Source organism: Pipistrellus hanaki, assembly GCF_964339955.1.
Source record: "Pipistrellus hanaki genome assembly, chromosome: 1".
Classification (NCBI taxonomy): Eukaryota; Metazoa; Chordata; class Mammalia; order Chiroptera; family Vespertilionidae; genus Pipistrellus; species Pipistrellus hanaki.
The window spans coordinates 209,401,529-209,660,422 of NC_140503.1; the positions used below are offsets into that span (position 1 = coordinate 209,401,529).

The following is a 258,894-nucleotide window of genomic DNA, read 5'->3' on the forward strand; positions in this document are numbered from 1 at the left end:
GGACACTCTCTTCTTCTGCTCCATCATGTTGAAGTCCTGGCGAAGGTCAGGTGCCATGTTCCTCTCCCGCAGGTACTCCGGGTTATTCTCATCCACCCTGTCGAAGTACCTCTCTTTGTGAGGGGCTGTGGTCGGGGGTGGTGAGGTCACCACTGCAGCCTGAGTGTCACCATTCATGGTAGAATCTTCTAGGTTCCTACGGAATAAAAATGAAAGAAGTATTGTTTCTGAATCAGCATTTCACAACGAGCACACCCGCCTGACAAGCACATCTGCAGCGTGAGGACCTCGCCGCCGGCCCGGAGCCATGACGTGGAGGCTTCTTTGTGGCCCTGGCCGACCAGCCCTCTGCCCTGCACCAGCCAGCGGCCTTTCTCGTCCTTGCCTCGTTCTTCAGCAGACAACAGACACTTAACAAAGCTGCTATGTCTTCTCCCAACCTGAAGGACCGGACAGTACAAACTTGACAGGACAGTTTAAAGCCAGGACATTGTCCCACAACCATTCTTTTCTGGAGAAATTGATTTATGTTATTTTTCTAAGAAAGTTTCAGTAATGGTTTTTCAAGATTCCCTAATAGCTCAATAAGGGAGAAGCTGCTCACACATCTATGCACACAGGTAAGAAATGACCCTCTTCAGCACCTCCTTTTTGGTTCAATAGTAGGTATCAAAATGCCCTACTTCGTGAATAACCTAAAAAGTGCCCAAAGGCACAAACTTAAGTCTGCTAATATGTGCCTAGCACCAAGAAGGTACTTACTTTACATTCTTTTTAATCCCAATCTTTTATTTGAAACTAGAGGCCAGTGCATAAAATTCATGCATGAGTAGGGTCCCTAGCAGCTGCTGCTGCCTGCTGGGGCCTCCCTTCTAAACTAAAGATATGATAGAAATAACAGCAAGCTTGCCGAAACCGATTTGGCTCAGTGGATAGAGCGTCGTCTTGGGGACTGAAAGGTCCTGGGTTCGATTCCGGGCAAGGGCATGTACCTTGGTTGCGGGCATATCCCCAGTAGGGGGTGTGCAAGAGGCAGCTGATCGATGACTCTCTCATTGATGTTTCTGACTCTATCTCTCTCCCTTCCTCACTGTACAAAATCAATAAAATATATTATTAAAAAAAAAAAAAAAGAAAGAACAGCAAGCTTAAAGTGACAGTATTTCAAGGACTGAAGAAGCATGAAAATAACAGGAGACTAAAAGTCAACACAAAGTAAAAGAACTGATGACCTAAAATAAAATGTAGTCTTTAAAAGTACTGTTCTCTAAATGCTTCCTTTAAAATTTACTGTTTACTGTAACCTCGTTTGCTCCAAAACAACAACCCAAGAACAGAACAATAATGGTTGTCTGACATTTCTCTTAATGAAGTGAAGCTGAACATTCTGAGCCAATGATAAAATGTTTTATTTCTTTTTTGGGGGGGAAGACTAAAGGATATACAGTATATTAACTTCTCTATGAAGTTAGATGAGTCCCAAAATTAAGACATTTCATCAGTAAATAGGAACACAGAACATTTAAGAAGCAACTATAACTGCTTCCTGGTTTCCAGAGCTGACTGGAAGAAAAGAAACTTTGTAAAACCAACATGTTAAAGATAAGGCAGAGGCTGCTCCGTTTTTATTACGAATTGCTGTGTGAATGGGACAAGGTAGACTGCAAACCAGATATATATGTATTTCATTCCTTTAATAAGGAAGTCTATAAACTTCAATCAAAATACACATATTCTGAGTCCAATAATTAAAAATAAGCATTCCCGCCGAAACCGGTGTGGCTCAGTGGATAGAGCGTCGGCCTGCAGACTAAAAGGTCCCAGGTTCGATTCCGGTCAAGGGCATGTACATTGGTTGCGGGCACATCCCTGATAGGGGGTGTGCAGGAGGCAGCTGGTTGATGTTTCTCTCTCATCAACGTTTCTAGCTTTCTATCCATCTCCCTTCCTCTCTGTGGAAAATCAATAAAATATATTTAAATAAATTAATAAATAAGCATTCCCTGGCCAGGTGCTCGGTTGATGGGAGCATCTTCCCGTACACCAAAAGGCTTTGGGTTGGATTCCCAGTCAGAGCACATACACAAGTTGCAGGTTCCATCCCCAGTCGGGAGGCAACTGATCCATGTTTCTCTTTCGCGCTCTTTCTCCCTCCCCCCCTCTCTCTCAAATCAATTTTTAAAATTTTCTTCTAAAAATTCTTGGGCCCTAGCCGGTTTGGCTCAATGGATAGAACATCGGTCTGTGGACTGACAGGTCCCAGGTTCAAATCCAGTCATGGTCACATGCCCTGTTTGCAGACTCTATCCCCAGTAGGGAGCATGTAGGAGGCAGCTGATCAATTATTCTCTCTCATCATTGATGTTTCTATCTCTTCCTCTCCCTTCCTCTCTGAAATCAATTAAAAAAATATATATTTTTTTAAAATCCTCAGGTGAGGATTTAAAAAAAGAGTTTATCTCTGATAATCTCCTTTAGAAAAATAAATGAATAAATAAGTAAACAAACAATTCCATTTTTAAAATACAAAACCTATACTTGGTTTTCTGTCAGTTATGGCTTCAGGTTTCACTAACTTAATTTTAAGAGTGGGTTAAGACAGCAAATTTTTCCTAGGAAGAACTCTACAAGAAATTATTATTTAATCCAGTCTTTTTTTAATGAAAAAATAGATATAAAAACAATTCTCTACATATGGGGCCAGGTGGGCACTTGAAATATGGGGGGACTATTCTGTAAAGTACATGATTGTCTAACCACTATGTTGTACACCTCAAACTAATACAAAATAATTGCAAACTGTAATTGAGAAAGAAAGAAGGAAGGAAGGAAGGAAGGGGGGGGGGGGAGGAAAACCAACCCAGATTCAGGCTTTCAAAACAGGGTGAGGCAAAAGTAGGCTTACAGTTGTTTGTATGGAAAAATAATTCAATTAATAAATAATAATACAAAAATGAACTATGTGTTTTGAGTAATCACAACTTTAAACCTACATTTGCCCCACCCTAAGTTTCCCCACTTTGGGGTTCTTTTAATATCTGAGTAGGTTTATTTTTTTTATCTGGAAAAACAACAGATTCCATATCTGGCTTAGAACATTCTAATTAATAACTCTAAAAGAGCAACAGTTTTACTTTGTGCCATGCCAAATAACAAGATGAAATCCATCTGGAAATAAATGTTAAAAGTAGCTTTTTGTTTTGCAGGAAAAAATTCTGGAAACTTAATTTTTAAAATAGAAACAATCAGCCCCAGCCGGTGTGGCTCAGTGGATAGAGCGTCGGCCTGCAGAATGAAGGTCCCCGGTTCAATTCCGGTCAAGGGCACATGCCCAGGTTGTGGGCTCAATTCCCAGTGTGGAGCATGCAGGAGACAGCTGATCAATGCTTCTCTCTCATCATTGGTATTTCTATCTCTGTCTCCCTCTCCCTTTCTCTCTGAAATCAATAAAAATATTTTAAAAATAAAAATAAAATAGAAACAATCAATGTCTAATACACATGATTTAACATAAATATTAAAATCTCAATACCATATTATAAAACTAAAGATTGTTCATTATAACATATATGAGATTATAACATGTTTAAGTGAAATGTGTAAAATTTCCTATTCTATAATCTTATCAATATTATAATTATCACAGACAAGATTATATCATGGAAAGTAAGCTATTAAAGTTAAATAAATTGACTCAAGAAGCATATAAATTGCTATGATTTTACCTGTGTAAAATTTAAAGATGTCACAAATCTTAATGTGTTAATACTTAAATCAATGAACTCTCTGGGAACAATACTCTCAGACATCCACACCCAACATAACCCAAAAGTCTGGATGAGCCACGCCGAACAAGCCTGGCCTGCACGGGTGACACCTCCCGTTCAGCCTCCTGTTTCCGGCCTGCCCCCACCATTCCGATCTAGCTCCTTACCACCCACCTCCTGGGGGCGCAACAGCCTCCTAACCAGTTTCTCTGCCTCCAGGTCCTAACAACACCCACACCAGTCCTCTCCACAGCTAGCCAGAGAGAGGTTCAAAGTCATGCCACTCACTCCCTGCATAACCTGACAGCTAGTTTCAAACAAACTGTAAAAGGAAAAATACAGAATGGCATTTGGGCTCTGGACAGCATGGCTCAGTTGGTTGGAGCGGTGTACCAACCGAGGATATGCAAACAAATACTCCAAAGACTCGGGGCCACAACAGAAATGGACACACCAGCAGGGAGAGCACTCCAGCGGAGGGCGCAGAAAGAGCAGACAGAGGGTGCTATGGCTGAATGGCGTCTCCAGAAATTGATGAAGCTCAAACCCCCAGCACCTCAGAATGTGGCCTTCCCTGGAAAGAGCGCCGATTGCTGAGTTAGATGAGGCGTTACCACGGGATACTGGACAGATACAAGTACAGGGAGAACGCCACAGGAAGACCAGCTGAGCTGCGCCACAAGCCAAGGAACCCAAAGATGCCAGCCAATCAGCAGCAGCTGGGGCACGGCCTGGACCACACTCGCCCTCGGCCTCAGAATGAACCAACCCGAGACACCTTGACCTTGCACTCCAGGCTCCAGAACTGCCAGGCTAGTTTCTACTGTTTATGCCCCCAATTTGTAGTACAGTAAACCCTCGATTTTTCAAACTCCATTTAATGGACTTAGGATTTAATGGATAAATTTTCTGGTCCATATGTCATATGTGAAAATTAACACTCTGTTCATTTTATTTATTTTTAAATATATATTTTTATTGATTTTTTACAGAGGAAGGAAGAGGGATAGAGAGCTAGAAACATCGATGAGAGGAACATCGACCAGCTGCCTCCTGCACACCCCCTACTGGGGATGTGCCCGCAACCAAGGTACATGCCCTTGACCGGAATCGAACCTGGTACCTCTCAGTCCACAGGCCGATGCTCTATCCACTGAGCCAAACCAGTTTTGGCTACCCTGTTCATTTTAAAATGCTTTTAACCAACAATTTCTTATAATTAAATTAACAAGTTATATTTTGTTATTAATTCACTGTTGTTGGTGTGGTTTTTTTTTGTTTGTTTTTTTTTTTTTGGGGGGGTGGTTGTTAATCCTCACCCAAGGATTTTTTCCCACTGGTTTTTTTTTTTTTTTTACGCCAATTTCGTTTATTGACACTATTTTAAATGTTTGCTTATTGTCTAGCAAACACTATCAGGTTATCAGGTACTGGGCTAAAACAGAGGAAATTAAGCCTTTGATGGAATAGGTAGCCACCAAAAAAAAGGGGGGGGGGCGGGGCTATTGGTGTTAACCAGAAAAGCACACGTTGAGACCTCACCAGAAGACTTAAAGAAGGCACCACCATCATGGAATAATCGGACCACGATTTCAGGAGATTTCCTGAGGGTTGGCATCACCAAAGATAGAAGAGTATGGCTGGAGAGGAACAACTAAATTGTGAAGAAAAGGCATTTTAGGTCTGGGAATACACAAAACCAATTTAATTCTGTCCCACTGATTTTTAGAGTGTGGGGCGGGGGGGGGCGGGAGGAGAGCATTGCTAAGATAGACACATCGCTCGGTTGCCTCCTGCACACACCCTGACAGGGGGCCAGGGACAGACCTGCAACCCAGGCACATGCCCTTGACCTAAATCAAACCTGTGATACTTTGGTGCATGGGGACCACACTCTAACCACTGAGCAACATCAGACAGAGCAATTTGTCAATTTTTTTAACTCGGACTTTCAGCTTTATATAACAGACTTTCAGCTTCAGCATTTAGAAACCCTCACCCGAATTAATCTCTTATTTCAAGGTTTTACTGTGCTCTGCCGCAGCAGAAAACTAAAAGAGGGCTGTCCAGAAAGCTTCACAGAAGAGATGCTTTTACTTATTTTTAAATTTGTTTTAATTGATTTTAGAGAAAGGGAGAGGGAGGGGAACATTGATGTGAGAAATTGACAGGCTGCCTCCCATACATGTCCTGACTGAGGATCAACCACTATCTAGGTATGTGCCCTAACCAGAAATCGAACCAGGGATCTCTCAGAACATGGGATAATGCTCCACCAACTTACTCACACCAGCCAGGGCAAGAAATACTTTTAGAGCCTGGCCAGTGTGGCTCAGTGGTTGAGTATCAACCTATGAACCAGGAGATCATGGTTCAATTCCCAGGTTGCGGGCTTGATCCCAGCAGGGGGTATGCAGGAGGTATGTTTCTCATTGATGTTTCTCTCTCTCCCCCCCCCCTTCCTCTCTGAAATCAATTAATATAGATATATACATACATAATTAAAGAGAGAGATGCTGCCAGAGCTAAGCAGGAGCTTCCAGGTGGCTTGGGACAGGTGGCAGTCACTGGGGAGTGAACACCTGCTGAGCTGTAGAGACAGCAGCACAGAGGCAGCACAGTGAGGGGGCGTCAATGGCCCTTCCTCCACACAGGGTGCCCGGCACCCACTCCGGAGCTCCCACGGCCTAACTGAACTAGCTGTCTCCAAACCTTCCACCCCTCCTCTCAGCCCAACTCAAACAGTTCCTGTCTGTGAAGCCTCCCAAGGCCTGAGCTGGCACTTGGCCTCTGTGTTCCAAGACACCTGTCCTCACCTCCTTTCAGCCATTTTCAAACAAGATCAAATCACTTGTGTAAATGCTTGTTCCCTCCCGTTTGGGGGCCCATGAAGACAGGGACACAAGTCTAACTCATTTTTTGTAAGCAAGCCCTGGGAGAGTTTCACAAATAGTAGTGACTCAACTTTGTTTGTTCTTGAAGTAGGTACCCGATGCAAGGGACACCCTAACTTCTCTGGAACAGCTCCGTGAGGCTCACATCCCTCCCCAAAACCCAGTAAGTAACCAAGTGAGGTGATGACTGTGTTCACCAGCCTGGCTGTGCGAATTGTTTCACAGTGTATACACATATCAAATTGTCATGCAATGCCCTTTAAATATATTACAGTCTTGTCAATTATACCTCAACGAGAGGCCTGGTGCACAAATTCATGCACAGGTGGGGTCCCTCGGCCTGGCAATTGGGACCGGCTGGCTGGGGGAGAGGGGAAGGGGCCGAGGGAGGTTCTGATGGGGCAATCGGGACCAGCCTGCCTGGGAGAGAGGCCACAAAAGATTGGCCATGGGAGCACACTGACCCCCAGGGGGCAGCTCCTGCATTGAGTCTGCCCCCTGGTGGTCAGTGTGCATCATAGCAACTGGTCAACCAGTTGTTCCCTCATACGGTCACTTAGGCTTTTATATAAAGAGATATAAGCTTAAAAAGGCTTAAAAATAAGTAAAAGTGAAGCCTTTGCTAAAAAAAAAAAATGATATTTTTTAAAATTTATTTTTCAAGTACAGTTGACATACATTATATTAATTTCAGGTGTAAAATAAAGTGATCAGACATTTATAGACCGTCAGAAGTGATCACCCGTAAGTCCAGTACCCACTTGGCACCATCGTTATTACAATATTGACTCTATTCCCTAGGCTGCACTTTATATCCCAGTGACTGTACCTCTTAATCCCTTCACCTTTTCACCATCACACCCCTGCCCCCGGCAATCATCAGTTCTCTGTATCCATGAGTGTTTGTTTTGTTCATTTCTTTTGTTTTTTAGATTTCACGTCTAAGTGAAATCATATGGCATTTGTCTTTCCCTGAAGGGTAGCAAGACTTTAAGCAGGCTTAGGGGAGACGACACTTCGGGCTAAGCTGGGAACGGTGCTGCGGACAGTCCACCCCTGACTGGCGCCTCGGGTGGGAAACGGGAGACTAGGATGGCCAGGCCAGAAATTCATCACAAACGCTCAGGAATCTCAAATTCTAGAGGGGTGCTGTGCCAGCCAATGAACAGGGAGCCAACCCTTTTCTACCGGCAGGAGGAAGCCCAGCATTGGGCCCCCCCTGGATAAAGGGAACCCACTGCCACCAGCCAGAACCCTCACTGCGCACGTTCCACGCCGGCTGCCTACTTCTGGACAGAGCCTCCGTGCTTAGGGTCCTCTGCACAGCTGCAGGCTGAGAAGACGTCCTGCTTGGCATCCTGAGCTCAGGTAAAGCCGTTAATTCCTCTGATCAGATTATTCTATTCCCGTCTCCCCAGATGTCCTGTAACAGATGAAATGGCTCAAAAACCCCCTTTAAAACAGTCCCTGTTTACTATGGGGTAAGTGCTGATTAGAAACTCATTTTTGCGTGTATGAACTCACTTTTTTCTGCTGATAAGGAAACAGGTGCAAAGCAGTAATAGTGTTGCTAGGTCTGACCTCAGGCTGCCTGGCTCTATGACACCTGCCCGTAAACTCCATTACATGCCATCTCTGGCCATCACATGTCCCAGCAAGCTCACCTTAGAAAGGGAGCAAGCTCTGGCAGGCAGCTCAGCTGGTTAGAGCGTCATCCCCACACACCAAGGTGGCAGGCTCAATCCCCAGGAGGGCACACACAAGAATTGCGTAAGTAAGTGGGACAACAAGTCTCTCTCTCTCTCTCTCTCTCTCTCTCTCTCTCCCCCTTCACGTCTCTAAAAGTCAATAAAATTTTCAGAAAGAAAGATGCCTGGGCAGTGTGACTCAGTTGGCTGTCATCCTGTGAAACAAAAGAGTGCTGTTCGGTTCCGGTCAGGGACAGGCCCAGCTGTGGGCTTGGCCCCCAGTGCAGGGCATGCCGGAGGCAGCGAACCAGCAATTCTCTCTCGTCGTTGATGTTTCTCTCTCCCTCCCTTTGGTAACAATATAATATTATAAAAGAGAACAAAAATTAAGTAGGCCTCACTGAGGTATCACACGAACAGAGTACACAGTATTCTGCATTTCCAGCAGCATGTTGACACACACTGTTTGAAGTTTTATAGTTGAATACTTATTTTTTAATTAAACCTTTATTGTTGAAGGTATTACATATGCACATATCTTAGGTGTTTCCGTAGGTGGCCCTCTCTGACTTCACAGGTGATACAATGTAGGTTCTAGGAGGCTGCCTTAGCCTGAGGTAGACAGCCAGTTAACAAAGACTCAGGTTGCGTTGGGAATGTACAAGGTTAAAAGAACACACGAACACACACACACACACACACACACACACACACCCCCGTCTCGCCTCCAAAATGACTGCTCCCACCCGAAGCAGTGATGGGGAGCAGTGACAGGGGGCTGTGTGGGGAGCAGTGATGGGGGCCAGGGACGGGGGGGCAGTGTGGGGAGCAGGGACAGGGGCAGGGACGGGGGGGCTGTGTGGGGAGCAGTGATGGGGGGCAGGAACGGGGGAACAGTGTGGGGAGCAGTGACGGGGGGGGCAGTGTGGGGAGCAGTGATGGGGGGCAGGGACGGGGGGGCAGTGTGGGGAGCAGTGATGGGGGGCAGGGACGGGGGGACAGTGTGGGGAGCAGTGACGGGGGGGGCAGTGTGGGGAGCAGTGACGGGGGCAGGGACGGGGGGACAGTGTGGGGAGCAGGGACGGGGGCAGGGACGGGGGGACAGTGTGGGGAGCAGTGACGGGGGCAGGGACGGGGGGGGCAGTGTGGGGAGCAGTGATGGGGGGCAGGGACGGGGAGGGCAGTGTGGGGAGCAGTGATGGGGGGCAGGGACGGGGGGGGGCAGTGTGGGGAGCAGTGATGGGGGGCAGGGATGGGGAGCATCTCTTTAAGCCTTTGCTGGATCCCCTGCAGCCACCACGCCCCCAAATCACCAGGCGCCTCCTCTGACATCAGGAACGAAGGGCAAAGTTTCCTGCTGACCAACAGGCACTGGCACACTGGCCCTCGCCCCCCAGGAGACAGCGGCCTCACCCTCTCTGCAGCCTCACAGCATCCACAGCGCGCTCCACTGCGGCCCAGTGGGCGGTGAGGACTAGGCGCCTTCTCATCAATGTGATGAAGTTCTCTGTCAAAGTTTAAAGGTTACCCCTTCATTCTATTTATTGATTTTATTTTTGTCAATCCTCACCTCAGGATGTTTTTCCCATTAATTTTCAGAGGAAGTTGTAGAGGAGAGAGGGAGAAGCGGGGAGGGAAGGAAGGAGGGAGGGAGGGAGGGAGGGAAGGACACACATATCAATTGGTTGCCTCCCTAACCCAGGATAGAAGCTGCAACCCAGATACATGCCCTTGACGGGGAATCGAACCTGTGATCCTTGGGAGTGTGGGCTGGTGCTCTAACCACTGAGCACACCTTCCAGTACTGAGCCCTTCGTTTTAAAAGTAGGAAAACTGAGGCTCGGAGAGGAGAGAAGATGGCAGAGAGCAGCAGACGGAAACAAGGTCAGCACAGGACCACCTCGCAGAGGGAAGGCACGCAATATGCCTGGCGCAGCGGCTGACCACAGGGAGCACGCAGTGTTATCACAGGATCACTGTAAAACCCACGGCTGTCCTCTTAGAACGGAACCACCGGAGGGCAGGCTTGTCGGCCTCCCTCCCTCCCGCACTCACGGGGCTCAGACGGGGTCCTCAGGAAGCAGGCATTGGGAACAAGCCAGGACAGGTCACATCCTGATGGCAATGCCATCTTGGACCAAGAAAAGCCGTCACTGCTTCATTCAATCTCAGTGACGTCTGACCGGAGAGGCCCTGCTCCGGAGAGAGCGGCTCACGAAACAGACCCACATCTCAAGCTGCAAACTGCGAATGGACGGTCTGTGTCAAACTGGGTTTTGTGTTCTGAGTTACCTGGGTTTTATGTTTCTAAGAATTACGTCAATTCCCAAAGTTGGTAGACAAAGCAAAAGTAGCTTTATCTGTCTCCAATGGCTAGACTTGGAGACCCAAGCAAGTTCAATCCCCAGAGGCAGGGAAATAAGAAGAGCAAGAAAGGAGACTTCCAGACCTCCCACGAAGTGCGCTGGTGCTTACAGCGAAGCTCAGAAAGGCTGCAAGGAGACCGAAGCACAGGCTGACCAGACACACGTGAGTGGAGAAAATTCTAAGTTGATTTATCCGGAAAAAACCTACCCTGCGCTCCGGTGGCACACTGGGGCTCTGTTTAACACCGTCAGCCTAAGGTGCGATATTCCCTGGAAACGCATGGATCATACCGAGGCACATTTTAGTAGCTATGAAACAGTGGGGTGCAGTATTTAATCTTATAAATGACCTCCGGCGTAAATGTAGCCCATACTTCCCGTTGTTCAAACAGCACAGACAGAGTGGATTGCAGCCATGTAACAAGGCGAAAACACACCAAAGACAGACGTCACCAGGGCTCGCCGGGCTTCTGTCGCCTTCTCCGTCACTCGGCAGCCCCAAGCATCTGAGGGTGAGTCAGAACAGGCTGCCTGGCCATTCTGAGCGGCTGCAGTAGCTCTATTCCCCGCCTTCCTCTGCCTGAAATCAAGGTGAGGCCAGTAGGTGGTAAGCACATGTGTGGGTGACTCTCAGGTACTACAACTGCCGGAAAGTGGTGATAACAAATGGGAAGAAGAAAGTCTGTGGTCATCAGAGTTCAAACTCAGCCCAAATACTTACTAGAAATGTGCCCTGGGCGAGTTCACGGTTCGCACGCCAGCCCTCTCACTGGCAGAAGGGGGACGATAGTAACACCCATCTTACAAGACTGCTGAGGAGTGGGCATGACATGCTCAACAGAAGTCCTGCTCACTGTTAGCATAAGCAGGACAGCTGGTACTGGCAACTCCTCCAGTTGGCTTTCAAAAACCTGGAACACAGCACTGGCTGGTGTTGCTAAGTGGTTAGAGTGTCAGCCCACACATTGAAGGGTTGAGAGTTCCAATTCCCAGCCAAGGGCATGTACCCGGATTGCAGGTTTCCCTGGGCTCCAGTCATGGTGCGTGCAGAAGGCAACCAACCAATATGTCTCTCTCACATCCATTCTCTCTCTCTCTCTCTCTCTCTCTCTCTCTCTCTCTCTCTCTCTCTACTCTCTTTAAAAAAATCAATGGAGCCTGGCTCAGTGGTCGAGTGTCCACCTATGAACCAACAGGTCACGGTTCAATTCCCGGTTGGGGCACATGCAGGCTCAATCCTCAGTGTGGGGCGAGCAGGAGGCAGCCAATCAATGATTCTCTCTCACCATCGATGCTTCTATCTCTCTCTCCACCTCTTCCTTCTCTGAAATAAATTAAAACACATTAAAAAAAGGAACATCTATAATATAATAAAACATACTTAACACTAATGAGTAAATTAATCTTTGGTAGTTAAAATTCCCTATAGTTATTTTACTTATCTAAATGAATGCCAATAATTCCCATATATAAACCCCATTTTTTAACAAGTACTAAACTTGGGGATTGAGAGAAACCCTATAATTTTTGCATATCCCTTTTGTTTAAAAATGAAAACAAAATGACTAAAAACTAGAAGTCTAACATCTGTATATGCATAGGTGCTTTAAAAACCTTAAAATTATGAGGCAATAGACTCGAGTTTTAGAAATAAAATATTTTCAATTTGGGGGGAAAAACTTGAAGGACAGTAGAAAAGATTCACATTCTGTGACAGCTAGTTTTACAGTTTTACCCGACACACGAAGGGCGATCGGCCATGAGAACAGGGGAGAGATCCCTCCGGAACAGGCTGCGGCACTAAGCAATTGCCCACAGAGGAGAAGCCTAAGGCCCAGAGGAGCTGAGCTCTCTTCACAGGGGCGCAGAGGAAGCCCATCCTCCATCTGTCACTGGACACTGAGCCAAGTCACACCAGCACTTTTAACCTGAACTCCACCCGGCTGTGAAATGAGTGAATAGGTCATTCTTTCCCAACTATGTTAGACTGTGTTGAGAAAAATCTTGGAGCCCTGACCTTGCAGCCTGACCTTCTCAGGGTTATCCAGGACCGAAAGGATCCATCTAGTCAAGTTTAACCCCAAGCCTCAAATGAATATTAACACTTCATTTACTTAGACGCAATTCTAACCAGGTCCCAAGAGTATGATATACTTCAAATGATTTCCACACAACAGTTCGGAACACTTCTCAAAAACTACAGCATATTTTTAAAAGCCAATAAAAATGTGACTCAAATAACTGCAACACCACGAATAAAAGAAACCTCCCAGAAAATGTGACCGTTTAAAAAGTCTTAGTTGGAAGGCCTTGCCTATGGTGGGAGCTCCAAGAGCAGCTGCTGAATGAAACAGCAGAATAGGACGTCTTTAAATAACTGTTTAAAGAGTGAGCCCGACAACAATGTACAATAAAAACAACTCCAAAATGGGCTGTAGGATTCATATAAAATCTCACTCCCTCTTTGACTCACATACTCCGAAAAGGAAGTAGAGCTATTACTAAACTTTCCCCACTTTGGTGGGTCAGGAGTGGCCACTTTATCTGGCATGTCTCTGATTAGTAGATGAAGATGAATGTTTTCACGTATATTTACATCTGAAATTTCCCATAGGTTCTATTAATTTCTTTGTCTGCCTACCTCTTTATTGAAATCTTGATGTGTTTATTTCAACAAATTTGAAAGAAATAGTATATGTATTGACCTTTTGTTATATTTGGCATTCTATAATTTTCTTTTGTTTTTAATATATTTTATTGATTTTTCACAGAGAGGAAGAGAGAGGGATAGAGAGTTAGAAACATCGATGAGAGAGAATCATCGATCAGCTGCCTCTTGCACACCCCCTAACTGGGGATGTGCCCGCAACCAAGGTACATGCCCTTGACCGGAATCGAACCCGGGACCTTTCAGTCCGCAGGCCGACGCTCTATCCACTGAGCCAAACCGGTCCCGGCTATAATTTTCTTTTAATGAGCAAATAGTTTAACATTTTGCATCCTTTGGTCCGCAAACCTTTTCCTTTGAGTTTGCTCCTAAAGAAAATGGTATCATTCCTTCACAAGTACATGGCTAATAAAATGCAGCAAGAAAGTTTTAAGACACTCTATCTGACAAACATTTCACTTTGCTGTTTCTCACAATCTCTAGGATTTTAACATTTCTCCGTAACCCATCTGGAACTTATTTCGGGGAATGATATTTTCCAGTTATCTCATCACCAATTCTCTCGGAGACACAGGCATGCTTCTTCACTCCCCACCAGGATGTTTCAGCTTTGCACCAGCAGCCCCCACTACCGCCTCATAATCTACTGCCTGGCGATGAGACGGTTGATCATTTTTTGTACCAAAATTTCCTCCCTCGTTTGTAATAAAATACATTCAAATCACGTGTTTCAAGATTGTAAAGGCAATATATATAAATATTTTTTTTAGTAGATGAAGATATATAATTTTTATATATTTGAAAGCCTAAGCGACTGTTACCACCGAATAACAAGTCAACTGTTTGCTATGATGTGCACTGACCACCAGGAGGCAGACACTCAACTCAGGAGCTGCCCCCTGTTGCTCCATACGCTCCCACAGCCAACCTCCCTTGGTCCCGACCCCCAGCCAGCCGCCAGGCCCCAGTCGGCCCCAATTGGGACTCAGTGACTTGGCCCCAATCGCTGGCCAGGCCAAGGGACCCCACCCATGCACAATTCGTGTACTCAGCCTCTGGTTAGAAATAATAAGTGTAAAATATCTACCACAGTATCTGGCACATAATGGAGCCGGATAAATAAATAATTTAATTATCTGAGGAGAACATAAAACATGCTACAAAATTCATTCCAAAAACTTAAAAAAATTGTTTAACCAATTAAAAGTTAACTTTTAGTTAAAAATAACATTCAATTATAAGTTCAATTATTAGTATTTTACCTTTTCATATTTTAAGTAAAACTCCAGTGTTCTAACTGTATCAATACATGCAACACTAATTATGAGATTTCTCATTTTAATTCAATTCCTAAACCAATATTCTAGTGAAACTGCTGGAACAGACTTGGGTGTGGTTTTGAAAACAACTGGGTGAGGCAAGTAAAGATAAGCCAACTAACCACGTGTTTAGTAGAAATGAACTTTAATGCACCCTATCCTGTTTCTAGTTCCAAAATCTGTCTGATAACAATGGTTCAGAAAGGATCTGGCTTGGGGCTTCATCAAAATGCCATCAGCCTCTCAATGCTAACTGGTTCATTAATGTGCTGGTTTAGCCCTAGCTGGTTTGGCTCAGTGGATACAGCATCGACCTGCAGACTGAATTCCAGTCAAGGGCACATGCCCCGGCTGCAGGCTTTATCCCCAGTGTGAGACATGCAGGAGGCAGCCAATCAATGATTCTCTCTCATCATTGATGTTTCTATTCTCTCTCTCCCCATTCCTCTCTGAAATAAATATTTTTTTAAAAAAAAGAAAGAAGAAATTGCTAAATAGGAAGTAAATCTAAAGAATGTTTTGGAGAATATAGTGATAACTAGAGGCCTGGCGCATGAAACTCATGCAAGGCTAGGCCCTCCCAGCCTCGGCTGCCTCACGGCCCCTGCCCACTGGTCATTCCAGAAGGTCGTTCCGCTGTCTGGTCTAATTAGCATATTAGCTCTTTATTATATAGGATGACATCCAATTTATGTGGTTAAACAACAGGCTAGACAAAAATACTAACAACATAGCATATAACTTGATCACTGAGTTTAATTAGAGTATTTTAAAATACATTAAAGTATTTTAATGCCCTTGTTTTGTCTGGTACAGGAATGTAACATGTGAATATTAATTTCAGGCTTTGCTATATATGCATAAAATATCAAGACTAACTATGAAAAGAACATAATAGAGTATACACTTCCCAAACCAAAAGAGAGGAATACATAAAGAAAAACAAAATAACTTGGTTGTTTAAAAAGGCAAGCATGGAGGGGGAATATGACAAATAGAAAACAAAATGTAAGGTATTAGAAAAAGTACACATTTACCAAAACCACAATAAATGTAACTGTACGAAACTGCCAGTTAGAAGACGGACATTCCCCACAGTAGGAGGCTGAATAATGATCACCAAGGTCTCAGTCCTACCCCTGGTGCCTGTGATGCTACTGTTGATGGCGAAGACTTGGAGGACAGTGTGATCAACCTGGATGAGCCAGGCAGACCCCAAATGCAGCCACCAGTGCCCTTACAGAGAGGCACAGGCCTGCCTCTCCCCTCACAGATGTAAGAGAACAGCGCCAGTGACAGGAATGGAAAGTGGAGTGTTGCAGCCACAGCCTCAGAGGCCGGCAGCCATCAGAAGCCAGAGAGGCAAGAAACAGGCTCCCCTCCGGAGCCCCCAGAGGAAGGACACCCTGCCAACACCTGGATTTGACTCACTGATACCGATTTTGAACTTCTGGCTCCAGACTGTGGGAGAGTAATTCCCGTTGTTTTAAAGCACCACGTTTGTAATAATTTGTTGCAGCAGCCTCTATACACATAGCATAAGAACAGAACTCATGAAGTCTGAAAATAAATAAGTGAAAATAGGTAATCAAGCAAACACCAACCAAATAAAGCTGGAGTTCTATATGAACATGAAATTAAAAGGCCATGGGAAATAAAAGCATTTCTTTAGGATGAAAAGGCGACTACATAATGACAAAAAGTTAACAAGAAGATGAAAACTATATATGCCTAATAAAATGGTATCTACACATATAAAGCGAAAACTGCTAGAACACAAAGAGAAACTGACAAATCTACCATCATACTGGGAGATTAAAATACTGCTTATTAACAGGCAAAGTAGTTCAACAAATTACTACTAAGGAAAAAATGGCAACAATATAATTAATAAGTTAGATCATTAAAAGACCATTAACAGAAAAGTGCACCTCCCTGTTTTTCAAAACAATTAACTTAAAGAATACATATTTTTCTCTAGACTACAAGGAACTTTCATAAACAAGCACCTCATATCTGGATGAAAATAAAGAAAATCTCAACCAATTCCAGAGGATCAGTAGCATACAAACTATCTCTCCGGTCACAACACAGTTAAATCAATAACAAATATAGACTTTTTTAAACCATACATTCGGAGCCCTGGTCGGGTGGCTTAGTTGGAGCATCCTTTTGTACACCAAAAGGTGGGGCAGGTTCAATTCCCAGTCAGGGTGGTGGGGTCTAGTGCGTGTATGGGTCTCTCACCTTTCTCTCTCTCTTTCTCTCTCTCTCTCTCTGTCTCTGTCTCTGTCTCTCTCTCATCAATAAAAACATACCTTCAGGGTTAAAAGGAAACATACATCTGGAAATTTAAAACACACTTTTAAATAACTTTTGAGTCAAAGAAACTATTGTAAACATTTAAACATAACTTTCATAATGATAAAGTTATACTTACTAGTAAAAACTGTTGAGTTCAGTAAGTAGCTACTTTCAGAGAAATGTACAGCCTTAAACACATATTTTTAAAAAAGAATAAGCAATCTTCTTCAGGAAGTTAGAAAAAGAACTCCAAACCACTTAGCAATCACACCCACTATATCTTAATATTTATAAACTTGAGGCCCAGTGCACAAATTTGTGCAGGGGGGGTGGTGTCCCACAGCCCAGCCTGCACCCTCTCCAACCTGGGACTCCTGTCCACTGGGATTGGGCCTAAATGGACAGTCGGACATCCCTCTCACAATCCAGGCCTGCTGATTCCCAACCGCTCACCTGCCTGCCTGACTGACTGCCCCTAACCACCTCTGCCTGCCAGCCTGATCATGCCCGAACCACTCCCCTGTCATCCTAATTGATACCTAACTGCTCCCCTGCTGGCCCGATTGCCCTCAACTGCCCTCCCCTGCCAGTCTGGTCACCCCTAACTGCCCTCCCCTGCAGGCCTTGTCCCCCCAATTGTCCTTCCCTGCAGGCCTTGTCCCTCCCACTGCCCTCCTCTACAGGCCTGGTCCCTCCCAACTGCCCTCCCCTGCCAGACATCTTATGGTGGCCATCTTGTGTCCACATGGGGTGGCCATCTTGTGTTTTAGAGTGACAGTCAATTTGCATATTTCCTCTTTATTATATAGGATTCTAATCATAAACAATGATGATGGTCATATTACTAGTATAGCTTAGACTATAGCTACAAATGTTCTAATCACTGAGTTTAAGAACACAAACCATATGCCCGCTCAGGGAGAAAAAATGTACATGACAAAAGATGTAACTCATGCATCCATTCTTGCAAATGCCATGAGGCCAAAATCTTACTGAGAATAAAAATGATGTTAGTTTTTTTCACAGCACAGTGAAATCTGGGGTCAGTGGCCTCAAGAGCTGAAATAACATACAAATACCTCAATCTATGAAAAAGTACTGGCAACTTTCCATAGTTGTAGTCAGCAAAGTCTGCACTATCTTTCTGAGAATTCTAACTCTCCCTAGTGCATTATGAAGCAATCAAAATGGAAAAAGATCCACCAAGAAAAATTAAATTATACTTTAAAGAATTGTTAGCTTGATTTTTATAAAGCATAAGAAAAGTAATTGTGGTGAATGGTATGAAATAGCTTAATGACCTGAGCAGCTCTATCTGTCCCTATAGAGAAGGCCCTGCCAGGAGCCCCGCACAGTCATCCTCAGGATGGTCCTCTCTGTCTGACCTGAAGAGCCAGGAGCCCTTGAGGGGACACTGTTCTTCGTCTTTGGTTTTCCAATGCTCAGTACACCTGACTCATTGAAAGCCTCTGAGTAAGTTCAATGAATTAGTCTCTTAAAACGCTATTATTGTCACACATAAACTAGAGATAGGAGAATCCAAGATGGCTGCTCGGGTAGGCACCTAGCCGCAGCCGCACGCAACAATTTCAATAAAATACAACTAAAATATAAAATGGACATTACCCAGAACTACAGGAAAGTCGACTGACTGGAAATTCTACAACGAGAAGCAAGGAGAAAACCGGAGGAGCTGTAAAAGCCCAAGGTACGGAGACACGCGGCGCGCGGAGAGGACGGAGGCTGAGTGCCTGGCTGGCATTCCCTAGCGGGAAGGAGATAAACACTCCGACTGTGCTGGGCCCCCAACTGCTCTGAACCCCCGTTCTAGGCCAGACCCCGGGGACCCGGGGAAGCGGTGTAAGGAGGTCCCAGAAGCGCGCACACTGCGCGCAGAGAAGGGACGCTCGGCTGTGCCCCGGGACTGCCCTGGCCAGAAGGAGACAGGGGCTCCAGACTGCTCTGAACACCACCTCCAATTCCACTTTCAACTGAACTGAACCCCAGTTTCGGGCCCACTGTGGGAGAGCCTACACTGTTTGGTAGCAGGCGAAAATCGAGGGCACCTTTCTCTCAGAGGCGCTTGCAACAAGTACTGAAGGACCCTGAGTCTCAGGAGTCGCATAGGGCGGGGCTGACGGAAGCCAAGGCTGTAGGCTCCACCCTGAAACCCCGCCCCATCAGGAAAGCTGCCTGCGAAAATGCCTAAACCAAATAGATCACAAACGAAAGAAATGGAGGACAAAAAGCGACTGGATATAGAATTCAAAAACCACACTTATAAGGTTTTTCAAGAGTCTCCTAGAAAAGGCCGATAAAATAAATGAGACCTATGAGGATATGAAAAGGGATCAACAAGAAATAAAGAATACATTGTCTGAAATAAAAAATATTATACAGAGTCCTAAAAACAGAATAGAAGATCGCAAGAATCAAGTCAAAGATTTGGAACATAAAGAGCCAGAAGACACTCCTCTGCAGAAGCTAGAAGGCAAGAGAATCCAGAAAATTGAAGATAATGTAAGAAACCTCTGGGACAACTTCAAACGATCCAACATCAGAATCATGGGGGTCCCAGAAGATGAGAGAGAGCAAGATATCGAAAACATACTGAAAGAAATAGTGACAGAAAACTTCCCCCACCTGGGGAAAGAATTGGACTTACAAGTCCAGGAAGCATACAGAACTCCAAACAAAAGGAATCCAAAGAGGACCACACCAAGACAAATCATAATTAAGATTCCAAGAGCAAAGGACAAAGAGAGAATATTAAAAGCAGCAAGAGCTAAGCAGGTGGTTACCTATAAAGGAGCACCTATACGATTGTCAGCTGATTTCTCAACAGAAACCATGCAGGCCAGACGGGAATGGCAAGAAATATTCGAGATGATGAAGAGTAAGAACCTACAGCCAAAGATAATCTACCCAGCAAAGCTATCACTCAGAATCAAAGGACAGATAAAGAGCTTCACTAATAAAAAAAAGCTAAAGGAGTTCATCACCACCAAACCAGAATTATATGAATTGCTGAAGGGCGTTCTTTCAGAAGAGAAAGTAAATAAAGATAAAAATTATGAACAACAAATACGTAACTATCAACAAGTGAATCTAAAAACCAAGGAAATTAAAAAAAAAAAATCTGATGAACAATATTAACTGTTGAATATAATAGAATCAGAGGTATGGAAGGGGAGTGAACTGACGATTCTTGGGGAAAAGGGGGGAGGGGGATGTGGGAAGAGACTGAACATAAACTGTGCACCTATGGATGAGGACAATGGGGGGTGGGGAAAGGGCAGAGGGTGGGGTGGGAAGGGGGGGGGGAAGGAACACTTGTAATAATATGAACAATAAAAATTTATTTAAAAAAATAATAATAATAAAATAAAATAAACTAGAGATAAAGAAAAGCCATCACTTGGCCAAAAACAGAAAGGAAACACTACCCTGAAGAAATCTCCAGCTTTCCTACACAATCCATCAAACACCCAAGGGAGAAAAAAGAGCCCATTATCCAATACAAGAGGCCGGTGCACAAATCCGTGCATGGTGGAGTCCCTCCAGGTAGCCTGCTGGGGTCTAACGCCACCTGCAGCTCCTTCCTGCCCCTCCCGCTCCACCTGGCCCACTGTGCCTGCCCGGGCTGGCACCCGACAGTCCCGATCGGGAGGCTCACTTGTGGACAGCAGCAGCAGCACTCACCAGCCACGAGCCCTGCCACTGGCCCCCTCCTGAGGGGAGTGGCATGTGGGAACAGGCCAAAACCGGCTCTCCAACGTTCCCCAGGAGATCCCAGATTGCAACAGGGTGCAGGCCAGGCCAAGGGACCTCACCAGTGCACGATTAGGGTGGAGAAGGACCACGGGAGGGTTCTAAGGTGTGTCCAGATCGACTGGACACCAGCAGCAAGCCAACCTGCTGGTGGGAGCATCTGCCCCCTGATGGTCAGTGCATATCATAGCAACTGGTTGACTGGTCAACTGTCTGCCCCCCCCCCCCGGTGGTCAGTGCAGGTCATAGCAAGCGGTTGAGCGGCCTTAGTATACCATTAGTATATTACGTTTTGATAGGTTGAACAGTTGACCAGTCACTTAGCATATTAGGCTTTTATTACATAGGATCCGGTTGAATGGGTCAGTGACATTCCGGATGGTTATGCTGTTAAGGTACCGTGGCTTCAGTCACTTGGACCATGCTCAGAACATGTGAGATAGTATCTGGATGGCGGGGTCACCCAGTTCCCCTAAAAAAGGGCAGATTAACATCACATCCCTTCCAACTGAAGGAAACACTCAGTCTTACAGGTACTTGTGCACCATGCCTAACCCACCCTCCTGCCTGAAGCTGGATCAGTGCTATCTCTGGGAGCAAGGATGGCCTGTTAACCATACTCTTGAATCTTGGAAAGCATGGCTTACCCACAAAGCTCTTGCTAAGTGGCAAACGTGTAGAGCTGTAACAGACAAAAGTACCTCTGCCCAGAGCTTTGATTTACTCAAAAAACTAGAAGAGACCATAAGAGTAGCTAGTAAACAGCTCTCTGTGGCTCTCTGTGCCTTTCCCTTACCGTCTGCTTCTCACTTGTCTATGCACTGGAAAGGGAGGAAAGGAACATGCATGCTGAGAACCTGTGGACCATACATGTTCAAAGTTCTCTCTCCGTGGCCCACCACATGAGCAGTTAGACAAGATCATCATCATCACTACTGCTGTTATGAGAGATGAGAAAAACGAGTTCACAGAATATCACCACCTTAATCCAAGACCACATATTTTGAGCAGCAAATTGGACTTGCATCCTGACACCACATCCTAATACCCAGCGCTACACCAACAGCTGACAACTGACTCAGTTCAGTGAGGCAAGCACTCCTAAAGTATTTGCATCTTTATAGCTTTACTGACACATATGCACATATCATAAAAATAACCCATTTTAAAGTGTACAATTCAGTGGTCTTTAGTATATTCAGAGATATGCAACCACCATCACAATCCAATTTTATAAACATTTTCAATGCCAGAAAGAAACCCCAAACATATTCCCATTTCCCCGCCCCCCCACTCTCCCCCACCTCCAGCCTCTTTTCTGGCTTCTGTCACTCAGCACCTTTTCCAAATTCATCCATGTGCAGCATGTATCAAAACTTCATTCTTTATTGTTTAGATATATTTTTATTGATTTCAGAGAGAAAGGGAGAGGGAGAGAGAGAAACATCAATGATGAAAGAGAGTCATGGATCGGCTGCCTTCTGCACGCCCCCCACTGGAGATTAGCGCCCCAGCCCGGGCCTGTGCCCTTGGCCAGAACAAACCGGGGCCCTGCAGTCCCCAGGCCAATGCTCTAGCCATTGAGCCACACCAGCTAGGGCAGTACTTCATTCTTCAAAGTAATAATATTTCATCGCATGGACACACTACATGTTGTTGATCCATTTGTCAGTTGATGGACAGTTATAGGCTGTTTCCACTTTTCAGCAATATAAAGCATTTGTGTACACGTTTTTGGTGGACATGTGTTTTCTTTCAGCATTTACACTTCCAAAGTATCTGCATACTATTCTCTCTGTTGCATCTTACAGCTGCTTCCCTCTGTGATGGAGAGAGCTGGAGCCGGGAGCAGCGAAATGACGCTCACCGACTGCTGGGCAGCCCGCTCATTCCCTACCACTACCCACTACACTGCCCTCTGGGAGGATTTCACCAATAGTGTGCAGATGAGAAAGACCATGTTTCAGGTCACAAGCTTCCTAAATCATTCTCAGCAAGTCACTCCATAGGCAAGTCTAAGGGAAGCCTTTCAGAGTAAGAGAGGGGAGAATGCAGTGTTCAGGTTGGCTTCCTCTAAAGGTCCCTCCCGTGCTGGCAGGCGCTGTGGAAACACACAGAGAGCCATCACCTACTGCCTCCTGTCCCTCAGAGCAGCCCGGTCCAGAAGTCTGCAGGGGCCTGGGCTCCATCCTCTAACATCAGCCCCCTCCCAGGCCTCATTGCAGAGCTAACGTTATGATGTACAGGGTGTCCCCCAAAAAATGTATACACTTTAATAGCTCATAGTTCAAATTTGAAAATGAAATGTATTTCAGTAAATACTACCTTTATACAAAGTGTGTATATGCATTTTTGGGACAGTATTTGGGGGACATCTATTGCTATGGTCAACTGTATAATTTCCCAAGCTCCTGAAACAGTTCCTAGGCTTAAAATATTTCTGGCAATAAAATTCAGGAATATGGTCACTGGTTATATTAGGGATATAAAACAGCCATTTACTGACAGCTTACTAGGTACCTTTTATATATTTAATTTGTCTAATTCTCACCATAACCATGAAAATAGGTACTATTATTACCCCTGTGTTTCCTGTAAACACTGTTAACATACAGGTGGTAGGAATATAAATTGGCATAGCATCTTAGGAGAGTAATGGACATAACTATGAGAACTGAAAGTACAACTACCCTTGGAGCAGGCAACTGCACTTGGGAATAATCTACAGGTGTATTTCACCGAGCCCAAACCTGGAGGTGCAAGGACATTAACCAAAACACTTAAAACTGTGAAGACCCGTAAACAAATTTTCCTCAATCAGCAGTGATCAGATTACAGGCATCTGTGAAATGCAATGCCTGGGCCTGTCAGAGAGAACAGACAGACTGATGTGTGCAGCAGCGAGCGTCTCCAAGATGCATTCATTCCGAGGGAGAGGATGAGCATCATTAAGCAAAACATTCGCTCTTTAGGGAGGTGTGAGTACACCACCACGGCCGTGTGCTCTTAACCTGACTCACAGCTCCCTCACCTGCAAAATGGGATGGCAATACTTCCCACATAGTGCCCAATAAAAACTACCTGCAGCTCTTACCGTAACTTAACGTTTATCTAATTACCATACTAGTACTAACAACAATAATTCTGTCATTAGATGGGCTGCACACGCACGCACGCACACACACACACACAAATGTTATGCCTTTACTACCCAGTGTCAGCATCAGGCAGGCCCAGGTTTGGAACCTGAGTCTGCTCTACTTCTCAACCAGCTCCCAGCCCACGAGGGTCTCTTTCCCAGGCACTCAGCCCCCAAGACCTGCCCAACAGCAAGCACCTCACCGGGGGCAGCAAGAAACCATGTGCAGTGAGATGTGTCTCCACTGACCAAAAGTTTTCCCACAGACGCACCCAGATTTGAGCTCTGGTCAAATGGCCCCTCAAAAGAGAAGCTGACCTCACTCCATCTAAAGCAGATCCTTGCTGCCATCCTTCTCTATTCCCCCATCCTGCCTCCATGGACTCACAGCAGTTACTACTACCTGACAACATAGTAGTCTGTTTTTCTTTCTTTTTCTTTCTTTCTTTCTTTCTTCCTTTCTTTCATTGATTTTCCAGACAAAGAGAAAGGGAGAGGGATAGAAAGACAGACATTTATGAGAGAGAAACATCATCCATTGCCTGCTTCCTGCACTCCTGCATGCTCCCCACAGGGGATGGAGCCCACACCCCGGTATGTGCCCTGAATGGGAATTGAACCCGTGGCCTCTTGGTCCCTGGCTCAATGCTCAATCACTGCGCTACACTTACTATCTACCTCCCATTCTAGAACATAAGTTCCCCAGTGGGGGGCAGGGAGATGGGTCCCATTCCTTGCTCTGTCCATTATGCCTACATCAGTACCCAGCAGACACGATGCTCAGTAAACACTTACGAAGAGATGGAATTGAGATGCGAGGTTTTTTTTGTTTTTGTTTTTTAAATACTAGTGACTTTTATTTTTTTTATAAAGTATATTTTATTGATTTTTTTACAGAGAGGAAGGGAGAGAGATAGAGAGCTAGAAACGTCGATGAGAAAGAAACATTGACCAGCTGCCTCTTGCACACCCCCTACCGGGGATGTGCCCGCAACCAATGTACATGCCCTTGACCGGAAATGAACCCGGGTCCTTTCAGACCGCAGACCGACGCTCTACCACTGAGCCAAACCAGTTTCGGCAAGAGATTCAAGTTTAAAAAAAAATCTAAGTCTGCAGAATAGAAACTATGCTTGAGAACTAACCTTGTTTGAAATTACTGTTGTCATTTTCTCCTAGCAGAGTTGAGTCTCAAGATTCTGTTCAGCCAAAAGTTAAGACAATTGTCCTATGGACTCTAGTCCCATGTTTAAATGCTACTCTCCAATGTAGAATAAACGCATATGCAGCCTTGTCAAAACATGCTCAGCACTTTTCAGTTAACAGATATAAAAAACCATTTTAAATACTGCTCACAACTGTTTAAAAGGTGGTTTTGGAATAAATAAAGCTCAAAGGCAAACAGACTTTAACTTGTTCCCCTCCATTCCTTCCAACTCAAGTTTCCTGCATGTAAAGGTCAGAATAAGCACTAACTATTAAACAGTTTTGTTAAAGTTTAATATTGTACTCTGTTAAGATTCTTAACTATGTTAAGGACCCATGTGATAGCTAGTAGGTACTGATAAACTAAAAAGGTATTAGTATATTTCATTTTCTATGAACCAAATCTTAGATTCAGTTTTTAAAATCTCAGAAGATAGGAAATTCAAAAAGGACATCCCTTCTATTTGCCAACATAATCTGCCAAAGCATGGGGAAATAAAAACAACATCCAGGATTCACAGGGAAGTGGGTGTTTGTGTGTAACTAGATTATCAAGGAGGCTAGGAGTTTATGTTAAAAATTTTTTTTTAATGTTGCCATTCACCATCTCCAACACAGTGAAAAAAAAAAATTTAAAATATATTTCTTTATTGATTTCAGAGAGGAAGGGAGATTGAGAGAGAGAGAGATAGAAACAACAATGATGAGAGAGAATCACTGATCAGCTGCAACCCGCAAGCCCCCTTTGGGGGTCAAGTCCAAAACCCAGTCATGTGTCCTTGGCCAGAATCAAACCTGAGATCCTTCAGTCTGCAGGCTGATGCTATATCCACTGAGCCAAGCCGGCCAGGTACACAGTGGGGGGGAAAAATTTTTTTTTAATATATTTTATTGATTTTTTTACAGAGAGGAAGAGAGAGGGATAGAGAGTTAGAAACATCATGAGAGAGAATCATCGATCAGCTGCCTCCTGCACACTCCCTACTGGGATGTGCCCGCAACCAAGGTACATGCCCTTGACAGAAATCGAACCTGGGACCTTTCAGTCTGCAAACCGAAGCTCTATCCATTGAGCCAAACCGGTTTTGGCCACAGTGAAAAATTTTAAAGTCCTATTGCTAATGTAACAGAACAAAGCTCAAAAATATTTATAGGAATAAATAATTCAGAATCCAACAATGTAAAATTTACAGTGTTGCTCTGGTTAGGTGACTTAATTGGTTGAAGGGTCGTCCAGTGTACCAAAGGGTTGTGGGTTCTATCCCCAGTCAGGGTACATAAGGGAGACAACCAATTGATGTGTTGTTATTTTTTCTCTCTCTCTCTCTCTCTCATTAAAAAAAAAAAAAAAATCTATAAACATATCGTTGGATGAGGATTAATAAAATTAAAAAAACATTAAAATTTACAGTGCCTTCCAACCAATAAAATACTACCCAAGAAGCAAAGAGCAGGAAAGTATGACCCATGTTGAGGGGATATATCAATCAAAACCAATTCAGAACTGAAAGAGAAGTTAAAATTAGTGGACAAGGTCATTAAAACAGGACTTCCTTATGTTCAAAATTGTGAGCAGAGACATGGAAAATACAAAAAAACAAAAAACAAAAAAAACACACAATTGAACATCTAAAGATGTGTGAAAGAAAAATCACACTAAACAAGATTAAAGGTCGATTAAACACTGCAGAGGCTTAGTAAATGAGCACAGCAATAGAAACCTCCCAAAGCAGAGCATGCAGAGAAAAGGTGAACAGCATCAGTGTGCTGGGGACAACTCTCCCCGGCCTAACACACGTGGAATAGGAGTCCTCAGAAGAGAGGGCATGGAGAAGGAACAGAAACAAATATGTAAAAAACAATGACCAAGCCGAAACCGGTTTAGCTCAATGGATAGAGCGTCAGCTTGGGGACTGAAAGGTCCCGGGTTCGATTCCGGTCAAGGGCATGTACCTTGGTTGCGGGCATATCCCCAGTGGGGGGTGTGGAAGAGGCGGCTAATTGATGACTCTCTCTCATCGATGTTTCTAACTCTCTATCTCTCTCCCTTCCTCTCCATACAAAATCAATAAAAAAAATATATTTAAAAAATAATGACCAGCCGAGACCGGTTTGGCTCAATGGATAGAGCGTCGGCTTGGGGACTAAAGGGACCCGGGTTCGATTCCGGTCAAGGGCATGTACCTTGGTTGCGGGCATATCCCCAGTGGAGGGGAGGGGGGGGCTGATCGATGACTCTCTCTCATCGATGTTTCTGACTATCTCCCTTCCTCTCTGTACAAAACCAATAAAATATTTTTTTTAAAAAAATCAGTGAAAGGAAATCTTAAAAGCAGCCTGAAAATATTGATATTTTATAGAGAAAAGCAAAGATAAGGAAGACATTATTTTGTAGGAAATTACGCAAGCAGGAAGACAGTAAAGCAACATCTTTAAGTAAAACCTACAGATCTGAGCACCAAGGTTTTGAGTCCCAGTCTTCTGGCACAAATGTGTAATTTTGTGTAGTCACCTCTGTGGCAATGGCACCTCTGAATTTCAGGCAATACATTTTCTGAAACACTATCATCTCATTTAATCTTCATACAGAGCTCTGAAGCAGAAGAGGAAGGTATTACCATACCCACCATATAACTGAGGAAGATGAAGCTCACAAAAAGAGAAGTGATTTGCCCAAGGACCTGAGGTGGCGGAAGGGGTGGGACTGAGCGCTGGAACAGGTATAATGCTAAGCAAGGTTAATTCGGAAAAGAAACTTGCACAGCTAGTGCACCTGACCTAACTCCAAGTGGCTCTTTCTATTAAACTACAACTGAAAAATATTAAAGGAAGAACATAAAATATAAAAATTCATTATATTCTAAGAAAAGTGGATTTCTTAATGAAAAGAAAGAACAGTCTTTGTTTCATTTTTATAACGAAGAAGGCCCCCCCCCCCAACAATCACCCTACAACCAATGCAATGGAGTGTTTCAAAAACACCATTTCTCCACACAGTTCCTTCATGCAGACTAAGACATGATGGAACTAAAGAAAGTCCACAGGCATTTATTAAACATATCGAGTTCTTTTTTTAAGAGAAAAGAAAGAAAGATAGAAAGTCCACAGGCAGACAAACAATTCAATCCAGGAGGCAGGTGTCTAATTTGAACTAATGATAAAATTTGGACTCTTTGGGCAGAAATCAGCAAATGAAGGCCTCCCCAAACCAAACCCACTACCTGTTTTTACAAGGGCCACAAGCTAAGATTGGTTTTTAAAAGTTTGTGGGGTTTTTTTGTGTTTTTTTTTAATGAACTATTAACAATAACATAAGATAGACATGACAAGCCGAAACCGGTTTGGCTCAGTGGTAGAGCGTCGGTCTGCGGACTGAAAGGTCGCGGGTTCGATTCCAGTCAAGGGCATGTACCTTGGTTGCGGGCACATCCCCAGTAGGGGGTATGCAAGAGGCAGCTGGTTGGTGTTTCTCTCTCATCGACGTTTCTACCTCTCTATCTCTCTCCCTTCCTCTCTGTAAAAAAATCAATAAAAATCTATTTAAAAAAAAAAAGTAGACATGACAATAAACTCAAACTTCAGCATGCATAAGTAACACTTTATTGCATCAGTCCCGCTCCCTCATTTACAGATCCTCTATGGCTGCTTCCAGGTAACCACAGCAGAACGAGCAGCTGCAGCACAGATCAGAGAGCCTTCAAAGCCTCAGATACATATCCCTGGACCATCTACGAAGGTTTGCCAACTCCTGCTTTAAGAAAGCAGATGGGCCAAACTATGCTTAATAATTTAAATGGAAAGGGAAAAAAAGAATTTCCCATGAACACTATTTCTCATATCTAAGCTTTTATTTTTTATTTTATTTTTTATTTATATTTTATTGATTTTGTACAGAGAGGAAGGGAGACAGATAGAGAGTTAGAAACATCGATGAGAGTCATCGATCAGCTGCCTCTTGCACACCCCCTACTGGGGATATGCCTGCAACCAAGGTACATGCCCTTGACCAGAATCGAACCCAGGACCTTTCAGTCCCCAAGACAACGCTCTATCCACTGAGCCAAACCGGTCCCGGCTCATATCTAAGCTTTTAAAAAATTAACTCAAGCCCTAACCGGTTTGGCTCAGTGAATAGCTTGAGTTAAAAAATTAACTCAAGCTCTAACCGGTTTGGCTCAGTGGATAGCTTGAGTTAATTTTTTAACTAAACCGGTTTGGTTCAGTGGATAGCTTGAGTTAAAAAATTAACTCAAGCTCTAACCGGTTTGGCTCAGTGGAGAGCTTGAGTTAATTTTTTAACTAAACCGGTTTGGCTCAGTGGATTTGCCATGAACACTATTTCTCATATCTAAGCTTTTAAAAATTTAACTCAAGCCCTAACCGGTTTGGCTCAGTGGATTTGCCATGAACACTATTTCTCATACCTAAGCTTTTAAAAATTTAACTCAAGCCCTAACCGGTTTGGCTCAGTGGATAGTGTGGGCCCTGCAGACTGAAGGGCCCACGGTTTGATTCCAGTCAAGGGCATGTACATTGGTTGCAGGCACATCCCAGGTAGGGGGTGTGCAGGAGGCAGCTGGTGGATGTTTCCCTCTCATCGAAGTTTCTAGCTCTCTATCCCTCTCTCTTCCTCTCTGTAAAAAATCAATAAAATATATATATTTTTAAAAAGCACAATGTCTAGCACACAGCAAATATTTAAAAAGATGAAAATTCAAATTGATACACTGACGTTTAGAAATTCCATATTGCCAATTAAAAGCATATCCCTATTTTTCAACAATCACTTAAAGAGAGAGGGGGACAAACTTAAGGGAAAGTCCTACGGCACTTAACCAAGACGCATGCCCTCACGGGGACAGCAGCCCCACCTTCACAGAACGGTGGGCCTGGGTCCCCTGCAAACCTGGTTAGATGGGGACGACTGTTCTGAGAGCAAAGCCATGAAACAGTGCTTCCTGACCACCTGGCCCAAGGCTGCAAGTCCCTAAATCGGAAAAGAGCTCGCAGCTTCCAGGAAGACAACTGTAAATGCTGCACAAACCAGCAAGTCGAAGGATGACAGAAAGTGAGCTTGGAAATCAAGGTAAGAAGTTGGGATTTTGCTGAAACCGGTTCGGCTCAGTGGAGAGAGCGTTAGCCTGCGGACTGAAAGGTCCCAGGTTTGATTCTGGTCAAGGGCATGTACCTGGGTGGCGGGCACATACCCGAAGGGGGTGTGCAGGAGGCAGCTGGTCGATGTTTCTCTCTCATCAACGTTTCTAACTCTATCCTTCTCCCTTCCTCTCTGTAAAACCTCAATAAAATAAAAATAAAAATAAAAGAAGTTGGGATTTTGTTCTAAGTACAATGGGAAGTCACTGGGGTTTTTTGGTTTGTTTGCAAAATTTATTATTTTATTCTGAGTACATAATCCAGTTACATGTATCAAAATTTGAAAAGTATAAAGGTTATAATACAGTGAAAAGTAAGTCTCCCTCCTACCCTTGTCCAACAGCCACACAGTTCCCTAGAGGCCACCACTTTATCAGTCTTAGAAGGGTTTTAGCAAGGCAGAACATGGCCTAATTCAAAGTTTATGTAAATCGCTCTGGCTGACAGGTAGAAAGCAGGTAGAAAGGAAGGACTGGGGAGGTGGGGAGAGCAGCAGGAGGCTGCTATGATAACCCGAGAGAGATGATGGCTGCTGGGAGCCTTCAGTGAAAGACAGACTATTGCAACTGAGTCAGGTTTTCTGAAGGCAGAATTCACAAAACGAATGTTAGCAAGACAGCATTAATGATAACAGCTATAGGCACTCTTTTTCACACACTTAGAACTACAGGTCTAATATTTAAGACTTTAAACCTTAAACCAGGGGTCTTCAAACTACGGCCCGCGGGCCACATGCGGCCTGCAGAGGAGTCTGATCCGGCCCGCCAGGTTTTTTGGGCAGTGAGCACAGCCAAGGTGTTACAGTAGGAATTAGTAGTTCATATAGTCCGGCCCTCCAGCTCCCTGAGGGACCGTGATCTGGCCCCCACTTTAAAAAGTTTGAGGACCCCTGCCTTAAACAGTCAGTTTAGATAATGAGTGAGAGAACAATGAGTAATAACAGAAAAAAAGATTACTAAAATGTGATGTTTAACAATTTGATTAATAATAACAAACTACTGCCTGGCCGGGTGGCTCAGTTGGTTAAAGCATCATCCCGAAATGCCAAGGTTTGGCAATCCCCGGTGAAGGCACATACAGGAAGCAACCAATGAATGCATAAATAAGTAGAACAAATTGATGTTTCTCTTCTTTCTCCCTTCCTCCCTCTCTTTCAAATCAACAAATAATTAAAATAATTATAATAATAAACTGTGTCCTTATAAATTAGGTGAATTTATCTCAGAAATGGCATTTCTGGAACCAACCCAAAACTGTATACTGCAGTTGAAGGGCTGAAATGCAGCTGTTTATAAAAAAGAAAAATGTAATACTGAAGTCTTTAACACCTGGAGCTGTTAACTGCCCCATAAAAGAGAAGGCTCAAGTCTTCTCCACAGAATAAAATTTTGAAGTATGACATCACACCTATGTGAAGTTTTCCTTCCATTCTGATAACTTAAAATGTACCAGGAAAACTTTCACCAAATCACAGATTAAGAAAAAAAAATGCCATTAATGGACAAGATTTTTATGTTGTGTTCATTAAAAAGAAGTCCTATGTTCTTGAATAAAAAACAATACAATGGAAAGAAGGAAGGAGACATTTGTCTATACAAGAGGCCTTCCTTCCCCCCCGCTGCCCAGGGCCCGGAGGTCAGCTGGGACCTGCCCTTCCACACCAGATGTTTGCACTTCGATCGCCGGCCACGCCTAGGGACCGTACCCATGCACAAATTTCATGCACCGGGCCTCTAGTGTTATATAACTCTACTCATATGAGGTACTTAGAATCACAGACACTGAAAGAATTGTGGTTGTTGGAGGCTGGGAGAAGGGAAGAATGAGGAATTACTGTTTAAAACTACAGAATTTCAGTTTTGCAAGAAAGGAGTTATGAGAACAAATGGGTTATGGGGATGACCGTGGTGATGGCTGCACAACAGTGTGAGTATATTTAATACCACTAAACTGTCTGTATACTTAAAAATGGCTAATATGTTAAATTTTATGTGTATTTTACCAAAGTAAAATTAAAAAACAAAACAAAAAAAACATGGTGGGAAAACATGTAGCGTGCACTACTATCTAACAAAGAGGAAGTATGAACATACCCATAAAATTAAAAGGGTTAGGCATCCTACCAAATGGGAGAAAACTTGTGGATCTGAATAAATGTTTTTCCAAAGAAGACATACAGATGGCCAACAGATGGGACATGAAAGGTGCTCAGGGGACTACAAATCAAAACCACAATGAGACACCACCTCACACCTATTACAACAGCTATTAATACAGAAATAAGTGTTGGCAAGGCGGTGGAGATAGGGAACACTTATGCATTGTTGGTGGGAATATAAATGGAAAACAATATGGAAATTCCTTTAAAAACAAACAACTCTATCATAGAACCTCTGGGAATATATGGAAAGAAAATGTAAACTCCAAAAGACACATGCACCCCCACATTCATCGTGTGTGTGTGTGTGTGTGTGTGTGTGCGTGTGTGTGTATGTATATGTATATGTATGTATACATATATACCCAGTGATCAGAACAGTGGAACGACCAGAATGACCGGTGGATACGAGGTGCACTACAGCAGCCAACCAGTCTGATCCGGGACCTGATCGCCCCCGGCCTGGGCCTCTAGTTTACAATAGCCAAAACATGAAAGAAACCTACATACCCACTGATGGATGGATGCATACATGGATAAAGAGAACATCACTCACACACACACACACACACTGGCACATTACTGAGCCATAAAAAAAAAAGTAAACCCTGACATTTACAACATGGATAAACCTCTAAGGCATTATGTTAAGTGAAATCAGGCAGAGAAAGACAAATACTCTATGATCTCACTGATACGTTGAATTTTCAAACAAAAAAACAAAAACTAAACTCATACATACAGAGAATAGATAAGTGATTGTGTTTTGTTACTTTAAATATACCTTGCTTTATGTTTGCTTAAGAGAGTCTTTTCATATTTTACATAACTATAAGACAAAATTCAACTTTAAAAAATCAATCCCTAAATATTGAAAGCAAAATAAAAATGAAAGAACCAAAGTACACGTCCAGTAGTAGCAAAATCATAGAGCAATTATTCTGAGTGCTTTAAACACAGTAATTAGCCTTCATACCCCTAATAAATATGCACACAAAAAACAACCTCTTAAGCAGTTTTTATTAATTGGTGACATAGTGTTCATATTATCCTCCTGAGACTGAGATGTATACAGTGTGGGATAAAACAAGTAGTAATTAGAATCAAGATGTTTCTTTAGAAGAAAAAGATACAGGTGTAAGATCAAGAAGGTTAAGTTGCACTGGCCCTGTGGTTCAGTTGGTAGGAGAATCATCCCATATACTAAAAGGCTGCTGATTCAATTCCTGGTCCCCCACATCGGGGCACGTACAGGGGGCAACCAATAGATGTGTCTCTCTCACATCAATGTTTCTCTCTCTCTTTCCCTCCTTCCTTCCCTCCCTTCCACTCTCCCTAAAAATTAATGGAGAAAATATCCTCACTCCTTGGGTGAGGATTAAAAAGAAGGTTAATGTCTTCTTGCTTTACAACTGGAAATATCAGAAACCCATGATCTGAAAAGACCAGGAAAAAATCAACCTAGCAGCAATGAACAACCGAGTCCAGGGCCCAGATTGTGTTTAATAAATATGATTCTTCATTTTGAGAAACGTACGATTCCAGAGCTGGGATAGAAAATGTACAGGATGAGCCCAGTGCCGTCTGTCATACCAAAAAGCAGAGCACTCAGAAACTATCAGAGCTGTGTCTACAGGGGTTAGGACCCAATTTGAACCGATTACTCTTGGACAAAGATGGGATAATCTGAGTATCAATAAAGATAATATCTACAATGTATTCAATCATATCAAATATGCTTTAATTCATGAGTTCACAATGATATAAGCACACACAACTCATTGGCTACTTCTGGAGGATGCCAACTCAGTATTATAAAAAGCAGTAAATAGCCAGGACCGGTTTGGCTCAGTGGTAGAGCGTCGGTCTGCGAACTGAAAGGTCCCAGGTTCAATTCCGGTCAAGGGCATGTACCTTGGTTGCAGGCACATCCCCAGTGTGGGGTGTGCAGGAGGCAACTGGTCGATGTTTCTCTCTCATCAGCATTTCTAACTCTCTGTCCCTCTCAATTCCTCTGTGTAAAATCAATAAAATATTTTTTTTAAATTAGTAAATAACTGACAGAAATTAAGTATTTATTATTTATCCTGTCTTTCCCGAAAGGGCTATAATTTAAGGTAATGAAATTATAGAAAGAAGACGTCTCTTTTAACAGCATTCCAGCTAATAAATGAGGTGAAGGAATTTATCCTCATTTTCCATGCCTAATGAAATAATGACCAAGTTTGAGCTTCAGGGCTGCTAAGAAGAAAAACTATTAATCCTCATCTGCCTACTCACCTATGAAGTCTGTAGGGAGCGGCCTCAGACTGACCTGTGGCAGGGCCACAAAAAGCCCCAGCGGGGAGGGAATTTAGCTTGACCTGATAGTCCTCCTTGCTCCTCCCTAGGTAGCTACTGGGCTGTGGGAGGTGCAGCAAGGTGGGACTCCCAAGACACTAAGCATGCTGACCACTTCCCTTGTGTTGCTCTGTGTGCTCTGTGTGACACAGCTTACAGGCTGTGTCACTGTGTCCTCGCCAAGGCACAGGTGCATTCTCTTTGTCTGTCTTCTTTAATCCCTCCCCTCCCCTCCTCAGGTTCACCCCTGGCCGTGCTGGATGTGGTTCAGAAACTACATCAATCTTGACTCTGATTACACCTTTACATCAACTGATTAAATTTACAGTAAATTCTGTGTAGTTAAACCGAAATGCATAATAAAATCCAACTGTATGTAACTCCACAGGACAAACCATCAAGTTTCAGCAACAAATAAATTACAAGAGATAACAAAAGATGGAGGGGGAACCTACAGATTAAAACAATGTATGGCCTTAGCAAGTTTGGCTCAGTGGATAGAGCGTCGGCCTGTGAACTGTAAGTCCCAGGTTCGATTCTGGTCAAGGGCATGTACATTGGTTGCAGGCACATCCCCAGTGGGGGGTGTGCAAGAGGCAACTGATCGATGATTCTCTTTCATGATGTTTCCAACTCTCTATCCCTCTCCCTTCCTCTCTCTAAAAAAAAAAAAAATCAATAAAATTTAAATAAATAAAGTCCACTTAAGCTCTAGGTTTCACATAATAAAATGTCTTTTTAAAATTAACTGCCAGCCGAAACTGGTTTGGCTCAGTGGTAGAGCGTCGGTCTGCGGACTTAAAGGTCCCAGGTTCGATTCCGGTTGTGGGCACATCCCCGGTAGGGGGTGTGCAAGAGGCAGCTGGTGGATGTTTCTCTCTCATCGACGTTTCTAGCTCTCTATCCCTCTCTGCTCCTCTCTGTAAAAAAAAATCAATAAAATATATTTAAAAAATAAAATAAAATTAACTGCCAAACCCTGGCTGTTGTGCGTCCACCAACCACAAAAGGGTCACGGGTTTGATTCCCAGTCAAGGGCACATGCCTGTGTTGCAGGTTCCACCTGGGGAGGCAAACAATCCATGCATCTCTCTCTCTCTCTCTCTCTCTCTCTCTCTCTCACTCACACACACACACACACACACACACACACACACACTCACACCTCTCTCCCTCCGTCCCCCTCTTTTTCGCCCTCCCTCCTTTCTTCCCTTTCACTCCCTCTGAAAATCAATGGAGGGGTGGGGCGGGGTGGGGCAGAGGAATCCTCAGGTAAGAATTAACAAAAAATCAAATTAACCTAGTTTGGTGTTTTCTGATTCAAAACAATGACTACTTGAAATAACTAAAAACGAATCATCTTCTAAGCAAACAGCCTTTGCGGTACAATCAAATAAAACAAAATACCGCCGAACAAAACCTAGTCGGAATGAGGCAACGCCAGCGAGCTGGAGGAGAGCAGGGCCGGCCCTGTCGCTCGCGGTCCAGGGGAAACTCGCCTGTTTTGGGGGCGAGTGCAGAGCGTGTCCCGCAGGAGCCCCTCCGCTCACGCCGCACCTGCCGCGGCCCCGCACCTGCCGCGCCGCCCACGCCGGCCTCCGTGCACCTCCTCCCCTCCCCGGCGGCAGGCCCAGCGGCGTGTGCGAAGACTGGAGATTTTTAAATCGGGCCGAGAAACCATGGCCGTGGGCACCTCGCTGGCACCTGCCGGACTCGCACCAAGTCCCGCCGGCCGCCCCCCCCCCCCGCCCCGGGTGCGGGCTGAGCCCTCCCCCGTCCCCGCCCCTCTCGGCGGCCCGCGGAGCCAGAGAACATCTAACCAGGTTCTAGTACGTCTTCTTTGGGGAAATGTTTGTTCAGGTCCACAGCCGCTTCCACCTCATCCACTCTCACCCGCAGACCGCTCTCCGGAGGCCGGCGGCGCCTGGGAGCCGCCCGCGGGCGGAGCGGCCTCGGGGGCCGGCGACCCCCGGACGAACCCACACGGCTCCTCCGAGGTGGGCGGTGGAAGGGCCGGAGCGCCGGCATGCTGGCCGTCACAAGCCAGAGCCCAGCGTGGACGGAGAGCCCCCGCTCCCGGACGGGAAAGGGAGGAAGGCGGGGGAGAGGCGGAGGGCCCGCGGCGCCGTGTTCCGGGGCGACCCGTTCCCGGCGGCGGGGGCACGGGCTTTCCCGGCCCGCAAAGCCGCCCTTTCCGGAGCCCGGCGGGCGGGCAGGATGCGGTGCGGTGGCCGCCAGCCTTCGGGCACCGAGGGGCGGCCCAGCGGGCGGGCCGGAGCCGCCGCCTCCTCACCGACCCCGGCGCCTCCGCGCGGCCCGGGAACGAAGACCCCGGCGCCCCACGGCCACCCCCGTGCAGAAGGCTTGCAGAGCGTCCACTCCGCACCGGCCCAGGCCGAAGGGCGGAGCCCTTCCGACGGCGGCCCCCGCGGCCCCTCCATCGCCCCCGCCCTCCGCGCTGCCCCCGCCCGCTCCTCAGGCTGCAGGCCCCGCCGCCCGGCCTCACCTCAGGGACGAAACACAGGCCGCGCGCAGGACCCCAAGTCCGAGTGCGGCCGCCGCCCGTCGCCTGTCGCCTCCGGCTCCAACTCGGGCTCCGGCTCGGGCTCCGCCCCCTGCCCGCCGCGCGCACCCGGCCGCCCGGCCTCTCCGCCCCCTCAGCCCTCGGGCAGCCCCGGCCGCTCCAGCTGGGTGCGGCTAGCGTAGCCGCAGCCCAACAACGCGACTCCCCATAGGCCCAGCCCGCGACGCACAGCTAAGCAACGCGCCCTGCGATTGGCTGTCCGCGTGCTGGAGGCCTCGGTGAGGCGGGGCCTTGTCGGAAAGGGGCGGGGCTTCCGCTAGAGTTCGCGGGGCCTGGCCTCGGCGCGGCCCCGCCCTTCCCGCCGACCGCGGAAGGCCCGGCGCCACAACCTGGGTTACGGCGCGGGGACGGGGTCGGCCCACACGCCTCGCCCCCTCGGCCCCGGGTGAGACTTGGGGGGGCCTCCTGCGGGCCAGGCTCACGGACGCGCCGCGAGGCCTTCTCCACGCCCCGTCAGCCCCGGCGCTGACCCTGCGGGGCCAGTGCGGGTCAGTGCGGGCCCGGTCGGCCTCTGCCTGCTCGGCTCGCCGGCTCCCGCAGCAAAGGAGCCCGCCCTGTGCTCGGCCCGTGCTGGGCCCCGTCCGCAGCGGGCGCGCGGAGTCCGCCGGCTGACGTGGGGCCAGCCAGGGTGCGGTCGGCACCGCGGGCCTGGGGACCCCGATAAGGCCCCACAGGCAGGGCGGCTGCCTGGTGCCCGCCGGCCCGCGGAGGCCGATGGGGAGCACCGTCATCTTCTCCTCCAGGTCACCTGCCCATGACCTGGAGGCCGGTCCAGACACAGACCAGCGCCTTCCCACCCAGTCCTCCCTGTTGTCTCATCTGAGCCCCAAAAAGACCCGGAGACAGACGGCAGAGCTTCCTGTTCCCTTCACCCCCCTGGAAAGCTGAGGCCCAGAGCTGGGCGGCGGAGGAACAGCCAGGAGCCCAGGCCTCCCTCCCAGCGGGACCACCTGTGGGTCATAGTGACAGCCCGCCACACCGTCTCACTCACACCCGCCCCCGTCACCCAGCACTAGGCACGACCCACTGGGTGTCGTGAGGCTGCTGCAGGGAAGGAGGGGCGAGTAGACCATTGAGCATGTTCAGTACAGACAGAAGGTGCAAAAGACCAAACCGTCACGGAGTTGTCAAGTACAGCCTAGGGCAGTGGTCGGGGAAACTCATTAGTCAACAGAGCCAAATGTCAACAGCACAACGATTGAAATTTATTTTGAGAGCCGAAAACCAACTTCTGCGCATGGGCCACAAAGTTCAATCGCACTGTAGTGCGTGCCGCATGTGGTATTTTGTGGAAGAGCCACACTCAAGGGGCCGAAGAGCCGCATGTGGCTCGAAAGCCACAGTTTGTCGACCACGGGCCTAGGGAATACAGTCTATGTATGGTGTCAGATGGGGGTGAGATTTATCAGGACCGTCACTTCAAAAGTTACATAAATGTCTAATCACTATGTTGTACACCAGAAACTAAAAACTTGTACGTCGACTGTAATCGGAAAAATATTTTTATTTTTTAAGACCAAGTCAAACTTCTAAAGGTGAAGAATACCATGTCAGAACTGAAAAATACACAGGCTGAACAGAGGATTAGACACAGCGGAAGAAAGAGTGAAGTAGGAGACATGAACAAAAACTAAACAAACCCTAACCAGTGTGGCTCAGTGGATAGAGCGTCGGCCTATGGACTGAAGGGTCCTGGGTTAGATTCAGGTCAGGGGCATGTACCTTGGCTGCAGGCCCATCCCCAGTAGGGAGTGTGCAGGAGGCAGCTGATCGAGGTTTCTGTCTATTCCCTCTCCCTTCCTCTCTGTAAAATATCAGTAAAATATATTTTTAAAAAACTAAATAAAACATGAAGAGTCTAGAAAAGAAGAAGCAGAGCTCCAGTGAGCAGTATCACACCTTCCAGAGGCCTAATATGTGTGTAATCAGAGGCCCTGATCAGGGAGATGGAGTTCGAAGGACAGATTCACTATTTGAAGATATAACGACTGGAGGTGTTTTGTTTTCAAATTTGATGAAAACCACAAATGCACAGATGCAAGTAACTGTGGTTTGCTACTGGGCTCTGGCACAAAAGGAATGTTTCTATGGGACGTCAAAAGTGACTGAGGTCGAACTGCCATCACTGGGTTCTGTCAGACCACCGAGACATAAAGTCGGCAGATACATTGTAATCTGGAAGTGGCAGATCCAGGATTGAGTTCAGGTAGGTGCAGAGGTAGGTGGCCCAGTGCCCATGTCACCTGCCACCATCACACCAGTATCTGTCCATCCCTAAGGTCTCGGGATTCCCTGTGACAGCGATCCATCAGGCAGTGTTTTCCGGGCGGAGGGAATGGCCGGGCCAGCACAGAGCCAGAGCCGGATATAGATGAGTTGCCCTCAAGGGGATCATACTGCTGGGTCATGGCCAGAGACAGAGGCTGTGGCCCTCCCCTCACTGGTCCTCTAGACAAACTTGATTCAACTGCCAGCTCTGCCCTGTACTCAGTGTGGCCTTGTGTCCTCTGGGCCTCCCCTTCAAGAAGCCCCAGGCCTTTTCTTCCCTGGGGCCCTGTCAAAGCCACCCATTCCGCCTAAGGTACAGAAAGTGCTTCCTTGGACCAGCAGGGGACGCCCACACAATGTGACCCAGAGGAGGAGGGGGGAGACCAGGAGCTAAGGACTTGTTTTATGAGGTCTCATCTGATTCTAAAAACATCTATCTATATAAAAGCCTAATATGCAAAGTGTCCCCTCAGGAGATAGGGAGTTCAATCACACACTATAACATGCACTGACCACCAGGGGGCGATGTGGAACGAAGGAAGGCCCCAGCCAGCAACCAACAGCCACTAGGGACCCTACCCATCCATGAATTTCGTTCACTGGGCCTCTAGTCTTTTTATAATAAAAATTCTCCAGCCGAAACCGGTTTGGCTCAGTGGATAGAGCGCCAGCCTGCAGACTGAAAGGTCTCAGGTTCGATTCCGGTCAAGGAGCATGTACCTTGGTTGTGGGCACATCCCCAGTTAGGGGTGTGCAGGAGACAGCTGATGGGTGATTCTCATTGATGTTTCTGACTCTCTATCCCTCTCTCTTCCTCTCTGTAAAAAAATCAATAAAAAATATATTTTTTAAAAAATCTCCAATAGCTGAAACCGGTTTAGCTCAGTGGATAGAGCGTCGGTCTGCAGACTGAAGGGTCCCAGGTTCGATTCCGGTCAAGGGCATGTACAATGGTTGCGGGCATATCCCGGGTAGGGGGTGTGCAGGAGGCAGCTGATCAATGTCTCTCTCATCGATGTTTCTAGCTCTCTATCCCTCTCCCTTCCTCTCTGTAAAAAATCAATAAAATATATATATTTAAAAAATAAAAATAAAAAAAAATAAAAATCTCCAATAACAGGAGGTATAGAGGGTCACTGCCCTTTCTGACCAACTGCAGGAAAAGCAAAACTATGTCAGCCCTGGGCTTGGAGAAGCTTCCCAGTGTCTGGGCCCTTTTCCCAGCCCGGGAATGCATCCCAGCTATGAGCACACCAGGATCTGAGCACCCCGCGGTAGCTATCAGAGGCCATGAGGGTGGTGGGGAGCTAGCCAGGGGCTGGAACAGCCAAGAGGTGGAAGGAGGAGATCACGTAGCAGAGTCGGAACTTGAACCCAGACCTTGGCCTCAGTTTCTCACCTGTAAAACGGAATAGCAGCTGCTTCTCCAAGCAAACCACGGCAAGGGCCCAGCTCGGCGCCTCAAGCACAGGAAGTGCTCGCTAGTGGCACAGAACATGCAGAGCAGGTCTCCGCAGGAACTGGGGCCCGTCTGCCTGGCTTCATGCGGGGTGGGGGGAGGACCATGCCTAGGGTCCCATCCACCACCCCCAACGCACACACGCTTGCACCTGAGGCACTGGGCCCAGGGATAGTTCACCAAGAGGGAGGGCCAGGGGCTGGCAGGAGGGAAGCCAGGCCACACTCTGGGCAACCACAGGCCGCATCTGTCCTGGCAGCTAGAAGTTCCTATCACATGGCTCTGGGCCCCAGAACCTCAAAATCTTCCAGCTCAGGCTCTTCAACTGTCTCACCCACTGAGCTGTCTCCATCATGGCTGCATGCTAGCTAAAAGCTCTAGCGTCCTGGGTCCGGCCTCACGTCACCAGCGTGGAGGCCCCCATGCACCGGCTGGAAGCTGTTCTCGTACCCAAGTCCCCATTTAACAGTTTTACAGGTGCCCAGACAGTGTGGCTCAGTGGTTGAACATCAGCCCGTGAACCAGGAAGTCATAGTTCAATTCCCGGTTAGGGCATATGCCCAGTTTGTGGGCTTGATCCCCCAGTGGGGGGTGTGCAGAAGGCAGCTGATCAATGTTTTGTCAGTGTTTCTTTCTCTCACTCTCCCTTCCTCTCTCTAAAATCAACAAAAACCTATTTTAAAAGCATTTTACTTTATTTTTTTTAATATATTTTATTGATTTTTTACAGAGAGGAAGAGAGAGGGATAGAGAGTTAGAAACATCGATGAGAGAGAAGCATCAATCAGCTGCCCCTTGCACACATCCTACTGGGGATGTGCCCACAACCAAGGTACATGCCCTTGACCGGAATCAAACCTGGGACCTTTAAGTCTGCAGGCCGAAGCTCTATCCACTGAGCAAAACCGGTTTCGGCTTAAAAGCATTTTACAGGAAGGGACATTACAGCCACAGTGGAGAATGATGTGCCTCACTGAGTTCCCCAAACAAGTGCAGGGCAGAGGGCAGAGGGCAGAGGGCAGAGGACTGGGACTGCAGGCACAAGGGCTGGTTTTCCAGAGCTCCCTGTCCCGGGCCCCAGGCTGGATGGTGACTGCCTGAGCCTCACCCCAGCAGCTGTAGAGGAAACATCTGCAGACAGCGGGACACGCGGTTCCTGGAAGCAGATGGCCACTGTCGCCCCTGCACCCGCCCCCCGGCACCCCGGGGCACGGCTCCCGCATCAGCTGACCAGCTTCGTCCCTTCCCCTTCTCCAGCCAACCACCTCACCCCAGAACGCGGCCAGGTGGGGTAGGGGTCCAATGGCCTCCTCCAGGGCACGGTGGGCACAGTGCTGCTCGGGGGTTGGGCTTTACACAGCAAATTCCCTTCCCCAGCTTAGAGGGCAGCGAGGATTAGCTGATCCTGCCGGCCCTGAGCCCCGCTGAGGCCGCTTCCCACACAAATGCATCATCCTGGCTGGCCTGCCGGAGCCGCCGGCTGCACTGTCACGGCAGGGAGGGATGGGTCGGGGCTGGCCCATCCCCATGTAGCCCGGAGGACTCAGCCATCCGGTGCCACCATCCCCACCTTCCCTCGGCCCACTCAGGGCCCACCCTCCATGCCCCTCTGTCTGCAGTGGTCACCTCCCCCTACGGGGCTTCTGGAGCCCCGCAGAGCCTGGCCCTCAGAGGCGGGCTGAGCGGACTGCTGTGCTCCATCCCGTTCCACCAGCGGCTGCGTCCTCGGGCAGGTCCTTTAGCACCTGTGCTGGGAGCTGGGGCGACCACTCGGATGTGGGTGCGTGTCGCCAAGAAGGCCAGCCACCCCTCCGTCCCAGTGAGGCCCGGCCTCCACGGCCAAGGTCCCTGTGCTTTATTGTGCAGCAAAGGCCCCTGCTGGAGCCCGAGTCTTAGCGTCCCGGGGCCTGGGGCCAGCCCCCGCCCCCACCCAAATGCCCAGCCCTGCCCCCCGTCTGGGTGCGGGGTGAGTGTGGACCAGAATTCCTGTCCGTGATGCTCAGGCAGGGCTTTGTCCAGGACCCTGGGCTCCTGGGAAGTGCAGCGGGGCGGGTGGGTGGGACACAAGAGCCTCCAGCCCTCCAGGGAGTCAGCCTGCGTGGTGGGCCTGGCCTGGCCTGGCAGATTCCACAGGACATCTGGTGGGGAGGCCTCCGTCCAGAGCTCCTCCCTCCGCGCAGGCCAGTCCCATCTGCGTGAGGAGGCAGCGGGTCCCCGCGGCCAGCGGCTCTGGCACGGGCGTCACCGGGGCCCCGCGTAGCCGTAGGGGTGCCGCAGCAGCAGGCTCTGGTGGCTGGGCAGCAGGTGGGTGTGGTAGTGCTCCACCAGGCTGCCCACGCTCACAAACAGCACCTCGCCCTCCAGGTAGAACTGAGAGTCCTGGCGGAGGAGGGCAAGGTCAGGGCGGCTGGGCCAGCTCTCCCCTCCCCTCTGTGCAAAGCGGGGCGTCCAGCAATAGGACAGGCCTGCTCCCGCTGCCCCTTTCCTCCCTCCGTGCCTGCCTCCCAGTCCCGCTCACTCCCCCGCTTCACCAGGAATCGGATGGGGCCAGGCTGTAGATAAGCCGGGTCAGGAGCTGGTCACCCCACCCCCTCTAGCTTGCAGAGGACACAGCCAGGCCAGGGGAGGGGGAGGCAGTGGGGGAGGGATGTGCCCGCAGGTGCCAGCCTCAGCCTGCCCCCTGCCCACACTCTAGGGCAGGGTGGGAACCTTGTTCCTGCCAGGGCCAGGTGGTAGTTATAACATCGTCGAGGGCGATACAAAAGGATCAACTGAAACATGAGCCTGCCCACTGGGTCCGCCATTTCACTAACCCGCCCCTCACCTCTGGTTGGCGGGCCTTATATGGCTGAGGTTTCCCATCCCTGCTGCCCGGCCCCCCAGCTGCACCCCTTCCCGCCCAGGGCGCTCCGCCAGCCCGCTCACCTTCTCGAAGATGCGGTAGTTCCTCACTTTGTTGGAGGTTTCGTCCCACACGACCAGAACCTTCGAGGAGAAAGCAGAGGACAGCGGCTGAGGGCGGGCTGAGCCGGGGGTGCAGCCTCGGGGACCCAGGCAGAGCAGCATCAAGGCCGGGCGCCCTGGCCCTCGGGGTGACGGCGCCCAGCACGTGGACAGCAGGTGGGGAAGGGCAGCCCTGCCCGGGCTCCTGCCCTCAGGTGGCCTCTGCTGGTCCACCCAGGACCTTCTCTGACACACGGGGGAAACTGAGGCTCGGTGAGGTCACACGAGTCGCCCCTGGAGGGGCAGAGGCAGAGCTGGCAGACGACCTGCCGTTGGCCCTGGCCCAGGCAGACTCCCCTTCAGAGCGCAGGGCCCCAGCCCTCCTTCCCCCAATCTGCAGATGGTGTCACTTCCTGAGAATAAATGGGGCGGGCTGCCAGGCAGAGACCCCAAGGAGGGAGGGCCAGAGGCTCCTGGGACGTGAGCTATGGCCCGGTGTGCCGCCTGCAGCCTGAGGCGGGGCCCTGGGCACCTACCTTCCCATTCTTGGTGGAGGAGTTGCGGATGCAGTACAGTCCGTCCCGCGGCTCTCCCCGCTGGCTCGTGGCTTTGAACAGCCTGGAAGGGAAGTCAGCAGGTGACCCCTCTCCAACGGCTCCCGGGGGCCCTCCACCCCAGGCCCAGGAGGCTTTGTCCTCTCGCTCTCCCGCAGCTCAGGCACCATGAGCAGTGGGCGCAGGGGGCAGTGTGTGTAGGGAGCAGGGGGGGCAGAGGGCAGGGGGCGCAGGGGGCAGGGGTGAGGGAGCAGGGGGTGCAGGGAGCGGTGGGTGCAGGGAGCAGGGGGGGCAGAGGGCAGGGGGTGCAGGGAGCAGGGGGTGAGGGAGCAGGGGGTGAGGGAGCAGGGAGCGCAGGGGGCAGTGGGTGCCATGAACCCCAACCCCATCAGAATCCAGGACTCCAACCCTCCTTCCTGCCCTAAGCCAGTGCTGGGGGGAGGGGGGAAGCAGTGGGTGCTGAGCGGGCCAGCCCAGGGTGAGGCAGAACTGAGCTAACGGCATCTGCTGTTTCGCCCGGTCTCTGGCTACACCCGGCCGAGCACTTGTGCCAGCAATGACCCAGCACCACGGTGACGAGGGGACCGACAGCGGGGAACCCCGTGTCTGAAAACAAGTGGTATCCCCCACTCACCTCTCCACCTCGTAGGACTCGGTGGTGTTGATGAAGACCGAGCTGGGCAGCGGCACCTGCGGGGGGTCAGCGTGGTCAGCTGCATGATCTGTGAGCTCGTGGCCAGCAAACCGCCCCCACCCTAAGCGGCAGGCAGCCTGTGCGGGCCTAGGCCCTGTGCCCGTCCTGGCCCCTCAGCTCCAGCCCTGGGGCTCCTGGCTGATGGCCCCTGCGGGGACCGGCCCGCAGCGCCTTGCCTTCTCATAGTCCTCGTCCGAGTCCTTCCCGCCGGTGGCGTCGTCCTGCGAGGTGTCAGCCTGGGAGGGTAGGCGGGGCTTTTCGAAGGAGAAGCTCCTGAAACTCTGCCCATCCGGGGGCGACCGCCTGGGAGGGGAGCAAGGTCACGTCCGTCACACAGCTCCCCGCCACCCCAGCCCGTGCACCGAGTGACCGCCCGCTCGGCCCGGCACCCGCAGGGCCTGGCTGCCGCCACAGCCTGCGGCGAAGGCCCACGGCCACGGGGCCTGCGGGAGGCCACGGGGCGGCTCTGAGGCAGCGCGAGTCACGGGGCAGGAAGCCCAGCGGGGGTCACGGCGCCGTTGCCAGGTGCTCTCAGCCCCAGCCCCGCCCTGACCCGCCCTGCGGCCTGGGCCGGTCACAGCCCTCCCGGAGCCGGGGTGGGTGCGGGCGGAGGGGCCGAGCCACGTGGGCCTGGCGGCTCAGGGAGGATAAAGGCGGCCACGCAGGACGGGCTGCTGGACTGTGGGTGAGGCCAGGCCCGGAGCCGACCCTGGTCCCCAGGCCCAGGTCCAGGCTCAGCAAAAGGTCAGCCGACACCACTGGGGCCCCTCGTGAGACAGGTGTGAGCCGGTGAGGCGTCCTCCTGGGCACCTCCCGCAGGAGCGGGCTGACAGAGTCCTGGGGCCTGGCCGGGTGGCTCATTGGTTGCAACTCCATCCCACACACCAAGAGGTCTCAGGTTCGATTCCCAGTCACACAGGAGGCAACTGATCGATGTTTCTCTCTCTCAATCTCTTTCTCCCTTCCTCTCTCTCCTAAATCACTTAAAAAAAAAAAAAAAGAATAAAAACAAATAAACACTGCCTCAGAAGATAAAAGAGAGAGTCTGGGGGGAAGGGTGGCATGGCCGAGGGTGCTGGGGCCCGGTTTAGCGCACCCTCCCGAGGCGCAGCCTGGGGCTCCCAGGACCTTCTCTGCTGCGGGTCCCGGGCATCTGACCACAGGCTATGGACACTGGAAGTGGGGGCACGGGGCGCCTGGCACTGCCCAGCAATAAAGCAGGCCTGGGTGAGTCACAGCCACGCTCCACATTCCAGCAGGATCCCAATGGGGGTGGGGATGATGCCGAGGCAGCCCAGTGGCTCCAGAGCCAGGGCACACCCAGGGCCCAGCGGGTCCCAAAGGCTCCCAGCTCTGTCCCCCAGGCCTCTCCCGGGCAGGCCGCCACCCTGCCAGCCCCTCCCGACCCCAAGGCCCTGGCCGGCACAGCAGGGGCTCAGAGCGCCTGTCCCCACAGCCCCCCTCGCCCACTGTGACGAGGCAGCCATGAGCCCCAGGCCCACCACGCCTGGGCTGACGTGCCTCCAGGGCAAGGTGGGACATCCTCGGACCCGGGCCAGGTGCAGAGGCCCCCGGGCCGAGGCAGAGCCCTCCTACGCGGCCAGGGCTGACCGCCCCAGCGCGGGGAGGAGGCTGGTGCGGGGCAGGGCTGACCGGCCCAGCGCGGGGAGGAGGCTGGTGCGGGCAGGGCTGACCGCCCCAGCGCGGGGAGGAGGCTGGTGCGGGCAGGGCTGACCGCCCCAGCGCGGGGAGGAGGCTGGTGCGGGGCAGGGCTGACCGGCCCAGCGCGGGGAGGAGCTGGTGCGGGGCAGGGCTGACCGGCCCAGCGCGGGGAGGAGGCTGGTGCGGGCAGGGCTGACCGCCCCAGCGCGGGGAGGAGGCTGGTGCGGGGCAGGGCTGACCGGCCCAGCGCGGGGAGGAGGCTGGTGCGGGCAGGGCTGACCGGCCCAGCGCGGGGAGGAGCTGGTGCGGGGCAGGGCTGACCGGCCCAGCGCGGGGAGGAGGCTGGTGCGGGGCAGGGCTGACCGGCCCAGCGCGGGGAGGAGGCTGGTGCGGGGCAGGGCTGACCGGCCCAGCGCGGGGAGGAGCTGGTGTGGGCAGGGCTGACCGGCCCAGCGCGGGGAGGAGCTGGTGCGGGGAGAGCGGGCAGCACTCACTGGAGGTGAGGCAGGGGCGGCTTCTCCGCCTGGGGCAGGACCGGGACCCGCGCCGGGGGCTCGGGCACGGGCACGGGCAGCTTCAGGGCAGGAGGCCGGGGCGCCACGGGGGGCGCGAAGAGTCCGGGCTTGGCCATCTCCCTCAGGGGGGCCTCCTCCACTGTCATCAGGAACTTGGGCTTGTTGGCTGGCACGGGCGGGGGCTCGGGCGTGGGCGGCCCGCGGGGGCACAGCTGCAAGTTCCTGAGTTTATCGCAGTTCCTGGCGGTGGCCGCTCCGGGGCTGGGGACCCGGGGCTCCGGGCCGGGGCTCTCCGGGAAGCACGGGGGTCTGCGGCTGGTGGGCAAGCTGGGCAGGCTGCCCATCGGAGGGTCACTCATCCTTCGGGAGGGGGGCAGCACCCTGGGGCCAGGCTCCGGCCACCTGGGACCCAGCAGGTCCCGCTTGAAGTCCTCAGGAGCCGGGCCCGCCTCGGGGAGGCCGCGCTTCGGGGGCGGGGGCGGCAGCAGGGGGCCGGGGCCCCGGGAGGTGAAGGAGTGGGCGCGGGCCACGTCGGACAAGGCGGGCTTCCTGGGCGTGGGCACGGGCGGCGGCGGGTAGGCTGGCGGGTGCATCAGGGCGTCTGCGGAGCGAAGAGACCGGTGGGTGAGCAAGTCTCACTGGTGAGGCGGGACCGCACCCCCTTCCTCTGGGGTCTGACCCAGCCCACGCCCCTGCCCGCCCAGCCCTCCTGCGGGCGGCAGCCTGAGAGACTCCCTGAGACCCTGACGCCACACCAGGAGCCAGGGGGGGCCAGCGGCGAAGGGGGAGGAGGCCAGGAGGACCCCGAGGAGCTGGCCTCGCTGAGGCCGGATTCCCACTGGGACGGGGGATGGGGTGGGGGGGCTCAGAGGGAGACGAGGGTCTTGTAAGGTGCCCTGAGGCAGAGGTGACACTGGCGAACTGGGGCACAGCAGGCTGGAGGTGTCAACAGTGTCAGCAGCCGTCGCTGCCATCGCTGTGGCCCAGGCGATGTGGGAGGGGCCTGGGAGGGCCTGTCTGGCCTTGAGCTCCATGGGGCGCTGCCAGCCATGAGCGTGGACCAGCCTGGCTCCTGCCCCAGCCGGCTCTCCCCTGAGCGGCGGGCAGCGGCAGCCAGAGCAGCGCCTCTCCTGCTCTGCCCTCTCGGACACACCGGCCAAGTGGACAGACCGAGGCCCAGGGTGGAGCTGGCAGCCCCTGCCCTCTGCCCAGCGCACCCAGCGCACCCAGCGCACCAGCTGGCCACCTACCCTCGGGCCTCCCGGGCTCGGGGGAGTCAGGCTCCAGGTACGAGTCGTCCTCGTCGTCATAGTCTGCGGGCAGAGGGGGGAGGGGGTGTCAGCGCAGGGCGGCCGGCCTGGCTGAGCCCGGGGCGGAGGGCGAGCCTCGGGGCACTGCCCTCAGGGAGGCTGGGCGGGCTGGGAGCCTCCGGGACAGAGCGAGCAGCAGCCCAGCGGAGGTCCTGGCTCGGCCAGTCCGGGTGCGAGCGGGACGGGGAGCACGCCGAGATCCTCACCCTCGTTGTCCGTGGGGTAGGGAGAGAGGCTGATGTCCACAGGCCGCTCGATGGCCCCGTAGAAGCTGTCCGAGTCCGAGCTGGAGTCGCTGAGGAGGCGGAGGAGGGGCAGCGTGAGCAGAGGCAGCGTCCCCCGCACTCACACGGACACGCTGCGAACACGGGGACACACACACACCAACACAGGCACGTGCACAGAAAAGCACAGGACACAGACCTGAACGCAGGTGAACACAGACGAGGGCGGACAGGCACACGGACACCCTCCATCGAGGGCACAAGGACAACATGGAGACGAAGCCATGGCCCTCCCCCACGGCTCTACCCTGGGAGCTGTCATTGCTAGGCCGAGCCTACCGCAGGGCACCTACCGCAGGGCACCGGGCCTGCCGCACACAGGGCACCGGGCCTGCCGCACACAGGGCACCGGGCCTGCCGCAGGGCACTGGCTGGGAGTGAGGGCCAGGAGCACAGGGCAGTAGGGACCTACAAGGTGGCTGGGGGGTGCCGGGTCTCCTCTGGCCTCAGTGGCCTCAGCTGAAAGGATGGAATGGGTCTGCTCCCCCAGAGCTCCTGCTGCTGGGACACCCCAGTGAGGTCCCCGAGACCCAGATGGACGGAGCCGGTGTCCCGGGGACTCACTCCTGAGCCAGCCAGGCGGACAAGGAGGGGCAGTGCCCACAGCTCTGAGCTGCTGCAAATGCTGGGCCCCCCAATGGGCAGCTGAGAGCACGTGACCCCCACGTAGGAACTACCACCATGGAGCACACGCACACACGCACACACACGCACGCACGCACACACGCACACTCACACGCGTGCTCGGGATCACGGGCGTGGGTGCGGGGAGGGGCGCGGGGGGAGCCCAGGCCCACCTGGCGTCCAGCGGCGCGTCCTTCTTCTCGTGGAGGTGGCCGATCTCCCTGCGCAGCAAGGCCATCCAGCTCTGTGGGCGGCAGAGCCCAGTGGGCATGTGCTGCCCAGGCCATGGCCCTCCTCCCGCCGTGCCTGCTGTGCCCGCCCAGGCCGGGGAGGCCCTCAGCCCATGCAGGGCTCCCCGAGGCAGTTCTGGGCACGGGGTGTGGGTCCCCGGGTGTGAGGACGGGCACTGCGGGGGGCCTCGGCCTGTGGCCAGCCCCGCCCCTCCTGTGGCCAGCCCCCCCGCCCGTGGCCAGCCACGCCCCTCCCGTGGCCAGCCCCCCCGCCCGTGGCCAGCCCCCCCGCCCGTGGCCAGCCCCCCCGCCCGTGGCCAGCCCCGCCCGTGGCCAGCCCCCCCCGCCCATGGCCAGCCCCCCCGCCCGTGGCCAGCCACGCCCCTCCCGTGGCCAGCCCCCCCTCCCGTGGCCAGCCCCCCCGCCCGTGGCCAGCCCCCCCGCCTGTGGCCAGCCCCGCCCGTGGCCAGCCCCCCGCCCGTGGCCAGCCCCCCCCCGCCCATGGCCAGCCCCCCCCCGCCCATGGCCAGCCCCCCCCCGCCCATGGCCAGCCCCCCCGCCCATGGCCAGCCCCCCCCCGCCCATGGCCAGCCCCCCCCCGCCCATGGCCAGCCCCCCCCCGCCCATGGCCAGCCCCCCCCGCCCATGGCCAGCCCCCCGCCCGTGGCCAGCCCCCGCAGGCCGGCACCTTGCGCTCATCCTCCGAGGACGCCGAGAAGAACCAGGTGCGGTGCTTCTTGCTGATGTGCACGATCTTGAAGGGGAAGACGTTGTTGGACGTGGTCTCCTCAGCCGCCCGCATCACCCTGAGGGCACAGCCGGTGTCACCACCTGCCCACGCCCACGGGACTCCCGCCCCGGGCCTGCACCCCCACAGGCTCCGGGGGACAGATCTGCATGGTGGGGCGAAGGCCAGCGGCTCCAGGCAGAGGAAAGGAGTTTGGAGAAGAGAGCGCGTGTGTGTGTGTGTGTGTGTGTGTGTGTGTGTCCCGTGACTCCAGAGCAGCCCCAGGGCCCGGAGCCCCCTCTGCGCTGTGCTCCGGCCACCTGCCACTGAGCTGGGCACTGAGCAAGGCTCCCACCGAGGCTGGGGCAGGTGGAGCGAGGGGAGTCCCTGCCCGAGGGCTCGTCCCACCACTGAAACCGTGGCCCCCGCTCCCGGGGGCGCAGGCCCCTCCTCCGCTGACCCTGCTCCCATCGCCATGGCGTCCAGGGAGGGTCCTCAGACTGGCACAGACTGATGCCACAGTGCAGGGCCCTGGTGCCCACTTCAGCCTGCCATGCAGGCCCTGAAGCCATGGGTGGATCCAGAGGACACTAATGGGCTGCACACTGTAGCATGCCTCGTCCCACCCAGAGGGCTCTGGCCCAGTGGCCTGTCCATGGGGAACCCCTTAGGGCGGGCTCCTGCCCCTCGCCAGACGGCCCCAGCTCACAGCACATGTGCAGCAGGGAGCTGGCCGCAGCCTGGAGGCCCCTGGAGCCAGGTGGCCTGGGTCAGGGCCTGCAGGGCCAGGCTGTCTCTGGAGGGAACGGAGGCTGTGGTGTGAGGGGCTGTGAGGAGGGAGGCAGGGGTTACTGGGCAGTAGCTGAAGGGGGCTCTGGAGAGCCCGCTGTCCCAACCCCGAGGCAGCAGGAAGCCCAGCCGCATCCCAGCCTTACAAGCCTGAGGCCAGACTGCCAGGAGGGCGGGGCCCTGGAGGCTGAGAGGAGGTGGGCAAGGCTGGGCTTGGTGCCAAGGGAAAGGGAGGCCTGAGCCATCTGGGGAGAGTCTGGCAGGAACAAGGGGCAGGTCCAGCCAGAATTCTGTTGTGGGGCTGGGGGAGCAGGGGCTGGGGGAGCAGGGGCAGGGGGAGCAGGGGCGGGGGGGAGCAGGGGCAGGAGGAGCTGGGGCGAGGGAAGCAGGGGCGGGGGGAGCAGAGGCAGGGGGAGCAGGGGCGGGGGGAGCAGGGGCAGGAGGAGCAGAGGCAGGGGGAGCAGAGGCAGGGGGAGCAGAGGCAGGGGGAGCAGAGGCAGGGGAGCAGGGGCAGGGCGGGAGAGGGGCAGCACGCGCACATACTCGGCTGGGGGGGCAGCCTGTGCAGAGCTGACGGGCACTCACCGGTTGTAGCCGCTCAGCGAGAAGGCGCCCTGCGGGGAGGCGGAGGTGCTGCTCTTGAAGTAGTAGATGCATCGCTTGTGGATGATGACAAAGCGCAGGGGCCCTGCGAGCAGCGGCGTGAGGGGCGGGTGAGCTGGGGCCACTGGGCAGACCCCACTCTGGGGAACCTCCCAGGGGTCACAGGCGATTGGACCAGGCTCTGACCCCACGGAATGAAAGGGCAAGGAGCTGGGCTGGCACCGCCCCCTCCCCAGGAGTCCAGCATGGGGTCAGAGGCGGACGCGGCCAGCCCCGGGCAGGGGGGTCCGGGCATGGCTGCGTGGACGAGGGCTGCGAGGCTGGCTCCAGGAAGGCCAGAGCAGGCCAGAGGCCTGGGGGGCCCAGCCGCCTCGTTGGGAGCTGCAGGCTGCGGGGAGGTTGCCTCCACCCCAGGCTGGCACACACAGCGAGGGAGGGGCAAAGAGAGGAGGCACAGGAGCCCAGAGTGTGGCTCCGACCCCAGGCTGAGCAGTCCCAGGCTGAGCAGTCCCGCTGAGACCCCTGCTCTCCACTGCCTCACCCCGGCCGGCCCCACCGGCCCAGGAAGGGCAGTGACTGCGCGTCCTTGGAGGCACCCTGTCCAGAGACGGCAGACCAGCTGGTGCCCAGCCTGGGGCACCACGACCAGGCAGCACCCGGAGGGACGGGCCGGCCGGATGCTCTGGGGCCCTCAGGGCCTTGGCCAGTGGCACCTCCTGGGCCCGGGCTCCCCTCTCCCAGCTGCGGTCCCAGGGCCCAGCCCCGCACTCACACAGCTCGAGGTCTGGGCTTGGCATGGGGCCCAGCCTGCCAGGCTGGGCGGCACCACCAAGTGCCCAGCTCCACACCACCTAAGCCCCTCCCGGACCCAAGAGCGGAGGCCACCTCCGGCCCCCAGGCTGGCGGCCACCGGGGAGGGGGGGGACCCGGGAGGGCCCCCACGGAAGGAGCCGGAGGCTCAGCTCTGCCCCCGCGCCCCCCATCGGCGCCCCCCACGGGCTCACATTTGAGCAGCTGCAGCTGCGTGCCGCCCTTCTTGTGCAGGTAGCCGGCCTTGGCCACGCCCCCGGGCATGGTCAGCAGGTTCTGGGCCCCGATGGCCTTCATGGGGACGGGCCAGTGCATCTCCTCGGCCGCCATGAAGCTGCAATGAGAACAGAGATGTCTCAGCCGGGGCGGGGGCTGCAGGGACAGCCCCGAGGTCCTGAGGCGGCAGGGGGGCTCCGGGCAGGGGGTGGGAAGGCTGCCTTCTGAAGGCCCGGCTTCCAGGGGGCACCCCGGAGCAGGGCACCCGCCGCTTGGCCACCTACCGGGTGCCCCAGGACCCTGAGAGCTGTGTGTCCTTTCTTTCATTTTAAATATATTTCATTGATTTTTTACAGAGAGGAAGGGAGAGGGACAGAGAGAAACATCCATCAGCTGCCTCCTGCACACCTCCTACTGGGGATGTGCCCACAACCAAGGGACATGCCCTTGACCGGAATCAAACCTGGGACCACCCCCCAGAGGCCGGCCGACGCTCTATCCGCTGAGCCACACCGGCCAGGGCTGCGGGTGTTCTTTCCTGTTACTAGTTCACTCAGCTCTCACCTACTGAGCTCAAGGCCCCTGGAGGCTGGGACTGCGGGGGAGGAATTCAGGAAATCACCAGCCCAGGAAAGTCAAGCCTCAGGCCATAACCACCAAGTACCAGTGCCAGGTGAGTCTATCATGGGGCCCTGCCCTGGACAGGAAATTCCGTCTGGAGGGCTCCCAGGAGGAGGTGGTGAGTCACAGCCTGAAGGAGGGAGTTACGGAGGTGCGGGGCTGGGGCAGGCCCTGGGCACCCGCTACACCAGCTCCGACCTTCAGCAGGGAGGGACGTGGCCCCAGAAACCCCACCCTTGACTCCTACCTGCCCTTAGCCGGCTTCTGTCCACCCCTTTCTTTTTTTTTCTTATTATTTTTTTATTATTGATTTTAAAGAGAAGGGGTTAGGGGGAGAGAGAGAAATGTCGATTTGCTGTTCTACTTGCTCAGGCATTCATTCACTGTGTGGTTCCTGTATGTGCCCTGCCCAGGGAGCTCACCCACTCTAACCACTGAGCCGCCCAGCCAGGGACTGTCCATCCTTTCCTTAAGGCCCTGACCAGGAAGCAGAAACGCAGGCAGCCACCAGCCCCAGCTCCTGGGTCAGACAACCCAGGCCCCTGTCCTGGCTCGGCCTTCCCGGGGACCCCTAAGCCTCCGTCACTGGGGCTGTAAAATGGCAGGACAGCGCAGAGGCAGCTTGGCACACAGCACACCCTCACCCCCACCAGGACCACCCCGTGCCTGGTCCCAGGGGCGATAAACAGACAGGAGCAGGCAGGGAGGATGGGCCAGGCACAGACCCGCACCAGGGCAAAAGCCCTGATGCCGAGCAGGGGGCAAGACTGGGAAAACAAGGCCCTCGCCCCAGGGCAGCCTTTCCGCCCGAGCTTACACTGCTGACCCCGGACCTCCCCGCCCTCAGGAGAACACCCAGGCCTCAGCTGTGGGTCAGCTACAAACCCAGGAAAGCAGCAAAACCAGCCAGTGACGCCAAGGCTGCCTCCGGGCCAGCCTCCCGCCCTGGAGCAGACCAATGGGAGACCAGGACCAGAAAGCACACCTGGAGGGCGGGTGAGTGGTTAGACCTCCCTGACCCCCCAGCAGGAGGAACAGCTCAGGGCAAGGCCCGTCCCCTTCTCCCAGGGTCCCCTCAGGACCTGCAACCGGGAGCACAACGGCAGTAGCAGCCCTCAGCTCACCCCACCCCTGCCTCCAAGGCCCCCTCTCTCTCACTTCCCAGGGAGCCAGGCAGCCGGCCTGCCGCTGCTGCTGCTGCTGCTTCTATGCCCTTCCTCGTCCCACTGTCCTGAGCACGTTTTTACCGCAGTCAGTAATTTTCTTATATATGGATGTATTTTCTTATTGGTTTCAGAGAGGAAGGAAGAGGGAGAGACAGAGACATCCATGATGAGAGAATCATTGATGGGCTGTCTCTTGCACGCCCCACACTTGGGAGGGAGCCTGTAACCTGGGCATGTGCCCGTGACCGGAATTGAACCTGGGACCCTTCAGTCCACAGGCCGATGCTCTATCCACTGTCCCGGCTAGGGCAGTGGACAGCAAACTGCTGCTCTCGAGCCACATGCGGCTCTTTGGCCTGAGTCTGGCTCTTCCACAAAAAACCACATGTGGGAGCACATATAGTGAGACTGAGACTTCGTGGCCCATGCGCAGAAGTCCGTTTTCGGCCTGGGGAGTCTATTTTGAAGGAGCGGTGTTAGAACACTCAAGGGGCCAAAGAGTCGCATGCGGCTCTTGAGCCGCAGTTTGCGAACCACTGGGCTGGGGCATCAGTCAAACTCTTGCTTGCTTTTCTACACCGTCTTTTTCCCTGTTGACCTTTCAGGGCAGTGGTCCCCACCTGGTGGTCCCTGAGGACCGGAAGGTTGGCGACCGCTGTTTTAGAGCGTGGAAGGGAGGTGCAGAAACACAGAGAAACATCATCTTCCGCATGCCCCCCCCCCACCCCCACCTGCGCCCCCTGACCAGGGCAGGGCATCAAGCCTGCAACCGAGGTGCGTGCCCTTAACCAGACTCGAAACTGGGACCCTTCCGTCTGAGGGCCCACACGCTATCCACTGAGCAACACCGGCTGGAGCCACGCTTTGTCTCAGGATTGAAGTATTTCCCTCGAGACAAGAACCGTCTCCGGCTCCAAGGAGCACAGGGATGGGGGCGTCCCGCCCTCAGGCGGGTAAGTCGGGGAGACCATGCGGCCTGGCCAGCCTGGCATCAGGCTGAGTTGATTCCAGTTTGGTGTCTAAGCTGACCCTTCTGCACGGCCCCCCGCGATGTGACAGCTCCCAGGGGCCCTGGCCGGGCAGGCCCAGGCCCCATGTTCCCGGTCCCCGTCCGCCTGCACCTCCTCCAGGGCCCAGCTGCCCCCAAACCTGCCAGGCTGCTGCTCCCTTCCGGCCGGGGCCCTCCTCACAGGGGCCTCCTGCTCACCCCCAGACCCAGACCCCCCCCCGCCCCCCGCCCCCCGGGGTGAGCTCAGCCCGCCGCCCTCCCCAGCCCGGCCGGACAAAGCCCTCCGCCCGCGGGCGCCCCGGCCCCGGCCCCGGCCCCGGCCCGGAGCCCGCCCCGCAGCCCGGCCCACGGCGGGCGGGCCCAGAGCGAGGCGCCCCGGGACCGGCCCGCGGGTGGAGAGCCCGCGCCGCCGCCTTTGTTCCGCGGAGCCCCGCCCGGTACTCACGGCGGCCACGCGGCGGGCACGGCCGGCTTCCGGGGGGCGCACCCCCGGCCCCGCGCGCACCGGCACGGCCCCCGGCCCGGCCTCCCCGCCGCCGCGCCCCAGGCGCTCGGCTCCCGCGGACCCCAGCCCCGCGGCCGGAGCCCCGCGCCCGCCATGCCGCTGCGCCCGCCGCCGCTCCTCCCGCGGGCAGGTGAGACCCGCACCGCCCCTTCCCTCCCGCACCGCCCCTTCCCCCCCTCTCCGCTCCCCGCACCGCCCCTCGCACCGCCCCTTCCCCCCGCACCGCCCCTTCCCCCCTCTCCGCCCCCCGCACCGCCCCTTCCCCCGCACCTTCCCTCCCGCACCGCCCCTTCCCCCCCTCTCCGCCCCCCGCACCGCCCCTTTCCCCCCCCCCGCCCCTTCCCTCCCGCTCCGCCCCTTCCCCGCGGGTAGGTGAGGGCTCCGCCCCCCACAACGCCCCTCTTCCCCCTCCCCCCAGGCACACCCACCATCCCTGTCTGCCCAGTCTGTTTTTTTTTTCTTTTTAAAAAATTTTAATATATTTTATTGATTTTTCACAGAGAGGAAGGGAGAGGGATAGAGAGCTAGAAACGTCGATGAGAGAGAAACATCGACCAGCTGCCTCCTGCACACCCCTGACTGGGGATGTGCCCGCAACCAACGTACACGCCCTTGATTGAAATCGACCCTGGGACCCCTCAGTCCGCAGGCCGATGCTCTATCCAGAGCCAAACCAGTTTCGGCATGTCTGCCCAGTCTGAACCCCCAGGGCCTCCTCAAGCCCACCTGCCCTCCGGGTCCCACCTCCTTCCTCCCCTCTCCCCCCTTCACCGCTCAGACTGGCACACACAGGAGAGGGACCGGCATTACCGACGCCAACACGAAATCACCGCGGGGACACCCCAGACGAGGCTCCTGCCTGTGGACGGACAGACAGACGTCTCACAGCCCAGCAGCGGCCCTGCCCGCCAGGGCCCGGCCCCGAGGCAGGACGGAGGGCGACACATCGGATCAATCGGATAGAGGACAGAAGCCACATGATGGTCTCAGGGAGAACGGCCTGTGACAAACACGGACAACCCTTTCTGGATAAGAAGGCCACTTCACACCCCGGACAGGAGGGCCCGTCCTCTTCCTGCAGCTGGGAGGCCCTGGCTCACCCCACACGGGAACAGGGCACAGCGGGAGCTCCCCCTGAGGCAGGACAAGGCCAGGATGGCCCCCTCGCTGCCCGCTAACCTGGTCCTGGGGGCTCTAGCCCAGTGGTTCTCAACCTCTGTAATGCCTCGACCCTTTAATACAGCTCCTCATGTGTGGTGACCCCCGACCATAAAGTTATTTCCGTTGCTACTTCATAACTGTTATGAATCGTAATGCAAATATCTGTGTTTTCCGATGGTCTCAGGCTCTACAGCAGCGGTTCTCAACCTGTGGGTTGCCTAAGACCATCGGAAAACAGGTATTTGCATTATGATTCATAACAGTAGCAAAATTACAGTTATGAAGTAGCAACGGAAATAATTTTACGGTCAGGGGTCACCACAACACGAGGAGCTGGATTAAAGGGCCAAGGCAGCCGAAACCGGTTTGGCTCAGTGGATAGAGCGTCAGTCTGCGGACTGAAAGGTCCCAGGTTCGATTCTGGTCACGGGCATGTACATTGGTTGCGGGCACATCCCCAGTAGGGGGTGTGCAGGAGGCAGCTGATCGATGATTCTCTTTCAGCGACGTTTCTAACTCTCTCTTCCTCTCTGTAAAAAATCAATAAGATATATTTAAAAAAAAAAAAAAAAAAGGTGGGGGGGCCGTGGCATTAGGAAGGTGGAGAACCACGGATCTAGCTGGCCACACCTCCAGCCGGAGAGGAAGACGCTAAACACAGACGAGATGTGCGCGTGGGAAACGCCAAGGAACCCACCAAACGCCATTGGCTCCGCTGGGGCTGGCTACAGGATCCACACACCAAAGTCGTCTTATTTCCAGACCGGGGCACTGACCCACCCGAAACGAGCTGAGGTCCCGCTCTCTCCTCGGCAGTCCGCCCTGACCTCCGCGGGGCCCTGCGTCCCTCCCAGCACCGACCGCCACGGTCCTCACTGCCCACCCCATCTCACCAGCTCAGGCCCAGCACACGGGCGCCCGGGACCCAGGAGGCGGCGTGCCCCCCGCAGGGCGGGGGAAAGGCAGGGGAGCCCGCACAGAGCCCCGCCGCTGGCCGCACCCTCCGGGCCTGTCAGGGGACGGGCAGGGCTGTGAGGACACACGGCGCCCACATCCTGCTCCCCGCCTGAGGGAGTTGGGGGAGTCCTCCATTCTCACCTGGCCCCCGCCCCTCCCTGGTGCTGACAGCTGACCGGGAGGCCGGAGCCCACCAGGTAGAGTGAGGGGGAGCGGTGGCTGAGAGTGAGGGTGATGGCAGGCCGTGGTGGCCACAGTGACCACTCAGCTTTGGGTGGACTCTCAGCCCGGCTCAGGTACCCCATTGGAGCCCAGGGTCACCCATCGTCCGGGCAGCCTCGCCTGCCTGGCTGTCTCCCTCATTGCCCATGCCGCCCCAGCCCAGTGACCTGACGGTTACACCCCATTCGCCCCGGGGACCCACAGGAAACCTGTCCCCTTCTCTGGGGGAGACACCCAGTGGTGCCCCTGGCCAGGCTGCTAGGTGCCTGCTGAGCCACGCTGGGAGCTGTGGGGGGCACTGCTGGAGACGTGGGTTCCAGTCCCTCCAGGCTGCGCTCCGCTGAGCCTTGGCTCCCTCCACAAGGAGGCCTGGGGAGGACACCCTGGGCCCGCACCAGGGCGCCGGCTGGCCCTCCGGCCCGGCCACCCTGTGAGCTGGCCGCGGCCCAGCTGTGGTGCAGGGCGCTCTGTCCCCGCAGCCGCCGGGACAAGGGCTGGAGACATGCAGGTGGGGTGCCCGGGGAGAGGCACCTGGGCGCCGGGCATGCTCGGGCTCTGCTCCTGGCCCCGGGGACCGGAGGCGGGGGATGTGGGGGAGGGGCGGAGACAGCAGGCCGTGAGCTCTCCAGCACAGCCGCAGCCCCAGCGTGTTCCAGGAAGTCAGGCTGTGGGGGCTGCGCCCAGGACGGGGTGCTCGCTGCAGCCCGGCCGCCTGGAGCTGGGCGCTGCGGTCCACAAGGCGCGTGCCACGGGCAGTGCGTCCATAGGAGGTCCTGTGTGTGCGTGCATGTGTGTGCGTGCGTGGGTGTGCACGGTGTGAGCCATGCATGAGAGCGAAGTGGGGTCCGGGGTGGGCTGGGCTCCCGTGGGACCTGAGACACGCCGTGGGCACCGTGAGGGACTGGCGCCTCGTGTGACCAGTCAGGGCGCTCCTGTCAGTGGTGACGGGCTGGCCAGCGTGTGGGCACCACACGTCCCAACACACATTCACACACTCACACCACGCACACTTCCTCACTGCTCGTGTGCACTTACACAGTCACACTCACACCCGGGCACACTCCCATGCTCAGTAACACCCACTCACACATGTACATGCTCACATAACACTCTCACACATATACATGCACATGTAACACCCACTCACACATACACACGCACACATAACACACACTCTCACACACGCACACACAACACACTCACACCTACACATGCATATATAACACCCACCCACACGTATACATGCACACTTAACACACACTCACACATGCATGTGCACACTTAACACACACTCACACGTATACCTGCACATGTAACACCCACGCACACATACACACGCACACATAACACTCTCACACACGCACACATAACACACTCACACATACACATGCATATATAACACGCACACATAACACACACTCACACATACATGCACACTTAACATACACTCACACATATACATGTACACTTAACACCCACTCACACATACATGCACATGTAACAGCCACTCACACATGCATGCACACTTAACATACACTCACGCGTATACATGTACACTTAACACCCACTCACACATACATGCACATGTAACAGCCACTCACACATACACATGCACATGTAACACTCACTCACAGGCTCAGTACTGGTCCACACACACTCACACTACACAGGTGCCCTCATTAACGTGCATGCACACACTCACATGCATTCTTACACACCCCTTGCTCGTGCCCGCTGGCTCACTGGCTCACATGGCCACACCCACAGCCTCCGGGCTGGCAGGAGCCTCCGTACGCGGCTCTGTGCCCTGGGCAGGAGGTGGGCCTTGCCAAAACCTCACCACCCAGCCCTGCAACGCGCAGCACCAAGGTCAGCCTGACGGCTCCCATTTCACAGACTGGGACACTGAGGCCGGGAGAGGCCCGGGGCCCTCGCCATGGACAGCTCAGGGCACCATCCCAGCATCCCCACAGGTATGAACCGGTGTCACCCACGTCACTGATGAAGACCAAGGGTCAGAGAAGACACAGCCAGTAAGGGGGGGTGGGGCGCTCACCCTACCGGGAGCAGCCACACCCCCAGCCTGGCACAGGGCACAGGCACAGGGCACCGGGCCGGAGCTGCCCTGACGCCTCACCCCGCTCGTCAGGGCTTGCCTTTCGGTTTCCCCTTCCCCTTCCTCTTCCCGGAATCCTTTTCCATAAAAGAAGCAAAACCAACATCTTCGATGACGGCTGTGAGCAGCCACACGTCCCAACACACGTTCACACACTCACAAGGAAAGCCCCCACCCGCGGGCCCCGGCCGGCTCCTCGGCTCTGTGCCAGGCCCCGAGCACAGCGCCCGGCTGGCAGCCAGGGGCCACACACAGCGTCCGAGCCCTCGGCCCATGGCTCATCACACACACCATCACATACACACACACTCACACTCACACACTCACACACACACACACTCACACACACCATCACACACTCACATACACCATCACACTCACACACACACACCATCATACTCACACACACACACACACACACACTCACACACACACCATCATACTCACACACACACACTCACACACTCACACACTCACACACACTCACACACACCATCACACACTCACATACACCATCACACTCACACACACACACCATCATACTCACACACACACACACACACACACACTCACACACACACCATCATACTCACACATACACACTCACACACTCACACACTCACACACACACATACACTCACATACACCATCACACTCACACACACACACCATCATACTCACACACTCACACACACACACACTCACACACACACCATCACACACACACTCACACCATCACACTCAATGTTCTCACACACTCACATGCTCATTCTCACACCATCACGCTCACAACACACACACACCATAACACACTCACACTCTCACATCTTCACACTCACAATGCTCTCACACACTCACTCACACCCAGTGTGTGCACACACAGGTCCCAAAGGCCAGGCCACCCGCAGGGTGTGCTGTGGGCAGGCTCAGCCCCACCAGGCATGCTGCCCGGCCTCCCTGCCAGCTGCCAGCTGCGTGCCCAGAGCCGGGCCCAGCGCCCCCTCCTCTGCTCACCTCCGGCCCGAGGGCCCTGGCCCCGCGGCCTCCCCAGGCAGCTCTGCCGGCTCTGGGGCACCCCCTCCCCAGGCAGCTCTGCCGGCTCTGGGGCACCCCCTCCCCAGGCAGCTCTGCCGGCTCTGGGGCACCCCATCCCCAGGCAGCTCTGCCGGCTCTGGGGCACCCCCTCCCCAGGCCCAGGCCCAGGCCCCACTGACCTGAGGGCACTGACCCAGCACATGGCTCTCCTCCTGCCGGGCGACGGGATGGGGGCAGGAGTCCTGGGGCCCCGGGCGGACATGGGCTCAGGGGCCCCGGGCCGAGGCCGGCATCTCCCCGGCGAGGCCTGCTGCCCGCGCTGCGGGGCCCTGTGACGGCGGCTGCCTCGGGCCTGTGGCTCCAGGCCGCTCCCTCCGGGGACTTCCTGTTGCCGGTCCCTGGGCAGCCGGTCCGCCCGCACTTCCTGCCTTCCACCCGCTGAGCCGGGGCGCGCTGGCCCTGCACTGCTCGCCCGCGGCCGGAGTGGGCCGCTTCCGGCCCCTGGCAGACCGCAGCCGCTAGGCCGGGCCGCCTGTCCCGGGGGAAGCTGCCAGCCCCCGCGGCCTCCTGCGCCGCCGTGGCTTCTCCCAGCACCACCAGAGCCCTGGCGTCCCAGGAGCCAGGCCCAGCTCCCTGCCCTGAGAAACCCTGCCAGACCCAGGGCCTCCCCCCCACCCCCAGCTGGCAACCCCCCAACACGCTCCTCTGCCAGCCTGAGCACCGTGCCCAGCTCTGCCCGCCGAGGCCCACAGTGGTCACCGCTCTCCCCTTCGACACCAAAGGACCCGGTTCCAGTCCCGGCCAGGCCCTACCCTCCCGGAGCTCCCACTCCCCAGCCACACGCAGCCCGGGGGAGCCGGCCCACACCGCGGAGGCTGGGACCGCGTGGCCACGGCCGGAGCAGAGGAACCGGGTCTCCGAGGGCCCAGCCCTGGTTCCCCCCGATAGGCTGAGTCAGGAGGCCTGGGCTGTGTGACCTCCCGGACCCCCACTCTCGGGCCTGGTTCTCCACGTGCCCTCCCAGCCCGAGGCAGCATCACCGCTGGGCACTCACGCCGCCTGCCCGCCCGCCCGCCACGGAGGGCGCTGCCTGGCTTTATCTCACCTGGAGCCGGGAGTCAGGCCCGGCTCTGGTCTCCCACTCACCCTCCCTTACCCCACGGCCGGAGCCTCAGTGTCAGGGACCCCCTGCCACTCCACACGCAGGACACTTACCAGGGGGGGTGGGTGCAGCCAGCAGGCCCGGCCGGGGCCAAGGGTCAGCCGGAACAGAAGGGGGAGCGTCACTCGGGGCTCAGGGTCCCGCCGCTCCGGAGCCAGGCCAGCGCCGGGCAGGTTTGCATGTGGCATTGACTCGGGACCTGGTCCTGGACCGGCCGATGGCCCGAAGCCGGGGACAGGGTCCCTGTGAGAAGCAGAAGGTGCGTGAGGAGACGTCGGTGCAGACAGACCGCGACGGAGCAACGAGCAACAGGCCCGGGAGCGGCCCTGCCTCCGCCTGACCCTGACCTCCGGCCTCCTGGACAGGGCCGTGGCTGTGGGAGCAGCGGCATGGGACACGCTGCCCGGGACCCCCATCCTTTTCCCGGCGAATCAGTGCCTCCTCCCGCCGGTCTCACCCGGCCGCCCGCCTGCCCAGCGTCTGCCCGGCCTGGCTCCCTGCACCATCCGGGCATGGCGAGGCCGTGCAGCCCCGCGCCCACCCCTCGCTCACGCATCTTCCGTGGCTCCGCCCAGTGTGGGTTCCGGGTCCCGTCCCCCACCCTGGGCCCTGTCTCAAAGACCGCAGTGTCTCCACCTGGAACCCTAATCCTCCCGACAGACGCTCCCACCTCCTTTCTGACAGACCATCTAGAATCTCACCTCACCCGAAGTCTCCCACTCGAAGGCACAGCCCTGCTCCCCAGCGTGGTCACGGGGGACCCCAGCCCCCGCGGCGGAGGCAGGCCCCGGTGGGCAGCGGGCGGTGTCACGTCCACACCCGTGGCCCCGCCGCCGCCTGGCCACGCCCGCAGGCCTGCCCTCGCCCAGCGCGGGGCGAGGAACCGTGGCGCCGGCCCTGTGGCTGGTGGTTGAGGTGGCGGCTGTGAACCAGGTCACAGTCCAATGCCCGTGTGGGCTCGGCCCAGGAGGGGCGTGCCGGGGGCGCGATCGCCGGCCTCTCTCCCTTCCTCTCTGAAGTCAGCAAAGCAGGAAGGCCTGGGCTCGCCGCCCCTGACCTCCCCGGGGCGGACTGGCAGGGCGGCTGCGCCCGGACGGCCCACGGGAGCCGGCGCCGAGAGGCAGCGGTGGCTCTGGGCGGGATGGAGGTGGCCCGGCCTCTCCTGGGCCCAGGCCCAGGGCCTCCAGGAGGCGCAGGAGGAGGCGGGCACGGGGGCCACCGCCTGAGCGGCCTGGGCCGCCGGGGACGGAGGCTGAGCGGGAGGGTGGGCTTCTCCTCTGGGCCCCGAGCCCAACCTGCGCCCACCCAGCCCGCTGCTCCGGCCCCACAGCCTGGGCCTCCCCTCGGCCCGGTGCCTCCGCCTGCAACGCCCCCAAGTGGAGCGAGAAGACCAGGTGGCGGGCTGTTGGGCAGGGTCCCCCCGGGGCCCCGGGCCCGGGTTCTGTCCTCAGAGGCCGGCTGGGGAGGAAGAGCCTTCTCAGAGCCGTCTGGACCGCAGCGCTCCTGCCACCCGGCCCGTTCTGAGCTGTTACCACGTGGGGAAGGCCGCCTGGGGGGTAGGAGCCGGGCCTCGGCCACAGCGGCTCCCTCAATCCCAGGAGCCGCCCTCCCTGCTCCATGGCCCCGCTCAGACCTCGCTGCTCCGGCTGGAGCCGGCCACCTGCATGGCCGCCCATGGGCAGGGCCCTCCTGCTCCCGCTCCCAGGGAGGCTGCCCTCAGGACCCCCACGCTTGTCCGTCTGTCTGTGGGCTACCTGCCCTCCCCCGCGCCAGCTGCACCCGTGTCCACCCTGCAGCGCCCGGTATGCCCGGGGCACCCCCCGCAGCATGGACGCCCCTCCTCTCCATGGGTCCAGTTCACCAAACCACTCAGCTGACCTGAACACCCCACGCCTGCATCTCAGCGGCGCTCTGGCTGCGCGGCAGGCGCCGGCTCTGCACCCTGAGGGGCCTCACCAGGCACCGGGCCCCGCCTCGGTGTCCTCGCTCAGACCTACACCGAGACCCCGCGCGGAGCCGGACCACGCTCCCTGCCTGAGCCTGCAGCCCCGCCCGCCCCGGGCAGGCAGGGCTGCCCCTGCTGCTGACCCCACCGGCCAAGGGCACGTGGCGGGGAAACCTGGCGAGCACCTGTCGGACGCCCGGAAGGACAGACCGTCTTCTCTGAGGTCCGCGTCAAGCTGACCCCGAGCCAGACCAGGCACGGGGGAGAGGGCCCTCCCCAGTCCCGCCCCCCACCCCGTTCCCCCACGCGGGGCTCCACACCCACCGCGCCCGGCCCACCTGGCTCCGCCTGCCTCCCGGTCGCCAGGGGCGGGATGCGCCCACTCAGGGGCAGAGGCTGCGGCCAACCAGCCCTCCCGGGGACAGTGCCCGTGCTGAGGCCACGGCAGGCCTGTGAGGCCGGCACTCCGCCTGCAGCCAGTTCGGGATGGCGGCTGGCCGATGGCAGGGCGGGAAGGGGAGCCGGCCGATGTGTCAGCTCCGGCCGCGCAGTCCCCGCTCCCACGCTGAACGCTGCTCTCCGAGGAGGAAGTTGAGGCTGAGCGGAGGCAGCCACGGCCACCCGGCCAGCACTGCCCATGTGACCCCGGGCCCGAGCCACCTCGCCCATTTCCTGCCAGGCCTGGCCCTGAGGGGCAGGAGGAGGGGCAGAAGGGCCCCAGGGCCTACTCTCAGGGGCTCCCACCCGGGGGGTCGCCCACCAGCCCAGGGACAGCCGGAGGGTTGCTGGGCAGAGGCCATGCTGCATGCCGGGCTGCCTCCTGGCTCAGAGCTGGCGTGTTTAGGCACAGCTCAGAGGGGGCAGGACCCGGTGGCACAGCCCCTCCTGCCCTTCCGGCCCCGCTCACTGGTCACGCTCACAGCGGCCATGCCCTGGGGGGCTCGGGGGCTCCCCCGGAGGCAGGCTGTCCCAGGGGCTGCTGGGAACAGCACTGGGCTGGGCGGACAGAGCGAAGGAGAACCACGGCGCCAGACATGGGGCTCCTACAGAGCCGTGGCCAAACCCCGCTGGGCAACAGAAAACCGAGGCCGGAGGGCAGCATGCGGTACCCGCCGCTGGGCCGGGGCTGGCTGGTACCCTGGGGCCTGCACCCCGCATCGCCCTGATCCCGAGTCCCCATGGGGCACCACCTCCCGCCTGTGAGCCCACACCCTCCCCCTCAGGATCCCCTGGCCGCCCTCCAGCCAGGGCTCCCGTCTGCTGGGGAGGCAGCACTCTGACTCACACCCTCGTGACGCCGCGACGCCCAGGCCCGGTGACACACGGCCAGCAGCCGGGGCAACCTCCCACGAGCGCGGCCGAGCAGGAAGAGCACACGGAAAGCGACGGGTCCGCAGCAGCTCATGCAAAGGGCCTGGGGTCAGGGTGCGAGGAGGCACCGGCCTTCAGACACGGGGACAGGGGCAGGCCCAATCCAGGCCGCTGTGTGTGGAGGCTCCCACACAGGCTGAGCACTGAGCACCGAGCACCGAGCACCGAGCACCGAGCACCGAGCACCGAGCACTGAGCACCGAGCACCGTTCGGGACCGGCCTCCAGTCCCGGCCTCTCCTCTTCCCACTGGGGACAGGGTGCGAGTCACTCCCCCCAGGGCTTCTCTCCCTCGCCTCCCACACAGGACGAGGGGGCGGCTCACAGGACTGCCCAGGGGCACGTGGCCTAGTGCTGGGGCCCAGGGTGTCTGGGGTGAAGGGCACCCTGCTTAGCCCCGATCCCAGCGGCAGGGCGAGGAGACAGGGAACACAGCTGAGGGGGGCGGGGAGCGGGTAGAGGAGGCAGCCAGAGCGATCCAGCCCCCTGCGTCTCGCTGGAGCCCAGGGTGGAGGCCGAGGTCAGCCTCGTCACACGCTGCGTGGGCACCTGCCGTCCGCGGTGCCAGCCCAGGGCATCCCAGGGCAGACCAGCGGGGTCACCGGCCTTGACCCCTGTCGCTGCCGTGGCCTCGGCTGCCCCGCCCTCTGCTCCATTACTCACCGCTCTCGTCCCGTCATGCCTCGGTGCCTCCCTCAAACCACAGGGCCTCCCTCAGCCCACACACTCTGGCACTGCATCCCGGGCCCGGCTCCGGGTCAGGACAGGGCACCAGGCCCGGTGTGGCGAGGCCTGGCCAGCCTGGCTCCTCCTGCCGGCGGTCTGACCCGGGCCCAGGCCCCTGTCCGGGCAGGGGTTTGGTGATGCCCGCTCTGCCCGGGCTGGACCGGTCAGGGTCAGGCTGGGCCGGCCACACGCAGGGGCACCTCCTTCTCCCACTGACTTCAGCCTTTTAGGATTCGGTCTTTCTTCCGTTTTAACTCCTTTTCCCCTTCCATCACTAATGTGAGTTTTTAAGCTGTTTTCAAACTTCTTTTCCTTTGCCGCTGTTGGCCGATGCTCCCCCTCTGAGCGTCTTTTGCTTTGGGCAGCTGCTCGCTCCCGAGTAAGCTTTAGGCTGGCCTTAGGAGGTCACACTGAGGGCCGGGCCTTGTCCTCATCGGCTACCTCCTCGCCACCCCCTCCTGAGCAGCTCCCGGGTGCCGGGCAGGGTCTCCGGGGTCTCCGTCTCCCAGAGGCAAGGGACAGAGACAGGCCGAGGGGGCAGGGAGCTGAGAGGCACAGGAAGAGGCAGAGGGGCCAAGAGGGAAGGAGGAGGCAGCTGGCCAGCGCGTAGCTGGGGAACTGAGAACAGCCTGCTCCTGGGCTTGGGCTTGGGCTGGACAGGATGACTAATGGCCACTGGCTCCTGTGCACGCCCCGCTGTGAGAACCCCCCCGTGAGAACCCCCCTGTGAGAACCCCCCTGTGCACACCCCCCTGTGCACGCCCCGCTGTGAGAACCCCCCTGTGAGGACCCCCCTGTGCACACCCCCCTGTGTACACCCCCCTGTGCACACCCCCCTGTGCACACCCCCCTGTGAGAACCCCCCTGTGCACACCCCCCTGTGAGGACCCCCCTATGCACACCCCCTGTGAGAACCCCCCTGTGCATGCCCCCCTGTGAGAACCCCCCTGTGCACACCCCCCTGTGAGAACCCCCCTGTGCACGCCCCCCTGTACACACCCCCCTGTGCACACTCCCTGTGCACGCCCTGCGGGCCTGGCTGACCACAGTCCGGGCTCACACTGCCCCGTTGTTCGCAGCCTGTGAGGAGAAGGCTTGGCCCTGGGCCCGGGCTGGTGGGAAGGGGCCAGCCCCCAGCCGCCCTGCCCCTCCCTGGGCTCTGAGCCCAGCACTCCACAGGCGCGAGAGGGGGTTTCCATCTGCCCTGCACACTGTCCCCTTCCAAGGCCAGGGTTCAGGGGACCCTGCACCCCCACCCCATCCCCCCTCCTCGCTCGGAGCCGCCGGCTCAGCCGCAGCCCAGGCCCCTCCTGGCGGGCGCCCTTCCCTGACCTCACCCGGTCCTACTGACAACCTCCTGCCAGCTTCGGCCCAGCTAGGGCACCCCAAGCCCAGGTCACCCAACACCCGCTGGTGCCCTGGGAGGGCAGGTCGGGCCCTTAGGGTCCAGGCGGTTTGGGGGATCGCAAAGCCAGTTCAGGCTGCGGGGGAGGGCTTCCGGCAGAGTGCATCCCCACGGCCCCCCAGGACTCAGCCGGGCCCTTCCTCACAGGTGGCCGGCTCCAGCCAGAGCCCCGGCCTCCACAGCCAGGCCCGAGAGCCCCAAGCCCGAGTGAGCCCCCAGGCCCCCAGGCCCGAGTGAACCCCCAGGCCCGAGTGAACCCCCAGGCCCGAGTGAGCCCCCGGGCCCGAGTGAACCCCCAAGCCCGAATGAACCCCCAGGCCCGAGTGAGCCCCCAGGCCTGAGAGCCCCAAGTCCGAGTGAACCCCCAGGCCTGAGTGAGCCCCCAGGCCCCTGTGAGCCCCAGGCCTGTGTGAGCCCCAGGCCCGAGTGAGCCCCCAGGCCCGAGTGAGCCCCCAGGCCCGAGTGAACCCCCAGGCCCGAGTGAACCCCCAGGCCCGAGTGAGCCCCCAGGCCCCCAGGCCCGTGTGAACCCCCAGGCCCGAGTGAGCCCCCAGGCCCAAGTGAACCCCCAGGCCCGAGTGAGCCCCCAGGCCCAAGTGAACCCCCAGGCCCGAGTGAACCCCCAGGCCCAAGTGAACCCCCAGGCCCGAGTGAACCCTCAGGCCCGAGTGAACCCCCAGGCCCGAGTGAACCCCCAGGCCCCTGTGAACCCCCAGGCCCGAGTGAACCCCGGGGCCCGAGTGAACCCCCAGGCCCGAGTGAGCCCCCAGGCCCCAGTTAGCCCCCAGGCCCGGGCTGTCCTGGGCACCCAGTAACCCCACTCCCCACCCCGGCACAGAGGCTTAGATCACCGGATCCCAGGCGAGGCGCCTGCCTGGCCCTGCCCTCAGCCGGGGCGGGTGGGGTGGGAGGAGACATCACGGGGCCGCCGTGGACGGGCAAACCCGCTCCTCCAGCGGGCGGCCTCGCAGGCGCCCAGGGGCAAGGTGGCGCTGTGGCCGGCAGAGACCACAGGTCACAGGTCTGCTGCCAGAGAAGCCAGCAAAGAGGCCCGGTGGGGAGGGGGGCTGGCAGGGTGGGCATTGCCAGGCGGGTCCCGTCTCACCAGCTCTCACCCTGGGCCCAGTGGCCCTCAGTCGGGGTCACTGACTGCCCTGGCCGGCGGCCCCCCCCCCGCCCTCTTGCAGGCCCTGACCAAGCCTCCTCGCCACCGCTGCAGGGGGTGGGGGTCTCCAGACACTCCAGCCCCTGTGCCGGACCCGCCGCCAGCCTGGCTGGCTTCTCCTGGCCCCTCAGAGCTCCGGCCGGTCACTGGCCTGCCTAACGCCCCATCCCTCCCTCTCCTGGGTCCCACACGGCACCTCCTGCGCCAGCCTTGGGTGCTGCCCACCGGGAGGGGTGCCCGTCCATGAGGGGTGGGTGCATCCCCGTGGAGGCCCGGAGGGGGGCCCCGCCCGGGCCCACTGCCCTCTGGGCCCGACTGGCGGGACCCCGGCTGGGCAGGCGCTCCAGGCCCTCCCCGGAGGACGGGTCCTTTCTCAATCCTCTTCCTTCCCCAGCAGCTTCCTGCCCAGAAAGTCCGCGCCACCAACCACAGCGCCTCACCCTCCCGGGCACACTCAGGAAATGGGGAGCCGTTTCCGGGAGCCCCTGCCCCAGGGCCCGGACTCCGGAGGGCTGGGCACTCAGGCGGAGGAGCAGGGTCTGCAGGCGTGGCCGGGCCTTGCCGGTTGGCTACCCAGCCCCTCCTGTGTGACACGGAGCCGGCACTGGGCCCGGGCGGCACTGGGCCCGGGCGGCACTGGGGGTGGGTCCCAGAGCAGCCTCTGCTCCCCGGGACGGGGCTGGAGAGAGACAGGAGGTCTTCAGGAGGAGGACCGTGGGGTTCACACAGACCCACCCTGGGACAGGGTGGTGCACAGGGTGGCGGCAGGCTGGGTCCACGCCCAGCACCACCGGCTGTGATAGGAGCCAGCGACCAGCAGGGAGGCCTGGGCGGCTGTGGCTCCTGTGCAGCCATCCAGCCTCCAGCCCCGCCAGGCCTCAGACAGGAGAGGCAGCAGCCGAGGTGGGACCCTCAGGTCCCAGGCGGTTGGGGGATCGCAGAGGGACCTTCAGGCCAGGGGAGCACTGTCCTGCATGGCTCCCTGCGGCCCCCCAGCCACGCTCCTCACCAGCCCAGGGCTCCCAGGCCTGCTTTTCCGGATCCTTCCCCACCACTCTCCTAAGGGGTGCAGATCTGACCAGGCCGCCCCACCGGAGGGCCTGGCTCTCGGGGACACCAATCCCAGGTCCACGCTGTGGCAGGAGGCTGGGGGTGCACGAGCTGACCTCACCCTCAGCGCCAATCCGTCTCCAAACGGACCAGAGAAGGGACCGGTCTCCACTTAGGAAGGACCTCGAGGACGCCTGCAGGGCCTTGGTCCCCATCTGTGCAGCTTTGGGGTCCACCGAGGCCGGGCAGCAGTGGTGGCAGCTGGAGCCCGCTGGGAAGAGAGGGGGACGGAGCGGAGCGAGGAGGGGGGCGAGGGGCCTGTAATGGAACCGGACAGTTGCCAGAGCAGCTACGCCACTAGGACCCGTTATCCGATGGAAGCCTTGCCCCAACCCATATCCTAACCCCTAACCCTAACCCCTGACCCCTAACCCTAACCCCTGACTCCTAACCATAACCCTAACCCCTAACCATAACTCTAACCCCTAACCCTAACCCTAACCCTAACCCCTAACCCTAATCCTAACCCTAACCCCTAACCCTAACCCTAACCCTAGCCCTAACCCTAACCCTAACCCATATCCTAACCCCTAACCCTAACCCCTGACCCCTAACCCTAACCCTAACCCATATCCTAACCCCTAACCCTAACCCCTGACCCCTAACCCTAACGCTAACCCCTAACCCTAATCCTAACCTCTAACCCTTAACCCTAATCCTAACCCTAACCCGACTCCTAACCATAACCCTAACCCCTAACCATAACTCTAACCCCTAACCCTAACCCTAACCCTAACCCCTAACCTTAACCCTAACCCCTAACCCTAATCCTAACCCTAACCCCTAACCATAACCCTAACCCTAGCCCTAACCCTAACCCTAACCTCTAACCCCTAACCCCTAACCCTAACCCTAACCCTAACCTCTAACCCTAACCTCTAACCCCTAACCCCGAACCCTAACCCTAGCCCTAACCCTAACCCCTAACCATAACCCTAACCCTAGCCCTAACCCTAACCCTAACCTCTAACCCCTAACCCCTAACCCTAACCTCTAACCCCTAACCCCGAACCCTAACACTAACCCTAACCCTAACCCTAGCCCTAGCCCTAACCCTAACCCTAACCCTAAACCCTAACCCTAACCCTAACCCTAACCCTTAACCCCTAACCCCTAACCCTAACCCTAACCCTAACCCCTAACCCTAACCCTAGCCCTAGCCCTAGCCCTAACCCTAACCCCGTAGGCCTTCCAGGGCGAAGGGTGCGCTTGTCCCAAAGCTAAAGCGAGAATTAGACACAGGTGAGGCCAACTGCAAAGGGCACCCTGCCAGCCCGGCCCTGCCCCAGCCTGCAGAGCCTGCGGCCTGTGAGCCTGCCCGCCTGCCCTGTGTGATTGTGCCCATGAGCCTGCCTGCCCACCCGCCCTGTGCGTGTGTGCCCGTGTGCCTGCCCACCCGCCCTGTGCGTGTGTGCCCGTGTGCCTGCCCACCCGCCCTGTGTGATTGTGCCCATGAGCCTGCCTGCCCACCCGCCCTGTGTGTGTGTGCGCCCGTGTGCCTGCCCACCCGCCCTGTGTGTGTGTGCCCGTGTGCCTGCCCACCCGCCCTGTGCGTGTGTGCCCGGCGTGCGGGCCCAGCAGGCCTGCCTGTGTGCCTGCCGGCACCTCGTCTGCAGAAGCTTCTGGGCGCTCCAGAGAAATGTCCCTGGGAGAGCCCAGCCCTCCCCTGGCGCAGCCACATGGGCAGCCGAGCACACAGCTGTGGCCTGTCCTCCCCGGGCCCCAGCGGGCAGGGACCAGCAGGTAAACACCGCGGCCAGGAGAGGCTGGAGACCCGCCCGCGGCCGGAGGGTGTGTGAGCACAGACACTGCGCCTTTTATCAAAGTGCTTCCGAGGGAGACGGTGGCAGGGCTGCCAGACAGGCTGAGCTGCTCCCTGTGGCACCGCCAGCGGGCCTTGCCCTCTGCCCCGGGGGCCTGTCCTATGCCAGGAACGGGCACTGACCCCGGCGTCCCTGCAGCTCCCAGGCAGCAGCCACCAGCTGGTGGCTCCCCCGTCTGCTGCTCCTGCTGGACTCAAGCCTCTGCCCAGAGACCCAGTGGGTGGGGACCTGGGAGCCTGCCCTTTGCCCAGGCTCCTGCAGTCCGGCCCCACACCCACCCACCCCACGCAGAGGTCTCCCCCACTCCAGCCGGGCACGGGTCCCCTGCTGCTCACCCGGGGCTGGGGCGCTGACCGGCCTCCCAGCCCCTCGGAAGTCATGACGGCTCGAAGAGAAGGGCACGCCCTGCCCACTGCTCAGAGGAGGAAGGCCAGTCCGCCGGCCCATGGCGGCGGGCAGACTCACCCAGGGCCTCCGTGGCTTCCCATCCGTGGCTTCCCGGGCGTGCGCAGGCGTGCGCACACGCAGGCCGGGGTGGCGGCTGACTCAGCACCCCCTTTCCTCTGTTCCTCTGGACAGGAAGGGCCAAGACATATCGGGTCCACCCCCTCCCCCCCAGACCAGCCTCTGGGCTCCTCCCCGCCTCCCAGACTGAGGGCTCTCCCCAAAGGCCGGGCCCTCGGTCAGCACCCTCTTTCCCATGGCTGGCAGGACTGGCCTAGCCCTCTGCAGGGTGTGCCCCAACACAGGGCACAGAGAAAGCAACGGGGGAGGGGATTGACAGAGTCCTCACTCCTCCGAGGACCCCCTGGGGCCCTGGCCCCTGGAGTGAGGCCTGGCTCCCGGGGGCTCCTGGAGGGAAGTCCTGGTAGTGGGCACAGTGGGCGAGATGCAGCCGGGGAGCCGGACCCCCTCTGGCCCCGCAGAGTCTGGGCCAGGGAAGCAGGGCCGACCGGGGGCAGGGGCAGTGCCAGGCGGAACTTGAACCTGGAACCCTGCTCCGCTGCAGGGCCTGCCACCCCTCGGCCCTCGGAACACCCTCTCCCACAGGCAGGTAACCTTTGTGGAGCCCTTGGCGCCGGGCCAGGTCACACACTTCATCAGCAAGGTCACAGAGCACAGGGCAGCGGGCGCCCGCACCCAGCGGTCAGGGCCACTGGGCAGGGCCAGCCCTGGGGTGGCACAGACGTGGGCAGCGCTGACCAGGCGAGGACAGGCCCTGGCACCCAGCGCAGGGGGCAGAGGGAGCAGCGCACGCAGCCCAGAGGGAACCAGCGGCCAGCACCCTCCTCGGGAGAGGAAGCCAAGGCCCACGGGGGTGTGGGGAGGGGCCGAACCCACATGTGCAGAGCTGTCCCAGCCCCCAACTCTCCCATCGCCCCGCGCCCTCTCCGAGGCCGCACTGTGCAGCAGGAGGGGCTCCCGCCGCGGCTGTCAGCCTCGCCCACCCAGTGAACCCGCCCCGGCAGGTGCTCGTCTCCCCTTGGAGCGGCGAGGGCCCGGCGTCCCGGCGCCCGGGAGGACCGGCTGGAGTGGGGGGACCGTGCTGGGCCCCGCGGCTGCCCGCCCCGCCCCGCTGGCCCCGGCGCCCTCCGGCGAGGACCCCCGCCCCGCTGGCCCCGGCGACCCTGGGAGCCCGCCCACCGCACCCGCCGCGCACCTCACCCGCCTGCGTGCCGCTCCCGCCGGGGCTCTGCTTCCCGGGGCCGGTCCCGGCTCGGCGTCCCGGGGCGCCGGCCCGCCCGCCTGCCACCCGGAGTCCATCCCCGCCCCCGACAGGCCTCGCCCCGCCCCGCCAGCCCCTCCCCTCCCGCAAGGCCCCGCCCCCTGCCGCTGGCCCCGCCCCGCTCCAGGCTCCTCAGGGACTCCTCACCGCGCTTTGGTCCTCCTGGCGCAGCTCGCAATCGTAGAGGTCCCAGGTTGGGTGCTGGGACCCCCACCTTTCCCACCCCCGCTCCCAGGGACCAGGGGTGTTGGCTGCAGGCGTGGGCACGCCGCCCGTGCACAGCACACAGAGGAGATGCGCAGTAAAACTCGAAACTTGTCCGGACCAGGCAGAGCAGGGGGCCTTCAGGGGCTGGGGCTGGTCAGGTGAGGCTGAGGGCCCCCGAGAAGACAGAGCCAGGCCACGGGGGCGCAGAGTTGTGCCTGGACAGGGTTGGGCCGTGTCACCGTTCCAGACCTGCTCTGCAAGGAGCCAGCCCCCCGGTGAGACAGGCCTGGGGTCAGAGGAGTTACCCAGGCCAGGGGCAGTGTGAGGCCAGAGAGCCCGGTGCCGGGGACTGGCTTGACTGCTGGGGGGGAAGGGGCAGCGCCAGGGGAGGGGCGGCTAGAGGTGGGTGAGGCCTGGGAGAGTCTTCCGCCAACAGGGCCTCAGTTTCCCCATCTGCAAGGCCAGGGGTCCCACCTGCTGGAGAGTCAGCAGGAGAGGTGTGGGGGAGGAGGAGGGCGAGCAGGGCACCCGGCACCCCAGCCCCGCAGCCCCCAGGGCTGACAGCTACTCACACCTCCTGGGACTCCGGAGCCAAAGGCCGGAGGAGTGGGGCACCCGGGCTGGCGGGACCGGTGGGCGGGGAGGGCCGCCCCCCCTGGGGAGGGTGTGCATATGGGTGAGCAGAGGCGAGGCCAGGTGAGGCCCAGTCTGGGATGACGGCTCCCGCCAGGCCATGGCGAGGGTGGGCACAGCTGCAATGGGCGACAGGAGCCCGCTAGCATCCATGTGCAGAGGGGGATCGCCTGCTGCTGGCTGGCTCCACCGCCCCGTAGCCGTGGGCTTTCTGCGGCCCCGGTGTGAGCCCTGGCCATGCCCACAGCCACATCGTCAGCACCAGCCTCTGTGTGCCCCGTCCCCGGCCCCTGATCCCCGGTCCACGGCCCCTGATCCATGGGCCACAGCCCACCAGGCCCCTGGCCCACGGCCTGCTCCCCCTCTCCCTGGGGGTCCACACGTCGCAGGTTTGCCAGCCGGAAAGCCAGCACCTCATTCCCCAGCCTTCTCCGCGGGCTGGGACCTCGGCGCCTCCTGGAGGCCTGCCCCTCTGACCCGGGGTCCTGTCCGTTTGGGAGCAAAGCAGCCCGGAATCCCGCCCCTCTCGCCCGCCACACCTCTTCCCTCTGCCCTCCAGCTCCGGCCCTGCCTGTCCCTGTCCTGTGAGACCACGGCGCCGCTCCACGCTGCGGCCTCCGGCGTGAACAAGTCCTCAGCGCACCCGCAGGCCGCTGTCCTCCCGGAGCTCCTCCCAGGCACGGCCCACCCCAGGGCCTCTGCACCCTCCCCACGTCCCTCAGGCTCTGCTTCACGGTCCCCTTGTCACACGACCTGTGCTCTCCCTCCCTGGCCCCTCTGACCCCCTCCATGTTTTCTGTCACGCTCAGGCCCCCCTGGAGCACCCCCACAGGCCGGCCATGCTCACTGAGTCACCGCTGCTGCCCCAGGCTCGGCCTGCCCACCCAGACTGGATGCTCAGTACGTGGCTGGGTGAGCAGACCAGGCCTCGGGGGCAGCACAAGGACAGGCGGGAGCAGGCGAGCTGCCCACCTCTGTCCCTGTGTCCAGCGGACCCTGCAAGCATCAACCTTCTCCCCCCCGCCCCCCGAGTGGCCGCAGGGTCACACTGAGAGCTTCTCCCCAGGCAGGCCCGGGGCACAGGGGGGCAGGGGAGGGGCAGGCCTGGGGCACAGGGGGCAGGGGAGGGGCAGGCCCGGGGCACAGGGGGGCAGGGGAAGGGGCAGGCCCGGGGCACAGGGGGGCAGGGGAGGGGCAGGCCTGGGGCACAGGGGGCAGGGGAGGGGCAGGCCCGGGGCACAGGGGGGCAGGGGAAGGGGCAGGCCTGGGGCACAGGGGGCAGGGGAGGGGCAGGCCCGGGGCACAGGGGGGCAGGGGAAGGGGCAGGCCCGGGGCACAGGGGGGCAGGGGGAGGGGCAGGCCGGGGGCACAGGGGGCAGGGGGAGGGGCAGGCCTGTCCCTGGGCAGGGCCAAGGCTGTGGCTACCCTGACCCGCTGGCAGCCTGCTGTCCGGGCATTGGGGAACAAGTGCCCACCCCATCGCCCAGCTCCAGTCCAGGGGAGGGACTGGACCACACAGCCCACAGGGGGGAGGGGGCCAGCCCGGGGGTGGCTCGGGACATGGAGATGAGACGTCTGTTGGAGCCAAGCCCAGCAGCTGTCCCCCCTCCCAGCCCCTTGCTTTGCTGCTGGGAGCCGCCAGCTCAGTGTCCTGTCCCAGGGCCACCTCGACCCAGCCCCACCCACCCCCGCAGGGACCCATTCCCTGGGCAGGTCGCTGCCCACTGTGAGCACCGGAGGGCAGGCCTGCCCCGCTGATGTCATGGCCGGTGCAGGGGGAACGCATACCCGAGAGGGTGCGGGTGACCGTCAGAGGGCGCTCCGGGGACCGAAGGGCCAAGACCTGCAGACTTGGAAGGGCCCTGGAGCTTGAGGGAGTCCTGGGCTGGGAGGCCAACTCCGGGGCCAGCCGCCCGCCCCCCCTCCCCGCTCCAGCTGCCCCCTCCCCAGCGCTGCCCCCTGACTGTGGCCGCGGCCACCAGCCCCCCCCCCTGCCCTCAGACCCCAGCCGGGCCAGCTGCCTCGCCTGAGCGGCTGTTTGGTGGCACTTGTATCCGTCAGGCAGCCCCGCAGGAAGATGTGTTCCCACCCCCGCGGGGAGGGCCAGCCCGCGCAGCGCGGCTCTATTTTTATTGACAGCCTGCCCTCAGCCCGGCCAATCTGGGCCCTGAGGCCCTTCTATTCTGGGGCTTCCGGCCGCTCACAGCCTTCGCCTTCCTCCTTCCAGACTCGGGGCTCCAGTGGCCCCTGTCCCCCACGCCCGAGCCCACGTGACCTCGGGGGAGGCCCTGGGACCTGGAAGGGGAAGCTGTGGCCCCCAAGCTGGGGCTCACTCACTGGGCAGCCGCCCCCCTCCCCCCGCCCCCGCCAGGGCTGGGCACTGGGACCAGGACATGAGACAGGGTGTGAGGGGGCCGGTGTGACTGACCGTGGGGCCGCTGGGCCAGAGCCGAAGGCACTGGGCCCTCCCAGGCTGCTCTCCAGGCCTCTCCGCCCTGTGGGTGCTGGTGGGTCTCCCCAACCTTCAGCACCTGCCCTACCCAGGGCCCAGGAGACCCTCCCTCCCCTTTCCACCTCCACCCTCCATCCTCCCCTTTCCACCCTCCATCCTCCAGGTGCCCTTTGCCTGATTCCCATTCCCGAGGGTCCCCAAACCATGATGTGCGGCTCTGGGCACCACTCCCTTCTCAGGGGCCACTCTATCCATCAGCCCAACTCCTGACACCACGATGTCCACCTCTCCCCTCCCCTCCGCCCTGGCTCAGACCAAGCCCCAATGCCCGCCCCTCTCCCCTGCCCCTCAGTCTCAGCTCCCCTCCACTCCCCAACCCTCCACCCCCCAGAACGCTGGGTCCAGGAGGCTGCTTCTAGGCTCTGCCCTCTGCCCCTAACTCCCACCCCTACCCCCATACCCCCCTTCCTCACCCCCTGGACAGGAGGTGGACCTCTGAGCAGAGCAGGGCCAGCCCTCCGCCGGGGAGGGCCGCCGCCTGAGGGACTCAGGGCCGGGCTGGGTCCGGGGGAGGGAGGCCCGGAGCGGGAGGGGCACAGGGACGGAGCCTGCCTGGGGCACCGGGCCGCACCCCTACCTCTCCTGGCAGCCGCAGGGGGACGGCTGCCCCTCCCTTTCTCCAAAGCCCTGGTCGGGCGCCTCCGAGGCTGCGGGCTCCCCAGGCGGCACAGCCAGCGGCCCGGCCCCCCGCGCGGGGCAGGCGGCGGCCCAGCACGAGGGCGCGGGTTCACTCCCGCCCCGGCCCGGGCCCAGGTGTTGTCATTGACTTTTTACAGAGGAAGGGACATGCCCTCACCGGAATCGAACCTGGGACCCTTCAGTCCGCAGGCCAACGCTCTGTCCACTGGGCCACACGGGTCAGGGCAAAATGGATAGATATGCATTTAAAGGAAGGCTCCGAGCCTGCCCGAGGGAGCGAGGAGCTGAGCCCCGAGCCGGTGAACGTCAGAGCCGGGGTGGGGGCCCTCACCGCGGGGTCCGGCTGGGCCCGCCGAGGGCGCCGCCTGGTGGCGGGTCTGTTCGCGGCGCCTTGGGGAGGCAAACCCATCGGCGTCTCTCGTCGATGTTTCTCTCCGCCTCCCTCCCCCCTCCGCTCCTCTGAACGCCTCCCCGCGGGGAGCGCCTGGAGGACCGACAAGCACACGACCACCCCCCCCCCCGCCGCCCCACCGGAGCCGCCGGGGAGGAGGGCGAGCCGCGCCCGCTCACTGCGCGGTCCGGTGGGCGGCGGCCGCTCCTCTCCGCGGTCCCGGGCCCTGGAACCCGGCCCCCTCGTGACCGGGCAGCGCGGCGCTGAGCCGCCTCCGCCCCCGCGGCCGGAGCTCCAGGCCCGGCGCCCCGCGGTGGGGGGCCGGCCGCTCCGCTCGCCGCCGGGCGGACCCCGGGGAAGGCGCCGGCCCCGCCCCGCAGAGGCCCCGCCCCGCAGAGGCCCCGCCCCGCAGAGGCCCCGCCCCGCAGAGGCCCCGCCCCGCAGAGGCCCCGCCCCGCAGCAGGCCCCGCCCCGCAGCAGGCCCCGCCCCGCAGCAGGCCCCGCCCCGCAGCAGGCCCCGCCCCGCAGCAGGCCCCGCCCCGCAGCAGGCCCCGCCCCGCAGCAGGCCCCGCCCCGCAGCAGGCCCCGCCCCGCAGCAGGCCCCGCCCCGCAGCAGGCCCCGCCCCGCAGGCCTGGCCCGCCGCAGGTCCCGCGCTCACCGCTCCCGGGGGTCAGCCCCGCACCCCCGGGTCCGCCGCCTTCTCTCGCCACACCCTCCAGGGGTCCCCTCACTGCGCCCCGCGCCCCGCACCCCACAGCGCCTCTTCCCTGGCCCCGCAGCGCAGCCTCGCGGCCGGCAGGGCCCGGGGTGGGCAGGGCGCAGGCGGGCGGCTGTCAAGGGCCTTATCGTTAGGAAAACATCTGGCTCTCTGTCACTTTTTGTCATTGATTTGAGAGAGATTTCCTAGGACTATGCATTTATTGGTTGCTTCTTTTTCTTCAAGTTTATTTTTGTTTTGCTTTGCTTTTCGTGGTTTTTAAAAAATATATTTTTATTGCTTTCAGAGAGGACGGGAGAGGGAGAGAGAGAAACATCAGTGATGAGAGAGAACCATAGATCTGCCGCTTCCTATACACCTCACACTGGGGATCAAGCCCACCACCTGGCAAATGCCCTTGACTGAGAATCAAACCCTGACATCCTGGTTCATGGGTCGATGCTCAACCATTAAGCCACGCTGGCCAGGTCATTGGTTACTTCTTGTAAGTGGCCTGACCACGGATCGAACCCACATCAGGAGAATGGCCTAACCAATCGAGCTACCCACCCAACCAGGGTCTTTTAAACATTTTTATCGGAGTTTGTTTGAGCCAAACTGATGACACATGCGCGGGAGCAAGCTCTCAAGCTCCGGGGAAGTGTGTCTGCGTGCAGATCCCACTGAGAGGGTGCGCTCCCTGCTGAGAGGCGGGGTCGGCTTTGGGGGTCTGCAGTACCCCCTGGCCCCTGTGTGTCCCCCTTTCCTTCTGGAGGCTGGGGAGCTGGCAGCCGCTGCTCAAGCTGAGAGTGGACCTGGGAGCAGGGCTGCTGGCCGCAGGATGAGGCCCTGCGTCCTGAAGAACCAGGTTTCCGGGAGAAATGCCCTCGATGGCCAGCCACGAGGGGCCGGTGAGGCCGGCTTCTGCCCTGAGGGCGGGCTGGTGGGCCAGGCTGGGGGCTCAGCTCTGAGCGTGCCCTGGGCTCTTGGTGGTGTATGTTTGTTGTTGGTAACCCTCCCCCGAGGACATTTCCCACTGATTTTAGAGAGAGTGGAAGGGAGGGAAAGACAGACATGGAGCTGAGAGAAACACATCAATTGGTTGCCTCTTGCACGTCCCAGACCAGGGCCCAGGCTGGCCAGGAGGCTGCAACTTCACCAGAATTAAACCCAGGATCCTTTGTTCCACAGGCCAACGCTCTACCCACTGAACCACACTGGCCAGGGCTGGACTCTTGTTTTCATCATGGACCTTCCCCCTCCATGCTGATGTCTCCCGGAGATTAAGGAAGACAAAGATCTCTACTTTCCAACCTGCTTCTTCTAGTTCAGGGTCACAAGCGGCAAGTCCTCCCCACAGCTCAGGGCTCAAGGCTCTGGATCCCACCCAGACAGGACATCCTCCACTGCAGGGGCACCCACAACCACGCCCACACTCACCCCGACTGGGACAACATGGACCTGCCAGTCACCTCACAATGTAATCGGTGCATTTTGTTGAGATGTGGGAACACACACACACACACACACACACACACACACGGAACACGTGTAAATTCCAGAAGTGGTCCTAGCTGGGAAAAGACTTTTTTCTCGTTATAATTAAGGAGGAGGTTATTGGAGGACCAGCTGTACATTTTAAAAATTGATTTCAGAGAGGAAGGGAGACAGAAACATCAATGATGAGAGAGAATCGTGGATCAGTTGCCTCCTGCACGCCCCCCATGGGGATCCAGCCGCCCCCGGGCCTGTGCCCTGTCCGGGAATGGAACCTGACTTCCGGGTTCACAGGTCGGCTCATCCCTGAGCCCGCGGCGGGCCCGCTGTGCGTCCTCCCCGCCGGGGCCGAGGCTGGAGGACCCGCAGGTGGGGTCTATGGACAATTCTTCCCGGAATGGCGTCATTGGTGCTGGGTGCGCGCGCCCCCTGGTGGCCAGCGCCTCCTCAGGCGAGGTTTCCTCATTCATCTCCAGTGACCCGCCTGCCCCGTTACAGCCAAGCGAGCCCGAAGACGCCGCTCTCAGCTCCTCCTGTCTCCCCACCGCCCCTGCCGGGGGCGGGCACCCGCTCGGGGCGGCGGCGGCGGCTCTGCCGGAGGGAACCTCGGAAAGGCCGCACGGTGCTTGGGCACCATCGTGGGCAAAGCTCAGACCCTGGCGAGGAAACAGGCGTGGAGTAGCGGAGACCCGTGGGAGCCGGTCCGGGACGGCGGGGAAAGGAGCGGGGGCGGCGGGGAGCGTGCGGAGGGCCTCCCCGGAGCGGGGCGAGGCACCTCGCGAGGCAGCTCTGGGAGCGCCTTTCCCGGCCGCTCCAGGAGCCGCCGGCGGCAGCTGGGGGTGTGGGTCCGGCTCAGGTCCGCACTTGGGTAGTTTCTGATCCTCCCTCTTCCTCCCATCAGCGGCTACCTCAGGGGCCGCTCAACCCCTGCCCACGTCCGGCCCGATTCTCCGAAACCCCCAATGGGGCCGCTGGGATGAGCCCGCCCGCGTGTGGACAGCCGCGGGCCGGGATTGGCTGGGGGACGGCCGGGCTCAGGGCGGGGGCGGGCCCTGGCCTGGGGTGGGCGTGGCCTACAGGCGGCGGCGAGCGGGGGCGGGCAATGGGCGGGTCCTGGCACTAGGAAGTGGGCGTGACCGAAGGCGGCGATGGGCCGGGTCATGAATGGGCAGGTCCTGGCACTAGGAAGTGGGCGTGGCGGGCGCTCGGCGGGGGCGGGGCTCGCAGAGTAAAGTTCCGGGAGGAGGGCGGCCTGCGGGACCGGCGCGGAAGTGTCCGGAGCCGTGCGCCTCCCCGTCGGGGCCCGCAGACATGTCGTCGGGGGACGCGGGGCCCGGCGGGCGGGAGGGGGCCCCGCGCGCGGCCGCCGCTCTGTGCGGCCTGTACCACGAGGCGGGGCAGCGGCTGAGGCGCCTGCAGGAGCAGCTGGCCGCCCGGGACGCCCTCATCGAGCGCCTCCGCGCCCGCCTGGCCGCGCTGGAGGGCGACGCGGCGCCGTCGCTCGTGGACGCGCTGCTGGAGCAGGTGGCGCGCTTCCGGGAGCAGCTGCGGCGGCGGGAGGGCGACGCCGGCGCCGTGGAGGCCGCGCTGCGCCAGGTGCGCCGCAGGCGGAGCGGGGCGCGGGCGGAGGTCGGTCGGGGCCGAAGGGCGTCTTCGGCCCTGGATGGGGTCACTGGGAGCGGTCGGCGGGCGGTGGCTCCAGGACGCTTTCCTGCCGCACGAGGCGGGCACCGCTGCCTCCCCGGTCGCCGGCTCCGGGCTTACCTCCCCCCTCATCACCTCCCACTGCCACCCCTGCCTCTGTGCCGAGTCTGATCCTTTTGGCTGGTCCTTTATTGTGCTCTTCACACCCACAGATGGAGACCGCGCCGTCTGGCTGGGTAAAGTGCTCACTCAGAGCCCGCTCAGAGCGCGTGCGCGGGAGGCGGTGTAGGTTAGACGGGCACGTGGCCACGGCCTTCACTGCCGCGGAAAGCTGGTAACTGCTGTTTCCCACGAGGCTAGGGAATGCAGAGACCATCAAGACCCACTTCCTGCCCTTCAGATTGCAGGCCACACGTGTATGGAAGTGATCACTCCGTGAAGCAGGTTGTGAAAGGGGTGGAGGAAGGTGCAGTGGGAAGCACCGAATGTAGGATGAGTTTGGAACTAGGCCAACGTAAGTTTCCAACCCAGGACACTGGTACCATAGTGTAAGCTGCTTTTTTCCCTTTAGACAGAATTGATGCACTAATTTCAGGTATGCAACATGATTTGATATTTGTATACAGTATACTGTGAGATGTTCACACTAAATCTAGTTCATTCATTGACCAATTAAAAAAAATTTTTTTTATTGATGTCAGAGAGGAAGGGAGAGGGAGAGAAACATCAATGATGAGAGAGATCAGTGATTGGTTGCCTCCTGCACACTCGCCATTGGGGATTGAGCCCGAAACCCAGGCATGTGCCCTTGACCGGATCAAACCCGGGACCCTTCAGTCCGCGACGCTCTATCCACTGAGCCAGACCAGCTAGGGCTCCTTGGCCAGTCTTCATGTTTAACCATCCTTGCGTTCTAGGAAAATAACCCCACCTCGTCATGGTGTGTAAGCCTTTCCATGTGTTGCTGAGCACTTTGGTGGTATTTGGTATTTTTGGTGGTTTGCTGGTATTTTGGTGAGAATTTTTTGCTCAGCGTTCCTAAGGGGCCTTGGGCTGTAGGTTTGTGTCTTTGTCTTGCTTTGGAATCAGGGTAATACTGGCATCATAAATACAGGAAGTATTCCCTCCTCTTCAGTTTTTTGGGAAAACTTGAGAATTGGTATTCTTAAACGTTTGGTAGAATTCACCTGTGAAGCTATCAGTTCCGGGTCTTTTTTAATTAAAAACTTACTGATTGGTGTTGGAGAACATTGGTTTTGTTGTTCCACGTGTGCATTTACTGGTTGCTTCTCACACGGGCCCTGACACGGGACGGAACCACAACCTTGGCATATTGGGACGGCACTCTAACCACTGAGCCGGCCAGGGCCTTCACTGACATTTGAAGGCTGATTTTTAAGATAAAAATATAAGGTCGGCAAGTCCTCCAGAGTCAACCAAACTCACCCTACATTTGGTGTGTGCTGGCGGTTGTGTGTGTGTGGAGCAGAGCCCAGGCCCTGGTCTATCGCCCAGTCGTAACCAGACAGTGCCAGGCCTGAGGCATGCAGACGGAGTGCCCCCTGGAAGCTCTGTGGACTGCCCCACCCCCACGCCCACCCCTGGCCCAGGATGTGCTGCTCTGTTAGCGGAGCAGTTTGTTTCATCTGGTCAGTGAGGGTGGATGCTTAGAAAGCAGGTCTTGCCGAAAGCGGTTTGGCTCAGTGGATAGTGCGTCAGTCTGAGGACTGAAGGGTCCCAGGTTGAATTCAGGTCAAGGGCATGTACCTTGGTTGCGGGCACATCCCCAGTGGGGGGGTGTACCGGAGGCAGCTGATCGATGTTTCTAGCTTTCTATCTCTCTTTCCTCTCTGTAAAAAATCAATTAAAAAATATATATATTTTAAAAAGAAAACAGGTCTTGCCTAGGTCCTCCAGCCCCTGAGAGGATGTGAGGGAGCTCAGCACATGGAGGCAGTGAGGCGGGGTGGCCAGTACCGCTGCCTCCTACCTGGTCACCCTCGGGCTGCCCTAACCCTGGGGTCACCGCTGGCCCGTCTGTGGAAAGGGAGACACTCGGAGCTGTCTCTGCTGTGTGTGTGTGTGGGTGTGTGTGTGGGTGTGTGTGTGTGGGTGTGTGGAGACGGTGTGGTTGGCGGGATGAGGACTGAGTGCCTAGCTGCTCCTGCTGGCGCTGTGGTACGGGAGGAACGGGAGGGACTTAGGAGTCTGCCACACCTGTGGTTCCGAACACTGCCTTCTGGTCTGTGTTCGCTATAGAAGTCCTTCTGTCGCATGTTGTATGGTCTGTGTAAGCACAGTGTTTTATGGACAAGCAGGCACTGGCACTGAGCAACCGGTGTCAGACGGGCGGAGCGGCAGCTTCTGCCCGGAGTAACGGACATTACCGGCGTGAGGAGGGCAGCTCTGCCTGCTCCGCGCGCTCCGGGTGCACTGCGGAGGGGGGCGGGTGCTGAACCCCAATCCTTAGGCGCCGCAGCTGTGCGGCTTGTGGGCGCTTACCCGGTGTTTGCATGTCAGCGAGGTGGGGCTGTGAACGGAAAAGAACGAGGCGGGCGGAGGAAGGCGAGGGGGGTCGCTGCCGGTCCCCGTGGGTAAAGCAGGTGCTTCAGGTGCTGCGAAGGTTCTGGAAGGAGGAACGCTGCCTCTGCGGAGGGCGGCCGGTGGGGAAGGGAAGGTTTGTTTCCCTCGGGGTGTCTGATGCTTTTAAAGGAGAAGGTTCTAGGTTCCTGGTGTCTGGTGCGCAGCAGGCCACGCCCCGCCCGCCGCTTCCTCCTGACTTCACCTTCCAGGCTGCTCCCCTCCTTCCCCCTCCGGACAGCCCGGCTCTGAACACGGGGAGAGCCCCCGCTAAGGCCGTGCGGAGAGCGAACGGCGGGCGCCAGGGCGCTTTAAACGCCCTTTCCCGGCCCCGTGCGGCCTGGCGCGCCCACAGCGGAGATTCCCTCTCCCCGCGTCCGGTGGGCGGGGCCCTGGGCCTGGGGGTGCGGGGCCTTCCCGCCTCTGCGGCGGTGCCAGCCTTGTTTGCCACTCCGTCTGCCTCCGCCCTCACGGGGTCTGTGCCCACGTCGCCCTCTCCTCACAGGGACACTGTCACTGAGGGCCCCTCCGGTCCAGCATGACGCCCCCAAGGCCACGGTCACCACCCGTGTCTGAGCCAGGCCACGTGCCGTGCGGGCGGGCCTCTCGCTGGCGCAGCCGCGGAGCTGGCGGGAGATGGGGTGTTGGACGCAGTGTCCGTGGCACGTGAGCCGCCGGCCTGGAGCGGACTCCGCGTGTGCCCGCTGCCTGGCGGCGGGGACAGGCGGCTGCTGCCGCCGCTGGGCCTTTCCGAGTGACGGCTTCTGTCTCCGGCAGGAAATCCAGAGGCTGTCGGAGCAGCTGGCGGCGAAGGAGGCGGCGGCGCGGCAGCGGGCGGGCCCGGGCCCGGAGCGCGAGGAGGAGCTGGCGGCGCTGCGGCGGCGGGTGGCGGAGAAGGAGCGGGCGCGGGCGGCCAGCGACACCCTGTGCCGCTCCCTGGCCGACGAGAGCCGCCAGCTGCGCAGGACTCTGGCCGCCACGGCCCACATGTGCCAGCACCTGGCCCGGCGCCTGGAGGCGGGGCAGGGCGCCGCGGGGGAGCAGAGGCCTGAGGTAGGCACCGGGCACCGAGGGGGCAGGCCGGGACCTCCCCGCACACCCCCTCCGCCGCCTCCCTCACCGAGGCAGGGCCGCCCTCAGGGCTTCCTCCCAAAGCGATGGGACAAAAGGAGGAAATAAAAGAAAAACAAAAAAAGGGAAGAAAATCAAATCAACATGGGACACGCAGGAAAGCCGGCAGGATGGGACGGGTGGGCAGTGAGGGAGGCCAGGTGAGGGCTTGTGTCTGAGCTGGCCTCTGGCCTCCGCACGTCCAGGCCAGCATCGTGGCTCCACACCCTCATCAGGGCAGTGAGGGCAGCTGGGAGGGCGGCCTTCCTGGACAGGGCGGCCTGGGCTGTGGCTGCAAGTGGGGCGGCGAGGGGGGCATGAGGGTTCAGCATCGGGAATCTCAGATGGAGCCCCAAGGGCTGGGGGGTATTGGGAGCAGAAGGAGCGATGGGCCGCAGCCTGCTGGGCGGAGGCTGGGCGGCTCCTCGGTGCGCTCAGCCCCACAGGAGACCCTCTGCCTGAGAAGGGCGCAGCGGGTGGGCTCCCCAAAAAGGGAGCCGCAGCGACACGTGTGTCAGAACCAAAGGAAAGGGCCCTGGGGAGGCGTGCTCTCGTCCGCGCTGGAGTCACTGCCTTCCCTGTGGAGACAGGGCGGCCAGGCGTGTGGGCGGCCGGGCGGCGTGGGCGGGGCCTGGGCGGGCCGGCTCCGCAGCCACAGGCAGCATCACTTCCCAGCCCGGGCTCGGGCTGGCTGAGTCACGGGGTTTCCCCAGCGCGGGCAGCACTTCCTGTGGCTCACGGGGGATTCTCCAGAACCTGTCGGCAGGCCCGCGCTGGGCTGTGCTGTCCCAGGCCGGCTCTTGAGGAGCCGGGGGACCCGCCCTAAGATCTCCAGCCAGGTCTGCCCCAGAGGGCTGCTCTGGAATGTGGCTCTGGGTGCGACCCCGAGCCTGCGTGGAACTGACCGAGTGTCTGGAGACCACGGGGTGGAGGGCTTGAAGGGCTTGAAGCGTGCTCCGTGGCCAGGGGCTCAGCCTCCTGCCGTCGGGGGGTGGGCCTGGGCAGGTGAGGGCCGCCCTGCGCACTGTGACCTCAGCCTCGGGGTCTGCTCCTAACCCTCTGCCGCACGTGACTGCACGCCCGGTGACCGGTCTCTCCGTGTCCCTGTGCAGCTGGAACACGCAGGCGGGGACGCCTCTGTCCAGGCTGCGGTGCAGAAGCTCCAGGAGGAGAACCGGCTGCTGAAGCAGAAGCTGACTCACGTGAGTGTCCACTGTGCGTCGGGAAGAGCTCCAGGGAGCGCAGGCCCTGCCCTCGGCTGCCAGCCTTTTCCCTGAAGGACTAGCGGACTCATGCTGTGGTCCCTGTGTCCATGGGGGGGCCGGAGTCACTGTCCGACGGCCCCCGAGGCAGGAAACAGTGTCAGGCGCCGCTTGTGCAGAGCGGAGGCCCCCCGCTGACAGGCGCCTCCGCCCGCCAGCAGCCTCCTGGCTGGTGGGCAGGAGCGCGGCCCTGCCAGCCGCTCACGGCGCCGCCCGCCGGCCCGCAGGTGGAAGACCTCAACGCCAAGTGGCAGCGCTACGACGCCAGCCGGGACGAGTACGTGCAGGAGCTGCGGGCCCAGCTGCGGGGGCTGCAGGCTCCCCAGGCCGAGGCGGAGGCGGAGCTGCTGAGGAAGGAGATCGCCAGGCTCAACGGGCAGCTGGAGGAGAGGCTGGGCGAGTGCACGGGGGCCGCGAGGGAGCTGGCGGCGGCGCGGGAGCGGGCGCAGATGCTGGAGCAGCAGGTAGGACGGGCGGGCGGGCGGGAGGCCTCCGGGGCTGGGGTGATGCTGAGGGCCGCTCTCTCCAGATCCTCGCCTACAAGGACGACTTCACGTCGGAGCGGGCGGACCGGGAGCGGGCGCAGGGCAGGATCCAGGAGCTGGAGGACCAGGTGGCGGCCCTGCGGCGCCAGGCGCGCAGACAGGTGGGTGTGGGGCCGGCCCATGAACTCAGGCCTCTGTCCTTCCCACGGACGCCGAGCCTTGCTGCTCAGAGCCATTGCCCGCTCTGGCAGAGCCGCCGGGCCGGGTGCGGGGTGGAGACAGCCTCCTGGGGAGGAGCTTGGGTGGGTGGGACCGCTGGTGGCCGTGCCCAGGCTGTCTGCCCCGGTGCTCACTGCCCACACCCCGGAGCACACCCGGATCCAGGAGAGGCCTGTGGCCCCTGGCTCTGCTCTCCCTCCTGCCTCTTTGGGAAGCAGGCGAGGCGTGCACGCCCCCGGAGGATGGAAGAGCCCAGCCCGGACGTCCTCTGCCTTTTCTCCAGGGCCCCCCCGAGGCAGGCTCCTGCCGGATCCACACGCCGAGCAGAGCACCCAGGCACGCGGAGACCAAGGCTTCGGAGTGTGTGGTGCCCGGCGGCCAGAGGCCCGTGTCCGCCTCCCGGGGCCCGGCCCCTGTGGAGGGCGGGGGCCCCGGAGCCGGCCGGAGAGGCCAGGGCGACCTGCAGTGCCCACACTGCCTGCAGTGCTTCAGCGACGAGCAGGGCGAGGAGCTCTTCAGGCACGTGGCCGAGTGCTGCCAGTGAGCCCGGGCCGGGCGGCGTGCTCGGCCCGACAGCAGGACCCCGAGGCCCGGGTAGAGGGTGCTCCGGCCCTCAGCTTGGGCCCCTCGGCTTGGAACAGAGGCTGCGCTTTGGGTCCCCACACTGTGAGGCTGGGCCGGAGCCGCAGGAAACACTGCATCTCGAGGGAGTAGGTGGCTGCCCGAGGGAGCCGCCCGTTGATCCCCAGGGTGGAAGGCACCCCGGTCTGTAGAGCGGAGCACTGCGGCTGTGTCCATCGAGGGGCCATCTCGGCCTCGGCGGAACCGGGGAGCACACTGCATAGCTTGGTACCTGTCCGTCCGTGTTGTAGCCACGTACTTTTATAATAAACGCATTTGCTGCAGTGGCTCGGGCCTGGGCGAGGGGCCCAGCAGCAGTCCGGGCAGAGCCAGGCCAGCCGGGGGAGGCGCTCCTGCTTGCCACCTTCTGTTGAGGCAGGGCTGCTCGCTGGGCGGCGCTGGGACAGCGGGCTCCATCCCTGCCCAGGTGGGAGCCCCCGCCGCCCTCGTCTCCCGACGTCGCTCCGGCAGTTCCTCCTGACGCCCTCGCGCTCCCCTGCGGCCTGTCCAGGGCGCTTCTCGTTTCTTTACACGCTGCGCTCGCACCTGCTTTGTCTTCCACTCCTGCCTCCGCCTCCTGCTTTCTGGCCGTTTCCCTGCACACACACAACTGATTCCACACGCGCAGGCGAGCAGGTCGGGGGCCGCTGCAGGCCTGCTCTCCAGCGCTGTGTGCAGTCCCTCCGTGTGGAATGCTGCCCCCAACGCCAGCCCCCGCGGCCTCCCCAGATGCCAATCTGCTTCTCCCATGGGCAGCGCGCTGGGCTCTGTGCTTCCTCCCCACGGGCTGGGCCTGGAACGGGCTCCATATGGAGCCTCAAAAGACCCAAACAGCCCAAGAACTCTTGAGAAACACCGAGCGGGAGGGGCCAGGCTCTGACATCAAACTGGACTGCAAGGCCACGGTCACCAAAGCAGATCAGCACCAGCACCAACATGCGCTGGCCCGGTAAGCCCTCGCTCAGGGCGGTTACTCTGAATAGGAGGCAAGAACATGCGTGGGGTGAGCCAACACCTGATGTCCCGGTTAATAACGCGGATGTTTTAAACAGACGGAGTCCCGCATCTGTTGATACACATGTGATTTGATTTGTATGCTGTTTTGTTCTGACAACAAGCTTCAAAACTTCATGTCAAATTTGCTGAAGGTGTTAACATCATATTTTTATGCTTAAAAATGTTGAATTTCGTGCCAAAAAAGGAGCATTTGCGGGAAGTTTTAATTCATTACTTTATTTTGAAGAAAAGTGCTGCTGAATACTTTGGGGAGCATATGGTGAACATGCTCCATCTCAAGTTCCTTGTGAACGCTGGCTTAAACGCTTTAAAAGTGATGATTTCAATGTGAAAGACAAAGAATATTCAGGTCAACTAAAGAAGTTTGAAGACCAACAATTACAAGCATTATCGGTTGTAGGTGCATGTCAAACTCAAAAACAACTTGCAGAAAGATTCAACATTGCTAGCAAAAGATTTACGATCGTTTACAAGCAATGGGAAAGATCTTAAAGAAGGAAAATGGGTGCCACATCCACTGAACAAAAGACACATGGAAAACCGAAAAGTCATCAGGAAAATGTTGCTTCAATGGCACAAAAGAAAGTCTTTTTTGCACCGAATTGTGACTGGCGATGAAAAGTGGATTTATGTTGAGAATCCCAAATGCACACAATCATTGGTTGATCCAGGTCAACCATCAACATGGACTGCAAGGCCAAATCGCTTCGGAAAGAAGACACTGCTCTGCGTTTGGCGGGATCAGGAAGGTGTGGTGTATTATGATCTTCTAAAACCAGGTGAAACCGTTAATACTGAACGCTACCAACAAAAAAGAATTAATTTGAACCATGCTTTGATTGTGAAACGACCAGAATGGGCCAGAAGATACGGCAAAGTAATTTTGCTTCATGATGACGCACCATCACACACTTCAAAACCAGTTAAAGACACGTTAAAAGATCTTGCCTGGGAAGTATGAACCCACCCGCCGTATTCACCAGACCTTGCTCCTTCAGATGACCTCTTGTTCCGAAGGATGGCACACACACTTTCTGAGCAGCACTTTAACACATATGAAGAAGTAGAACATTGGGTCTCTGAATGATTTGCCTCAAAACAAAAGTTCTATTGGGATGGTATCCACAAATTACCTGAAAAATCGGGGAAATGTGTAGTTAGCGATGGACATTACTTTGAATAAAGCACTTTTGATGTTTCTCTTGAAATTATCCTGTTTTCTTTGATTATAAAATCCAAGTTATTAACTGGTACAATTGGTACATAAAGTAAATGGAAAAACTGTACTGATACAGGCAAAATAATGAAAATTCCTTACACCATATACAGAAATAAGTAGCACCTGAAATCATAAACTTGGAGGGCAGTGATTTTTAACCGGTACACCACAAGAATTTTTAAAACACGCAATACCTGACCTCTTTCCCCTTGGATTGTCAAATAAACAAATGACACAGCCATCACAATAACAGTCGTCTGGTGTGAAGAAACCAAAAATTATACCTATTTTTTTGTCGGGCAAAAAAATACATGTTTTTTTATTTTAGTAATTAGTTTGTGTGCCAGGAGAGGAAAAAGGTTGAATCCCTGACCTATAACCATAGGCACTGAATTTCCTGACATTGCTCTTAGCAATATCTCTTGGCTATGTCTCCTCAGGCAAAGGCAACCAAAAGTACACAAATGGAACTTCAGCAAACCAGAAAGGTTTGCACAGTGAAGGAAACCATCGACAAAAGGAAAAATCCTAACCAATGAGAAGACATTTGCCAATGATACATCCAATGAGGGGTTAGGACCCAAAATTTATAAAGAACTCATACAACTTAATACAAAAACCCTCACACCAATCCAATTAAAAGTGGGCAAAGGAACTGAATAGACACTTCTCCAAAGCTGACACACAGTCGAGAGAGAGAGAGAGAGAGAGATTGAGATAGAGAGAGAGGGAGAGGGGGAGAGAGAGAGAGGGATAAAGGTTCAATGTCACTTTTGATGCAGTTAAAACAAGAACACTGCCAGGATGGCACCATCAATACATCGAAGTACCGGTGAGGATGTGGACAAAAGGGACCCCTCGTGCACTGCTGGTGGGAACGCAGACGGGTGCAGCCACTGTGGAGTTTCCTCAAAAAAAAAAAAAAAAAAAAATGAACGGCCTGGCCAGTGTGGCTCAGTGGTTGTCAACATGGGAACCAGGAGGTCATGGTTTGATTGCCGGTCAGGACACATGCCCAGGTTGCGGGCTTGATCTCCAGTGTGGGGCGTGCAGGAGGCAGCCGATCCATGATTCTCTCATCGTGGATATTTCTCTCTCTCCCTCGCTGAAATCGGTAAAATATATTTTAATTAATTAAAAATGGAATTGCCTTACGACCCAGCAATTCCACTTGTGGGCATTATCTGAAGAAAAAACCCTAATTAAAAGATACACATACCCCATGCTCGAGCCTGGGAGCCATTTCCCTGGAGCTTCATCCACAGAATCCAGACGTGGAAGGAGCCTGGTCCGTCCAGACACGGGGCAGACGTGGGACTGCGATGGGGCCACCTGTGCGCAAAGGATGCCTGAGGCTCTGAGGAACAAAGCCCACCAGCAGAGGGAAACAGACTCAGAACAGGCAGGCGGTGTGGGATGTAAACAAAGTGAATCACCAGCTGAGGAAACACCAACCTCTGCGCCACGGGCTCCTGGCGTGGCATTGCAGGGCGGCTGCACCTCGTGGTCACGTGGCCCCGAACCCAGCCTCGCAGGGCACAGGTGGGGCTGCACCACCAGAGCCGCCTCCAGGCAGGACACTGGCCCCTGCCCCCCCTAGTGGACCCTGCCCCATGCTGCCCCTGCCCCCCGCCCCCTCCCTGGGGACCCTGCCCTGTGCCGCCCCTGCCCCATGCCGCTCTGCTCAGACGCGGGGACCTTGTTTCAAACATGCTTCCAGCCCTGGCCAGCACTCGGCTGGCTGGAGCATCACCCCGTCCGCTCAGCACAGGTTTCCGGTGACGCCCTGTCAGGACACCTCCCTCCAGCCCCTATCGTGGGGGAAGGCAACCAACCCGTCCATGTTCCTGTCGCCCCTTCCCCCGCTCCCTTTAGGAAGCAATGGGAATACCGAGGTGAGGGTTAGCGGCGAAAGCTCCCGACGCACACACATGCCAGGGTGGAGTGTGGGCCCGTGTCTCTGCACACGCCAGCCGCACCCACTGCAGGCGGCCTGTCTCCTCCGCGGTCTTCCCGGACCTCAACAAGCCCCTCGGCCACCCCGGCCGCTGCCGCCTCAGCTGCGCCCACCCTCGTGTCCCAGCCTCCCGCTGCTCTCCCCTCCACCCTCTGCACTGGTTCTGGGGCTCTGACCCTCCGTCTGCACTCGCTCCACTCTGCTCCACGGTGGATCTGGCCTGTGTGAGGCCTACGTGACCGACCCAGCCCCGGGACAGCAGCACCATCCCTCACGGCTCTGGCCGGAGCGAGGCCCCGTCTCCTCACCTCCTCCATCAGCACAGCCCCTGGCAGGAAGCCCGTGGGCTCAGAACCCTCCGGGCCAGCCCACCGCCCCGCCCCAGCTCAGAGCCTGGCCAGGGGTCTGCACAGCAGCAGGGCCTCCCCAGGTTTTCAGGAGCCAAGGCGCCGGGGGAGCCACGGAGTGTTCTAGAAGAGTGGCAGCTCCAGAGAGCTTTCTGAAAACTGGAGACTTCAGAAGGGCCCCAGTTGGGGTTCCTTTTTTCACTTGAAATACTATTCATGTCCCAAACGCACACCCAACTTAGTATCTGTAGAGTTTTATTACAACCCCACAAAGCTCGACGGGCCCCTGCCTCCAATCCCCTCTCTGCCTCCTTCGCCCACAGGAGTGAATGCAATGGCCTCCCGGCCCCAGCGGGGTCCGGTGCCCACTGCTTCTCCACTTACCGTTTCTGGTCGGTCTGTCCTGAGGCCGGCCCAGAGGGTGAGGCACCGGACCTGAACTGCCACGGGGGGTGGTGGCCCAAGGCCCGCACACCCTGCCCTGCCAGTGCCCGTCACCCCCGCAGAAAGCAACCAGACGAGGTCTCCTACTGTACTAATGTATTCCATCTTTCAAAAAGAAAGACATGATTTTAATATTACTTAACAATATGTTAAAAAGTAGCCAGGCAGGCCTCCGTGTTAATACAGTCGTACACTCTAACAGACGGTGGTGAGTACTGGGTGGGATTGTTTTGAACTTTCTCACTCGGCAGGGGTCGTACACAAGCTGGCTACAAGTCAGGGGTCGGACACAAACAGCGCGACGTGTACACTCTGAACAGTAGATGTGGAGATCGAGCGCGCCCGCCCCGCGGCCCGCCCGCCTCGGGTGGGAGCTGAGTGAGGGCGTCACCCAGGGGGACAGACAGGACAGGGAGAGATGCGGGGCCACGGAGCCACGTGGATGATGCAAACTCGTCTCTGGCCAAGGCCCAGGCCTCGGGGGCCGCGGTGGCAGAACAAGTGGCGGGAGCTGCTGCCCAGCCCGCCGGCACAGAGCTACGATCAAAGGCTCACAGACTACACGCACACAAGCTAACGTGGCGGGCGGGCGGGCGGGCGGCACGTCCTCGGCGGGGCCCAGCCTGTGCCAGCCCCCGTGCGTCCCTCTGGTGGTCCTCGCTCAGTGGGCAGCAAACGTGGCCTTTTTCAAGCTAAAATTGGACCAGTTGATGGACAGTCTCTGTCGTGTCTGTCTGGCGGAATCCAAGCAGAATCTGGAAGACGAGAAAGCAGTCACTGGAGCCTGCTGGGCTCGGTGTGGGCCCCACGCCTCGCCCGGCCGCACCTGGTCCCCGTCAACGGGCGGTGCGGGCGGGACCGGTGTTACCTGCTGCGCTGCCAGGAGGTTCCGAGAGCCCCGTCCCACACCAGCCCTGGGAGGGGCGCTGTGTCCTCAGTGAGCGACACGGGAGGCCAGCCTGCCCTCGCTTAGCCCCAAGTGCACAGGCGTGAGGGATTGAAAGGGGAACTTTCACAGCCCCGTCCCTCCCTCCGGCCTCAGGGGACAGGGAGGGCCCTCCTGCTGGATCACACCCTGCGCTCCACAGCGTCTGGAAGACCAGGGGGCCGGCCAGTCTGTGCTCAGGGAGGGAGAGGACACTGTCCTTAGCCTGTTCCACTCTCTTGGGGAACAGAAATCTGAATGGACCTGAAAGATTCTGTTGCTGCCATGTGTCTGGCAGGTAAAATGAGTTTGCTGACACTCTGGTTAACTGTCCTGCGCCCGTCCGGGGGAGGCCCGTGCTGTCGCTCAGAACCCGGCTCTCCTCCCCGCACTGCTGCAGACCTGAGCTGGTGACGCATCAGCCAGGACGCTCACCCCCTTGCCCCCCCTCAGAGAACAGCTCCGCCCCTACGACCTGGCTGGTCCTGCTGCTGACACCCTGCTCCCCTCCGCCTGGTGCTCCCCTCTGCCTGTGCTCCCCTCCGACACCATGCTCCCCTCCGCCTGTGCTGCCCTCCGCCTGGTGCTTCCCTCTGCCACCGTGCTCCCCTCCGCTTTGTGCTCCCCTCTGCCACTGTGCTCCAGACCTGCCACTTTCCTCCTACGAGCCGCCCCTGAGGCTGTGGGAACAATGGGCTCCTCCCGTCGGGCTCCGGTCTGGAAGCCACCCGTCCCAGGCTACGCTGTGGGCCCAGGACCCTTTTGGGAAGCACTGCTGCAACCCGTCTGCACAGGGGGGTGGGGGTGGGGGGAAGAAGTGGACGTGAGGGCATGTGTGTGCTGGGCCCCCACACGTGGGAAAGCTGCTCAGAGCTGCCCGGCCATGGAGGGGCCTGCGGGAGCCGGGCAGCCGTGGCCCCACAGACAGTCCTGGCGCTCACCTTTTGAAATATTCCACTTCCCTCTCCGTCTCATCCATGTCCACGCTGTCCAGGTCGATATCTTTAGGCAGAAAGACATCATCTGTGAAATGAAAGAGGCAAGTCAAATGACAGGAGTGGCCATCGGAACAGAGCAGAGCTGTGATTTATTAAATGCAACAACTTCATGAACTACAACTTGCTGGCGGCCGATCCCCTGAGCGGTGCCATTAACTAGCGGTCTCCGTGATGGGAGGCCCGAGGGGTCCTGAGCCCCCCGCCAGGAGGCTGTCCACAGCAGCTGATGGCAGGAGGGCCCGTGGGGAGGACAGGAAGAGGCAGTGGCGCTGCTGGCACCTGGTTTTAAGTGCAGTCCCCCGACTTCACCAGGAAGCCCGGCTGCCCCGACAGCAGGGCTCCCTCACGAGGCCTGTCTGAGCCGCAGTGGGGACAGCGGGCTGCGTGAGCTCAGCACAGCCTCAGCACCAGGTCGGTGAGGCAAGCATCCCCGCCCCCCCACCCCCCCCCCCCCAGCAGACCTCCCCGGACCGTGAGCGGAGGATAATAAAAAGGGCCTCCCTTCCCGCCTATGACTTCACAGTAGCAGGACCAGGCGTGGCTTATGTGCGGAACAGCCGCTAACACTCCCCTGGTGCCAGCAGAGTGAGGGCCTTCACAGCTGAGCTCACAGACCCGGAAGAGCTTCCCCTAAGTACGCGCCTGGCCACGTGACCACACCCGCCCGCACACAGCCCTGCTGGCCCACACGCACCTCTGGCCTCCAGGGTCCCTGCGGTTTCAAACACACCTGGACCGCACAGCCCCAAACCAGACCCTGCCTGGGTCTCCTTCCTGAGCGTCTCCCCTGTGCACCTGCCCTTCGAGCATCTGACTGCCAGCGGGCGCCATGGCACCCCCTGGCTGCTGCAAGCCACCTCCTTCCTCACTCGCAAGTCAGACTTTGCGCCCTGCTACAAGATCTGGCAAGTTCCTCACGAACCCCCCGCCCCCACAGCTCCTGCTTGGGTGCTGCCCCCCCCCCGCCCCGCTCCCGTGCCTGAGTCTCCACCAGGGCCTGGCCTGCAGGCCTCATTTTCATGACACTTCACCACAAGTCCCATCGCAGACACCCTGCTTCCGTGGCCAATCAGAGTTACAAAATGAACAAATTATGTATGCAGACATCTCTGTAAACAAACTAGGAAATCTAGCTAAAAGGTTAACTTACTATGGACATGCAGTTTACCAAACTTAAACTCATCAGAGAGAGAAATACTAACTAGACCGATTTCCACAGAGGAAAGCAAGTATGATCAAGGCACTCCCCCCAGAAAGTGAGAGACCAGAGGGCTGTCCAGGAGGCCCCCCCATCCTCGAGGCCGGGCCAGGCAGTGCGGGCGAGGGCTCTGGAACACTGCCAATGAGAACCGCGACACGGGCGGGACACGGAGGGCCTGCTCTCACATCAGACAGAGCCACAGGCACGGCCGCCAGACGCCCCGACTCACCCAGCGAGCTGCCGGCCCTGTCCCCGCCCTTCTTCTTCCGGCTCTTCTTGCTCTTGCCGCGGGGCTGCGGGGAGTCGGCGGGCACCGGCTTGCTGCTGGGCGCTGGCTCGCCGGGGCAGGCGGGCTCCGAGGGGCCCGGGCTCGCCTGGCCCTCCTTGACGTGGTTCAGCTGCTTCTTGTTGTTGTTGTTGCTGTTGGCTTTCCTCTCCTCTCGCTTCTGCTCCGCCGGGGAAGGGAGGTCGGGCACTTTGGCCTTCGGCTCAGTCTGAGGCCGGGGCCTGGGCTGGCTCTCGGAGGCTCTGGGGGGCTCCGCGGGCCTCCTGCCAGCCTCGCTGCCGGCCCTCCCGGCCTGTTTTGGCTTCTGTTTGCCAGCGCCCTCCTTGTGCTGATGCATCATGTCCAGGAGGAAGGACAGCGGCTCCTGCTGCTTCCCACTGACGCCCTCGGGCAGGAGGAGCTTGGAGTCCCTGCTGTCCCCGGGCTCGGCCTCCGGCCCAGGCTCCGCCTCCAGCCCGGGCGCCATGTGGCTGGCGTGTGTGGACGGGGAGTGCGGTGAGGTTTCCGGTTCTTCGTTCTGCTCGAGGGAGCCGTTGTGCATGTGCACAGAGTCAGGCAGGGCCTCCGCTGCCACCTGCAAAGCCCCAGCAAGCATGCTCAGCTTGGGACAGTCCTTCCTCGGCCGTTCCTTCTTCTTCTTCTTCACAGCGCGCAGCTTCTGGAGCTCCTGCAGCCGCTGCAGCTCCGCCGCGAGCCGCTCCTCCTCCTGCTGCTGCTCCTGCTGCCTCTGCTCCTCGCGGAACTGCTCGTGCTCCCGGGCCCTGGCCTCCGCCTCCAGGCGCGCCTTCTCCTCCAGCTGCCAGCGAAAAGGAGGCTGTGTGAGACACAGATAAGCAGCCAGAAAGCACACATCTGGGAAGAGAAGAACTTAGGAGAAACCCTGCCCGGTCGGCCAGCGTGGCTCAGTGGTGGGTCGTGTCCCATGTACAGGAGGCACACGCCCCAGTCGCGGGTGTAGTCCCCAGTAGGAGGCGTGCAGGAGGCAGCCAATCAATGTTTCTCTCGTGGATGTTTCTATCTTTCCCGCCCTTCCTCTCCCTTTCTCTCTCTCTAAAATAAATAAAGATTAGTTTTTTAAAAGTAAAAAAAAGAATATAAGCCATGAAAGGGGCTATAATGAGCCAAAAGCTCTTATTAAAACGTATCTACCCCAGTTACTTGACACACAGACTTACTTTCCGTGGGGAAGGTGGATGTTGAGCCCTCACAGCCACTGACCTGGCATGTCCACCAGGTGGAAGCTGCGGCCTACCCGCCCCCACGCCTGCTGCACATGAGGTGACAGCCAACAGCACACGACCGTGAGCAGCACGCACCTGCCCAGGTGAAGGCCGAGGCTTTCTGTGCATCCACAGGACATGCAAACATGTGCACCAACCCCCTCCCAGCCTGGCCCGTGGCCGACACACCCGAGCGGCTGTCACCAGTGTGCCCGGAGCAAAGGTCTCTCGGCCGCAGGGCGCTGACAGCAGGCTCCTCTGCTCAGGCCCTGCCAGTGCGTGCCCGTGCACCGAGGGAACACTCCTTCGCTGGGACGCCTGTCCCAGGAGCACAAACGGAAAGGGCGCCTGCTGTTTAGTAACAAGTGAGAGCCCCGAGAGGGCGCCTCTCGGACACTCCAGCAAAAACAACTTGACAGAAAACGAAAAGGCCCTTCCCAGCTAAAGCTACTTCCTACATTCCAGTAGGTGTTAAATGAAGACCTAATTTAGTTATCTTTTAGTAAAAACTCAATATAAAATGATGTTAAAAGTCAAATGACAGGTTTTAGAAAGCTAACTTCACAACCGAAGCAACGTCCTGCAGCCCCGCCGCCGGCAGGAGGAGCCCGCTGCCTGCAGGTGCCCGGGGCAGCTGGCAGGGCACCGGCGCAGGGCCGGGAACCCCCAGGACGAGGCTACAGTGAGCCCCAGCCCGCCCTATGCTGCCTTCACTTCCACAGCCGACCAGGAGGAGACACAAAGCCGACGTGGACTGGGTCACGCGGTCCAAAGGGGTGCTCGGTAGAGCAGAGGGTGAGTGGGCTGAGGGGACCACGTGGGCCCGGAGGGGCTGTGGCATCAGTCTGGATCCAGACCGGCTGCAAGGACAGAGGCCAGGACAGAGGGTGGGAAGCCTTGAAGCACAGAGCCACCTGGAGGTCTCGAGGGTGCATGGACCCCTCGGAGAGGCAGGGCACTCCCGAGGGCGGCACCCTCAGCAGGACAAGCACAGGAGCGGGAGGACCTGCGGGCCTGCCTCAGCTCTGCCTGACCTCCCAGCGATCTCACCTGCTCCCAGGCAGCCTTCCTGCTGTCAGACGCTGCGAGCTCCCACCTCCTCGGCCCGACCTGCCTGCTGAGGGCTGGCCCCGGGCCTGACACCCCGAGGTGGCTGCATGAGGGCGACGGCTGCCTGCTGCCCGGGGCTCCGTGGGGAGCCCTCCAGGAGAACTGGGGCGGGTCCCCGAGAAGAGGTGACCAGGAAGGACAGGACACCTCGCAGGACTAGCACCGTCCCTGAGGGCTCCACTCACTTGCTGGACCTCAGGTCAGTCCAGTCACACCCACCACTGGGCGGGCCTGTCCTCGCCACACCCCAGCCTGAGGGGAGGTGGGAACTGCCCAGGGCCGCCCGCAACGGCCATCACCTCATCCACCACAACGGCCATCACCTCATCCGCCACCTTCGACATCAATGCCACAAGCTGGGCCTCTCCCACGCAGACGGCCTGGAGCCAAGGGCCCTGTCCCCACCCATCAGAGTCACTCCTTCAGCCCGTCTTCAAAAGCCCACGGCCACCCCACCCCCTGCTTCCCTGGCACAGAGGCGGAGGGTCTGCGCCCGCCTGCTGGCCAGCACGAGGGCCCGAGGCCGGTGTGGGTCCACCAACAAAGCCACACACAAAGGGGCCCCCAACAGCCTGCACTCAGGCCAGAGACGGGCAGGGGCCGTGGAAGCCGTGCTGTGGCCAGGGAGTAGCTCCACGCCCGAGGTCACGGGCCCGCCGCCCTGGCGCGGGCGCAGGCTACCTTTCTTTGCTTGTGCCTTGCCCGCTTGGCGGCGCGCGTGCTGCTCACGGGCTTGGGCTCGGAGCTGTTGATGAACTGCAGCAGGTCCTCCACCCGGCGGTGGTCCACCACGCTCTCCCGCTCCGACAGCGGGTCCGCCTTCTTCGGCTGCTCCTCCTTCCGCTTGGTCAGCCGCAGGCGCAGCTTCTCCCGCATCTCCGCGTAGTTCCTACTGGTGGGTGCGGCCGGAGGCTGAGACAACAGGGAAAACAGGACTCCGTCAAGCTGCAGGTTTCAATGACTTGGACGATAAACTGCAGGTTATTTCTAAAACTAAAGTTTTTCTCATTACCCATGTGATACATAAAAAAACGAGAAACAAATGGCCGGAAAAAGAAAACCTATATATTCCTAAAGGAGCTGGTAAATTAGGTGCAGCTATGTATAAAAGTAAACACTTCTAAGCCCGAAAGAACCAAGTACACGCCCTGGTCATTCCTTCTACGTGAACAGCGTGGGCACTTCCCTGTCGTGCCCACGCCCACCCGGTATCTTGTACCCCGCGGCAGGCTGCGTGCCCAGCGCCGAAGAAAAAGAGCTGCCCTCCAGCCACGCCCACGGTTCTGAGCAGCCTCGGCACGCCAGGGAGGGGATGAGCAGAGATAAAGCACTCCGTGCCCGGGCAGCGCCGGAGGGCTGGCGCGTCCCTGTCCGGTCCCCGGCGTCAATACCCTGTGTGTGCAAGCCGGTAAGCCAATGTGTGCATGCGTGTCCGGCACAGCGGCTGACAGACCGGACGCCTGGTGGCCCACAGCCGGGCTCTCAGGGGACCCCTATTCAATCAGCTATCGCACTCCCCCCAGGTCCCAGCGCCGTGAAGAAGCCAGCCTTGCAGCTCCACCTTTGGGCTTAGGGTAAAGACAACCTAGCAGTGGAGCTGCTGTTTGAGAGCAGACCTTGACCTGAACTACGCTGCAAGTAAGTCCCCTGAATTCCACCTGGCGTCGCCCTGCGTCTGCTACGACGGTCACACACTGACCCGCCCGCTCGCCCTGACCCGCTGTCCCTGCCCGGCAGCGTGCACTCACCCCGCCGTGCCCGAAGAATTCACAGTAGCAGCAGTCACAGTACTTGCCCTCCTTCTGGTTGGTGGAGGTGGAGGTGCTGGAGCTGTGCTCGGAGCAGCTGTCCTCGTCGGCGCTCTCGTCCCCATCGTCCTGCTGCGGGTCGTAGACGCCATTCTCGCAGCGGTGCCCTTCGCAGTCCGGGTCACTGCGAAGCCGCACACGGCCTGTCAGCACGCAGCCACCCCGAGGCTCTGCCCTCACAGCCAGACCCAGGGCCTCACGGACATGGGGCCACGTCAGGGGGCTGGCGGCGCCTGTGGCGGGTGGTCACACCATCCGTCTCTCCACTGTCCCACCACCACTTTACCCTGGGAGTGGCAGGTGGCTTTAAACGGAAAGTTCAAAGGCAACAAAAACTGTCTTCAAACACAACTGCCCGGCCTGGCCAGCGTGGCTCAGCTGGCGGGAGCGTGGGCCCGTCCACTGCAGGTGGAGGCCCTGGTTCCCGTGGGCACAGACACAGGTGCGGGCGTGGTCCCAGGTGGAGGCACGTGAGGGAGGAAACCCACGTATATTTCTCTCCCTCTGCCTCTCCCTTCCCTCTCTAAAATGAATGGAAACATGTCTTTGGGTGAGAATTAAAAAACAACACACGCGTGACTTCCATGCACACACTCACCTTAAGAAAAACAACAAAAACAAAACAAGCAAACTGCCCAGCCCTGGCCGTGCGGCTCCGGTGGATGGGCGTCGTCCGGTGCACCAGGAGGTGGGGACTTGGTTCCCAGTCAGGAAGTGACTATGGGAGGCAACCGACAGCTGTCCCTCTCCCTGCCCCAGCCCTTCCCTTCCTCTCTCCAAAATCAGTAACACACACTTAAAACAAAGCCGTCAAGAGTTTGCCGAGCTGTGCTTTCTCAAAGTGAACAAGTACAACCTGGAAGACATGGATGGGTCGGTGGGGTCTGCGCACCCTCCCGGCAGCAGCCTGCTCTGCCCCGGCCGCCCCCCGGCCCTCAGGGTCCGCCCTCCCGCCGCTGGCCGGAGCCAGAGCTCCCACAGCTCCCCCGTGTCTCGTGCGTGCCTGGCCGCTCCCTCCAGGACCCGGCTCACCTGCAGACGCTCGGAGGCGCGCTGATGGGGCCGTCCGTGCTGGGGGCCGGGGGGGCGACCGACGCGGGGCAGAAGCTCTTGCGCGTGTCCACAAACCCAGGCGAGGGGGCCGCAGCTTTGGGGAAGGCGGGGGCCGCGAGGTTTGCCAGGTGAGGCGTGGAGGCTGGTGCGAGGGGGGCGGGGGCGAGTGTGGGCAGCGGCGCCAGGCCGGTGGGGCTGTTCCTCGGGGCGGCGGGCACCGCGTGCCGATGCTCCTCCTTGCTGACGCCGTGGAAGACCTCCCCTGCGTCACATGGAGCCACAGCTCAGGTCAGACACTCTAATCCTTTAAGACTTTTTACCAATGTTTTCTGTCTAAATATGTCCAAATCTATAGAGAAGTTGAAGGAAACAGCCAAAAAAATACCCCAACCCTTCACCTGGATTCACTAGTTCCCATTTGTCTTCACTTCTGACACACACGCCCCCAGTGCTGTTTGGCACGGCCCCGCGAGGCCGCACACGTCACTGACCTGTGACCACACAGCACATCACACCGCACACCCACCAGGAAGGACGTTCTGGATCCTGGACACTCCCCCCTCCCTCCACCCCCCCCGTCCTTTCCCACAGGTCCCTCCACCCCGCCTGCTTTCACAGCACCGACCTCCTCTGAGCAGAGCAGTGTCAGCAGCGGCAGCGGCGGCCTCGGTCAGACTGAGCTGACATGCCCTGGGCATGCATCCCGCCAAGGTCATGCTGCACCCTCCTCTCTGACCGCCCAGGAAGCACCTGTCAGCTGCTCTGAGGTGGTGAGGCTACCCCCGGCAGGTGTGCAGGGTGGCTGCCAAGCACCCAGGGGAGCTGCTCCCAGTGGGGGGCACCGTGTTCCCCACACGGACCGCCAAGGCTCTCACCACCACGGAGGGCCGTCACCCGGCTGCCCGCTTCCCTCGCTCTTGCTCACATAGCGACCATGATCCTCCCGCCCCAGGCAGCAGCAGCCCCACCCAGTCCCTCCGGAGCGCCAGGACTCCTCCCTTCGCCGGGAGCCGCTCCCCCTCTGGCTGTGCACAGCCCCCCTCTGGCCAGCGAGGCCCTGAGCCAGCTCCTGTGCCCCGCCACCTGCCCCTGTCCGATGGCTTCCTGCTCTCCTGTGGGCTCGGGTCCGAGTGTGACAGCACACCACCCGCACAACAGTGAAGCCACAGGCACCCTGTCCACGAGGTTCGGCTTTCAGACGGCTGGCTCACAGCAGGAGGCAGAGGTGAGAGGCAGGACCCATGGGCGAGCCCAAGAGGACGTGACAGTGGGATTCTCTCGGGCCAGCCCCGCCGCAGCAGCCTTACCTAAGGAAGGGGGCCTCTTGGACGACACTTTGAACTGGCTGTTGCTGGACTGCACCGTGGTGGCCGTGCAGGACACGGAGGAGGTGGCCGAGGAGGTGGCCATCACCACCTTGTTGGCCTCCATGAAGGCGTCCTGGAAGCTGTACAGGCACTTCTTCCTGGCCGCGCTCCTCTTGTCCTTGCAGTCCAGGCCGGTGGGCGAGCTGCTGGTCGGAGGCGGGAGGGTGTCGGGCCTGGTTTCTGAGAACGTCGGCCCTAAGATATCACTCGGCCCTAAGAGACAAAAGGGAGGATTAGGCTTCCGGAGAAAAGCAGTCAGCTAAGGCTCACGAGAACTCGCAGACACACTCTCCACACGGGGCTGCTCGCAGGGAGCGCTCCCCTGGGGTGACCCTGGTCATCTAGCGTTTATGGAAAACGGAATTCCCTGCGCACCGCGATGTGTCCACCCCTGCGCTAGGTGCTTTCCACAGTTATTTCTTTTTTGTCTTAAAACTGCCTTCTGAGCTCAGCAGTACTATTCCCATCCTAAAGATGAAGAACTGAGGCTCAGAGAGGCTAAGCAACTTGCCCAAGGTCACACAGCTAGAAACCCTTTCCAGGCACAGACCAGACAGGTGGCCAGTCTAGCTTGCTGCCTGAGCACATGCAGGGGCTGGGTGTGGGGCTGCCAGGGGCTCTAACCACACGAAGACAGAGATGAGGTGTAAGTGGCAGCCCCTCAGGCATCCGGCTGGGAGGGCGGAGCTGGTTGGAGGGACACATCCCATGAAGGGTCAGACAGAGAAGGAGAAAAGGAAGGAAGTGACAACACTTGAGTGGGCTGTGGCACTGCCGCCCACCCCGTGCACTGGGCCGTGTCTGGTTGCCACTCCTGCTCGAGAACCGGGGGCCGAACCCGAGCCCTGGAGACAGACGCTCAGCAGCACTGGGCAGCGGAGCTGGGCGTCAGCCACGCTGGGGGCCGCGGCTGTGACCAACGTGGAGGGAGGGGACGCAGAGGGAGGGGCAGCATGGCGGGCCCACCCGCGGGGCTCCCATGGGAGAACACAGCCAGATGGCCATCCACTCAGCTCGATCACTTGAAAACTTGAATAAAGTTTTAACAGGTTCCTTACCAGAAATTGTATCTGGCAAGAAAGTGCCAGGACTCCAGCTCTTATCATTCATCACTTCTGATCCCCACAGACTTATAAACTTAGAACTATTCCACTCTGGAGTAGTCCCAAAACAGCTCGGGTAAATATGGTCTTGAAGAGATGCATTGAATACCTGATGCTTATTTGTGTGATTCTGAACAGGTGCTGGCGGTAAAGCCTACAAGAAAAAAGTTCTAATCACATATCGACATTCATACCTGCGTACCCAGGCAGTCAGGCTAAGGCAGACGAGTCACGGAGGGGAGCCTTGGGGACGCACTTGCCGGGACGGCTGCCCTGGCGGACACGCCTCAGAGCTGCTGGCGAGTCTGCAGCACAGGTTACACTGAAGCCAGGGGGGATCTGAGAGCAACCGGTGCCTCAGGAAACACGCGCAGCAGCCTGGGAGCGCGCAGCAGTTACACTGCCCTCGCCACACGGGAAGGTGGGCGCTGGCGTCAGCCCTGCTCCCGGCCGATCCCACCTGACACTGATTGTCCTGCTAAGAGTCAGCTCTGGAATCACTGACCCCCTCAACTGTGTTCTCCCGTGGGCACAGGCGGCACTCTGCAGAGCCACCGCTCTGTGCTGCTTGGACCCCAGGCCCTGCGGGCAGGCCTGTCCCCGGAGGAGCAGGCGCCCCAGCCGCCTCGCTCAGCAGCCTCGCCTCCTCCAGGGAGCTTTCTGGATGCAATGAGAGCGCTGACGCCCTGGCTTCAGCTGGCCAGTGGCGTCCACTGCTCTTACGATGAGGTCACCATTGTAGCCGTGGTCCAGCTGTCCTTCCAGCTCACTGGCCCCTGGACACGCTGGCCTTCTGGTCCTCAAACTCCCAGCTCCTCCTGGACCCGGACCGTCACTCATGCCGTGTCCATGCTCTAGAACGCCTTCAGCTCTCAGGCTCACTGCCTGACAAGTCACTCTTTGGGTCTCAGTGTTCCTCCTCAGAGAAGCCCTCTCTGGCCTCACCACCTATGCCAAGACTGAGGCAGGGCCCTCTGCTAAACACAATGAAGCCCGTGTTCCCTCTCAGCACTCAAGACTGACCTGTGCCCACGGGTTCAACGTCTGCCCTCCCTCCGATCTGCCAGCTTCATGGGGGAGCGGCCGCCGGTTCCTTGCCAAGGCCGGGCCCTCAGCTGTCCCCAGCAGCCCTAGTCCAGGCCGCCCCCAAAGCCACAGCCCGCCCTTGGGAAGCACGCTTGGGAGCCCCTCTGGGACACACATGAGCACAGTGCGGGGGGTTTGAAGGATTCCCAAGGGCAGCTGATGGTTTGGCAGAACCTGGGAGCCTGGCTGGGGAGAGAGGAAGGGGGAACGGAGGGATGGAGGGGAGAGGCACAGGGGAAATAACTATGACTTCTGGGCTGAGGGGCCTAGGAGCTGGAGAGGGTGTAAGCAGCAGGGGAGGACCTGGGCGGGTTATGAGGAAGACCCACTGGGCAGGTGGGCGAGTAAGCCCGAGGAAAGGGTGAGAGATGGCCAAGGGCCGCCACAAAGATGCGGATGACAGAGGAAGGTGCGGTGTCGGGACAGCCGGGACTGGACATCTGGCCCCTTCCTGGCGAGTGTCAGGGACGCAGCTGGGTGTGAACTCTAGTCCTGGTCTCAGCCTTCAGGCTGCGGTCCCCAGGGTTCAGAGGCCAGCTGGCCCTGTTACTAGCTGTGTGACCTTGGGCAAACCACTGCATCTCTCTGTGCTTTTGTTTTCTCCTAGGTAACCTGCATGCACCTCCCTCGGGGGACTGCGGAGGGACAGACTCAGACAGTGCACGGCCAGTGCTCAGCACGCTGCTGGCCCACAGTGACCTTTCGGAGCTGTGTATGTGGACCGTTTCCCCCTGACACTGTGGTCTCCACACAGACTACCCCGCTTGGGCTCTGCTGCCCTCCCAGCTGTCACTCCATGGGGGTGGTTTGTGCCCTCCTGGCCTGACCGGGTGCAGGGAGGCAAAGATGCAGGTGAACCAGAATGAGACTCGAGGCTTGGGAGCGAGGAGAAAAGTCTGCAGTGGCCACCCACGGCCACAGTGGGAGCTGAGCTGCTGCCCTGCAGAGGACCCCGAGCAGAGAGAACAAGACCGGATGTCCACAGCCGAGAGGCGCACCACGAGCTGCTGAGCTGAGCAGCACGGATGGGAAGTCACTGGCTGGCAGGTGCTGAACCTGGGACACGCTGCTCAGGGGCAGAACGCAGCGGCCTCTCCAGCCACGTGTGCTCTGAGAGGCGGCTGCCTCGCTAGTCCAGCCGGTAAATTGGCACAACGGAAGCACCTCCGGGGTCCCACAGTTTCTTCCCATGCACCCCAGACACGGGCGTGCCCTGGTTTCACCACAACCACACGGGTCCAGAGAACTCTCGCTCACCCTCCAAACCCTCCCCCAGCCTCAGCTCCTCTGCAAAACCACCCCGCGGGCTCCCAGCTAATCTCCCTCTCACGACGACTTCCTGCTGGGCACCTACAACTCCGACTGCGGCACAGCACAGCATGGACGGGAAGGCTGAGCGTGTTCCTGTCTTCTCCTGAGACTAGGACCAGAGCAAACTGGTTCTATTCTCTGCGCAGGAGACAGGGCCTGCCTCATCCGGGACGTAAGGAACGCAGAGCAGAGCTCAGCCCGGAGAAGCAGGGGCCCGGCCTGAGACGGTATGGTAGGTGGGAGCGCACCTGACGCTCCTCATGCGTTTCACGCCCTCCTCTGAGCAAACCCACTGAGAACAGGAGGCCAGGTCCCTCCACAGGGAGCCCACGAGGGGCAGCGGCAGGCTGGTCTGCATGCATGCTGTCGCACGAGACACCGACCGACCGACCGGACACTGTGGCTAGAAGCTCCAGGTACCAAGTAGGAACTGTGACAGCCAGCTTTGGTAGCACAGACACTAACGTTAGACAACTGTGTGAACATGGCTGCTCTTACTCCAAACACACTCAGCCCTGCCCAGTGTGACTCAGCTGGTTGGGCATTTTAATTGATTTCAGAATCAAAAAAAAAAAACTTTAAAAAAATATATATATTAAAAAATCACTTTAAATGGTTTAATTATACCAATGTAAGGACAGAGGTGATCAGATAACATAAGAAGCAAGACCCAAAGGTATATGTGTGCTCATAAGAAACCCTTTGTGAGTTCAAAGACCCTCTCAGTCTAAAGTAAAGGGATGGGCGAATCCTGTCCTCACACGAATCAGAAGCGGGAGAAGCTACGGTCACGTCAGCACAGCAGACGGCAGAGCAGGGGAATGTCAAGAAGCTACCTCCTGAAAGCATGTGCGACCACCCTGCACACCAGGCTCCTAGCCACGGAGCGTCCAAGCACAGGACAGACATGGAGAGGATCCTGCGGGATGGCCGGAGACGCCAGCCCGCCCGCCAGGGGGACAGCGCCAGCAGACGGGCCAGGGGGACAGAGCTGAACCAGGGGCACCCCCCTCAGGCGCTCACTGACAGCCACAGACCGCGTCACCCGACGGCAGCAGGCCGCACGTGCTTCTCACGCTCACGTGGAACATTCACCTCGTTCGACCACACCCTGGACCTTAAAGCACACCCTGCCACGTGGGAAACAATCGACAGAGACGACGTCTGTTCTCAGAGCACCACGGGACTCAAGCAGGAAGGTCGCTGGGAAACCCCCCAATATTTGGAACTATCCTGTCGCCGTTGTGACTGCTTTTCTAGCATTTCATTACCGTATTTTCTCCTGTAACTACCTTTAACTTTCAAATAACTTACACCTCAACATATAAATCAAATGTATCATTGATACGAAGACACCTGAAAATAGAAATAGTCTTCCAGTTTTTCTAATTTCAAGTAAGTTACATTTTCATAATACTCGTCCCAAACATATTCCTTACTAAAGATTCACCCACCATGGCCCAAGCATGAGTTGCTCCAACAATGATATCAAGCCTTAAAAGCGACACTTCCGTTGCAAAGCAGAAATCCCCGAGGCCTGAGAAGGCAGAAAGGGAAGCGGGTCCGCGTGCCTGAGCCCAGGCTGCCCACGCGCAGCGCCATGGCCTCTCCAGGACCGTGGGAGGCACCGCGCCCGCCTCAGCCCGCGCCGATGGAGCCGAGAGGGTGCCCTAATGCAGCCGCCTGGGCTCCCACGGCCTCACCAGCTCTCCGGGCCGTGCACACCTGCTGCGTTAGGACAGAGGTAGCCACAGCAGTCACCTGAGTCAACCCAACCCGAATAATACGAACTTCTCTGGAATACCTGCTAGAGACAGGCAAGTTTGTTGAACAAAACACACATTTTTATAGCAGGTAAAAATGAAGTATTTTTCCAAATGCACCTCATTTTTCCAAATAAAAAAGACATCCAGCTAATGCACTTTAAACATATCAGTAAACAGTGTTGATGCCAACAGCACGGTGGCTGAGATAAAGTTCAACTGCTTTCCTCCGATTCGCCTTTATCACCTTGAGTCTTTCGCATCCGTCGGCTGGAGTGAAGTCTACCAGGTGCCAAAGAACTAGATTTCAGACGCAGATAAGCTCTCCAAATGTTACTATTTTCTCCCTTATCCTCTGTACACTGCCTACAACATCTGAGAAAAGCCCACAGGCCCGGCTGGCGTGGCTCAGTGATTGAGCGTTGACCTATGAACCAGGAGGTCACAGTTCAATCCCCGGCTTGTGGGCTTGATCCCCAGTGTGTGGCATGCAGGAGGCAGCTGATCAATGATTCTCTCTCATCACTGATGTTTCTATCTCTCTCCCTCTCTCTTCCTCTCTGACATAAAAAAAGTAAATAAATAAAAAAGCCTCTACCTGGAGGCCAATACACTTTGGGAATAATCAATCCCACAACTGAACTTGAAGGTTTCAGGAACTAACTCTGGTACAGCTTCTGCCAACAAGAGAGTTTATAAGAGAACATTCTAAACCCTTCTCCCCGAACCCCGGAAACAGAACTCTCTTCCGGTAAGGCAGGGTGCACCCACGGGTAGAGGCTGCACACTGGGCTGGCCGAACACAGCCTGGCTTTGGTCACAGCAAGGCCTCAGGAAGCGATGCCGCCAAGTTCTGTGACTTTAAACAGAACGATGTACAAGAACCCAGTTTGCCCCACAGTAATGGATATAAACAGTTAGGCTCCTACAGCGTCTCACTGACGTTGTAATGAACGGTGCTTTCCCAAAACAATGTTACTCCAGGGCCTGCGGTCTCTACCCGAAAATGCTACCTGAACGTTCTATAACAAGGCATTGTTAAAAGTTCAAAACGAGCACTATTCACCCCAACACAATTGAAGCATAAACGTGGGGATAGCTCCCTGGTGCTCACTGTAACAGAACATGATAAAAGGGTTCCATTTGACCCTACAGAGGCGGTCTGAGGCCCCGATGTGTGCCCCTGCCCAGCACCCGACAGCACAGCCCACTCCCGGCCACCCCTGCCAGCGCCGCCCCTGGGGGAAGGAAACGAGGACAGGCGAAGAGCCCTCCACGCCATCACCTCCCTTTGACCCCAGGTGAGAATCGTTGTTTTAAATTAATAAATCAGGAGAGTTTAGGGAAAATTCTATTTTTGATTGATTCGAACCAACCTTGAACCACAATAACTGATAAAAATAACACAGAGCATGTACGTAAGGGTCAGCAAAGGTAGGCTAGAGACAAGGCTACTCCTGAGGCCCCCAAAATGAATCCAACCCGAAGTCTCCCTGCAGCGTCTCAGACATTCCAAATGAACGTGTGCTCAGGGCGGCAGCAGCAATAGCTGTTTCTGGACCCACTGCTGCCTGAGCAGTCCAGCCCAGCCTGCTCCTGGAGGCCCCCGTCTGCCCTCCAGCTGCCTCTCCATCCCGCCTGGCAAGGATGCCCCAGTGCCTGGCGCTCGGGTTTCTCTCAGCCCGTTGTTCCCACCGCCTGTGTGTGTGCGGAGAGCCAGCGGGGAAGGACGCACGCTGCCAGCACACTAAGAGCCAGGCCCAGAAGCCAGGACTGCCCCACGCATAACCGTCCCCGGAAAAGCTCCATCCTAGTGCGTGCTGAAGGGACGGGTAAACCACCACTCTCATAGCTGGTTCTATACCCGCCAGGTTAAGGCTCCGGGAGGCGGATTTCCTGTCTAGAGCGGACGCTGTCCTTTACGAACTGCCAATCTGGATTTCTGTCTGTCAGGCCTTTCTGCCCAACTTACCTTACTGTGTGTGAAGGGGGGCGCTGCGTACAAGGTGGGGTGGATCAGAGGGCGAGGCAGGTGTGGGACGGTGTGCAGGGGCACGTGCCCATGGATGTGGGGGTACAGATGCAGGGCGGGGTGTGCGGGCCTCTCCGGGGTCAGGAACTGCTGGCTGGACGGAAAGGCCCCGGCCGTCATCGCCGACAGCGGCAGCCCAGACGCCTCCTGCTTGCACACGTGGCACTCACAGTCGGCAGCTTGCTCAGCCTGTGGGGAGAAGAGCCCTGCTCACTCAGAGGCCAGGGGGCGGAAGCAGGCAGGGCCACCGCCTTGTGCTGAGCAGTGACACAGCCACCCGCAGGGAGCAGCTCTTCCGACACCCCGTGGGCCAGGGCCTATAATGAGGGGCCCAAGAGCCCAGGACTGCAGGAACCTAGAGAGAGGGGTGCTCGGCCCACGCCCCGCGGGGGCCTGCTTCCTGGCTGACAGAGACGAGAGGACTGCTGAAGATGGCCGAGTGGCGGAGGGAGCCACAGGGCCCACGCAGGGAGCGGCTCCGCTGGCTCCCACGCCGGAGGCATGATCTCTGTGTGCACAAGGGACAGACTCCGAGAAGGCAGAGCGAGCGGCCAAACTGAGTGAGCGGTTCCAGGTTCTGGAACCCGACCAGGGGGAAGACAAACCGAGAAGCGTGTGCTCCTGTGAAGCCGGGTCGTGAGGGGATCACCGCGGGAGCTGCCTCTGGCCGGGCTCGGCCACACCCCGAACAAAGGAAACACATAACCAGAACCAACAGCAGAAGTAAAAGGCACGTGACATTTGTTTAATGCAAAAAAAGGCAGTAAAGGGAAAACAGAAGAAGGGAAAACACGACACAGAAAAAACAGCAAAAGGCAGGTGTAAGTATCACCAATAATTAAATATAAATGAAGCATTCCAAAGAAAAGGATCCGAGAGATGGACAGGATAAAAATGCAAGTCCCAACTGAAAGAATGAGCAAAGCATAGCTGAAAAAACAGGATCAAGACATAAACATCAGCTGTATTCCTATAGATTGCAAACAATCAATAGAAAATTGAAATTAAGAGATATCATTTACCATAGAATCAAAAAACACGTGAACCTACGAATAAATTTTAAAAGTATGTTCAAGCCTCAAGACTATAAATTTTTGAGAGAGAGAAATTAAAGGTGACTTCAATAAGTAGAAATATACAGCATGTTCACAGACTGACAGGCTCCTTGTGGTTAAGGCTGTATTTCCCCCAAATTGACCTATATCATCCCACAAATAAAAGGTAGGCCCAGGCCTAGCTGGTTTGGTTCAGTGACAGAGTGTGGCCCGGTTCGATTCCCATCAAGGGCACATGTCCGATTGCAGGCTCGGGCTCCAGTAGGGGGTGTGCAGGAGGCAGCCGATAAATGATTCTCTCATCAATGATGATTCTATCTCTCTCTTCCTCTCCCTTCTCTGAAATCAGTAAAATTACATTAAAAAAAAAAAAAAAAAAAAAAAAGACTAGGCCCAGAAGATTGTGCTGGTGAATTCTATCAGGGAAACCAAGAATATTCAGGAACTCAAAGCACTCTATTAAAACCCAGATCAGTTTTTGTGGAAGTTAACAGGTGGACCCTAAAACGGAAACGGAAATGGAAAGGGGAAGGGCTGCGCAGCCTAAACAATGCTGAAGGCCTACGGCTGAGGGCAGACCCTCCCCACGGCAGCAGCAGTCAGACGCGCCGTGGTGCAAGGACACAGCTCGGGAACAGAGCACACACGGAACCCTGACCTACGGCCACTCACTTCCCACAAACAGTCCAGAAGAACAGTTTTATATCAGGCAGGCTCTGGGATGCGACATCAGAAGCATGTTCCTCTCACAAAGAAAACCCTGACACACTGGATGCATCAAAATGACCAACTTTTGCCAAGACCGGTTTGGCTTAATGGATAGAGCGTCGGCTTGGGGACTGAAGGGTCCCGGGTTCGATTCCGGTCAAGGGCATGTACCTTGGTTGCGGGCATATCCCCAGTACGGGGTGTGCAAAAGGCAGCTGATCGATGACTCTCTCTCATCGATGTTTCTAACTCTCTATATCTCTCCTTTCCTCTCTGTACAAAATCAATAAAATATATTTAAAAAAAAAAAAAAAAATGACCAACTTTTGCTTTGCAAACAAGACCCTAAAAACTAACAGCCTGGCCATGTGGCTAGTGGCTGAGCATTGACCTCTTGAATCCAGAAATTGCAGTTGGATTCCAGGTCAGGGCTCAGGCCAGGGCTGCAGGCTCCATCCCCAGTAGAGAGAGTGCAGGAGGCAGCTGATCAATGATTCTATCTCTCTCTTCCTCTACCTTCCCCTCTCTGAAATAAAGACATTTAAAAATAAAAGTAAAAACAGACACGCCACAGACCCGGAGAACGTATTTGCATATCACACAATAAGGTAGAAAATGAATATATGAAAGACTGCTCAAGTCTGCCCATAAAAAATGAAAGGACAACTGAAACCTCCAGGGCTCTCATTTATCTGACACACTGGCAAGACTCCAAAGTGTGACTCACCCTCTCCTAGGGGCTGGGGGTGCCACCGCCCTCTGAACCAGTCAAGCCCACTGCTGCTGACCGACCCCAGGGGGGTACCTGCTTATGTATAACATGTCAGATGTACCAGGCTGCTCATGAGTAGTTTATTTTTGTTTAAACATTGTACAAGTATACTTTCTACTACTTGGAAGTGGAATAATCATCTGTGGTTTTTTAAAATATATACTTTTATTGATTTCAGAGAGGAAGGAAGAGGGAGAGAGATAGAAACATCCATGATGAGAGAGAATCATTGATCAGCTGCCTCCTGCAAGTCTCCCACTGGGGATCTAGCCCACAACCGGGGCCTGTGCCCTGAATGGGATTGAATCTGGGACCTTTCATTTCGCAGGCTGACGCTCCATCCACTGAGCCACACCAGCTAGGCCATAAAGAGCTTGTAATGGGAAAAGGGGAGGCACATGCAGTGCCACGAGGAGGGAACTAAAGAAACAAAAGGCACGACTGTGCTGTGTCCACGGGCACACAGGCCAGCAGCGGGACGGAGCGTGAGGACGAACCTCCGTACGGCACAGCGTCAGTCAGGACGCACTGCTGAGCCCGAGCAGAACGAGTATGTGTCCAAGTTGGCCTTTTTACAGGAGCACGGGAGAACACACACTTATATTTGCATCTGTAAACACGAGGAAGACAATAAGAAGTAAAGCTGAGCCGAACCCGGTTTGTCTCAGGGGTAGAGCGTCGGTCTGCCGACTGAAAGGTCCTGGGTTCGATTCCGGTCAAGGGCATGTACCTGGGTTGCGGGCACATTCCCAGTAAGGGGTGTGCAAGAGGCAGCTGGTCGATGTTTCTCTCTCATCGACGTTTCTAGCTCTCTGTCTCTCTCCCTTCCTCTCTATGAAAAATCAATTTATATATATATATATATATATATATATATATATATATATATATATATAAAAAGTAAAGCTGAAACCTACTCGGACCAGGGTGGAGAAGGGTGAGGAGGTGCCCGACCGGGTGGACGGGAAGTAGATGGGAGCAAGCTCCTCACCGCCACCTGTCCCATCTGAGCCAGGTTCACACTAACACAACGAATTAACCAGCCATGCATCCTGACCTTCCTTTGTTCTCTCAGCTACAAATTGCTTGAGGGGACAGGGGTGGCCTAGAAGGAGTCAAAAAAGGGACATATGTAATATTTTAACAATAAATATGTTTTAGAAATTGTTTGGCTCAATAGAGTATCGGCCTTCAGACTGTAGGGTCACAGGTTTGATTCCAGTAAGGGCACACACCCAATTACAGGCTTGATCCCCCACGCCAGTTGAGGCCCATGTGGGAGGCAACCAACCAATGTGTTTCTCTCACATCGATGTTACTCTCTCCGTCTCTCCCCCTCCTTTCCACTCTCTCCAAAACTCAGTGGAAAAAATATCCTCGGTGAAGGTTAATAAACAACAACGAACAGCGAACTGCTGAGCCCTGGTCACAGCTCAGTGGCTGCGTGTCGTCCTGTGCAGCAAGGACCACTGGTTCCATCCCAGACAGGGCACGTGCCTGGGGCGCAGGCCTGATCCCCAAGAGGGGCTTGCAGGAGGCGGTCAATTTTCTCACACTCTCTCCCTCTCCCTTCCTCTCTCTCCAAAAAGAAATATATATATATACATACACACACACACACACACACACACACACACACACACACACTATAAGTTGCTTGAACATCTACCATAAAGCTCCGAGTCACTAAGAAAAAAATACTGGTTTGATAAAATACCCCACCTTGGAGTAACAGAAAAACAGGCATCTACTGACCAGGGAAAAAGCTCTCAGAAGACCAGCCTTCACTGCTCTACCATTCCACCAGTTCCCTTTCAGAACACTCTCTCCTTGCTTCTATCGGGTCTAGTAATAATTAATGTCGTTTTTAAACATTCGTTTAAAATCTTGCTTGGCGTTGACTTGTATTGACATAACCTTCAAACACGTGGTATCTACAGAACGTGTGAAGTGCAATTAACAAGTTTTGCTTAAAAAAGTTTGTGTTTGGTTTGGTTTTTGTTGCAAAACTAGGGCTAAGAAGATGGCGGATGAAGAGCATATTCGGCATTGCATGCTTTACGAGTTCCAATTAGGAAGAAAAGCAAGTGAGGCTGCAAAAAACATCTGTAGTGCTCTTGGTCAAGATGCAGTTAGCGCCAGAAAATGCCAGCGTTGGTTTGAGAAATTTCGCGAGGGAAATTTTTCGTTAGATGACAAGAGTGGTCGAGGCCGTGTGTCCAATTTTGATCAAGAAGCTCTTCAAGCTCTTTTGGTGCAAAATCCTCAAATTACCCAACAAGAGCTTGCGACAACTTTAAATTGTTCACAAAAAACAATTTCCAATCAATTGCGTGCACTTGGCAAAGTCTAAAAGTTTGGAAAATGGGTTCCTCATGAATTGACCGACAACAACCCTAATCAAAGAGTCACAATTTGCAGTTCGCTCCTCTCTCGTCAAAATCGTTTGCCGTTTTTAGAGCAAATTGTTACCGGAGATGAACAATGGGTGCTGTATGTTAATTTGAAAAGGTGGCCTCAACGGTTGGACAAAAATGAGGCTCCGCAGCCCACGCCAAAACCTGACTTGCATGCGAAAAAAGTGATGTTGTGTGTTTGGTGGAATTTTAAAGGAATTCTTCATTATGAACTTTTACCATCTAACCAAACCATTACAAGTGCAGTGTATAGTGCCCAATTGGAAAGGTTAGCCCAAGCTTTAAGAGAAAAAGAACCCGCACTGATTAATCGGAAGGGCGTAATTCTTCACCACGATAACGCACGACCGCATATTGCAAGAATCACTGCTGAAAAACTGCGCCAGTTGGAATGGGAAATTCTCCCTCAACCTGCATTTTCTCCTGATATTGCCCCTTCCGATTACCATTTGTTTCGTTCTTTGCAAAACTTTCTTCTTGGAAAAAAATTTAATAATGAAGAATGCCTCAAAAATGCATTGACCGAATTTTTTGCATCAAAATCACAAGAATTTTACAACAGAGGGATTAAAATGCTTCCTGAGCGTTGGGCACAAGTAGTAGAAAACAACGGCAACTATATTGTTGATTAAATTTTGTTGTATTGTTTAAATAAATTCGATTTAAAAAAGTATTAGAAAACGACATTAATTATTACTAGACCTAATATTCAAAAGCTCGTGACATCTAAACGTCTACAGCTAGCTGGGGTGGGGGTGGGGGGGGCGGGTGGGAGGTGAGGGGGGCTGTAAAACCAAGGCTCCTGGTTACACGTTCAAGGAAGAGATAAGGCCTGCATGGAGGTTATGAGGGATGGACATTTACTTTGTAAGGCAGCCTGGATTCTCTCCAGTGCTCATTTTCAGAAGTTATTCAAAATGACCTAATTTTGTATTTATTAATGCTCAGGTTCAGAGAAAACAGACACAGAGAAAGAGACCTTTGGCAAAACCGAAAATGTGAAGAAATGAAATCACACCTGCTGAGCGGGGTAAGATGGGGGGGGACTGTCCGCCTTCCTGTCCTCCTTCTCAGGACTCCCGTTCTCCAGGGCCACGGCGGCCTCCTGCGGGGCTGCGGGGGGCTCCCCGCCACTGCCGCCGTCCCCCTCTTCTTCATCAGCTTCTGAAGAGCTGGCACTGGTGCTGCTCCCCTGTGGGGTCTGGGAAAACAAACAGGACATAAAGCGCTGCCTGCTGGCCGCCACCAGTGACCTCTGCCCGCTGAGGTGCCAGGGCCTACCTCAGCTTTCAGGGCCACGGTGTCCTCGCCACCACTGACGCCACCATTGAGCTCGCTGTGGATCCCATTCATGCTGGCCACCACCTCGGCGTCGCTGTAGTTACTCAGCGGATAGATATCAGCAAACTTCGCTGACAACGGGGCCACGTCCTCGTCGTCACTGCAGCTGAGACAGGCAGAAACGGCCACCGTGAGCCGTTCACGGCAAAGACATACTCCCGACACTGCTCTCCTTGGAGGGGCCACCCCCAGGCCCCACCACACTTCCCCATGTCGTTCAGTGACCTGGGCACCAGAGCGGAGGACCCGGAAGGTTCCGTTTGGGCTGGGGGGACGAACGGAAAACAGGACTCCAAAAGGGGAGAGATGAAGGAGCAAACAACGGCTTAATCTGATTGATGGGGCATTTCCGTTCAACTGGGAGTGCCCTGGTGTTCGAGTGCCCTCGGCCATTGCTGAGCAGACACAGCTCATGTTCAGTCAAAAGGAAAGGTGTAGCCCAGCTGGTGCGGCTCAGCTGGGTGAGCGTTGTCCCAAGCACCAGAGCACGCCGCTTGGGTTCCTGGTAAGGATACATGTTCAGTTGTGGGCTCAATCCCCAGAGGGGTGTGCGCAGGAGGCAGCCAATTGGTGTTTCCCATCCTCCCACCCTCTCTCTCTCCTTCCCTCCCTCCCTCTCCTTTCTTTCTAAAAAAAATTAATAAAAACTTATTTTAAAAAAATTAAAGGTGTACTGGAACCATCTTGGGTCTTTAGTGTGTTTTTACAGCCACTGATGTTTTGTAAATCAGCTTCAGCTTCAGCAAGACTTCCGAGCAATGGGCAAACGCCTAGTAACTAAAACAATGCAAGCGGACGTCAAGGCCAGGGCATCACGTGGGCACTTTCAGCACGTGTGGCTTTCTGGTGCACACCCAGAGCCGGCACATGACCTTCAAAGCCAAGGGCTCAAGGCAGGACCCCCCCTCCCGCGCACGCAAGCACCACAGGGCGGTGCGTCTGCGGCCTCAGTCGGTGATGCCGTGGCTTTAGGAGTGCCCACAACTGCCAAAATCAGGCATCTCCCCACTTTTAAGAAAACAAGACTCCACACACATACAAGGCTTTACAACCTGCAGCTCACCCGGAGGCACAGATGGCTCCGGTGACAGGCTCAGGGTTGCTGAGGGCCACAGCCTGAGTGAGCAGGGTGCCCCTGGTCAGCACTCACCCTCCTGAGCTGCCAACATCCCAAGTGCAGGCGAGGAACCGAGGCTCAGGAAGTCCTTGTGGGTGTGGGCCAGACAAGTGGACCTTGTGGGGCTTGCCCCTGGGACCACCCAAGCCCTGGCATTCCCAGGGTAAGCGTGACCCCGCCCTGGCCGAGGGGACGCACGCCCGCACGCACAGCAGGGGTGGGAGGCTCCTGCTCACCAGCGCTTGGCTCTCGGCTGGTGCTTATTACTTTTCCGTTTCTTTAAGGCAATGGCACAGTGTCTGGTTTGGGCTTACTGACTTCCTGTTTTAAATGGACCTTGAGAGCTTGTGTGGAGGTTCTAGCAGGGGAGCGCAGCTACTCGTATACCCTTGACCGAAGCCCGGTCCTCTCCTCTTGGGGGAAAGTCGTCCTCTTCGACCGAGCGCGCAGCTTCGGGAGGGGCGCACGTGGATCGGTGAGGGAGGAGGGGTACACCCGCCTAGCCACCCAGATCAGCCGAATCAACCCTGGCGATCCATGGGGTGACAGATGTCGCAGCCAGATCGCCCTCACATCCCTGACTTCCTGTTTTAAAGTTTGCTTACAGAAAGCAGAGGCCTGCCCTGGAAAGCAGCGACAGGACTTCTGTAGACACAGCTGTCTACCTCTCACCGCTGCCCTGGTAAACCTCTGGAACCTTCCTTATCACAAGGTCGCACTCACAAAGGTCGCTCCTCCTTGTCGGCGAGGAGGAGCCGGGGCCGCTGCTGGATGGTGATCGGAGAGCTGGAGCCGGACCCCGAGCTTGCCGACGACACGCTGGGCGGGCGCATCTCAGAGACGCAGTCGGAAGCAGAGCCCACCTGCAGCGGCAGCTGGTGGGCGTGGGCGTGGGCGTCGCCGGGGGCGGGGGGGTCCACGATGCCGCACGTGAGGATGTGGGAGAGGCTGCAGTCGTCACATGCACACCTGGTTGGGACGAGGAACGGTGACTGCGAGCCGCACGGCCGGCCACGCGCCCGGCCCTGGGCGCTGACTCACCTCCTCCGGTAGTGGCAGTTGGGGCAGTCCGGCACGCTCAGCCTCGACGACAGCACGTGCCTCATAGCATCTGTGAAGTTGTTCTCGCCAGTGGCTGCCTTTTTGTTGGTGAGCTGGAGGAAATGAGAGAGTAATGCGTTACCTCTGTTATCATGTGCTTCCGATTTTAAAAAGTGTTCTTACTGACTTTTCAGAGGAAGGGAGAGGGACAGAGAGATAGAACTTCAATCGGCTGCCTCCTGCACACCCCCTGCTGGGGATCAAGCCTGCAGCCTGGGCATGTGCCCCACCCGGGAATTAAACCAGTGCCCTCAGTTCATGGGCCGAACAAAGCTCAACCGCTGAGCCAGACAAATGCTTCATATTTTCCAGTCACTATGGTAATGTGTGTCATGCTTTTTATTTTTATTTTTGTTAATTCTCACCCAAGGATGTTTTTCCCATTGATTTTTAGATAGAATGGAAAGGAGTGGGAGAGTCAGAAAGAGACACTGATGTGAAAGAGACACAATGGTTGCCTCTTGCATGTCACCCTTCCACGCCCCCACCCCACCCCACCTCACCCCCACTGGACCAAGGATCAAGCCTGCAACAGAGGTACATGCCCTTGACTGGAACTGAATCCGAGACCCTTCAGTCACCAGGCTGACGCTATCCATTGAGCAACCCGGCTAGTGCTGTGTCATGCCTATTTGGACACTGAGGGTCACAGCTTCCTGAAGTGGCCAGGAGGGGGCGGCAGATGGGAGTGTGCAGGTGGCGCCCACACAGGCCTGCAACCAGCAACCCTGATGGGCCCTGAAGCAGGTGCAGCAGAGATGAATCACAGCCCTAAGGACCTAAGGTTCTGGAAGAGAGACAGCAAGAAACATCACGGATCGGCTGCCTCCTGACTTTCCCTACTGGGATCACACTGGCCACCCCGGCCTGTGCCGACTGGGAATCGAACCATGACCTCCTGGTTCCTAGTCAACACTGAACTGCTGAGCCATGCCGGCCGGAACCTCAACACTTCCTGAAGACCCGCTGACCCGGGCTGAGAAGAGGGTGTCTCGGACCGGAAGGTGGCACGGGCCTGAGCGTGCCGCCGGCAGGACAGAGTGCTGCCCTGGCGCCCGGGGTGCAGGCACCACGAGGCACGATGGCCGCCAGGACGGCAGGGGGCGGGGGAAGACGACGGGGTCTGCGAGCTACCTGGGAAGTGGCACCCGCCTTCCGACGGACTGAGCGAGCGCAGACTCGAGGGAAGCCTCGCGCACCCACCCGGCAAGGGCACAGCGGCGGGAGCGGCCGTCTGGCCGGACGGGGCCACGGGGGAGGCTGGGGGTCAGGGGAGCGAGCCGGAGAGGGTGCTGTCCGTCTGTCTGAGGTGCCGGCGGAGACCACGGAAGTGAGGATGCGGAGGGAGGGGTGAGGGAGGAGACTAAGAAAGCGGGGCAGCAGCCGGAATTTGGATGAGAGTCAGGGGAAGCCGAGTTTCTACGAAGCCGTGTCCTGAGGGCCGCAGCGAAGCCCTCCACGCACTGGCAAGAGGGTGGTGGAGGGCCAACTGCGGGAGGAAGGAAGGGCCCGCCCTGCGCAGAGGTCAGTGCGCGGGGTGGCCTCACACTGCCACCAGCGTCTAGACTGGACAGGGCACCACCGGCCACCAGGGGCTGTGGCCCAGCATTGTGTTTTAGAGCCTCTCGCTACGCAGTGAGCAACGGCCCCTCGGTCCTCCGCCCAAGAGTGTGCGCAGCCTCTCAGGGGAGATGTCAGATGGCCAGGGCGGAGTGCCGTGGACAAGGGCAGGTGCTGTAGGAGGGAGATGGGCGTGGACAGGGCAGGTGCTGTGGGAGGGAGATGGGCGTGGACACGGCAGGTGCTGTGGGAGGGAGATGGGTGTGGACAGGGCAGGTGCTGTGGGAGGGAGATGGGCGTGGACAGGGCAGGTGCTGTGGGAGGGAGATGGGCGTGGACAAGGGCAGGTGCTGTGGGAGGGAGATGGGCGTGGACAGGGCAGGTGCTGTGGGAGGGAGATGGGTGTGGACAGGGCAGGTGCTGTGGGAGGGAGATGGGCGTGGACAAGGCAGGTGCTGTGGGAGGGAGATGGGTGTGGACAAGGGCAGGTGCTGTGGGAGGGAGATGGGCGTGGACAGGGCAGGTGCTGTGGGAGGGAGATGGGCGTGGACAAGGGCAGGTGCTGTGGGAGGGAGATGGGCGTGGACAGGGCAGGTGCTGTGGGAGGGAGATGGGTGTGGACAGGGCAGGTGCTGTGGGAGGGAGATGGGCGTGGACAAGGCAGGTGCTGTGGGAGGGAGATGGGCGTGGACAAGGGCAGGTGCTGTGGGAGGGAGATGGGCGTGGACAGGGCAGGTGCTGTGGGAGGGAGATGGGTGTGGACAGGGCAGGTGCTGTGGGAGGGAGATGGGCGTGGACAAGGCAGGTGCTGTGGGAGGGAGATAGGCGTGGACAGGGCAGGTGCTGTGGGAGGGAGATGGGCGTGGACAGGGCAGGTGCTGTGGGAGGGAGATGGGCGTGGACAAGGGCAGGTGCTGTGGGAGGGAGATGGGCGTGGACAGGGCAGGTGCTGTGGGAGGGAGATGGGCGTGGACAGGGCAGGTGCTGTGGGAGGGAGATGGGCGTGGACAGGGCAGGTGCTGTGGGAGGGAGATGGGCGTGGACAGGGCAGGTGCTGTGGGAGGGAGATGGGCGTGGACAGGGCAGGTGCTGTGGGAGGGAGATGGGCGTGGACAAGGGCAGGTGCTGTGGGAGGGAGATGGGCGTGGACAGGGCAGGTGCTGTGGGAGGGAGATGGGCGTGGACAGGGCAGGTGCTGTGGGAGGGAGATGGGCGTGGACAGGGCAGGTGCTGTGGGAGGGAGATGGGCGTGGACAAGGGCAGGTGCTGTAGGAGGGAGATGGGCGTGGACAGGGCAGGTGCTGTGGGAGGGAGATAGGCGTGGACAGGGCAGGTGCTGTGGGAGGGAGATGGGCGTGGACAAGGCAGGTGCTGTGGGAGGGAGATGGGCGTGGACAGGGCAGGTGCTGTGGGAGGGAGATGGGCGTGGACAAGGGCAGGTGCTGTAGGAGGGAGATGGGCGTGGACAAGGGCAGGTGCTGTGGGAGGGAGATGGGCGTGGACAGGGCAGGTGCTGTGGGAGGGAGATGGGCGTGGACAAGGGCAGGTGCTGTGGGAGGGAGATAGGCGTGGACAGGGCAGGTGCTGTGGGAGGGAGATAGGCGTGGACAGGGCAGGTGCCGCGGGAGGGAGATGGGCGTGGACAGGGCAGGTGCCGCGGGAGAGGGTGATGTGCTGCAGACAAGGGCAGGTGCAGCGGACAAGGGCGGACCGCCAGCACCTGACACTAACACAGAATCGCTGTAGACATGAGTGCAAATGATAGAGAAACCAGAACGAGAGTGGCCGTATCGGTACAGTAGGCGAACCTTGTCACGCATGCACTGTGTGTCTGTTGTGTGCCCTGCACGTGCTGGACATGAAGGAAGGCAGGCGGCGAACAGCGTCCATGAGGGGCTCAGAGCAGGACGGCAGCCCTGGAGCCAGCAAGCAGCCGGTGTGGCCTGAGGACCGGGGCCCGAGTGAGGCCGACAGAGGGTGAAACCTGCGTGACCCACCTGCGGGAGCCCGGGGAGCCGATCAGAGTCGGGAAGCAGGGGGGGCAGGGGCCGGGGCTGAGGTGGGGGCTGTGGTGGTTGAACGGGAACAGTCTCGGCTCCAGAAGATGGAAGTCCTGGCAATGACGGCGATGCTCGCCACCATGTGAGTGCGCTAGTGCCACGGGCAGGGCCCTTTCCTCCCAGCGCCCGGGGCTCGGGGAGGAATGTGATGCCAGTGTCAGGTCAGGTGTGTCACCACAATGAAGAGAACCGACAGAGAAGAGCAGGGCTCAAGGCACTGTCTTACTGAGGAGGGGGAGGCGGTTAAATGGTTAAATCCTGACGTTTGTATAAATGTAATCTATGTGGTTTCATAATTATTAAAGACTTAAGAGTAACCACTAAAATGATAGAAATGGGATATATTCTTCTTCCAAAATGTACCCAATCCTACAGTCAAGAAAATACTACCAATAAACCCTCCAAACAAGTAAAGAATAATTTCATAAAGTAAAACTCTTGCATTTGAAAAGGACTCTAAGTAGTTTAAATCATTAGAAAAAAAATCCATGTTGAAATAATTGACAACGGAAGCCCCGCAAATCAAGTTTCGTAAGATGTGCCTACAACACAGAAGACAACGCACAGGTCTACACGCAGCTGAGGGCAACGCAGATCGCCAAGGCCTGAGAAGCACACGTTCAATGTGAGAAGCCAAAATGACCCAATGAAACAGGAAACCAGCCAACAAGGTAGGCGGGACTTCAAGGTAAAGCAGAAAAGACTGGAAAACAAGGTGTGCCCGGCACCCGAAGCTGGCCTGCCAACGCCTCCCAGGCGGACCAGGGACCAGGGCAGCGCAGCGGGGAGCAGGGGCCAGCCGCACAGAGGCCTCCTCCACCCGGACGGCTCACACCTTCCATGGCAGGAAGTGGCCGGCAGGCCTGGCTGTTGCGGGGCCTCCACAATGATTTTAAAAGGGAGCTGCCCCGGAGAAGCCTTGGCGGCTTCGCTGGCAATGCAGGCTCAGGCTTCTGACCTCCCGCAGCTCCGCGGGGACCGCAGGGCAACAGACAAAGTGCTGTCTCTAAAGCGTGGCCGTGAGCGGAGCCCAAGGGGCCTGGCCGCCTTCCACAGCCTCCACGGCCCCAGCACGAGCGTGGGCTCCCCGTGCTGCGATGCGGTGGGAATTTCCTAGGCAAGCAGCCTGGGGAGCTCACTCCTGAAGCAGAGAAGCCACACAGGCCAGCGCGTGCAGCGGGCACGGAAGAGGCAGTGGAAGGTCTGCAGTCCTGCTCCCCCTCCCTGCGAACAGATCAGGCCCAAAGGGTCTGTTTTTGGAGGGGGGGTTCTAGCGAATCCTTGATGGAACAGAATTTATTCTTGAAAACCTAAAAACGTGGAAAACTTCTCAACCCGTTCTCTGAGACTAGCATAACCTTCATACAAAATAGATGAGAACCTGAAGACAAAACGCCACCTACAGCTCAGCTTCAGCGTGCGTGCTGCTGCAGTGAGCACGCAGCACCTCGGAATAAGACAGAGAACCCCACTGAGACACCGGCGAGCCACATCTGTGAGGGATGGGAACTGACATCGCACCCCTGGCCGGGCGGCTCAGCTGGTTGCGCATCGTTCTGCGCACCAGCGGCTTCGGGTTCAGGTGCTGGTCAAGGCACACACCCGGGTGAGGGTTTGATCCCAGGTCCAGGCGTATGGGAGGCGGCCAATAGATGTCTCTCTCTTACATTCATGTTTCTTGCTCTTCCCTTCTCCTTCCTCTCTCTAAAATAAATTTTTTAAAAAAAGGTAACATGTCATAAATTAGTAGGGTTTAATCCCAGGAATGCAAGGATGTCTCAAAATTAGAAAATCTTTAAAAAATAAATAAAAAATAAAAAATTAGGGCCGAAACTGGTTTGGCTCAGTGGATAGAGCGTCGGTTTGCAGACTGAAGGGTCCCAAGGTTTGATTCCAGTGAAGGGCATATGCCTGGGTTGCAGGTTCGATTCCCAGTAGGAGGTGTGCAGGAGGCAGCCGATCAGTGATTCTCTCTCATCATTGATGTTTCAATCTCACTCTCACTCTCCCTTCCTCTCTCTGAAATCAATAAAAATATATTTTTTAAAAACAATAAAAATATACAATCAAATGTAATATCTATTCCGATTTTTAAACAAAAATAACCTTAGTAAGTTGGATCAAAAAGGGAATTTCTTGCCGGGACTGGTTTGGTTCAGTGGATAGAGCGTCGGCCTGTGGACTGAAAGGTCCCGGGTTCAATTCCGGGCAAGGGCATGTACCTTGGTTGCGGGCACATCCCCGGTGGGGGGTGTGCAGGAGGCAGCTGATGGATGATTCTCTCTCATCGATGTTTCTAACTCTCTATCCCTCTCTCTTCCTCTCTGTGAAAAATCAATAATATATATATATATTTTTTTAAATTTCTTTAACTTGATAAAAAGTATCAACGATATGTGTGAAAAGCATGAGACCATGAGACAAGTCCAAACTCCTTGGAAGCCAGACCAAACTAGAGTTCAAATGCTGGAGAGAAGGCAAACTATTATTCCTTGTGGCAGACATCCTGATCCGGAAATTCACTGCAACCAACGAGAAACCAGGGAGAGCTGAGAGTTTGACCAGAGGGCTGGACAGTGACCGCCTTGCCTACATGCCAGTAGCACCCTGCTGTTTACCCGCCACTCGTCATCAAGTACCGAGGTGTACGCCCCTAAGAAGTGTCCAACCACACGGCCATGGCACAGGCTACAAACCACCGCCCCACAGAGGCTGTGCAGCATCTTCCTGGATGGGAAGCTTCAAACCGGTGCCAAGTCCCAGCTACATACACGGTACCACCCGCAGGTTTTAGGAAACACACGTTTCTTTACCAGCAGCTGTCGAGAGGCGGGCAGGACGAGGTGCCCCCCAGAAGCCCGTTCCTGCCCCCTAGGAAACCCTGGCTGCCCTGCTGCCAGCTTCAGGCCCCTCTGCCCCAGGAGCCCTGTCCCTCCCCCAGAGCCACCTGCCCACAACGGCTGGCTGTGTTCAAGTCTGCACTCCCTTTCCAGCCAGTTAGGGACGGAGAGAGACGGGCTCTGAGCCACACATGTCTGCGCCCCTGGCTATGAACAGCGGGGTTCAGTAAACAGTGAAATGACAACACTCAGCAGCTCCCCAAGGCAGCAGCGGTAAAGGGACAGGGGGCGTGGACAGGCGGATGGTGACCTGGACCCCTGCTGCCGAATCCTGTAGGCTGGGCAGGGCAAGGGCCACCCGCAGGCACCCCACAAACCACACACACGCACCTGTTCGTCAACATAGGCGTCGATCCGCTTCTGGCACTCCAGCCACTCGGCGGCGACCCTGCGCAGCTCCTCCTCGGAGCGCTGGTAGCGCTGCAGCAAGGTGCTGTACGCGTCCTCGCTGCAGGTGTCGTGCGTCGTGGTCCCCAGCCTGCAGAGAGAAGGCTTTCAACGAAGAAACGAGTCCGAAGGTCTGGGCCAGCACCAGCAGCTCCTGTGTGCCACCTGCCCCAGCGTGACCTGGGGGACGCCACCCCATGCCACGCAGACTGCGGGAGGGGTCACCGAGGCCTCGCGCAACCCTGGAACGGCTGGGCGGAGCAGCTCTGAGAAGGAGCAGCTGCTGAGGAGCAGTCAGCGGTGAGTGTCACTGTCCTAAGATGGCCCAGGCCCAGCCAGCAGTGCCGTTTACTAAACGTGAGACTGTAACCAACATATTTAATGGGAAACATACCATTTCTGACCTGGTTTTCAAATTAAGTAAAATAGAAAATCCAATTCAAACAAAGAAATAGAATTATCCGTTCATTCATTCTGTGATTGTCTTAAGAAACGCGGTGAGAAGGCAAATAAGGAAATGAACAGGGAGCGGACAGCCCGGTGAGCACTGAGGAAGTCCTGTCCGTGCGGGAGAAAGGAGACCTGTGGCGGGTGGGGTGGGGTGGGGACACGGGGCCTACAGCTTCTCACTGGAAACCATTCCCTGGGCTCGACGCTCTGGAGCTGGCCCGCGGCCCTGCATTTCCCCGAAGCCTGTGGCTTCCCGCGAGAACGCCCCGCAGGGGAAGGGCGCTCACGTCCAGGGGAGCGAGCAGGTGCAGACCAAATACCTGATTTGCGACACCAATGCTGGCAAGTTGCTCTGGAGAAGAGGTTCCGAAAAAACCAGATTTTCAAACAGATGTTTATTATGCAGCTCCCAGGTCACCTGGAACTTTTTCAAGTGCTCGTTTTCCTGTTAAGGACACACAGAAGACGACTGAGCTGCTGCAGCCTGAAAACTCCCAGGACCGCCCCTGCCATCCCCGCCCAGTCCCCACAGCCCAGACCCTCTGCTCTTGAGGAGATGCTGGCTCCTGTGCGTCACGCGCCACAGGGCCCAGGGCCTCCCGCCTGTCCTCGCACACAGGAACGGTGGCGAGGCGAGATCCACAGGAAGGAAGGGGCTGAGAAAGAGGAGGAACGACTGCACACACGTGACGGTCATTCCTTATAATTACAAAACCCCTACTTTTCATCAATTTGAATGCATGAACACTTTCTTGCCGATCTTGAGAAAGCTCCCCTTCTGACAGGGGTGGATGTTCCACGAGACACGTGCTGGCCAGACTGGCAGGACATCACGTAAGAGGCCAGCAAGCGGCGACAGGGCCTTCCCTACTCGCTGCCTTCTCTGCTGACAGGTCTTGCTGTGACTGCACGTGCGAATCCACACTTCCATGTGCAAGCTCCACACACGGCCGGTGCTCGAGTCACCTAAGGCCCCAGGGAGGCTCCTGACCAGAGACTGCCACCCGGGATCCTGCCTGCCTTCCACACATCTGCGCGCCTCCTGGGGCAACACGCAGTGGTCTGTGCCCGTTTCCAATTCAGCCAGAGGGAGCGGAGATGGACTGCTCGAGATGGCAGCACCGATCCACACCTGAAGGCCCCCTGCCTGTCCCGGACGAGTGCCTGGCTCAGGGCAGGGAACATGGAGGCAGAGCTGTCCCCATCGCACACCGGCCTGAGGTCGGGACCATGGAGGTCCACCGGGAACCTGACATCTCAGCGCCCACCCTCCGTGGTGGTGTCCCTGATCTGTGCTGGCTCCACCCACACCCTCCCGGCTCACACCAGCCTCTCTGGGAGCCGGTGCTCAGCACAGGGCAGTGGGGCGTGCCAACCGCCAGCACCTGGGAGCGGGGCACTCAGCCTCTAGAACAGTGTTTCCCAAACTTCTCTCATGATGAGAATCACCTGGTGGAATTGTTAAAACACAGATTCCTGAATCCCAACTAAGAAGTGCTAAACTAGAATTTTTGAGAACATACAGGTAAAATTGCATACCTAACTTAGTGCTCTGTATATAACATCTGTCTTAGAGCACTAGTTAAGTATATAATTTTACCTATATGTTCCCAAAAATTCTAGTTTAGCACTTCTTAGTTGGGATTCAGGAATGTGTTTTAACAATTCCACCAGGTGATTCTCATCATGAGAGAAGTTTGGGAAACACTGCTCTAGAACGAGACACTGTCACGCAATGTGCTTGTAACAAAGCCCCAGGCGGCAGCGTGGAAAGGACACGTGCCACGGACTGCAGCAGAGACCACTGCGCGCGGGCACTGGGCCAGGCACAGGGACACAAAGGCTAACGCAGAGCCCCCGGGCACAGAAGGCGGGATCTGATTGACAGCAGAACAGAGGAGCAAAGGCAGCTGCAGATCAGTCCCAGGCCAGCTGAGAGGCCAGGACTTCCCAGGAGAGTCTGGTCTCACCTGCCCGCCCCCTCCACCTTCAGGACAGCAGTGGGCCCCACCTGCAGCCTGCGAGCACGGGCACCTGGCACAACCCTGGGGCGCAGCTGAGGCTCCGGGGGCTGAGCTACAAGACTAGTTTCTGCAGATGCTGGGTATTTTCTATGCCCAGTGAGGCATGTGGGAGAATGAGGTCCCAGACTCCCGCACCGCCTGGACCAGCAGGGACGGCTGCGGGTGCTGACTGCACTGTCTCCGAGGCCAGCACTGCTCACACCAGCGACCCTGCGCGGGGCCAGAATCGCCCGCAGCCGCGTGTGCTGTCACAGCGCTCCAGCGGTGAGCCTGTGTGCAGACGGCAGAGTCAGGCCAGAGGCAGGAAGGGAAAGCCAGTGGTTCCGGGCTCTCTGGCCTCCCCAGTCTCACTTCCCACGTTCAAGGCCGACGTGTGGGTGTGGAGAGAAGGTGTGTGGTCAGTCCCACACAGACCTGGAGCCGGCAGGGATTCAGCATTCGCGTGTCCCATGAGCGGAAGCTTCGGCTTCAGGGCTGTGACAGCTGGCCAAGCACTGCCCAGAGGACGGGAGGCGCAGTCAGGGCTAGCTCCAACTGGGTTCCGAGGCGGGATAAAGCGGGAAATCTGACCCTCTCCCTGCTGGGCCCCAGGGTGTGTGCCACCTCCTGGACGGCCAGGCCTGGGGAACAACTCCCAGGCTGACGGCTAAGGGCCTGCTGACGCAGGACAGGACAGCGGACAGCCTGGCGTTGTTTCTGGAGAAGCTGATGGAGGGAGGGCAGAGTTCGCCGATGGGTCACACGGCAGTGACCTTGCTGCTTCCAGGAAAACACCTGACCCCACCTGTGGCGATCACCCAACCTGGGCTTCCAGGAACTCGGAGCGCAGGGAGATCTGCTGCCACCGAGCCGGAGGGTCCTCCAGCCGCAGCCTCTCTGAGGAGGAGCGGCCTTCCACGGAGAATCGGCTGCTGAGACTCACCCAGGAGCCAGCGCTCCCAGTGGCTGCCGTGGGCAGTCCCAGCAGTGTGAGCTCTGCGGGGGGTTCGTGGCCAGTGTGGCCTGCTGGGCGACTTCGGTCCAGGGTCCAGTTTCAGTGTGAGTGTAGTAGGGCCTGGCTACTTTAAAGAAGAGCAGCCCCACCAACTGAAAGGCCACAGCCCGCCCCTCCTTCCCAGTCCACATCTGTGAGGCCTCCTCAGGGGCTCCAGGAGACATCCTAGGACAGCGCTGAGAGCAGGGGCCAGACACTAGAAATGCCCACAAATGTAAACAAGTACGTTCTTCCCTGGCTGGTGTGGCTCGGTTGGGTCAATCCTTGCACCAACAGGTTCAATTCCCAGTATGGATACATGCCTGGGTTTCAAGCTTGATCCCTGGTAGGGGGTGTGCAGGAGGCAGCCGATTGATAGTTCTCTCTCATTGTTCTCTCTCTCTCTCTCTCTCTTTCCCTCTCCTTCCCCCTCCCTTCCTCTCTAAAATTAATAGAAACATATTTAAAACAAGTAATTGCTTTGTTTTGAAAAAATTAATTTTTTTATTTAAAATATGCCCTGGCCAGTTGCTAAGTGGTTAGAGCATCCGCCTAAGGGTCGTGGGTTCAATTTCTGGTCAAGAGAAATTGCAGGTCCTCCAGCCCTGGTAGGGGTGCATGAGGGAGACAACCAATAGATGTGTCTCTCACATCAATGTTTCTTCTTTCTCCCCTCCTCCTCCTCCCTTCCACTTTCTCTAGAAATCAAAGGAAAAAATACCCTCGGGTGAGGAGATAACAGTAAATATTGATTAAAGTCCACATAAACCAAAGCCCTTTGGGTCCTCCGTTTGTGGGCTTAAAGGACTTCAAGTCCTCAATGATGGAGACCTGCTCCGAGACCTGACTCAATTTCTCTAACAGAGTTCTGCAGACTCTTCAGACCGGAGGGGTGTGTGTGTGTGAGAGTGTGTGTGTGTGTGTGTGTGAGTGTGTGTGAGTGTGTGTGTGAGTGTGTGTGTGTGTGTGTGTGTGTGTGTGTGAGTGTGTGTGTGTGTGTGTGTGTGTGTCACAGGATGGGCTGGAAGGACTCTGATCAGTTTGTGAAGCTTCTTGGATCCTCAGTTGAACACCCCAACCATAAAGAGATTGTTGAGCCAATTGGGAAATTTTTATATGGACGGGGTGTTAGCCCATAAAAAGAAAACACTGTCAGCTTTGTGGGCATGGCAATGGCCTATGGGCACGCTAGGTCATGGCCGCCCTCCAGAGCGGCCCGGAACCACGCAGGGCAGTCACCCCCACCTTGAGATTCCCATGACGGCGGCAACACCTGTCAGACCGCGCACCCCTGTGGCAGCAGCTTGTGACAGTCTCCGGGAGGCGAGGACCACCCAGTCAGAGGGCGAATGTCCCCGCTGTCCCTCCAGACGCGGAGCCTCTGCGTCACCTCACCCTGAGGGGCCGTCACAGTGGTCCCAGCGTCACCCATGTGCAGGCCCCGCCCGGGTGGGACGCAGGCCGCCCTGAGCACATGAACTCTCAGCCCGAGGCTTCTTTCCTGTCTTGCCATCTTGTTCAGTCTGTCCCCAGCACCTCACTGTCTCCCGGGAGAGCAGTGCTCAGAGACCCTCGCTGCTGGACACTGAAACCAAAGGGAGTCTCTCGGTGTGAACAAGGTGGAATGAATCACTGGCCAAATAGCTGTATTTTGCGCTTAAAATTCATGCGTTTTTTTCAAACACTGGTCCTCACCGCATCCTGTCCCCTGCCTACCTCGCTCCTAGGCCTCACGCTCCAGTGTTTCAGTCATGTCACTGCCTGTCCATCCACTCTGACTGTTATCAGCAGCAGACCGCGAGGGGAGACAGGAAGAGAAGGAGGCTCCTCCTGCCCCGGACGTCACAGGGAGGGGACCCGGACCACACACACGACACCAGGACTGACACCCCATCACACAGCCCCTGTCCCACAAAGCCCTGACAGGCACGAACTCTCACCAGAGTGCCGAGGAAGGTGCTGATGGTGCGCGCCGCCTGGCAGAGGGCGCCGTACTCCTCGAGCAGCAGGGAGATGAACTGGTGGGCCTGCGGCGGGCCCTGCAGGCCGGACGGCGCCCGCACTCGCGCTGCAGCCGACAGCTGCCGCAGGAGGCGGACCTTCATCTCCAGCACGTACTCCCGGGCTTGCTGCTCCAGCCGCTGGTACAGCTGGTAGGGGTCCCTCTCGCAGAGCCTGCACAGAGAAGGACAGTCACCACTCACCGGGACCTGCACCTCCCCTCGAGGGACCGATCAGATCCTGGAGCCTCTTTCCTGAGGCTCTTCGCCAGGAGCCCCCCTGAAATGCCCCATCACACCGGAGATCCATCCGCCCAACGCAACAGGAGACAGGCAGGAAGTGTCTGGAACTTCCCCACGCTATCCATGACAGCCAGGAAAATACATTTACTGAGACCTTACTCTGTCAGCACTCAGTCAGTCACCACTGCTGGGCTGCCTCTCACCTGCACTCACTCAGTCACCACTGCTCGGCTGCCTCTCACCTGCACTAACCCCTTTACCCACCTGGTGGGCTGCCTCTCACCTGCACTAACCCCTTTACCCACCTGGTGGGCTGCCTCTCACCTGCACTAACTCCTTTACCCACCTGGTGAGCTGCCTCTCACCTGCACTAACCCCTTTACCCACCTGCTGGGCTGCCTCTCACCTGCACTAACTCAGTCACCACCTGGCGGGCTGACTCGCCCAGCACTAACTCAGTCACCCACCCACTTGGGCTCTCACATTACTGAACACTGGAGCCCACAGACAGGGGAAGGAGCTGAAGCTGCGGGGCCAGCAGGTGGCAGAGTGGACACAGCAGTGCCGAGGCGGCTGCTGGAGACGCCTTCTCCACCCCGGACCAGGAAGGGAATCATAGGCGGCCGAAGACAAGTAACTGCGCTGGCATGTGACCAGGTGAACAGAATGGCCCTGGTGGGGTAATCCCAGGGGACAGCCAAGGACTGCTTCTCCTTCCCCTGGGAATGCAGGACACAACCCACACAGCTGGCGTCACTTCTACAACCGGGGGAAACGCAGTGTATCTCGTTTTAAATTATCCCGCCAAAAAGCCAATAAAAGTGCATAAAACGAAGTCTGTAAGCTGAAGAGCAAGAAAAAACGAATGCGGCGCGGCGCGGCCTGGCCCGGCCCGGCCCGGAGCGGCATGGTCCCGCACTGCTCTCCGGACTCCCCTGCGGCACAGGCGGCACCTTTCACCTGCGCCGCCGCGGAGCCGCACACGGAAGGAACCGGACACGGCGGCGGCAGCCCGTCCGGCCACCCCGGGCAGTGTGCAGCTGCGTGCTGGGCACGAGCCTCAAGCCCTGGGTTTTAAACAGGGAGTCCTTTCTCCGCCCGGCACCACATTTGGGCAACAGAGAAAAATGTGCTATCGCCTGTTCCACTTTATTTTTTTAAGTATGTTTTTATTGATTTTTTTTAGAGAAAGGAGGGAGGAGAGAGAAACATCGATGTGAGAAACTCCGATCGGTTGCCTCCCATGCTCGCCCCAACAGGCAACCTAGGAATGTGCCCTGACCGGGAACCGAACCAGTGACCGTTTAGTGCACAGGACAATGTTCAACCAACTGAGCCACACTGGCCAAGGCACCTATTCCGCTTTATCCCACACCATCTAGGCTGTAAAAGACAAAGGCCACGTAAAATCCTGCAAGGGACCACATGACACCTTACACAAAATGTGGCTAGAACCCATTAAAAACCACTGTGGGTAGTACACTTCACAGAGATGCTGATTTTTTAGCAAAACAATCTAGCACAGCAGTCCTCTAGCACATCTGCTCTAGCACACCTGTCCTCTGAGCCAGGATGTTCTTCATCTGCTGAACGAATCCACACAAGATTCACTCAGACGTACAAGCAGACTGGACACCTTCTCAGTTACATGTAACGAGCACGGTGCAGTCAGTCACACGCTTCATCTCCTTTCCTTGTCCACTGCTGTACCTTAGGGATGTAACGAAACGACCGTCGTACTTTTGCAAACAGATCTTCTGGAAGTTGTACAACCGAGAGGAAGGAGGGTGCTGGAGATGTCAGCCACGTGTACTGGCAAGGCACTGCACCGTGTGCCAGCGGCCGTTCCAGGGGCACACGCACACACATGCACGCGTGCAATGTGGTTGGTGGGCAGAAGTAGTAAAATAAAGGTGAGGGATAAGGGGTGAGGTGTGGAGGCCCTTAGACTTTAGATGGGGAGCCTCTTTGAGAAGCTGCCTGAAGACTAATGTGAATGATGGAAGGGAGAAAAAAAAGGCAGAAACCCTGAAAAGGAACATTCCAGACAGACAGAAGAGCAAATGCGAGGCCCAGGGCTGGAGTGAAGGGTGTCAGACAGCAGAGGAGGCAGGAGGTGGTAGCAGAGCCCCGTCCGCAGGGTGCCAAGGCCCGTTTAGGAGCCAGGGTCACCTCCACCAGCGGGACCAGCCCTGGAAATGGCCTCGCAGACACGCCTCCTGGCTCCGCGGCATTTCAACAAGAAGCACTCGTGGGCACACAGACTAACAACAGACAGGGTCTGACTGCGCGGGGCGTGGGCCTCGCCCATTCCCGACCACGCGCTTCCGCCTCCGCCAACCACGGCCGCCGTGGCCTCTGCAACCGCCCTCCTCGCACCGCCTGCTGAACGTTTTCCTCCAATCGTCTTTTACTCCGCGTTAGCCTCTTCAGAAGCTGTGAAGTCGTGGCTCTCCTGGGCGGATCACCTAGATTTTCCTAACACTCACTGGAAATCTAACTGCAGCAAAGGTCCCTGCCTCACCTGGAACCAGCTCAGGAAGAGCAGAGTTCGCAGGTCAAACCCGGAACACGCTGGCAGAATCCACCACCCAGTCAGCACAGCCCAGGGCCAATCACCGCTCGCATGTCCAGGGTAAACTAAGGCACAGCAAACAGGAGTTTATAAAACCCCAAAGGTGCCGCCTTCAAAACATGAGAAAAAGAAACCAACATGAGAACCAATCCATGAAATGCATAGCTCAAATTTATCATTTTTATTTGGAACATTTAAAAAAAGAGAAAAAAGATGCTAAGACTGAAAATAAAAATTATGTCCGCCTCAAATTCTGCATTGTCATGAGCATGCAGGTCTGCTGAGGAGCAGACGCACGTTGTAAGCCATCACCATCGGAGAACCCACGGGCAGGCCTGGCCACAGCGCCATCCACTCTCGCGCAGTGCATGTCCCGGCTGCCGTGCTGCACGGAGCCTGCGTGTCCGCACCCTGCAGGCGGGACAGCTGCCAGGGTCCTCCTCGGGCTGAGCGAGTGCTCAGCAGCACCCAGCACAGGGAGCACCGGGGTCACTCTCAGCCCAAGAGGCGGCAGAGGTGACTCCCCTCCTGCTCTGTGGGCACTAAGGGGGTCAGAAAGCAGAGGTTGGGAACGGACACAGAAGGCGCCCTCCTGCCGCTGTCTGCCGAGCCCTGCCGTCACGGACCCTGTGAGCACAGCCACGGCAGCAGAGGGAGGACATGACACGGGGACACGTGTACCTATCCACGAGCTCCTTCACCCCCTCCTTATCAGGCACCAGGGACTGGTCTTGGTCGTCGGCCAGCGGGGTCCCCGCCTGGCGGTAAATGCAGCGGACCATGTAGCGCACTTCCGACCAGTAGTTCTGCAGCTGCTGTGGCTCCCGGTCCGTCTCTGCCGAGCTCTCTCTGTGAGGCAGCACAAGGCAGGGGTCAGGGTCAGTCAGCACCATCCTCGCCATCCCCCACGCCATCGCGGCCCTCCGGTCCACACCCACTTCCTTCCCCACTCCATCCAGCTCTGCTGTCACTGCGGCTGGCTGGCACAGCCCCCGGGGTGCCCTCAGCCCCTCCCAGAACAGGGATGGGAACGTGACCAGCCCCGCTCCCACGTCCACCGCCCGGGCCCATTAGGCAGCTCTCAGCCACGGAGGCCTGGCCCGTCCACCCACCAACCCCGGGTCCGATGGCTGAGCCCGGCTCCTGTCCCTCCTGAGGACTCGCTCCCTCCGGCAGGTCCTCAGGCGGGAAGGAGGGCGGAGCTTCGCTCACCAGCCACTGGCTCCCTCAGGAGGGATGGCCTTTAGCAAGAAGCCGTCCTGCCCAGCCCAGCACCCACGAGGCGCCCCCCTCCTGCGCCCACCGTACCTGCGCTCGCTGCAGGCCTCACAAGCACAGGACGTGTCGGAGGGCAGCGGCTGGGCGCCCAGAGCCAGCCTCCCGCCGCCTGCCTCTGCCGGGGACCCGCCCAGAGGGCCGTGGAGAAGGAAGTCCTGGCCCTGCTTGAGAGAGAACAGCACAGACTCATGTTTAAATGCTCATGCAAATCCCAGGAAAATGCCTTTTAGAAAACACACAACCAAGACACTGACACTTCCGAACGAACGTGACGGGGCCTTTTTCTCTCTGGCACCAAGGGCAGAGGCACCGGACAGACCCCCAAAGGAAGCGGCACATGGAGAAGACGCCTGGCCCTCCTCCTGTCTCCCCAAGTCTGCTCTCCCCGAGGGGCTGGGTCACGCCTGAGCCGGTGAAAGGCTCTCCTGTCCTGCCCGCCTGGCTCCAGTGCTCAGAGCCACGCGCGGGGCTCTCCCCGGCGGCCGGCGAGTTTAACCAGAGCCACTCCTGCCTGGCTCCTGCGGTGACGGCTCTGCGGCTCTTCCAGGCTGATCCCCTCTCCAAATGTGAGCCAGCACGGAGCTAGCTCCCCGGGGAACCTCCCCCCTTGGGAACAGACTCCCTTCCTGACCACGGTCTTCAAGGTTCCCGCAGACTCCGCTCCAACCTGCCGGCACTCAGCCTTGGCCTGGAGCGCTGAGCCCTCAGTCTCTGAAGACAACTCTCCCTGCCACGCCTCAGCGAGAAGGTCAACACCTGGTCAGGGAGCAGCTGAGCCAGCCATCAGCCATCTCTTCAGCAGCACACACACACACACACACACACACACACACCCCGCCAGGCCTGCTCTGTGAAGGTGGCCCTGGGACTGCTCCTTGGCCAGTGGCACCATGTCCAGCCTTGTCAGCAGAGGGCACTGGAGGGGCACTGCGGGGCAGGTCTCCCCTGGTTCCCTGCTTTGCATCAGCTTGCTCCGGCCACCCAGGGGTATGAGGGTCCCCAGCGAGCCCACCAGCCGGGCCTGCAGTTCCTCAGCAGCCATTCTGCTGCCCAGGATCCTAACCACACCTTCTCCCCTCCCCATGCTCAGTGGCTGCTCCCTGGACCCACCATGGCCCTTCCAAGTTCCTTTCACAGATCCGGGCAGCGGACTCTCTGTGTAAACGTGTCCCTGCTCTCAGGAGTGGTGCAGTGACCTCAGTCGCCTTTCCTGACCCTCTCTCGCTGTGTACCACACAGCAGGCTGCCCGGCCCGCAGGACCGCCCGGAGCAGCAACCAAGAACCAGGACAGTCACAGCTCCTGCTGACAGGGGGGAAGGTAAATACGGCCGAATAAACAGGGCACAAGACGACCACTAAGTCTTTAAGTGTGCACTCAGCTGAGACAGATTTTAACTATAGTTACTGTATTTGGTCCAAGTCCAATGCAGTTTAAAAGAATACTTTTAATACCCTAACTCCGTGGTTGGCAAACTGCGGCTCGCAAGCCACATGCGGCTCTTTGGCCCCTTGAGTGTGGCTCTTCCACAAAATACCATGGCCTGGGTGAGTCTATTTTGAAGAAGTGGTGTTAGAAGAAGTGTAAGTTTAAAAAATTTGGCTCTCAAAAGAAGTTTCAATCGTTGTGCTATTGGTGTTTGGCTCTGTTGACTAATGAGTTTGCCGACCAATGCCCTAGCTGGTTTGGCTCAGTGGGTAGAGCATCGGTCTGCGGACCAAAGGGTCCCAGGTTCAATTCCAGCCATGGGGCACGTGCCTGGGTTGCCAGCTCGATCCCCAGTAGAGGGCGTGCAGGAGTCTGGTCAATGATTCTCTCTCATCATTGATGTTTCTGTCTCTCTCTCCCTCTCCCTTTCTCTCTGACATCAATTAAGAAATATATACATATATATTTTTTAATTTTTTTTAAAGAATACAACAAAACCTGCCACTCAACATGTAAAATGCACAAGGTCCAGCATCCAATGACAAACCTAAGTAGCGGGAAAATATGACACCTAACCAGGAGGGAAAACTAATCAATAGAAATAGACCCCAAATAATTGATGTGATGCTACGAACAGACTAGGATCTGAAACTGGAGATGACAGATAAACTCCATGTGTTCAAGAAAGCAGAGGGGGAAGCATTAACACAAGGAAAGTGAAGGTGCAAAACACAAGCAAACAGAACTTCTGGAGATGAAAAATGTCCTAAAAGATCAAATGACCACTCTGGTCATCCATCTCAGTCCAGGGGATGGAGCTCCTGGTTGCTGAAGCAGCCACCAGTCAATCGACAAATTTCCCCTGAGCGCCTCCTGTGAGTGGGACCCTGCTCGAGGTGCTGGGGACGTGGCCGCAAACAAGACACATCCTGGCCTCTTGGAGCTGATGTGCTGGTGGGTGAAAGTGTATTAGTTTCCTGCTGCTGCTGTAACAAATTACCACAGTTAGTAGCTTAAATAGAATAACACAAGTGTATTGTCTTACCAAAAAAAACACACACACACCTTAAAAGAAAAAATAAACAGGATAGACTTTAAGAGATTAAACATAGTCGAGTATCAATAAACCTGAAGACAGCCAAAACTGGTTTGGCTCCGTGGATAAAGTGTCAGCCTGTGGACTGAAGGGTCCCAGGTTCGATTCCGGTCAAGGGCATGTACCTTGGTTGCAGGCACATCCCCAGTATGGGGTGTGCAAGAGGCAGCTGATGGATGATTCTCTCTCATCGATGTTCTAACTCTCTATCCCTCTCTCTTCCTCTCTGTAAAATAAAAATATATTTAAATAAATAAAAATAAACCTGAAGACAAGTAATAGAAATAATCTAAAATGAAGCACAGCAAGAATCAAGACTAAAAAAATGAGCAAAACATTTGGAAGAAAATTAAGAAGTCTACCTCACAGGCCAGGGTGTCCCACATAAAAAGGGGATAAATGAACTAGACAAAACACCAGAAAGGATGCAGCCGATGTGGACACCGCCACTAGCCAATTTGATTTAACTAAAATTCATAGCACAATCTTTCCAACAAGGGAACACAAATTCTTTAATGAAACATCAACCAAGGTTAGCCATAAAACAAATGTCAACAATTTTTAATAATTAAATCACATGGATATAACAGAATTGAGCTAATAATAACAAAAGGAGGGTCAAAGGTACAAACTTCTAGCTATTGAATGAGTCATGGGAGAAAAAAACAGCATGGAGACTAAAGTTGAAGTACTGTGTTTGTGTCTAAAAGTTGCTAAGAGAACAGATCGTTAGAATTCTCATCACAAGCCGGGACCGGTTTGGCTCAATGGATAGAGCGTCGGCTTGGGAACTGGGTTCGATTCCAGTCAAGGGCATGTACCTTGGTTGCGGGCATATCCCCAGTAAGGGGTGCGCAAGAGGCAGCTGATCGATGACTCTCATTGATGTTTCTAACTCTCTATCTCTCTCCCTTCTTCTCTGTACAAGATCAATAAAATATATTTTTTTTTAAAAAAAGAATTCTCATCACAAGAAAAAGTAATTGAGCTGAAACTGTTTTTGGCTCAGTGGATAGAGCGTCAGTCTGCGTACTGAAAGGTCCCAGGTTTGATTCCGGTCAGGGGCATGTACGTTGATTGTGGGGACATCCCCGGTAGGGGGTGTGCAGGAGGCAGCTGGTCAGTGTTTCTCTCTCATCAACATTTCCAGCTCTCTATCTCTCTCCCTTCCTCTCTGTAAAAAAAAAAAAAAAAAAAAAAATCAATAAAAATATATTTAAAATAAAATAAAATACAGAAAAACTTCCTGAGTAATCAATGGGAAACTCGGAGAGAACCCTGATACTCGAGGACCGAAGGTGGAGACCGCATTGAACTGGTAGGAGGGGCGGAGGCGTGAAAGGGCTGGCCAGGCACCCACAGGTGTCCACTGAAGTCCCGAGAGATGTCTCAGCCATGGGGGAGGGGGTGCCGCGGAGAACTCTGGGATCTAATCCCCAAGCGGGCCCCCCAGCAGAGAGCACCAATCTGAGGAGGGTACCCACATAACATCTAGCTGTGGAAAGCAGTGGGGTGCTGTCTGCCAGGGAGTGGCAGCTGAAAATTGGGGCACCCTCTTAAAGGGCCAACACACAAAAATTCCCTGTGGAGCCACCCACCTTGTGCCCTGGCAGAGGGAGGGTGAAGAGGATTGGAGCTGTGAGAGCAGAACCTAGGAATGGGAACTTGGGGGATAGAGCTCAGAAGACAGACACCCAAGTTTCCCAGGCTGAATCATTCCCTCATGCAGCGAGGACATCTTTCCCACATAAACACCTGCCTGGCCTGGAGGAAGACAGTGGACACACCCTATTGGAAAACACCTTGCCCTGAGGCCTCTTAGGAGATTAAAAGTAACAATTAGCCTCCAGGCAGAAGCAACTGCCCCACCCTGTTGAAAAACTCTCACCACACCTGAGGACAATTGTGGGGGGGGGGGGGGTGTAATTCAAGTTGGAATCCTATCCGTCTGAGGCAGAGGCGGTCTCTGGAGGCTTTGAGTCTATGCCTGATCTAATTAATCAGAAACAGCCTTTACCAATGTCCTGCACTAGAGACTGAGAGGATCCACCTAATATATAGTCACAAACTCAAACAGAAAGCCAAAATGAGGAGACAAAGAAAAAAAAAACCCGCATGAAAGAACTAGAGAATTGTCCAGAAGGAGAGATAAATAAAGCAGGGATAAGAAATTTATCTGAATCAGAGTTCAGAGTAATGATGGTAAAAATGCTGAATAGCATGAAAAAAGATATAGTAACTATGAAAAAAGAATTCTGAGATAAAGAATGACATAACACAAAAAACACATCAGAAGGAATACACAGATTAGAGGAAGCTGAGGATCAAATTGGTGAATTAGAAGACAGTTGAAAATATCACTCAGTCAGAGAACCAAAAAGAAAAAACAATTAAGAAATAGGAGGACAGCTTAAGGGAGCCGTGGGACAATGTGAAACATAACAATATTAGAACAGTAGATATGCCAGAAGAGGCAGAGGGGAGAAAGGCATAGAGAAGGTATTTGAAGAAATAATGGCATAAAATGCCCCTAACCTGGTAAAGGAAAAAGTCACACAAGCTCGGGAGGCACAGAGAACCCCCAGCAGGAAGAACACAAACAGGCCCATGCCCAGACACATCATAATTAAAATGTCAAAAATTAAAGACAAAGAGAGAATCTTAAAGACAGCATGAGAAGAGCAAACTGTTACCTACAAAGGAGTTCCCATAAGGCTAACACCTAATTCCTCATCAGAAACTTGACAGGCCAGAGGGAATGGCATGAAGTACTCACGATAATGGAAAGCAAGGATCTGAGACCAAGATTACTATATCCAGTAAGGCTATCATTCAAATAAAGAGCTTCCCAGACAAATATATCACTACCAAGCCAGCATTATAAAAAATGCTAAAAGGAATGCTGTAATGAGAAGAAAACAGATAGAGAAACCTAGCCATACAGAATTAAAATGGCAATAAGTAAGTACCTATCAATAATAATCCTAAATGTAAACAGACTAACTGCTCCCATCAAAAGTCATAGGGTAGCTGAATGGATACAAAAACATAACCCAACTATAAACTGTCTTCAAGAGACCCACCTCAAAACAAAAGATACACACAGGATGAGAGAGGATGGGGGGGGGGGGGGGATCTCCATGCAAATGGAAAAGAAAAAAAAGCTGGATTAGCAATACTTATATCGGGTATAGTAATAATTAATGTCGTTTTTAAACATTCGTTTAAAATCTTGCTTGGCGTTGACTTGTATTGACATAACCTTCAAACACGTGGTATCTACAGAACGTGTGAAGTGCAATTAACAAGTTTTGCTTGAAAAAGTTTGTGTTTGGTTTGGTTTTTGTTGCAAAACTAGGGCTAAGAAGATGGCGGATGAAGAGCATATTCGGCACTGCATGCTTTACGAGTTCCAATTAGGAAGAAAAGCAAGTGAGGCTGCAAAAAACATCTGTAGTGCTCTTGGTCAAGATGCAGTTAGCGCCAGAAAATGCCACAGTTAGCGCCAGAAAATGCCAGCGTTGGTTTGAGAAATTTCGCGAGGGAAATTTTTCGTTAGATGACAAGAGTGGTCGAGGCCGTGTGTCCAATTTTGATCAAGAAGCTCTTCAAGCTCTTTTGGTGAAAAATCCTCAAATTACCCAACAAGAGCTTGCGACAACTTTAAATTGTTCACAAAAAACAATTTCCAATCAATTGCGTGCACTTGGCAAAGTCCAAAAGTTTGGAAAATGGGTTCCTCATGAGTTGACCGACAACAACCGTAATCAAAGAGTCACAATTTGCAGTTCGCTCCTCTCTCGTCAAAACCGTTTGCCGTTTTTAGAGCAAATTGTTACCGGAGATGAAGAATGGGTGCTGTATGTTAATTTGAAAAGGCGGCCTCAATGGTTGGACAAAAATGAGGCTCCGCAGCCCACGCCAAAACCTGACTTGCATGCGAAAAAAGTGATGTTGTGTGTTTGGTGGAATTTTAAAGGAATTCTTCATTATGAACTTTTACCATCTAACCAAACCATTACAAGTGCAGTGTATAGTGCCCAATTGGAAAGGTTAGCCCAAGCTTTAAGAGAAAAAGAACCCGCACTGATTAATCGGAAGGGCGTAATTCTTCACCACGATAACGCACGACCGCATACTGCAAGAATCACTGCTGAAAAACTGCGCCAGTTGGAATGGGAAGTTCTCCCTCAACCTGCATATTCTCCTGATATTGCCCCTTCCGATTACCATTTGTTTCGTTCTTTGCAAAACTTTCTTCTTGGAAAAAAATTTAATAATGAAGAATGCCTCGCCGGGACCGGTTTGGCTCATTGGTAGAGCGTCGGCCTGCGGACTGAAAGGTCCCGGGTTCGATTCCGGTCAAGGGCATGTACCTTGGTTGCGGGCACATCCCCAGTGGGGGGTGTGCAAGAGGCAGCTGGTCGGTGTTTCTCTCTCATCGACGTTTCTAACTCTCTGTCCCTCTCAATTCCTCTCTGTGTAAAATCAATAAAATATTTATAAAAAAAAAAAAAAAGAAGAATGCCTCAAAAATGCATTGACCGAATTTTTTGCATCAAAATCACAAGAATTTTACAACAGAGGGATTAAAATGCTTCCGGAGCGTTGGGCACAAGTAGTAGAAAACAACGGCAACTATATTGTTGATTAAATTTTGTTGTATTGTTTAAATAAATTCGATTTAAAAAAGTATTAGAAAACGACATTAATTATTACTAGACCTAATATCTGACAAAATAGACTTTAAAATGAAGGCCATCACAAGAGACAACAAAAGTCACTACGTAATATTAAAGGGATCAATCCAACAAGAAGATATAATCCTGGTAAATCTATATGCATCCAACATAGGAACACCTAAATATATTAAAAAAAAAAACAAAAAAAACTTTTTGAAGACTTTAACGGAGAGACTGACAATAGTCATAGTGACTATTAACACCCCTCTGACTTCACTGGGGAGATCTTCCAGACAAAAACTTAACAAAGGAAACAGAGGCTCTAAAGGATACTCTGCATCAGATGGATTTAATTAGCATTTTTAGAACATGTCACCCCAACACAGCAGAATATACATTCTTCTCAAGTGCACGTGGATCATTCACAAAGATACATCACATATTAGGACACAAAACAAGTCTCTACAAGTTCAAGAAGACTGAAATCATATCAAGCCTCTTCTTAGATTACAGTGGAATGAAATTAGAAATCAACTACAGTAAAAACACCCCAAATCATTCAAACACATGGAGGGTAAATAGCATGTTATTAAACAATGAATGGGTTATCAAGAAAGAAATAAAAAACTTCCTGGAAACAAATGAAAATGAACACATTTTATTGATTTTTTACAGAGAGGAGGAGAGAGGGATAGAGAGCTAGAAACGTCGATGAGAGAGAAACATCGACCAGCTGCCTCTTGCACACCCCCTACTGGGGATGTGCCCGCAACCAACGTACATGCCCCTGACCAGAATCGAACCCGGGACCTTTCAGTCCTCAGACCAACGCTCTACCACTGAGCCAAACCAGTTTCGGCAGTTCTTCAACATTTAAAAACTACCATAACTAGCCCTGACCGATTTGGCTCAGTGGATAGAGCATCGGCCTGCGCAGTGAGAGGTCCCAGGCTCAATTCTGGTCAAGGGCATGTACCTTGGTTGCTGTCACATCCCCATGTGTGGGGGAGGGGAGGCTGTAGAAGGCAACTGATCAATGTTTCTCTCTCATTGATGTTTCTAATTCTCTATCCTTCTCCGTTATTCTCTGTAAAAAAGCAATAAAATGTTTTAAAAAATAAAAATAAAATAAACCACCATAACTAATTTTAACAAAAACATCTCCATGATCATTTCAATAGATGTAGAAAAAGTTTTATAAAATGAAATATCCATTCATGATAAGACTCAGCAAACTAAAATCAGAAGTATACTTCCTTCAACCTGATCTATAAAAACCTACACCTAACATCATACTTAGCAATAAAAGACTAAGTGCTTTTCCCCTAAGACTGGGAACAGGCAAGAATGTCCGCTCACACCACTCCTATTCAACTTCATACTAGAGGTCCTAACGCATGTAACACGGCAAGAAAAAGCAGAAGACATAAAGATTGTAAAGGAAGAAACACATCACTAACAGATGACATGATCATCTACGTAGACAATCCTAAAGAATCTACCAATAGACCACTAAAATAAATGGGATTTCATAGGATATAAACGCAATATACAAAAAAAGCAGTTGCATTTCTATATACTAGCAATAAGCAATTGGATATTTAAAAATTCTAGAAGCATAATTTAAAATAGCAAGAAAAATATGAAATACTTTGAAAAGTTTTCAATACACTATATGCAAAGCCTATAGTTTTAAGACTAGAAAACTATTCTAAGAATAAACATGAAAGACCTAACTTAATGAAGGTTCACACCACATTCATGGATTGGAAGACTCAATGTTAAGGTGTCAATGTTTCCCAAACTGGTCTGTAACTCAACACAGTGCCAGGAATTTCTGCAGAAACTCACAAGACGATTCTAAACTTTTTATGGAAACGTAAAGGACCTAGAACAGCCAAACACTTTTAAAAATAACAAAGCTGGGGACCACTACTACCAGATTTTATACCTTAGCTTCTCGAATGAAGACGGCATGACACTGGCAAAGGACCACATCTATGCAAAGTGGAACTCAGAGTCCAGAAGCAGGCCCACTCATGTGGCATCAACTGTTTTTTTATAAAAATGCCGAGGTAATTCAACAAGGAAAAACAGAATTTTCAACAAACAGTTCTGGAACAACTAGACATTCATATACAAAAAGGATGAACTGTAACTCTTTACACAAAAGTTCACTCAAAATGGGTCACAGATCAAATGTATAAGCTCAAACCATAAAACATCTAGAAAAAAACAGAGACCAAAAGTTCTTTAAACATTAGGCAGCCAAGACTTCTCCCGCAGAACACAGAAGCCCAAACCACTTCAAAGTTGATACCTTGGACTTGGCCCAAATGTAAAGCTTTTGCTCTTCATAAAAGAGTGTTATATAAAGCAAAGGCAAGCCACACACTGGGAGAAAATATTTGAGAAACATGTCTAATAAAAGTCTTGTATTAAGAGATGCAAATCAAAACAACAATGCGGCACCATCTCACACCTGTCAGAATGGCCAACGTCAACAAATCAACAAACGACAAGTGTTGGCGAGGTTGCAGAGAAAAAGGAACCTTCAGGCACTGCTGGTGGGAATGCAGACTGGTGCAACCACTGTGGAGAACAGTATGGAGCTTCCTCAAAAAACTGAAAATGGAACTCCCATTTGACCCAGTAATCCCACTCCTAGGAATATATCCCAAGAAACTAGAAACACCAATCAGAAAGGATATATGCACCCCTGTGTTCATAGCAGCACAATTTACAATAGCTAGGATTTAGAAACAGTCTAGGTGCCCAGATGACTGGATCAGAAAACTATGGTACATCTACACAGTGGAATATTACGCTGCCATAAAAAAGAAGAAAGTCTCATCATTTGCAGCAACCTGGATGGAACTGGAGAACATCATGCTGAGTGAAACAAGCCAGTCAATGAAAGAGAAACACCACATGACCTCACTTATTTATGGATGATAAAGAACATTATAAACTGAAGAACCAAAAGATAGATATAGAGACAATAAAGCAACAAGCAGACTGTCAAATTACAGCGGGGACGTTAGGGAGATCTGGGGGAGATAAGATATCAACCGAAGGACTTGTATACATGCATATAAGTACAACCAATGGACACAAAACTCTGGGGAGGGAGGGCATGTATGGGAGGTGGGGGCAATGGTATATGTACAAAGATAATAATTTAATTAAAAAATTTTTTTAAAAAAAGTCTTGTATTCAGAATATGTAAAGATCTCTCACTCCGTAATATAAACAAACCAATTAAAAACAGGTAGGAGATGTGAACAGCCACTTCACCACCGGATACAGGTGGGAAAAAGCATGTGAAAAGATGCTCAACGGTCACTAAGAAAAGGCAAACTGCAGCTGTCTGGGAATACTAGGAGCCCCAGGCATGGCTGTCATTAAGGACTGCCAACACCCAGCCTGGGGGAGAACAGAGGCCAGGGAGACTGGCACACCTGGCTGGGAAACAGCACCAGCACCCTGACACAAAGCATGATGGTTCTTATGACATCAGCCTATGACCTTGAATCCACTCCTAGGTCTTCATAACAGAGAAATGAACTATGCCCACACGAAGACTTGTACTGAAATGTTACTAGGAGCTTTATTCAACAGCCCAAACCAGCAAACACAAATGTCCCTCTACTGCTGGTGGAGAAACAAACTGGTTCACCTGCACAATGGAACACTACCCTCACCAATAAAAGGCTAAGTAGTAGTCACACACTCACACATGATGCCCTCACGTCGTCACAAGATGGCTCCACACACCTGAGCACCCGCCATGGAGGTGGGACCCCTGGCTCCGGCCTACCTCTTGGGGGCAATCAATCACAGGGCTCCCGTACTGTGGGAGGGCACAGGCCAGTCTGGGGGACAACCCTCCCCCCCAGTGCACAAATTTCGTGCACCGGGCCTCTAGTCTATATGTATAAAGGCCCATTATGACGAAGCATTACGGTGGAACAACCAGAATGACCAGTCACTATGATGTGCACTGACCACCCGAGGGCAGATGCTCAACGCAGGAGCTGCCCCCTGGTGGTCAGTGCCTCCCACAGCAGGAGCGCCACTCAGCCAGAAGCCGAGCTCACGGCTGGCGAGCACAGTAGCGGTTGAGGGAACCTCTAAGGAGCAGTGAGCCAAGTGGTAAGGAGTGAGCAGGAGGGCGGTTAGGAGCGAGGGGTCCCCGATTGCGAGAGGGATGTCCTGGATTGTGAGAAGCCACAGGCCGGGCTGAGGCACACCGCCGCCCCTGCCCATGCATGAATTTTGTGCACCGGGCCTCTAGTTCAGAAATAAAAAGAAATTAACACTGGCACACGTAGTGACATAGATGAACCTCAAAAGCATATGTTAAGCGACAAAAGCCAAAGACCACCATTCCGATGATCTTTCTGTCCTATCGTTCTAACGATTCTGGGCAGCAGTGACAATTACGTTGGCATCCACCTTCATGAAGTTCATCATAAAGGGACTGCATGTTTGTATTACGAACCAAGACCCAACAGGAGAACATTCAAGATAAGGGCGAATGTCAGCAAAGCCTTAAATGGATGGTTTAAATGGGGGCTGTATGCCTTGTATATATTAACTAACAAAGAATCTGGCTCCTTAGTGTAAAATGCAGGACTTACATTTCAACCACATGCACGGGAACCCAGACAACTGCTAATGTCCAGAACCAAGCAGAGCCTTTAACAGCCAACCTTGAAAGCACAAACACAGAACATGAATTTGCTGCATAGTCGTCCTTGTGGCCAGATGCTGCAGTACTGCAAGACATCTTTTTTAAAATATTCTCCAAAAGCGCCATTTCCCACCCCAACCAAACTTCTTGCTATTTAAACATCTACAAAAGTAAAATGCAATGTAACTTGTGTTGTTAAGTCCTTGCATAAGAAGAAAAACTCAAGTTGGTCTACAACTTACACAAACAAAACAAAACACCTTGATAAATCACTAAAATTCAAATACACATTATTTTAAAGAAAAAGATGAATGATTAGCTGAAACTAAATTGCTGAATTCAGCACAGGCCTGGCGCTGGCTAAGCAGCAGGCTCTTTGAGTCAGGCCTGCCCTGGAAGGCCTCCGTAAGCGTCCCACAGCCCTCCTCTGCCTCTGCTTTCTCCCGCCCGGAGCAGCCAGGCCTCGGCCGGAATGTGAGTGCGGGACGCCCTCTGGTCCTTGCTCGGCAGCCTGGACTTGACAGGCACCACCCCGGCCCCAGCTCGCAGAAGTCAGAGCCAAAGCTCCGCAATCCCAACAAGCCTTCCCCATCATCAGAACACCAAGTGTTTCCATTGTCTTCGAAGACCATGAAAATACACCACTGCCCCCCGGCCCCTCGACGTGTGAGCCGTGCTTCGAGAAGCGCACTGTGAACGTTCCGGAGTCCTGAAACCCTGCCTTTGCATGTTCATCAAAGGCAGCTTTGGCTCTCCACATGGCAATGCATTAAACTGGACCTCACCTCCACACCACAGACAATTTTAACTTCCATCCAGGCGGGTCGAAGGTCTATGCAAAGCAGCCCTGCCGGAGTGGCTCAGCGGTTGAGCATTGACCCATGAACCAAGAGGTCCCGGGTTCAATTCCTCATCAGAGCACATGCCCAAGCTGTGGCTGGATCCCCAATAAGAGGGTGTGCAGGAGGCAGCTAATTGATAATATTTCTCTCATCAATGTTTCTATCTATCCCTCCCTCTTCCTCTCTCTTAAAAAAAAATTTGGAATGCAAAACAATACAAGCATAAAACTGTGCTGTTCAGTAGCCCCAAAACATATGTGGCTATTGAGTATTTGAAAGGTGAGCAGGATTTCGAATATTCAGTATGAAAATATAGAAAAATCTCACTAATGTTTTTTATACTGAGTACATGCTGAAATGAGCTTGAATATATTCAAGTAAAACATATAATATCACCTGTTTCTTTTTAGTTTCTGATATGGGGCTACTAAAACATTTTCAGTTACCTATGTGGCTCCATTTGTCATCCACATATTCCTTTGGACTGTGCGGACAGAAAATACAGACTAAAATGCACTTGTGAGTTCATAGGAGGAAATAACAAACAGGGCTACAGAAGGCAGTAACTACTACAAAGTCCCCTGGGAAATGTGGCTTAAAAAGGTTAGAAACGAACTAGTCTTCCTCAAGAGGCTGTGAGCACAGCGAGAGGGAGCAGCCAGCGCGGGGCCGTGCGCTGATGTGCCCGCCAGGACCTCACTGGACAGAGATCAGGAAAAGACCCCCAACAGACTGGGGCGCTCACCGTGTGCCCACATTCACCCCAGATGGCACTGCCCTTTCCCCGTGCCCGCAGGGGCCGTGACGTGGGAAAGCGCGGGGGGTGAAGCTGCCCCCTCGCAGGACCACAGGCGGCCTTCCCCACGGCAGGCCCGCTTAGAAAGAGCAGGCCCAGCCCTGCAGCCACGGCTCCGGAACCTTCTTCGTGATGAAACAGGATGTGCACACAGAGCGTCCCCAAGACGCTGGGGAGAAGGCCTGACAGACGGAACAAGGCAATCCAGACGTGGCCATTTGCCAGACATTTTCTCAAAAATGAATGAACGGAGCCTGTCGCTTCCAGGGAAACAGCTGCCACTCTCGGTGGCTAATCAGTAACCCGGAGCTTTCCGGCAAGAATCACAGCCTGGCAAGCCTGCTCGGCGTTCCGGCCTTCCTGAGTGCGGTGGCGAGCAGACTTGAGTTCTCCCCACCGAACAGGAGAGGTGCCGGCATCGGCGCCGTCTGCCTCACCGGGTAAGCCACTGCTCTTACCGACGACCAACGCGTGATGTTACCGAGTCCCACGCGGGCAAGGAGTCACGCAGAGTGCGAGAGCAAGGACTTGTTTAACGCAGGAAATAACTGCTGCTGCCTGACTCTTCGCTGGAACTCACCATTAACAAGCTACTTCTGGTCAGCGTGCTTAGAAGAAAATGCAGTTATCTAAAAAAGCTACTGAAATATTTTCTCCAATCAAAACAGCCTATCACGACAGATTGAGAATCTGGCACCTCCTATTACACAAACATTAAAAAGATTTTCTAAACAATGCTACTCTAATCACTAAATTATTTTTTTTAATAATTTTTTATTGATTTCAGAGAGAGAGAGGAAGGGAGAGGGAGAGAGAAACATCGATTGGCTGCCTCCTGCATGCCCTCCACCGGGGATCAAACCCACAACCTGGGCATGCGCCCCAACTGGGAATTGAACCGGAAACCTTTTGGTGCATGGAATGACAACCAACTGAGCCACATGGACCACAGCCCTGACTAAATTATTTTTGTTTCAGAAAATAGTTTTCACTGAAAAATACGCTACTGATCAGCTCTCGCTATAGATCGCCCACGACTGCCTCCCCCCCCGCGCCCCCAGACAGCGGCGCCCAGCAGGAACCCGGAAACCAGCGCGGCGGTGCATCAGGAGGTGACAGCAAAGAAGCGACACTTGTGAGTCTCCAACAAAATGCATGAGCCACAAAGTAATGCTACTGTACTGGTATCTGTGCCAAGTTCAAAGCAGCAGGCACCCAAGGACGATGAGTGGGATGGAGGGCAGCGGCCTAGCCAACCAAGAGCAGGAGCGCGCTCTGGAGAAGACGGAGGCCTGCGGGGCACAGGGGGATGTGCTGGGCCGGGCCTGTGTGGCGAGAGCTAAACTGACACAGACCAGCAATCCATTAGGGACAAAGGTCAAGGTCACTACTGACAAGTACCCCGTTTCCCCGAAAATAAGACAGTGTCTTATATTATTTTTTTCTCCCAAAGTTGCGCTAGGTCTTATTTTCAGGGGATGTCTTATCTTTCCATGCGCTAGGTCTTATTTTCGGAGAAACACGGTAGGAAAAGAGAGACCAAGTTAAGCCGCCTCTGTGCGGACTGCTCACCCAATGCAGGCCACAGCCAGGGGCTGAACAGGAGAAGTGAGAGGGGAGGAGTTCACATAGGACACAGCAAGGAGCCCTTAGGATAAAGGGGCTCAGATGATTTCAATGCAAGAAAAAGAACAATGCGGGCCCAGCCGGCGTGGCTCAGTGAGTAAAGCTTTGGCCTGCGGACTGAAGAGTCCCAGGTTCGAATCTGTTCAGGGCACATGCTCAGGTTGCAGGCTCCATCCCCAGTGGGAGGCATGTAGGAAGCAGCCAATCCGTGATTCTCTCTCATCATTGATATTTCTATCTCTTTCTCCCTCTCCCTTCCTCTCTGAAACTAATAAAAATAAATAAAATTAAAATACATTTTAAAAAAGAAAAGGAACAATGTAGGATTTATAATCATTTTAACCTATATTCACCCAGCACAGCCTTGAAACATGTAAATCAAAATGGAAATATTTATAAGGAAAGAAAGACAAATATACATGATAGTAGGAGACTTTGCAGGGGTCTTCAAACTAAGGCCCGCGGGCCACATGCAGCCCCCAGGGGAGTCTGATCCTGCCCGCCAGGTTTTTTGGGCAGTGAGCGCAGCCAAGGTGTTACAGTAGGGATTAGTAGTTCATATAGTCCGGCCCTCCAGCTCTCTGAGGGACCGTGATCTGGCCCCCACTTTAAAAAGTTTGAAGACCCCTGCACGGATATTACTCTGAAATTGAGAGTGTTAAGCACACAAAGAACCAATAAAAATACAAAAGGGCTACGAGCATAATTAACAAGGGAAGACATGGAGCTCTCCTTCCCAACCTGAGGACATTCTGAAGCTCCCACGGACATCCATAAACACTGAGCCCTTATCAGTGAGACCGACCACAGACCACGACCGCTAGTTCTAACAGCAGTGAAGTAAAGGTCAGTATGACTCAAGGTAATCCTAAAGGTATGTTTGGATATTTATGAATAGTAGATAATTCATAGTTCAAAACAGAAATACTGAAAATTGGGTAATACTTATAATTGAGCCAATACAACTAACATTTTGAAATCTAGAGCATCAATTAGAGGCTTCCAGCACATATCAAAGAACAGGGACTGGTGGGTAAGAAAGAACACAACCTAGGAAAGCAGGAGAGCAGCCACCGAAAGAAAGGAGAAGCCACGGCCTCCGTGGCCACACTCAGCGGGACCGCCTGGAGGAGCCGGTGACTCACGGGGACGGCTCTCTCCTCCTGCTCCCAAGCAGCAGGCTGGCGAGGCTCCGGCTCCCACAGTCTCCGGTGAGAGCAGCACAGGAACGCAGCTCCCCAAAGCAGAGGGCACCATGCTCAGGCTCCAGGGCACTTGTCAGCAGCCCCTCCCTCTGGAGGCATGCGCATCCGCTCCCAGAGCAAGACACCGGGAGATGCTGGTGTCTCTGACTGACAGGTGTCCGCCGCCACACCTTCCTCCAGAGCAACCCGAACGCCTCCAGAGGACAGACCAGAACCGGGGACAGGGATGCCTCTGGAGATGAGAGGATGGCGGGGAGACGGGGGAGAGGGACAGCAACTGCTGTGTTCACGGGTACCTTCCCACCTCTCCTGTCCCTCAGCATTCACTAATCACACATGTCACACTCACATAAAGCTGCATGATGCATGAAACAGACCAGGTAAAAGGAGAGAGATTTTAAAAATTAAAAAGCTCTTCTTTGAAAAGATAAAATTGACAGACTTCTAGCAAGTCTGGTTAAAAAAAAAAGGGGGGGGAGGGCAGAAATATGAGGAATTCCAAGAGTTGCATCTACAAATACGGTCAGAATTAAAGAGACGGTCTGCACACAATTGCATACCAATAACTGATAATTTCTTTCTTTCTTTTTAAAAATATATTTTATTGATTTTTTACAGAGAGGAAGAGAGAGGGCTAGAGAGTTAGAAACATCGATGAGAGAGAATCATCGACCAGCTGCCTCCTGCACACCCCCTACTGGGGATGTGCCTGCAACCAAGGTACATGCCCTTGACCGGAATCGAACCTGGGACCTTTCAGTCCGCAGACCGACACTCTATCCACTGAGCCAAACCGGTTTCGGCAATAACTGATAATTTCTAAGAGTAGTTTACCAAAACTAACCAGAAAAGACATGGAAGTTTAAAACGTTAAACCGGAAGTTTCACATTCAGAGACATGCCTGGTTTGAAGGGGCGAGAGGAGATGGTGCAGCGGGAAGGAGGCTGGGCAAAGGCGGGCTGTTTAGCAGAGGCGGTTCCAGAGCTCCTGCTTCTCCTGGCCAGCACCCCGGACAGAGGGAAAGGACAGCCCCGCGGCGTGGCTGCCCGGGCACCAAGAGGTCATTGATTGATTCCCGGTCAGGGCACGGCCTGAGTTGCGGGCTTAATCCCCGGGAGGGGATATGCAGGAGGCAGCCGATCAATGTGTCTCTCTCATCATTTCTCTCACTCCCTTTCCCTTCCCTCTCTGCAATCAATAAACATATGCTTAATTTTTTTTTAAAGGAAGATAATAACCAAGCATGAAGCCTTGTGGGGATGGGAAGGGAGAGGTACCTGGAAACCCCCAGACAAGGGGGTAAGAAGGAGCTTGGCCCTGACGGGGAGGGAGTTGGGGAGAGAGAAGAAAGGCTCCCACCACGTGGGGTGTGGTGACGTAGCCAGAGCAAAGTCCAAGTGCAGAAGTAACTCCACATCCATCCACAGCAAATGAGAAACAAGCTGTTCATCACACACCACAGGCCGAGTGCCGGGAAAGGAGGACCGCGGGACGGAACCAGGGCGATGGCTGAGGGAGGGGTGCGAGGGGAGCTGCTGCCGGTGAAAGTGAGCCAGGGAGCCTGTGCAGTGGTGGTCACACAACTGCCTGCGTTTGTCAGACTCACTGACCTGTATCCCCTTTAAAAGGGTGAATCCTTCCACATGTAAATTATATCTTTTTTTAAAGGCCAGCAATGTTAACCAGCTTAAACAGAGAGGCCAACTTTATGAAAGAACAGAAGGTCCAAGCCTGCAAACACAGGTGACCTGGGTCACTCTTTTCGATGCGGAGGAAAGCCTCACTGGATAATCCATCATCAGGGCAAACGGGAGTTGGAAGCGAGACTCCCGAATGGCAAGAGAAATCGGAGATGCTTCCACTGGCGTCCAAACCAGGAAGAGAAGCAGCAACCCTTCCCCGAAGGACAGCAGGTGGACGGGACTGGACACAGGAAGGAAGGGCAGCAGAGCTGAAGGGACAGAGAGCCTGGGCGGTGGGGACTGGACACGCCGCTGACAGAGCTCGGGAACAAGCTACACGAGTGGCTAGAACCGGGGAGACGAACACCGGAAGTGCACACAGAAAGGAGACAAGTAACGTGACAAAGCAGGAATGTCTGCGGATTAAAAACTCAACGCTGCCTACCCACCTTCTTCATCTCCGATGAGGGAGCCCACGGCCTCCTCCTTTCTTTGTTCATTCACTTAGGCCAGTGTTTCCCAAAGTGTGGTGCGCGTTCCCCCAGGGGTACGGGAAGAGTCTGGTGGGGGTACGTGTTGCACCGGAGTTTGGTGGGGATGTGCACTGCACCGTGCTTAGCTGAGCCTAATTCTACGTTCTCATGAGTACGAGGGGTCCTCAGTGTTAGGAAAATTATAGAAGGGGTGCACATATGTCAAAAGTTTGGGAAACACTGACTTATGCCTTCATTAATTGGAATACTTTGGGCACTAAAATATGCCAGGCTCGGCACTGTTCTCGGTAAGGAACACGACACAAAAAAACAACCGCCCTCATGGAGCATGTTCCAGTGAAGAAGGAATACGAAGGGAATACAACCCTAGCCGGTGTGGCTCAATGGATAGAGCATTTGGCTTGTGGACCAAAGGGTCCCGGGTTCGATTCTGGTCAAGAGCACATACCTCAGTTGCAGGCTCCTCCTCAGCCTGGCCCTGGTCAGGACACATGCAGGAGGTAACCAACTGATGTGTTATTCTCACATTGATGCTTCTCTCTGTCTTTCCCTCTCTCCCATTCTCCCTAAAATTCATGGAAAAATATCCTCGGGTGAAGATTAACAAGAAAACACAAAGTGAATGCGCAGTGGTCAGAAAGCGGCGCCAGAGGGACAGAGCAGGAGAAGGGGCATGTGGGAGGCCAAAATCCATTTCTTTCCAGGCTTAGTTATCAAGGCACTACTCCAGAACATGCCACAAGACTGGGGTGCTGCCTTCAAGGAAACCCCAAAACAGAAGTCCCCGGCTCAGTGGCAGGCAGCATGGAGCCAGGGGAGACCAGGAGACCAGACAGCGCACCCTATGCAGCAGCAAACACTCACGGGGTCACAGGACACCAGCTTCCAAGCAGAGACCAAAGGAGCAGAGAAGCCTAGACGGTGGGGCCTCAAATGGCTGCAAAAGCCAAGCCCTTCCAGAACCCAGAGAGCAGACTGGAAAGCCCTTTCGGAGCCACGGCCCCTAAGCCGCAGTCTGGGCCAGCAGTCAGATAAGGTGTGGCCTTCCCCGGCAAGCCTGGGCCTCGAGAAAGCCCCCCTTAGTGAGACACGGAATCAGGTAAAGGAGGAGAGCAGGACGGGAGAACTGCCGCTGGGAACGAATCTCGGGTGAGCTACCAGCACACGGAGTGTCTAACGCCTTCTAGCTTTGCAGCAAACTGCTTTGTTTGCCAAAGAAACCCTGAGACCACACTGAAAGCATGCTACCCAAGCTGTCTGACCACGGGGGCAGGTCCCTACCACCTCCTGCCGGTGTGACAGGGAGGACAGGAGGAAGCCCGCGGCGGGGGGAGTAGGGACAGAGGATGGCCAGTAGGGGTTGTTCCAGAGAGCAGACCCGTGCCAACAGCCTCACTGCCCAGGAAGCCCAGACCACTGGCTGGGAGTCAGGGAGCGCGGGGGCGCGCAGGGCACTCACCGCGGGCTGGTCCAGGCCGCCGTGCCGCTCCTCCTTCTCCACGGTGCGCCTGCAGTCGGGGCACACCCACAGCGGCAGGTGCAGCACGCTGTTGCCCTTGGGAGCCACGGAAAGGGCCAATTTGCTCGCAGTCTTAATCCCGCTCTCTAGGAAGGAGGAGTCTTTCCGCTCGCTTCTGCACAGAAGACAGTAGTCCCCGGCGGGGTAGGGTGGAGTTCTGTGATTCATGCCAAAGTTAAAAGGAGTCTGGAATAGAAAAATGTTTTCTATTTTCAATACATAATCCACAAAACCGAGATCATTAAAAAATACACGTCGCTCTGAAATTACAATGCATGTGTGTTTAGGGAAAGAAACATCAAATAGAGAATTTGTTGAAGAAAACTGGACCTCGTGTACTAGGATCTCATCGTACTTCAAATAAAACAGTGCTGCCAGAGCATCTTGGGGCAGTTAGAAACTCTCCACAGGCCCTGCCCTGACTTCTGTGTTAGCTCCCACCATGTAGCGCGAACCAGTGTTCCGACTGAGGAAGCACTCATGAAAGTGATGCTTTGCATCAACCAAGTTCACAGTCACCACTCTAGGTCTGTCGGTGCACTGCTCAGGCCCGGGGCACAAGTCAGCAGGCTCAACCCACCTCCAAGGCGGCTACTGGGGATCAAATCCCCCCAAAAAAACCCAGTCTCCCTTCCAGCTTGACAGCTATCCAACCTCGATGTCCACGTTTGTAAACAGGTCTGAAACTGCAGGGCAGGAGGAGGAAGCAAGGTTATGGCCCTGTCCTCTCCAAAGACTGCCGACCGCCCACCAGAAAAGTAAAATTGCCTTAAAAACACACAAACGGGCTCCCATGTACAAACAGCCTAACGCACAGGCGGCGGGGCAGTGGAGGTGGGCAGGGGGAGACGGGCCATCTGTCAGAGTGTCAGTACATGTGTAAATAAGAAACAGGCCTAAACAAGGTCAGCAAGCAGGCACCAAGACTTTAACCCAAATCAGCAGGAGCCCAAGAGAAGCATCGCTCCTCAGAGGAAACGTCTGTAACTCCTGAAGAGGCTCGACAGCACACCTGGGCAACAGGGGAGCAGGGAAGCCAGGTAGGCCCTCCAGGGGCAGGCAAGCTCTGCACAGCTCAGGCAGGATGGAGGCGATGGAAACCTGCCTCTTCCCCCGCCCCCGCCCCCGCCCCTGCCCAGGCCCCTGGCCCTCTGCAGGGCCCCTGCACAGGGGGAATCAGGAGGGAGGCAGCCCCGGGAATTTGGGGCTACTTCACATCTCATTTCCCTCCGGGCCCCCTCCAGGCCCCCCAGCCCACCAGGCTCCACGGCCCTCAGCTCCTCCCTGTCCTCCACCCTGAGGCGCACACACGCCCTGGTTAACTGGACCACAGGTGCACCAGCTCCACTCCACAGCCCGGAAAGGCCAGCTGGGACCAGGTGCTTAAACAGGGCCGAGAATCTAATGAACAAATGACAGCAGCACTGGACCAAAGAGGGGCTTGCCCGGGTTCTTACCTTTTATAAGCCAGGGGCAAAACTGCTTACCGTGTCACATCCACAGGGTTGCAAGGCCTGACCCAAACCCAGCTGAGCAGCCAGCCATGTGAACGTCTGGGGGGTGAGGGGAGAGAACTGAGCCCTCTCTCTCAGTGGTATTCTAGAAGGCTCCAGACTGCTCCTCAAACCATGGAAGACCATGGCAGTCACTGTTGTTCTCTGTCCCAACACATGTGAGAAGTCTAAATGATGACAATTTGCCACACCATGCTGACTTAACTACATAACCCAAAAGCCATTTCTGTCGCTAGTCCTGGAGAACAGCCCACCACCAACAAACGGCCCCGGCCTTCACACCTTTCTAGGCCATCTTTTACCAAAAGAGATGCTGGGTTCCCAGGTTCCTAAGGCCCCCAAGCCAGAATCAAAGAGCCAGCACTGGCTTGAGAGCATCCAGTTCAGCAACCATGCATCTGTCTGTCCGTCCAGTACTTCCTGGGAGCCCACCATGTGCCAAGGCACTGGGCCAGGCACTGGGAACACATGGGGAATGAAATGAAAATCCTGGTCCTGAGAGTTAATGCTCTCGTCAAAGACAATAAGACAGGTAAGTAAAAAGTCATCAGGAGAACCACGAAGACAGTGTAGGTAAATGCCAGTACTCCCACAACCACATCAAAATTACAACTAAAATACAGAATAGCCATCATTCAAAACCACCTGAAAGCTGGCTGAGAGAAGTCTGACACCTAGAGAAGTCTTTACTTCTCTGGAATGCACATCGAGACTGGTGGTAGGGACAGAGGTGAGGGACATTTAGAATTGAAGGTCAGACAAAGAGCTTCACAGACAAGCAAAAGCTAGAGTTCATCACCACCAAACCAATATTATATGAAATGCTGATGGCTACTCTTTAAGAAGAGGAAGAAGAAAAAAAGGTCAAAAATATGAACAATAAAATGGCAATAAATACATATCTATCAACAATTGTATAAAAAAATAAAAATAAATCTAATGAACAAAATAAACTGATGAATAAAACAAACCAGAGGCATGGAAACATGGACAGACGGGGGAATATGGAGGAACTTTTATAATCTTATATACATACATGATTACCTATGGACACAGACAATAGGGTGAAGGCTGGGGTGGGAGGAAACAGTGTACACAGGCTGCTCCAGGTAGTCCCAGGCGCAGGGGAGCCATGAAGGAGCAGAGCAGTCAGACTCGGGGTGTAGAAGGTCGAGTCACAGGACTCGCTGATGGGCCTGAGGAGGCGACGAGGACATGCGATAACAGAGTGGCGGACGGGGGACAGGCTGGGACAGTGAAAGAACCAAGGGTTTGCTCTGGGCGCTGCACATATGAAGTGGGCATTAGACTCCAAACAGCAGGGGGATTGGATTGTTTCTGAATGAACATTCTGGGAAAGGATGCAACTGGACATATAATTTGGGATCCCCAGCATGTGATCAGGAAAGCCATGGAGCTAGCTGCGGTCATCCATGGAGACGTCATAGACAATGTCGTGAACCAAAGTCAAAACTGCTCGACGCTTGACCAGCATGCTCAAATACGACGCCAGTCCTCCCAGGAGGTGAAACTCTCCCCCCACTCCTTTTCCAGCAAAGCAGGTCATTACAAAACACACATGCACCACAACAAACAGGTCACTAAACACACACATGCACCACAACACCTGACCACGATTCAAGTTATCCAAACAACAATGCCCCACCAGGTGGTTACTCTCCTAACTGATTAAATGTGAAACACAAATATAAATTCCAGTGATCTTTTTGAAAACATTTTACAGCTGTACTAAAGCAGAACTGAGGTACAATAAGCTGAAAATATCTGCAGCATGCATTTTGAATAATGTTGACATGTATACACCTGTGAAAGCATCACAATAATCCTATATAATAAAAACGCAGTATGCAAATTGTCCCCTCGACTGGAGTTCTTCCCGGAGCTCACCCAGGGGGCAGGCTGCCAGCAGGGGCAGGGGGGAGGCCCGGCCAGCAGCGGCAGCTGCTAGGGACCCTGCCAGTGCGTGACTTTCATGCACTGGGCCTCTAGTCAAGACAATGAACACTGCCATTACCCACTCCATGTACCTGTGCCTCTATTTACCCAACTTCTACTCCCTTCTCCTCCGATCCTACCCCAGTCACAGGCAACCACTGGACTGAATTCTGTCTCTAAAGACTAATTTGCAGTTTCCAGAACTCTATAAAACGGCACCACACACAGATCCTCTTCAGGCAGGCTTGTTTTGCAGAGTACTGTTATCGGGAGGTGATCCATGTATGCATGTATCAGAAGCGTCTCCTTTTCTTTACTGAGTAGCACAGCATTGGGTAGGTGAGCCACACTTTTTATGCATTCTCCATTTGGAGAATTCTGGTTGTTTCCAGGTTGGGCTATTACAAAGAACAGCTGCTGCCTTGACCAAGTGGCTCAGTTGACTGGAGTCGTCCCATAACCAAAAGGGCTGTGGGTTCCAATCCTGGTCAAGGCGCGTAGCTAGGCTGTGGGTTTGATCCCCAGTCGGGGCATGTACAAGAAGGCAACCAACTCATGTTTCTCTCTCTCCCATCCTTTCTAGCATCAGTAAAAACATATCCTCGGAAGATTAAAAAAAAAAAAAAAAATAGTGATGCCCTAACCAGTTTGGCTCAGTGGATAGAGCGTTGGCCTGTGGACTCAAGGGTCCCAGGTTTGATGCTGATCAAGGGCATGTACCTTGGTTGCAGGCACATCCCCAGTGGGGTGTGTGCAGGAGGCAGCTTTTTGAAGTTTCTCTGTCATCAATGTTTCTAACTCTCTCCCCCTCTCCCTTCCTCCTGTAAAAAATCAATATATATTTTTAAAAGAATAGCTGCTATAGACACTCATGTCCAACTCTTGGTGTGTGGAAGGTAAATGTCTGTTTTTTAATCCTCACCCAAGGACATGTTCATTGACTTTAGAGAGAGGAAGGGAGAAACATCAATTTGTTGTTCCACTTATCCATGCATTCATTGGTTGGTTCTGGCTAAATGCCCTGACCAGGGATTGAATCCAACAACCTTGGTGCAGGAGGGCAATGCTACAACCAACTGAGCAATCCGTCAGGGCATCATGTGTAATGTTTAAGAAATTTCCAAGGTTCTCTAAAGGCCACTTTGGAGAGTTCTGGTGAACTACATCCTCATCCATGTGGCAACTTGTTTTAACTGTAGCCACTGTAATGACGGTGTGCAACTGTCTCACTGTGGCTTTCCCTAGTGATTACATATCCTTTCCCAGGCTTATGTAGTATTTATTCAAATCTTTGGCCTGGCTCAGGCTTATCAATTTTATTCATCTTAAAAGAATTAATTAGCTTTTGGCTTCATGGATTGTCCATATTTAAAATTGTTTCTCATTAATGTTCGCTTTTATCTTATTACTAGAGGCCAGGTGCATGAAATTCGTGCACGGGGGCAGGGGGTGTCCCTCTCCAACTTGGGACCATCAAGTGATGTCTGACTGCCCGTTTAGGCCTGATCCCCAGTAGGAGGGTGTGCAGGAGGCAGCTGATCGATGTTTCTCTCTCATCAATGTCCGACTGCCAATGACCTGCCTCTCTGCCAGCAAACCTGCCTGGGAGGGCCAGGGACGCTTCTCCTCTGTTCGCCGCCTGGAAAACGCCCCTCCGCTTTCAACAGGGTTCACACATCACCGACCAGCTCAGACTCCTCTCGTCCGTCCTCCTCCTGCTCCCCAGCATGTCAGAGCTTCTCCCAGGAGACCTGTCTCTCCTGATGAACTTGACTGTAAACTCCTTGAGAACACAAACATGGTCCCAATCACATTCCTTCTACTAACACCTTCCATAGCATCACTCAGAGGCAGGCAATGTCCACAGAATGGACAAGCAGAAGACTCTCCTTGGGCTTATCATCCATCACTCCCAGTGGTTCTCAAAGCGATGGCCTCAGACAGGAAAAGGCTGCCTGCCTGACACAGGAGCCACTGAGCTGCCCACCAGGGCGCCGTGAGCAAGAAGGCCCCGAAATCCCACGTGGACTGCACAGTTCCGTGGCTGCACTGCCACTCCTTCAAAAGTGACCTTGGCCTCTTGGGGAACTCCTACGACCAATAGCTAAGGGAGAAAACGCTGAGTCTGCTTACAGATGGTGCTCACGGATGCGCTGGCCCAGTCAGCAGCAGGTGGCTGCAGCCCGACCCTGCACTCAGGTGGCCCGCGGCCGCGTGGGGAAGGGAAAGCCAACCTGGAGTGGAAGTCTGGAAAGTCCCCTTGGCTGTCCCCGTCAGGAGGAGAGATGGCCGCAGATGCAGAGCTAACCAATTCTCTGAGAGAGCCAGTGTTTGCTGGGTGGTCGGGAATGTGGAAAGAATTGTCAGGGGCAGTTAGTGGCAGAGATCTAGAGCAGGAATCTGAGGTGGCACCAGATGCAAGGATACCTGTGTTTCACGTGAACGCTCAACAGTGACATCTGCTGCAGAAGCAGCTGCCAACGACTGGTGGACAAGATGGCCTGCATGCGGATGTCTCAGCCTCTTTCCCCACCGCTTACTCCAGGGCTGCCACCTGAGCTGCCCGTGGATGCCCTGAACTTCCACTAGAGCATTCAGGGCTGTGCACTGCTAGGCACCTGCAGGGCACAGCTTCTCCGGGGGTTTGGCATTGTGTGCTTTCTCCAGCTCTGAACTCAGGAAGCAGCAACATAACCAGGAGCCCCAAGGAGCCCAGAGCTGTGCCTCCACCTACGTCACAGCTTCCTGCACCCTCCCCAGCCCCACACTGCCCACACCAGGGTGGCACACTCACGTCAATGGGTATGACAGTTCCTGACACAGAGTAAGTGCTCTATAATTGCCAACTAATGCTCAGACATATTAACAATTGGTTTTGGCAGAGCCGTTCAGCAGCGATTGCTTACGCTGTAAATTAATCAGCTTAACAATAACCCACAACCTTCGGACCAACTTACGCTGTAAATTAATGCCAAAATAACTGGATAAACTAATGTCTGGGCCCTTCCCTGTTTAAGTCCTGGGCTGCTGCCCAGCTCTCCTAACACGCACAGTCCCTGGAGAGCAGAAACCACACCCAGGACCGCCGGACAACCTGGCCACGCCACGCAGCACATAGCGGGTTATGCGTGCTCTCAACGTCACGATCCATTTCCAGTACGTGCCCAGGCACCAAAACCCTCAGGAACGTGCACACTGGAGAAATGTGCATTCTTTAAGCTTTTTCTTCTGGAAGTGCAAGCTCCTCACACAAGACACCCTTTGGTGGTTCTGGTCACCACACCGTTGGTCCGACCCCCACGGGCAGACTGCTGGTTTCCTGGGCGCCACCCTGCATCCTCGCTCAGGGGCGGTCCGGGAGCACACTCTCCCGAAGCTCGCTCCCGTTCGCTGGTTCTGTTCCCAGGGAGACGTGCTGCCGTGCTCACTCCCGTCCCCTCGGTGGCTAGGTCAGAGCTCTCTAACCCAGGGCCTAGGCCCGCGATCGGCAAGCTGCGGCTCGCGAGCCACATGCGGCTCTTTGGCCCCTTGAGTGTGGCTCTTCCACAAAATACCACGGCCTGAGTCTATTTTGAAGAAGTAGCGTTACAAGAAGTCTAAGTTTAAAAAATCTGGCTCTCAAAAGAAGTTTCAATCGTTGTACTGTTGATATCTGGCTCTGTGGACGAATGAGTTTGCCGACCACTGGCCTAGGCCAAAGAGCAGTGCACACATTGAAGGGGTGGGGAGTAGGATTAGGCCTATTATCTACCCAAATAACTCTGGTAAACAAAATTCACTGATGAACTAATGTTGCTTCTGATTTAATGTTGTATAATTAATGCAAAATGATTATGTAATAAAAGATGCTGTGCATGTAATATTAACTTAAAATTCCTTTGCTCCAAATTTATTTAAGGCCATTTAGATGTAAACATTAATACTCAAGAGAGGTACCACCTGGCTGATGTTGCTCAGTGGGTGAGCACTGACCCTTGAACCAGGAGATCACAGTTCGATTCCCTTTAAGGGCACAGGCCTGGATTTCAGGCTCCATCCCCAGTAAGGGGGCGTGCTTCCCCAGTAAGGGGGCGTGCAGGAGGCAGCTGATCAAGGACACTCTCTCATCACTGATGTTTCTACCACTTTGTCTCTCTACCTTCCTCTCCCTAAAATCGGTAACAAGTGTAAGAGGTTGCAGCTCCTGAATGTTAGAGAACCGTAAGGCCTGTTCTTGGCCTGTTCTTACACTGCGCTCTCCTCCAACCTCATCTACCGCCATCATAGCACACAGCTCCCAGAAGTGGTTTGGGGCTCAGCTGCGATGCCTCAGGCGCTCACCATGTCCAAAACCAAGCTGACACGGTGGGCCTCCACCTCCCGGCAGGCCCATGCGGACTGTGCCCCGCTGCCGCAGGGGGGGAAGGTCTTGCTCCTGTTAAGACTCCCCGCCCCTTTCTCACATCCATGAGCAGGAACAAGGCCAATGGGTCTGCCCCACACCTGACACCAGGCCCCCACCTAGTCCTCCTGCTTCAGCTCCGCCCCTCCCACCCACAAAGTATCTGGAGTAGTTCTTTTTTTTTTTTTTTTTAAATATATTTTATTGATTTTTAACAGAGAGGAAGAGAGAGGGATAGAGAGTTAGAAACATTGATGAGAGAGAATAATCGATGAGAGAGAATGCGCCCGCAACCAAGGTACATGCCCTCGACCGGAATCGAATCTGGGACCTTGCAGTCCGCAGGTCGACGCTCTATCCACTGAGCCAAACCGGTTTCGGCTGGAGTAATTCTTTCTGAAACTAAGCCATAGCTTATCCTTCTCCTGCTCCAAACCCTCCCATGTTCTCATCTAACAGAATCTGAACCAGCACTGTCAGAACAACAGGCAGGGCCCTCCTCTGTCCAGGACAGAGCCTGGGGAGCAGGCCCTCGGGGGACGCCGGGAAAACGGGGCACATGCCGGGCAGTCAGCGCCACGTGGAGTGTGGAGTGCATGAGGAAGAAAGGAGGGCCACGCCCCACACCCTTTAGCAACAAGCAAATACCTGCAAGGGCTTCGGAAACCCAGGCTCACACACAGCCAACCACCAAGCCTGGGAGAGGGGCACATTCGGAAGGAGGGGAGAGGATGAGCAGAAACCAAGTAGAGAAGAGGAAAGGAACGGGCCTACCGGACGCTGAGCGCGCTGTGAACTGGGAGCACTTGGTCCTAAACAAGTGTGACCCCAAGATAGGACCTGTCCCCTAGAGCCAGCCCTCGGTCCTGTCCCCATCACAGAGGAAACCGTTTCTGAAGTCAGACTCCTAAGGATCAAATTCAACCCATGGAGCTTAGATGTGTGCCCTTCTCTCCGCCGCCACCATCACTGTCACCTCTCCTGGGCATGAGGAGCCTTCCCCCTCCCCCCTCCCCCTTTGCTCCAAATTTATTTAAGGCCATTTAGATGTAAACATTAATACTCAAGAGAGGTACCACCTGGCTGATGTTGCTCAGTGGGTGAGCACTGACCCTTGAACCAGGAGATCACAGTTCGATTCCCTTTAAGGGCACAGGCCTGGATTTCACTCCAGAGCACAGACGGAGGGCAGGAAGGAGAAGGGCACTGACAGGGCACTTCTTCCCTCCCCCTGTCCACTGTTACTCTGCAAGCCCTCCTCCTTCCCACGACCAGAGGGGGCTGCCTGCTATTCACAGCCCTCCTCTGTCAACAAGTGCTGAGGTCCCCGCCGGGACCACCCCTTCCTCCAGGCCCCGGTCCGCACACCAGGCTGGCCTGGCACATGCTCCCCTCCTCCCTGGCCTGCTGACAGCTCCAACCACAGGCGTGGCCAGGCCAGCCTGCAACCTTTGATCCATCTAATCCCTCATTTTACAAATCAGACCACAGAGGTTCGCCCAGGCCGCACGCCCCATCCTGGCCAGGCTGGGAAAGCGCCCAGCAGGTCCCCATCCATCCTCTGACAATCTGGTTTCCAGCAGGTGCCGTGTAGGATCTCATTTAGGGAGGAAGGGGATTAGAGAAAAAGCTTGAAATGTTATTTTGGGCTTAACCTTGAGCTGACTTTTTTTTTATTTTTAATATATTTTATTGATTTTTTTTTTTTTGCCCCCCTCCCTCCCTCCCGTACATACCCTCCCTCCCCAGAGTTTTATGTCCATTGGTTGTACCTTGAGCTGACTTTTGATGTCCTGGCTAAGACTTAGAGTGGCAAACAAAGTTCTGACCTGATCTAGACTCACTCCTCCAAGACATCTGTAAGAAGGAAGGGGGTTCTCCCCGAAGCCATGGCCACCTCCCAGTGCGCAGGGCGCTCTCTCACAGAGGGCCCTGACCGGAGGGTGTGCACCTCCAAACCTGCCTCCCTCCCGCCTCAGAGGGACCTCCGCCCCCGGGCACAGCACGGCCGAGCATGGCGAAGCCATAAAACCCCATTGGGCCCACCTGAGAAACGTGAACCAAAACCCAAAGCAAGTCATCACCGCTGTCGGGAGGAAGAGCTGGGCCTGGAGGGCGGGCAGCCAGAGAGGCCGGCAGCCGCCACGGCCAAAGGCAGGCCACGGGCTCGGCACCTGCTCGGGGCACGTCTCGGCACTTACCCTGAGGCCTCCCGCTCTCAAAGTCAAAAGACCCCGGCTCACTCCAGAGCACAGACGGAGGGCAGGAAGGAGAAGGGCACTGACAGGGCACTTAGTGAGAATAAGCAAGGCACCTATTTCTCCCCTTGGAGCTCCCCCTCCACCTGGAAGCACAGGTGCCCCCGGGGAGCGACACACTCGCCCTCCTGCAGGCAGCACAGAAGCTCCAGGCCACCCCCCACACCTGCTCCAGGAAGGAGCCGGGGATGCGCACACAGCCTCACCCCTGCATGTCAGCATGGGGCTGAGCCGCGAGGGAGAAAGTTCAACTACGACCCTCACACAGAGGCCGAGGAGCCACTACTGCTGGACACATACTGAAGGAGTCACACAGGTGCCCAAGAACATGTCTCTTCCCCAGTTCACGGCACCTCAGGAACAGGGTAAAGGGGATGAAGGGGAAATGGTGTTTGGCTTATTTTATTTTTTAAATATATTTTATTGATTTTTTACAGAGAGGAAGGGAGAGGGATAGAAAGATAGAAACATCGATGAGAGAGAATCATCGATCAGCTGCCTCCTGCACACCCCCTACTGGGGATGTGCCCACAACCAAGGCACATGCCCTTGACCGGAATCGAACCTGGGACCCTCGAGTCCACAGGCCAACGCTCTAACCACTGAACCAAACCAGTTTCAGCTATTTTTATTTTTTAAAAATATATTTTATTGGTATTTTACAGAGAGGGAGAAGGATAGAGTCAGAAACATCGATGAGAGAGAATAGTTGCGGGCACATCCCCATTGAGGGAAGGGGGTGTGCGGGATGTGCCCGCAACCAAGGCACATGCCCCTGACCAGAATCGAACCTGGGACCCTCCAGTCCGCAGGCCAATGCTTTATCCACTGAGCCAAACCGGCCAGGGCATAGTTTGGCTTATTTTGATGTCTCTGATCATGTCATCAAAGCTTTTGAAGGAGACTCACAGAGCTACGCCTTCAGCTCAGAACGACTCGGAACTCAGAGCTGGAAAACCCGCAGCGGCTCCCATGATGCCCTGCTCCCTCTCCAGTGGGAAAGCCAAGCACCTCAATCCTGCAGGGCCGGGAAGAACGAGGCGCCGTGTCCAGCCTCGCAGACAGCACCCAGGGTTCCACAGGCACTGCTGCCTGACCACCCAGACCCCCGGTCCCCAAGAACTGCTCGGCTACCGAGCGCGGCCACATTTCAGAGGACAGTCAACAGACAAGCGGAAGTCACGCTTTAAGTTTCTGTTACTTAAGCCATTGCTGGAATATCTCTGAATCACCCAGCATCTGAGCTGGGAGTGCAACCCCACTTTCGGGCGCAGTCAGATTATGCTCACCATCCCAACCTGACAATGCTAGCATTCTGAGAATGAACATCTGGATCCCAGGACCACCTACAAAGGTGTGACTCTGACCAGAGTCTACAGAATCTATATATAATAAGGCTAAGTGACGCCCTGGCTGGTTTGGCTCAGTGGATAGAGCACTGGCCTATGGACTGAAGGGTCCCAGGTTCGATTCCAGTCAAGGGCATGTACCTTGGTTGCGGGTACATCCCCAGTAGGGGGTGTGCAAGAGGCAGCTGATCAATGTTTCTCTCTCATCCTATGTTTCTAACTCTCCCTTTCCTTTTTTCTCTGTAAAAAATCAGTAAAACGTATTTTTTAAAAAAGGCTAAGTGACCATTGGACCGTCCAGTACATATGACAAGCACTAGCAATTTAAAAATAAACGTTGACTCGCACATGCGCTATACATATAAAGCTCTCACTGGCACCAATCACACATGATGCCAGAATGTACCTGAAGACCAATTATTGGCACAAGGTACCTCTGAAGCTGAAAGAAAGCAGCACTGTCAAGAGAATATGTCTGAAGACCAACTACTGGCACAAAAGATTGCAACCTAACACAATCAAAGCCGAAGTATATTAACAGGACCTGCAGAAGGAGAGATTGTTCTGATTCCAAGAATTGATTTGTCCCCGTCTGACACTAGCCTCCCATTTAAATTAATTCGTAGGCAGCTTTCGCTGCCTGACCACCCAGAATCCCCGGTCCCCAAGAACTGCTCGGCTACCGAGAGCGGCCACAATTTCAGAGGACAGTCAACAGACAATTGGAAGTCACGCTTTAAGCTTCTGTTACTAAGCCAACCTTGGAATAACACAGCGTACCTCTGAAGCTGAAAGAAAGCAGCACTGTCAACAGAATATGTATGAAGACCAACTACTGGCACAAAAGACTGCAACCTAACACAATCAAATGCCAGCATTTGCCACGACTATCAGTAAATGACAAGGACACACTCCAGACAGAGTAGGAACATTCCCACCTGAACCCGTTTTCGGACATGGTCAGTTATATGTTGCTTTCTCTCGAGTTCAAAGAGCGTGCGACGTTAAAGTTGTAAATACTTCGTTACCAGGGAAATTAGTCACGCACTATGAGAGTGATTTTACTCTTACTGTGGTGTACAGGGAGATATTAGAGTAAGTTTAATCAATTTATCAGTCATTGTTTTTATCAATGTTGTTTTTATATCATGTATTTGTTACTTTTATATCATGTCTTTTTGTTTTTATATCAAGTTGTTATTGTTTACTTATTTATCAACGAGAGGCCCAATGCATGAAATTCGTGCATGGGTAGGGTCACTAGGCCTGGCTGGCAATCAGTGCCAATCTGTGGGGTGACAGGTGGGGTGAACGTGGCCCTTCGCTGGCACCCGCTTGGCTGGCCTGGTGCTGCCCACTCACCAGCCTCACGCCCTGCTGCCCTGAGTCACCTCCCTCTGCAACCAGTGGGGCAATTGCACCCCCTTTCCCCCCCGCTGGCACCCACCTTGGCTGGCCTGGGCCTGTGGGAAGCTCCTGCATTGAGCTTCAGTGCATCGTTCCACCGTTTGGCCGATTTGAATATTAAGCTTTTATTATGTAGGATTTGTATATTATTTACATATACGTTTTACTAATTTTCTTTCATCTCTGACACTTCTATTATAAAGGGTGAATAGCAATATTAAAATAATTTGTATTTTAACATATATTATATATTGTGACATGTATACTATTCTGACATGTAATTTTTTGCAGCAATGTCAAATCTTTCTTCTAATTAATTTCCTTTTAATGTGCACAGGCCACTAGGCTTCTATGTATATAAAAGGCTAAGTGACTGTCTGACCATCCAGTAGGTATGATGCGCACTGACCACCAGGGGTCAGACGCTCAACACAGGAGCTGCCGAGCTGTGGTGCCTTGGCGGCAGCGGTTCTCGGGTGATGCACTCAGAACCAGAGGAAGGAGCCCGATTCCTGCAGGGCCGCATAACTCCCCCTTCGCCATGGGTTATGTTGTTGCTGGGACACTGCTGGCCCCAAAAATAAAGTAATTCTTCTAGTTAATTTCCTCTCTGTGCAAGAATCCATGCACCAGGACACTAGTATTTTACATAATATTCTACATAACAATTAGGTCCCTTATTTTACTTTATGGAAATTTGCTAAAATTAAAAACTGAGTGTTGCCGAAACCGGTTTGGCTTAGTGGTAGAGCGTCGGTCTGCGGACTGAGGGGTCCCAGGTTCGATTCTGGTCAGGAGCATGTGCTTTGGTTGCGGGCATGTTCCCAGTGGGGTGTGTGCAGGAGGCAGCTGGTCGATGTTTCTCTCTCGTCGACATTTCTAACTATCTCTCTCCCTTCCTCTCTGTAAAAAATCAATAAAATATATTTTTAAAAAAACAAAAAACTGAGTGTCATGGGCCTTGGCACCTGCTATCTCCTCAGTCTGGAACATTTTTTTTTCTTTTAATATATCGATATTTTATTGATTTTTTACAGAGAGGAAGGGAGAGAGACAGAGAGCTAGAAACGTCGATGAGAGACAAACATCGACCAGCTGCCTCTTGCACACCCCCCACCGGGGATGCACCCGCAACCAAGGTACATGCCCTTGACCGGAATCGAACCCGGGATCTTTCAGTCCGCAGACCAATGCTCTACCACTGAGCCAAACCGGTTTCGGCATCAATCTGGAACATTCTTACCCAGATGTCTACTATGCTACCTCACTGCCTGTCTCTGCCGCCCAGTAACACTGCGGAGCCATGCTCACACAGCTGGCCTCATCGCTCACCACCCCTAACTTCCAGTCTCTTCCTGCTTTATTCACTGTGCCAAGAACCACGCCAGACACATAAGTTGTTTGGAGCACAGAGTGTGCAAAAAAAAAAAAAAAAAAAAATTAATTTTAAAAAAATAAAATAATAAAATAAATTACCTTTGGACTGCTTCTGTATTACTGCTAAATAAAATCCAATTTTTAGAAAGTTTTATTCCACACAGGTGGACAGCTGATGGCTGTTAAATGAAAACGAAATGTATTTTAATAAGCTCTGCCTTTATTCGAAGTGTGTATACATTTTGGGGAACACCCTATGCATGGTGAATGAACTAGCAATTTGGTAAGGCCAGATCTCAGGTGTGCCCAGACTGAATCTTCCTCTTGGCTCTGAAGTAATTTAGGATGGCCCTAGCCAGTTTGGTGAAGTGGATAGAGCACCTGGCCGTGGACTGAAGAATCCCAGGTTCAATTCCAGTTAAGAGCATGTACCTCGGGTACAGACTCGATCTCTGGCTTTGTTTGGAGTGCATGTGGTTGTATGGGTGCATGCAGGAGGCAACCAATCAGTGTGTGTCTCTCACATCAATGTTTCTGTCCATCTCTCCCCCTTCCCTTTTACTCTCTCTAAAAATCAATGGAAAAATATCCTCGGATGAAGATTAACAAAGAGAATGCTTTAGGACATTCAACACCAGAATTCTCAGGATAAAAACTGACCAAGAGAAATAAGCTCACACCTGCATGATTATGTTTAAACTACAGGTCCAATGCATGCACCGATGGGGTCCCTCGGTCTGGCCTAAAGGGATCGGGCCAAAACCAGCTCTCCGACATCCCCATGGAGACCCAGATTGTGAGAGGGCAGTTCTCAGATGATACACCCCAATCAGACTCCCTCCTCTCTGGTGCATCACCCGAGAACCGCCACTGCCAAGTGACTGCAACTTGGCAGCTCCTGTGTTGAGCGTCTGCCCCTGGTGGTCAGTGCACCTCATAGCTACTGGCCGGTAGGTCGGCTGGTAGCTTAGGCATATATATATATATATATATATATATATATATATATATATGTATGTATGTATGTATGACTCAATAATTACCTTTGGTTGGACCTGCATTACCACCATTTGCCCACCATCCAGAACTGAAATATCATTGCTGACATGTACACATAAGGAACTGTTTGACATTGAAATTGGGTCTCAAAAGAACTGGTGGCCCAGAAAGAAGCTCACTACAGACTGATTCATATGCTTTTCAAGCATTACGATTATTGCTTGTCTCATTTTTTATTCTTTTAAGTATATTTCCAGTAGGACATGATCTCACTCATCTGGGGGAAATGGTGAACACCATAGACTGATGAACAAGAACAGACCCAGAGACAAGGAGCCATGGGTCAGACTGCTGGACCTCAGAGGGAGGGTGGGGATAAAAGGGAGAGATCAACCAAAGGACTTATGTGCACACATATGAGCCTAACAGTGGTCAAGGACAATAGGGGGGAGGCAGGAGTGGGGGGAAGTAGGGGATTGGAATGGGGGGTTGAGGACAAATATGTGATACCTTAATCAATAAAGAAATTAATTTTTTAAAAATAAAATAATAAAATAAATTACCTTTGGACTGCTTCTGTATTACTGCTAAATAAAATCCAATTTTTAGAAAGTTTTATTCCACCACTGTCAGCAACAGAATCCAATACAGTTTCTCAACCCCACACCCAGGTTTCTGATCAGCTAGCTAGCTCTTCACAAGAGTCTGAATGAGAAAGCTCAGTGTGTCAACAGATAACTAGGACAGTATGGAGACAACTTGTTTAGCTTCTGGAATGGCCTAAGACTTCGTCCTGCTCAATCCGGAGTTTGTGCCACAGGGACAGGAAGAGAGCAGTGTGAACAGACCCTCTGCCTGCACCAGAGCCAGGCCGGCTGGGCTATTACCGTATTTTTCGGACCATAAGACGCACTTTTTCTCCCCCATCTCCTCCTGCCCCCTCCCCCCCCAATCCCTTCCTTCCTCTAAGCATGTCCTCAGGTGAGGATTAAAAAAAGAAGAAGAATTTCTTTCTCAGAGGCAACCAAACAGTTCTGGCAAGGGACGAGTAACTTCTCCAAGCTGTCCCTCTGTCACCGAGAGGTGATCTGCACGGACAGGTCACCCCCTCAGGAGCCTCTAAAGAGGAGCTAAGCTCCCAGCAGGAACTTGTAGAGAATGTCTGTCTGCTCTGCTGGGCTACTTCCACCGCAGATGGGTAATTACCAAGCATTTCTAGAGGAAATAATTGGATTGCAGCAAACTATTAAATATTTGGTAATTTTACTGGATTTCAGCATAAATATAAAATTAGTAGTGGCCCAGTGCATAAATTCGTGCATACTGAAATTAGAAGAAATATTTTAATATCACTATTTGCCCTTTTTCTATAATAGAAGTGTCAACCAAATTCACAATCGACAATGACAGATGGAAACAACATGCGTGTGATTGGCACCAGTGAGAGTTTTATATGTATTGATGCTACTTAGCCTTTTATAGATATAGAATAAACTTGTTTAATTAGACCTACTTTCTGATGTAGCTAAACTTTTTCAAGCCCAGTGAAGCATCCCAACTTCTCTTTCAGTAATTATCATGAGTAAGTATCAACATGAAGCAGACTATTACTGTAGATCACACAGGGAGAAGAAAGGGTAAGACAGTTACCTGCAGCAGTGTCTGACTATATTCTGCACAGTGAGAAAACCTGAAGTACTTTTCAAGGTCCACTATTTCTTACTTCTTTTCAGTTGGGTCAAGTTTCTAAACTTTCTAAATCTCCGTTTTCTGGCTAATGAAAAGGAAACAGGATCCCACCAAGTCCCCTACCTACCCACTCCAGGACTTCTGTGAGGATCAAATGAGATGAGGCGCAAGAAAAGGCTTCACAGACATTTGGTTAAAGTGTGAAATGTTGCCGAAGCCGGTTTGGCTCAGTGGTAGAGCGTCAGTCTTCGGACTGAAGGGTCCCAGGTTCGATTCCGGGCAAGGGCATGTACATTGGTTGCAGGCACATCCCCAGTGGGGGTTGTGCAGGAGGCAGCTGATCGATGATTCTCTTTCATGATGTTTCTAACTCTCTATCTCTCTCCCTTCCTCTCTATAAAAAATCAATAAAATATATTTAAGGGGAAAAAATAATAATAATATATATATATATATTATTATTATTTTTTTAATCTCTTGAGGAGAGCTTTACAATGCCAAAAAGCAAGCCATTCTAGTTCCAAATAGAAATTCAATTAGTAATTCACCCAGGTTAGTAAGTATATTTCATAGATTCATCACATAAAAGTCCAATCTAATAAAGAGGGAATATGCTAATTGACCCTCTTGCCCACACAAAGATGGTGGCGCCCACAGCCAATAAGGGGGGAATATGCTAATTGACTGTCCCACCCTCAAAGATGGCGGCACCCACAGCCACAAGATGGAAGCACCCAGTCCCCTCAACTCCACCAGGGTAGCAGGCACGCAGCAAGCCTGGGCCCACCCCCAGAGCCTGCCTTCAGAGTCCCCAGTTCCCTTAGCCACCCAGCCGCCCAAGGCCAGCCCAAGGCTCAGACAAGCCTCGGATGGTGGCAGCTGTCCAGCTGCCCGAGGCTCAGGCAACCAGGATTGTCTGAGGCTTGTGCTGCCGGCAGTGGCAGCAGCAGAGGTGTGAGGGAGCATCGCCTTCCCCTGATCGCCAGGTTGCCTCCCACCCGAGGGCTCCTGGACTGTGAGAGGGGGCAGGCCAGGCTGAGGGACCCACCCTTCGCTACATGAATTTTCATGCACCTGGCGCCTCTAGTATAAATATAATAATTAATGAAAATTAATCAAGCAGCTCTCTATTAAGACACCCACTTCAAATAAAATTATGTAGATGGGTTAAAAGCAAAAGGATAGACAAAGATGTGCCATGCATATACTAATTAAAAGAAAGCTGGAGTGGTTGTTCATATCAGATGAAGTAAATTTCAGAGCTAAGAAAATTGCCAGAAATAAGAGGGACATAAAAATAACAAAAGAAGTCAACTTACCAAGATGGCATAACAATCTTAAATAGATATGTACCAAACAACAGAACTTCAAATTACATGAAGCAAAATCTAAACTAACTGTAAGGAGAAAACTAATTGAGCAAGTTTATTCTATATCTATAAAAGGCTAAGTAGCATCAATACATATAAAACTCTCGCTGGTACCTGTAGTCAGAGACTTCACACTCCTTTCTCAGCATTTGACCGAACTGGTACACAAAAATCAGCAAGACAGAGAACTAAAAAAATCATCACCAAGCTGAACCTGATATTCAGATAACACTCCACTCAATATACATATTGTAAGTGCACAAGTAATATTCACCAAGATAATTCATAATATTTGAAATGTTTTAAATAAATAAAATCACAGTAAGCATGTTCTCTGACCACATTGGAATTGGATTGGAACTCAGTAACAGGATGGTAACAGAAAATTAAATAACATATTTCTAAATAACCCATGAGTCAAAGAGGAGATTAAAGGGAAATTAGCTGAATGAAACGGAAAGTACAACAAACCAAGATTTGTGTGATGCCACTAAAGTATGGCTTAGAGCACATGTGTCAAACACAAGGCCCTCGGGCCAAATCCAGCCCGCCAGGCCTTGCAATGTGGCCCGCACCGCGCTGTCATCACTGCACTCCGCTGTCAGTTTATGACATTGTCAGTTTATGACTGTTAAGTAAACCATTCGGCCCGCGATTTAGGCTGGATTTTAGATTTTGGCCCCTTCTCTGATTGAGTTCGACACCCCTAGCTTAGAGGGAAGTTTGTAGCACTGAATATGTATATTAGGAAAGAAATATGGTATAAATAGTCCAAGCTTCTCACTTAAGAAATTAGGAAAAAAATCAAAATAAACATAAAGTAAGCAATAATGCAAAGGTTAAAAAAAAAAAAATCCATGAAATCATAACTAAAAATAACAGGAAGAAAAAATAATAAAACAAAATGCTGGTTCTTTAAAAAGATTAAAAACATGAAGAAACTCTGGCAAGACTGGCAGAAAAAATATAAAAATAAGACAAGCTACCAACATGAGGAATAAAAGAAGAAACCCCCTCCCCCACGTTAAAAAGATAATTAAGGACCAACACAGGCAACTGTACATACACAAATTCAACACCTTAGATGAAATGGACAATTATTTAAAAAACACAAACTACTGCCGAAACCAGTTTGGCTCAGTGGTAGAGCGTCGGTCTGCGGACTGAAAGGTCCCAGGTTTGATTCCGGTCAAGGGCATGTACGTTGGTTGCGGGCACATCCCCGGTAGGGGGTGTGCAGGAGGCGGCTGGTCGATGTTTCTCTGTCATCGACGTTTCTGGCTCTCTATCTCTCTCCCTTCCTCTCTGTAAAAAATCAATAAAATATATATTTTTTTAAAAACAAACACAAACTACTGAAGAAAGAAACAATTCCTAATTTACTTGATGAAGCCAGCACTATCCTAATATCAAAACTAAACAAGAGAAATATAGGAGAACTGCTGACACACATCTCATGAAAAAGGTGCAACAATGCTCAACAAAGTATCAGTCCAGTGAATCCAGCTATTTAGGAAGAGTAACATACGTAACCAAGGAGGGTTTGTATTCCAGGAATGCAAAGATGGTTCAATATCCACAAACCAATAATATAATCTACCACAGTAACAGTATAAAGATGACAGATAATATGATCATATCAGTGAATTACTAAAGATTTGACAAAATCCAACATCCATAAACAAAACTCTCAGCAAATTAAAAACAGAAAAGAACTTGGTTATCCTGACAATGGGTAGCTACAAAATGTCTACAGCAGGCACCATACTTCCTGGTGAAAGACAGAACGCTTCCCCTCAAACCAGGAACAAGGAAACTGTACTAAAGCCTAGTCAATATAATAATCAAACAAGAAAAAAAAAATCACTATTCACAGACAATATGATTATCTACAAAGAAATCCAAATGAATCCACATCCCACCCCCAGGATATATGATTTTAGCAAGATAAAGGGATAGGAGGTGAACACACAAAATTATATTCCTATATACTAGCCATAAATAATGTAAACTTCAAAAAAATCCTTTACAAAAGTTGGAAGAAAAAAAAAAAGGAAACCCTTATGTATAAACCTAACAAAATATGGACAGGATCTCTATGCTGAAAATTACAAAACACTGAAAGAAATCAAAGATGTCAAATATATCTCAATTTTAAAAAAGAAAGAAAGAAACCAAAGCCCTGGCCAGTATGCGCACTGGTTGGAGCATTAGCCCTAGCACTGAAGGGTCACAGGTTTGAGTCCTTGGATAGGGCATATACCTGGGTTGCAGGTTCAATCCCTGACCCTGGCCAGGGTCCCTGCAGGAGGCAATCAATTGATGTTTTTGTCACATCAATGTTTCTCTCTCTCTCCCTCCTCTACCTCCGCCCTCCCTCCCATTCTCTCTAAAAATCAATGGGAAAAATATCTTCAGGTGAGGATTAACAACAAAAAGACATTGAAGATGACTAACTATATACATACTATAATACATTCATGCGGTGGAAGAGTCAACAAAGTAAATACATGTCAATTTTCTACCAAATTGATCTACAGATTGATGGCTATACTAATTAAAACCCAGAATTATTATTAGTAGATATAGGCAAGGTGGTTCTAAAATGTATGGAAAAGCAAAACAATAAATAGCCAAAACAATGTTTTTAAGTGTGAGGAATCACTTGTCCAAACTTAAGACTTCTAGTAATTAAGACAGTACTGTGTCAAACACAAGGCCCGCGGGCCAAATCCAGCCCGCCAGGCCTTGCAATGTGGCCCGCACCGCGCTGTCATCACTGCACTCCGCTGTCAGTTTATGACATTGTCAGTTTATGACTGTTAAGTAAACCATTCGGCCCGCGATTTAGGCTGGATTTTAGATTTTGGCCCCTTCTCTGATTGAGTTCGACACCCCTAGTCTAGGCAATGGGATAGTTCCACAGAACAATGGAACAGAATTCAGAGTTCAGACATAACCCGCACAAATACAGCTACTTGATTTTTTACAAAGGTGAAAAGTCAACTTAATGGATAAAGGATATTCTTTCAACAAATGGGTTTGAAACAACATGACACCCATATATAGATATTTTAAAGATCCCTACCTGAATCTGATACTTTACACAAAATTAATTCAAAAAGAATCACAGATCTAAATGTAAAACTATTCAATTTTTAGAAGACATAACCTGAGGTTTTATAAAACGCAGAATTCTTAACGTGATACCAAAAAGTATGATCCATAAAAGAAAAAAACTGTTAAGTTGAAATTTAAAATTATTGTTTTTCTTTGCAAAAACAGTTAACAGGATAAAAAGATAAGTTACGAACTGGAAGAACTGTTTCAATTCACATATCTGACAAAGGACTCATGTCCAATTTATAAAGAACTCTCAAAACGAAAAAGAAAACCACCTGCTTTAAAATAAGGAAAGTCTGGCCAGCCGGGCTGGCTCAGTTGGTTGAACGCTGTCCTGAGCACTAAAAGGTTGTCCTTTGAGTACCAGTCAGGCACAAACTTGAGCTGCGGTTTCAATGTTCAGGGAATATGGAAGGCAACTGATGTTTCTCTCTCCCTCTCTAAGCATGTCTTCCAATGAGGATTTCCTTTTTAAATAAACCAAGTCTTAAATAAACACTTTGTCCTAGAACAGTAGTCGTCAAACTCATTAGTCAACAGAGAGGCAAACGGCGGCTCCTGAGCCGCATGTGGCTCACAAGCCTGTTTGCCGATCACTGTCCTAGAAGATACAAGAATGTCAAATAACCAAATAAACACATGAAAAGTGTTCACTAGCCTATCTAATAAAAGAGTAATATGCAAATTGACTGTACCTCTGCTACAGCCACATCCACCAGCCATGCCCACCAGCCAATCAGAAGTGAGTATGCAAATAAACCCAACCAAATTGGCTGCAACCCCAGAGATCAGGAGGGAGGCTTGGGTTTCCCCAGCAATGGAGAAAGCCAAGCTTCTGAAGCCCTGGCCTGCCTTGGCCTCCCTCAGGCTACAAAGTTTCAATTGTAGAAGATACATAAATCCCAACAGAAATGGCTATGGACACAGAGCGATCAGGAGGCTTGGCTCCATTCAAGCCTACAAAGTTTCAATTGTAGAAGATAAATAAACCCCAGATATCAGGGCCTCCACTTGGGTTGGGCGGTGTGGCTGGCCTGCAAACCACTACAGGCCCCTTGCCCAGGCCACCCCATGTCCCAAGGGAACCCCCACCCTGATCTGGGACACTCTTCAGGGCAAACCAGCTGGCCCCCACCCATGCACCAGGCCTCTATCCTATCTAATAAAAGAGTAAGCTGAAACCAGTTTGGGTCAGTGGATAGAGCGCCGGCCTGCAGACTGAAAGGTCCCAGTTCGATTCCGGTCAAGGGCATGTACCTTGGTTGCAGGCATATCCCCAGTAGGGGGTGTGCAAGAGGCAGATGATAGATGATTCACTCTCATCAATGTTTCTAACTCTCTATCCCTCTCTCTTTCTTTCTGTAAAAAATCAATAAAATATATATTTTTTAAAAAAAGAGTAATATGCAGATTGACCATCACTCCACCACACAAGATGGCTGCCCCCATGTGGTCAAAGATCCTGCCCCCATGTGGACACAAGATGACCACCACAAGATGGCCAGCAGGGGAGGGCAGTTGTGAGGGACCAGGCCTGCAAGGGAGGGCAGTTGGGGGCAATCAAGCCTACAGGGGAAGGCAGTTAGGGGTGACCAGGCCACCAGAGGAGTGAAGTTGGGGGTGACTGGGCCTGCAGGAAAGGGCAGTTGGGGGGGACCCAGGCCTGCAGTGGAGAGCAGTTGGGGGGGACCTGCAGAGGAGGGCAGTTAGGGGTGATCAGGCCTGCAGGGGACAGCAGGTTAGGGGTGAACAGGCTGGCAAGGGAGCAGTTAGGCATCAATCAGGCTGGCAGGAGAGTGGATAGGGGGTGATCAGGCTGGCAGGCAGAAGTGGTTAGGGGCAATCAGAAAGGCAGGCAGGGAAGCAGTTGGGAGCCAGCAGTCCTGTATTGTGAGGATGCCCCACCAGGATTGGGCCTAAAAGGGCAGTTAGACATCCCTTGAGGGGTCCCAGATTGGAGAGGGTGCAGGCTGGGCTGAGGGACACCCCCTCCCTCTGTGCATGAATTTCGTGCACCGGGCCTCTAGTCAATTATAAATAGGGAAATACAAATTAAAACCACAATGCCACTGCACACATATTAATTCAACTGGTTCCAATAACAACCACTGCCGACACCAAGTGTTACAAGGATGCAGAGAAGCCAGAACTCACACTTTGCGGGTGGAAGTCACAGCGGTAAGTCGCTCATAGGTTTCTTACGCTTCCACATAACCGAGCTTGCACTGCCTGGGAATATGCCACCCAGGAATGGAAATTCACGGTCACACAAAACCTGGGCACAGGTGTTTATCGGAGCGGTTCACTATCACCAAAAGGTGGGAAGAATCCCAATGACTACCACAGGAGAACGGATAAACTGCATGTTCACACAGCGGAATGCTTCTCGGCAGTGAAAAGGAGCATGCCACAGATGCATGCAACAAATGAACCACGAAGTGACTGTGCTGTGTGAAATAACCAGCCTCAAAAACGACATACACATGATCCCATTTGTGTCTTCTCTGAAAGGCAAACGCATAGTAACAAAGTACTGGCTGGCAAGAATTTAGGGATGGGAAGAGTTTAAAGGTACAGGAGGCATGAGGGAGCCTCTGAGGGTAGTGGATACTTAAACCCATGAGTTTAAATCCACAGCACTGTACAATTTCAAATATCAGTTATTACATGTTAATTTAATTAGCATACAATAAAACCAGTAAAAAGTTGTCCTACAGCATAAAGTCAAACTAAACGTATACTTAGCTACTCCCTCCGGACTAAGAGGAGGCTCACGTCCATCACAGGCCACGTACAGGGCTTCACAGCAGCTTGATTCGATTCCGCCTTAAAATAACTCGACCTCGTCAAAACCAGTGTGGCTCAGTGGATAGAGCATGGGCCTGCGGACTGAAGGGTCCCAGGTTCGATTCCGGTCAGAGGCTTGTACCTTGGTTGCGGGCACATCCCCAATGAGGGGTGTGCAGGAGGCGGCTGATCAATGATTCTCTCTCAATGATGTTTCTAACTCTCTATCCCTCTCTCTTCCTCTCTGTAAAAAAATCAATAAAATATATTAAAATATATATATATATATCAAATATAAAATATAAGGAGTCCTCACCACTAGCAGTGTGAGAGGGATAAACTGAAAACCCACATGACGGAAAACGGCGCCGTGAACCACAGCACCATGACGCATGGCTCCATCAAGAACACGGACACGCCGAAACCGGTGTGGCTCAGTGGATAGAGCGTCGGCCTGCGGACTGAAGGGTCCTGGGTTCGATTCCGGTCAAGGGCATGTACCTTGATTGCGGGCACATCCCCAGTGGGGGGTGTGCAAGAGGCAGCTGATCGATGATTCTGTCTCATCGATGTTTCTAACTCTCTATCCCTCTCTCTTCCTCTCTGTAAAAAATCAATAAAACATATTAAAAAAAAAAAAAAGACACGGACACGTTTCAGCGGTGGTGCTCAGCAGGCCTGAGGCCTTCTATGTGAAATTTAAATACAGGCTAACCATGTGGGAATAACGGCGGGTGCCTATGAGAGGGAGCTGGGGGTGCTGGGGCTCTAGGAACAGCCTGTGCTGGTACAGTGGTCAGTGGGTGAACAGACACACAGAACACCATCACAGGCGCCCTCTGCAGCTGTACAATTCCTCATCGCAGTGAAAGCACAGAAGCTTTCTTTCTAGCTCTTTCTCTGACCTCTCCTCAGATCACTAAGGCCAATATGAACTAGAGGTGTGACTGAACCTCGTTTTCTCATGGGAGCAATTTCTGCAGCACAGAAAGGGCCTCTAAGTGAACCCCAAGATCCATGACTGCACCATAGATACACTGTTCGATGGCTTTTAAGCATTATTAACATTATCTCCATCTTGCCATCTTTTCCGCAATGAAAAAGAACCTGTGTTATTACAAATGCCCCTACACTAACAGGTTTCTCTGGCTTCAAAACTTTATATTGCTATTTTAAAATGTACTCCATCCCTACCCCAAATGGCTTCCTTTTATAAATCTCTAACAGCATTACAAAAATAGCCCTTAATTCCTAGTTGAACCCTCCATGAGTGTAAATTATATGTAATTTGATATTCCAACAGATAGTGACATGAGTCAATTTCTATAATAGAGAAATTCAGATTTTTGTAAATATGCATATGACTTAATTTTGCACACCCATTCAGAAAACAATCCTAATGGTCTAAATGTTTTCATAAAATACCTATATGTTTAACTGTTAAAACATAGAAATAGCCAAATTAGTTTTATTTGAAGAAGAAAAACTTTTGGTAATACAGGTTTGTGAAAGCATCATTCACTTTTTTGCTCTGTAAGTAATGTTCACTGTAGAAAAGTCTTAAAGCTTGAGTCTTTTTTGAAAAAAAATTTTTTTATTGATTTCAGAGAGGAAAGGAAAGGAGAGGAGAGAAACATCAATGATGAGAATCATTGGTCAGCTGCCTCCCGGACGCCCCCCACTGGGCAATCCCAGCATGTGCTCTTAAGCAGGATCAAACCCAGGACCCTTGTCCACACGTCTACACTCTGTCCACTGAGCCAAAAAAGTTAGGGCTAAAGCTTGAGTCTTAAATGATGTGCAAAATGGAAAAAAGGCCATCAAAATTTCCACTGCAAACATTTTGATGTATATCCTATCAGACTTTCCTATGCAAACACGCAAACACGCAAACACACACACACACACACACACACACACACACATATTTTTAAAAAATGGGTCCAGCGGTTCAGTGGTTGAGCGTCAACCCATGCGCCAGGAGGTGGCAGGTTCATGCCTGGGTTTCGGGTTTGATTCCCAGGAGGGGGAGTGCAGGAGGCAGCTGTTCCATGTCTCTCTCTCTCTCTCCCCCCGCCCCTTTCTCCCCTCCCTCCTCTTTCCAAAATCAATAAAAACATTTTTTTTTTTTTTTTTAATAAAATGGGTCCAGCTCTGGCCGGTTTTGATCAGTGGTTAGAGCTTCGGCCTGCTGACAGAAGGGTCACGGGTTAGATTCCCAGTCAAGGGCATGTACTTGGGTTTAGGCTCTCCCTGGCACCAGGCTGTATGTGGTGCATGCAGGAGGCAACCAATTGATGTGTCTCTCTGACACAGATATTCCTCTCTCCCCAGCACTCTCTCTAAAAATCAATGGAAAAATATCCTTGGGTGAGAATAATAAAAAAATAGGTCCAGCCGGCACCGGTTTGGCTCAGTGGATAGAGCGTCGGCCTGTGGACTGAAAGGTCCCGGGTTCGATTCCAGTCAAGGGCATGTACCTTGGTTGCGGGCACATCCCCAATAGGGGGTGTGCAAGAGGCAGCTGGTCGATGATTCTCTCTCATCGATGTTTCTCTCTATCCCTCTCTCTTCCTCTCTATAAAAAAATCAATAAAATATATATTTTTTTAAAAATAGGTCCATAAACTTTTCTATTTTGTAAGCTGCATAGCTGCATTCTTCACTTAATACAACATGAATACTATAAAAATTACATTTTAAAATAGAAATACAAAATAGTAAGATATATTCATGACATCCTTCATCCACCAACTTCCCATTTGGGGACACCCCTTTGTTGTCACATTTGTATAAATTACCCACAAGGCAGTTAGCATAGACCTTGTCATGACCCATGTTCATGGTCTGTTTGTTTTTTTAATTGATTTGAGAGAAAGAGGGAGAGGGAAAGAGAGAAACATCAATGTGAGAGAGAAACATTGATGGGCTGCCGCCTGCAAGTCCCTTAGTGGGGATCCAGCCAGCAACCCGGGCATGTGCCATGACTGGTCAAACCTGTGACCTTTTGGTGCATGAGACAACACTCAACCAACTGAACCACACCGGCCAAGACCCACCATGTTCACAGCTTCTAACCCACATTGTTTTCCCATTCCGCAGGTATCACCCTGCAGCAAAGTCCCTAATCAAGTCTCACACAGCCTCCTGAACACCCAGGCTCATGTACGCACCCAGGGCTGGGGGCCACTGGGCCCTGTGCACGCACCTTCCCTGAGGTCACTTGTTTACTCACTCGTGTCATTACCCGGAGCTGGAGCCACATCACCTACTGAGGCAGCGCAGCTGACACCTGCCTGGGGACCCAGGGTGTGTGCCCCACGCTGTGTGCCCAGGCTTCTGTGGGAGCCAACCACAGTACACGCTACCTCACGTCTCCCTGAAGTCATCGCCCATGTGCACACACACCCTCCTCGCCTCGGCAGCAGCCTTGATGGGGTGGCCCTGGGTCTCACCCTCAGCGCTGTGTCCTGCACACAGGGGAGAGGGGCTGAGACCTCTGAGAATCAAGCCAGCCCTTCCCCTCTCACTCCTCCTGGAGACCTGCCCCGTGTCCCTGCGGGATGCGTGCAGGACCCCAGGAATGGGGGCCTGTCTGGGAAACGCAGGTTACCTGAGCTGCGCTCCCTTCTGCAAAGCAAAAGGGAGTCAGGGAAACCTAGAGGAACGGCATGGAAGGCGAGCATCAGGACCTCCGCTGCACCCCAGCCTGTCTTTTATTTAATCAGGGAAGTGGGTTCTCCCTCACCTCCAGCACCAGCCAGCGTTACCGTTTTCCTGAGGATGTGCCCGGGCGGACTCCTCCCCGCCCCCAGGGGCAGCCAGCCCGGGAACTAACCCGCGCTGCTCCTGGGCCCCAAGAACTGCTCCCGCTTTGCTCTCGGGGTTCAGGGCAAGGGCAGCCTCCGGCCAACGTGACGTCGGGGTTTGGCCCCGGGGCCTGAGCAAACGTGACGACGGCACCTACGGACGGCGCCGCGGGGCCAGGGCACGGCGGCCGGGCCGCGCACGCATCCCTCCCGCATCCGTCCCGGCGTCACCGCGCCGGCCGTCCCGGCACAATATTGTGAATCTTCCGTGAAACGATTTCTGTCTCACCCTCTGGCACAAATACTCCAGAAGGAGCCTTTTAATCGCCAATAAAACAACAGTCCTGCCAACTTTAGAGAAAACCCATTGTCTCTGGAAAGGACTGCGCCAGCGGCGTGCCCTCCGCGGAGCCCGGGCCCGCGGGCCGGGCCGGAGCATCCCCGGCGGGAGGTGCGGCGCAGGGAGTCACCTGTCACCGCCGCACGTCCCGCCCGAACACCAGCCCTCGCGCCGCCTGACCCCGAGGCCGCCGCCCGGGGCTGAGGGGCCCCGGCGCCCCCGGGAGGAGGGCGGCTTCCCCAGGCGCCGCCCGGACCCTCGCCGCGGCCGGCAGAGGCAGGGCCTGGCCACGCGCCCCGCAGCCCGGCCTGCGGAGGGGCCGTCCCCGCCACCGGACCGGCCGCGAGCGGCTTCCAGGCGAGCCCCGCGCCGGGCGGCGCCACCCGGGGCCGTGACAGCCGCGCAGGTGGGCAGCGCGGCGCCGCCCGGAAGATGCCGGCCGCGGGAAGGTGTCACGAGCCGCCGCCCGTTACCCGCGGGAGCGGCCCCGCGCCTCCCCGCCCCCGCCCCCGCCCCGCCGCTTACCTCGAAGTAGCCTCCGGGGGCGGCGCCGCCCGCGCTGAGGGGCCCGTTGGCCACCGCCGCGCCGCCCGGGGCCGCCAGGCCCGCGGCCTGGGAGCCGCGCAGCGCCGCCGCCGGGCTGGCCTTGCCGCCGCTCGCGCCGCCGTGGCCCCCGCCCGAGCCGCCGCCGCCGCCCCGCTTGTTCTTCCGGCGCTTGGCCCCTCGCTTGGTGTCGGCCGGGCTCATGGCGGGCGGCGGGCGGGGAGGGAGGGGAGGCTGTGGCGGCGGCGGAGCGCGGCGGCCGGCCGAGGGCGGGGGACGCTGCGCGGGGTCGAGGCCGGGCGGGCGGGCGGAGCCGGGCGGGCGGGAGCTGCCGGGGGGCCGCAGGGCGGGAGAAACGGCGAGTCCACCGGGCCCGGCGCCGCCGCTGACCAGAGTTAGAGTCCAATATGGCGGACACAAGGGGAAAGGGATCCCAGTTTACGTCGGGGGAGGGGGAAGGAGCGGCGGGGAGGGGGTGGGGTGTGGGCGCCCTCCCCCTCCCGCCTCACTCCGCCCTCTTGAGCGCCGCTGCTCTGGGCCTCGCACGCCCCCTCCCGCCGTTAACGTCATCCGGAGCGCAGGGCACGTCGGGAGTTGGAGTCCCCGCTTCCGCGCCGCCCCTGAGAGTGCCCTTGGAGAGGACTACTACTCCCGGCAGGCCGTGCGCTGTCCACAGCGCCGACGCCGCGAGGGGCTGAAGCGAGGGAGCGGGATGCGACGGCAACGTTGCCGCCGCGCTCCCTGCCGTCCGACCCCGCCCGCGCGCGCGGCCTTCTGGGAGTTGTAGTTGGGCGGAGGGACTGGGCCGGCGCGAGGCCGTGTCCCCAACGGCGAGAGAACTACCGGGCTGGAAGAGACGAGTTCCGCCTCTTGACAGACACCGCGACTTCCCCGCGCTGTCTGGCCCGCCGACCTGGGGCCTCAGGCCGGAGGCCCCCCGGGATGCTCGAGGCCAGCAGCCCCTGCTCTGTCCAGCCGGGAATGGCCCGGTGACCTTGGGCCAGCCCCTAGCCTGAGCGCAGGTGACGCCATGGGGACGACCGCAGCCCTCCTCGCCGGCTTGCGGGGGTTCCGGAGGGCGGCACAGAGGCCGCGGCGCGCAAAGCCGCCTCCGGTTCAGAGCCCCTGGCCCTCCCCGCACCCCGCTCCACCGTGGTCAGCGCACTGGGGGCCCGGGAGGGCCCGGCCGCCCCTCAGGCCTCGCATTCACCCACCGCCCAGGCCACGAGCCCGGCCAGACCCCCTGCCTGGACCCTCCTTACAGGGGCGCCTGACCCACCCACCCTCACAGGCCCCAGGTACTTCTCTGCCCTTAGGCCCAGACAAGAGGGTCTCACTGATCCAACCACCGAGACACAAAAGCCGTGCTTCCCCTCCTTGGTTCCGTGAGTAGCCGCAGGCCCCAGGGGCAGCAGAGCTTGGCACTGGGTGTTGGTGGGAGGGCCTCCATTTGCACCCTTTCCTGCGCCCTCCAGCCTCTGGCTCTGAGCCTGCCGAGGTCTCACCGTCCCCCCTGCCCCAGCTGCACCCTCAGCCCTCCAGCCCTCCGGCCATCCTTCCTGCCACACCGGAATGAGCCAATGTGTTTGATCAAATCAGCCCCCTGCTTCAAGCCCTGCGGACTCCACCTTGTCGGCTGAATAAAAGACCCGCCCCGCCCCGCCCCTCCCCACCCCGCCTGGCACTCCAGCTGTCCGTCCTCTAGGTGGACAATGCCTTGGGCTGCGCCCCACCCCACCCCAGCTGGGTCAGACACTCCCCTCTCCCTCCGCTCCCTTGCTGTGCCTGGTCATAAAGCGGCTGGCGTTGGATTGGGATTCGGGGTGTTCCCCGGGATCCCCAGAGGAGAGAGGTCTCCAGGGACCAGGGGCTCCTGCCTCCTGCACCTCTGAACCCCAGCTCCTGCCAAGCAAGGGCTGTGTACACACCCATCCAGACATCGTAACGGCCATGTGTCAAGCCGCTGTGTCAGCCACACTCCCTGCTGCTGTGTCATCTCACCCACTCTAAAGACAGCACTGTTCGCCCATGAGAAATTGAAATTCATATATGTTAAGGGATTTGCCCAAAGTAAGCAGCAAATAGTCAAGAGGCCCAGTCCAGATTCCAGCTCAGGTGTGGCTCAAGTGGTCCAGTGAGTTCCTCTGGGGTCTGGGGGCAGAGGAACAAGTGAAAATGGCAGAAGCTGCAGGCCCCACGGTGGGGGTTTGAGGGGGTTATTGGAAACTAGAGGCCCGGTGCACGAAATTTGTGCACGGGTAGGTTCCTAGGCCTGGCCTGGGATCAGGGCCGAACAAGGTTCCCCACCTCCCGCCACCTCCATCCCTGGCTCCCTCAGCACCCTGCTACTGCCTCTGCCGCCATGTCCAGCCCTGCCCCCTGGTGGTCAGCACCTGTCACAGCGAGTGATCGAACTCCCGAGGGGACAGTTTGCATAGAGCCCTTTTATTATATAAGAGGCTACAGCTGGGAGCCATGGAAGGTTTTTGAGCAGGGAGTGTCATGATAGGATGTGTGTGTATACATATTTATAACATATATATTTTTCATCCTCACCTCAAGATATTTTTTCATTGATTTTTTAAAGAGAATGGGAGACAGAGGGAACACAGAGAGAAACATCCATGTGAAAGAAACACATCGATTGGTTACCTCCTGCATGTGCCCCGATCAAGGCCTGAGCCGGGGAGGAGCTTGCAACCAAGATACCTGTGCCCTTGACTAGAATCAAACCCGGGACCCTTTGGTCTGCAGGCTGATGCTCTATCCACTGAGCCAAACTGGCTAGGGCTGGTTTTTAGAGAACTCTGGCTATTGTGTCAAGAACGGATGTCAGAAAAGAAAAAAAAATTTTTTTTTAAAGAAAAAAATTAAAAAAAAAAAAAAAGAATGGTTGTCAGGAGCAAGATGGGAGGCCAGGACAGCGGTGTTGGCCCCAGGGCATGCAGAGGGGGCTCCTGGGAGAGGACTAGAAGCAAAGGCAGTGGTTCTCAACCTTTGCTTCTCATTATCTTCCCCAAGGAGACATTAACAAGGAATCAAGATAAAAATAATTAAGTCCTCAGTAAGATTGTCCAGTGCTACTGAACTTTGGAAGGCCACAAGCCATTATAACATCTAGATCTGTTTCTCCCCGAGAGAAAGTCTTAACCCCCAGAGGTCACTGTTCTCCAGAGAAGCACCGCCAATGTGGCTCCAGCCAGAGCCCCAGGTTCAAGGCCCAGGAGGCGCTGATGTGTCAGTGAGCCCAAAGGCGGGAAATAAAGACAAGGATCCAGGCCCAGTCAGACGGGCCACAGGCAGGCAGCAGGCGCTCCACCTCTCTCTCTCTTTAAATCTTTATTATTGAAAGTATTACAAGGAGGCCCTCCTTTCCTATTTAGGCCCTTTTGTTCTGTGCAGGCCTTCAACTGACTGGACGAAGCCCGCCCACATGGATGGGGGCCATCTCTTCGGTCTAGGATACAAGTGCCTGTCTCATCAGAGCCACCGCACAGGAACTCCAGGCCGTTTGACCAAATGCCCAGGCTCCCTGTGAGCCCGTCCGCTTGTCGCAGTTACTCCCACCGGGGAGAATGCCGGCTCCAGGATCGAGACGGATGCTGTGAGCAGAAGCCAGAGCCCAGTCTGCGGGAGTGCCCGGGGGGGCCCAGGGAAGGTGTGGAATGGAGCATCAGCCTGTGGACCAAAGAGTCCCAGGTTTGATTCAGGTCAAGGGCATGAACCTCAGTTGCCCAGGCCCTTGGTCAGCACACATGCAGGAGGCAACCAGTTGGTGTGTTTCTCTCACATCTGTTTCTCTTTCCCTCTCTCTCCCACTCTCCCTAAAACCCAATAGAAAAATATCCTGCCGAAACCAGTTTGGCTCAGTGGATAGAGCATCGGTCTGTGGACTGAGGGGGTCCCAGGTTCGATTCCGGTCAAGGGCATGTACATTGGTTGTGGGCACGTCCGCAGTGGGGGGTGTGCAGGAGGCAGCTGGTCGATGTTTCTCTCTCATCAACGTTTCTAGCTCTCTATCCCTGTTCCTTCCTCTCTGTGGAAAATCCATAAAATACATTTTTTTAAAATCCTCAGGTGAGGATTAACAGAGAACAAAGAAAGCCGCTCAGACCCGCTCTGGTCCCGGAAGGCTGTGGAGCGGGCTGCCAGAAAAGGCGGCGTAAGTTGGGAATTTCCGTAAAAGTGAAGTTTTATTACTTTCATGAACATGTTATTAGCCAAGATAAGAATGTGTACGAGTAACAAGACAATTGGACAAGGAAAACCAGGCCAGGGAGTGACCTCACAATGCGTAACCAGCGAGCATTACATAATAATGGCAGCCTCACCGACAGGCTTTCTGACCCCGGGGGCACTGAGTCTGAGTGGAGGAGCGGACACCTCTGCGCAGGCCACTTCCTCCCCGAAGCAGGGCCACCGCGGCACATGGTTAGATGCTCTGCAGACAAGGAAACAGCTGCGCCCAAACCAACTTATTCATCATCCTCGCCTCCCTGCTCTCCCTCCCCTTTCTTCTTGCCTTTTTAGCCGCATCAGCTCTCCTCAGCTCGCTGTGCGGCAGTGTCCTCTCCGCTCCTTCAGCAGCAGCCTTCCTCCCTAAGGCTGCTGTCACCCGTGGGGGCCGCCCGCCTGGGGTCCCACACCCCCAGCTGCTTGGCAATGTCCTGGTGGCAGGCGGGGCCCCTTTGACCGGGCGATGTTGGGAACGAAGCCAGCAGAGCCGCAGGCAGGCCGCCTCCTGGTGCCCGGCGCCCTGGGGTGTCCGTTGGTTTCCCTTTCGGAGGAATTTGGGTTTGCATTTCTCTCCCTTCAAGGCCTTGTCCTTTCTCCTGAGCAGACGGGCTCCCGCCTCTCCGAGCTTAGGAAACACCGAGAAACCGACTGGAGCCCCCGGGGCCGCTGCAGGTGCCCCTCCCGGCAGGTCTGCACCAAGAAAATGCACCGTGGCACTCTGCCTCCGGCTGCTCCTGTGCCCGCGTTCCCTGCCTTCTCAGCGGGCACAGTCACCCTGTGCCCGGCCACTCCCACCTGCCCAGGCACTGAACATTGTTTAAGTTAAAAAACAACTGAATCCTGGCCGGTGTGGTTCATTTGGTTGGAGCATCATCCCGTACACCAAAAGGTGTGGGTTCGATTCCCGGTCAGACCACATACCAACATGCACATGTGGTATACAAGTGGGATCAATGTTCTTCTCTCATACAATGTTTCTCTCATTCCCTTCCCCTTTCCCTAAGCAAAACAAAAGAAGAGCCAGCCCAAACTGGAATAGGACGATGGAAGGTGGTGAGGAAGAAGGCTGTGTGGCCGAGTTACCTGGTGTGTGAGGTGGAGCTAGAAGGCAGGTAAATGGCAGGTACAATAGCGCCTGTCAGTCACAGGCTGATCGAGGAACAACGTGCAGTTATGAGAATGGACACTTGTTTACTGATTTTAAAAAATATGTATATTATTGATCTCAGAGAGGAAGGGAAAGGGAGAGAAACATCAATGATGAGAGAGAATCACTGATCGGCTGATTCACGCACGCCCCCATGCTGGGGATCGAACCTGCAACCTGGGCATGTGCCCTGACAGGGAATTGAACCGTGACCTCCTGGTTCATAGGTCAGCGCTCAAACAAGCCAGGCTTGTTTACCGATCCGATATAATAAAAGGCTAATATGCAAATCAACCAAACAGCTGGTCGCTAGGAGCACACTGACCGTCACAGGGCAGGTGCTCCACGCCAGGAGCTGGGCTCAGAAGAGGGTGCCGGCTGGGCTAAGGGGGCCTAAGGGGGCTGAGGACCCCCCCAAGCTGAGTGCACCGGGCCTCCAGTTTACCCATAACAGCTCTATGATGATTTATGAAAAAACACGTTTAGGGATTTGGAGAGCTACTAAAGACTGACGGGGGGAGGGGGGCAGTTTTTAGAGTGCCGTCAGCGCTCAGGGTCCTAGGCGGAGAAGGAGGGCAGAGGGCACTCCTGGGGACTCTTTCGAGGCTGGGGACCAATAAGTGGAGCCTTGGGGCGAGGGTCCCAGAGAGATGGGATGAGTAAGCCCCTGAGCCTGAAGCTTTTCCGTCGAGTCATTGCCACATCCTCACACCGCAGGCAGGGGGGAACCAGGAGACACACTTTCTAGAAAGACCCTGGAGAGCAGAGCAGGGGCCCTGGCAGCTCATCTGGCTGCGAAGACGAGGTCACGGGCCAGGACTGGCCGGGGAAGCCCTTCGTGGCGATCCGATATAATGAAAGGCTAATAAATACGTGAAAGTGGGCGGGAGCACGTGAGAGGGTGCCTCCCGGGCACCACGCCGCCGCCCAGGCACCACGCCGCCGCCCACTTCCCCTGGCGGGGAGGAGAGCGGGCCTGTGCGCCCCGCAGAGGCCGCCGGGGCCCCTCCACCTGCTTATGCTGCAGTCCAGCTCTCAACCGACACTGACTGGGCTGGAGATAAAGAACAAAAGATGACAGAGACAAATGCATAGGCGAGACCTAAAGAGAATATTCTCAAAAGAAGACAGAAGGAAGGCCAAGAGGCACATGAAAACATGCTCAAAGTCACTAATTATCCGAGAGATGCAAATCAAAACAACAATGCGGCACCATCTCACACCTGTCAGAGTGGCCAACATCAACAAATCAACAAACGACAGGTGCTGGTGAGGTTGCGGAGAAAAAGGAACCCTCGTGCACTGCTGGTGGGAATGCAGACTGGTGCAGCCGCTGTGGAGAACAGTGTGGAGTTTCCTCAAAAAACTGAAAATGGAACTCCCATTTGACCCAGTAATCCCACTCCTAGGAATATATCCCAAGAAACTAGAAACACCAATCAGAAAGGATATATGCACCCCTATGTTCATAGCAGCACAAACTACAATAGCTAGGATTTGGAAACAGCCTAGGTGCCCATGAGCAGATGATTGGATCAAAAAACTATGGCACATCTACACAATGGAATACTATGCTGCCATAAAAAGAAGGAATTCTTATCATTTGCAGCAACCTGGATGGAATTGGAGAACATCATGCTGAGTGAAATAAGCCAGTCAATGAAAGAGAAACACCACATGAACTCACTCATTTATGGATAATAAAGAACATTATAAACTGATGAACCAAAAGACAGATATAAAGACAGTAAAGCAACAAGCAGATTGTCAAATTACAGCAGGGAGGGGAGGGAGATCTGGGGGAGATAAGAGATCAACTGAAGGACTTTTATACTTGCATATAAGTACAACCAATGGACACAAAACTTTGGGGAGAGAGGGTATGTATGGGAGCGGGGGAGGCAATGGTAAGATATGTACACATAATAATTTAATTTTTTTTAAAAAAAGCCTAAAAAAATGCATAGGCGAGTAACCTATTAGTCAGTAGACAAGGACTGTGAAACAGCTGCAACCTACATGTTCAAGAAAATAGAGGAAAAAAGAGATGAAAGGATGGGAAATTTCATTTGAGAATTGAGCTGTATAAGAAAATTAATTTGGTCCTGGCCAGGTCCCAGGTTCGATTCTGGCCAAGGGCACCTGCCTAGGTTGGGGGCTCAGTCCCCAGTGTGGGGCGTGCAGGAGGAAGCCAATTGATGATTCTCTCTCATCACTGATGTTTTTATCTCCCTATCTGAAATCAATTAAAAAATATAAAAAATAATAAAAGTGATGGTGTCTGAAACTACTCTTAAAAAAAGATTAGAATTCAGAAATAACAGAAATTAATAATCCAATAGATTTTAACAGATGATTGAACACAGCATGAGAGGATTGATAAATCAGAAAATAGTTCAATATAAAACTTTATAGCCTGGCCGGTGTGGCTCAGTGGTTGGGTATTGACCTATGAACCAGGAGGTCACGGTTCAATTCCCACAGTGCACATGCCTGGGCTGCAGGTTAAGTTCCCAGTCGGCAACCTCAGCAGTCTTATCTGCGCATGTGCGCCTCCAGACCCCTGTCCGCCACGCTTTCTCCGAGTCTCTGTGTGCCTTTCTCTCTGACAGTCCAGACTCCCCCCACGGGGTTTCGCCCAGAACTGGGGGTCAGTGCAGTCGAGGGCTTCCTTCCCTCTCCAGCCAGAGAATGCCAGCCAGGCACTCAGCCACCTTCCTCTCTGGCGCCTGTCTCCGTCTCAGTCCTTTGCAGCTCCTCAATTTCCGTGAACTTTTTTCCCCCCTGCTAGTTGTAAAATTTACACTCAACCAACTTTCCTGTGGTTATGGATAATGTCCGTTCTGTCTTTTAGCTGTAGGTTTTTTAAAATATATTTTATTGATTTTTTAGAGAGGGAGAGGGATAGTTAGAAACATCAATGAGAGAGAAACATCAATCAGCTGCCTCTTGCACACCCCCTACTGGGGATGTGCCCGCAACCAAGGTACATGGCCTTGACCAGAATCGAATCTGGGACCTTTCAGTCCGCAGGCCGACACTCTATCCACTGAGCCAAACCAGTTTTGGCATAGTTGTAGTTTTGAAATTGTTGTGCGAGGCAGCAGTTTATGTATTTACCTATGCCGCCATCTTGGTTTCTTCTTCTACCCACACTGACCTTGTTTTTGTCTGTCATATTTTTAAAAATCTTAATGTTTTATTTAATATATTCAAAATACCATTACTTAAACATGTAATCATTATAAATTATATTAAAATTATTAATCTTGTGGGTTTTTTCATCTCAAGTCTCCAGCATCCTGTGTATATTATACCTCCAAATTCTCTCCCTTTGGATTCACCATGTTTCTTTTTTTAAAACATATTTTTATTGATTTTTAGAGAGAGAAGGGAAAGGAAGAAATATTGATGTGAGAAATATCAATAGGTTGCCATCTGTATTACCCCCACTGGGCATTGAGTCTGCAACCCAGACACGTGCCCTGACAGGGAACTGAACCTGCCACCTCCTGGTGCATGGGTCCATGCTCAGCCATTAAGCCACACCCCTGGAATGTGGATTCACCATATTTCAAGTGCTGAACCACAAATGACCCATGGCAACCATATAATGCAACAATTGGCAAGTTTGTTTTTTTTTAACTTTAAAAACAATGTTAAAATATGTACATAGATGATAATGTAATTAAAATAAATAAATAAATAAAATAAATAAAAACTATTGAAACAAAATAAAAAATAAAAACATTATTTTATTTTATTTTTTAATATAACAAATCTTTATTGTTCAGATTATTACAGATGTTCTTTTTTCCCCTTCCATAGATCCCTTCCACCTGATTCCCCACCCCACCCCATGCTCTTACCCGCTGTCACATCCATAGGTGTAAGATTTTTGTCCAATCTCTTACCGCACCCCTCAGCCCCCCTTCCCCCTGAGAATTGTCAGTCCACTCCCTTTCTATGTCCCTGATTCTATTATATTCACCAGTCCATTCTGTTCTTCAGATTTTTTATTCACTTGATTTTCAGATTCACTTGTTGGTAGGTATGTATCTGATGTTTTCTTGTTCATAGTTTTTACCTTTACCTTTTTCTTCTTCCTTTTCTTAAAGAATACCCTTCAGCATGTCATGTAATACTGGTTTGGTGGTGATGAACTCCTTACGCTTTTTCTTGTCTGTGAAGCTCTTTATCTGACCTTCAATTCTGAACGATAGCTTTGCTGAGTAGAGTAATGTTGGTTGTAGGTTCTTGTTGCTCATAATTTTGAATATTTCTTGCCACTCGCTTCTGGCCTGCATACTTTCTGTTGAGATATCAGCTGGAAGTCATATGGGTACTCCCTTGTAGGTAACTGTTTTTCTCTTGCTGCTTTCAAGATTCTTTGTCTTTTGCCCTTGGCATTTTAATTATGATGTGTCTTGGTGTGGTCCTCTTTGGATTCCTCTTGTTTGGGGTTCTGTGTGCTTCCTGGACTTGTAAGTCTATTTCTGGGAAAGTTTTCTGTAATATATCAATAATATTTCTTTCAATAGGCCTTCAATATCCTGCTCTCTCTCTTCTTCTGACACCCCAAAAATCCAGATGTTGGTACGCTTGAAGCCGTCCCAGAGGCTCCTTACACTGTCCTCACACTTTTGGATTCTTTTTTTTTTTTTTTTTTTTCTGCCTCTATGGTTGGATGTTTTTTGTTTCCTCATATTCCAGATCTTTGGATTGACTCTTGGGGTATGCTGATCTACAGTTGAGTTTCTGTATATTCTTTATTTTAGATAGTGAATGCTTAATTTCTGACCGGTCCTTTTCCATTTATTTATTTAATTTTATTTATTTATTTATTTATTTATTTATTTATTTATTTTTGGTATTCTCATTTAGGTCCTTGAAGGTCTCCTCAAGTTTCTCGGTGGTTTTTAGAAGATTCTTGAGTAAGCTTATAAATGTGATTCTGAACTCTGTGTCGTCCAGTAGTTTACTTCCCTCCATCTCTCCCATTCGTGACATGCTTCTGTGTCCACATTTTGGTTGCCTCCCTGTGTTGATGGAGTGGCTTTGTGTGGTAGGTGACCTATGGGGCCAGTACCTCAGCTTCCCCAAACACCCGAGGTTGGCACACCCTTTGTGTGCCAAGTCTTGGTGTAGTTAAGCCTTGATTGCTGTTGGTACACTGGGAGGAATTGACCTCCAGGCCAATTGGCTGTGAGGACCCGCTGTGTCTATAATGGAAGAACTGCTGAGGTGGAGACACACTTATGGTGCAGGCCTTGTTTCAGTGGAGCTTTGGTGCTCACTGAGCCCGTCACCAGAATGTGTCACTTATGGGTGTGAGGAGTTGAAATCTGGTATCTCACACTGACCACTAGGTACACTGGCTTCTGGATCTCCAATGGGGTGTAGTTCAGCTACTGTCTGAGGCCACCCTGCAGGAGCGAAAGTGAGAACCACAGTCTTCTCTCCTTGCTTGGAGCTTGGAGGCTTTGGAGCTGTCTGCACCAGGTTGCAAGTTTGCTAGGTTAAACTACAATAGAGCAGGCCATTCATATGCAAAAGCCGCTGCTTGGAGTTTGTGTGTGTGTATAGATTGTGGGGGCAGTCTCAGGGCATCACTAGGCTAGGGCGTGGCAAACAGCAATGGCTACCAGTCAGCAGTCTCTGCCTCTCTGACTGCGTCTGGCACCTCACGCACCAGCACAGAAAACAATCACTTTTCTGTGCAGCTCTGCAAGCAAGCCACCGTCACTTTCCGACCCGATGGCAGACAGATAAGCTGCTCTCCAGAAACTGGATTTCAGAGATTGGGAGCTTGTCTCTCTTCAGGTTGAAGAAAGCAGCGCCCTCCGCCAGCCAGGATCCGCCACCAGCCTGTATCGTGCGTGCGTCCCCGTTCCTGTTTTTCAGCACTTGTGCCCTGAATGCTTCTTTCTCTTTCAGTCTAGTTGTAGCACTTCCTTTCAGCCAGCTTTCCTTTGGTTCTGGGTGATAGACATTTGTCTTTTAGTTGTAGTTTAGAAACTGTTGTGCCCGGCACCAGTTTAGGTGTGTTTATCTAAGCTGCCATCTTGGATCTCCCTGGCAAGTTTTGTTGCCCTGGGCAGCGTGACTCAGTTGGTTAGAATAATGGTCGGCAAACCTCGGCTTGCAAGCCACATGCAGCTCTTTGGTCCTTTGAGTGTGGCTCTTTCACAAAATACATGTGGGCGCGCATGTACTGTGCAATTGAAACTTTGTGGCCTATGAGCAGAAGCCAGTTTTTGGCTCTCAAAAAAAATGTTCAACTGCCGTACTGTTGATATTTGGCTCTGTTGACGCATGAGTTTGCTGACCACTGGATTAGGGCATCACCCCATGCACCAAAGGATAACAGCTTCTTCCCAGTCAGGGTACATACCCAAGTTGCATGTTCGATGCCTGGCTGGGGCATGTACGGGATTCAACCAATTCTCTCTCTCTCTCTCAAATCAATGAAAACATACTGGGTGAGGATTAAAAAAAAAAAAAAAAAAAAGGAATGAAGATAAAGTTGCATTTTTAGATTACCAAAAATAGTGAGAATCAATTGCCAATAAGAAATCACTAAAAGAAATTATTCTTTGGGCAGAAGAAACATTATTCCAGATGGGAGTAAAGGAATAAATACCAAACACATACTTGTCCTATCGTGTCTGTCTAGCTTTTTACTTAGCATCATGTTATCAAGGCTCATCCATGTTGTATTAGATTTTTTTTTTTATTATTACAATCCTGTTTTGTTTTGTTTTTTTAATTTTATTTGACTGCAGAGAGGGAAAGATAGAAACATCAATGATGAGAATCATTGATCAACTGCCTCCTGCATGCCCCTAACTGGGGACAGAACCCACAACCCAGGCATGTGTCCTTGACTGGAATTGAATCTGGGACCCTTCAGTCTTCAGGCCAATGCTCTACCCATTGAGCAAAACTGGCCAAATAAATAAATAAATATAAGAATACCAAAACAAAACAAACAAACAAAAAAACTGGCCAGGGCTTTTCTGTTTTTGAGACAGCCTTCCTACTGCGTGTGAAGTGGTATCTCTTTGTGGTTCTGATTTACATTTCACGCCTAATTGACGATGCTGAGTTCCTTTCATGTGCCTATTGGCCATTTGTACATTTTCTTTGGAGAAATACCTATTTCAGTCTTTTGCCACTTTTTAAACTAAGTTGTCTGATTGTTGTTGTTGAACTTCTGAAGCATTCTGTATGTTGTGGTTATTAGTCCCTCAGCAGAGAGATGGCTTACACACATTTTCTCTCTTCGATGGGCTGGTTCTCTCTTCAGAGTCCTAGCAGTGTCCTTTGATGCCCCAGTTTTTCATTTTAATGAAGAATTTATTTTTCCTTTTGTTGCCTTGTTTTATTATGTTAAGAAACCATTGGGAAACAGAGTGTGGAATCTCAGAGGGAAAGCAAGGGGAGGGTGGTTGTGTGGGAGGTGATCAACCAAGACCTTGTATGCATATATGCATAACCCATGGACAGATAATAGGATGGTGAAGGTCTGGGGTGGGGAGGCAAGGTGGTGGGGGTCAATGGGGGGAGGCAGAGGAGGGGGACATATGTAATACTTTCACCAATTAAAAATACAGCTGAAACTGATTTGGCTCAGTGGATAGAGCATCAGCCTGCGGACTCAAGGGTCCCGGGTTCAATTCTGGTCAAGGGCATGTACCTTGGTTGCGGGCACATCCTCAGTGGGGGGTGTGCAGGAGGCAGCTGGTCGATGTTTTTGACTCTCTATCCTTCTCCCTTCCTCTCTGTAAAAATAAATAAATAAATAAAATATATTAAAAAAAAAACCAACATTGGTATATCAGGAATATTTGCCTGTTTTCTCCTAAGAATTTTATAGTTTTAACTCTTAAATCTAGGTTTTTGATCTATTTTGCCTATGGCTTTAAGACCCAACTTCACTTGGGTCTTAAAGCCATAGGAAAAAATTGATTAAAATTTAGTATTTTAATATTATTGATTTGAGAGAAAGGGAGAAACATCAATGATGAGAACCATTGACTGGCTGCCTCCTGCACACCCCCACTGGGGATCAATCCCACAACCCTGGCATGTGCCCTGACTGGGAATTGAACTGTAACATCCTGGTTCATAGGTTGACACTCAACCATTGAGCTTTGTTGGCTGGGCCCAACTTCATTCTTAAACGTGTGCATATCCAATTTTCCAAGCACCATTTACTGGAGAGAACTTTCTTTCTCCATTGAGTGGTCTTAAAACCCTTGTGGAAATCATTTGACCATGGAGAAGAGGGTTTATTTCTGGGCTCTCACTCTCATTCCATTGATCTGGGATGAAGGCCTGTCTGTTCATCTTCAGGCTACCACCACAGTTTTTATTTTTTATTGATTTCAGAGGAAGGAAGAGGAATAGAGAGAAACATCAATGATGAGAAAGAATCACTGATCGGCTGCCTCTTGCACACTGGGGATTGAGCCTGCAACCCAGGCGTGTGCTATGACTGGGAATAGAATGGTGATCTCCTGGTTCATAGGTCAATGCTTAACCACTGAGCCAAGCCAGCTGGGGCCCTTTTCATATTATTGATGTGTATAAAAATACACTTGATTTGTGAGTTTGTACCCTCAACTTTGCTGAACTCCTTTGCAAGCTCTAACAGCTGTGTGTGTGTATTGTGGGTTCTTTAGGGTTTTTACATATAAGATCATGACTTCTACAAAGTTACTTTTCCTTTTCCACTTACAATTTGGATGACTCTCCTTTCTTCATTGCATCATTGCTCTGCTCAGAAACCGCAGCATTATTATGAATAGAGATGATAAAAGTGAGCCTCCTGGTCTGGCTCCTGACCTTCGGGGAGAAGCTTGCATTCTTTCGCCTTCAAGCACAGTAGCTACAGGCTTTACATAAAAGGCCTTTATTATGTTGAGGTACTTTCCTTCGATTCTTGGTCTGTTTCTATCATGAAAATTTGATTTTATCAAATGCTCTTTCTCCCGCAGCAGGGATCGATGGTCATGTTCTCCCCTCTACACTCTCCTCACCAGTGTGCTGGTGGATTTCCAGAGGCTGGGCCCGTCCTGCATCCCTGGGAGAAAGCCCTTGTGGTCACGGTGTGTAACTCCCTTACTGCTGCTGAATTCGGGGTGCTAGCAGTGTGCTGAGGCTCCTGGCTCAACATTCACAAGGTATGACTCTGCAGCTTCCCCTCTGCAGTTGTCTGTCTGTGCGGCTTCAGTATCCAGACAGCACTGGCTTCACAGAGTGCGTGAGGAAGTGTCCTGTCATCTCTAAATTCTTGGAAGAATGTGGAAGAGCAGTGTTCTCCTCTTCTGTGTGGTGACGTTTACCAGTGAGCCACCTGGTCCTGGGCTCTATTGCTTGGGGTTTCGAATAGTTTCAATGTCACATCTTGCAGGTCTACTCATTTCCTGTTTGTTCTGGAGTCAGCTGTGGTAGTTTGTTTCTAATAATTTATCCATTTCACCTAGATTACCCGATTTGTTGGCACACTTGTTTTTTTCATCTTCCTTATTTCTGTCAAGTTCAATCATGCCTTCTTTCACTGGTTTTAGTAATTTGAGTGTTCTCCTTTTTCCTTGGTCAATTTAGCTAAAGGTTTGTCAACTTTGTTGACCTTAAAGAAACTTGTCCTTGATTTTCTCTAGTTTCTTATCCTCAGTCTTTTATCCCTGCTTTAATCTCCCTCCCTCCCTCCCTTCCTCCCTCTGCCTCTGGGTTTGGTTATTCCTTTTCTAGTTCCTTAGGCACACCATTAGAACTGCTTTGATGTAGACATTTACGACTACAGCACTCTGGCACTGGTTTCATTGCTTCCCATACTTTGGTACGTTGCATTCTTATTGCATTCTTCTCAAGGTATTTTCTTTCCTTTGTGATTTGTTTGATCTCTTCATTGTTTAATTGTTAATTTCCACATACTTTTGAGTTTTCCAAGATGTTTATACCCAAAAACTCAGTTATTTCACACTGAAGTATATGCCCACATGTGAGCAAAACCTCACCAGAAGAGACAGACACAATGTTTGATTTTGGCTATTAGTAGCCAAAACACTTAATGACTGAGAGAATAAACAGAAGCATATTCATTAATGAAATACTACATAGCAAGGAAGATGAACAAACCAAAGCCACCCCCTCCAAAAAATAACACAAATTATCCCATCTACTTAACGTTCAAAGAGGCAAAGACTACATTATATAATTAGGCTGTGTGTTCTTCTAATTAAACGTTAAGGAGTAATTTCTGTAAAACTCACATCAGGTAGAGGGCACTGGCCAGGGAGTATGGCTCCAAGTGTTGGCATGTCTCTGGCTGCGGCTGGTTGTCTCCTGGGCATTTGCTTCCCAGTGATTCATTAAGATGTACTTTTGAGATAATCCAATGAGTTGTGTGTGTGTGTGTGTGTGTGTGTTATACTTCACAGTAGAAACAACAAGTATATATTGGCCTTGAGTTGGTAACATCAAATACTTCCTAAAAGCAAATGATAAACACTTTCCATTCTACCAGGTTGCAGGCGCATAGAGCGAGGAAAGCTCACAGAGCATAAGGAAGGAAGTCCTCAGCCATGAGGAAACTTCAGAACCACAGGCTTGGATGCTGGACTTGACGGAATATGAAATTGAGACGTTTCTAACAAACATCTATATATATAAAAGCCTAAACGATCGTTCAACTAGTGCCATGACGTACACTGACCACCAGGGGACAGATGCTCAATACACAGGCATGGAAGGATGGAACAAATTGATGAATCTCAGAGGGAAGTGGGGAGGGGAAGGGCAGGAAGAAGTTAACCAAAGATCTTATATGCACACTAGAGGCCTGGCACATAGATTTGTGCACTGGTGAGGCCCCTCAGCCTGGCCTGGCCTGTGGGGATCGAGCCAAATATACGCACTGGGCCTCCAACATCCCCCAAGGCAGGGGTCCTCAAACTTTTTAAAGTGGGGGCCAGATCACGGTCCCTCAGAGAGCTGGAGGGCCGGACTATATGAACTACTAATTCCTACTGTAACACCTCGGCTGCGCTCACTGCCCAAAAAACCTGGCGGGCCGGATCAGACTCCACTGCGGGCCGCATGTGGCCCGTGGGCCGTAGTTTGAAGACCCCTGCCCCAAGGGGTCCTAATTACAAGAGGGAGCAGGACAGGCCAAAGGACCCCACCAGTGTATGAATCTGTGAACTGGGCCTCTAGTTACAAATAAAAGGAGCCCTTGCTGGTTGCTCAGTGGTTATAGTGCCAGCCCCAGGACAGAAGTGTTACAGGTTTGATTGCTGGTCAAGGGCATGTACTTCGATTGTGGGTTCATATCCCAGCCACCAGTTGGGGTGTGTGAAGGCAATCTCTCTGTCTCTCCTCTGCCTCCTCCCTCCCTTTCATGCTCTCTCAAAAGTCAATGGAAAAAAATATCCTTGGGTGAGGATACTATCGAATAAAGAAGAAATATGCAAATTGACCACCATGCTGTAACAAGATGGCTGCCTCCACAGCAGAGATAGGGATCCCACAACATAAGATGGATGCACCCAGAGTGGAGGCCACATCCCAGTAATGAGTCTTAACAAGCAATCAGCAGAGACCCGAGTCTGAGTGGCACTGGTCCAGGACAGAGGACCTCAGGCCATGCGCCCCCCCCCCCCTCTAGATCTAGCCCAATGGGGGTGTGGCCAGGAAGGTCTGGGTCTCGCAGGATTTAAGTGCAGGGACTTTACTCTGGTTCCCATGGTGCGCCCCAGACTCTGACAGGAGGAAGGTTTTCACATACATTTTACTAATGTTCTTTCATCTCAGACACTTCTATTGTAGAGAAAGGGCAAATAGCAATATTAAAGTATTTCCTCTAATTAATTCCCTTTTAATGTGCACGATGTGCACTGGGTCACTAGTGAAAAATAAAAAGCATAAATTAACATTAGTAATAAAAAGATGATATCGAGATTAACTATATTTTGTGAAACCTTTTATGCCAAAAACTTATAAAGAGATGAGGTGTATGAATACTCAGAAACATGTAACTTAACAGAACTTACTTTAAAAACTGCGAACAGTTCACAAATATTTTTTAAAAAATCAAATCAGCACACCACACCCACATGGAGGGCAAGTTGTATGTCTGCACGCCCCTGGCCAGACTGCAGCGGGCCTGACCCCGCTCCTGGGCCAAAGCCAGGGTTGGCCTGTGGGAGTCCCGGGGGCTCAGGAGTGGCCTGGTGCCTGCTGGCACTGGGGTGTGCAGCCAGATAAGCAAGTTCCCCACACACACAGATGCGAAACAAACTACACTTGAGGCAGACGGGAATCACACACCGTGGGCAGAAACGATCCCAAAGAGCAAAGGAATGCACAAGCAGCGATCTGTTCAAATTCCTGGTTTTATTTCCACCTGTAACGCCGCAGAGTCCAAAACAGACGGCCATCATGGGTCGAGTTTAAACGTAACAAAGGAAGGTTCGGACTATGTACACTGAGGAGGAGGTTTTCACAGGGACCTTTTCCTATCTTGCAGTTTCTGAACAGGAGAAGTGAGCATTGCCCCCAATTTAATGCAGAAGCACAGCCTTCATGATCGACGTTTGTCCTCACACAGGAAACAGGGCCGGGCTGCGGGGTCGTCCGGCTCCCGGGGGCTGGTACGGCAGGTCCAGGAGACGCTCCCACGCAGCCCGGAAGAACCGCGACGGCAACCACGTCGGCGGCGGGGACAGGCATAGCCCCCGTGGGAGCCCTGTCCCAGCTCCTCCACTCAGGTCGAACATCATTCCTCTCATTCAGACTGACTACCCGGAGTGAGCCAAACAGCTAAAAAGGCAGAATGAAGAAAACTTCACAGAAGAGGGCCTCCTTCAGCCATTAAAGTGAACTGTGCCGAGTCCCTGCTCCTCCCAGGGAGCCGAAGGCCAGTTATTGCTGCAGCCAGGCCTCTCCCCTGCAGATGCTCCACAGGCAGAGGCTGCTGTCTGGCTCGAGGCCTGTGGGGAGGGGCGTGGAGGTGGGGCAGGCTGGCACTCCGTCACCCCTCAGCCCTGCGCCTTAGGAGCAGCACTGCCACCTGGAGACCAGAGGCTGCCATGCCTGCAGAGTGGGCAGGGGACATTGCCTGCCTCTTGGTGAGGAGGGGCCACCGAACTTTGCCAACCAGAACCTACCGGGCCGCCAGAACGCCACAGGGCCAGTCCAAATGGCCAGAGAACAGCTTCTGAAGTGCATGTTGGTTGTGGGATGGTGAGAAGGCCAAGGCAGGACCCAGCCGTCGGGCGGGCCACACTCTGAGACACAGGCGGCTGCGGCTTGGGCACAGCTGGACGTGGGCTGATAAGGCCACAGATACTGCCCCGCCTCCCGGTGTCCACACTGGAGACCGAGGGCGGACTGAGGACCAGCGGGCATACGGTGACGAGGGTGGGTCGTGTCAGGACGGAGTGGACCCGAGTGCAGGCTGCCCTGTGTACGTGCACGGCCCGCGCCCAGGGACTCTGGGCCTGGTCAGTTCCTGAGAACGGGGGGTGACAGGACAGGCGGGGCCTGAGGGACACTCACGGTGCAACCTGGGCTGCGAGGAGGCGGCGGCGGCGGCGGACGGGTTTTATTGCACGTTTCATCCTCAGGGGCTGGCCACGCCCTCAGAAACCCCTGCGTGTCACTGCTAAGGTGTCGGGAAGGAGCCCGGCGGCTGGTCCTTCGGTCACCGTGCGGGCAGAGGCCTGGGTGAGGTAGCGTGCCCGCAGGAGCTGGGTCGACTGGCCACGCCCTGCCCAGGGCCGGCTCCCGGCAGCACTGGAGGGCGCTGCGCACGCCTCCCAGCGGGAAGCTTCTCGGCGAACGTGCGGGTCTCGGAGAGGCCGGAACTCCTCGCACTCCGGGTGCGCAGCCCTCACTGCCCGGGACCAGGCCGCGCCCGGCCACAGGGCTTTGGCTCCCGCCGAGGCATCAAGCTGGAGGTAACGAGCGGACCTCAGAGGGTGGGAACAAGAAGCAGTTTACGGATCGGGCCTTGGTTAAAAGTCACTGAGCTCAGGAAATCGCAGGCAGAGAACCCACGGAGGCTGCGTGAGGAGCCCGCGGGAGTCGCCGTCCGTCCTCCCTGAGGCAGCTCGCAGCGCGTCAGATGTAAATGGGGTGATAGCGTTTGTGGCTCATCTTCTTCCTGCAGGTCGGGCAGGTGTTAGCGTTCTTGAGGGAGTCTCGGAGGCACTGGCTGCAGAAGACGTGGCCACACTCTGTAGAAACAATGACACGCCCATTCTGCACAATCTAGAAAACAAGAAGGAACACCTTCACGGGTCTGCCCCAAGCAGCAGGCCCCAGGGAGTCCCACGGCCACCGCCCGGGCAGTGCAGGCGGGAAGGGCAGGCACGGCAGGCGGGGCCACGGTCTGCAGGGCCACGGACGCCTGGCAGCCAGGCTCCGGGCAGAAGCAGCCCCCGGGGGACCCGGGCACCAGAACCCACAGCCTGGGAAGGTCAGGGCTGCTGTGTGGGCACAGGTGGGGCAGTGCCCAGGCTCAGGGGCCTTCTGCCTGGGCCGGGCCAGGGAACACAGGTCGGATGAGCCATGTGCCAGTCCAGGCAGGAGCGGAGAAAGGCGTCAGATCCCACCTAACGGGAGGGTCCTCGCTCGTCTCTCTCACCGAAGTGTGGAAGCCGAGCAGCTCCCGTGGCGTGCTTACCTCTGCGTATCCATCCATGCAGATCGGACAGCTGACCGTGCCGGAGGGCCTAGAACACAGGGCCTCGTGTCAGTGCCGAGCAAACACCGACCCGACGCCTCACGCCAGGGACGTCCCGTGTGCGCAGCCTCGCCTGCACGAGCCTCCTCCGGCCCTGCCTCCGCGCGCACCAGGGGCTCGCTCACAGGAGGCCGGCCAGCCCAGGGTGAGGGGCCACAGGAAAGGGGAGAGGGGAAGGTGCAGACAGCCTGCAACTGAGTCCGCCCCACTCCACCTCTGCCCCTGGACCCCCGCCTGGGGTGGAGCCTGCACCCAGCACCCCGGCCTGCTGGTTCTGGGAAAGCCCTGGCCATGGGGGGACAACTGGCCCTGGACTCAACAGTGCCACCTGCAGGCAGCCGGCAGGCAGATGCTTCAGCAGCTCTCCCAGGCCCCGGGGTCAGAGCACTGGCAGAAGGCCGTGTCTCCAACAACCCCAGCACCTGGGGACGGAGGGGGCGAGGACCCCCTCCAGGGGCACGGAGGTCCCGGGCTAGGGCGTCCTGGTGCGAGAGCCCGTCCCCGATGGCGGCAGCAGCGGCGGGTGGCAGCAGGTACCTGAGCCCCGGCGATGTCTCTTCTCTGGCGTTTCTGGGAGTGTGCGTGGTCACATACACGTCCCCGTCCCTGCTCAGCTCCTCGTCATCGCTGCTCACCACACAGCTGTCCGCGTGGTCCTGCCGCTGCCTCCTAGCGTTCCTCCTCGGCCGCCTCCTTTCTGAGAGGGGCCCACACTCAGGACAGGGGTCTCCCCGCCCAGCGCCCAGCGCCCACCGCCCAGCCAGGGAAAGGCCAGTCTCAGACTCAGACTCTGATCCACACCAGCAGTCCCGCCCCGCCCGCGGCGGCCCCGTGTCTTGCCAGAAGCCCATCCCTGCTATGAGGGCACAAGCCAAGCTAGGGGCCTGGCCCAGTCGAACGGCCAATCGGAACGCAGCATCACTGCGGGTGCCCTCCCGCTGGCCTTGTCAGCTGTCCATCCAGCCCAACGAAAAAGGAAACGCTCACCATCAACGATCTTTCAAAAAAGAGAAAAGAAAGACACAGTCAGTTTGACACAAAACTTCTGTATCGTCTGAATGCATAAATGATAACTTCAAAGCATTTATTTCAATGCAAAACCCCCAGGGGACTAGCGAGCCCACCCTGGGGTCTGCAGCCCTGTAACTGGTTAGTTCCGGGGCCCTCCGAGAGCTGTTGTGAGGACTAAGGGAGACTAGGCCTGGCCGCAGGCACCAGGGACACGGAGCCCAGGACTAGCTCCACACACGCACCAACGACAAGACTGACTCCAGGGGCCTGCGGCCAAGGTCGCGCACTGGGATTGGGTGCGCGGTGCCTAACCCTGTGAGAGCTGACCACCAGACGGAAGCAAGCAGGTGAGGGGCGAGTGCCGTGTACATACCAAGGACCTGCTGGACCCCGTGATGTGACCGAGACCTGGACGAGCCCCTGCCCGCATGCCCAGCCTGACACCCAGACCCGTTCTGCTCCGCCATTTCCAACCAGCTCCCGACCCCGAGTGACAGCCAGGGCCTGCGGACAGGCACAGCCCAGCGGCACGGACGGGGCTCTCCGGGGGCAGCCTGAGGCCCTCCGCACGACCCGGCTGGACGCAGGCTCAGGCTGAGAAGCTAGTGACTTCTGGAGACCGTTCCTCCAGCCTTCTCATGCGAGGCACCTGCTCCATCAGTAAATCCTTTCTGCTCTGGGACAACAGCAGTGGCCCGGGTTCCAGCCTGGCCGCTGATTGGCACAGCCACCACCCCAGGAAGCAGCAGCAGGAAGGCCAATGTGGCCCCTGACACCCGGCCCCTCCCCCGGGAGCTGCGGAGTGGGAGGGCAGACGGGGAGCTGTCCTCACGGTCGGGGCTCCGTTCACTGGGACACGGGGTGGCTGGCAGAGATACTGTCCACGTGAGTCTGAAGAGGCCACAGGTCTGCTGGGCCCAGAGGGTGAGTGCCGGGGAGGACAGGATGCCCCGGCTCCCGGCAGTGTGTGGGAACTGGCCCCCACACTGAGCTGGCAGAGCCCCCCTCTGGGTGTCTGGCTCCCCGTCTACAACAGGCAAACAGCCGAGAGGGGGCAGGTGCCTGGGTGCCACGCCCTTCCTGCGCCACTGCCACTCCTCGTCCTTCTCCACCCGCGGCTGACCACATCCTTTCGGGAGCCCTGAGGTGTGGCTGCCTGCTCTGTGCCCTCCCCCGGGCTTCAGACACGGCCGAGGAGCACAGAGACGGGACAGGGACAGCAAAGCCCCGAGCCTCTCTTCTGCCGAGAGGCCTCCACAGAACAAGCACCAATGCCCTGGCCGGGAGCTCAGCTGTGAGAGCGTCAAGGTTGTGGGTTCAGTCCCTGCTCAGGGTACATACAAGAGTCAGTCAATGAACTGATAAATAACTGGAATAAGTGGATGCTTCTCTCTATAAAATCAATCAATAAAAAACCAAACAGCCCTAGCTGGTTTGGGTCAGTGGTTAGAGTGTCGGCTTGCGGACTGAAGGGTCCCGGGTTGTATTCCAGTCAAGGGTACATGCCCAAGTTGTGAGTTCAATCCCCAGTAGGGGCTGTACAGGAGGCAGCAAATCAATGCTGCTCTCTCATCGATGTTTCTCTCTCTCCTTTCCTCTCTGAAATTAATAACAACCCCCCCATACACATAAAGTAGCTGTCTTAATTTTAAAAAAAACAAGATAGACAAATACCAAACTTAAACAACAGCCACTCCCAGTGCCCGGCCTGAGCGGCAGGCAGACCGAGGGAAGCTGGTCCAGACGGTGCAGGATGGAGAACCTGGTGCTGTTTGCTCTCCCCCGGGATCTGACCCCGGTCACTCTGAGCGTCTCCAGCAGATGAGCCTCAGGCTCCTGGTGAGCGGAGGACCAGCCCTTCTCCAGGAGACCAATGCCCGGCCTCCGGGGGCCTCCCAGGGCTGAAGCAATATCCTGCGGCAGGAACACTGGGGTCCTCTGCACCAGCTGGCCAGCTGACCCCGGAATTCCTAAGGACGCTGCTCCCAACCAGAGCTCAAAGCCACCTGCTTTAGACAGCCAGTTCCCCTGGAAACCACAGCTTCCCAACCATCACCAAAGGGCGCCCCCCCCGGGTGCCCTCCCCCCCCCCCCCCCCCCGCAGTGACAGACACATCGCTGTTCCCGGGGCAGTGCCCACGCAGGCAGCATGGAGTGTCAGCCAATAGCCAGGCCTGGCAGGCAGGTGCCTCTGCGGACTAGTCACGTAGAGAATGAGTAATGAAAACGGGAGAGAGGGCCCAAATGTTTGGAAGTTAAAAAATACAAATTTGAAAAATACACTTAACTGAATGTAAAATACCAACTACAACATCTGTAGGACAGCTAAAGAAAATATAACCTTAAATGCATTTACTGGAAAAGACACAATCAAAATTATTAGGTTAGAAAAACAGCAAAATAAACTCAAACAAAAATCAACGAATAAAAACAAACTTACAAGAGAAAGGCTCCATAAAGCTAAAAGTTGGTTCTCTGAAATCTAATTAAGCTCTGGTGATACTAATCTAAAAAGACAGAAAACACAAACAGCTAGTATCAGAAATGAAAAGACACCACTACAGATCCCACAGAACATAAGACATTATGAACAAAATGTATGCAAATAAAAGTGAAAATTTTAGATAAAACGGACAAATCCCTAAAAACGAAAATCACTCAAACTCATTGTAAGTCAGGGTTAGTGTGCTATCACTGTGGAGTTCTATCAAACCTTCAGGGAAGAAAGAATTCCAACGGGGCAAAGTCTTCCGGAGAACAGAAAAAAAAGGGGGGGGAACTCACTTTGTAAAGTTACCGACTCTGTGATACAAGAAAAACCACAAACCAGTCTTACTCTTAAAAATAGTTGCAAAAATAACAGTACAAAATATTAGCAAACTGAATCGAGCAATATTCAAAAAGATAATTTCTGACCACAACGTGAATCGGTTTAAGACTAGAAATTAATGTTAATTCTCCACTTTGATGCACGAAAGGGAGAGAAAACATCACCAGACGGCGCAGACAGAAGTAAAATGCAGTACTGCATCCCCAGGTGAACCCTGCAGCCACACAGGAAACGATGGGTGCCTGGGACCTGGGAGTGCGTGTAAACACACACACACACACACACACACACCACAGAGGTCTTATTAACAGCGAGACTTTGAAATGGTTCTTTCAGATTTGGAAGGAGCAAAGAATGTCACCATTTCATTTAGAAACAAATAAAACAGAGCTTTAAAACGCCATTTTTGCCCAGGCCAGTGTGGCTCAGTTGCTCGGAGCATCGTTCTGTGTACTGAAAGGTTGCAGGTTCGGTTCCCAGTCAGGAAATGTAGGGATGGCAACCAACTGATGCTCTCCCCCCAACCCTAAAATCAGTCAGCATATCACCGGGTGAGGATTAAAAACCAACAAAAAACCGCCACACCATTTTCTTTTCTTTTTTAAAAACATGTTTGGCCGAAACTGGTTTGGCTCAGTGGATAGAGCATCAGCCTGAGGACCGAAAGGTCCCGGGTTCGATTCTGATCAAAGGCATGTACCTTGGTTGCGGGCACATTCCCAGTAGTGGGTGTGCAAGAGGCAGCTGATCAATGCTTCTCTCTCATCAGTGTTTCTAACTCTCTATCCCCCTCTCTTCCTCTCTGTAAAAAATCAATAAAATATATTTAAGAAAAAATAAAACATGTTTGTACTGACTTCGGAGAGAAGGAGAGAAAAAATGAGAGGGAATCCCTGATCAGCCTCCTGCACGTCTCCCCTAGGGCTCCCGCCCACGACAGGGACTGTGAGCTGGTACATAGGCCAACACTCAACCACTGATGGGGTCACACCAGTCCGACTCCTCACCACTTCCTTTCTTCCTTTCTTTTTAAATGTATTTTTATTGTTTTCAGAGAGGGAGAGAGAGATAGAAACATCAATGATCAGAGAGAATCATTGATGCGCTGCCTCCTGCAAGCCCCCACTGAGGATTGAGCCCCAAACCCGGGCATGTGCCCTGGACTGGAATCAAACCTTGGACCTTCAGTCCAATGAAGATGCTCTCTCCACTCAGCCAAACCGGCTAGGGCCACACACCATTTTCAATAGCAACTTAACACGTTACATACATAGGAACAAGCGACTTCCCCGAAATAAACCTGACCAGCCTTGCAGAAACACATCAAACTAGAGGCTGGTGCACACAGCGTGTGCCTGCGCCCTCCCAGTCCGGGAGCCCTGGGGGGCGCTGCGGAGGCAGGAGAGGCCCCGCTCCCGCTGCTCCCGCTGCTGCGCTCCGGTCTGTGAGCCCGACTCCTGGCTGATGGGCGCTCCCCGTGGGAGTGCATTGTCCTCAGGGGGTAGCTCCTGCGTTGAGCATCTGCCCCCTGGTGGTCAGTGTGTATCACAGCGACCGGTCGTTCCACTGTTCTGTCAGTTTTGCATATTAGCCTTTTATTATATAGGATGGTAGGCCCCCTGTAACCAAAGGTGCCAAAGTGGTGTCCGGGGGAGAACTGCCCAGGACGATGCTGAGCAGACCCCCATGCGTTCTGACCATCCCAGTCTCCTCCCTCAAGGGCTGCAGAGTCCACAGGAAGGGGGCTCCAGCAGCCTCCCAGGCTCCCCTTCCCTAGAGTCACACACAACCAAGGCCCCAGGTGGCAATGCCAGGTACCCAGTCCTCCAAGGCAGCTGCTCTGGGAACCAGCGGAGGAATGCACTGGTATTCGTGGGCACCACCCCAGGTGCCAGGCTCTCAAGGCAGCGTCTCTTAGTCCTCACAACACCCTACTGCTCCAGGCGACATGCGAGGCTCAGTCACTCACCGGGGTCACACAGTGTGCAGTGTAGAGTCAGGGCCGAGGGAGAGGGCCCCTCGGAGTTCGCCCCAGGGGCTTTGTGCCGCTGAGGGGAGGTCAGGGGCACACAGGTTTTCCCTCCACAAGCAGCAAAGCCCCAGCAACGTCCCTGAAGCAGCGATGCTGGGACAGCACTGAGCTGCTTCCGCACAAAGCTAACCCGGGGCCGAGGCCTCTGACGCTGCTGCCGGGCTGACAGAGAGAGGCTTACCACCACAGAGTCGTTGTGCGTCAGGTCCACCACCACGGGCTCCAGAGACTCACAGGTGAGGTCCACTATCTCATCTCCAGCTTCAAACAGAGCACGAGAACCAACATTAATGACAGCAGAGCCCAGGCTTCCAGCCAGCCCCCAGTACAGAATGCAGAGCGTGAGGACCAGCCTCTGCAGGGCACAGCAGGAGCGCCCCGAGAACGTGGCCGAGTTTACAAGCACCCACTGGGGCCGGGATGTCTGCGCTCCCGAGCCTCGTCCCGTGTCCTCACTGCCACCTGCTCAGACCTGGTCATACTCGGCTCAGGACCTTCAGTGGTTATTGTTATTTTTAATCCTCACCTGAAGACAATTTTCCATCGCTTTTTAGAGAATGCAAGGGGGTGAAGGGGGGGGGGGAGAGAGAGAGAGAGAGAGAGAGAGAGAGAGAGAGAGAGAGAGGAACGTTGATGTGAGAGAGACACATCAATCAGTTGCAGGCCGCACTCGCCCTGACCAGGGCTAGAAATGGAACTTGCAACCCAGGTATGTGCCCGAGTCCCTGCTACCCTTGAGTGCTGGAGCTGACACTCTAACCACTGAGCAAACTGGCCAGGACCATTAGTTATGTTTTAAGGGTTCCTGGCACCCCAACACCCAAATGGGTCAGGTCTGGCCTGCAGCTTGCCTTTTTGAGCCCCAGGGCCCTCTGCAGTGTCCTGTGAGCACAGGACAACGCGGGGAAGAGCAGGAGCCCAGCGTCTGCTGGCACGTATGTCTACACGAAGGCAGAGCACACTCCGTCCTACCCGCTGGAAGACATACCCGTTTTCCTGTGACTAACTTTAGAAAGCATGAGGCTAGAATTTTTAAAAACAGCATTTGTTTAAATTTGGGGGAAGTGACTTGTAACATATTTAGCATGTTCAAACTGTTTTATTTTCTTGTATCAAAAGTTTCAGAGGGCCCTAACTGGTTTGGCTCAGTGGACAGCGTTGGCTTGCAGACACATCCCCAGTAGTGAGTGTGCAGGAGGCAGTTGATAGATGTTTCTCTCTCATCAATGTTTCTAACTCTCTATCCCTCTCCCTTTCTCTCTGTAAAAAAATCAATATACTTGAAAAAAACAAACAAAAAAACAAAAACCTGAAAAGAACCCAAATATTAAAAAAAAAAAAAAAAGTTTCAGAGGAATAAAAATCACACTATATCAGAGATGCCCAATGTAATTTATACAAAATGACCTTGTTCTTTTTGAAATAGTCCACATAGCAACACACCGTGATTCACAGAACCAGTCATTCTCTTGCCGGTGGACCCAATTTGGGGCTCTTTCACATAAAAGCGACCCTCCCAGGACAGCTAGTGCTCAGCCCTGCACAGGGTGCGGCGGCCGGAAACCCGAGGAGCAGCCCCTGAACCAGCCTCCCCTAGCGAAGGGCAGGGCAGACCCGGGTGCCAGCCTGTGGGCAGCGGCTGGGTGAGCCAGGCCTCAGGCTCCAGGCTCTTTGGGATTCATGGTCCTGAGTGACCCACTGCTCGGGAGGGCCCATGAAATGTATCTCAGACCAGCTGTTTCTCTTAGAGTCAGTTTTCAGGCATCTATAATAACCTATAATAATAAAGGTATAATATGCTAATCAGACCGGAGTCCTCTGGATGAAGCTGGGGCCGGGAGGGCTGAGGCAGAGGTGGCCACTGGCGGGCTGGGGCCGAGCTCCTTCCGCTAATTCCGTGCATCAAGCCTCAGGTCAGAGTTCTGACGACAGCCTAGAGCTGCCACCTGCACTCCCTGGGCAGGCACGGGGCAGGCAGCCTGGCCACACACCTGCCTTCTTGGACAGTTCTGTGTCTTAATGGAGGAGGAGAGGAAATCTGAGGGCTTCACAAGGCCACGCACACGGAGACACGCTTTCGAAGCGAAGGCGGCCCCTCCCCGAAGGTGACAGGACGGGCAGCCAGCCGAGCGCACAGCCATTGGAGCCCCGGGAGGTCCTCGGCTCCAAGGGCAGCTCCGCTCCCGCAGCAGCAGGCTGTGTGCGAGTCTGAGCTGTGGTCAGAGCGACACCGGCTAGCCCACCTGCAGCACGGTCACCTTGCCGACTGTCTCAGCCACATGACACCTGTGCAGCAGGCGCGCCATCCCCTTCGGAGGAGAGGGAGGCCCGTGGTGGCCGGCGGCAGTGCCGGGCGCCCACACCCCCGCGTGCCGCCCCGGCCCCCACGGTCAGCGTCCCGGAGCTTACCGCTTTCCACCAGCTCTATGGGCTCCGCTTCCAAGGCCATGCCCGGGGCCGGGGCTGCTTCCCGAGCTCGCTTCTGGGCTTGTCTCGAGCTGACGGCACCTCCTCGACGCTTCCTCTACAGGGTGGGGAGGGGGAGAGAGTGTCACAGGAGCTCCCGCCTGGCAGATCTCAGCAAGACAAATCATCACAACGTCAACAAAAAGGAAGACAGAGTAGAAGGCAGGGAGCCTTGGGTTGGGGACCTTTCAAAACATGTGATTCTAGGCACTGAATGTTTAAATAGAAAGTACGCCCTGGCTGGTTTGGCTCCGTGGATAGAAGGTTCCCAGGTTCGATTCTAGCCAAGAGCACATGCCTGGGTTGTGGACTCGATCCCCAGTAAGGGACGTGCAGGAGACAGCCAGCCCATGATCCTCTCTCATCACTGATGTTTCCATATCTCTTTCCCTCTCTTCCTGAAATTAATTTAAAACATATATATATATATATATATATGTATATATATATATATATATGTATATATATATATATATATATATATATATATATATATAAAATAAAATTAAAAACATAAATAAAAAGCACAGGACATACAACTCAACCAAACCCTCTGGTCCAGGAATCAAACCCATCACTGTTTGGTATACAGCAAGCATGTCGAACTCAAAGGCTAATGCGGGCCAAATAAACAAGGTGTAAGTGGATGTGGGCCACACACACAAAAAAGCTTCAATTTTCATAGAAATGCAGGTTTATTTCGATAGAGAAATGCTGAATTCAAAGGGCTGAAATAAATGAGTCATCATTAATATAAATAGAACATTTAAAAAAATATATATTTTATTGATTTTTTACAGAGGAAGAGAGAAGGATAGAGTTAGAAACATCGATGAGAGAGAATCATCAATCAGCTGCTTCCTGCACACCCTGTACTGGGGATGTGCCCACAACCAAGGTACATGCCCTTGACGGGAATCGAACCTGGGACCTTTCAGTCTGCAGGCCAACGCTCTATCCACTGAGCCAAACCGGTTTCGGCTAAATAGAACATTTTAATAAAAATTAATATTTTTCTTAAATATTAACTTACCAGACACTGAATAACGGCACAAATTAATAAGCATCATGCAAATAAACCTATTTTTCTTGTTCTCCAAAAGCTAAATATTTCCTGTTGCGGGCACCAAATAAGCCAGTACAAGACTAGTGACGTGGCCACCGGCTGCTAAAATATTCGCGGCTGGTGTTAGTGGAGAGAAATGGTGCGCCTGTGTGTAAGGCACGTAAGGGAAATGAATGCAGCACGATTATAGTAATCAGTCATTAGGGAACGGTGTGGTTCGTTATTAATAACTAGTGGTCTCTTGCATGAAATCTGTGCACATTAAAAGGTGATTAATTAGCCGAAACCGGTTTGGCTCAGTGGTAGAGCGTCGGTTTGCTGACTGAAAAGTCCCAGGTTCGATTCCGGTCAAGGGCATGTACATTGCTTGTGGGCACATCCCCGGTGCAAGAGGCAGCTGGTCTGTGTTTCTCTCTCATCGACGTTTCTAACTCTCTATCCCTCTCTCCTCCTCTCTGTTAAAAATCAATAAAACATATATATATATAAAAAAAAAGGTGATTAATTAGAGGAAATATTTTAAAACTGCTATTTGCCCTTTCTCTATAAAGAAGTGTCAGAGATGGAAGAAAATTATTAAAATGTATATGAAAATCTTCCTCCTGTCAGAGTCTGGGATGGGAGACCCAGACCCAGGCAGCCTCACCCTTGTCAAGCCCTGCCGAGCCGGGGTGCAGCCTCCAGCCCCTGGCCCCGCACAGGCCGCGGCCTCAGAGCCTCTATCAAGGTCAGCCAGGCAGAGCGGTGTGTGTGTGTGTGTGTGTACCCTCAGGTCCCTTGGACCGGTGCCAGGGCAGGCAAGGCCTGAGGACTCTCTCTCATCGATGTTTCTAACTCTCTATCTCTCTCCCTTCCTCTCTGTACAAAATCAATAAAATATATTTTTTTTAAAAATTAAGTTACAAACTTTTAGTGAAATGTCCCTTACATACAGTTACATTCGTAATGGGCCGCATGCAGCCTGCAGGCTGGCGTTTGCCGTGCGTGGTGCACAGGATGAGGCTCAGGCTTCACCCTCAGTCCCGGCCCAGAGCCAGGAAGCCCTTTAGCCGCCTCCTTTGCATTCCTGTCGGCCGCACTGAGCCCCTTTTTAGCCCAAAGACCTTCAGTTTGCCCAGGTTCCACCCACTGTGGAAAGCAGGGCTTCCTTTAGAAAATCTGGCCTCTAACCATTAGGTTTGGTTCAACCCCACAACACCCCCCCACCTCAAAAAAAAGAGAGTTTTCTTTTTCTTTTTTAAAATATATTTTATTGATTTTTTTACAGCGAGGAAGGGAGAGGGATAGAAAGCCAGAAACATTGATGAGAGAGAAACATCGGTCAGCTGCCTCCTGTACACCCCCCACTGGGGATGCGCCCGCAACCAAGGTACGTGCCCCCTGATTGGAATCGAACCTGGGATCCTTCAGTCCGCAGGCCGACGCTCTATCCGCTGAGCTAAACAGGTTTCGGCGAAAAGGGAGTTTTCTAAGCCTGTCCCCAGGGCTGCCTGAGAGCCATGACCCCAGACTCTGCCTGGCCCGCCTTCCTCGCCGAGTGTCCCGGCACTTCCCCCGGGCGGCCTGAGAGGCAGGTGCCCTGCAGCCTTCCTCAATGCGACAGCACCTCCACCGGAGCCTGTGGCACTGCCATTCCCGCCTGGTCCGCCCTGTGGTCCTTCCCAGGGACGAGTTGGCAACATGATGAAAGGCCACACCGCCCAGCTGCTCCATGCTGCCCCGGCACTGCCTTGGGCCTGGGAAGGACTGCAGTTCCCTGCTGGGGGCACCCACACAGGCCCCGGAGCACCCCAGCCAGCCTCAGTAGGCAACAGTAAGCCTGAGTCTGTCTAGACAGCTCCTCTGTCACATGGCCGCTTGAGGGGCTGGTTTAGCCACTTCCCATGGGTAGAGGCAGGGGGACCCTGGGCCGGAGGAAGCTCGGGTCTCTGTGAGGGGGGGCTGTCCGAGGGCCACCCAGCGTGGGCGGCTCTGCCCACTCATGGCTTCCCAGTAGCCTCCAGGTGCCCTAGGCTCCCGAATTGGCCTGCATGCTCCTGTCTCTGCAAAGGACCAGATCTTCCTGAGTAGTCACGGCTGCAGACCCTCATGCCCACTGCAGCCCGTGTGGTTTCTGATCCCCACTGAGTGCGTGGACCTGACACCCCATCATAGGCACTGTAGCAATGAGTCCCCAACACCCCCAGCCCCAGCAATCCCCGTTCCTGGCTGCCCCCTCAGCTCCGCCATGCTGGACCCCAGCCTGGACCACCCGTCCCTCCCCGCCTTCACCAGATTCCTACAGCTTTCGGAGGCCTACTCAGATGTCCCTCCATCACAGGGACATGCCCCCGTGCCCCGCTGGACTGTCTGGGGACCTCCTGCAAGTGCACTCCCCGGGGCAGGGAGGACCTGCTGTTGGGTCGGGGCCCAGGACAGAAACTGCAGAACGTAAGCTAGGACGCTGCACCCTCACCTTCTCTGCCCTCCTCACAGCGCCCAAACGGCCCACAGCTCTCAGTCAAACACGGCCACCTAGCTCTCCCTCCCCTCCAGAGGACATTAAACTGACTGCACACTGTCCTCCACGCTGCCCTGCGCTCCGATCCCATGAGCGGAGCGTGGGCTTCAGAGGACAGCTCAGGACTCGTGCTTCCCTGCGAGGTCAGGAGGTGGCCGGGCAGTGAACGGCAATGGAAACGTTCCTGTTACTGTTCACCCAGGAGCCGCTTGTGCAGCCTCACCTTGGCCCACTCCCCCCGGCTCCCAGCACCTGCCCTGCCAGGAGCCAGGCTGCCTCCCTCTGGCCGCCTGATGGAGCCCAACATCTCCTCAGCAGCCATCCCAACAGCCATCCCTGGGGAGGAGCGAGCGGGAGAGCCCCTTCAGGCAGCTTCCCTCGAGCCGGGGGCTCGGCGACACCAGAGCAGAGCTGGGCCGCACCGAGGACAGCTCACCGCAGAGCCGGCGACGCACCCCCTCTGGCCGCCGAGGAAGAGAGCTCCGCGGGTTCTCCCACGTCACAGGGAGGCCCCGAGGGAGGCTACGTAAGCCAGAGCCTAACAGTCTAGGCGGCAGCTGGCCTGCAGGCGCAGGATTCCCGCCTCAGCCTCCCTTCAGAAGGCCGCGCAGCCCTGCCCACGAGACAGCACCCTCCGAAGGGCCGAGCGGGCTCCTCAGAGGCCCTCGCCTGCCCCGTGACAGGCATGCCGGGCTGGGAAGAGGGCGGCGGCGCTGGACTCACCGTGCTCATGGTGCTTCCCGCTGCAGCGGAGACGGCCGTGACCGAGAGGCCGCAGGGACGTCACGCGTGCTCAGCCCCTCCTGCCTGCCGCCCCCGCATCCTCCGGCCAGCACGGCAGTCGGGGCCACGCAGATCTCCGAGTCCTGAAAGCAAAGGGACCACGCTGACAACCTGCCGTCTGCACTGCCCACCACTCAGCTCCGTGGCTCCTTCCACATGCTCCCAGCCCAAGGCCCCAGGTCGGGCTCCACCACCCCACCCACACCTGTCTTCCTTTGGGGCCAGCAAGGGAGTGCCAGAGGGCCTGGGAAGCTAGCCTTCGGAAAACGACCAGGGAAAGGGGCATTCCCAGCAGACCAGGAGGGAAGGGAGAGGGCAGTGTGTGGGAGGGCAGAGGCTAGGGTCGTGGGAAAGGTAGCCTTCACCAACAGCAAAGGCTCCCGGGTCATGCAGGTGAGAGCCGTCGGAAGAGAATGAAACAACCGTGTGCAGGGCACCGCACTCCGCAAGCACGGCCCCTGTAACCCCGTGTGCAGGGCGCCGCACTCCGCAAGCACGTCTCCTGTAACCCCCATGTGCAGGGCACCGCACTCCGCAGACACGTCTCCTGTAACCCCGTGTGCAGGGCGCCGCACTCCGCAGACACGTCTCCTGTAACCCCGTGTGCAGGGCGCCGCACTCCCCAAACACGTCTCCTGTAACCCCGTGTGCAGGGCACTGCGCTCCACAAACACGTCTCCTGTAACCCCCGTGTGCAGGGCGCCGCACTCCGCAAACATGTCTCCTGTAACCCCCTGCCACCGAGGAGGGGCGGGCTCTGTGCGGTCACCATTTCACACGCAGGGAAGCTGAGAAGGACCAGGGAAAGGAACATGCCAAAGCCCGCAGCCAGGACACATTAGAACTTTATTTAAAACAGGGCATCCTGCCCTAACCGGTTTGGCTCAGTGAACAGAGAGAGCATCAGCCTACAGACTGAAGGGTCCCAGGTTCGATTCCAGTCAAGGGCATGTGCCTTGGTTGTGGACACATCCCCAGTAGGAGGTGTGCAGGAGGCAGCCGATCGATGTTTCTCTCTCATCGATGTTTCTAACTCTCTCTCCCTCTCCCTTCCTCTCTGTAAAAACAAACAAATAAATTATACATATATATATATATATATATATATATATATATAAAATTTTTTTTAAACAAAACAGGGTGTCCCGACCCCAGAACCCACTCTAGAGACCATGACAAAACCAGTTGTATCCACGAACTGACCCAGGGAAGGGCGATCAGACAGCTGCTGAGGGCAGGCTGGTCCCAAGGCCGCTGCAAGGCCCAGGAGAGACCCGGGCACAGGTGGAGAGCACAGCATGTCAGAGAGAGAGAAAGGGGAACAGAGAGAAGCAGAAACAAAGCCGAAGACCCTGGCCGTCCAGCAGGAGGGAGCAGGGGCTGGAACAAGGCCAGAGCGGCCCAGGCCGCGGATCACTGTGCCTTCGCGGGCAGAGGCCCACGCCAGGCCGCCCGGAGGGAGTGCCTCACATCAGGCCCCAAATGAGGGGCTGCTCCAGAGGCAAAGCAGCACGGTGGGCACAGCGCAACGTCCAGACAAGCACTGCCCTGTGCAGTGGTCAGAGACCCAGGCCGGACGGTGCCACGGGCTTCAGACAGAGGCCACGGTCAGAGATCCTGTCACCGGTGCTCCGAGGGCCGATGGAAGACGACAGTCAGACCCAGGCCGTAAGGAGACTCAGAGCCACCCAGACAGGACACAGCCGTGGGCTGGGAGGTGTGGCAGTGAGCGGAAGGAGCAGAGGTGACTGACTGGATGGCGGGGGATGAGGCTGCTGTTTCCTGTGTTCTTACCGATTTAAAAAAAAAAAAAAAAAAGTATGTTTTTCTTTATTTCATAGAGGGAGGGAGAGGGAGAGGGAGAGAAACATCGATGATGAAAGAATCGACAGTTACCTCCAGCACACCCCACACTGGGGATCGGGCCTGGAACCCGGGCATGTGCCCTGACCGGGAATTGAACCGTGACTTCCTGATTCATAGGTCAACGCTCAACCACTGAGCCACGCCAGCTGGGCTGTTCTTACCAATTTAATGGTCCACTCAGCCACCCGTTTTTGAGAGGGGACACTGCACTCAGGGACCCGCACACGACGTACACAGGGACATGGTTACATCATGGTAGCGGCAGACTGGGGAGGCAGGAAGTGTTGCAACTGGAACCGAATTGTGATTGCATCTCTCACACCGTTTCCAGTGCCCCTGGCGGCACGGAGAGCCCTCACACCACGCCAGGGCAGCCCCCGGAAACCCGGGCTCACCCCGCACCGCCCCACGGGCCGAGCACGCTGACTGGCGGCTCCCCGCGCACTCGCTCTCCGGAGGGAGCCGGTGAGCACACGGGCCCTCGGCGTGCAGACTGGCAGGCAGCTGGCAGTCCCCGTGCATGGGATGAGGTGGCTGGGCAACCTCCGTACGCGGTGCGGTGACAGCACCGCCTACATTAGCGGTCCAACCGATGGCCCTCGAGGTCCAAAAGGTTGGCGACCGCTGGATTAGGTCACGCCTCCCCTTTTAAGCCAAAAACAGTCATCCCCACGTTACTGTAAGCACTTCCAAAAACGGAATTTCTAAAGCAGGATTACAGAGCGTGTGTGATCTTGGCCTGAGCGCTGTCCCTATACCTAAAGGTCGTGAGTTTGATCCCTGGTTGGGGCATGTAGGGGAGGCAACTGACCATGTCTTTCTCTCCCTTCCTCTCTATAAATCAATTAAAAATATATATTCTTGCGTGTGGATTAAAAGAAAAGAAAAAAAGGAAAAAAAATAAAAGCAAGAATCTTTTAAAGACTGCCCTGTGTACTACCCAAGTGTCCTTGCCATGGACCAGCACCTGGCATGACCTGCCCTCCCGGTACTCACTGGGCATGAGCACTGACAGTTGCAATAACTTTTTTTTAAAAAAAATCCATTTTATTGATTTTTTTTACAGAGAGGAAGGGAGAGGGATAGAGTTAGAAACATCGATGAGAAAGAACCATCGATCAGCTGCCTCCTGCACACCCCCCTATTGGGGATGTGCCCGCAACCAAGGTACATGCCCTTGAACGGAATCAAACCTGGGACCTTTCTGTCAGCAGGCTGACGCTCTATCCACTGAGCCACACCAGTTTCAGCTGCAGTAATTTTCATTTCAGAGCTTCTTAGATGGAACTTTGTGACATGCTCACATCAACAACCAGGCCTCGGTGCCTAAGGAAACAGGAGCCTCTGGAGCCCTACACAAAGAAGGCGCTCGGCACCCAGCCAGCACCGTGCAGCCTCAGTCGGAGCCTTGCACACACACTTGACCTCATGCCTCAGCTTCCCCCCTTTAACGTGGGGACGCCCCTCCCCCTGCAGCTCTCCTCTGGGACAGAGTGCCCAGTCTGGCTCTGAGCACCCCGGAGGCTCCATCAGCTGATTAATTCAACGACTCCGCGCAGGGTCAGCCCAGAAGGAGGTGAACGGAGCAGACCAGAAGCTTGGGTTCTAAGGGAAAGAGCGTCAGTATTAAGTAAAGACACGTGTTGTGCCAGAAGGGCCAGAAGTCGTGGCTCTCCTTACACGTGTAAGAGCAAAGCAGCCTTCAACCCCAGGAAGACCAGGACAAGTACTGCGGCTCCTCTCCGGGCGCTTGTCCCTGAAGGGACCCCGCAGCGCCCCTCTGCCCTCCCCAGGGGCCATGCGAGGGATGTGGCCGAACCAGGGAGCAGCAGCAGCGGGAGCACAGCCTGTGCTCGGACACAGCAGCAGGCCTGCACAGGTGCCGGATGACCCCGAGGAAGCCCCCAGCAAAGTGCCGGAGCAGAGACCCAGCCGCAGTGCCTGCACTCAGGGAGTCCTCCTCCCGGCACAGCGCCACCAAGGCCTGCCTCTGCTCCCACAGAGGACAGACAGCTCCCCGGGACAGGCCTCGAGCAAGAGAATGAGCTTTAGCTTCTGAAAAAGCCTGTGAAAAAGGTCAGTACCAACCAGATTACCCAGCCTTAAACAGAACTGACGCAGGCTGAAGACGTTACACGCAGTGAGGTAACACACAGAAGGACAAACGCTGCTCAGTTCCTCTTACGTGAGGTACCGAGAGCCATCAATCCAGACAGACAGCAGAAGGGCCCGGCCAGTGTGGCTCAGTGTTTGTATGACCTGTGAACCCGAGGTCATGGTTCCATTCCTGGTCAGGGCACATGCCGGGTGAGGGGAGGCGTGCAGGGGGCAGCTGAACAATGATTCTCTCTCATCACTACTGCTGCTACCTCTCTGAAACCAATAAAAAACACTTTGCATATTTCTTAAAGGAAGAACGGTGCAGCCAGGGGCCGGGGGCTGTCTGGTGAGTAGTTTGGTCTGGGGGGATGAATGCTGGTGAGGGCTGCACAACGGAATGCCCTTAATGCCACTGAACACCTAAAAGCACTCCAAACGGCCTGCTTCGTGTTGTGTACATCTTACCAAAACAAAACTAGAAATAACTCCACCTAATACCCCTTTTCTGGGCATTGCGAACAGGTGCATCAGGGCCGCAGGAGCGCTCTGCAGCGGCGCTGGAAGTGGGGCTGCGGCTCCTGTGTCCGGGCTCTTCTCACAGCAGCCTGGGCTCTTCTCACAGCAGCTGCCCTTCCAGGTTTCCCTACAGCCTCCAGCAGGATCCTGAAGGATACCCCCCTCCCCCATGCCAGGCTGACCCTTTGGTCACAAACCCTGTAGCCACCCGGCGGGACTGTGGCAGTGACCGACTTGGAGGCTGTTCACCAGGGAGTGACGGTAGACGCCGGCCAGGGAGGAGCAGCCACCGGGGCCACCACAGCAGCCAAGCGGGTGGCTTCTCCGCCTCTCTGACCCCCAGCTGTCAGTGTTCTTCCAGCCATGGGGGCCTGGTGACACCACTAAGGCAATCCCGGGGCCGGAGCAAGGGTGTGTATGAAAACCTAAGGGGCCAGTGGGGCACATCAGCTCAGGTGCTGAGCCACTAACCTCGCCCTCCTCCCACAATCGCTTCAGCCATAAAACTGGGAGAAAGGAGGCAGGCACTGGGCCTACATGGCAGGCATCTGGGTCTGGGCCGGTCCGAGGGGAGAAAGCCAGCTGGGAAGCTGCTGCTTCTACCGAGTCCTGAACCTGGGATGGGTGGTGTGTGTGAGATGAATCTAGAACCAATAAAGGTAGCCTTGGCGCAGGCCCAGGTGGTGGGGTGGGGGTGGGGGTGAGCGGCTGGGCAGAGCAGCGCCGCACTGGGGGAACCCCTCATTTGCATCCCGTGGCGGGGCTGGCTTTCCCTTCCGATTCCAGGCAGAGGCACAGCGGGGGGCTAAGCTATGAAAGGGCTGGCCACACCCAGCCCGGAGGCAGTCTGGGCGGTGGGATCCCACGTGGGGACGGCCAGTGAGCACACAGATGTGAATCACACCTCACCCGGTCGTGCCTCCAAAGACTCCTAAGCGGGGGACCGTGAGAGACGTAGACAATGAACAACACAGGACACTGAGCCATTTACCCGGCACACAAGCCAACCACCGGCACAGGCCGGACTGTGCTAACAGCCTTTGAGCCCAGACCAAGCAAAGACCTGCCCCGACCAGCTGCTCTTCTCCGACTGACCCTGAGGCCACTATCAGCACAGGGACTTTTCGGAAAGACAACCCCAACCCTGTTACTTCCTGCAGACAACGCGGTTTAGGGACTTGCCATTTGGCCTTAAGGTAAATGATAAATTCCTTAACAGGGAAGCACTCCAGACCCATGTGCCCCTCCCACCCCCAGCCCCAGCTCTGGAACAATCTCAGGCAATTCCTCTCCTCCCCTCCACCCTCATGGCTCGGCTCCACCAGGGCCTGTGCCAGGCTTAGCCTGTTCACTGATCTATCCCAAGCAGAAAGCCTGGCACCCGGAAGACCTCAGCCATGTGCTGACTCCATAGTAAGGAATGCAGTTCCTAAAGGGGGCGGGGAAGAAACCTTTCAATCAGGAGTTGGAAGCTCGAGTCCTGGCAATATAAGAAGGCAGCGATCAATACATGTTTTTACTGAAATGTTCCCGTTTCACATGAAACGCGTCCATAAAACGGAAGCCCACGTGTCTCCGCACCCATTTAATGAACCGTCCCCAAACTCCTGGGTCCTGAATGCGAAGGCCTGGCCCTGCAGTCAGGAAAGCGAGGTTCTGGATTCGCTCTGCCGGCGACCCGGGCCGCGTGACCTTGGGCAGCCCGAGCCGGTGCCGGCGGAGCCCCGAACGAAGGCTGGCTGCGGGGATGGGCGCGGAGCTAGAACAAAGGTGCGACTGGGGATGTGGACGGGCGCGGACCGGGATCAGACAAAAGCCACCCACCCCGGCAAACCGGCGGCTGCGGGCTCAGGCGCTCCGGGATCCGAGCGCTCCCTCCCCTCCCACCTCGCCGGGTGGCATTCCCCGGGCACCGCGTTTCGGGTTCGAGCCTCGGCGAGGGACCCTGACTAACCTCCAGGCACCTGCCCGCAGGCACCCAGGGGGCGGGCCTCCGCCGGAGCAGTCACGGGTTCCACCACCGGCCGGAAGCTGGGGGTTCACCAAGCTCAGGCCCCAGCTGGGCGCCCCCACCCCCTACAAGCCAGGAGGAGGCTCCGCCACGAGGTCCAGGCAGACCCGCAGGCCCACCGCCGTGGGGATCAGCGCGAGCACACAAAGGCGGCGGCGTCAGCGGGGAACAAAACCCTTGCCGGGTCCCCTCCGAGAGGCCCACAGCCCGGCGCCCTGGCCGCCCTGCCCGACTCCCTGGGTGACCTTGGGAGCCTCCCTCCCCCCCAGCCTCAGTTTCCCCGATTGTGCTACTAACCGAGCGCAGCAGGCCGCCGCCGCCCGCCCGAGCAGCCGACACCAGGGCGAGGCCTCCCCACTTCTGCTCAACCCGCCGAGCCGGGTTCGTGCAACCGCGCGGGCGGCGGCGCGGGCGGGAGGACGGGCGGGGAGGCTCCGGGTCCCCAGGAAGGCCCGGCGCCGGGGCCTGAGTGAGGTCGGACGCGCCGAGGCGGCTCCTGGGCCGCGGCTCCAAGGTTTCCGCAGGCCGCGAGGCCGCCCGAACCCCGTACCTGCCCAGCTCTGGCTTGCGGCTTCCTCCCCGCGAGGCCTGTCTGTACTCGGGCTGCTCTGGGCTGGAAGGCGCCCCCGCCGGCGCACTGGAGCTGGGAAGCACCTTCGGAAGAGGCACTCCAGCTAGACGCCACCACCTCAACTGCGACCCACTTCCGCTCCGGAGGCCTGGCTCCGCCCCCCGGCGTTTCTATTGGCTGCCGCCAGCTCAGCTCCCGCGTTTTACGGGTCGAGGCGGTATCCTTTCAATGCTATTGGAAGAGATAACCGTCTGTTACCGCTTTGAAACGCGGCTTTCCGGCCCCGCTCAGTCTCGCGAGCTCCACCTCCCATCCCTCGCGCGAGATACGCGGCCGGCGCCCCTCGCTCGCCCGCAAGGCCTCTCGGGAGTTGTGGTTTTCGGGATGTAACGGCCGGCGGGCGGCGGGGAGCTGGAAGGTCGTGCTTGCGGCTCTTACGCGCGCTGATGCCCGACCTAAGCCGCCCCTCTCCCGGCCTCGTTTCCTCCCCTATTGGTGAGGCCTCTGTGAACTACGTTCCCAGGGGGATCTGGGCCCGGGTCCGCAGTCCCTCCAGGGCGCCCTGGGCCGGAGTCTGTCCGGGTGGCGCCAGGCTCTCCCAGGCTGGAGGCTGAGGGCGGAGAGCAGCCCGGCCCAGCCCACCTGCGGAACCCGCAGGAGCTACCCGACCAGGACTTCGGGAGCGCCAGGAAGCGGCGGCCCTTCTTCCGCTGCAGGCTGGAGCTGCTACCCAGCTCCTGGATTAGGCGTGTCCTGAAGTCCACCCTACCTTTGGAGTGCCAGTTCTGGGAGCTAATAATTCGCCTTTTGAATCTCTCGGATCTCCTGAGGGATTCTCTGGACAGGTCATCAGCAATATATGCCCTTGATGTCAAATGAAATGAGTTCGAGACAACACATGAGAAATGTCATGCTTATTTCTCTAAATGAAATTTAGCCGAAGCTGGTTTGGCTCCGTGGTAGAGCATCGGTCTGTGGACTGAAAGGTCCCAGGTTCGATTCCAGTCAAGGGCATGTACATTGGTTGCGGGCACATCCCCGGTAGTGGGTGTGCAAAAGGCAGCTGGTCGATGTTTCTCTCTCATCGACGTTTCTAGCTCTCTATCTCTCTCCCTTCCTCCTCTCTGTGAAATATCAATAAAATATATTAAAAAAAAAAAGAAATTTAATCTGCTCCGAGCTCTAATTTAAAATATATATATATATATATTTTAAATTGATTTCAGAAGGGAAGGGCGGGGGGCGGGGGGAGGAGAGACATCAATGAGCCCTAGCCGGTTTGGTTCAGTGGATAGAACTTTAACCTGCGGACTGAAGGGTCCCGGGTTCGATTCCTGTCAAGGACACATACCTTGATTGCAGGTGCCCTTCCCTATCAGGGCCATGGTCAGGGCTCATGCAGGAGGCAACCAATTGATGTGTTTCCTGCATATCGATATTTCTGTCTTTTCTTCTTTCACTCTCTAAAAATTAATGGAAAAATATCCTCGGCTCAGGTGAGGATTTAAAAACAAAACAAAACACATCCCTTTTACCCTCCCACCACCCCCTTGCCTCCTGCACGCCTCCTACTGGGAATACAGCCCACAACCTGGGCATGTGCCCTGACCTGGAATCCAACCATGACCACCTTTAACCACTGAGCCACACTGGCATGGCTCCCAGCTCTAATTTGACAGGGAGGTGGGAAATTCCTCTCTTTGCCAGCCTCAGTTGTGGGCAAGTCCCGAGGTTCTAATGCAGTTCAGAATGCTGGGGGAGAACTGTTTTGCTCTTGTCACTTCGAGTGACCTGCCTTCCTGACCCCAATGTCCTGGGGCCCAGCCTCCCCCTCTGAGGGATCATCTCTGCAGACCCGGCAGGGTGGGGGGGTCTCTCTCCTGGACATCTGCCCACCTGGCAGTCTCCAGCCCCGCCCCGGGGGCTTGCCCACAGCCGCCTTCCTGGGAGCAGCAGCACAGCCAGCCCGTTCCCAAGGCCACGCCCTGGCCAGCCTGGTGCTGGGACCCAGGACCCAGGAGATCGAACCAGTCCTGTCTCCGGCAGGCGGGTGCCAGCGGCTCAGCCCTGCTCTCTGGGTGACGCTGAGGGATGGGCAGTGCGCCCACTGAGTAGGGATTGGGGACAAGCCCGCCTCCAGCCCACGCCCCGTCGCTGTGAGGTTTCCAGGAGAAGAGGCATGAGAGGGGCCGGTTCCCAATGGCTGGAGAGTCCTGGCCGCTTCTCCAACCAAACACACCCGCACACCCAGGCTTGGGGTCCCCAGGTTAAGCCTCTGGGCCCTGGACACAGTGCAGGTTGCAGGTTGCTACCTGCAGGGGGTTCTGGTGCTGGGAGCCAGGGAGCCAGGGAGCAGGGGCCTTGTTTAGCACATGAATACGGGCGGGTTGATCTGGCTCCAAATGAAGCGCGGGCACTGCTTTGGCATCAGGTGGTCTCCATCCAGCAACACCGCCCTGGGCAGGTGAGCCCGGTGCGGGCGGCGGGGCGGGCGGTGGGGGCGGCAGAGCGAGAGGAGGCGCACAGGCGGGTCGCACGCTTTATTACCGGGGATCTCGGGTCCGGGGACGTGCTGGCCCCGCTCGGGCGTCGCCGGGATCTCGTTCAGGCGGCCTCCAGGCGGCTCTCGGGCCCACAGGCCGAGCCCTCCTGCTGCAGCGCCCGCAGCCTGCGCTCCAGGCTCTGCTCCAGCTTCAGCCAGTGCTGCGCCTCCAGCTGCGCCTGACGCCGCGGGAGGGGAGGGTGGGCGCGGGCAGGAGGCATCCCTGACACTCAGCCCCGGCTCCCCGCGCCCCGGCCCCCCAGCTCCGATCCCGGGCTCACCCGCTGCTTGGGGTACGAGGCCCGCGAGGCCGGCACCGGCTGGGCCGCCTGCCTGCGGTGCTCGGCCACCTCCTGGATCCGGCGCTGCAGCTCCCGTACACGCTCGTCCTCCAGGGCCTCCTCCTGCACCCTGAGCCTGCAACGGGGCGGCTTAGAGGGCCTTGCCCGCCGGCCGTGGAGTGGTGGGCGGGGGAGGCCCTGCCAGGCCCTGCCCTCTGACAAGTTGGGAAAGCACCGTGTGCATGAGCCATGTGCATTTGGGGTGAAGCAGGGAAAGCTCCCTTTTACCCTCCCGCCACCCCCTTGCCTAGAGGCAGCCCCTAGGACGTGGTGCCTCTTTGCAAACCCTCCCCACCATCCAGGCCATTTCCTCCGGAAGGACACACCTACAGGGGCTGCCGCCCTCCCTTCCAGGGCACATCACAGCCCCGGCCTGGCAGGTGCGGTTCCCTCAGCCCCCTGCAGCCCTACTGCCCTCTAAAACGCCCCTAACGTCCCGCGTCGTCCTATGAACCAGGAGGTCAGGGTTTGATTCCCGGCACAGGCCAGGGTTGTGGGCTCGATCCCCAGTGTGGGGCGTGCAGGAGGCAGCCGATCCATGGTTCTCTCTCATCATTGATGTCTCTCGCTCCCTCTCCCTTCCTCTCTGATACCAATAAAAGTATCTTTAAGAGTAAGCAAGTAAATAAATAAATGGCCCCTGACGAACTAATGCCCTGGGGCTGGCGCCACACGGGCGGGGTCGGTCAGGGCGGCCGCAGGGCTGTCCCCGGCGTCCTCTGAATTGTAACCGGGGCAGCAGACACGCAGGCCACAGCACTGGGTCTGCGCTGTCCATCCTCTGTCCACCCCACCCTGTGGCGCTCAGACACCTCGGGGGGTGGGGTGTGTGTGTGTGCCAGCCCCTGAGCCAGCTGTGCTGATATAACCAGGTGCCGCCTCCCTCCGGCAGCCTCGCCTCCCCACGGGGTCAGGCCGGGCCCGAAGGCCAGCCCATCCCGGGGCTGACACCAGCGCTGCCTGACCGATGCCATGGACAGTCACGCCACGTGGAGTTGGAAAAGTCACCACAGGGTTCCCCAAACAAACAAAAGCGGGTCCTGCACCTGCTCCCGGGAGAGGGGCGAGGGGCGAGGGGAGCAGGACGCCAGGCCCATGCTGCGTGGTGTTTCAAAGGGAAAAGTTCCAGCAAACAGCTCAGGACCCCGATGGGTACCAACTGGACATGAGACTCCGGGGAGGGGGGCGGGCACCCTGTGAGCCGTCCTGTCCTGGCTGTGCCCGGGGCTGCGCTCTGCAGGACAGCGGCTCTTTTGCAGAAGATGCCACCGAAGTGCTCAGGGACAAAGTGTCTGACGCCTGCAGCCCTTCAGACGGCTCCGCAGAGGAGGGTGGAGAGCCGGCTGCCTGCTGGCTGTCTGCTGGCTGGGGCCCTCGGCACAGGTCGGACCGTGACCCAGATGCACAAGGACCGGATCTAGGTCATGGGCTGGCGCTGTCACCGGTAATTTCCTCACCTTCTCTGCACCCTGAGGCTCGGCTGATAAACAGCAGGGGCGGAGGCACTGGGGGAGGGCGGGGGCGGCGGGGGGCGCGCACCCACCTCAGGGCCGCAGCCCGCCCCATGGCCGCGCGGCACAGCGCGATCCGCTCCAGCGCCGCCTGCAGCTCCTGGCTCCGGGCGCGCTTGCCCTGGATGATCTGGTCTCGCTTCTCCTCTTCCTGGCGCTGCTGGGCCTCCTTGAGCAGGGCCAGCCGCTCCCGCAGCTCCACCACCGACATCTCCCCTTCCAGGCCGTGCCCCGGGATCTGGGGGGGGGGCCCCAAAGCGCCAGAGCCTGGGCCAGCAGCTCCTGAGCCTGGCCCTGCTCTGCTCCTCCCGGTGCCCCGCCCGCCTCCCAGGGCCCCCCCCCCCCCAGGCCCCCCGGCCCTCTGCCCCGTGGAGTCTGTGGCAATGTCCGCCCTCCGAGGCCTCTCCAGCCCGGCCCTCCGCAGCTCATCTCAGCCCGTCTGCCAGGTCGGCTCTGTGCCTGCCTCTCCCTGCACCGCCCTCCCGCCTGGGCAGTCCTGGGCTCCCGGAACGGGCACAAGGTGAAGCCCGCCCTGCGCACACCTGGAGCCCTGCCCTTCCTCAGGGGTCACCACAGTGTCCCGGCAGGACGTGCCCTTTCCCAGCCCAGGCCTCCAGCGCGGCGGAGGGGGTCCGCAGCTGGAGGATGGGCTCGGCGTGGGTGGAGGTGGCATCGTGGGCACGCCCTCCCACGGCAACGCCAGGCCTGGAGCCCGGAGTCCGGGCTGGCACCCACCTGGGTCAGGTCCACCAGCTTGCCCTTGCGCGTGGGCTGCGACTCCATGGCCCGCAGGTGGGCGATGAGCTCACAGCGCCGCCGCTGCTCCTCCCGGGCCGCCTCCGAGCGCTGCCGGAGCAGGGCCTGCGTCTCCGCGGTCAGCTCCTGGGCTTGGGGTGGCGGCTGCTCAGGGCCCGGCAGCGGCCGGCCTCCCTCCTCAGGGCCTCCCCCCTCAGGGCCCGGCAGCCTGGCCAGCCTCCCCCCCCCAGAACCTCCCTTCTCAGGACCTCTTCCCTCAGGACCTCTTCCCTCAGGGCCTCCCCCCTCAGGGCCTCCCCCTCAGGGCCTCCCCCCTCAGGGCCTCCCCCTCAGAGCCTTCCCCCTTAGGGCCTCTCCCCCAGGGCCTCTGTCCTCAGGGCCTCTGTCCTCAGAACCTCCCCCCTCAGGGCCTCCCCCCTCAGGGCCTCCCCCCTCAGGGCCTCTCCCCTCAGGGCCTCTCCCCTCAGGGCCTCTGTCCTCAGGGCCTCCCCCCTCAGGGCCTCTGTCCTCAGGGCCTCTCCCCTCAGAGCCTCTCCCCTCAGAACCTCCCCCTCAGAACCTCCCCCCTCAGGGCCTCCCCCCTCAGGGCCTCTCCCCTCAGAGCCTTCCCCCTCAGAACCTCCCCCCTCAGAACCTCCCCCCTCGGGGCCTCCCCCCTCCGGGCCCCCAGCAGCTGGGTCGGGCTCCCTCGGGGACCCTGGCCCTCGCTGACCAACACCCAGGCCCGCCTACCTGCCTGGCGCCGGTCCCGCAGCAGCTTGGTCTGCGCGGCCTTGATGTTCTTCTGGTCCTCCACCGCCTGCTCCACCCGCTCCTTCGCACTCCGCTCCTCCTGCAGGCGCCGCTGTGCCCGGCGCTGCATCAGCTCCGCCATCTGCGGGGACAGGCCCCTCAGAGCCCGACCACCGCGTCCCAGCCGTGCCCACCGCGTCCCAGCGCCCCTCACAGCCCCCGCCACCGCGTCCCAGCCCCGGCCACCGTGTCCCAGCGCCCAACCCAGCCCTGCCCACCGCGTCCCAGCCCTGAAGCAGCGCAAGGTCTGTTTGGGGGGACAGGCCAGGGGCTGAGGGGGGACAGGCCAGGGGCTGAGGGGGGACAGGCCGGGGCTGAGCAGGGACTCGGAGAAGTGACCCGGGCCAGCTGCGAGCCCATGGCCACAGGAGCAGCCACGGCCGGCAGAGCCCGCTTGTGGGCGGCGGCCAGGGGCGCCTCACCTCCTCCTTCTTCTGGGCCGCCCGGCGCTGGTTGTGCTGCAGCAGCTGCTGCCGGGCCAGCGCGGCCTCCTCGCGGCTGAGCTTCCCCTGCAGCCGCCGGCATGCGTCTGCCGCCCGCTGCTCCGCCCGGTCCCTCGCCTGCATCTTCTGCTGCCACTCCAGGAACTCGGAGAAGTCCCCGGCCCCGTCCATGAGCCTGTCCACCCTGCGCGGGGCGGCGGACGCGGGTCCCTGGACACCGGCCCTCACCAGCAGCCACGCCACCCGCCGCACTGGCCCATCCCCCTGGCACCGCCCTGCACCCACGTCTTCCCACCCCCTTCCTCTCCTCTCCCTCCCTGTCTGTCGGCACCATCCCTCTGCCCACCGGCTGTCTCTCTCCCGCTCCCACCCGCAGCCCTGCTTCTGGGGCACCAGCAGGGCTGGTGCTGGCGGTGGGGGGGGCACTCCCGGGAGGGGCGGGCAGGCAGTGACCCTGAGGCCGGTCCGGGCTGGGCCGCTGCCTCCTGAGCCCGCTGCACCCAGAGCATCTCCCTCATGGAGCCGAGTGGTCTTTCCAGGGAGCATCTGTGACCCGGACACCAGCCTGCTGCCCCCCCACCTGCCCTGCCCCTCCTGCCCCACCTCTGCAGCTCCTTCTCCACCTGCCGCTGGTACAGGGCCCCTTCCCGCAGGATGGCTGTCGTGTTCAGCTTCACCGGGACCTCGTTGGGCTGCGGGCGGAGCGGAGCGGAGGGGAACGGGGGACGGGGGACGGGGGGGGGGCAGACACGCTGAGATGAGGTGCCAGGGCCCGCCCTCCCGCCCCCACCTCTGCCCCCACCCAAGGACTTCGCCCTGTGGGGAGGGGAGGGCTGTGCTCAGGGCTCTGCCTGGCCCTCTGGCCCCAGGAGGCAGAACAGGCGAGAGGCGGGGCTCAGGGGCCCCCACACCCACCCACCGGCCAGGAGCACCCCTCACCGGGTAGAAGGTCAGCTTCGGAGTCTGGTCAATCTGGTCCGCATACGGCAGCCACAGCTTCTTGAGGCACTGCAGGAGGCAGGTGGCCCCCGAGTCTGCAGGAGCGCCCCCCCCCCCGCGCCCCCAGCACTGTGGCGGCCTGCCCTGCACACCAGCTCCCGAACCCGGGGCAGCACCTCTGTCCTGCAGGGCGCCCCCGCCTGTGGGGCTCTGGGCTGCGGGCAGGACGGGGAGGTGCAGGGCCTGCTGGCCGGACGGGGCTGTAAGAGGCTTGGCCTCCCACCGGGTCCCTCCCAGCCCCACAGCCTGTGCCGTGGGCACCACCAGCCAGGGCGACCCCGTGGGAACTCAGCGTCACCCCTGTGGGCATGCTGCCTGCCCACCCCACCCGCCCCGGCTGCAGGGGGTCCGGGGGGGGCAGGGCCGGGCCACGCCCGCCGTGTCCTGCCTGTCACGCTCTCCTGACGGAGGGGAGGACATGGAGGGTGGGAGCCCGGCATCACCGGCCAGAGGCTCAGGGCCCGGCTCCCGCCTCACTGGTCCGGCCTCGGCCTGGGAAGGGCCCTGAGGGCGGGGCGGGGTGTCACCTGCCGAGGGGGCTGGCTGCGGGCCCAGGGCATGGCACAGCGCATCTCCTCCAGGTTCGCCTTCAGCAGCAGCTCCTGGGGGGCCAACGGGCGGCTCAGCCCCGCGGCCCCCGCCCTGCGTACGGCCCAGGGGACGAAAGTGCGGAACCGGCCCCCTCCTCCCCTTCCTCCTCTTCCTCCTCCTCCTCCTTCTCCTGCTCTCTCTCCCCTTCCTCCTCCTCCTCCTTCTCATACTCTCTCTCCCCTTCCTCCTCCTCCTCCTCCTTCTTCCTGCTCTCTCTCCCCTTCCTCCTCCTTCTCCCCCTCCTCCTCCTCCTCCTCCTCCTCCTTCTCCCCCTCCTCTTCCTCCTCTCCCCCTCCTCCTCCTCCTCCTGCTCCTCTTCCTCCTCCTCCTCCTCCTCTCTGCCTCTCCAGGAAGACTGGGGTCCCCCGTGGCGGCTCACCTCCGCCTTCCGGCGATTTAAGCTCCTGGTCATTTCCAGCACCTGCGGCTCCCTGGGTAACTGGTAGGTGCTCCTGGGGACCTGGTGGTGGTGGGGGGGAGATGGGCGGGGCCCCGGGTGGTGGGCGAGGGTGGGCTGTGGTCCCCACCCGGGAGCTACGCAGGACGCGGTACTGCGGTCATCCTGGGAGGGGAGGACCGGCAGCAGCGGGAAGGAAGGCGGCCCGGGCCCTGGACCCGGAGGGACAGGCCGAGACCTGACGGGGTGGAGGCGAGGCCAGGCGTGTCCCGGCTCCCGGAGCTGCTGGCGAAGGGCAGGGGCCCAGCACGGACACAGTCCCCTCCGTGAGCACAGCCCTCCCCGCTCTCCTCTCCCCTCCCTCCCCTCCCCTGCCCACTGCCCACTGTCTTCCCCCCAGGGTGTCTCAGGAGGCGTGTCCTGGCAGCTCCTCCCCGGCTTCCCACCCCTGCCCCCGCGTGGCCTTCCCTCGGCACTACCCCAGCTGACTGGTCCTGTTTGTTCTCTGAGCCGTCCTCCCCGCCCCGAGGGGATGCTCCATGAAGGCAGGGCCTGGCACAGGCGAGGCTGAGCGAGCGGTGAGTGAACTGGAGCGGGCCCCCTCCCAGGAGGCGGAGAGGGTCCTGGGCATGGGGCAGGGCAGGGAGGCTGGGGGGGGCAAGACTGTGGCTTCAGCACAGCCGCCACGGACCTCAGTGGGAAGGGCTGGCCACCAGCATCCCACAGTCCAGGCTGAGAGGCACACACACAATTGAGAGTCAGGGGGGGGGGGCATGGTGGAGGGCAGGCAGGGGCCAGGCAGAGTGGGAGAGATGCAGCTGGAAGATGACCAGAGATGAACACACTGAGCCTGGGGATCGGGGGCCAGACATTGAGGGTCCTACCCACAGGGTAACCATGGGCTTGCTCAGCAACAGACCCCTGACCATCTGTCCACCCACCAACCCATCATCCATCATCCATCTTTCATCATCCATCATCCATCATCCATCATCCAACCATCCATCATCCATGCATCCATCACCATTATCCATCACCCATCCACCATCCATCCTTCTATCATCCATCATTCATCCATCCACCCATCTATCCATCATCCATCCATCCATCCATCATCCATCCATCCATCCATCCATCCATCATCCATGCATCCATTCATCACCCATTATTCATCATCCATCCACCATCCATCCTTCTATCATTCATCATTCATCCATCCACCCATCCATCCATTGATCATCCATCCATCCACTCATCCATCCATTCAATCATCCATTTATCCATTCATCCATCCAATCATCCATTTATCCATCCATGCATCCATCCATCCACTCATCTATCCATCCATCCATCCACCATTGAATGCCTGTGTTCTGGTCTGAGTCAGTACTCACCCAGCCCCCACTGGCCTACAAGGCCCACTCTCCCACTTGGAAATGGCTGGCTGGCACTTACTGGTCTTGGCTTGGCCATGACAGGGACAGGCTCAGGCACTGGAAGGCCCCGGGGCCTGGGAACAGTCAGGTTGAACTTCTTGGGCTCCGTGGCCTTGGCCTTTGAAGAAGGGGGCTGAACGGTCGCCGCCCTCTCCAGCTGATTGATGAGCCCCTGGACCTCCGGCTGCCATCTTGAAGGAAAGGTGAGAAGGCTGCTGAGGCTTCCTCCTGAGCAGCCGGCAGTGGGGCCCTCGAGACCTGAAGGCCCCCAAGAGCTTGGCTCGGCCTCAGCATGGGGGTGACAGCGGAAGCCCAGCCACTCCTCATGAGTGCCTACAGCTGGGCAGGTGCCGCCCACCCACAGCGAGTCTTTAGAGCAGTATGCTCTGGGACAGATTAGGAAACTGAGGCCTGTTTCATCCCTGTCCTGGGGGAGTGGGGAGCGGGGAGGATGGGAGTGGGGAGCTGGGAGGACCGGGAGCTGGGAGGACCGGGAGCGGGGAGGACGGGGAGGACGGGGAGGACGGGGAGGACGGGGAGGACGGAGGACGGGGAGGACGGAGGACGGAGGACGGGGAGGACGGGGAGCGGGGAGGACGGGGAGGACGGGGAGGACGGAGGACGGGGAGGACGGAGGACGGGGAGGACGGAGGACGGGGAGGACGGGGAGGACGGGGAGCGGGGAGGACGGAGGACGGAGGACGGAGGACGGGGAGGACGGGGAGGAGGGGGAGGACGGAGGACGGAGGACGGAGGACGGAGGACGGGGAGGACGGGGAGGACGGAGGACGGGGAGGACGGGGAGGACGGGGAGGACGGGGAGGACGGGAGGACGGAGGACGGAGGAGGGAGGACGGGGAGGAGGGGGAGGACGGGGAGGACGGGGAGGACGGGGAGGACGGGGAGGACGGAGGACGGGGAGGACGGGGAGGACGGGGAGGACGGGGAGGACGGAGGACGGGGAGGACGGAGGACGGGGAGGAGGGGAGGACGGGGAGGACGGGGAGGACGGGGAGGACGGGGAGGACGGAGGACGGGGAGGACGGAGGACGGGGAGGAGGGGGAGGACGGGGAGGACGGGGAGGACGGGGAGGACGGGGAGGACGGAGGACGGGGAGGACGGGGAGGACGGGGAGGACGGGGAGGACGGAGGACGGGGAGGACGGAGGACGGGGAGGACGGAGGACGGAGGACGGAGGACGGGGAGGACGGAGGACGGGGAGGACGGAGGACGGAGGACGGGGAGGACGGGGAGGACGGGGAGGACGGAGGACGGAGGACGGGGAGGACGGAGGACGGGGAGGACGGAGGACGGAGGACGGGGAGGACGGGGAGGACGGGGAGGACGGAGGACGGAGGACGGGGAGGACGGAGGACGGGGAGGACGGAGGACGGAGGACGGGGAGGACGGGGAGGACGGGGAGGACGGAGGACGGGGAGGACGGAGGACGGGGAGCGGGGAGGACGGGGAGGACGGGGAGGACGGGGAGGACGGAGGACGGGGAGGACGGGGAGGACGGAGGACGGAGGACGGAGGACGGGGAGGACGGGGAGGACGGGGAGCGGGGAGGACGGAGGACGGGGAGGACGGAGGACGGGGAGGACGGGGAGGACGGGGAGCGGGGAGGACGGAGGACGGAGGACGGAGGACGGGGAGGACGGGGAGGAGGGGGAGGACGGAGGACGGAGGACGGAGGACGGAGGACGGAGGACGGGGAGGACGGAGGACGGGGAGGACGGAGGACGGAGGACGGGGAGGACGGAGGACGGGGAGGACGGGGAGGACGGGGAGGACGGGGAGTGGGGAGGACGGGGAGGACGGGGAGGACGGGGAGGACGGAGGACGGAGGACGGGGAGGACGGGGAGGACGGGGAGGACGGAGGACGGAGGACGGAGGACGGAGGACGGGGAGGACGGAGGACGGGGAGGACGGAGGACGGGGAGGACGGAGGACGGGGAGCGGGGAGGACGGGGAGGAGGGGGAGGACGGGGAGGACGGGGAGGACGGGGAGGACGGGGAGGACGGGGAGGACGGAGGACGGGGAGGACGGGAGGACGGGGAGGACGGAGGACGGAGGACGGAGGACGGAGGACGGGGAGGAGGGGGAGGGCGGGGAGGAGCGGGGAGGACGGGAGGACGGGGAGGACGGGGAGGACGGGGAGGACGGAGGACGGGGAGGACGGGGAGGACGGAGGACGGAGGACGGAGGACGGAGGACGGGGAGGACGGAGGACGGGGAGGACGGAGGACGGGGAGGACGGAGGACGGGGAGCGGGGAGGACGGGGAGGACGGAGGACGGGGAGGACGGAGGACGGGGAGGACGGGGAGGACGGGGAGGACGGGGAGGACGGGGAGGACGGGGAGGACGGAGGACGGGGAGGACGGAGGACGGAGGACGGGGAGGACGGGGAGGACGGGGAGGACGGGGAGGACGGGGAGGACGGGGAGGACGGGGAGGACGGGGAGGACGGAGGACGGGGAGGACGGGGAGGACGGGGAGGACGGAGGACGGAGGACGGAGGACGGAGGACGGGGAGGACGGGGAGGACGGGGAGGACGGAGGACGGGGAGGACGGAGGACGGGGAGCGGGGAGGACGGGGAGCGGGGAGGACGGAGGACGGGGAGCGGGGAGGACGGAGGACGGGGAGGAGGGGAGGACGGGGAGGACGGAGGACGGGGAGGACGGGGAGGACGGGGAGGACAGGGAGGAAGGAGAGCTTGGAGGACGGGGAGCGGGGAGCTGGGAGGATAGGACTGAGCAGTCCCCGCTGCTGGAATCCAGGGCCTCTGAGAATGAGCCGCAGTTGGGACAGAAGCTACTCTGGGCTGGAGGAGGTGGCAGGGGCAGGAAGCCCAGGTGGGGTGCCCTGGAGCAGGGGTTTGGGAAGGGCCCTGCTAGGCTGCCCCAGGCCCGGTCCCCCTTTCATGCCCCTCCCCCAATGCAGGCACAGCCACCATCGCCCACCTGGCTGGTCTCCCCTCCTGGGGGCTCCTGCTCCCCCACTTCCCCCAGCAGGCTGCTAGAGGGAGGGAGTCACGTCCGAAGCCGGCAGGTGGGCGGGGACAGGTGTGTGATGGACAGGTGTGTGACGGGCTGGTCCCGGGAGGGCAGGGGAAGGTTGCACATGGGGTGGTCAGGGGAGGCGGGCAACCTAGAAATAGCTGGGCAGCTGTCAGATGTGGCTCTCAGGGCCCGGCAGATCCAGCCACAGGCGAGAGCCCCGAGGTGGGCATGGCGTCCAGCACGGCTGGCACTGAGGACTGCCCTGCCCGGGGCCGCCTGCCTGGACCGGGCCTCCCAACACGCTGACCCGCATGGTCCGCCTGCCGCAGGAGGGGAAGGTGGCTCCCTCCGGTTGGAGGGTGAGCAGCGGGGACAGCCGCACCCAGGCCCCAGCAGCTGTCCCGCGGAGGCCCAGGGCAGGGCCAGGCCACCGTGTGGCCCTTCTGCCCGCACCAGGGACTCTGGAAGGCAGCGGGGCGGCTGTGGGGCGGCGGGCCCAGCAGGGGTGCCCTGGGGGCGCCAGACCGAGATGTGGGCCAGAACCCACTGGGAGCTGCCCACCCCACCGGGCCCCGAGTTGGTGGGAAGAGGCCGGGCAGGCCTGGAGCCCACGGGTCCCTGCGGGTCCGAACCTCCTCACCCACCCCCCCCAGGACCCCCAGGACGTGGGCGTGGGCGCGGCCCCGCCCACCTCAGCAGGCGGGCCGTCCAGGTCTGCACCAGCTCCTTCTCGTAGATGAGGCTCCACTCGTCCGGCACCCACGAGGTCAGGTTCGAGGGGTTGAAGAAGAACGCGAGGAACTGACGGAGGAGGGGGAGGTGGGGGCTTGGCCCAGCACCCACACCTGGCGCCCCTCCCGGGAGAGTCGGTGCCCGGGGGCGGGTGGGGCTCACGCACCAGGACAGGAGACCAGCGCGCCCGCCGGGCAGGGGGCCCCTCGGACAGACCGCCCTCACCCTCCCTCATGCCGGGCTGGGCCGCCCACTGTGGGGGGGCTGCCCTCACCAGACGGCTTCTGCTTACAGGGTCAGCCTGGCTGGAGGTGGGCTCACTGGGGGGCCCGTGCCCCAGCCACTCCCTAGAACCTGGAGGGAGGCCTGCACCCCACTTCCAGGGAGTTCTTGGGACTGCCTGCCTCCCCAGCCCTCCACGGGCTCTGGAATCCACAGGTGGACGGACTGGACAGCTCCATTCAGCAGCCTGCCCCCCTCGCCGCCAGGCAGGGCCGGTGGGAGGGTCCTGGGAGGCCGCCTGTCCCCTCAGCCCTTGCTGGGGAGACTGTGTGGCCTGGGGGAGGCCCAGGACAGCCTCGGCTTCTGAGAGCCGTTCCCAGCTCCCACCCTCGGGCTGACCCTTGGTTTCAGAAGACACGGGTCCCGGTAAGCTTCCCGGGGGCGGCTGCCACCTGGGCAGGGTGGGGGGTGTCTGAGGCGGGGCAGCTGGAGGCAGAGACCAACCGGCTGGCTGTGCCCCACCAGGCTGCCCTCTGCACCGCGGGCGACACAGACCCCTTGTCGGGACACAGGACGAACCCGCAGCCGCTCTCGGTGAGAGCCGGGCAGGTGCGCGGCCGGGGGGCCGGGCCTGCCGGGCCGCGGTGGGCAGCTCACCTTGCACATCTTGTCGGCCGGCTGGGACCGGACGATGCTGCTGAAGCGCTGGAAGCCGAGCTCCTGGAGCTGGAACGTGGCCAGGTAGCAGGTCACTGGGGAGACAGGGCGGCGCTGGGGGTGCCGAGAGCGGGCTGGGGTCGGCCAGAGCACCGCCGGGGTGCCGGTGCGTAGCCAGAGCCCCGAGTGGCCCGGGGCAGAAGCTGTGACCGGACACAGGGGTGCGGGGACCCCGCTCACCCAGGAAGCGGTTGTAGTCGGCCCACAGGCAGAGCCGGCCGTCCTGCGCGTAGAAGGCGTCCACCACCACGGCCAGCGGCTGCCGGTACTCCAGGCAGCCCGACAGCACCTCCAGCACGAAGGCCTGCTTCGCGAAGCTCAGGGCCTGTGGGGGCACAGGCTGGGGGCCGCGGACGGGGAGCAGGGCGGGGGGGGGCGGGAATGGGACCCTTGGGTCCTGGGTCGCCATGGCAGGTGGAGCGAGAACAGAAATAAGCACGGAGGACCACCAGGCGTTAGGAGGCAGGGCCGGCCCTGTAACCCCACCCACCTGGGCCGGCCCTGCCTTCCTCCTACTGCTTTTAGGTTTGAGGGAGCAAATGGCCAACACTCCTCCCCCAGGAGCTGGCTGTGCAGGGCATTTCACTGTGGACGTTCCCGTTGCTGAGCCCACATTTCACTGTGCTGGCCATGTCCATCCTCTCCCCTCGGGGCCTGCACAAAGAGGTAGATCTCCGCCCGGAGAAACCCCGCCAAAAGCTGCGGACGGCCCTCACGGGTGGGGGCGGGGGGCTGGAGCGGGCGATGGAGTCCATTCATAACCCCTCCCCGTTCTGGCTCCGTGCGTTCCTCCCCACCGCACAGTGTCCCAGAGAGGCACCGAGAGCAGGAGGGCTGGGGGCGGGGCGGGCGGGGCGGGGCGTCCCGTTTGAGGGGGACAGTCTCGGTTGGGAAGATGGTGGTGACTGTGCCAACACGGCTGACCCGAGCGCCTGATGATGGTAAGGCGGTCAATCTTATGTGTGTGTTTGCACAATAAAAAAAGAGCAAGCTGCTGTAAAAGTTGTCAAATGAATGAATTAATCCCCCCCCCAAAAAAAAATGACAGCAGGGAAGGTCCCCCTCCCCCCGGCCCCCGCCCCGGTGGCTGCGACCTGGGGTGACGCCGAGGAGCCCCGGCACCCGCCACGCCGACCCACCTGCAGGGAGGCGGCCGTGTCCCCCAGGAGCTGCTCCGCACTGTCCTTCTCAGGCTTAAACCGGTCCAGCTGCTGAATCACAGTCTCGATGCATTTTCCGTGGTACCCCATTTTCCCGGGAGGCGCCCTGCAAGCAAACCCCACAGGTCACACGGCAGGAGCCGCCTGCAGCCTGGCCCTCGCCCTGGCGGGGAGAGTAGAATGGGAGTGGGGGCCACGTCCCACACCGTGTCCCTGCCTCCTCTGCCGCCGGCCCAGGCCGCCCCCGGGTCCCCAGACCCCTCAGCTGTGCCCAGGCCGGACCTCAGCCCAGGCCGCCCCCCGGGTCCCCAGACCCCTCAGCTGTGCCCAGGCCGGACCTCAGCCCAGGCCGCCCCCGGGTCCCCCAGACCCCTCAGCTGTGCCCAGGCCGGACCTCAGCCCAGCCGCCCCCCGGTCCCAGACCCCTCAGCTGTGCCCAGGCCGGACCTCAGCCCAGGCCGCCCCCCGGGTCCCCAGACCCCTCAGCTGTGCCCAGGCCGGACCTCAGCCCAGGCCGCAGGCAGTGTTACCCCACAGGCCCTGCCCGGCGGACGTAAAACCTCATCAGGGAATGCCTGGGCAAGACAACCTCCGGTCACCCTGTCCGACACGACACCCCGTTCCAAAGACGAGGGGCGAGCCCCAGAGAGGAGCGCAGCGGCCGTGGCCGGCCTGGACGGGCTCTGAGCGACCTGGCGACCCGTGAGCTGGAGGAGACGGTGCCAGGGCCCCGGGGAGACCCGGGGGGACTGTGGGGTGGGGCTGGGCAGGCGCTGCTCGAGGGCGGGCTTCCGCTCAGGCCCCTGGTTCCACGCTGGCCGGGCAGCTGCTGCTGGCCTTCCTGGGCACCAGCCATTGGCCACGTCAGACGGCGTGGGCGCGCCCTGGGCGGGGCACCCAGCGGTGCCTGAACATCGGTGGAGCGAATGGCGGGATGTGAACACACAGAGGACCACGGGTCCGAGCGGCGCCTCCCGTTTAACCTGAAACATGCCTGTGACGTCCCGGGACAGACCTGCCGAGGGCACGTCAGCGCTCAGTAAGCCGCCGCTTTCACAGATCCTTTGCCTTCAACCAAGCCCCGTTTCCCCCTTTTCACAGGAAGTCCCGGGGCCACACCGTGCTCACGGAGCAAGCGGACGTGAGAGAACACAGCTGTGCTGAGCCGGGAACGGGGGCGGTCCTGCCTGTGGAGTCCCTGAGGCCTAGCACCTCCGCCTGACCTGTGACCCTGGGGATGAGCCAGGGCCGGCGAGCAGGCACCCGTCAGTGTGGTGAAGGGAGCGACACCTGCGCATCGGGGGCTCGCAGGGAAAGGAGTCAGCCAGGATACAAAGTCTAATCAGCCCGGCGGTGTGGCTCAGTGTCAACCTTGGAGCCAGGAGGTCACGGTTCGATTCCCGGTCAGGCACATGCCTGGTTGTGGGCTTGGTCCCCAGTGCGGGGGGTGCGGGAGGCAGCCAGTCAACGATTCTCTCATCATTGATGTTTCTCTCTCTCTCCCTCTCTTCCTCTCTGACATCAATTAAAATATTAAAAAATATATATATTTTATTGATTTTTACAGAGAGGAAGGGAGAGGGATAGAAAGATAGAAACATCGATGAGAGAGAAACATCCATCAGCTGCCTCCTGCACACCTCCTACTGGGGATGTGCCTGCAACCAAGGTACGTGCCCTTGATAGGAATTGAACCTGGGACCTTTCAGTCTGCAGGCAGACACTCCACCGAGCCAAACGGGTTAGGGCAATAAAAATATATCTTATGTTTTTATTATGTATAATGTTATGAACCATGTCCTGGCCCTGGCCCCCTGCGGTGGTCATAGGAGGGGCCCTCGCCCCGCCTTCCTGTGTCTGCCTTGAGCTCGGCTCTGCCTGCAGGAACGACCCAGGCCTCCTGCACCTCAGGAGGCGGGGACAGTGGTGGCCTGCAAAGCGGGAGCGTCCCCTCCCGTCCTGGAGCCTGACCCCGGAGAGAGGGCGGTCCCAGGGGCCGGCGGTGACGAGGCCAGTCCCCTGACCCCGGAGAGAGGGCGGACCCAGGGGCCGGCGGTGACTGACCCCGAGAGAGGGCGGTCCCAGGGCCCGGCGGTGACGAGGCCAGTCCCCTGACCCCGGAGAGAGGGCGGTCCCAGGGCCCGGCGGTGACGAGGCCAGTCCCCTGACCCCGGAGAGAGGGCGGTCCCAGGGGCTGGCGGTCCAGGGGCTGGTCCGGGGGGAGCAGCCAGAGAAACAGCCCCCTCCCCAGTGGGGGCCTGGACGGACGATGAGCACGGGGGGGGGGGGGATCTGTGGAGGCTGGTGGGGAGGAAGGTGGCCCTGGAGCAGCCCAGCTGGGCTTGAACCGTCCCTTCTGCAAACGTGGGCCCAAAGCAGCCACTCCGGTGGGTGCACGTGGCAACAACAAGCCTATGAACTTGGTCAAATACTCACATCTTCCCTGGTCCGGGCGCATGCAGGAGGCAACCAATGTGTTTCTCTCACATCGCCGTTCTCTGTCTCTCCCTCTCCCTCAAAACCAATGGGAAAATGTCCTCAGGCGAGGATTACAGAAAGCACTCACAGCTTCTGGGTTGGAAATACTCATAGGTATTAACGTTCATCCAACTCTGCTGCCTGCCTCAGCACCCCGGCTTCATTTAGTGATGTTTTTGCAATCCTCACCCCAGAACGTGTTCCCCGATTTCAGAGGGAGAGAGAGAAACATCGATCCGCTGCCTCTTGTGCACGCCCCAACCAGAGATCCACCCAGATGTGCCCTGACCAGGAATTGAACCCGAAACCTCTCAGTGTACTGTAGGGGATGACGCGCCAACGAACTGAGCCACCCGGCTGGGGCTCGGCTTCATGTTAACGGTGCGAAACCAGCCATGAGGGCAGTGGGACAGATTGATTTAAAAAAAATATATATATTTTATTGATTTTTTACAGAGAGGAAGAGAGAGGGATAGAGAGTTAGAAACATCGATGAAAGAAAATCACCGATCAGCTGCCTCCTGCACACCCCCTACTGGAGATGTACCCACAACCAAGGTACATGCCCTTGACCGGAATCGAACTCGGGACCCTTCAGTCCGCAGACCGACGCTCTACCACTGAGCCAAACCGGTTTCGACTGGGGGGATTGATTTTGACTTCACTAATGAGGGCTTGACTATCTCAGATGCAAGGAAACTCCAGGGTGGGATGGACCGACACTTCCCTTTTCTTAGCAAATCCGACAGAAACGAGAGCTAAATTTTATTGGACCAACGGAGTCCAATATCCTCAAGCACCAGAGGCGCTTCCTTCCCACGGATCCCAGATGCGTCTTAATTAAACAGACTCTGTTCCTGGCTTTTAATTCTGATTAGAGCGAGCCTCCCGGGGGTTGCTGCCACGTCGCTCTGATGGCTTGTGCTTACAGCACCGGCCCGCAGGGCTGTCTGCCGGTTGTTTTCCAATCGATGCTCCCCTTCCCTCCCTCCTGAGGAAACAACCCAGAGTGTCCGATGAGCCTTCTGCAGACTCCCTGGCAGCTGGGCCCAGGAGTGAGGGACAGGCTCTGGGCCGTATGGAACGTGTCTGCGTACCCTTCTCTCCTTCCCACCCTGCTGCCGGGACCCAGGAGGCGATGGCAGGAGCTCAGGCAGCCGTTCTGCGCTGCGAGGAAGCATGTTAAGGACGGTAGAAGAGCAAGCTATAAGGGCCCAGGTCCCGGAGGAGTTTGGGGGGTGGCCCTACCTCCCTGGGTCGCCTCCCTCTGGATCTCCTTTACGGAAACACGAGCTATCTTGTTTAGGCTCCAGGGACGCTAGCTTTTTCCTTCCCTGCAGCCGAAACCAATCCTACCCAATACGCCCACCGCCCTGAGGTCAGCCTCCATCCCAAGCCGCTCCGAACTGGGCAGGAGCCTCTGAGCAGCGGCCGCCATCCCGGCCTTGGACTCCGTCAGAGACAGCCCCACAGAGAACAGCCCACCGCGTGCCTGTCTACCTTTCTCACGCCGGACCAGGCGGCTGGGGAGGGGCGGGTTTTCGGGGGAAGACGGAGCGTTTCAGGGGATTGGTCACACACCTCACTGGCGAAGGACAGGGGAGAGGCCTGGGCCGCCAGGGCAAGGCCCAGCTGGAGGTGAGGGAGGGCAGGTTGGCATAAAGGCTGTTTGTGAAACGTGCTCACAGGAAGCTGTCTGCAATGATGGAGACGCTTCCCAGGACCAAGTCGGCTCTCGTGCTGGCGGGTCTGAGAGCCAGAGGGGGCGCTGGCCCAGGAGACGGGAAGAGCCACGGGGGCGGCAGACTGACGATGTCCGAGGACGGTGTCTGAGAGGGGTCACCGCTGCTGGCAGCGCAGGAGGAGGCGGCTGAGCTCCGTCCCTGGGTTTAGCAGCATGGAGCTCAGGGACCACTTGAAGGACAGAGAGCCTCGGAGGAGGGGCTGGGCCTGGCGGGCTCAGGAGAGAGGAGGCTGAACGGGATTGGAGGCGAGGCAGCTCCAGGCGAGGCCAGCAGGGAAGTCAGGCGGGGTCTCAGGCACGGACGTGGGGGACCACCAGCACCCAGAGGGGCGGAGGGAGAGACACCCATCTGCTGCCTCCTGTGCGCACCCCAACCAGAGGTCCAGCGGGCACGGCCTGCACCCCGGCCATGAACTGAACCTGAAACCTTTCATTGCACTCAGGAGGCTGCCTGCCCAGACTCACACTGCCTTGAATGGAACAGAGGGGCCAGGGGTTCCAGGACCATCCGGGCACCCGGGCCCTGTACCCGGGTAACAGGCAGGAGTGCTGGGAGCACATTCTCTGTCCTGCTCCTAAATCACCCCATTTCAGAGCAGCCGGAGGGGCACTGGGTGGGGACAGAGAAAGCTCAGGCTGTAGTGGGGCAGACCTGGCCCTGGATCCCCTCTCCAGGCCCCTCTCCGGGCCAGAGTGGGGGGAAATCTCTTTGTGCCTCAGTTTCCCCTGCTGACAGTGGGATTTAAAGTGAACCCCCATACTGGTTTTCAGCCTCTGCTCTGCACAGATAGGTTCTCAGACTTTGGTGACTGTTTTTATGGATCCAAATTGGGGCACCATTGCGGGCGGGGGGGGGATAGCGGGTATTGGGGAGGGGGAGAAATAGTGAATATGGGGGAATTACCCCCTTTCCCCTTTAAGTCCGGTTTACTGTGGAGATTAAAAAAAAGAGCGCGGAGCCCTAACTGGTTTGGCTCGTGGATACAGCGTCGGTCTGTGGATGGAAAGGTCCCAGGTTTGATTCAGGTCAAGGGCATGCACCTTGGTTGCTGGCACATCCCCAGTAGGAGGTGTGCAAGAGGCAGCTGATTGATGTTTCTCTCCCATCAATGTTTCTCTCTATCCCTCTCCCTTCCTCTCTGTAAAAAAATCAATAAAAATATATTTAAAAAAAAAAAAAAGAGCGCCATTAACTTTAGTGAAGAAGCTAGGAAGTCCAAAAAGTTGGTGACCGAAAGCCAAGAGGCAGGGAAGCAAAGACGCGGGGAGCTGCCCGCAGGTGGTGGGGCGGTGCGGAGGCGGGTGCAGGCACAGCCTCGCCCCTCCACTCCGGCCCCACCTCTCCGCCCCCGTACCTGCCTGCGGGCGGCTGCACAGCGCTCTCGCACCTCCACCCGCCGCCACCGGGGCTGCCGTGCCGGCACGGGAGGGCGCGAAGGGACCCGGGAGTGTCGGTGGGCGCCCCGCTTCGCTCCTGCTCCGCTGGGATCCTGCAAGCACCCGGGGCGCCCGCCGCAGGAGGCAAGAAGGGCGACAACCGGTTGGATGTCGTCTCCTAGCAACCCGCATCACGCTCCGGCGCCGTAGCAAGAAGACTACAACCCCCAGAATGCCTTGCGCCCACGGCGCGGCAAAGGGCCCAGCGCACAGGGCCCCGCCCCTGCGATGCCGGACGGGACTTGTAGTTTCCAGGCCCCGCTAGGCGCCCGGGCTGCCCCGGGCAGGGAGCGCGCCTCGGGCGGGGCCCGGCGCGGCGCGGCGCGCGGATTGGGCAGCCCGGGCCGCGAGCGGCGGGCAGGGGGCTCCGGGCCTCCGCGCATGTGCGGCGCGGGAGCGGGGGGGCCGGCGGAGGCGCGGGTGTCAGTGAGCGGCGAGGCGCCGGCGCCCCCGAGCCGCGTCAGCCGGTCGCCCGCCGCGGTCTGCGGGTCCGCGCCGCGCGCCGCTGGAGGAGCATCTCCCGGCTGCGCACCTGCCCGGCGCCCCCCGGCGCCCTGGGACCGCCGCCGCCGCCGGGCCCGGGCGCCTCGCCGGGAGGGAGGGCCGCCGGGCGGGCCGGGCCGGCGCGGCGATGATGCACAGGTTCCGAAAGTGGCTGTACAAACCCAAGGTGAGCGGCCCCGGCCCGCCGCCCGCAGGCCTCCCGCCCTCCGCCCGCGGGTCCCGCTCCAGCCCGGCGAGCGGCGGGCCCGGGAGCCCAGCCCTGTGCGCGACGGCCCCGCCTGGGTGCGCCCCCGCCCGCCCCGCCGCGCCCAGGGCGGCCCCGCTCCCTCGCCCTCCGTGTCCGCTCGCACCTCGCGGCCCCCGTCCCCCGCCCGCAGCGGACCGCTCCTCCTGACCCCGCACCCCTGACTCTTCACCCCCCTTAGCCCTCATCCTGGGCTCGGAAGGCGCTCTGGACCTTTCTCCGCATTCCGGGGCGGACCCCGCCGCTGCCCCCGTTTCCTCTCCCCGGCCCCTGTGTCCGGAGCCCGTTCCCATCCACTGTCCGCGCCTGCCTTCCAGACCGGACCGGTCCGCACCTCGGCCGGGGCGCCCCCACCGTGCCCGGGGCCCACCCGCGCTCCCCGCTCCCGGCGGCGGCCCTCCTCGGCCGGGCTGGGCGGCTGCGCCAGTCGCACTGCGGCCGCCGTGTCCCCGCCGCCCGCCCGGCGTGTCTGCTGCGGCCCGAGCGGCGGCGCAGGTCCTGGGCGCTGGGTCCTAGTGGCACCTCTGTGCCCCGGCCCGCGGAGCGGGAGGGCCCCGGGCGCCAGGTCTGGGTTGGGGGGTTGTGGCTCCGGAGGGGTCTCGGACAGACGAGGCTGGGATCGCCGATGGACCCGGGAACTCACCGCTCCTCCCAGGAACCACTTTTCTGGACCCGCTGCCCAGCTCCTGTCCCGTGAGGGCGCCCCTCCGGGTGGGGTTTCCTTACATCCGTGCCCCCAGGTGGCCCCTCCAGCCCGAGGCAGCAGGTCCCTTAGGAGGTCAGGCGTGGAGGTTGTGGGGTGCGCCCCCCATAGTGAGCGCTGCTGGCTTGGAGGCTCAGGATGCCTGGGGCCCTGCCTTGGGCCCTCCCTGCCTGGGGCCCTTGGTTTCGGTCCTTGCTTGCCAGGAGTGCAGCACTGCCCTCCGACCAAATCCACCGCGTCGCACTACTTAGGGGTGGCGGGGCTGCCCAGACCCTGGCTTCCTGGGACTGAGTGTGGTTTGGCGCCCTCTTCTCACCCAGACCCCCCAGGCCTCAGCCCCCCCCAGGCCTCAGCTCCCCAGGCCTCAGCCCCCCCCAGGCCTCAGCTCCCCAGGCCTCAGCCCCCCCAGGCCTCAGCTCCCCAGGCCTCAGCCCCCCCAGGCTTCAAACCCCCCCCCCCAGGCCTCAGCCCCCCAGACCTCAGCCTCCCCCAGGCCTCAGCCCCCCAGGCCTCAGCCCCTATAAGACCTCAGCCCCCCCAGGCCTCAGCCCCCCCCATACCTCAGCCCCCCCAGGCCTCAGCCCCCCAGGCCTCAGCCCCCCCAGGCCTCAGCCCCCCAGGCCTCAGCCCCCCAGGCCTCAGCCCCCCAGGCTTCAGCCCCAGGGAGGCTCGCCAGGGAAGGTGGCGGCAGCCGCCGGGTGGAGTGTGTTCTGTTTGTGTGGCTTTGCCGCTAGCTGAGGAAAAGCTAAGTCTGCTTGTCTAAAGGTCACTGGGGGGCGTTGCATGTTCAAGGACAAATGGCCGGGGCCAGGGGACATGTCTCCCAGGCCAGGTAGCACGGTGTCTCCGACGGCGCCGTCAGGGGTCCTGGCTGCGGCCTCTGTGCGGCGGGCCGGGAAGAGCCTGTGTCCTGGTCGCCTAGCGGGCTCCGCTGTGGGAGGGAGGAGAGGGATGGGGCCCGGTGTCATCGTGGGCGGGGATGCCGGCCCTGCCTGTGTCCTTCAGGGCCAGTCTAAAAGGGGAGCGTGTACCGCAGGACGGAGGATGGAGTCCCTCCGTTTCCCTCTGCAGCGGGCGCTCAAGGCCCGCTCCCTGCCTGACCTGGGCGGCGGGGAGGGGGCGTTACCCACCCCGGGACGGGACGGGAACCCAAAGATGGGTGCGTCAGGGCCCGGGGGTGGTGTCTGCTCTGCTCCTCCCTTTTCCTCCGTCAGCTCCTCGTTCTGGCTCATCCCTGTCGCTGACCCCCGGGCTCCAGAGCACCTGCGCCTGCGTCTCCGCGTCCCGCGTGGCATCTGTGGGCAGCGGTGCCCGCGTTCTAACTCTCCATCCCTCTCTGTGTCCCCCGGGGCTGGGCGGTCGGTGCCTCATTTGAGATCCGTCTCTGGACCTAAATGTCTCGATTGTTTGAAGGCGTGGGGTATGTGAGGTCACCCAGGCGCCGTTCATTCTTCATGCCGCCGCTCAGCGATTTGCCTGGCACTGCGAGCTGAGCTTCATTCTCCCCCTCCTACGGAGTTTAACACGTTTGGCACAGTCAGCGCCCGGCGGGCCTGCCTGGGAGGCTCCGGGCCGGCATGGCTGCTGTTAGCTGAGAGCGGCGGCGGAAGGATGTCTGGGCGGACGGTGCCTGCGAAGGCACTTTTTTCGCGCTGGGATTGGATGCACATAGACGGGGCCCAGCTCGGTGCGGGACGGGGTGCTGAGCTGCTGGTTCGCCGCTGCGGTGGCAGACACCCCGAGACCCACGTGCTCCCTGTGCTTGTCGCTCTGAGAAGGTTGGGGTGCCTCGGCTCTGCCTGACACCCGGCCGTTTTCCTCCCCGAGTCGTTAGTAACTGCCTACGTCCAGTGAAACGTGAACCCGATGGAGGTGTAGTAGTATCACATTAAAACCCATTTGCTGCCCGGCCGTGTGGCTCAGTGGTTGAGCGTCGTCCTCTGAACCAGGAGGTCATGGTCTGATACTGGTCAGGGCCCAGGCCGCGGTCGTGGGCTCCATCCTCAGTTGGGCGTGCAGGAGGCAGCCCTTCGGTGATTCTCTGGCATCAGTGCTGCCTCTCTCTCCCTCCCTCCCTCTTCCTTCCTCTCTGAAACCAGTGTTAAAAAATGTCTGGAGAAGCCCTTTGCACGCTCACGTCTCCGTGTGCCTTCGGGAGGCAGTCTTAAACTCTGTGGCCGCCTTCCTTCGTGCACAGCCTGCGGGGCTGTGATTTCTCCAGACTGCGGCTGCTCACCGGAGGGTTCCCGCTGTCAGCGGGAGATGTCAGCGGGAGATGTCAGCGGGAGATGTCAGCGGGAGAAGCCAGTGACGGGCCAGAATGACTCTGTGTTTTGCATCTTTGAGGAGGAATCGCGGGCGCCCGGTGGCTGGGGCCTCCTGGGGGCACAGAGGCTGTTCGGGGCGTGGGGGGTCAGTGTTCCGGGCCGTGGGGAGTCTGTTCGGTCCCAGCCCGCGGCCCCGCCGGTAAAGGCTGAGCGCCTCGCAGCACCGCCGCCCTCGGAGGGCAGTCCGCTCGGCGTGAGCTGCGGGAGGCCGGCCCCCGGAAAGCCTGGGCTCGGCCTGTGCCCGCTGCCAGCAGGTGCCTGGCACGGAGCGGGAAGCTCTGGGAAGGATGCTGGGCAGCGCTGAGTCAGGGCCGGCAGCTTCGCTCCTCCTGGACTCAGCAGGGACCAGCCCCGCCCTCCCCGCCCCCCGCTCCTTCAGACGCAGCACCGCAGTGCCCGCTGTGGGCGCGGGAGGCCTGAGGTCGCTCACCGCCCCGGCTTCAGTACTCCTGCCTGGCTGGCCCCAGTGCGGGCGGCGGGGGGGGGGGGGGGGGCGGGGGGGAGGGGGCGGCGGGGGAGGGGGGCGGCGGGAGAAGGGGGGCGGCGGGGGAGGGGGCGGCGGGGGAGGGGGCGGCGGGGGGAGGGGGCGGCGGGGGAGGGGGCGGCGGGGGGAGGGGGCGGCGGGGGAGGGGCGGCGGGGAGGGGGGCGGCGGGGAGGGGGGGCGGCGGGGGGAGGGGGCGGCGGGGAGGGGGGCGGCGGGGGAGGGGGCGGCGGGGGAGGGGGGCGGCGGGGGGAGGGGGGCGGCGGGAGAAGGGGGGCGGCGGGGGAGGGGGCGGCGGGGAGGGGGGCGGCGGGGGGAGGGGGGCGGCGGGGGGAGGGGGGCGGCGGGGGGAGGGGGGCGGCGGGGGGAGGGGGCGGCGGGGGAGGGGGGCGGCGGGGGAGGGGGGCGGCGGGGGAGGGGGGCGGCGGGAGAGGGGGGCGGCTGGGGGGAGGGGGATGGCGGGGGAGGGGGGCGGCGGGGGGAGGGGGGAGAGGGGTGGCCGAGCGGGGTGGCCCTGCAGGGCGGCGGCTCCGTCCTCGCGGGCGCCATGGCAGAGCAGCGCGGAGGGGAAGTGCGGTTGTGGCTCTCTGAGTGGGAGTCGGCCGAGGTCGGAAGCCTCACCTCATGGCTCCCCCCGCCACGGAGCTTGTGTGGTCCCCGGATGCTCAGCGCCTCCCCAGCTGCGGGGCCCGGAGCAGCAGACACGCTTGTCAGCGTGTGGATGCCCATCCCTGAGCCCCCCGTGGCGCCATTCTCCCGTGGCGGGCTGTGTCCCCCGTGTGCTGTGTGTCCCCGTGTGCTGTGTGTCCCCATGTGCTGTGTATCCCCGTGGGCTGTGTCCCCCCGTGGCTGTGTCCCCCTGTGTGCTGTGTCCCTCTTGTGCTTTGTCCCCCCGTGTGCTGTGTGTCCCCCGTGTGCTGTGTCCCCGTGTGCTGTGTGTCCCCATGGGCTGTGTGCCCTCCGTGGGCTGTGTCCCCGTGTGCTGTGTCCCCTGTGTGCTGTGTGCCCCCCGTGTGCTGTGTCCCCCCGTGGGCCGTGTCCCCCGTGGGCTGTGTCCCCGTGGGCTGGGTCCCCCTGTGTGCTGTGTGTCCCCGTGTGCTGTGTGTCCCCCGTGTGCTGTGTGCCCTCCGTGGGCTGTGTCCCCGTGTGCTGTGTCCCCGTGTGCTGTGTCCCCCGTGGGCTGTGTCCCCCCGTGTGCTGTGTCCCCCTGTGTGCTGTGTCCCCCGTGTGCTGTGTCCCCCATGTGCTGTGTGCCCTCCGTGGGCTGTGTCCCCGTGTGCTGTGTCCCCCGTGTGCTGTGTCCCCGTGTGCTGTGTCCCCCGTGGGCTGTGTCCCCCCGTGTGCTGTGTGTCCCCCGTGTGCTGTGTGTCCCGTGTGCTGTGTCCCCCCGTGGGCTGTGTCCCCCCGTGTGCTGTGTCCCCCCGTGTGCTGTGTCCCCCCGTGTGCTGTGTCCCCCGTGTGCTGTGTGCCCACCGTGGGCTGTGTCCCCCATGGGCTGTGTCCCCCTGTGTGCTGTGTGCCCACCGTGGGCTGTGTCCCCCATGGGCTGTGTCCCCCCGTGTGCTGTGTCCCCGTGTGCTGTGTCCCTGTGTGCTGTGTGCCCCCGTGTGCTGTGTCCCCCATGGGCTGTGTCCCCCATGGGCTGTGTCCCCCATGGGCTGTGTCCCCCTGTGTGCTGTGTCCCCCGTGTGCTGTGTGCCCACGAGTCCTGCTCTGTGGCAGAGAGCACCGGGGTGCTGGGGGCTGTGCTGTGTTTTCCTTTGTTGATTAGGGGATCACATGTGTGTCCTTACCCCCATGGCCCCCACCCCCTCCCCGTGAGGCTGTTTATTGTCCTGCCGCCGCCTGGCTTCGGGCTGCGTGCAGGGCCCAGGCCTCAGTTTCCCTCTGCCGTGTGGGGTTCGAGGGAGGTCTCTGTCACAGGTTGTCAGCAGTGGCTCGACTGTCTAACCACCTCCGACATGGCCAGGGGGCACAGGGGCAGAGCGAGGGGCGGGCTTCGGCTCGGGGGTGGGGGTGCGGGGGAGGGGGGTCTTCTGGGCCCCAGCGGCCAGCGGCTCCAGCTGTCACTGAGGGTGGGCGTGTCCAGCAGGCGCAGCCCCGCCCCCTTTTTGGAGGCGGGTCACAGGCTGCCTGGAGGAATGGCAATGCCCCTGTGCCCTCACTGCCCCTGGCACGCCCCTCCTGCGTGGGCAGCAGAGGGGACACCATGCCAGGCTGTCCCCAAACCTCTCAGTCTTCTGGGTTTGTGACCTGTGACCTGTGACCTGTGCCCTCCCTCTGGTTCCTTGGCTGAGGCTCAGGATCCAGGAGAGGACCCCAGGGCTGTGGTGGAGGGGGGAGGGGCTGCGGGAGGACAGCTCGGGACAGACCCTGGGGAGGCCGCTGAGGTTGGGGGGCTGGGCTGTCCGATGCACGTTTCCCACAGGAGGTCTCTGAGAGGAGGCGGCCGGCGGGGGTGGTCGGCTGGTCCGCAGCCTGGGGTCCTGGGGTGGGGGGTGCAGAGCTGTCCCAGTGCTGACCTGTCTCATCTGATGAAGCTGCTGCTTTTGTGCGTTCCCCACGGCCACAGGACACTTAGACGTGGGGGGGCCGGGGGGCAGGAGTGAATGGGCTTCACCGTCCGAACAGGCTGCTCGGAGGCGGGAGGGCTGCCACGCTGCGGCGACCTGGGGGGGTGCTGGTGCGGCCTCCCCGCACAGGGAGGTGGGGCTCTGCCTCCGTTTCTGTGCGGGCGGGGGGGGCCTTCCTGGCTGGGTCCTCCGGCTCTGTGTGAGGGTCTCCAGCGCGGTCCCCCCAACCATAGCCCGGGCTCGGGGTGATGGCTTAGCACACCCACATCTTTCCTTCAGATTTTCAGTTTTTGAGGATGATTCCGATTATGGTTAGGGATGTTATAATTCTAAAACAGCCTGAAAGGACAATAAACAGCCTAAAAGCCAGACACGCCCTGGCCGGTGAGGTTCAGTGGGTTGATGCTCTGAAGGGTTAGGGTTCAGTTTCCTGTCAGGGCACATCCCCAGGTTGGGGGTTCAATCCCAGTTGGGGTGCGTGTGGGAGGCAGCCCCATCCATGTTTCTCTCTCACTTTGCCATCTCTCCCTCTCTCCCCCCTTTCTCTAAGATCAATAAAACACAAACACACCACAGACAAGGTCAGATGCATGTAAGAATGCCCATGCGGCCGAGGCCAGTTTGGCTCAGTGGATAGAGCATCCGCCTGTGGACTGAAGGGTCCAGGGTTAGATTCCAGTCAATGGCATGTACCTTGGTTGCAGACACATCCCCAGTGAGGGGTGGGCAGGGGGCAGCTGATCGATGTTTCTCTCTCATCGATGTTTCGAGCTCTCTGTCCCTCTCCCTTCCTCTTTGTGGAAAATCAATAAAATATATTTTTTTTAAAAAAGGAAAAAAAAGAATACCCATGTGCATAGTAACGTATTCGTAGCGGCCAGAAGCCCGGCCCAGGGACTGGGCGGGGAGCGGGTGGTCACTCAGCCTCGGACAGGAAGGACGTCCCTGCTGCCTCTCGGACGAACTGAGACATGGGGCTCAGGGTCGGGAGCCAGGTACATGTGTGCTTCTGCGTGCACAAAACACGAAACACCAGAACAGGCGAGTCCGGAGGCAGAGCGGGGCGGGAGGAGGGGAAGCAGCCAGGGCGGGGGTCTCCTTTGGGCCAGGAAAGGTTCTGAAACTGGAGAGAGGCGGTGGGACCACGGTGTGACCCTCCGGTGTCACCGGCCTGCGCACTCCACACTGGCTAATGGGCCCGTCTGCCTGGCTGAGCATCCGCCTACGAACCAGGAAGTCAGGGTTCCATTCCCGGTCAGGGCGCACCCCGGTTGTGGGTCTCCATCCCAGTGGGGGGCGTGCGGGAGGCAGCCCATCAGTGATCCTCCCTCATCGTGGATGCTTCTATCTCCCTCTCCCTGCCTGAAATCAATAAAAAGACATATTTTAAAAATGGTTAGTTGTACGTTGCATGAATTTCACCGCAGGAAACAAAAGGGTTTAGCATGGGGGTCTTCTCTGGAGGTCGCGGGGCGGGGACGCCCTGGACTGAGCAGAAAGACGCGTCTCTCCGGGGCTGGTGCTGGGGGCCCAGCCCGAGCCACAGGCCCCGTTCCCTGGACCCGCAGGGCCTGGCCGCACTCAGGCCGCCAGCGCTGCCTCCGGGTGGGTGGTGGAGGGGACTCTGTGTCGTGGGTCATTCCCGTGTGGCCCTGGGGTGAGGGGTGGGTGTGGGTGGCAGGGACTCCGGGGCCCAGCTGGCTCTGGGTTGAGCTCCGGTGGGCGGGTTCCAGGCCCACTCACACCCACTCGGCTGTGCCCTGGATGGCAGCCAGGAGGGCCCGCACCAGCTTGGTGCCCTGCGGGCCTGAGCCACCCGGTCTGCAGAGCAGCTTCCTCTGCCTGGGGCTCCCGGGAAAAGCTACTGCCCTGGGCAGAAAGGTTCCTGGAGCCTGAGGCAGCCTGACAGCCCCAGGGGGATGCAAGACACCCCCTCCCCCCGTGCCCATTTTTAAATGGGGGCTGAGGGGAGGGGGGGCTGAGGGGAGCGGGGAGCTGAGGGGAGCGGGGGCGGAGCTGAGGGGAGGGGGGGGAGAGGGGGGGGCTGAGGGGAGCGGGGGGGGGGCTGAGGGGAGCGGGGGCTGAGGGGAGCGGGGGCTGAGGGGAGCGGGGAGCGGGGGCTGAGGGAGGGGGGGGCTGAGGGGAGCGGGGGCTGAGGGGAGCGGGGGCTGAGGGGAGCGGGGGGCGGAGCTGAGGGGAGGGGGGGAGAGGGGGGCTGAGGGGAGCGGGGGGGGGGCTGAGGGAGCGGGGGCTGAGGGGAGCGGGGGCTGAGGGGAGCGGGGAGCGGGGGCTGAGGGGAGGGGGGGCTGAGGGGAGCGGGGGCTGAGGGGAGCGGGGGCTGAGGGGAGCGGGGGGCGGAGCTGAGGGGAGGGGGGGAGAGGGGGGGCTGAGGGGAGCGGGGGGGGGGGCTGAGGGGAGCGGGGGCTGAGGGGAGCGGGGACTGAGGGGAGCGGGGAGCGGGGGCTGAGGGGAGCGGGGGCTGAGGGGAGCGGGGGGGGGGAGCTGAGGGGAGGGGGGGCTGAGGGGAGCGGGGGCTGAGGGGAGGGGGGGCTGAGGGGAGCGGGGGCTGAGGGGAGCGGGGGCTGAGGGAGCGGGGAGCGGGGGCTGAGGGGAGCGGGGGGGGCTGAGGGGAGGGGGGGGCTGAGGGGAGCGGGGGGCTGAGGGGAGCGGGGAGAGCTGAGGGGAGCGGGGGGCGGAGCTGAGGGGGAGGGGGGGGAGAGGGGGGGGCTGAGGGGAGAGGGGGGGGCTGAGGGAGCGGGGGGGGGCTGAGGGGAGCGGGGGCTGAGGGGAGCGGGGGCTGAGGGGAGCGGGGAGCGGGGGCTGAGGGGAGCGGGGGGGCTGAGGGGAGCGGGGGCTGAGGGAAGGGGGGGCTGAGGGGAGCGGGGGCTGAGGGGAGCGGGGCTGAGGGGAGCGGGGGCTGAGGGAAGGGGGGGCTGAGGGGAGCGGGGGCTGAGGGGAGCGGGCTGAGGGGAGCGGGGCTGAGGGGAGCGGGGAGCGGGGGCTGAGGGGAGCGGGGGGGCTGAGGGGAGCGGGGGCTGAGGGAAGGGGGGGGCTGAGGGGAGCGGGGGCTGAGGGGAGCGGGGGCTGAGGGGAGCGGGGGCTGAGGGAAGGGGGGGCTGAGGGGAGCGGGGCTGAGGGGAGCGGGGCTGAGGGAGCGGGGGCTGAGGGAAGGGGGGGCTGAGGGGAGCGGGGGCTGAGGGGAGCGGGGGCTGAGGGGAGCGGGGGCTGAGGGGAGCGGGGAGCGGGGCTGAGGGGAGCGGGGGGGCTGAGGGGAGCGGGGGCTGAGGGAAGGGGGGGGCTGAGGGGAGCGGGGGCTGAGGGGAGCGGGGGCTGAGGGGAGCGGGGGCTGAGGGAAGGGGGGCTGAGGGGAGCGGGGGCTGAGGGGAGCGGGGGGCTGAGGGGAGCGGGGGCTGAGGGGAGCGGGGAGCGGGGGCTGAGGGGAGCGGGGGCTGAGGGGAGCGGGGGCTGAGGGGAGCGGGGCTGAGGGGAGCGGGGAGCGGGGGCTGAGGGGAGCGGGGGCTGAGGGGAGCGGGGGCTGAGGGGAGCGGGGGGGCTGAGGGGAGCGGGGGCTGGGGGAGCGGGGGGCGGGGCTGAGGGGAGCGGGGGGGCTGAGGGGAGCGGGGAGCGGGGCTGAGGGGAGCGGGGAGCGGGGGCTGAGGGAGCGGGAGCCGGGGCTGAGGGGAGGGGGGGGCTGGAGGGGGAGCGGGGAGCGGGGGCTGAGGGGAGCGGGGGGCGGGGCTGAGGGGAGCGGGGGGGCTGAGGGGAGCGGGGGCTGAGGGGAGGGGGGGCTGAGGGGAGCGGGGGCTGAGGGGAGCGGGGGCGGGGCTGAGGGGAGCGGGGGGGGGGGGCTGAGGGGAGCGGGGGGGCTGAGGGGAGCGGGGGCTGAGGGGAGCGGGGGCTGAGGGGAGCGGGGCTGAGGGGAGCGGGGCTGAGGGGGCGGGGCTGAGGGGAGCGGGGGCTGAGGGGAGCGGGGGCTGAGGGGAGCGGGGCTGAGGGGGGCGGGGCTGAGGGGAGCGGGGGCTGAGGGGAGCGGGGGCGGGGCTGAGGGGAGCGGGGGCTGAGGGGAGCGGGGGCTGAGGGGGGCGGGGGCTGAGGGGAGCGGGGGCTGAGGGGAGCGGGGGGCGGGGCTGAGGGGAGCGGGGGTTGAGGGGAGCGGGGAGCGTGGCTGAGGGGAGCGGGGAGCGGGGCTGAGGGGAGGGGGGCTGAGGGGAGCGGGGGCTGAGGGGAGCGGGGGGGCTGAGGGGAGCGGGGCTGAGGGGAGCGGGGCTGAGGGGAGCGGGGGCTGAGGGGAGCGGGGGGGCTGAGGGGAGCGGGGGGCGGGGCTGAGGGGAGCGGGGGCTGAGGGGAGCGGGGGCTGAGGGGAGCGGGGGCTGAGGGGAGCGGGGGGCGGGGCTGAGGGGAGCGGGGCTGAGGGGAGCGGGAGCGGGGCTGAGGGGAGCGGGAGCGGGGCTGAGGGGAGGGGGGGGCTGAGGGGAGCGGGGGGCTGAGGGGAGCGGGGGCTGAGGGGAGCGGGGGCTGAAGGGGAGCGGGGCTGAGGGGAGCGGGGGCTGAGGGGAGCGGGGGCTGAGGGGAGGGGGAGCGGGGAGCGGGGCTGAGAGCGGGGGGCTGAGGGGAGCGGGGGCTGAGGGAAGGGGGGGCTGAGGGGAGCGGGGCTGGGGGGAGCGGGGGCTGAGGGGAGCGGGGGGCTGAGGGAAGGGGGGGCTGAGGGGAGCGGGGGCTGAGGGGAGCGGGGGCTGAGGGGAGCGGGGGCTGAGGGGAGCGGGGAGCGGGGGCTGAGGGGAGCGGGGGCTGAGGGGGAGCGGGGCTGAGGGGAGGGGGGGGCTGAGGGGAGCGGGGGCTGAGGGGAGCGGGGGCTGAGGGGAGCGGGGGGCGGGGCTGAGGGGAGCGGGGGGGGGGGCTGAGGGGAGCGGGGGGCTGAGGGGAGCGGGGGCTGAGGGGAGCGGGGGCTGAGGGGGGCGGGGCTGAGGGGAGCGGGGGCTGAGGGGGGCGGGGCTGAGGGGAGCGGGGCTGAGGGGAGCGGGGGCGGGGCTGAGGGGAGCGGGGCTGAGGGGAGCGGGGGCTGAGGGGGGCGGGGCTGAGGGGAGCGGGGGCTGAGGGGAGCGGGGGGGCGGGCTGAGGGGAGCGGGGGGTTGAGGGGAGCGGGGAGCGGGGCTGAGGGGAGCGGGGAGCGGGGGCTGAGGGGAGGGGGGGGCTGAGGGAGCGGGGGCTGAGGGGAGCGGGGGCTGAGGGGAGCGGGGGCTGAGGGAGCGGGGGCTGAGGGGAGCGGGGGCTGAGGGGAGCGGGGGGGCTGAGGGGAGCGGGGGGCGGGGGCTGAGGGGAGCGGGGGCTGAGGGGAGCGGGGGCTGAGGGGAGCGGGGGCTGAGGGGAGCGGGGGGCGGGGCTGAGGGAGCGGGGGCTGAGGGGAGCGGGGAGCGGGGGCTGAGGGGAGCGGGGGCTGAGGGGAGCGGGGGGCGGGGCTGAGGGGAGCAGGGGCTGAGGGGAGCGGGGAGCGGGGCTGAGGGGAGCGGGGAGCGGGGGCTGAGGGGAGGGGGGGGCTGAGGGGAGCGGGGGCTGAGGGGAGGGGGGGGCTGAGGGGAGCGGGGGGGGGGGGCTGAGGGGAGCGGGGCTGAGGGGAGCGGGGGGGGGCTGAGGGGAGCGGGGGCTGAGGGGAGCGGGGGGGTGGGGGCTGAGGGGAGGGGGGGCTGAGGGGAGCGGGGGGGCTGAGGGGAGCGGGGGCTGAGGGGAGCGGGGAGCGGGGGGGGGGGGGGGCTGAGGGGAGCGGGGGGCGGGGCTGAGGGGAGCGGGGGCGGGGCTGAGGGAGGGGGGGCTGAGGGGAGGGGGGGCTGAGGGGAGGGGGGGTTTGAGGGGAGGGGGGGTTTGAGGGGATCTGAGGGGAGGGGGGGGGCTGAGGGGAGCTGAGGGGTGCCAGGGCTGAGGGGAGG

The 258,894-nt window shown here is 56.6% G+C and overlaps 7 protein-coding genes across 22 annotated transcripts in view; 2 read left to right on the forward strand and 5 right to left on the reverse strand.

The window, feature by feature from the left end:
* ADD1 (adducin 1) overlaps nucleotides 1-37,451 on the reverse strand; it is a 69,786-nt gene extending 32,335 nt beyond the window's left edge. For 2 of the 6 annotated variants that reach the window (XM_084906449.1, XM_084906454.1), the window contains exons 1-2: nucleotides 37,281-37,450; nucleotides 1-196 (exon numbers count right to left, since the gene is read on the reverse strand). The exon at nucleotides 1-196 is cut by the window's left edge and continues 18 nt beyond it. In XM_084906449.1, the coding sequence (XP_084762575.1) occupies nucleotides 1-177 (177 nt within the window). In that variant the 5' untranslated portion in view covers nucleotides 178-196; nucleotides 37,281-37,450. Of the gene's footprint in view, nucleotides 197-37,280 lie in introns of all 6 variants that reach the window. The other 4 variants (XM_084906451.1, XM_084906452.1, XM_084906450.1 and 1 more) reach the window with 3 other exon arrangements.
* A 1,110-nt stretch (nucleotides 37,452-38,561) lies between these two features.
* On the reverse strand, nucleotides 38,562-74,313 carry SH3BP2 (SH3 domain binding protein 2). 5 transcript variants are annotated; one of them, XM_084861685.1, is made up of 14 exons: nucleotides 74,205-74,313; nucleotides 63,054-63,243; nucleotides 53,025-53,164; nucleotides 52,003-52,105; nucleotides 50,590-50,707; nucleotides 49,845-49,915; nucleotides 48,970-49,058; nucleotides 48,704-48,766; nucleotides 47,433-48,054; nucleotides 45,453-45,579; nucleotides 45,217-45,272; nucleotides 44,565-44,646; nucleotides 44,011-44,070; nucleotides 38,562-43,464 (listed from the first exon to the last, which is right to left on the reverse strand). In XM_084861685.1, the coding sequence occupies exons 3-14, from the start codon at nucleotides 53,158-53,160 to the stop codon at nucleotides 43,327-43,329; spliced, it is 1,665 nt and encodes a 554-aa protein (XP_084717811.1). In that variant the 5' UTR covers nucleotides 53,161-53,164; nucleotides 63,054-63,243; nucleotides 74,205-74,313; the 3' UTR covers nucleotides 38,562-43,326. The 5 variants fall into 5 exon arrangements, with proteins under 5 accessions (XP_084717811.1, XP_084717810.1, XP_084717812.1 ...); XM_084861684.1 differs by having other exon boundaries at nucleotides 74,210-74,312; XM_084861686.1 differs by lacking the exon at nucleotides 63,054-63,243 and having other exon boundaries at nucleotides 74,210-74,241.
* A 7,764-nt stretch (nucleotides 74,314-82,077) lies between these two features.
* TNIP2 (TNFAIP3 interacting protein 2) lies at nucleotides 82,078-89,833 on the forward strand. The gene is made up of 6 exons (XM_084864542.1): nucleotides 82,078-82,443; nucleotides 85,849-86,124; nucleotides 87,294-87,383; nucleotides 87,671-87,907; nucleotides 87,973-88,089; nucleotides 88,431-89,833. Exons 1-6 carry the CDS (start codon nucleotides 82,159-82,161, stop codon nucleotides 88,689-88,691), a joined length of 1,266 nt encoding a protein of 421 aa, XP_084720668.1. The 5' UTR covers nucleotides 82,078-82,158; the 3' UTR covers nucleotides 88,692-89,833.
* Nucleotides 89,834-93,833: 4,000 nt separating this feature from the next.
* FAM193A (family with sequence similarity 193 member A) lies at nucleotides 93,834-185,442 on the reverse strand. Of its 3 annotated transcripts, none has more exons than XM_084904039.1 (20): nucleotides 184,927-185,442; nucleotides 155,983-156,228; nucleotides 136,007-136,140; nucleotides 135,380-135,547; nucleotides 131,821-132,055; nucleotides 127,204-127,328; nucleotides 126,377-126,524; nucleotides 119,467-119,579; nucleotides 119,149-119,394; nucleotides 117,249-117,414; nucleotides 116,986-117,168; nucleotides 110,956-111,204; nucleotides 104,779-104,977; nucleotides 103,661-103,933; nucleotides 102,333-102,615; nucleotides 101,241-101,424; nucleotides 100,222-100,404; nucleotides 97,106-97,958; nucleotides 95,619-95,700; nucleotides 93,834-94,507 (listed from the first exon to the last, which is right to left on the reverse strand). In XM_084904039.1, exons 1-20 carry the CDS (start codon nucleotides 185,146-185,148, stop codon nucleotides 94,414-94,416), a joined length of 4,386 nt encoding a protein of 1,461 aa, XP_084760165.1. In that variant the 5' UTR covers nucleotides 185,149-185,442; the 3' UTR covers nucleotides 93,834-94,413. The 3 variants fall into 3 exon arrangements, with proteins under 3 accessions (XP_084760165.1, XP_084760163.1, XP_084760164.1); XM_084904037.1 differs by having other exon boundaries at nucleotides 100,174-100,404; nucleotides 184,927-185,440; XM_084904038.1 differs by having other exon boundaries at nucleotides 100,174-100,404; nucleotides 136,007-136,137; nucleotides 184,927-185,439.
* Nucleotides 185,443-202,710: 17,268 nt separating this feature from the next.
* RNF4 (ring finger protein 4) lies at nucleotides 202,711-224,992 on the reverse strand. 2 transcript variants are annotated; one of them, XM_084895538.1, is made up of 7 exons: nucleotides 224,814-224,992; nucleotides 217,711-217,853; nucleotides 213,365-213,479; nucleotides 211,143-211,216; nucleotides 205,620-205,795; nucleotides 205,023-205,071; nucleotides 202,711-204,573 (listed from the first exon to the last, which is right to left on the reverse strand). In XM_084895538.1, exons 2-7 carry the CDS (start codon nucleotides 217,717-217,719, stop codon nucleotides 204,490-204,492), a joined length of 507 nt encoding a protein of 168 aa, XP_084751664.1. In that variant the 5' UTR covers nucleotides 217,720-217,853; nucleotides 224,814-224,992; the 3' UTR covers nucleotides 202,711-204,489. The 2 variants fall into 2 exon arrangements, with proteins under 2 accessions (XP_084751664.1, XP_084751663.1); XM_084895537.1 differs by having other exon boundaries at nucleotides 202,711-204,607.
* Nucleotides 224,993-226,701: 1,709 nt separating this feature from the next.
* On the reverse strand, nucleotides 226,702-241,230 carry CFAP99 (cilia and flagella associated protein 99). Its single transcript, XM_084894581.1, has 16 exons — nucleotides 241,174-241,230; nucleotides 240,461-240,587; nucleotides 239,502-239,646; nucleotides 239,262-239,356; nucleotides 238,342-238,451; nucleotides 234,662-234,833; nucleotides 233,189-233,269; nucleotides 232,746-232,820; nucleotides 232,159-232,227; nucleotides 231,823-231,911; nucleotides 231,199-231,403; nucleotides 230,717-230,858; nucleotides 229,964-230,115; nucleotides 229,261-229,466; nucleotides 227,658-227,793; nucleotides 226,702-227,555 (listed from the first exon to the last, which is right to left on the reverse strand). Exons 2-16 carry the CDS (start codon nucleotides 240,569-240,571, stop codon nucleotides 227,439-227,441), a joined length of 1,905 nt encoding a protein of 634 aa, XP_084750707.1. The 5' UTR covers nucleotides 240,572-240,587; nucleotides 241,174-241,230; the 3' UTR covers nucleotides 226,702-227,438.
* Nucleotides 241,231-246,488: 5,258 nt separating this feature from the next.
* ZFYVE28 (zinc finger FYVE-type containing 28) overlaps nucleotides 246,489-258,894 on the forward strand; it is a 35,878-nt gene continuing 23,472 nt past the window's right edge. For 3 of the 4 annotated variants that reach the window (XR_014794620.1, XM_084878870.1, XM_084878871.1), the window contains exon 1: nucleotides 246,492-246,810. Coding sequence is in view for 3 of the 4 variants with exons in the window: in XM_084878870.1 (XP_084734996.1) it covers nucleotides 246,772-246,810 (39 nt within the window). In the remaining variant the exon portion in view is untranslated. Of the gene's footprint in view, nucleotides 246,811-258,894 lie in introns of all 4 variants that reach the window. The other variant, XM_084878869.1, reaches the window with a different exon arrangement.

Coding starts and splice junctions, on each gene's coding strand:
- SH3BP2 (XM_084861682.1), bottom strand. CDS start 56,442: ATGGCGGGCGCGGGGCTCCGGCCGCGGGGCTGGGGTCCGCGGGAGCCG. Junction 49,916..50,589: donor CCTCGGAGGATGAGCGCAAG/GTGCCGGCCTGC, acceptor TGCCGCCCACAG/AGCTGGATGGCCTTGCTGCG. Junction 48,767..48,969: donor CTACCCCACGGACAACGAGG/GTGAGGATCTCG, acceptor CTCTGCCCGCAG/ACTATGACGACGAGGACGAC.
- TNIP2 (XM_084864542.1), top strand. CDS start 82,159: ATGTCGTCGGGGGACGCGGGGCCCGGCGGGCGGGAGGGGGCCCCGCGC. Junction 82,444..85,848: donor TGGAGGCCGCGCTGCGCCAG/GTGCGCCGCAGG, acceptor TGTCTCCGGCAG/GAAATCCAGAGGCTGTCGGA. Junction 87,384..87,670: donor TGAAGCAGAAGCTGACTCAC/GTGAGTGTCCAC, acceptor GCCGGCCCGCAG/GTGGAAGACCTCAACGCCAA.
- FAM193A (XM_084904037.1), bottom strand. CDS start 185,148: ATGAGCCCGGCCGACACCAAGCGAGGGGCCAAGCGCCGGAAGAACAAG. Junction 117,415..119,148: donor GACAAGGAGGAGCGACCTTT/GTGAGTGCGACC, acceptor TGCCTGTCTCAG/CTGCAGTGACGACGAGGACG. Junction 103,934..104,778: donor CTTGCCAGATACAATTTCTG/GTAAGGAACCTG, acceptor TTTGTCTCTTAG/GGCCGAGTGATATCTTAGGG.
- RNF4 (XM_084895537.1), bottom strand. Junction 205,796..211,142: donor ACCTGACGCACAACGACTCT/GTGGTGGTAAGC, acceptor CCCTGTCCTGAG/TGTGGGCCCCTCTCAGAAAG. Junction 204,608..205,022: donor GCATGGATGGATACGCAGAG/GTAAGCACGCCA, acceptor CTTGTTTTCTAG/ATTGTGCAGAATGGGCGTGT.
- CFAP99 (XM_084894581.1), bottom strand. CDS start 240,571: ATGGGGTACCACGGAAAATGCATCGAGACTGTGATTCAGCAGCTGGAC. Junction 238,452..239,261: donor CGGCCGACAAGATGTGCAAG/GTGAGCTGCCCA, acceptor CTCCTCCGTCAG/TTCCTCGCGTTCTTCTTCAA. Junction 229,467..229,963: donor AGCTGGTGGACCTGACCCAG/GTGGGTGCCAGC, acceptor CCCCCCCCCCAG/ATCCCGGGGCACGGCCTGGA.